General features: G+C 38.0%; 1 protein-coding gene across 2 annotated transcripts; it reads left to right on the top strand.

The window, feature by feature from the left end:
* The first annotated feature begins 72,507 nt into the window (after window positions 1–72,507).
* LOC131039944 (uncharacterized) lies at window positions 72,508–286,722 on the top strand. 2 transcript variants are annotated; one of them, XM_057972801.2, is made up of 6 exons: window positions 72,508–72,900; window positions 148,761–148,896; window positions 189,449–189,533; window positions 189,644–189,691; window positions 286,109–286,172; window positions 286,295–286,722. In XM_057972801.2, the coding sequence occupies exons 1-6, from the start codon at window positions 72,732–72,734 to the stop codon at window positions 286,330–286,332; spliced, it is 540 nt and encodes a 179-aa protein (XP_057828784.2). In that variant the 5' UTR covers window positions 72,508–72,731; the 3' UTR covers window positions 286,333–286,722. The 2 variants fall into 2 exon arrangements, with proteins under 2 accessions (XP_057828784.2, XP_057828779.2); XM_057972796.2 differs by having other exon boundaries at window positions 72,510–72,900; window positions 286,109–286,209.
* Window positions 286,723–288,358: the final 1,636 nt, after the last annotated feature.

The raw sequence follows: 288,358 nt of genomic DNA, 5'->3' as shown, positions 1-288,358 counted from the left end.
AAAATGTTTGTGTTGGATGAATACTTGTTTTTTGGAACTGATTTTTTTAATTTTTCTTTGACAAGAAAACAAAGCAAGCACACAAACACAAGAATGTTGCCTCAAAAGGCACAAGTAAGTATGGTTCTAGATCAACCCAATCTTTGGACTTTTATGACCCTTTCCTTCCAAATGTTTTTCAGTATGTTTTTCCAAAAAAGTCTGAAGTCGGCTTAGTTTATCACTGGTCTTGACACAAAATGAAGACACTTCAAACACACTTTATCCCTAAGGTCAAATGGCCAGTTGTGATAATTTTAGCCCACATATTGATATTTTTTCAACTTTGGTACTACATACCTTATGAATCCCGTCGTGGCAGGTAAGGATGTGATATGCTAAGTCTTGCACAATCATAACAAATAGATGATCTCTATGATGGGGGAGTCACCACTTTTATCAGGCTACAAGTAACCTTTCAAAAAGCTATGTTTCTACTCAAGGAAATATGTATGGTGAGTATCTTGGGAGCAAAACCTTCTATACTCTTGCACTAAATTTATCACAAATATCTTCAATCAATAGAACAGGTGGGCTACTACATAAAGATGTTTAGTAATTTTTGATGTCTTTGGACATAAGTTCATTATGTAGTGACTCACTTAAGAGCCTTGTAACTTGTGGTGGAGGCCATTTATCCTTTCAGCAAGTTACACTGTAGGAACAGCTATACCCAAGGCTACAACTTTTGCTCACATCTGATTTCTATAGCGGCTCGAGGAATTTACCGCGCGAGGTCATTCCAAAAAGTGATGTGTCTCTTGGCAGACCTCTCTTAAAAAGATAAAATTTGAGTGTTACTAACATTTTTCTCTTGCACCTAGGACCACAAAAGCCAAGGGAGAGGATAGTGTGTGTTAGAAGTAGGACCACTCGACAAACTCTTTGCACAAGTGTGCCAAACACAAAAGACACTTATTCTTTTTAACTCATCATCGCAAGGTTATCTAACTATTTGGAGATGTTGCTCCAACAATCATGGTGTTCTTTTTATCCTTCAAAGGCAATATATTGAGTAAACTAGGAAATTGAAATCTTGGTCAACTAAATGAAAAGCACATTTGCTTGAAGTAAATCACTTTGAAAAACAAAACAAGTTGATTGTTCTTTTTATTTGCCCAAAACAAAGTGTGCATTGTGAATTTTAACTTGAGTTAATGCAATAAAATCAAATTTTGTTTTTGTTGAGTTTTAAATGCCAAAATAAAATTTGAGTTCCCTAACTTGCAAGAAAATCAAAGTTTGTTGTGAGTTTTAAAGCACCAAATAAAATTTGAGTTGATTTTAACTTGCAATAAAATCAAAGTTTGTTGTGAGTTTTAAAGCACCAAAATGAAGTGTTTCAAAATTATTTTAACTTGCAATAAAAAAAGAAAAGTGAATTTCTAAAATCTTAAGAAATAAACTGGGTTAGTTCAAACCTGCACAAGAAACAAAAAGTCAGTAAAATCCGCATACATGGTGGGCCTCTACAAGCCTAAAAAGTTTTGATTTTTCAGTTACAAGGTATTTTTTACAATGCTCTGTTACAATAGCGCTACTCTGTGTGAGAACAGAAGCGCTATTTAACACAAAAGAGCAATAGAAAGTATAAAAGTGTTAAACTAAATTATTACACAAAGAGCCAAAAGTGCTAATATTGGAACAAAAGCGCTACTTAAGGGTCAATAACGCTATACTGTAAACAAAAGCGCTAATTTTGGGACAATAGCGCTATTGGGGAAACAATAGTGCTAAAAGACCAAATTGTGATAGCGCTAAAGCGTGAACAAAAGTGTTGAAGCGCGACCTGTGTGTCAATTAAAACAATCAAAAAAATTAGTAGTTTAAGAAGGTTGCTCTTTGATTCACGTCGGGTTCACCAAATGATGCTCTGCAAAATGGGATATGTTAAACAAAAACCTGTGGTCGTATAACACATAAGAAGCACAAGAAACAAAGAGAAATGTCAGTGTTATTCAACCAAAGACTAATTTAAGCAGGCATACCAAGAGAGACACTAAAAACATAATGAAGCATTTAACTATGAAAATAAATGCAAGAAGGCATCTCCAAATGCCTTCCACCATGCTTGTAGCTCCTCCTCCCATGTTCCTCTCCTCTCCAAGTTCCAAATAAGTGTAGCTCTCAACAACTTTTTGTACTATGGATGTCTTATGGAGGTTCAAGATGAAAAATGATTTACTTATGCAATGCAAGTGTAAACAAAAAGCTAATATTAGATGATATGGAATGAAAATGATTTATTTTAATCCAAAATAATAATATATTGATGATTTATGCTAAATGCTCTTCTCTAAAATTGGCTATAATGTAAATGCATACAAGTTTTCAAGATCTGGTTTATGAAGAAATGAGCTCTATTTATAGGAAAAATGGAGCAATGGATGGTTGAGATTGAGTAATCTCAACAAGGGTCAGGATTGAATGGTTTATGATCCATGTGAGGACTTTCAACCCAATCATAGGATGACAAATGTCAATATAAGATGGGTTGAGAGGAGAGGGAAGAAGCATTGAATGCTTGACATGACCTGAGGTTAACTTGGGAGGTAAGGTTAATGTTGAATTGAGTGGATAAATTCATTATTCAAAGAATAATGCTTTTATCCAATGGATAAACTCTTGTGCAAGAGTTAGTGAGGATAACCATGGTCAAAGCAATAAATGCTTGAGGAGACACATGGGTTACATGAGGGTTGAGTTAGGGGTCAAAGTCCCTAACCATGGGTGCAAGTGGATTTAACCATAAATGGTCATGTAAGAGCCATTAGTGGTTTGGAAGACTTTAGAGGTTAGCTTGTTGGACACATAAAGCATTAAATGTGATTCAAAGACTTTGGAGTCTTTGAGAAGTGACTCCAAGTTGCTTAGGAATGTGACAATAATTAGGGGATGGATTTAGGCTATTTAGGAAGGGGTTTAGAAGAATCTAGAAGGGGATTAGGATTGCAAGTGGGTTTGGTGGGTGAGGGAAAATAAGATTTTTATTAAAATAAAATTCATTTATTTCAACAAATAGGTGCAAGTTGCATTTTTAGGAGAATGCAAGTGGGGGGGATTTAATGATTTAAATAAATGTTTTAATTTATTTATTTAAAAGAGGAAAGGGGATTAAGTTGAATAAATAGGATTAATTCATTTAATTGACTGTGAATTTGGTTTAATGAATTAATTAAAATAAATTGAATAATTTATTTAATTAATAGGAAAATGTTTGAAGATAAATTAATTAAATGTTAATTTAATTAACTGTTGGCTAGTGGGTTTTTAATCAAATAAATAATAAATATTCATTTAATTAAAATGTACAGATTTACGTGACTACACTTAATTCTTAATTTTTAATCAAAAAATAGTGATTATTATTTACTATCAGTATCAATAAATTGCAAACTAATAAAAAAATATTACAAGACCTTAAAAAATAAATTTGATTTGAAATGAATATAATAAATTATATCTCTTAAAACATCTCATTCATATTAAAATATTTTTCCACCTTACATAACAAATTTATGAATAGATTTTAAAAATAATAAAACTAAATAGTCAATATATGATAAGGAGTAAAGTGATATATTTAGAAATAGTTTAATAGTTTCCTAAACCTTTATTTCTTTGATTAACCTTATAATATTGGACAAGTAATTTTTTAATTATAAATATAATTATAATAAAAAATATTTTTATTGTGATACCAATATTAATATGTTATTATATACATATACATATACATATGTATATGTATGTATATGTGTATACATACATACATAGATATGTATGTATGTATGTATATGTATATATACATATACACATATATGTGTGTGTGTGTGTGTGTGTGTGTGTGTGTGTGTGTGTGTGTGTGTGTCTACATATAAACATATATACACATATATACATATACATACACACACACACACACACACATATAATTATACTTCGGCGATAAGAGGTTTTCACAATTCATAAAATCAAGAGAATATTGCTTTTGGATTCAATTGTGTTCAATAATTTTTGCATTAACATTTTGGATCACACTTCGTGATCCATCATCAAGATGAAGAGAACCAAAGGAATCATAAAATATGTAAAATTGTAGACCCAATATAAATAAAGGGGGATGAGAGGAGTGAGAAAAGCATGAAAACTCAGAGAACAAGAAAGTAAAAAATATTTAACATTATACTTATGAGTAATACTATTACTGTTACATCACACTCTTTATTGAATTTTAAAAGATCAAATAATTTTATATTAGATGTTTGAAGAGGAAAACAAAATCTTTTTTTTTTCTAATAAAATTTATGGTAAATATTTTAAATATTTATTTACTCTTTTAAATTGTTTAATGAATATAAAATAATTTTTTAATATTTTAGAAATAATTGGACACACACACATTTTAAAAATCTATCTATTGTTCAAGTCCATTTTCATGACAATCTAAATGATCTTGGCACTTGTATATTTGATGAATATAATCATTGAACATGGAATTGACTTTCTTTATTTTGATTCATAGAATCTATTCACCTTAATGCTTAGAATTTGTGTTCGAAAGGGGTAGTCTCAAAAGGCAATGATTAGGGTCTTTCTAGCCTATGAGTGTTCTCTTTTGGTAAAACCCTTGTTCAAAAGACTATGGTATGAAACAAATGATCAACCATAGTAAACAAATATGTATTGATGTCTAAGTTGATAATACAATCTAATAATGCAATATTGATTCTTTATTGTACTCTCTGTGTGATTCCCAAATGTCTTTTTAGTGGTTTAATAAGTTAAGGTTTGTCCCTATATGCAATACTTTAGCATGTAAATTAATATGTTTAAATCTTTAAATTCAACCCATACAATATAATTGGAGGGATTTGTCTTTGGATTAGATTCTAAATTTAAAATTTGAAACTTTAGGGTCATTCCTACACTCATGGAGCTAACTTGGGTTAAGTTTGTTGTCGCAAATTTGACTTGAGATAATGAATAGTTGGAATGAGAATAAGGACCATTCTTGGGGATTTATCTAGGTGAAATTAGGTGAGGTTTAGGTATATAAAAAAATTAAATTGAAGCATGTCACTTTTATAATAGTCATAGAACTGAGGATCTCCTAGTCAAATTGAGTCGAAAAAGAAGGAGAAAAGTGCAGGGTATTAAATTTTAACCATCATATTTGACTAAAATAAATGCTAAAAAATTACAATACTCAAAGTCAACCAATTTTTTTTAGCTCTATCCTCTTGAATCTCCCCATTAAGATAGACTTATAAACTCCCAAGTATTTATTATAAATAAAGTTGAGATTCCAAGCCTCTAATCATACCATTGTTACTACCAAATGACAACATGTCATCAATATATAAAGTGATAACAATAAAAAAAATCACCATCTCATTTGTATAAACTTAAATAATAAAATTTAGACCTAATAGATCTTACTATAAAAAATATATGAGTGAAACTTATTGGAATTACACCCTAGGAAACTATTTGAAAACATACATAGATTTATTCAGCTAAAAAAAAAAATTATTTACCTTTCTAAGTGTAATGATTTATAAGGGACATATAGAACTATTCCTCCAAGTAATTGTGCATCAAATCTATCTTCACATCCATATGATCAAACTCAAGGTCAAATATAATAGCATAAGATAATAATCTAATGGGTATTAGATTAACAACATGAGAAAATATCTTGCCAAAAATTAAAAAAAATTAGGTGGGCTATACCATTATGGTTTTCTTTGTTGGGTGAACCTCCTTGAAAGTTAAGGTGGGTGTTATTTTTCCTCTCAATATAAAATATATTCTTTTACCTGTAGCATTGTAAATTGTACACCCCTAATTAGGGTAGTCTGATTCCATGCTTAGATTAGCACCCGCCTTAATGTTTCCCATTGTATTTTGCATTTATAAGGATCCTTTAGGAATTTAACTATTCATTTAATTAAATCTAAAGTCCTCTCTCAATAATTCACATATTATAAAATTGGACACTTAACCCTAAGCATGCCCCTTTTTATTCTATTTTAAATTAATCCTAATAAAGTCCTGATTCCCATCTTCAAGGCACATTTTCACATTTCTAAACAGCTTGGATTGACCTACTATGTTGGATTTGACTTTATAATCACGATATCTTGCATCCCTAGAAAATTGGAAAAAAGTCAGTCGAACCAGAAGGCTACCATTCTAGTCCCAGTCTTTTCTCCCCAAATTTGGCTGTATTATAATGTTGAAATCTTTCTTTGTGTCAATTTTTATTAATTCTAAGTCAATCTATTATCAAAATTAAAGTTAGGGTTTCATATATAAAGCCTTTTCTTTCCCTCATTTGAGGATTTGAATCTAGCAATTGAAGGAGATCCTTGTGAAGTGAAAGTTCAGGTTTTATGTGAAGTCTACAAACGACAAGTTCATCATTCATCAAGTCTTCATCAACCTTTTTCACCATTAATGGAAATTGAAGAATAATAAGGAGATCATCGACTGTTGATTGACTTATACCTCTCCTTAGGGTTTGGTACTGTTTCATGTTATTTTCATATCTCTATCTAAATTTCAGATCTATATTTTCAGATTCACATTGTTTCTTTAGATCTATATTGCATTTATGATTTGAAGTATTTGCATTACACTCATCTTAGGGTTTTAACTCAAAGCGGACAATTTCTACCTATTTTTAGAATCAGGACTTGGATCTCAGTGACTAGAGCGCCCAATGTCCTGGTCCTCCATGACTAGGGTGCCCATGCCCTGGTCCTCCCCATTCAACTTCAAATTTTGCATACGGGATTCATTCATACTCAGTTTCTAGATCAGCTCAGCTACTAGGAATAGAGCACCCAGTGCCCCAGTCTAGTCAGATCAAGCTCACTTTTTAGTATCAAGTGCACACAAAATTCCCATTTCTAGATCTATACCTTTTGTTCCAGTTTTGCTTCTATATCAAATTATTATTACTACCATTCTAGTTGTTTTCATTCATCCTATTAGCTTAGTTTGACATCCTCCTACATTTGGCACATTCCCTTTCCTATCAATGAAAGAATAGAAATCCTAAAAGTATTCCTTGACTCTCTTTCACAAAAGTTGGTCAAAGTGAATCACTTCCCTAGGCTCTTTCGTATTCCAACATTTGGGTGAAAGTGGGATCGGGTCCTAAACTACCTGATTCCATTTTCATATATTACATTTTGGTGAACCCTACATTCTTACACTTGCATTAATTCTAAATTTCATCTTTAGATCTAATTTGTATGCACTTAAACATTCATTTTGTAAACATTTCTTAAACATATAACTTATGCACTTTCATTAATTGTATTGGTTAGTTCATATGCTTGCACTTAGTCAATCACATAATTGCTTAGACATTCAATTTACTTTCTTTACTTGTGTTATTTCTTTTATTGCAAGGTATAAACAAAAAAAAAAAGCACATTTTTCAATTTTTTTCATGTTGCCAAATTTATTTTTTTTCCATTCCATGTCATAAATCTTAGGATGATACGTCGACCTTTAGCTGACTTGTCTTTGCATCTTAATAGTTCCTTAGACCTTCTTCTAGTGCTTCACCCCCTTCCTAACGATCCTACTAAGGACATTTTGAGGCAAGAGGATGATTTCAATAATACCTTCATTAATGATCTCCCTTCTAAAGATGAAGCATTAATAAATAGTGTTATTCCCTCTCCAAAAACTATCCCTACCCATGAGAACATCATAATGCAAGAAGATATTTTTAACACTTCTCTTAATGATCTCCCTATTTGGGATGAACTGGTGAAGAGGATGATATTATGGTAAAAGAGGGTGATATGATTGAAAATTCCCTTAATAATACCTCGCCTCCCTAAATTGTCTCTACTCGTGAGAATAACCTAGTTCAAGAAGAGATTTTTAATATTTTTTTCTGTCGTGTGTATGAAGTAAGGTACCTATAGCTGCAACACAAACACTCAATAGATCATTACAAGCATGGTTAGAAAATTAAAAGAAAATGAAAGATAAACTATGACAAAGAATCCTATCGCCTCCTAAGAGATGTGAGTGTGGATTTTCTCTCAAATCTAGATAAGCAATCCCAGTGACTTGACTACACCTAGACGGAGGATTTAAAATGATATGATATGCTAGCTAGATGAGATTGATTATGCTAGATTGATCCAAGAGTCTAATTAAGCTAATGATATGCATTATTAAGCTATGATGATGATGTAATTAAGATAGAATGGAGATTGATTAAGCTACATGGCTCAACAATTATGCTAGAAAATTATCAAATTAAGCTAGATCTAAGATGCAATTGCCTATAATAACAATGCTTAAATGATATGCTAAAATGGATATGCCTATAGTAGAAATGCCTAAATTGATATGAGATGGGATCCTTTATGCTCAAAAATGGGGGATATTTATAGGATTCCCAAGGCCAGGGGTGAGGTGGCAGGAATCAACAGTCAAGATTGAGTCTAAAGATATCAAGCGTGAAATTGGAGGAGGTTGGAGAAGAGGTTAGAGGGAGGGACACTTGTCATCTTTGTGGTGACAAGTGTCAAGGATCCTTTCTCATAAGAGGGAAAGTGTCCAAGAGAGGAGACATGTGGCATAAGTGCCACGTGTCTCAAGGGGAGAATATCCACACCATAGGAGTTTTGGATAAGGAGGTTAGGATGTGCAAGATAGGATAGGGTTAGTTAAACCCAAGGTTAGGTGGAATGGGTAGGCTAGGGGATGGTTAGAAGTTAGGAAGACATTGGATAATTTGAATTTAAAAATTTAAATAATAGGAAAAGGCTAATTAACTTTAAATTAGGGGATTAGAATAAATGAATTAAATGGGGGGAGGATTAATTAATTCAAATTAATTAATCAAAGGGGACTATTGAAATGAACCTATTAAATAAATCCTTAGATGTATTAATAAGTAGATGAATGAGGGAATTTAATCAAATTGCTAATGAATTCAATTAAATTGGGAAGGGGGATTAATTAAATAATTGCTTATTTAATTAATTATCTTTAGACCATTTTTAGGTGTATACATTTTGCCTCTTTGAAGCGAGGTGTGATGACACGTTGATTCAAAGAATAATCTCATGATGATATTGGTTTGATAAGATGCCCCAGACCTTGATTCATAAATTGTGGTACGATGATGCCCCCTCAAAAGATCAATTGAGATAATAGACCTTTGGAGTGTTTGGATCTTTGCAAAATTGATGTCTTGATTAGAAATTATTTGATTTCTGCAATGTTGATTTATGAAAGTGTGATTTCTTCAATCACTATGATGTGCTTCTTAATGTGATGATTGATAAAGCTTGATTAAATTCGACAAGATTGATTATATTGATAAGATTGAGATTTAGTCTGGTTTCAAGAATGACACCTCCTGTATAAGACAAAGATGATCAAAGTGTCTGGTTTCAGGAACGATATATCTTGTATAAGACTTGATCATAACGTCTGGTTCTAGGAAAGATACATCCTGTATAAGACATGATAGAATAGATCAGATGAGATTGATTAATAGAATTGATAAGGGTGATTGGATAAAGAACTATCATTTCGTTGATATCAGGTTGCAGGATGATTCAGATATGCTGATGTGGGTTCATTGGAGGGGGTAGCATAATATTTGCATTGGGTCGACAATATCTGGAGAGAGATGAGTCATTATTCTAATTGTGTATACACTTATGATGATGCATTGATGATTTTCGTGATAGATTTGGCTTTGGAGAAGAGGAGCTTGTGTGATCCCATGCAAGAATGAAATGCAAGCTAAATGCAAAGCTATGATCGGACTAGTCACTGGGTTATTGCATTCTGTCATCACTGAGCTTTTTAAAATATGGGAAGTGAGTGCAAACATCGATCGTATAATTGAACCATGATGACCTGAGCACTACTTTCCTGGATTTTGATATTGCAAGTTAGTACAAGCATCGAGGTATAATTGAACCAAGATGACCTAAGTGTGACTTGCATAAAACATGCACTATTAACCATTTCTATACGCAAATCAGAAATGTCTTTGATGATACTCTGATGATCATGTCCTAAGACAAATTTGCACATATTAATGATTAATTTACAGATAGCAGACAATAAAAATATCATGTTCCTTCCTTGTTCCCCTAGTCGAAGACATCCTAGAGTCACTCAGAAATCATGATAGCAAAAATTAAGATATAAAAGTTGAACCAAAGTGTTAAAACCATTATCCAAAATATATCATCCATTAAAAAGGGGTGTGATGTGTTGAGACTAATATGTGATAGGTTGATGGATGATAATTTGATCTTGTCTGCAACGTTGGATGTGTCTCAGTTTTGCTTGATAAGAGTTGCCTAACTATTGTTCTACCTATTTGATGAAGCTCAAAACGATCAAAAATTTTGCCCCCAACTAGGTGCAGGATTTTGCCCCAAGCCTAGAAATAAACTTCTTATGATATACCCAATGATCCAAACCATGTTGAGAAATCAGTTGTGATGCCTGCATATGTACAAAGGCTTATTTGTGGATATGAATAGTGCTGATGGAAAATGAATGCAAGTGGAAGGATGCATGAACTAATAGATGGAAGAGCTAGCAAACAGGTAGCGTCTATTTGCCAGGTTTTCACCATTTGTTTTTATTGCACTTTTTCTCATATTTGATTTTTTTTTTTCACTGTTTTGTTTTTGGATTTTTCTGTTTTTTGACTGTTTTTGGATTTTTCTATTTTTTCAGACATAAAACTTCTTCAGATGCATGTTATTCATGGGTTCCTTGAGCTAATTCCCATCCTGTGTTGATAGTTGATATGCCCCTGACCCAAATACTGTTGTGACCACAAATGGACCTAACCAGTTTGGTTCGAACTTCCCTTTCTTTTCTCGATCTAACTGGTTTCGTGGATTTTCCTTTTGTACTAGTTCTCCAACTTGAAATGCTCTTGGTTTGACCTTGTGATTGTAACTATGACACATTCTTTGTTGATATACCTTCAAATGATCAAAGGCATTTTGTCTTTGTTCATGGATCAATTCTAGTTCTTGTAGTCTAGATACTCTTTGTTCTTCATCGGGGATAAGGCCTTTTAATGATACCCATAGAGAAGGTATCTCTACTTCTATTGGCAGTATTGCTTCTGATCCATAGACAAGAGAGAAAGGTGTGGCACCTGTTGGTATGCGGATACTAGTACGGTAGGCCCATAAGGAAGGGTTCAATCGAATATGCCAATCTCTGCTAGCATCATTCACTGTCTTTTTGAGGATTTTTAGAATAGTTTTGTTTGATGATTTTGCTTTGTCATTCCCTTGTGGATAGTAGGGTGTGGAAAATTTATGTTGGATCTTGAATTTGTCACATAGTTCTTGTACATCCTAGTTCTTGAACGGTCGCCCATTATCCGTGATGATGGTCATGGGTATGCCATAATGACATATGATGTAGTTCAAGATAAATGCAGCAATTTGTTTTCATGTGATATTGATGAGAGGTATTGCCTCAATCCATTTTGTGAAATATTTTGTAGCTGCAAGGATGAATTTGTGACCATTGGATGAAGAAGGATTTATTTTTCCTACTAGATCAAGACCCCATTGGCAGAAAGGCCAAGATGTTGCCAAAGCATGAAGTTCTTGTGCTGGTGTATGAATTAAATTTCCATGGATCTGACATTGTTTGCATGATTTAGCTATTTGAAAAGAATCTCATTCCATAGTTGGCCAATAATAGCCCAACCGTATGAGTTTTTTCGAAAGGTTAAGACCACTTGAATGAGTGCCACAAATACCATTATGGACTTCATTTAAGGCTTTCTTAGATTCTTTTTGCTCGAGACATCTTAAAAGAGTACCATCTAGACCTCATTTAAAAAGGGTATCCATGATGAGAGTATAATGGGAGGATTGGCGAATAAAGTTTCTCTTTTGGTTCTTTGACAAGTAAGGAGGGAGGATATTATCTTTCAGGTATGTGTAAGTTTGGCCATAGCGGGAGGAATCATGCCCAACGAGGTGACATATAGTTTGGGAATCAAGACAATTATGTGCAGGGCAAAATAACTCTTCCACCAGGAATTCGTAACGCTCTTGATTTTCCTGTGTCTGTAATAGAGAAGCAAGTGTTGCCATGGTGTTTGTTGCTTTGTTGTCAGTCCTCGGAATCTGCTAAAAAGTTATTTCGACAAAGTATTCCTTGACATCATCAACCATCTTCTTATAAGGAATTAGTTTTTCATCCTTTGTTTGATAATCGTCATTAATTTGATTGATGACGAGCTAAGAGTCTCCAAAGACCTGTAGTTGTGTAATGTTCCATTCTATAGCCATTTTGATACCTGTAACCAAACCTTCATATTTTCTTGTTTTATTGGTGCATGGAAAGCTTAATTTGTATGCTTTTGGAACTGTATGACCTTTGAGGTGTGATGAATATAATGCCTTCTCTTGATCCATGTTGTGTATATGAATCATCAAAATAAAATTGCCATGTTTTTATGGTGACCATTAGGATATCAGCATCAAGAAACTCAATCTGTAAGGGATGATCATCTTGAAGCGGTGCCTCTTCTAGCTGGTCAGCAATGGCTTGCCCCTTTATAGCATTTCTATCAACATACTCAATATCAAACTCTCTTAGAATCGTGATCCATTTTGCTAGTCTTCCTATCAATGTAGCCTTGCTAAGCAAATACTTCAATGGATCAATTTTAGCTATCAATTTGATGGAGTGAGATAATAGATAGTGTCTTAATTTTTGTGCAGCAAAAACTACTGCCAAGCATTCTTTTTGTGTTGGTGAATAGTCGATCTTGTATCCTACTAATATTTTGTTGATGTAGTAGATTGCTTGTTCTTTTCCTTCATTGTCTTGTTGTGCAAGCAGAACTCCTAATGATACTTTGGTGGTTGATACATAAAGTAACAATGACTTTCCTAGAATTGGTGATATTAGGATGAGTGGTTGCATGAGATAGGTCTTGATTTTGTTGAATGCATCCTCACATTGATGGTCCCACTTGAAATTAACATTTTTATGCAATAGATGAGTAAATGGCTGGCATTTATCTGCTAGCTGAGAAAAAAATCTTCTAATTGACTATTTTCATCCTTGGAGTGATCTTAGTTGACTGATATTATGGGGAGATTCCATTTCCATGATTGCTTTGACCTTGGCGGGATCTACTTTGATACCCCAAGTTGAAACAATGTATCCCAATAGCTTGCCTGAAGTGACACCAAATGCACATTTCTTGGGATTGAGTCGTAGCTTATACTCTTCTAACCTTTCAAAGATCTTTTCCAATATTCCTATATGGTCTTCTCTATTGTATGATTTGGCCAATATGTCATCCACATAATCCTCCATGAATGTATGTATCATGTCATGGAATATCGTTGTCATAATTCTTTGATATGTAGCACCTGCATTCTTTAATCCAAATGGCATGACATTCCAATAAAAAGTACCCCATGGACATGTGAAAGTTGTCTTTTCTTGATCTTCAGGTGCTATTTTAATCTAATTGTATCTAGAGAAACCATCCATTAGAGAAAACATGGAGTGTCCAGCAGTTAAATCCACAATGATGTCAATGTTAGGTAAAGGAAAGTCATCCTTTGGACATGCACTATTGAGATCTTTGAAGTCTATGCATACTCTGATACTTTTATCTGGTTTGGAAATAGGAATGATGTTGGATACCCATTGAGGATATGCTACAGGTCTGATGAATCCTACATCCAGTAATTTCTTTAGTTCCGCTTTGACTAGGAGAGCGATATGGGGATGCATCTTCCTTAATTTGTGTTTAACTGGTTTGGCTCCTAGACTGACATTTAAGTGATGCATAATAATATCTGGATCCAACCTTGGCATGTCTATATATGATCAGGAAAAATTGATTTGGCGTCATTTGAAGAATTCCATATATTGTTGTATTTCTTGCTCTGATAGAGAAGTTGATGGATATAGAATCTTTGGTTGCTCTATTGTGCCAATGTTAACTGCCTTTGTTGGTTCGATCAAAATGGATAACCTTTCTTGATAGTGCTCAGGTAAAGTGTCAAATCTCCCATTTGTTGGCACCTCGAGGAGGTTTTCACCATTAGATGCGTCCTTTCTTTTTACTTTTCCGTAGTCTAGTGTTGCCAATGAATGGTTTTCAGCATTCGACCTGATATTGTTTTCTTTATTTTCACTTTTGCGACTAGGAGATTTGGCACCCACTTGATTGGAAGATGCGTTGTTGAGATTCCTAGTGAAAGTAGTTGTGGGTTCAATTGCATTAAGATATAAGGATATGGCATGGTCATTAGGGAAGGTATCAATGGTAGTATGTCTCTCATTTTCCCAATCAATAAGTTCAGGATGGATTAGAGGTAAGGGGTCCTCAGGTTGAGATACTTCGAGGGTATTTAGGGTCATGATAGAGATGTCAAAATTTTCAATATGTATGTCAATGTCTAGAACAGTACTCTCATCAGAATGACCTTGGGGAAGGAGCTCCTGATCATCCTCGATTAAGTCCAAGTCAGCCGAATGTGATTCTAATTCAAGTGCGCTAGTTCCTAACATTTTCCCTGCATACATGTGAGCTACATCGACTCCTACATATTCTTCATATCAATTTTCTTCAACTAATTCTTCAGAATGATAGGAATCCCATTTCCATTCATTAGAATTTGTCTCACTTGTAGCTTGCAATCTACAAATTTGTTCATATAGCGTTTGATTTGTTTTTCTATTTTTCTTGCTATATCTTTTCTTCTTTCATATTCAGCTTCTTCTGGACTAAGATTGAGTTTTGTCAACCTTCCTATGAGCTCTCCTTGATTAGTACTAAGTTATTGCTTGTTTTGATTGAGAGTTAATGTTGCTTGGAAGGTGCCTTTAGTTTGTTTTTCCTGTTGATTTGAAGCTTGCTTCTTTTTCCATTTCATATTTACTTGTGCTTGTTGCTTGGCAGATGTTTCTTCCCTTTCAATTGCAAGTTGTTCTTGTCTGTTTTAATATTCCTCTTATTGTTGGCTAGAAGATGTGTCTTATGGTAGAGTAACTTGTCCATACCCTAATCCTGATTTGTCTATAGTATGTTGAGTATGAAGTTGGATAGGTTCTAAGATGCCTTCTTTTCTTTTTCCTATAGGACCTGTTCCAGTGTATCCCATTTTTTAAAGAATATTAAATCCTTTTCCATATTTTTCAGTGGGTATTCTAACATTGTTGATCTTTTGTTGGACTTCTTCATCCTTGTATAGCCATTGTAGCACATCTTTGTCTTATGTTTCCTCTGATAAGGTCCCAGCACTAACAAATGCTCCATCAAATATTGGAAGATGTTTTACAATTGGTTGTTGTTTATAATTTGATGGTTTTCCATAGGACTTAGGAGAAAGTGGTAGTTGTGATATTGAATATTCTTCATGCCCTCAATCTCTTAGCTGCATTTGTTTTTCCATACTTGACAAAATTAAGGCAAATGAATTTTCTTTGGATTGTGTGTTCGAAGATGATGCCTCCCTATTATGAGGAACAATAACCTCTTGAGCTGATTTTAGATTACTACAGTACTGAAATGGATTTGAATCTGCTGAGTTCATGATTTCCTGGCCATTGTAGGGAAATTTTAGGCATTGATGATATGTTGATGGAACAGCTTATATGTCATGTATATAGGGCCTTCCCAAGAGTATGTTGTATGATAAGTCCAAGTCTAGAACTTGGCATGTCGTGTCTTTCTACAAAAGCCCCACCCTGATGGGTAATATCACAATTCCTTTAAAGAAATGCTCTTCTTCATCATATTCTTTGATGGTGATCTTTTTCCAGGGATCAACTACATCTTTTGAATAACCTAGAGCATGAACAAGACTAAATGAGCAAATGTTTAAGCCAACTCCACCATCTATTAGGACACGTTTAACTCGCATCTTATGAATGAGGACTACAAAATGCAAGGGAGCATTATGGGGGTATTGTAAGGGCATGTCATCTTCTTCGGTGAATGATAAGCAGTGAGGGGTTGTGAGATGTCCCACCATGGTTTAGAATTGATTTATATCAAGATCCTTAAACATTGTTGTATCTACTAATGCTCTTTCAAGAATTTCTTTGTGTGCAGGTGAAAGCTTTAAAAGTTCTAAGATGGATATTTGTGCAGGCATTTTCTGTAATTGATCCACTAGAGTGTATTTTTTTGCAGTGGATGGCATGTTAGTGGTAGGAACCGACAAAACAACTTTAGCTTTGCTTCTTGTGATAGCATGAGCAGGTTCTTGATGTTGTTTTTCTTTAACTATAATCACATTTACCACATTATCATATGTATGAGCATAGTTTACCTTTGCCTTACCTTCACCATTATGTGTTGTTGACAATTCACCCTTCTCATAGTTTGGAAGCAGAGTTTTAAAAGTTTTATGAGATTCGTTTGTCATATGTCCATCCATAGTTATTACTCCATTATCAATCAAATCTTGGATGACATGTTTTAACCGTTGACAATTATTTGTGTGATGTCCTTTGTTTCGATGAAAATCGCAATAGTGGTTGTCATTCCACCAAGAGGGTTTTACTTGAGGTTTGAAGTTCCTTCCTTTTGGCAAAGTAATCAATTTATTTGCAAGAAGCATCTTTAATGCTGACCCAAGTGGTTCACCAATGTTTGTAAATTTTCTTCTAAAGAAATTGTTGAAAGCTTATTTTTGGTAATTGTTGTTTTGTTGAGTTGTTGCTGAGTGATTGGATAAATTGAAAATTGGTTGTTATCCACTATTCCATCATTGACGACATTTTGATTTCTATTCCAGAATTTAGGCTTATCATTGTTATTATTGCTAGCATTATTATTTTTAGGAGGATGAACTCCTTCTTTGTATAGCTTCAACTCGCCCTTCTTTACCATAGCTTCTTCCATTCTGATTATGTTATCAATCTTTTTTTCAAAATTTTGGTGACATTGCATTTTTAGATTATAACTCATTTGATCATTTAGGTTGTCAATGAATATATCCATTTTCTCATATTATGGCACTGTACGAGGATATCGTGAAGCTAACCGTCTCCATCTCTGTAGAAACATCATGAAAGGTTCTCCACTCTTTTGTTTAGTATTACATAGGTCGATCATTGTAACCTCATGTTGTATGTTGTAGAGTATTGTGAAACAAACTCATCCACCAATTCTGAGAATGATCTAATTCTAGGTGGAAGTTTGGAGAACCATTCCATAGCTAGTCCACTTAAGCTCTTTGAAAATAATCTCATTAGGTACGTATCCTCATGGGAAAACTCCATACTCATCGTGCAGATTTCTCATATATGATCCTAGGGATCAGTGCTTCCATTATATTTATCATATTGAGGAGTTTCAAAACTTGTAGAAAATGGTATCATGTTTAGATTTCTATCGAATGGGTAAGGACAAATTTCTTGAAGCGAGTATCTTCTAACAGTTCCTTTCTACATATCTTGAATTTGTGTTTGCAGTGTTTGTATTTTTTGTGTAAGAGTTGTGATAAGATTATCAACATGATTTGTTCTTGTATAACCATGACTTTGCATTCTAGTATGATCTTGATCTCTTCTTCTATCATCTCGACCCTTTCTTGTGTCCTCATTAGATTTAGCTTTGTTGAGAATTTCTACATCATCCCTTTTGGGAATGGAAGTTTCCTCATTAGTTCTTGTGTTATCAGGAATTGATGTGTTGTCCTTTTTGTTACCAAAAATCTCCTCATGTCATTCGTTATCATGAAAAGGGTCACTTCTCTTTTGTCTTAATTTGCTTACATCAAAATCTTGGGGGAGTGTAGCACCAGATTTTCCTAACATTAGGAAGTATTTTTCTTTTTCTCCCTCCAATATTTTCTCCATAAATTTATCGAATTTAGGATCTTGTTTGATTTCTCTGAGATGGTGTTCTATTATTTCTTTTGATTCTTGTATTTCATTTTGGTATTTCATGTTCCTATAATATTCAGTTATTTCAAATACTTTTGTTTTTGTTTCTGTGATCTTTCATCTATGTGCTCTAGTTAAAAACGTGCATACACATGTGTTGAATATTGTGCAAGTATTCGATTGTCTAAAAGTTGTTTCAATAAGTGATAATTCAAGTGTTTGAAAGTTTGCAAGTTTTTCGATATTCGGTTTTAGAGTGCAATGATGATGATTTTGATAATACCAATTCCAATAGGAATGATATATCCTACGATGTGGGACAAAGTTATCCTGACCAAACATTGTAGTTTCATGATAGAGGATGATAGATCCTAATGAGAAACTATGTTTTGAGTGATCAGTTTATCAAAGAGGTGATGATGCACTTTGAGATGTTTATATCTTGAACTTGTTGAAGGTGAATACTTGAAAACCTTGAGGTGTCTAGTTCTAGAATCCGATTTGACAGAAGATAACTTGACCAAGTGAACCAAGAAGACAACCTAAGCACAAAATGATAGATATCAAGTGTTTATGCTCACTGTAAATTGACCAAGCAAATATGACAGATCTGAAAAAGACATGCAAGAAGATAGCTCTGGACTGACAGAGATAGAAATTTGTACAACAATTTACACAGTTCTAGACGATAATTTAGATAGAACCATACGATAAACTAGAAATCTCACATGACAAATGCCTAAACTTGTACGAACCTTACCATAGAACCAGATGACAAAAGATAACAAAAAAGATTCTACTAAACTGACTCGTACGAGAATTCCCACAGAACTAGACGATAAACTAGATTTCTCATACAACAAACTAGAAAGCTCGTACGACTGAAGACAAAACAGAGAAATTTTTTATTTGGATAGATTTTTTATCAATGAAGTTTGATGTTTTGATTCTGTTTTCCAGTTTTTAGATGTCTGATTTTCTATTTCAGGGATGAAGACACAACAAACACGTGATATGATAAGTGACCTCAAGCACAACATGCTAAATCCTAAGGAAGTTGGTTGAGAGAGAAAATATTTGCTTGCAAACTTAGGTAGACACCCAATAGCTAATCAGAATATAGCCGCTGAGCCTCACACAATGGATTCTCAACGTCATATTATCTGACTCCAAATGCTAATGGGGGCACGATATGGAAAGTGTCTTGGGAGAGTTACTATCTCTCTTGCACAAAGATTATCCCCCTTTTGAAGGTGAATCAAGTAGCTTCTATCTTAGGGTTCGTAGTAAGGGTTTCCATTTGAAATTACCCCTTGAAGTCACGCAAGCGCGATTGAGGCCTGTAGCCCAATAAGGCACCAAAACAAGAAGTAGTCATGCAAGTGTGATTGAGACTGTGAGGCCCTACTAAATGTACGATATGAGAGATCTCAAAAGAGAAAACTCAAATAATCCCATCCTCTGAGAATTTAATCCCGAGAGGCCTATTTTTTAGAGCGATTCGGAAAGCTTAGGTCTAGTTGTACTAGGGTTGTTCTCACAAGGTGATTACTTTTTCCCACTATGACAAGCCCGCTAAAGGTAATAAAATCTCAAACATAGAAGCGCTTCAAGGTTCAGGATTTTTTATTGTCCAAATGGACAAGAGCATACTCTCCTACCTTTTAGACAACTTCTTAAGCACAGAAAACAAGATGTTCATTTACCATTAGCAAAATAAGTGTGCCTAGAAAACTTAAGAATACACAAAGTCTTGTTGATTTTTCTTAGGCAACCTACAAAATAGATATGTTAGTAGTCATGTTGTTTTGATGAAATGAAGCTTTGGCAAGCGTAATCTTCGACAATTGTCTTGCAAGAACTAGTTAGCCTGATAGAAAACTTACAAACAGACCAGGGTCAGCATTAGTAAAAGCCAAATTGAAGCATAAAAACCCTAAAATGCAATCTGTTTTGAAAACACAGAAGCAGAAACTCATACAAGTATTTGTTGGCATTTCAATAAGTTTGTTGGTATAAGGATATTGAGAAGGTTGTTGGAGATTATTGATATAACTGATAAAGGATAATTACTGTCTTAATAATATTATTTTGTCATTGATATCAAGAAATTGATTTTCTGATTCAGTATGATGTTGCCATATCCTAAGAAGTATGTTTTGATGAGTATAAAGATGTCGGTAAGTGACATAGAATGAATGTGAAAATGAAGGGGAAAAATATGTTATTCAAATGGGCAACTATTACCGAGTTAGACAGTGATGAGATTATGTTGTTATGATTGTTTTGATATCCTATATATGTGTATTCATTGACTCAACAAGATGGAGAAAAGATTTCATGAGTAAAGGTTTGATACTGTTCTATGTTACCGAGCAAGGAGCTAGTCGGTAAACCCCAAGGTTATCAATATCAGTTAATGAAGGCAAAATGTCTACCGAGTGAAGTTCAGTATTAACTAAGTAACAACCGAGTAGTAACAAAATACATTGGATGAATAAAAGCATTATTAAATGAAGGATGCCAATGAGCTGGAGATATATAGATGATTGGTATGTCGTGCAAGAAGTTTATTCAGGATCTACAACAATGGAAATACAAGAGTCACATCTACAGTGTAGATTAAATGATCACAACCTAGCACAAGTACCAAGGAAGGAATACAAGCTCCAAGGTGAGATAAAATATTTTCAGATTGAAGGATTCAATGAACCTAGTCAAGTATGATGATCTGATGGCTAAGATTGATCATGGGAAATGTGATCAAGGAGATTAAGCGGTTAGGAATTGTTTATAAATAAGGAATTGTTGATGAACAATGTATGCGGGCAAATAGAAGAACAATGATGTTGCTGTACTGATCACCGAGCATAGAAGATTGAAGATCTGATTGAAGGATAGATTGAGAAGCCCAGCAAGAAGCAAGATAAGTCTTATGACAAGATTATCTTGAGTACATTGAGCACATAGAATCTACTTTAGCATTTCAGATGTGAAGTTGCAAATATATTTTATTACTGTTATTTATTCTATAAGTGACATGAAATCTCTTAACCAAGTGGACCTAACAGTCTTATTTGTAAATCCTCTAGCAAGATAACATCCTGAATGAGTGTTTGAAATCCTTTGACAAGGTCACTTCTAACAAAGTGAAGATTCTAACAGATCTAAGGGAAATCCCTTAACCGAGTCACATCTAGCAATGTGTTTATGTAATTTGTAACAGGATTGGCTTTTAACTGAGCATACTCTAGAAGGGTATATTTCTTAGTGGGTCCGAAATCCCACAGTGGTTTTTCCCTATTTGGGTTTCCACGTTAAATCTAGTGTTAAATGTGTTGTGATGTTTTAAGTTTGTCAGATTATGAGTTTGAATGATTTACAATCTAGGTTGCATATTAAAGTAAAGGCTACCGAGGTTGAATTTGTTGAATATATTGAATTGTGAGTTTATATGATTCACACCCCCCCCCCTCTCATCTTACTAACAATTGGTATCAGAGCTCTGAACTCTGGAAGAAAAGTTTAAAGGAACTTGAGGCAAGATCCAAAGATGTATAAGAGGGATGCCCCAAAGCTGAACAAGTCAAGTTTCTCCACATGGCAGAAAAGGATGAAGTTGCACTTATCAGGAATTGGAGAATATGCAACATATTATCTGGAGAATGGTTACACTACACCGAGCACCTACCCGATGACAATGGAAGAGATAAAGGCAAAGCAAGAACATATTCAAGCAATGATTGAAATAACATCTGCATTGACCGACTTAGAGTTTAATGTTCTAGAAGGTTGTAATGATGCCAAAGCAATGTGGAATAAGCTCATATCTGTGTATAGCGATGATGAACATGTTCAAAGAGCAAAAGTAGATAGTCTAAGAGGTCAACTTGAATCCATGAGAATGAATGAAGGTGAGAATATTATCCAATACAGTACAAGGTTAAAGGAAATTGTCAATCAAATCAAAGGAGCAGGAGGAACTATTGAAGAAAAGGATGTAACAAGTAAGTTTCTTAGAACACTTTTACCTGCTTATGCCATTTGAGTCTCTGCAATTAATGAATTAAGGTTTGTACCAAACATGCTAGTCTCCTTGGATGCCACTATCGGTAAGCTACATGCATTTGAGTTAAGTAATTTTGATAACAGTGGGTCTTTGGTAAATAAAGTTGAATCTGCATTCAGTTCTTTTCATCTTGGTGAATCTGATGATTACAATGGTAGAATGTATAAGTATACTGAAGGAAATCATAGTGGAGCAAGTGAAAGATTTCACAAAAACATGGAAGAAGTACACAAACTATATGAGGAAATCAGAAAGCAAGAAGAGTTTGAAGCATTATCAGCTAGAAGGTTACCAAGAGGCAAAGGTAAGTATAAAGGAAAGTTACCTTTGAAATGTTTTAACTATGATAAAATAGGACATATGGCTTCTAACTGCCCTGACAAAGAATCTAGTGAAAAGAGAGAATACCGAGATGATAGACAGAAAGACAATCATTACAGAGGGCACCGAGACTTTAGAAGGAGAGATAGAAAGACATGCCTAGTAGCTGATGAGGAATCCAACAATGATAAATCTGATGAAACTGAGACAGAGGAAGTTGTTTATGTGGCTATCAAAGATGGATCAGATGAAGAAAGGTATGAAGAAAAAGCCTTAATATCTCACATAAATAATAATGATTCTTGGATCATAGATAGTGGATGCTCACATCACATGATAGGTGATAAACACAAGTTTGTTAAATTAGAAGATTATGATGGAGGTTATGTAAGATTTGGTAATGATGCACCATGTCCATTGAAAGGTAAAGGATCTATCACAGTTCTTGAAAATGCTAAATGTGATGATGTATATTGGGTTGAAGGTTTGAAATACAATTTGTTGAGTGTAGCACAGCTAAACAATACAAGATATCGAATAGAATTTCAGAAGGCAATTGTCAAAGTTCATGACAAATATGGAAAGTTAGCTGCTACCGGGACTCAAACAAGAGGTAATACATTTCATCTTGACTCAACTCGGAACAATTGTCTGTATGCAAAAATAGAAGATACCTGGTTATGGCATAAAAGGTTTTGTCATGTAAATTTTGATAATCTGATCAAAATAAGTAATAAGCATCGTGTAAGAGGTCTACTGAGCTTGGAAAAACCTGAGAATGCTATGTGTCGAGGATGCTAGATGGATAAGATGACAAGATCAAGCTTTACAAGTAAGTCCTACACTTCTAAAGGAATTTTAGATCTTGTGCACACTGATCTTTATGGTCCTATGAAAGTTCAAAGTTATTATGGTGATAAATACTTCATATCATTTGTGGATGATTACTCAAGGATGATGTCAGTTATGTTTTTAAAAGAAAAATTAGAAGCCTTTCAAATGTTCAAATGGTATAAGGCAAGAGTTGAAAATGAAACAGGAAGACAGCTGAAATGTCTAAGATCTAATAGAGGAGGAGAGTTCATTTCTGATGAATTTAACTTATTTTGCAATGATCATGGTATAAAGAGACAAGTGTCTGTGCCGAGAACACCATAGCAAAATGGAATAGCTGAAAGAAGAAACAAATCTATTGTAGATTGTGCCAGAACCCTGATGATAGAAAAGAGGGTACCTCAAACATTTTGGAGAGAAGCAATAAGCACTGCAGTCTACACCTTGAACCGAGTACAACTGAAGAAAGGATCTTTGAAGACACCGTATGAAATCTGGTATGGAAAGAAACCTAATGTGAGTTATTTTAAAATATTTGGGAGTAGATGTTATGTTCACAAAGATGACTGAAATGGAAAGTTTGATCAGAAAAGAGAAGAAGGAACATTTCTTGGTTATTCTTCTAGAAGTAAAGCATTTAAATGTTTGATCAAATCATCTAACAAAATAGTGGAAAGTGCGAATGTGAAAATTGATGAATTTGCAGAAAGAAATGATGAAGGAAATTCCAAAGAACCAGAAGATTATGAAGAGTTTGTATATGTTCAACCGAGAAGTCCTACCGAGAAAGTTGATGAAGAAAATGAAGAAAATACCCAGTTATCGAGTGATGAAGAAGATCATACAGAGCCTACCGAGCCTATATTAGCCAAATATGTCAGAAGGAATCATGCATCAAGTCAGATTATAGGAGATAAGGATGATCCAGTGATGACAAGGAACAAACTGAGACAGAACACATGTCTGATATCTAAATTTGAACATAGGATAGTAAAAGAGGCATTTAGCAATGAAGATTGGGTAAATGCTATGACAGAAGAGATTGAACAAATCAAGAAAAATGAAACATGGACACTGGTCCCAAGACCAAAAGAGAAAAATGTAATCGGTCCAAAGTGAATTTTCAGAAACAAGCTAAATGAAAAAGGAGAGGTAATTCGGAATAAAGCAAGGCTAGTCTGCAAAGGTTATGCTCAAGAAGAAGGAATAGACTATGGTGAGACTTTTGCGCGTGTGGCAAGACTTGAGGGAGTAAGAACATTGTTGGCATATGCTACTTACAAAAATTTCAAGGTATATCAAATGGATGTTAAATCTGCATTTTTGAATGGTATACTAGAAGAAGAAGTTTATTTTGAACAGCCTGAAGGATTTGTTGAAGAGAAGAATAAAGATCAGATATGTAAGTTGAACAAAGCTTTATATGGCCTAAAGCAAGCACCTAGAGCATGGTATGAGAGATTGCACTCTTACTTAATCAAGATTGGTTTTATGAGAACAAGTGAAAACAGCAACATGTATATGAAGAATGATGAGGACAATGGAATACTGATTTCAGCCATATTTGTTGATGATATTATTTTTTGTGGAAATGATTCTTTATGCAAGAACTTTGGAAATGAAATGTGCAAAGAATTTGTGATGTCATTAATCGGTGAAATAAAGTATTTTATAGGTTTACAAATACTACAAATAAAAGATGAGATTTTCATTACTCAATCCAAGTATATAAAGGAAATCTTGAAGAAATTTGCAATGGAGGATTCTAAACCTATAAGTACTCCTATGACTACTAATTGTAAACAATCAAAGAATGATGAATCTGCATCTGTTGATGAGACACTTTACCGATCTATGATTGGAAAGTTGCAATATGTGGTTCACAGTAGGCCTGATATAGCACATGTGGTAGGTATAGTTGCAAGATTTTCTACAGATCCTAAAGAAACCCATATGACAACAATCAAGAGAATTTTCAGATACTTAAGAGGCACTGAAGATTATGGTTTAGTATATCAAAAGAGGAATAATTTTTACTTAAAAGTCTATACTGATGTTGATTGGGCAGGAAACATTGATGATAGGAAAAGCACAAGAGGTGGAGCTTTCTTTTTGGGAGAAAGACTAGTGAGTTGGCTTGGCAAGAAATAAGGATGCATTTCACAGTCAATAGTTGAAGCTGAATGTGTCGCTGTAGCATTGAATTACACCAATATAGCATGGATCAAACAACTGTTGGAAGGTATGAATGAGAAAGTTACCGAGCCAGTAACTATATTCTATGATAATACTAGTGCTATTAACATTTCAAAGGATTCGGTAATGCACTCTAAGACAAAGCATATCTCTATAAAGTATCATTATCTTAGAGAAGAAGTTCAAGAAAAGAAAGTTGTGCTGGAATATATTAGTTCAAAGGAACAAATAGCAGGCATCTTCACAAAGCCACTACCAAGGGACACTTTTGAGTATCTCAAAAGCAAGTTAGAGGTCCTACCCCTATCTTCTACTCACTGACAGAGTTCGGTGAAAGCATCAATTCTATGACTCTACAAAATACTATTTATGAGTTGATGCTAATATACACACTTTAGGAGGTCGCCTAAAGTTGTGCAGGAAATAATGATTGAAGACAAGATGCTCTGACCGAGATTGAGATGATACATTTGTATATGTTTTAACTACAAGGAAATTACTTCACAGGGGAAGAAATCATGATTTAGTTTTACTTTTTGGCATTGTTGTCATATGGGGAGAAGACTAATAGGAGAAGATAGGAGAAGACTAATGACAGGGGGAGAAAATGTTTGCAGCTCAAGGATTAACAGCAGATAGTTTTACAGCAATCTGAATCCGAATCAATTGAAATAAATCAAGTTGGTATTGCCATTAAAGTTGGTATTGCCATCAATGCCAAAGGGGGAGATTGTTGGCATTTCAATAAGTCTGTTGGTATAAGGATATTGAGAAGGTTGTTGGAGATTATTGATATAACTGATTAAGGATAATTATTGTCTTAATAATATTATTTTGTCATTGATATCAAGAAATTGATTTTCTGATTCAGTATGATGTTGCCATATCCTAAGAAGTATGTTTTGATGACTATAAAGATGTCGGTAAGTGACACAGAATGAATGTGAAAATGAATGGGAAAAATATGTTATTCAAATGGGCAACTATTACCGAGTTAGACAGTGATGAGATTATGTTGTTATGATTGCTTTGATATCCTATATATGTGTATTCATTGACTGAACAAGAAGGAGAAAAGATTTCATGAGTAAAGGTTTGATACTGTTCTATGTTACCGAGCAGGGAGCTAGTCGGTAAGCCCCAAGGTTATCGATATCGGTTAATGAAGGCAGAATGTCTACCGAGTGAAGTTCAGTATTAACTGAGTAACAATCGAGCAGTAACAAAACACATTGGATGAATAAAAGCATTATTAAATGAAGGATGCCAATGAGTTGGAGATGTATAGATGATTGGTATGTCATGCAAGAAGTTTGTTGAGGATCTACGACAATGGAAATACAAGAGTCAGATCTACAACACAGATTAAACGGTCATATCCTAGCACAAGTATCAAGGAAGGAATACAAGTTCCAAGGCGAGATAAAACATTTTTCAGATCAAAGGATTCAATGAACCTAGTCAAGTATGATGATCTGATGGCTAAGATTGATCATGGGAAATGTGATCAAGGAGATTAAGCAGTTAGGAATTATTTATAAATAAGGAATTGTTGATGAACATTGTATGCGGGCAAATAGAAGAACAGTGATGCTGTTGTACTGATCACCGAGCACAAAAGATTGAAGATCTGATTGAAGGACAGATTGAGAAGCCCAGTAAGAAGCAAGATAAGTCTTATGATAAGATTATCTTGAGTACATTGAGCACATAGAATCTGCTTTAGCATTTTAGATGTGAAGTTGCAGATATATTTTATTACTGTTATTTATTCTGTAAGTGACATGAAATCTTTTAACCGAGTGGACCTAGCAGTCTTATTTGTAAATCCTCTAGCAAGATAACATTCTGAATGAGTGTTTGAAATCCTTTGACAAGGTCACTTCTAACAAAGTGAAGATTCTAACAAATCTAAGGGAAATCCCTTAACCGGGTCACATCTAGCACTGTGTTTATGTAATTTGTAACAGGATTGGCTTTTAACTGAGCATACTCTAGAAGGGTATATTTCTTAGTGGGTTCGAAATCCCATAGTTGTTTTTCCCTATTTGGGTTTCCACGTTAAATCTGGTGTTAAATGTGTTGTGATGTTTTAAGTTTGTCAGTTTATGAGTTTGAATGATTTACAGTCTAGGTTGCATATTAAAGTAAACGATGTTGAGGTTGAATCTATTGAATATATTGAATTGTGAGTTTTTATGATTCACCCCCCCCTCTCATCTTACTAACAGTATTCTCACCTGCTTGTATGAGTGCACAAAGAAACTCGTACGGTACTGCAAAAGTACTCGTACGAGATTCTGGAACAGGCCCAACCAGAGACCCATGAGATTGAAAATTTGATGATGAGAGAGGCCAAGAAATTAGATTTTGAGCCCCATGGTGGGCGCCAAAATGTCGTGTGTGTGAAGTAGGGTACCTACAACTGTAACACAAACACTCAATAGATCATTACAAGTATGGTTAGAAAATTAAAAGCAAATTAAAGAAAAACCATGACAAAGTGACCTATCGCCTCCTAAGAGATGCGAGTGTGGATTTGCTCTTAGATCTAGATAAAGCAATCCCAGTGACTTGACTACACCTAGACAGAGGATTTAAAATGATATGATATGCCAACTAGATGATATTGATTATGCTAGATTGATCCAAGAGTCTAATTAAGCTAATTATATGTATTATTAAGCTATGATGATGGTGCAATTAAGCTAGAATGGAGATTGATTAAGCTACATGATTCAACAATTATGCTAGAAAATGATCAAATTAAGATAGATGTAAGATGAAATTGCCTATAATAACAATGCTTAAATGATATGCTAAAATGAATATGCCTATAGTAACAATGCCTAAATTGATATGAGATGGGATCCTTTATGCTCCAAAATGGGGGATATTTATAGGATTCGCAATGCCAGGGGTGAGGTGGCAGGAATCAACGATCAAGATTAAGTTTGAAGATATCAAGGGTGAAATTGGAGGAGGTTGGAGGGAGGGACACTTGTCATCTCTATGGTGACAAGTGTCAAGGAGCCTTGCTAATAAGAGGGCAAGTGTCCAAGAGAGGAGACATGTGGCATAAGTGCCATGTATCTCAAGGGGAGAATATCCACACCATAGGAGGTTAGGATAAGGAGGTTAGGATGTGTAGGATAGGATAGGGTTAGTTAAACCCAGGGTTAGGTGGAATGGGTTAGGTTAGGGGGTGGTTAGAAGTTAGGAGGCATGTGGATAATTTGAATTTAAAAATTCAAATAATAGGAAAAGGCTAATAAACTTTCAACAACTCATAAAATTGATTTGTTTTTATTAATTAGGGGATTAGAATAAATGAATTAAATGGAGGGGGATTAATTAATTCAGATTAATTAATCAAAGGGGACTGTTGAAATGAACTTATTAAATAAATCCTTTGATTTATTAATAAGTAGATGAACGAGGGAATTTAATCAAATTGCTAATGAATTCAATTAAATTGGGAAGGGGGATTAATTAAATAATTTCTTATTTAATTAATTATCTTCAAAACATTTTTAGGTGTATACACTTTCAAAGATCTCCCTCTGAAGGATGAAGCTTTGAAGAGTAATATTGATCCTTGTCGTAAAGTGTACCTCCCCCATGTGGATCCTTTGGTGATAAAGAATGATATGATGGCTACCTCTCCTCATAACACTATACCTTATTTCATTAAACTTTCCTATAGGGACGAAGCATTAATGTCTAGTGTTAGTCCCTCTCCCAAAATTGATCCTATCCATGATAACATTTTGGTGCAGGAAGAGGCTATCAACACTTCAGTCAGTAATCCCTATCATATGAATGATGTTGACCCTTCTCCTAGAATGTACACCCCATGTCAGGATATTTTGGAACAAGAGAATGATCTTAGGTTACAAGGATTTAATATCATTAATACTCCCCTCTATGAGGATTTCCCTTTCATTCAATTTGAAGAAAAACCTATTCATGAAGAAATGTTTAAGGTTGATAATCCTTTTTATGAACTATTTGATTATTTTAGCTCTACTAGACCTTCCTCACATGTTCGCAAACCCTCTTTCATCAATATGATACATGTGAATGGTTATGAAACACCTAATAAACCCCTCTTCACAGTTCAAGGTACTAGTCCTTTAAATTCTCAACCTCTTAACAAGCCTCTCTTTGTGGTTCAAGGTGAATTGATGCTCAATGTATAAATTTTGGAAGGAGGATTCAAACGGTTAAGATTAATTTGAAGACTGATTTGGTCAATGATTGAGATTGATTAAGACAAAATTGATTCGAGATGATTACAATATGAACTAGTTGCATGACTGAACTAATTGAAAGATGATTGGCTTGATTGATCAGTTAAACAGAATTGATAGATTAGTCAAAATCTTGTTTGACTTGTTAACTGTATTGGTTTATTAGTTAAAAAGGTGATCAAGAGTTAAGTGGATTGACTGATTAATTGACTAATTTGATTGGCTAGTTAGAAAAGGCTAATTTATAGTCAGACTCAGAGTCAGTGGTAGTTAGAATTTAGGCACGTGTTGTAGGAAATTTGGCATGAAATTGAATTTAATTTGCATTTGATTTTCAAAAGTGTTAAATGACATACAAATTTATTAGAAATTAATATAATTTAAAATTATAAGAAATTTAAATTTGGGGAAATTTGAATTATTAGATTAAATAAATTTATTTAATGTAGAGGATAGAGTTAGCTAATTAAATAATTTAAAGAAATTATTTAATTAGGGAAAGAAAATTGAACTTAATTAAATAATAAAAATCATTTAATCAAGGTAAATAAATAGTAATTAGTTAAATGATAAAATTATTTAACTAATCTTAAAGGGGATGGTCACATGATTAAGTGATTAAGATAGGAATTGAATAATTAGTTTGTGGAGAAAATGATTATTATTAATTTAGAGGAATAAAATTAAATTAATTAAATAATTAAAAAAATATTTAATTAATATAGAAGAATAACTATCAATGTTAGTAAATTTTTTGGTTATGTCTTAAGCCTATGTAACTTCAAGGTTAGGAAGTCATAGGACTTGGCCCTAATTTTGGCAGGATAGTATATGGTGGATGTAAGTGCCTGATAGCTAGTATTTTGCAGCTCCAATTTTGTATGGTTTGGAGATTCAGTTGGTTCCACAATGTGTCTGGAGGTATGGTCGACTCAATGGTTATGTAATCTATAAACTTTTTGAAGTAATATAAAACTATGGCTATGACCTTTTATTTAGCACAAAAAAAAATACCACTTCAAAGGAGAAACCTCCTTAATCCACCTCAACCGGGATACCTCCATTAGTCTTCACTAAGAACACAATACTTAACATGATGATAATAACTAACCTATACCTCTCATATATATCATACTTATGCCTTACATACCTTCTAGGCCGACTTAGATACTTAAATATAACTCCTATAATAACCTAAATACATATATATCATAATAATTATGTATTTTATTTAAGAGTTAAGGTAGCCACAAGTTGATTACTCATAACATAAATACACACTATAGGGTTAGGGGCATAACATCTCTCTTTATTGAATTTTGGGGTATTATACTAACTTATTGCATTGAAGAATGTTAACACTGGTTATTTCCCTCTTTATAATATTGTGGGTCAATCAAGCATTCTTATTTAGAAGCATTCCATCTTTCTCTTTACATATTGCACCTTTGTGGACATATCTCTCTATTTAGAGATAATTAAACTCGCCCTTTTATTAAGAGATAATGGTATTGTCTTTATATGGGTGTTTTTGGGCGCAAAGGACCTCATCATCATCCTTTTCTCACTCTAGGGGAAACCTCATTATTCATTGATATCATCTCCAACCCGTGTGCTCACATGATGCATTTTTTATAGTCATTTATGCACATTCTTACATGATTACATGATTAGATGTTTACATGCTTAAGTTTTTATTCTACATTTACATTTCATGTATGATTTCCCCTCTTTTGGAAATTCCTCGTATACTATTGATTTAATAAAGGGTCCCATTTTTAGATATAAAAATAGCTATGAAATCTTCAAAAGACTCGTCTTATATAAAATACACACATAAAAGATGAATACACATGATAATACCATTATAGGGTTCATTACTTTACATGGACAATATGTGTATGAAGGAAAATGTGGTGATCAAAATGAATAAATCGAGATCAAATGACCTACATACCAATGAGACTCTTAGTGCAAGTATAAACTAATTTAAACTAGTTTAACTTCCCAAGGGGTGTCCTATTGTTCTCTATCTCACAGGATCCCTAAAGCCAATGTTTTTCTCTCAGATCATTGAGCAAATGACTTAGGAATGACAACTCCAAGAATGAGTGATATTGTGATCTATATGCATGAATGCAATCTAAGATCTATATGATATGTTAAAAACTATGATTCTTAAGCTAAGATTGTGATAGTGGTATGATAAAGAGATTCACAAATTATCCTAACATGATATACTAGCATGAATATTCTATGATATGAAATAAAATGAAATGAGATGCTTCTAAATTTTATGATGATATTTTAACAAAGAGAGGCTAAAATGCTTAGTAAATTAGACTATAATGTAGATGCATGAAACTTGGATATTGTAACTAGGAAAATGGAATGCGTCAAAGAAATAAATATTAGCTAACCACAAAGCTAAATTGCAATGAAATAAAATCCTATTACAATCAATAGAAGAATTGAAAATAAGACATTCAAAATAAATGAAAAATCATCACCAATGTCTCTTTCAATTGACCTCCATTGTCCTTCTTTCTCCTTCAAATTATCTTGTTTGTGGATCTCACCTACAAGTGCAAGAGCAAAGTATGAAAGCAAGCAAGATGACAAGATGAAAATTGCAGCACAAGGATACTAGAAGCGTGGTTGATTGATTGAAAATGTGATTGATTCCCCCTTTCATTGAAGAAAATCATCCAATTTATAGACAAATTGGAGAGAGGACAAGATTAGCATGAAGAGATTTGAAAGGAAATTCAAATCAAGAATGGAAAAATTATGACAAATGACAATTTGCTATGCAAGGAGTATGACAAATTATGACAAATTATGACAAGTTGCTATGCAAAATGCATGACAAATTATGGCAAGTGGAAGCATAAACATAGGAGAAAATGAGGGATTGAAATTAGGGGAAATATTAGAAAAATTAAAGAAAATAGGAGAAATAGAAATTAGGAATTAGGAGAAATTAGCAAATTAGAAAATTGAGGAAAAAGATGAATAGAAATTAGGTGAATTAATTAATAGGTTTTCATCCATTAATTAATTCATGAAAGAGACCTAGGACTAAATAAATAGATTTATTTAACCCACAAAGAAGAAGAAAATGATTAAATGAACAAATCATAAAACCCTAGAAATAAGAGGACAAGGAATTAGGTCAAGACAACAAGAAATTAATGTAGGTTCGATCATGATTTTGATTGGCAAAGGACCAATGTTGATAAATGATTGAGATTGGTTGACAAAAATCAATGACAAATTGACCAATATTGACAAGGAGATCAAATTGATAGGCGCTAATTGACGAGGAACAATGACTAATCAATCCAAATTAACATGATTGAAAAGGACAAGGATTGATGATGAATCGATCACAAAATGACAAGATTGACAAGGACAAAGATCAATGGCGAATTGATTGCAAAATGACAAGGCTGACAAGGACAAGGATCGATGATGAATCGATCACAAAATGACAAGGCTCACAAGAGGACAAAACCCTAATTCTATCATTGATTAGGATTGACGATGTCCAAAATGATGATAAATGAGCACGCACATTGATGCGACAGGATAAGATCGACCAAAATCATGACTGAAGATTGCTATCGACAAGACCTAATTCAAAAATGAGAAAAATGAGGAATGCAGAAGAAGGACTCGATGCTCGCAAATGATAAAGACCAATTGCGCAACATAGAAGAAATGTTAATGCAACGCAAGAACCCTAAAATAAGGCAATGCCCAAATATTAAAGCATGACTCCACAAGCGTTGACCATTTTTAGATGTCTACATTTTGCCCCTCTTTGAGACAATGCGATTTTAAGCGTTGTTTCAAAGAACAATAATAAAAATGCCCCAGACAATAACAATGACATATGCATGCCCCCTCGAGGAATTGGCTGGGAAAATATAGAAAAGAGGCCAAGTGATCGATAAGAATGACAGAAGATGATAGGTTCGAACAGACTGCCAAGACTGACAGAAGAAATGTTAGTAAGAAGAAATTAGACAGAGGATAGTTAGAGATGAAGGAAAACTTGCTTTCACAAATGCACATAAGTAAGTGAGAACATTTATTTATTGTAGCAAAGCAGATGCAGAGCATCATGGCATTGAAGGCCAGAGCTGGAACGCAACCCCTTTTGCAAAAGACGGACACATCGCACACAAGGAATGAGTGAAGCATCCTAGGGTGCATACATCAAGGGTTGAGGTATGTGTGGCATTCACAAAGTGAATGTACTTATCACAGACACCCAATGATATAGTTGCCCCAGTTTGTGACAAACATTCCACAAACAGAAAACACAACAAAAAAGGAAAGGGACCATGAACCATCCCAATCACTCTAAATCACTCAGTGACATCCTCGAGCAACATAGGAACATGATCGAAGCCAAAGATAAATTAGTAAAAAGATAAGATGCACAAATTCAACCAAGTCAAACAAACAGTCTAATCGTCATTGTCAAAAGTGGAAAACAAGAATGATCATGATGTCTCGTTTCAGGGAATGCGGTACCCCGTCGAAGACAGGACACAGTTTGGTTTCGAGTATACCACACCCTGTATAAGACCCATGATAATAGTGATAAGGACAAATAATATTGATGTTGATTGATTGACATAACAATTTTGATCAGTTTGAATACCTGGTTTGATTGAAAAGTTCATCTGTTAATGTGTGATTTCATTAAAGCACAATGTTTGATTGATTGTCGTTGGAGGTATGCTCAGTGATCTGTCTATGCACAAAGGGGACAATTTATTGACAAAATGCAAAATGCCAAAGAAATTATTTTTGGATTTTGACGTTTTTCACTTTGTAGGAATTTCGAGTTTTTTTAAATTTTTTTTGTTCGTTTTTCAGGACTTTATTTGACTTTTTAGAGATTTTTTCAGGACATTATATGATTTTTAGGGATTTTTTCAGGACATTATATGATTTTTAGAGATTTTTCCAGGACATTATTTGATTTTTTTGGATTTTTTTAAGGACATTATTTGATTTTATTTTTATTTTTGCCCCCAATGTCTAGCAAGGCAAGGAATATGACAGATGAATAAATAGGCTTTCTGAAATGTTGGTGGATAGAGGGAAGACAAAGGCCTTTTATTATGAAGACAATGGGACAAGAGATTGGATATGGCAATGTAAAGTAGTGACATGGCATGAGGGACATGTCAAGAGGTTTTTGAATCTATGTTTAAATTTTGCATCCTTATGTCAGATCAAGATCAAGGAATGAAAAAGAGTGTATGGATAGTGATAAGATATGGATAGGATAAGCAAGACCAAGAATGGATAAGGGACATGGATTTAAGGTCGGGATTGGCTAATGGATAGTGGCAGAAAGTTGCAATAAGCTAGGGAATATGGATGAAAAGTTATAATAAGCAAATGGATAAAGACCAAAAGCTATGATGGACTAAAAGCTGCAAACAAGATGCATGATGCTCATGACGATCCTCAGCCTTGTCAAGATCAAAGGTGGAAAGAGGAAATAGACATGAGGGACAATAGGATAATGGAGGAGTATGACATGGTATGATAGGATAATGAAGGACAATAGGATATGAAGGGTAATGACAGGGGTTCGATAGGATAATGGAACAATAAAGGACAAAAGGATAGGATAGGATAAAACTTGTCCCCAAGTACGGTATGCAAGAAGTTCATAGATTACACATGATGCATGTTTGCCAGGTTTTCATCATGGTACTTGCCCAAGGCGCCTGTTTGCCAGGTTTTCATCACGGTACTTGCCCAAGGCGCCTGTTTGCCAGGTTTTCACCAGTGGACGAATTATTTTTGCTTTACTTTTTTCTTTTGTCTTTTTTTTTCACTTTTTTTTTTGTATTTTGACTCTTTCAATAGAAGATGGACAAATGATAGGGGATGGAAGAAGGACTCAAACATCTTTTTGTTTGGATAGTAGCCTTGAAAAAAAATGGACCATGACCTTTAAAAACATGCTCAAAGTCGTTGGTAGGATAAGGACATGGAAAATGAGATGAAACTAAGGCAAGGATTTATGCAAAGGATTGGACCAAAGGGATCAAAGGATGGAAAATATGCATTGGATAATGGATAGGGTATTGGAAGAATTGTGCTTGAGTGGATAAAAATGTTGGCAAGATCAACATTGGCACACACCTTGAGGGGTGATGGACTGATGGAGGAAAAATGTATTTTGGATATTGAGATTTTGACGAAGGAAAGGCTATGGATTTTGGGACATAAGGGCCCAAAACGGATGAAGAAGGTGGCGGAGGAACAAATTTGAGAGGTTTGGATGGAGGAATAGAAACTTTGGATGCCAAGTTGGATGTTTCTTTAGGATTTTGTGCTTCAAGGAGCCGCTTAGGGATCCACATGGTTTTTGATTTTTCATGCTTTTGTGGTTCCTTGGAGTGCATTGCCAACACAAGGGATTTAGGAACCCATATAGATATTAACTTTTGTTTTTGAGCAATGGGCCTTTGTGACCTTTTGGATTTTTCCTTTTCTTTATAGATCATATTTTTCTTTGCTTTGACATGTTGATTAGATTGGACATGTTGACCCTTGAATACATGTGGATTTCTAGACTTATGACTTTTATACTTGGCATCCAAATTGCTTGGAGGAGGAAAGGAATGCATGGATTATGAATGAAATGGACTTCTTTTGGATTGATGAAATTTACTCAAGGATGTGTGCCTTTGCTAACCTTGCATAAAGGATGAAGGGATATAAGGACCTAAGATGGATGGAAAGTATGATGGGGAAGGGATATGTTTTGATTTTAATGGAGGGATACCAATGTCTTGAGAGTGAGTTGTGTAGACATGAGCCTTAAGATATTCTTTGATATGGAGGGGTTCTTTCTCATGAAGGTCTACCCCTTTGCCTTTATGAATATCTTGACTTGTAGGATACTCTTTTCTTTGGGAAGAAGACACGAGTCCATTATGAGGTGGATATGATATGAGAGAAATAATGAGATCTTGAAGTGGATCGGATTGCACCAAAGTGGAAGAACCCATTATGCATGTTAAGGGTTCGTGAAAATCTTGCATTGACACGTTAGAATCATGAAGGGGATTAGGATCATGAGGGGGACTAGGATTGTGTAGTGGACATGGTTCAATGACAAGCTCTTCAAGAGATCGAATGGGAGAAATAATGGGATCATCAAAAGAAATGCGATCTTGGAGTGTATATGGAGCATTAAGACAAGGAGATGGAGGAACAAAAGGATCTTGTGGAGGATTTAAAGGAATAATTTGATCTTGACAAGGAGGAAGATCATTGGAATCCTCTTTAAAGGTGCTTTTCTCTTGACTTTTAATGGGATCATAGGAAAGGATGGAAGGGATATCTTGATATTTCTTAGGAAGTGGAATGTCAATGGGATTTGAAAGGACGGTTTTTTCATGAAATGGAAGGGGATCGTTTGGGATTGGATGGACTGGTGTTGGATTTTGCCAAGATCAAGGGGTCAATGAAATGTACAAAATAGAGACACAATATAGGACAAGAATAAACTGTATTCTCATCAATAGAAAATGATTCAATAGTTGTTGTTTACAATGTAGATGAGCCTGCTTATATAGGCAAGGCTAGGGATATGTATGAGCACACAAATATGACATGTGGCTCAATAAGAAACAAGGGTAGGTAGGAAATAGGTGTGGGTAGGTAGGAGAAATAATATAATATTCCACATGAGGTGGATCACCCACCGAAGGTGGAATTATCACTCCACAATAAGTGGATATGATAGTGTAATAACAAGATCAACACCATAAAAGGTGGAATTTATCCTACACACACTATCCCAATGTGGCACAAACACCCAAGTGTCTCATATCCAAACTACTAGAATGCATTATCCTAAGTAAACTTAAGTAAGTGTAATAATATCCATGATGAATAATTATTTACACCAACAACTGGGATATCTTGACCTTGCTCGGGGAATGGAGTGTCAATAGGACTTTGGATAGGATGGACAAGAATAGGGGAATCATCGTGAGTGTCTAGGAACATGGGGTCCTGGTCAACAATTGTATGGGATGATAAGGTTTCGGGATCTTGATCTTGATCTTTTTTAAGACACGTTTCTTCATGCTCTAAATTATCCTCTTGACATGGGGTTGGACTTTGGATATGCATGGGGGATTCTGACAAGGGATCAATGTTTTGGCATGAAGGAAATGCACTTTGAACATTTGTGATGGATTCTGGCAAGGAATCAATGCTTGAACATGAGGAAGAGGGACTTCGAATGGGGTCCTCTAAAATAGGTAATGGCAATAAAGTGCATGGTGGCATTGGGTCTTGTATTTCTGAAACATGACAAGGATGTGCATCATGAATTGGATTATCTTGGCAATCAATTATGGATAGCCCTTGGATAATTTCATCCTTGGGTGTATTGTTTGATGAGGACAATATGGAAGGTTCTTGTGAAACTTCTAAAGGTGTAGGGATAGATGCCACTGGAGAGTCAATTTGCTTGCGGGGGGATGAGGCATTGCTAGACATAATTGTATTATCTTGATCTTCCTCAAATAACTCACTTGGTAGTTTCCTTAAGATCCTTGCAATAAAGCCACCTTTCTTTCGAGGTTTTGACATGGTTGTATTTATATTTTTAACTTTCTTGGCAAGAATTTGGTCTTGGTTTGATGTCATGTTATGATATTGGACTTGGTTCAATTGTTCTGACATGTTTGAAACTTGGGTTGGTGTGTGCTGCAACCTTTGTTTTTGAATGTTTGGTTATAGTTGTTGACATTGATATTCCACCATTGGTTGAACTATTTGTGGACATTGTATAGTTGGTTGGACATATTGTTGAAATTGGACCATTGGTTGTGTTGGTTGTATATGTTGGACCATTGGTTGTGTCTGTTGGAAATGTTGTTGATTCGAGATTTGATTGAATGAAATTTGACCAAATGAATTTTGATTTGGGACTTGATTGAAATTTGTGCTTGTTTTTTGAAATGGTTTCATCATCTCTATTTGAGAGATGAGAGCTGGTATGTCTGATCGTTTGATAAGAGCTTTTACATCAATTGGCTCAAATTTTTGGTTTGGACCTTGAAATTGTTTAAATGTTTTGGACATTTGGGATCTAGTCTTCTCACTATTTTTCACTTTTTGTTCCAAGATCTCTTTTTCTCGAACTAGTTTTTCCTCTAGTTTTTGTATTTGGAGCCCTGTTTCATCATAAAAAGTTTGACCGATATTGCCTTGTTGTTGGGTTGGATATAATTGTGATTGCCTTGGATTAAAATTCAATTGCATTATTGGTTGATACGTCAAACTTTTTTGCATCATTGGTGCTTGGAACCTTGTTTCAATAGACATGTCACTATGGAATGTTTTTGGGATTTTTTATTTTAAAGGGATGATGTATGATATGCAACTAAATGCAACCTAAATAAATGAAAATGCAATCTATGGCAAGAATGCAACCTATGTTTTTGTTGTTTTTCAAGATTTGGACAAACTTTTTGGAATGCAAACCTAAAGACTCAACCTTGGGAAGTTGGAATGAAGCCAAGACCTTAAAGGACAAAGGACCAAATGACAATAGGACAAATTGACAATGTCTCACCTATATGCTTGGATACTAAGCTAGGTTTGACAAAAATGATATTAATGAAAGAACAAATTTTAGACAAGGTCAGGACTCCCTAACAACAACTTAGGGTATCATCCAAAGTTTTGATTTTCCAAGTTTGACAAACCAAATTTTTGAGACTAAATGAAAGAAGGCAATGATTATGACAATGACTTAGAATATGACATGAAAATGATCTAAGGATATGATATTACAAGATGAAGCCAAGAGAAGATGATAATACAATGATAAGGATATGCAAAGACCAATGACTTGGAATATGCAAAATGCAACCTAGGCAAGACCTAATTTTAGCATGACAAGGATAATGCACGAATGTCACCTAAATGGAAATCTAGCTTGGATATGACAATGAAATGCAAACTTAGGGAAATGATTTTGAACCTAAGTGCAAAATGAGGACGCTTGCAATGAAAAGGACTAAAATGAAGGGAGATGACAATATGCCCTAGGACCTAAGTTGGACTATGCAAAACCTAGCCTAAAGTGACATGAATTTTGAAATAAAGATATATAATGTTTTGACAAGCCATGTTCAAATGTTGGATGAATACTTGGACAAATTTGGACTTTTGTTTGGATTTTGTTTTGAATTGAAGGTTGTTGATTTTGAAAACCCAAGTTGATTATGAGCGCTTTTGAAAGTTTGTTTTTGATTTAACTTTTGACAATCACGGAAGACAAAATGTTTGTTTGACTTTGACTCAAGACAATCAAGCACATTCACAACAAATCCTATGGCTGGCAAGGGCAATATCTATTGAATCCTCTAACCATAAAATACAACACTCATTCGGATAGCTAGACGCTTGGTAGCACTGGCTCCCCCTTACAATGCACTCACTTCTCGGGCATACCAAGCTTCGAGTTCAAGAGGAATCACTTCCCAAGAACTTGCTATCTCTAACTGAGGAGTACATGAGAGGTGTCTTCAGCATGTGCATATCACAACGCCTGAGCCAACAGATAGAAGGATTTTGCCATCTAAAAACAAGAGATTCTAGTAAGGGCATCCGTTCGGGTGGGTATTGATCCAGCAAATAAATCATCGCAATATCATTCCAGCACCCGTTGTCTACAAATTTCATTGCATCCACAGTTATTTAGAGTGGTTCGAAAGAGCTTGGCCTTAGCTCATCACCACTTTGGGTCGTTCCCTCTCACCAATGCCTGTGTAAAGTGCCAGGCAAATCGGGAGGTAGGCCCAGTATCTAAAGGCTAAAAACACACAAACAAAATTAAAAAAAAGACATGATAAGCATTGATTTTATTTTTTTGACCTTTAGAAAATCAAATGAGTTTATTGATTCATTTGCATCCTAATTAAGACTAGATGAGATTAATTCCACATTAATTTGAAAAAGACTCAATCAATTTAAGCCATGATTAAATGCAATTTGTTGTTTATTTTAAACCCTTTACATGCATGAAATATGGAATTTGTTGTTGTTCTTTGATCCAAATCTTAATTAAAACTATGTGAGAATTGTAGGATTCATTCAAACCTCCTAATTAGGCTAGGTGAAGATTTGTTGTTCATTAAATCCCTCTAATTAAACTATGTAAAGATTTGTTGTTCATTGCATGTTAAGAAATCCTGCATAAATTATTGTTTAGACTCCATAAAACCCACATGCAATAATAGATCCTGTCATAGAACCTGCATGCAACAACATATTAGTGCAAAAAACTTGCATGCAACAATGGATTAGTCCAAAAAAATCACATGCAACAACAGATGCTCACATAAAACCTGCATGCAACAACATATTAGTTTAAAAAACCTGCATGCAACAATGGATTAGTCCAAAAAGCCTGCATGCAAAAACAAATCCATACATAAAACCTGCATGCAAATATCAGACTCACAAAATTGTTAGATTTGCGTGTTCACGTCAGGTTCACCAAAAAATGTAACTAGGAAAATGGAATGCATCAAAGCAATAAATATTAGCTAACCACAAAGCTAAATTGCAATGAAATAAAATCCTATTACAATCAATAGAAGAATTGAAAATAAGACATTCAAAATAAATGAAAAATCATCACCAATGTCTCTTTCAATTGACCTCCATTGTCCTTCTTTCTCCTTCAAATTATCTTGTTTGTGGATCTCACCTACAAGTGCAAGAGCAAAGTATGAAAGCAAGCAAGATGACAAGATGAAAATTACAGCATAAGGATACTAGAAGCATGGTTGATTGATTGAAAATGTGATTGATTCTGAAAATGTGATTGATTCCCCCTTTCATTGAAGAAAATCATCCAATTTATAGACAAATTGGAGAGAGGACAAGATTAGCATGAAGAGATTTGAAAGGAAATTCAAATCAAGAATGGCAAAATTATGACAAATGACAATTTTCTATGCAAGGAGTATGACAAATTATGACAAGTTGCTATGCAAAATACATGACAAATTATGGCAAGTGGAAGCATAAACATAGGAGAAAATGAGGGAATGAAATTAGGGGAAATATTAGAAAAATTAAAGAAAATAGGAGAAATAGAAATTAGGAATTAGGAGAAATTAGCAAATTAGAAAATTGAGGAAAAAGATGAAATAGAAATTAGGTGAATTAATTAATAGGTTTTCATCCATTAATTAATTCATGAAAGAGACCTAGGACTAAATAAATAGATTTATTTAACCCACAAAGAAGAAGAAAAGGATTAAATGAACAAATCATAAAACCCTAGAAATAAGAGGACAAGGAATTAGGTCAAGACAACAAGAAATTAATGTAGGTTCGATCATTATTTTGATTGGCAAAGGACCAATGTTGATAAATGATTGAGATTGGTTGACAAAAATCAATGACAAATTGACCAATATTGACAAGGAGATCAAATTGATAGGCGCCAATTAACAAGGAACAATGACTAATCGATCCAAATTGACATGATTGAAAAGGACAAGGATCGATGACGAATCGATCACAAAATGACAAGATTGACAAGGACAAAGATCAATGGTGAATTGATCGCAAAATGACAAGGCTGACAAGGACAAGGATCAATGACGAATCGATCGCAAAATGACAAGGCTGACAAGAGGACAAAACCCTAATTCTATCATCGATTAGGATTGATGATGTCCAAAATGATGATAAATGAGCACGCACATTAATGCGACGGGATAAGATCGACCAAAATCATGACTAAAGATTGCTATCGACAAGACCTAATTCAAAAATGAGAAAAATGAGGAATGTAGAAGAAGGACTCAATGCTCGCAAATGATAAAGACCAAATGTGCAACATAGAAGAAACGTTAATGCAACACAAGAACCCTAAAATATGGCAATGTGCAAATGATAAAGTATGACTCCACAAGCGTTGACCATTTTTAGATGTCTACATATATATGGAGAATGAGAAATGATAGCTCTATTTATAGGGAAAATAGGGCAATGGATGGTTAAGATTGAATAATCTTAGCAATGGTTAGGATTGAAAATTACTCAATCCATGTTTACAATTTTCACCAATGAAATGGTGAGAATTGTCAACAAGAGGTTGCTTGAGAGGAGATGCAAGAGGCATTAAATGCCTGAGGAGACATGAAGGTTACCTTAGGAGGTAAGGTTATGGTTGGGTTAGGTTCATCCATTGGATAAATCTTTTATCCAAGGGGTAAACACTTGTGAAAGGGTTAATAGGATAACCAAGGTTAAAGCCATGAGTGCTTGATAAGACCCTTGGGTTAGATGAGGGTTAAGTTAAAGAGAAAGTCTCTAATCATGAGGGGAAGGTTGAGTTAACCATTAATGGTTTGGAAAAATCTGGGGATAAATTTGTAAGAGTCCTTCCAAATTTGGGGAACTCAACAAGTTAGCTTATTGAAGAAATAAAGCCTTAAATGCATTTAGAAGACTTTCCTCCAAACTTGAGAAGTGACTTCCTCAAATTTAGGGAAAGGACATGATTAGGAGTTGATTAGGCCAATTAAGATAGTTTAGAACAATCTAGAAGGATCTAGAAGAGGTTTAGGAGGCAAGTGGGAGATGTAGGAAAATGCAAGTGGGTGGATTTAGGATTTTAATTAAAATTAAATTTCTTTATTTGAACCAAAATAGATGCAACTTGCATATATACAAGTGGGGGATTTTATAAATAAATTAGATTTATTTATGTGCAAAGGTTAATTTAATTAAATGTAAATTTAATTAAAAAGGAAGAAATGAGAATTAATTAGATAAAGTGATTTATATAATTAAAGGCTAGAAAAGGTTCAGGTGAATTTAATTAAATAAATTGAATAATTTATTTAATCAAATAAATGAAAATGAAGAAATTAATTAATAGGATTTAATTATTAGGAGGGATGGGGTTAAAATAACTATTAAATATTTATTTAAGAAAGTGATCAAATTTATACGTCTACATTTTGCCCCTCTTTGAAGTGACGTGTGTGCACATATTGATTCAAAGAAAATCACTTGATATGCTGCCAAAATTTTATCGATATGATGTCGTCGCTAAAGTTGTCGATACGATTCTCTGGATATGAAAAGTTCATTTCGATATGAAGCGTTGATGTGATTTTGTCAATATGAAGCTAATTTGAGACTGATATGGAGATTCGATATGATAGTGTTGTCGTCAAAATTGTAGATATGATGCCCCAGTTATGAAGAATTTATTCGATATGAAAAGTGTAAAGTGGAAAATTGGATCCTAGTGACTCCCCACCTAGGAGAGAGAAAGGAAGCCACTAGGATGATTTTCACTTAGGAGGAAATTTACAATCAAAAGAGGGGTTGAATCCACTAGATCCAAATCCGAGCGAAACAAGGATCTGAATTTTGAGTGGATTGCAAGTGGTTGAAGTGTGACTTACCCTCTTTTGTAAATGAGAAATTTGACTTGTTGACTATGTGGAAAAGAGAGAGGAAATGAGTGAAATGAGGTGCTACCAATTTGGGATCATGATTTAACTTTGGATCTGAGCTAATTAAACTGACCCGGACCTACCCTACAAATTTGGAAAAAAGTCGTCGGGACCATGGCGGGAATGTACATGGTCCGCCACAAAATATGCAAAATGAAAAGGGTTCTTCCATCTCTGCAAATGAAGCCCAAACCTGCAATTACAGTTGCACACCTGCAATTGTAACATAAAAAGAGAAGAAAAGGGGGTTGTGGATAGGGGTTTGCCTTAGCCAAACCCCGGTTGAGGAATCAACCTAGAAAGAAAGTAATTGCAAATGCTTGAATGTAAACAATGGAGATGTATACCTTGTAGATTTGCAACTTGTTGATGTTGATTTCTTTGCTTCTTGAATGTAATCAAAAATGTTGTATGAAATGACATGTAACATGACAAAACCCTAACACACACACATGCTTGCAAATTAATGTTGCAATGTTGCTTCAATGGATGAATGAAAGAGACTTGAATGCTTGAATGCTTGATAATGACCTTGAAATATTGTATCTTCTCCTTATGCTCTCTATCTCTTATCCTCTGCTATCCGTCTATGTTCTATCCATCCATCCTTGAATGGGGGTATTGAATTCCCTTTTATACATGTCTCAAGGATTAATTTTCAACCACTGAAGGCCAACAAAGAGGAATAACAAACCCAAAAGACAAACAATACATAGGAGATCGGGCAACCCACACATAGGAATACCCTAGGAGGTGGGGACTGTGGCACCACGCCACTGTCCTAGGGGTACAGGGTCACCACGCCACTATCTTGCCCTATTTCGGGGCCCAAACAGGGTCTAGAGCAAATACAAGACATGAAGGAGGAAGGGAGAAGGGTTAGAAATGCAAAAATAGGTCTTGGTTAAGGAAGGAGATGTTGTCACCAAGGTGAGGACCCCAAATATGGTTAAAATTGCAGGGGTCACAATTTTATGACACTACAAGTTGATATGAGACCGATGTCAATATGAGACTTATATGCAATTGATGTCGAGATTCGATATGATACCCCAGATATGAAGAATTGATTTGATATGAAGTTGGTGTCAATATGAAATTGATATGGAGATTCGATATGATAATGCCCCCTTAGGAGATTGTTCATGCACTAAAGGCATGAATGATCTCTTGAAAGAAGAAGAAAGTTATTTTAAAGATAGAAGAGTGGATAGTTGATGACATGCATGTGTTTGATAATATTGATTGGATTGATTGGATTGATAAGATTGATCAGATTGAGATTAATTCTGGTTTTAGGAATGACACCTCCTGTATAAGATAAAGATGATCAAAACGACTGGTTTCAAGAACAATATATCATGTATAAGACTTGATCAAAACATCTGGTTTCAAGAAAGATACATCTTGTATAAGACATGATAGAATGGATCAGATGAAATGGATTGATAGAATTGATAAGATTAAGATCAAGTCTGGTTTCGAGAATGACACCTCCCGTATAAGACAAAGATGATCAAAATGTCTGGTTTCAAGAACGATATATCCTATATAAGACTGTAAAGTGGAAAATTGGACCCTAGTGACTCCCCACCTAGGAGAGAGAAAGGAACTCACTAGGATAATTTTCACTTGGAGGAACTTTACATTTGAAAGAGGGGTTGAATCCACTAGATCCAAATCCAAGAGAAGCGAGAATGTGAATTCTAAGTGGATTGCAAGGGATGAAGTGTGTTTCACCCTCTTTTGTAAATAGGAAAGTTGACTTGTTGACTATGTGGAACAAAGAGAGAGATTGAGTGAAACGAGGAGCTACCGGTTCGGGATCGCTCTATAACTTCGGATCTAAGCTAATTAGACTGATACGGATCTTCCCTGCAAATTGAGAGAAAATTCGTCGGGACTATGGTGATAGTGTACATGGCTGTCCACAACATCCGCAAAATGAAAAGGGTTTCTTTTGTCTCTGCAAATGAAGCCCAAACCTGTAATTACAATTGCACACCTGCAACCTACACACAGAAAAGAGAGGAAAAGGGGTTGTGGATAGGGGTTTGCCTCAGTCAAACTCCAGTTGAGGAATCAACCTTGAAAGAAAGGAATTGCAAATGCTTGAATGTAAACAATGGAGATGTATACCTTGTAGATCTACAACTTGTCGATGATGATTTCTTTGCTTCTTGAATGTAATCACAAGTGTTGCATGAAATGGAATGTAACATGACAAAACCCTAACACACACATATTCTTGCAAATGAATGTTGTGATATTGCTCCCATAGATTAATGAAGAAGACTTGAATGCTTGAATGCTTGATGATGTATATCTTTGCCTATGCTTGCTTATGATCCACTTCGCTTGAATTTCGCCTCCCCTGCAAATGAAAAAAACAACTCCCTTTTATACATGCCTCAGAAGATTAATTCATCTCACCAAAGGCCAACATTGGGGATATTTGGGATCCTAAAGTGCAGATAGGGTCGAGGGAACCTATCTTGGGGCCACCCTAAGAGAGTGGGAAAGGGGCGTTATGCCCCTTTCCAAGGGGGATAGGGTTTCCCCCTATCCTAGGGGTGAAAGGGGTGCCACACTCATGTCCTGCCCTATCTTGGGGCCTAGACAAGGTCCTGAGGCTATCTATGGGCTTAAACAGGAAGGGGTCAAGCGGTGAAAATGCAGAAAGAGGTGTCAGCTAAGAAGGAGGATGGTATCACCAAGGTGAGGACTTCAAATGTGGTTAAAATTGCAGGAGGCACAATTTTATGATACTACATTTAGCCCCCACTTTAGCAGGAGTATGGCTTACTCCAGCATTGTCGGTAAAGTAGAAGAAAGAGATATGAAAATGAGAGATGCAGAGCAAGATCACAATGAGTATAAGACATCACTAATATTGAGAACAAAATCCCCCAATCTTAGGATCTTAACTCACTCCAACATATGCAAGAGCACACAAAACAAAAAGGATAAGACACACAAAACAAAAACAAAGCTCAAAAGACACACGATAGACACAAGACAACAAACCAACTAGCCGAAGAGACCTCCATACTCAGATGTCTCAAAAACTAATTAGGACACAAAGACCAATGCCATCACATAAACACAAGTGATCACATAAAAGAGCAAATTTGACATCATACATGAACCATCAATAGAAAAAATATGGGTTCATGAGAGGAAGAAGAGAGAGGACATGAATGCACACTTTGGTGATCCATGAGAAGAAAGGTGAACAAGAGAGAAACCATGGACATTGTGCCCCTAAAACTAGGTGATCCATGGAGAGAAGGACATGGAAATCTATCCCATAGATTCTATATGGGTGATCCATATAAGTGAGGAGAGTAGGAACACCATTAGTTCTGCTCAACCTCAAGTGCGTGTGTGTGCAAGTGAGGTTCAAAGCTTCTCATAGGAGTTCATGCCCAAGTATGCTACAACCTATATAAGATGTATAGTACAAGTGTTAAGAAAGGTGTGACATCTTGCTCTAAGAGTTTGTGCTCTGGTTCTGAGAATAATCACCCTGCATAAGAGAAAAGTGGTGTCATCTCTCTCTAAGAGTCTGTGCTTTGGTTCCGAGAATGACCCACTGTACAAGAAAAGAAAAAGTAAAGACATCTCGCTCTAAGAGTCTGTGCTCTGGTTTTGAGAATGACCCACTATACAAGAGAAAAGTGACGACATCTTACTCTAAGAGGTTGCCCTCTAGTCCCAAGAATGTCCCACTATACAAGAGAAAAGTGATAACATCTTGCTCTAAGAGGCTGCCCTCTGGTTCCAAGAATGTCTCATTGTACAATACATGAGAGAAGTATAGTACAAAGGAGCAGTGTGGGTCCCCCCCCCCTTAAGATATCAACATAAGTAGATGTTGATATCTTAAGGAAAGTAGAACAAGGACACCTACCTTCATCACAAAGAATATATCTATTATGCAACAATGTTGTAAATCCAATCAAGAGAGGGAATACTCTTCAAGCAAGGATAAGATAGTTGAAAAGAGATATCTTATCGTAAGTGTGAAGGATATCCTTGGAGAAAAAGATATCTTTGTTCAAAAGACATCTACCCCCAAGAGGAGTTGTCTTAGACAAATATAACATCTTCTAGAACAAGAAAAGGAAAGAACAAGAATGCAATCCTTCCTCCTATTTCTAACTGAAAGGGATTCTTGATAAGGGATGACTCACTTTTAGCCCCCTGAGAGATGGGTGAATTTATCATAGATGTACATTACCAAGTGTAAAAGAGGTCATAGTCAAGGACTAACACCTCTTGTATAAGAGAGAATCCTTAAGCCAACAATCAACAATTGTGCACAAGGAATGATATCAAGTAATATAACTCAAACCATCCACTTAATAGGGAAAACTGGATCCCTAGAGAAAGAGAGAGAGAGAGAGATCATTTCCCCCCAAGCTAAGGGACAATGAGAAGAAATTACACAGTCAAGAAAAGACTTTAGTAAATGTAAAATACATGTATCAAGAAGTGGTAATCTTCAAAAGGAAGAGAGAAAAAGCATCACATATTTCCCAAGGGGGATTAGTCATAAGAACGCACCATTGTTATAAATGATAATTACATATGAAAAATGCAGCCCCTAAAGGAAATAATGATAAATGTGATAGAAAGAAAAGGAAAGGTGTGAAAATCCTTGCCCCCCAAGTGAGGAAATCAAGGAGAAACATTACACATTTTCTAATGGTGATTAGTTTCAAGTGATATGCCTTCCTAGTGGAACAAATCCTTTCAAGGAAGGGATACATACTTGTCAAGAGATCAGTCCATGCTAAGGGGCATATCATACTTGCGAATAATCAAAACCATAGAAGAGGTAAGTTTTCCAAGAGAATGAACGAGAGAGAAGAAGTGCACTACTCGTTAAAGATGCCCCTATCCAAGCAAAGAGGAAAACCAAAGAACAATTATATCCTCACATAATAATAACCCTATGCAAGAAAAGAGATCTAATAATGAATAATGTACAAGGATAGAGATAAATACATAGAGAGAAGAAGGAAAATAGACTTCATGTTGCTGCCCCAAAGTCTGTAAAATTGAAATAATACCACCACAAATAATAAAGAGCCCCTGTTAAATGGGCTAGTTATGACATAGGGTGAAGAGAAACATGAAGGGAAAAGAAGTGCTAAGGCACTATGTTTTTACCAAGAAATACAACTAGATTTGTTGTGAGACAAATTTGTGCAAGATCATATCACAATTGAACAAATTTCTTAAATGCATAACATTTTCCAAGAGAATGTGAATATGAATCATGAAAAATGTGTTAGGATTCCCAAAGATACTGAGAAGGGGGGTGAATCAGTATCTAACCGGTTAACAGATTTTTTGATCTTATTAAACAAATTGCATTCCAAAACAGTGTATTGGTAAACAAGAATTAATGCAGTAAATAAGAAGAATAAGCACAACATAGAAAGCACACCATAACACAAGATTTTTAACGAGGAAACCCGGTGTGGGAAAACCTCAGTGGGATTTGTGACCCACAATATTCACTCACTCGCCAATGAATGGATATTACTTACAATAGGGGCTTGCACATGTCGGAAGGCCAACTACCTAAAGCTCACTGATTAATTACAAAAAGAATTCTCACTGACTTACAAAATGGATTATGCAAATCCAATATAATGTACTACTTTAGTTCAGCATCTGCTATGCTAGGTTCAATACATGTTTAAGCTCATACAATAACCATAAACCTTACTCCAAAATATGCCTTAATATTCGCACATTACTTTTGCAATAATCTTCCCATGTTCTCATCTACATAATGATCTACAAGATCTCATACTTATATATGAGTCTTATTACAATTCGCCTTGTCATCTTACAAAAAGATATTACAAATAAATACAATATGCAATAATCAAAATCATGTCGGCTAGGGTGTCGGTAATCATCTTTGTCGATGTTGGTGTAGAGTCTGCCGATGTCGGTGCCATAGGTTGCCATAAATGACAATACCTTCAATCACCTACAATTTCTCATTGGAGTGTGCAATGCCAACATTCTCCCCCTTTGGCATTGATGACAACACCCATGAGAAAAATCCAAAAAATGTATCCAAATTTTAAAGTCCAATTTTTTTACCAAAATAGTGTGCTCCCCCTGAGCAGATGATCTCTTTTGTCCATTATTTTTCTCATCTCTACTACTCCCCCTTTGGAATCAATGACAAAGGTTGTCAAAAATGTCAACTGAGTGTAGTTCTCAGCTAGAACCCTATAACCGGTTGGTTACAATCTGAAAAAGTTCTACTAGTACAAAATTTAGGCTCTCAGTGAACCTTTCACTATCCTTCAATGATGCTTTTGTCCTTTGTATTGTATCAGTGAGGGTGTGCATTTTCTCTTTCGGTGTCTTCAGTCCTGGAACAAGTGCCTCTGAAATCTCTTTTCTCAAAGAGATGAGGATGTCAAGTTTTAGACCAAGTTTGCATTTCAGTTCCTTAGCCTTGAACTTTATTCTTTCCTTCTCTTTTTCAAATTGTTCAATTTTCTCCTCAAAGCCTTCTATTTCTTACTCTATAACCAATATGGGTTCTAATGAACCAATGAGATTATCAACTATATCATTTATGTCTTTCTGCACTTTACTGATTTTCTTGTCTATATCCACTGTCAAGATATCAGTCTTGCATGTGTCCCTATACAACTCTTTGAATTCCATTATTATTTTGCTAAGTGCCGGTAAAAGGGTATCAATGTGTCCCATGCACTTCTTTATTGTCTCATCAAAGAATTTATCCTTTTCCTTGTTCATTTTCTCACTAAATGTCTCCTCATTAATCTAATCAACTGTCAATAAGTTGTCGGTGATATATTTAGACAATGTGTCTTATTGGCTCAAAGAATCTTTATTGTCCATATTGCACTTAGGTGAAATCAATTTCAATAAAGGAATTGAGTCATCAATAGCCTTGTATGCAAGTGCATGGCAATTTGTTATTTTCTTGATGGAATCCAATAATACCTCTGTCACATTTGTCGGTCTGAATTCTGTCAAGGATGAACTAGATGATTGTCCAACTACCTTAACAATCTGCATTCCACCGGTGCGAGTAACCTCTTTGCTTATGTTGACCTTTGGTAGGTCAGTCTGAGTCTGCAGCTCAACTAGCAAAGTTTTGGGTTTCTCAGATGTTGTTGGTGGCACTATCTCTGTCTCAACCTTTTTCTCTTCATGTTTCTCAGAATGTACCTCAGTTTGTTTCTCTGTGCTTTCTTCTATCGGTTTCTCTAATGAAGTTTCAGTATTTACTCCCAGTTTCTCAATATGCACCTCTGAACTGTCCATTGCCAGTTTTTCTAACTCTGTGGGTTTTTTCAATGTGTGCATCAGTTACCATTCCAGTACCAAGGGGATCAATTGATTGTTCAATATGTGTTTCAACCCTAATTTCAATATTTCCAACTGAATGCTCAACATGTGTTTCCATTTCAATATTCTCAGTCGGTGGCTTAGTTGCCACATCTTTCTTCTCAGTGGTTTCCTTATCAACCACAATATTTACCTCTTGTGTATCAATGTTCATTGTATATAACACTTCTCAATCAGGATTTGTGTCCTCATGTGTTGATTCCAACTCAACATTATCAGTAGTCGGTGGTGTACCAATAGTCTGTGTCAGTGGAGTATCAGAAGAAGGTGGGGGCAAGTTGTCTGTAACTTTTATGCTTGGAGGTCCACCTACCTTGCCTTTACCTTTGTCCTTGTCCTTTTGGTAAACTTTGAAATCTTTGGGTTGTTTAAGTTCTTCTTGCTTTTCTTTCTCCACAAAGAAGATATCCCATTTATCTGATGTCTCTTCAGATATTTCATTCATTCTCCCAGTCATTAAAGCTACATGTCGGTGACCAGTGGAAAATACAATCTTGTTTGCCTCACTTATCAGTTCATCAATTTCTTCTGTTGATTTCACTGGGTGAACTGCAAGCAGTTTTTCTATCTTTATCTTCTTATCCAGTTCCACAATGGCTAATCTCTTTGCATCTAGTCTTCTACACAAGTCACTTGGTAGATCATCTACAACTTCTATCAAAAATTTATTATATATGTCTAAGTGTAGAATGACACTATTTTCTATGCTTTCTTTTTCTTCATTGGTAAAAGTATTATACAATTTGTTGACATTTGACAAGTTTCCATCATCCAGTATTTCATTCAAAAGATTTTCTAAAGGAGGAATAACTTGTTTTTCTTTCTTCTTCCTTGGTGTCATTTTCTTTGTCGGGGGCCTTACTACCTGTTGTTTCCTTCTTGTTCTCTTTGGTGTAGGAGAGGGTACCGGTGGAGGTTTTCTTTTCCTTTCTACTCTCTTAAACTCAGTTGGGATTTCACTATCAGATGAAGTTCCAACCAGTGAAAGATGAGCTTCTGGTGGTATCCCTTCTAGGTCACTTTCCTTAATACCAGTGATATTCAATATGTTTTCCTTAATCTCTTTGGCTTGTTTAGTTGCTTTTCTGATAGATTGTTCTCTTTTCTTCCTTTGTTTAAGTGTCTGTACATTGCTCTCAACGGTTTCAACATTTCCAAATATTTCCTCTTCAGGTTCTCTAGGGGCTTCAAGTAGGGCTTTAGCATATGTTTCAATTATGTTTTCATCTACCTCATAACCCATTTTTGTCACCCAAATAGTTCTAGGAACCACTACTTCCATCCAGATTTCATCTTTCTTTATAACAAAACATATCTCCTTCTAATATTTGTCAACTATGCTTTGAGATAGTCTTTCCCTTATTTTCATTCTAGCCTTAAATGCTTGAAAGTATTCAATTATGTTGTTTTCCCTATCATCTCCCATGTTGGTAAAGATATCCAAAAGTTGTTTTCCTACCAGTATGTCAAAACCAAATTCTTTTCTACCTATACCGGGAACTTCCTTAGTAATGTATCGCATTAGGCATACAAGTAAATTGCCAAATCTGAAAGTACCTTTCTTGTCACCCTTAATTTTCTTCAGGTTGTCAATCAATTCATCCTTTAGCCATTCACATATGTCAATCTTAGTGTTACTGTTCACCATGTCATAAGCACTCTTGATACATAAACTAGAAATAGAGTTTAATCTGTTAGCATGTGTAGTTTTGTATCCTAGTATCACGCTAATGAATCTAACATTTATATCTTTGACATCATTGACTCTCAAGGATCTGTTGTCATGGGTTGCACCGGTTAGGGTCATCACAGTGTTGTTTGGAACCTTTTTAGTTTTATCAAGCCTGTTATCGGTGGAAGGTAAGCCAGTCACTGCCCTAACTGCTTCTCTTGTAATCTTATGGATGGAGTCAAGCCAAAATAATTCCCCGTGAACTCTTCTAAGCACAGTTCTTACAACTTCCTTGGGAAAATCAGGAATGCTAAGTATCTCCACAAAACCTAGGGTTTCAATTATCTTGTGTTCTGGTTTCACATTACCATTCTCATCGCAAATTACAGTCCTATACATGCTCATTATCTCATCAACACCAAGTTCCTCAATATGAAAATGTATGTATATCCTAGGGTCTATAGCATAAGCAACTCCTTTGGGTATTTTAGAGAATGCTCCTAGGGTATCATCCTACTTCGCTATTTTGGGTATGATCTTAAATATGGGCCCAGGGTGTTTAATCACTTCAATAACAGTAGGGTTTGCAATGAATTCAGGTGCAGAGGAGGAAGCCATTTGATAAATACCTTAATCTACCTTTAGGTTTGAATGCTTGATAGATTTTGCTTCACTTCTTGCTATGGATGCCTTCACTCAATTTTTTTGCGCTCTTAGGAAATTTGAATGCTCGGTGAGTGAAAAAGAGTGAAAAACAATTGCTTTATAATGTCATTTCCTTCAACTACCATAATAGATGTGTAAAGCGGAAAATCGCGGTCGAACCCTAGTTGTTCTCCCCTCTTCCAACTCCGAGGAGAGAGAAGGGAGGTTCGCTAGGATTCGATGATTTTCACTTAGGGGAGAGACTTTACATTCAAAAGAGGGGTTGAAACCCACAAGATCCAATCCCACGCAATGCAAGATTGGATGCTAAATGTGTTCCAAGGGTTAAGAAAGCAAGGCTACGCTCTTTTGTAAAGAATGTGCATAGAAGAATTAAGCTAAGCATGCATAGAAAGTGACAAAGATTCGCTTATAAACTGAGTTTAGGTTATAGGATGAAGCTGCGGACCTGGAATTAGCAGTAAAATGTCGATACGGCGCTGTCCTGCAAATTTGAGCAAAAGTTGTCGGGACGATGGCGCCCGACGCCACTGTCCTCCGAAAAATCCATCAAACGAAGGGGGATCGGTTCGTCTCTGCACAAGGATTCCAGATCTTCAATCTCAGTCACGTACCTGCAACCTACACACAGAAAAGCGAAGACGACGGGGGGTTAGGGATTAGGGGTTTGCCTTTAGGTCAAACCCTGGTTTTGGAATTAACCAAGAAATGAGCAAGTGCTGTAAATGTAAATGATTGTAATGTAAAACAAGTACTAATACCTTGTTCTAAGGATGTTTGTATCCTTATGTGCAAAGGTTTAGATGTTGTATGTTGTAGTGTGTAGTATGTAATAAGTGATCTCCTCTTCAATGGTTGAATCCTTGTCTTGAATGCAACACTTAGCCTTGAATGGAGACTTGAAATGATTGATTGCTTGAATGCTTGAATGCTTGAGTATAGTTTCCACGTTTTTTCCATCATGTATGTGTTATCTCCTCCAAATGAGAGAAAAATGTAGTTTATATACTTGTCAATTAGGGCTGATAGACTGATTTTCCCGACCTTAGGCCGACCAGGGAAGTATATTTCCAAATTGCAATCAAAAAGACCCGATATCACCTAGGAAACCGGGCCCAAAATAGGACCCAGGGACCAGGGCGCTGGGCGCTCTGGTCCCACCTCCGGGACAGCGGGGTGCAAGGAGGTTCAGGCCAAGGTGCTTGAAAAATGCAGTTTTTGGTGTCGTGAGCAAGTTTTGGGGTCTCCATTCAGGTTGCGTGTTGCGTCGCCATCGTGAAGACCAAAATGCAGTCGAAATTGTAAGTGTCGCAATTTTAGGACGCTACAAGATGCTTATCGGTTAAGTGAAAACTTAACTCATCTACTGGTAAAGAAGCATTTCATCTTCTTACCATCAACCGAGGGTAAACTAACATGATTTTCAATTAGTTTCTATACCCCCAAGGGATTTCTTTTCAGTTAGATGAAGAATCTCTTGTCGGTGGAGTGATACATTGTTCTACCGGTGAAGGAATAGCCTCATCAACATTCTGATATGTCTTTCTAATCCATTGTTTTGAAAATTATTGCTTTACCTCATCAACCTTTTCTTTACCTTTCAAACTAGGTCCTTTGTTATTTGTCGATGATGCCTTACTTCTACAAAATTTTGCAATATGTCCAATCTTGTTACAAGCATAACAAGTCACATTATTTTTTTGAATAACTTTTCCATATCCTATGTCGGTAGGTGTTCTGCATTGATTAGCTAAGTGTCCAAATCTTCCACAAACATAACATCTTACATTCATTTTGCAATTTTCTGAATTATGACCAATTTTGTTGCATTTAGAACATTGACCAGTGAGTGCATTAGTGTTCTGATAGTTTCTAGATCTACATTGATTTGCTCTATGACCATACTTATTTCAGTTAAAGCATTTCCCATTAAATTTGTAGGCATTAGGTTGTCTTACCGGTTTACTGTGATCATGAATATTTGCAGTACCGGAGCTTTCACCAACTTCAAAGCCAAGTCCATTAGTATCTCCATTAGGTTTCTGAGTTTTCAGCATATCATCAAGTTCTTCTGAACTTTTCTTGAATTTCTCTTTATGTTGATTTGCAATAGCCAACTCATTTTCCAAGAAATCTTTCTGTCTCATGAGTTCAGTTTTATCATGTTCCAAGTGAATCAGATCTGTCTTTAACATATCATTTTCATGACTGAGTCTTAGATTTTCATTTTCAGCATCATTGATTCTCCTAGCCAAGTCATCTTCATTCTTCTTTCTGTCTTCAATGTCTTTATAAAATCTCATAGTCATATCTTGCATCTCATTCCTCAAGGTCATGTTTTCTTGCTTCATCTTGCTTACAAGATCATTAAGAGTTTCTTTTTCATCATCATCATTCTATATCTTCTCATGAAGTTCTCTTCTTTTTCTTCTAGCAATAGTTATATTCTCCTGAAGTCCTTGAATGATTTCCTGTTGAGCCTTCAGATCATCTTCAAGTTTGATATTCTTCAACTTTTCTACATCAAAATCTGCAAGAGTTGTTTCCAATTGCTTTCTCAAGTTATCCATCTGTACCGGTGTCAGAATCTCCCTCAAGTTGTTAGGATTTTGAAAAAAGAGGACCAAGCTCTGATACCAATTGCTAGGATTCCCAAAGATACTGAGGGGTGGGGGGGGGTGTGAATCAGTATCTAACTGGTTAACAAATTTTTTGATCTTATTAAACAAATTGCATTCCAAAACAGTGTACCGGTAAACAAGAATTAATGCAGTAAATAAGAACAATAAGCACAACATAGAAAGCATGCCATAACACAAGATTTTTAATAAGGAAACCCGATGTGGGAAAAACCTCAGTGGGATTTGTGACCCACAATATTCACTCACTGGCCAATGAATGGATATTACTTACAATAGGGGCCTGCACATGCAGGAAGGCTAACTGCCTAAAGCTCACTGATTAATTACAAAAGGAAGTCTCACTAACTTACAAAATAGATTATGCAAATCCAATATAATGTACTGCTTTAGCTTAGCATCTGCTATGCAAGGTTCAGTACCTATTTAAGCTCATACATTAACCATAAACCTTACTCCAAAATCTGCCTTAATATTCGCACATTACTTCTACAATAATCTTCCCATGTGCTCATCTACATAATGATCTACAAGATCTCATACTTATATATGAGTCTTATTACAATTCACCTTGTCGGCTTACAAAAAAGATATTACAAATAAATACAATATGCAATAATTAAAATCCTATCGGCCAGGGTGTCAGTAATCATCTTTGTCGCTGCCGGTAAACTATATATTGGTGTAGAGTCTATCGGTGTCGATGCCCGCCAATGCCATAGGATTGCAAGGTTGCCATCAATGAAAATACCTTCAATCACCTACAACTTCTCATTGGAGTGTGCAATGCCAACAAAATGCAATATGCAATACCTTTTACTTGCTTTAGAGTGTTGTTTCTATTTTGAGGAGGAAAGGAAATGTTCTTGTCATATTTCAATCTCCAATAGATTCTTCCAGCTAATCTGTCAAGATGGTAAATATTGTCTTGGCATAGAGGAGAGGGTTTTTTAGGAGAGGAAGGTTTATTACCCACAACTCTAATTTTGCCACTGTCTATGCCATCTTGAATAGATTTTTGAAAATCAGGGCAATCATCAGCATTACGGTCATGGGTTTAATGAAATGAACAAAAATGATGCTTTGAAGAAGAAAAATTCTTGTGGGCTCTCTTGATTTGTTGTCTTTGAAGATGGTCTTTAAAGTTTTGAAGCCTAAGGAATTTTTCCATAGAAAGAGGGGTACCACTTGCTAGCCCTCTTGTAGTAGTTTGTGTAGGAGGATTTATAGGGACACGAATTCGATGCTTAAGTTTCCCAATTCCTTGTCCTTTAAAACCTCGTTTTGTAATTATATGAAAGCCATGACTCTAAGAATGTTTTTATTGACTAGATGGAGGAACATGATCATGAATTTCTTTAAAATCTGATGTGTAAGGAGGAATAAAAGGATTTGTAGATGAAGAAGGAGTATCATGTGAAATGGCAATATTCGTGCCAGAGCACCTAGCTTCATTCTTAGCTTCATTTTCATCTCAGGTTTGATTTTTGTTGTTTTAAGTTGGAAAGTTGTTTAGGATGTTTTTGAAGTTGTTCTAGGTTGTTTTGATGAGTTTTGAACTCATTATGGGGTTTTGGTTTCTTGTTTTCATCTTTTTGCTCAAAGTTGCCAGTTTGGTGTTGCCTGACAAAATGATGGAAAAATGAGTTTTTTTTGTGGTTTGTTTTGAAAAGGTTTTAGACATGTTTCTTGTTTGGGTTTTAGGTTTGAGAAGTATTTTTAGGTGATGGTGATTTTTGGAGGTCAATCTTGCATTTTCTAGGCACCAAAAGTTGTCATTTAGGCACCAAAAGTTGTCATTTAGGCATCAAAATGTCAAAATTAAATGCCCTTGGACATGTACCTGTCTATATAGGAGGTTAACCAACTTGGAGAGGTATTTAATCTCTTGTTTTAACTTTTGTAAGGGTTGATCATTCGAAGTGAAGAAGCAATTTGCAAATTTACACTAGTTTTTTTTGGTTTTCTCTAGTTTTTGGCTCCATGTGAACAACAGTCTGTACACTAGCTGTACTTAGCCATACTATTCTTGCATTTTCTGATTCTAATATTTTTCCTTAAACTTTTCCCTTTGGTGGCATTTTATTTTATCAAGTTTTGAGTTTGTGGCAAAACTAGTTTGATTTGACAGTTTCATTGCCTTGTCTAGGAATTCGCAAGGATGTTTGACCAACTTGGCTTCTTGGAGTCCTAAAATGCTCATGACTTCCCAAGAACCAGTTGGTCAACTTGTAGACTATGTAAATAAATGTTTTGTTTTCAAGAATGCAGGTGTAAGGAGTTTTGGTGGCCATTAAGCCCTAGGCAAGTGTGTCATTTGGCTAGCGTCTTGAAGAAATTTAATGCTTTGCTCTTCTATAGCAAATGCATTTAAAATTTGTACAGACTTGCCTTGATGTTGAAGTTTGTATGCCAAGGCAAAGAGGCTTTCTAAGCCATGAGGAGAATGTTTTCATGTTTAGTTTTGGAAAATATTGTAAAAAACAGTGAGTCACTGTTTTAGAGGCAATTTCCTTTCATTAGCCTACTCTCCATCATGCATTGGAGCTTGTAAGGTTGTTATACCTCCTTCTAATTGCTTGTGAACAAGCACAAGGAGTGTTCTTGATTTTAACTAAGGGTTTGAAGTTTCCAAGATCAATCAATGATCTTTGAGGCAAGACTTGAAATGCAAACTTGTTGTCACAATCAATTAGGACTGAGTTTTTACTTTTTTCTTGAGGTTGTACATGTATTCTTCTCCTTCCAAATGACAGGTATGAAGGACAATAAGTCAAAAAATATTGAGCCTTGTTAAGGAACACAAAAATAGACTTTTTGTGAAGAGTTCTAATAGTGAAAGTGCAGGTCACAATGAACTACAAAAAAAAATAGTGAAAGACAAAGGGGCAGCAACAGTCAGCTTGACAGTGAAATAAACCATTTTTTTGTAATTGCCTAATGCTTGTATGCAGGGCTAAAAAGATTCCCTTTGTTTCTAAATGATAGGCATGCTTACATGTTGAATGTAATTGGTTTTGTTTGCAAATGAAGTGTTTGAAAGAGGCAAAATTGGAAAAGTTGTAAAATGTTGCATTTTCCTCATAAGCAACTTTTTGAAAAAAACTTGTTCTTCAAACGTTGAAGTGTAAATCTTCTTATTTGTGGCTTAAATAGTCAGTACTATGATGGCACTAAGATCTCTTGTCCATATTGGAGGTTTATAGGTTGAATCTTGGTTTTTCACCATCAAAACCCTTCAAAGCCCTCCTTTTCCACCCATTTTTGGGACAGTCATGAAGAAGCCCTGAGAGACCCTGAAACTTTATGAATCTTCAAGTATTCCCAAAAGGGTATCCAAAAATGTAAAGCTTTTGTTCTGGAATTCCATCGGTTGAACAGGGTGAGCACAAAACCCCTAATGGAGGGTTAATTGCCTAATAGCCCGTTTTAGGCCTAAAACCAAGTTTTTGTCAAATCGGGTAAGCAAGTGAAGGTTACAAAGCATGAAATCCAACAAAACAAGTTGAAATAGGTCAATCTAACATGAATTCAACCTATTTGGTGAGTTTGGCTTCATAAAATGGTTTTGGAGCCCTTGGAAGGATGTCATCAAACTAGGGAGTTAGAGTTTTTGAGTAGCCAAGAAGAGTTTGACATAGGGAGGTGGAGCAAGGTGAGTTGTTATACTGCCTTTGATCTATTTTTACTCTGACCTTGGTGTTTAAACCTTGAAAACAGTAAGGAACTTTTTCCAAGCAAACATACTAGCCGCTTAACAACCACCCAACACTATCCTCCCTATCATAGTGGTATCAGAGCCCAGCTACACTTGGGAAGAAGTAACAATTTGGCAACCATGGTGACAAATGCAGAACTAGCAAAGAAAGTGGAAGACCGGGAAGAAGAAAATAGGTTACTCAGAGTGAAGCTAGACCTCTTAGAACAAAAGTTGGGTGAAGTAGAAGTGAAGGTAGATGAAGCCATCAATAAGATAGAGGGAACAGAAGGTAAGGGTAAGCTATTAGCTATAGAGGATGAGACCCCTATACGAGACCCTATGATAGAGAATGAACCCTTTTTTAAAGCCTTGAAGGCTATGAGTGGGAGAACACTAGAAGGAGTCCCACTATTCAGTGGTAAAATGGACCCAGAAGTGGTCATGGAGTGGATTGAGGGGCTTGAGAACCATTTTGAGTGTGATGGTGTGACAGAGGCCCAGAAAGTGAAGGTGGCTAAGTCTAGGTTGAGAGGAGCTGCCTTAACATGGTGGAAGTTCATTCAGGATGAACGTGAGAAAGAGGGCAAAAGGCCCATAGCAACTTGGAAGGGAATGTTGTCCAAGATCGGAGAGGCTTACATTCCAGAGGACTATGAAATACAGCTCCATAGGAGAAGGCAAAACCTTAGGCAAAAAGAGTTAGATGTCAGCACCTACATTGAGGAGTTTCAGAAGCTATGCCTTAGGTCAAAGATCCAAGAGGATGAGAATGTCAAGGTTGCTAGGTATCTCAATGGTTTGAGATGGAACATACAGGAAGAGTTAAGTTTGTTGTGCCCTACAACAGTCCAGAAGTGCTATCAACTTGCACTCAAGGCAGAGGAAAGAAGTAGGAAGAAGCAAGAGTAGCATAACAGAGGTAGAGGAAGAGGCAGAGATAGTCGAGGCCATCGAGGTAGTTTTGGGGGAAGACACATAGACCAAAGGTTGCAGGGGGAATCTAAGCTTATAGAGCAAAGCGGGGATTCTCAAAGCAAACCTAATTATAGGGGAAGGGGATCAAGCAACCCAGGAAGGGGTAGGTCTAGTGGCCCAGGTAGAGGGTCTTATTTCTCCACAATGAAGTGCTACAACTGTCAGAAATTGGGTCATCCTGCTTATAGGTGTCCTGAAAAGCCTAGTTCTTCCCATGGAGGTGAAAAAAAAGTGAACTATGTTCAGGAGGAAGGGAGTAGTACAAGAACTCCAGCAATGCACCTCGCACCCGAAGATGGTGAAAGTCTAATGATGAGGAGAGTATTGATGCAAGAACCTCATAAGTGTGAAGTGTCTCAGAGAAGAGAATTGTTCAGGATAAAGTGCAAAATCTTGGGCAAGCTATGTAAGGTGGTTATTGATTTAGGCTCCATAGATAATATTATCTTAGAGAAGGCAGTTAGCAAATTGAACCTACCTAGAATGAAGCACAGTGAACCCTACAACGTAACCTGGTTAAACAAGGGGCAACATGTCATAGTGAATGAACAAGCATGGGTAGACTTCAATATAGGTGAATACAAGGATAGGATACTATGTGACACCCTTCCCATGGATGCTTGCCATCTACTATTGGGTAGACCTTGGCAATTTGACAGAAGGGCACACCATGATGATGAAAAAAACACATATTCCTTTCAAAAGAATGGCATTGTCTACAAAATTCAGTCCCTTAGTGAAGAGACAAAGAACAGCAAACCACCAGCACCTAAAGTGTTATTAATCAATGAAAAAGAGTTCATCCAAACCATGAAAGAGGGAGATGGGATTGGTTATGCACTTGTAGTAAAACCTAAGGAGGATAAGAAAGAAAAACAAGTTGAGATCCCACAAGAAGTGCAACAACTTCTTGATAACTTTAAGGGCATCATCAGTGATGGACAACCAACAACATTACCTTCTCCTAGAGCCATTAGTCATCAAATTGACTTTATACCAGGAGCTTCTTTGCCAAACAAAGCAGCATACAAGATGACTCCTGAGTAGAACAAAGAGGTAGCTAGACAAATTCAAGAGTTATTGGATCAAGGATTAATAAGAAAGAGTATAAGTCCTTGTGCAGTACCCACTGTGTTAGCACCTAAGAAAGGGGGCACATGGAGACTATGTACAGACTCCAGAGCTATCAACAAGATCACAATAAGATACAGATTCCCTATTCCCAGGATAGAAGATTTGATGGATTGTTTAGGGGGTGCGAGGTATTTCTCCAAACTAGACTTAAAAAGTGGTTACCATCAGATAAGAATAAAAGAGGGTGATGAGTGGAAAACTACTTTCAAAACAAATGAGGGTCTTTATGAATGGTTGGTTATGCCTTTTGGACTCTCTAATGCTCCCAGTACCTTTATGAGGTTAATGAATGAAGTATTGTAGGATTTTCTCAGTAAGTTTGTGGTAGTCTACTTAGATGAAATACTCATTTTTAGTAAGACTAAAGAGGAGCATTTGAAACACTTAGCTATTGTTTTGCAAAGATTATCTGATGAGCAGTTAACCATAAATCTTGAAAAATGTGATTTTATGCAGCAAGAGATAGTCTATCTTGGTTTTGTTGTGTCCAGTGGAGATCTTAAGATGGATCAATCTAAAGTTGCAGCCATAACAAGTTGGCCAACCCCACAACCAGCCTGTGAAGTTAGGAGTTTTCATGGTCTAGCCCAATTTTACAAGAAGTTTATCAGGGGTTTCAACGAAATTTGTGCACCCATGTTAGATACAATAAAAGGTGGTCATAAAGTCAAGTTTCAATGGACCGAAGTAGCCAATAAGGGGTTTGAGTTACTCAAAACTAGAGTTGCTACACAGCCAGTGCTAATCCTTCCTAGTTTTGATAAACTCTTTACAACAGAATGTGATGCCAGTCATCTTGCAGTAGGTACAATCTTGAGTCAAGATAATAGACCAGTTGCTTTCTTTAGTGAAAAACTGAATGATGCAAAGAAAAAGTATTCATCTTATGATTTAGAGTTATATGCATTGGTGCAAGCACTCAGGAAGTGGAGGCATTATTTGCTTCCTAAGGAATTTGTTGTGTATACAGACAACCAAGCAGTCAGTTTCTTGAATTCTCAAGATAAACTCAACCATAGACATGTGAAATGGGTAGAGTACCTACAATCATATACATTTACTCTTAAGCACAAGAAAGGCCAATGTAACAAAGTAGCTGATGCTTTAAGTAGGAGATTGTTGACTATTCAGGAGATCCAAGTAAAGAGTATTGGGATTGATTGCTTTCAAGATTTATATCCTAATGATGATGATTTTGTTGTTGCTTATAAAGTTTGTCTTGCTTTTGAGAATCATTTTCATAGTGAGTATGCTGACTATACATTGCAGAATGCTTTGTTATTCAGGGGAGGACAACTATGTGTTCCTAAAGGTTCCATGAGAGAAAATCTCATTCAGGAGAAACACAATGGGTGTTTGAGTGGCCATTTTGGTCTCAATAAGACCTTAGAGTTGGTTCAACACTTTTATTACTGGCCTAAGATGTAGAGAGATGTCCGGAGGTATGTTGAACAGTGCATGGTATGTCAGAAGGCCAAAGGTCATAGCACTAATGCTGGTTTATATCAGCCATTTCCCATCCCTTCTAGGCCATGGGAGTGCATCAGTATGGATTTTGTTGTAGGCTTACCAAGGACAAAAACAGGGCATGACAGTATCTTTGTGGTTGTTGACAGATTTAGTAAAATGGCTCACTTTATACCTTGCAAAACTACTAATGATGCTAGTCATATTGCTTTTCTTTTCTTTAAAGAAGTTGTCAGAATACATGGTTTGCCATCTAGCATTGTATCAGATAGAGATGTTAAGTTTTTGGGTCATTTTTGGAAGACTTTGTGGAAGAAATTGGGTACTAACTTATCTTTTGGCTCAGCTTAAAGAAATTGGGTACTAACTTATCTTTTGGCTCAGCTTACCATCCATAGACAGATGGCCAAATAGAGGTGGTGAATAGAACATTGGGTAATCTACTCAGATGTCTCACCAAGGAGTATGGACAAAGTTGGGATCAGCTCATCCCACAGGCAGAGTTTGCCTACAATGATAGTGTAAACAGATCCACTGGTAAGAGTCCATTTCGGGTTGTTTATGGTATGCATCCAAGAGGTGTTTTTGAGTTACATGATGTGACTAACTTGCAACATGTTAGTGGGATAGCAGAAGACATGGCACAATCTCTCAAAGAGATACATGAACAGGTTAAGCAGTCTTTGCAGGACACTACAGCAAGAGTCAAGGCAAGGGTGGATGCTTCAACGAGGGATGTCCAATTCACAGTTGGAGATTTTGTGATGGTACATCTCAACAAGTCTAGATTGCAAAAGGGAGTTCCTACCAAGTTACAAATGAGAAGAATTGGACCTTGTAGGATTTTGGCTAAGTATGGTCCAAATGCTTATAAAATTGATTTACCTACTGATGTTTCTTTGTCTCCTATCTTTAATGTTGCAGATTTGGTACCTTTCAAGGGGCAGCCTCTAGAAGAGACTCGGAGAACTTCAGACATTTCAACTTCCCTTTCTGATCTATCTATCCCCTCTTCTTCTTCTCCCATTCTTGAACAAGTACTTGATTCCATGATCATCAAAAAGACTAGAAGACATGACTACCTTGAGCATTTGATCAAGTGGAAAGATCAACCAGCTTCTGAAGCCACTTGGATACCTGAAAGTGACTTCACCAAGGCTGGTATTCCTCTCTCTATTCTGCCCAAAGGAGTCACATGACTTCTTTGTCATTGGGGGAGTATGGTGCAGGAGCACCTAGCTTCATTCTCAGCTTCATTTTCATCTCAGGTTTGATTTTTGTTGTTTTAAGTTGGAAAGTTGTTTAGGATGTTTTTGAAGTTGTTCTAGGTTGTTTTGATGAGTTTTGAACTCATTATGCGGTTTTGGTTTCTTGTTTTCATCTTTTTGCTCAAACTTGCCAATTTGGTGTTGCCTGGCAAAATGATGGAAAAATGAGTTTTTTTTGTGGTTTTTGTTTTGAAAAGGTTTTAGACATTTTTTTTGTTTGGGTTTTAGGTTTGAGAAGTATTTTTAGGTGATGGTGAGTTTTGGAGGTCAATCTTGCATTTTCTAGGCACTAAAAGTTGTCATTTAGGCATCAAAATGTCAAAATTAAGTGCCCTTGGACATGTACCTGTCCATACAGGAGGTTAACCAACTTGGAGAGGTATTTAATCTCTTGTTTTAACTTTTTTAAGGGTTGATCATTCGAAGTGAAGAAGCAATTTGCAAATTTACACTAGTTTTTTTTGGTTTTCTCTAGTTTTTGGCTCCATGTGAACAACAGTCCGTACACCAGCTGTACTTGGCCATATTTTTCTTGCATTTTCTGATTCTAATATGTTTCCTTAAACTTTTCCCTTTGGTGGCATTTTATTTTATCAAGTTTTGAGTTTGTGGCAAAATTAGTTTGATTTGACAGTTTCACTGCCTTATCTAGGAATTCGCAAGGATGTTTGACCAACTTGGCTTCTTGGAGTCCTAAAATGCTCATGGCTTCCCAAGAACCAGTTGGTCAACTTGTAGACTATGTAAATACATGTTTTTCTTTCAATAATGCAAGTGTAAGGAGTTTTGGTGGTCATTAAGCCCTAGGCAAGTGTGCCATTTGTCTAGGGTCTTGAAGAAATTTAATGCTTTGCTCTTCTATAGCAAGTGCATTTAAAATTTGTACAGACTTGCCTTGATGTTGAAGTTTGTATGCCAAGGCAAAGAGGCTTTCTAAGCCATGAGGAGAATGTTTTCATGTTTAGTTTTGGAAAATATTGTAAAAAATAGTGAGTCATTGTTTTAGAGGCAATTTTCTTTCATTAGCCTACTCTCCATCATGCATTGGAGCTTGTAAGGTTGTTATACCTCCTTCTAATTGCTTGCAAACAAGAACAAGGAGTGTTATTGATTTTAACTAAGAGTTTGAAGTTGCCAAGATCAATCAATGATCTTTGAGGCAAGACTTGAAATGCAAACTTGTTGTCACAGTCAATTAGGACTGAGTTTTTACTTTTTTCTTGAAGTTATACATGTATTCTTCTCCTTCCAAATGACAGGTATGAAGGAAAATAAGTCAAAAAATATTGAGCCTTGTTAAGGAACACAAAAACAAACTTTTTGTGAAGAGTTTTAACAGTGAAAGTGCAGGTCACAGTGAACTACAAAAAAAAACAGTGAAAGACAAAGGGGCAGCAACAGTCTACTTGACAGTGAAATAAACCATTTTTTTGTAATTGCCCAATGCTTGTATGTAGGGCTAACAAGATTCCCTTTGTTTCTAAATGATAATAATTCTTACATGTTGAATGTAATTGGTTTTTTTTGCGAATGAAGTGTTTGAAAGAGGCAAAATTGGAAAAGTTGTAAAATGTTGCATTTTCCTCATAAACAACTTTTTGAAAAAAACTTGTTCTTCAAACTTTGAAGTGTAAATCTTCTTATTTGTGGCTTAAATAGTCAGTACTATTATGGCACTAAGGTCTCTTGTCCATATTGGAGGTTTATAGGTTGAATCTTGGTTTTTCACCATCAAAACCCTTCAAAGCCCACCTTTTTCACCCATTTTTGGGACAGTCATGGAGAAGCCCCGAGAGACCCTGAAACTTTATGAATCTTCAAGTATTCCCAAAAGGGTATCCAAAAATGTAAAGCTTTTATCCTGGAATTCCATTGGTTGAACAGGGTGAGCACAAAACCCCTAATGGAGGGCTAATTGCCTAGTAGCCCGTTTTAGGCCTAAAACCAAGTTTTTGTCAAATCGGGTAAGCAAGTGAAGGTTACAAAGCATGAAATCCAACAAAACAAGTTTAAATAGGTCAATCTAACATGAATTCAACCTATTTGGTGAGTTTGGCTTCATAAGATGGTTTTGGAGCCCTTGGAAGGATGTCATCAAACTTGGGAGTTGGAGTTTTTGAGTAGCCAAGAAGAGTTTGACATAGGGAGGTGGAGCAAGGTGAGTTGTTAGACTGCCTTTGATCTATTTGCACTCTGACCTTTGTGTTTAAACCTTGAAAACAATAAGGAACTTTTTCCAAGCAAACATACTAGCCGCTTAACAACCACCCAGCACTATCCTCCCTATCAAATATCCTTTCCTTTATCAAGCTTATCATTTTTGGAAGATTGGAAAGAAACATCCTCATCATCTAAAAGCTCATTCTTAGTTATCTATATGCGAGGGGAAAGGTCATGAATAAAATGCATGACATCATACTCGCTACATATACTTTGATGTTGAAGATATCTCTTAGAAGAATAAGGAGGATCTAAAGATGTAAGAATGTTGATGTTTTGATTTTACCTCCCTTGCTCAAGGGTATTTGTATCAGAAGAAGATGGATCCATGTTACTTTCCAATGCTTTCTCTTGTTTAGAGGGAGAATTAGTTAAAGCATTAAGTCTCATCTCATCCACACCAGATACCCTAGGAGAGGTACAAAGGTTATGATCTCGAGGTTTAGGGTCCACAAAAGCTTTAAGGTGATTAACAAAAGCTTTGAGATCTAATTGAAAAGAAAATAATCTAGGAATCCTAACAACACAATATGACCAAGTGCTATAAATAAAGAGAAGCAACAACAAATGATAGAAACTCTTATCCGACACATGATTGTAGTAAATATATGCAAAAATTAATGTAATCATATGTGAAAGAGCAAGTAAATCTAATTTATTAATTGTCATTGAAAGTCTCTTAATTAAAATCTGAATTTGTTGGAAAAGCATATCTAAAATTAGGACCTTTTATGAAAATCAATGTAAGATTTGAATGTGATGAATTTTAAATTTATGTCTGTAGCGTCGTAAATTGTACGCACTTGCTAGGGTGGTACAATTTCACACCTAGTTTAGCACCCGCCTTGGCGCATTTTGCATTTTGCATTGCATTTCTCCTTTAGCACTTAATTAATTAAATTAATTAGGTCTAGGGTTCTATTTTATCATCTCCCATATCATAAAGTTGGGCCCTTTTCATTAAAGTGTGCCCCTTTCATTTTATTCCTCTAATACATCATTTAATCAAAAACCCTAATTAGCCCCTATTTTGAACTTGGGGGCTTGATTTCGGGGGTCAAAACATCTCGAAATCACCTGTAACTTTGGGATTCACTCTAAAATCATCATATCCGACGGCCCTGAAAATTTGGTGAAAAGTTGTCGGGACCATGGCGCCCGACGTGCACATTGTCCCGGACATTTTTCCCGAAATTTTAGGAGCACGATCCAATCATAAAATAAAGCTTAACCCCAAGAAATTGGTGGGAGATTCAATCTCTAGGTCGGCCAAAAGTTGAAATTAAGACCTAGGGTTTCATATATAAGAGCTCTCTTTCTTCATTTGAAAGGAGGGGATTTTTGGTTATAAGGACCTTCTATGCAGCGAAAGAGCAGATCTTTGAAGACTTCAACAACATTCAACATCCATCCATCAAGCATCTATCAATTTCATTCATTCATTTAGGGCTTTGAAGGCATTGAAGAACAATAAGGGATCACCGACTGAAGATTGGCTTGTACCCCTCCCTTGGGGTTGGGTATGATTTCATGTTGTTTTCATGTCTTTGCATAAGCCTCATTATATCACTTGTATTCATGCTTTAGATCTCTTTACATCTTGATTTGGAGCATTTACATTATCATTTGCAAGCAATTAGGGTTTACTTTCTAGGTTGCTCTAGTTTGCTTACTTGCATTTTAGGATCTTGCACACACACAAGGTCTGCACACACACTACTTTTGCAATACAACTTGGCTATTCGTGGAGGTGGAAATCACCAAAGCAGGGGTTTGACTAAGGCAAAACCCTATATAGTCGCCCACCATACCTTTTCGGTTATAAGTGCAGGTTTCGGGATTCGGACGACGCCGCAAGTTGCAGATCCGAAAGAAGCAGACCGAGACAGAACTTCACACCAAGTTTCAGAGCAAAAGATCAGGACAGGGGCGTGGGGCGCCCTGGTCCTGCCAGGACAGGGGCGCGGGGCGCCCTGGTCCCTGGGACAGGGGCGCTGGGCGCCCTGGTCCTTCTGTCAGGTTCCTCTTGCAACTATTAGTAGCTAGTATTGAAATATTAGGCATATAATTTTGCTGTTGTAAGTGATAACTTTGAATCAGTTTTGGCATTGCTGTAGTCTTTTTGTAAGCCAATTAGTCTTGGCAAATCCATAGCAGCATTGTACTTAGGAATGAATTCAATAAAGAAGATATATGTTGCATACCATTTGTTTGACGAAATGTCCTTTTAATAGCATATATGATCAGCTTAATAGTTGCATGCCAGTTGTTTGTCAAAATGTCAGTTGGCTGTAGGTATGCATTCCATATCTAGTTTTCATGTATATGCATTGAAAATACCAAAAAGAACTGCACTCGCATACTAGTTCATTGTAAGAGGTATTGTCAACATCATTGGTGAACTTTCTAAATTTCTTGGCAACTTTCAAAGTGTATCAAACAATCTGAAATACAAAAATCAGAATAGAGAAAGACAACATACAAAGTGTTTGACAATATTCCTTGAGCCAAAATCAGTCAGTTTGGGCAAGGGATATTACACGTGTTGCAGATGTTTGTAGCATAATTGTTGAAGGTGTTGTGTGTTCGATGAGTTGATTTGGGTCCAGCCTATGTCTTAACCGACATTGTTTTGGTCAGCATGTTATATTGTAGCATGCAAGGTTATTGTTTTGTAATTTGTGATGTGTGTTGAGCCGACCTTGAAATATAGGTTGATGATTTGTGTAAATATATGTAATAGTCGTATGAAAGATGTCTCTGCGTGGTATCTGCGAGTGTATGCAAATATGTGTGATCGAATAAGTGTGTGAACTAGTGTTTTGATCTTTCAGAAGTGTGAAGAAGTGTGGAATAGCAAATTAGGCAGTGTGCTTAACCAGAACTGTAACAAAAAATGAGGAGATGCTATTCTATCAGTTCAAGATCCTCTAGATGTAATCCGAATGTTTTTGTAAGACAGTGAGTCTTCCCCAGGGTTGTAGCCCTCTTTGTTATTGTGTTTGAGCAGTGAGCTCTAGGCAATGTGCTTGAATGCATGTGCATTACCCATTGTAATATTTCATATACTTCTTATAGGGTATCATCATATTGTGGGTAGGTTCCCACCATGGTTTTTCCCTTGACTAGGTTTTCCACATCAAAAATCTTGGTGTTATGTGTGTTATTAATGTAGTGTTGATTTATGATTTCATTGTTAATTATCAGATATGATCTTGTGTTTGAATTGTTTTTGATGCTTTCATTGTTTTTTTTCTTCGAATCTTTCACTTAAGGCTAGGTTCTTGTTGACATTTCTTTTAGTGGACAAAATCTAGTTGCAACAGCCTACCAACATCTTTAAGTACTTCCATTTAAGTTGCATCTTGTGATCCCTTATAATTTTTTTTGATCTTTTTGATCTTCATTTTCAAATTTCAATGTTCACTTATTCCCATCTTGATTTTGGCCAAAGATGGAGGCAATGTGGACTTCCTTATCTTAATTTTTTTATCATTTCATTCCTTCCATTGTTGCCATATGATCATTGTTGGCACCTCGATCTATAGGCCAACCCATAAGGGCCCCTTTATGAAGTCTCAACCAAGTTTCAAAGATTGCTTTGATGTTGTTTGGAAGTTGGCCTGACCAACATAGTTTTTGATAGAAGGAGGACCAACATTGTTAGGCTAGTCACGTTGAACCAAGAGATCGTCAGTGCTCTCTACGGTTTTCTTACACAAGGGGCATTGCTGAGGGCCCCAATATGCTGATTTGTTTACAACCCATTGCTTGTGTGAATACGTTAGTGGAGTGAGGTCAAGGAAAATGAGCCAATAACTAAAGATTGTTGTTTTCAATTATTTGTACACATTTCTAATGGTTGACTTATGAGAATACGTCCTCTTGTAACATAATGGCAATTCCACAAAGGTATTTATAAATATTTGTATTCCATCAATAATCAAAAGATAAAATAGTCAAGGTTGATAAGGTGAAGTGAAGAACAAAAGGTAGTAAATTACACTATACAAGTTTACGAGTACAAGTTTGTGGTTGCAAATTAGTTCCAAATTAATATAATTGTTGTTGCATAAAGTCAATAAATTTTTTAAATCCAAAACAATTACTAATTTATTATCTAGCTATTAATTTCATATTTGTACACGAGTTGTTGCATTCTTTAATAATTTACATTCCACATAACAATATATAAATTAACTAGACATGAAAATTTAATTTCCTTTACAACCTTAAACACCACCTTTACATAAAGAATACTATATTTCTCTAGTCAATAGTGAATTATAATATTTTTATGTATTAATTTAGACAAAAGAATAATTTCTCTTACAAACCTTAAACACTACCTTCACAAGAAATACAATGTTTCTAGAGTCAATAATAATATAGGAATTAAGGGATTCAATATGCAACTATAGCTCCCTCCACAGAATAGTAGGGCGATATACATCTTTATTAATCAATCCCATAGAATTGTAGGGCGAGTAGCCTGCTAGAATAACAATTTGAGCACCCATAGAATTTTAGGGGGAACCATTGAACTATAACTTAGGGAGGTAGGGGGGCTAGAATAACAATTCTAGTTGGAGACATAGTTATCATGAAAATTTAAGTTCCTTTACAACCTTAAACACTACCTTTACATAAAAATTCTATATTTCTCAAACCAATTAAATTTAATATTTTAATAAATTAACCTAGACAAAAATTAATTTCTCAAAGAACTTTAAACACTACCTTCATTAAACACTATCTTCTTTTACTAATATGAAGTTTCTATCTTCTTTCACTATTATGCCGTGCAGTGAAATCAACAATTTAACTCCCTATTTTGAACCCTCTTTTCAGTAACATTGCCAACATATTAGAGTTAGAAATACAATATTTCTAAAATCAATAATAATTTATAATGATTTTCCTAAATTAATGTGTAATTATTATTATAATTTTTAATAACGAAGCATGAAATTATCTAACAAGTCCCCCCCAAAATTATTGCCCTTTTATGCATCAGTTATTTGATGGAGACAAGATCAACCAAAAGACAAGCTTCTTATCAAGATTCATAACAAGAAATGAGACATAGAAAAATATATTCAGAAAGTTTAATGTTATTTTCTTTTCATCCCATAAATTATTCAATCTCAATAAAATCAATCATTCATTCATTCATGCTAGGTATTTAAATTATTGCCTCGACCCTCCCCTTATAATCAAAATCATAAATCGATTTCAAACTCAGGTACAAAATTACAGTTTTTAGAAACCTCTCCGAACAAATATCAGTCTCTATTCTAGAGAAGTATATCAGTCTGTATTCTTTAGTACACAATATTCTAGTTGTAACCAAGGCGGACAAAATTCTACACAGAAACAACGTGAAAGATGTGGAAATGCAGGTCCCTAACAAGGCTTCTGCCATGGAAGAACGCATGTCAACTAAAAAACATCCAACCAAATGTCATCCCATGGACTCTAAACAGACCATTTTCGGTTGAAGCCGCTGATCCAGAGACTCTGGGATTTACGAGTCCGAATCAAGCTCGCCGTCCAGGTACATTTTCATTATCCAACTGTTTAAAACAATGCATTTGATTTAATATCTAAAATGGGTATATACAGTTTTTCTCGCGAGAAACTGAAAGTCTGTACCAATTATACAACTTCAACAATCGTTAGAATCTTAACCCTAATAAGGTTTTTGGATTGGCTCTGAAATTTGCATTGGCGAATATATTTGATTCAATTTGTAGGATGCGTATAGATTGGCGTCTTTTAAGATTCTAAAGGTCTGCTGCTTTCACCAATTCTACAGTCCTAATTGTTGTTGAACTCTGACGTCAATCAAGGGTTTGAGTTCGTTTCTCATTGATTCAACTTCAGAAATCGGTATCAATCGGTTTCTTTCAAGAGACTAAAAGCCTGCATCAATTTTACAACCTTTGGTATTATTAAACACTAACCTCAATCACTTTGCTGGCAAAATTCTCGTTGTTGAACAATTAGTATAACTTTTGGAATGGGTATAACTTGGGGGTCCTTCAAGAGACAAAAAGCCTTTACCAACTCCACAAACGTAGCTGTGAAATTGCTATATCAATTGGGTTTTGGGTTGGTAGTGAAATTCACATTGGCTAATACATTGGTTCAGTTCCTGAAACGGGTATTATCCATCTTTTAGCGACTGAAAGGCTGCACCAATTTTACAACCCTAGTTTTGGCTTAACCTGTTACAATATAAGGCTTATCTTTTGTAGTAAGTCGCAACAGTGACTTGGTGGTGTGTAATAATTTTATTTGTTATCAGTATTTGAATCTTGGATCAGTGTCACATTTATTAATTGTTGGTTACATCTCTTAAACTCTATATATGGAGACGGATCTCTTTGTAACAGACATTTCAATATCCAATATTTTACAGTATAATATTGTGTTATTGTGTGTATGCCTTGTTTGTGCTTATAGCCCATTCTTAATATGGTATCAGAGAGGGATGGATTGAGTTTGAGTTGAGCTGATTATTTATATGGTGATTCCAAGTAAGCACCATGCTTCCATCAAAAGGTCTGAGTCATTTTTATGTTGCACCAAAGATGAAGTCCTGTGTGCCCTTGTCTGATCCACGAAGTGTCATGGGTTGTGCAGAAAATTGGGAGCATTTTCATGGGCGTCAGTCATGCAAAATAGCCTGAAGAATAACCAAACAGTGGGTTTCAATGAGGGCAGACATATGAGGAAGTTTTTGCAAGAATCAAGGGCTGGAAAATCTTAGGTTGAGTGCGTTGAATGTGTTTGAAGGATGAACTCTAGCTGCGGTGTACCAGCAACTAAAACACAAGTTACAGTCAAAGAAAAATGTAGGTTTCTTAGTCAAAGATTTGGAATGCAAGATTTGTAGTTATGAGGTGAAGGAGTTTGCAGTAATTATGCAAGGAAACCATTGACATTTCCTTGCTAGTTGTAGAAAATAGAGGGATTTTTAATAGTCACGAGCAAGGGTTTTGTGATTGTGAGGGCTCTCTCAAGCCATCACTAGGGGAGGATTTTTAGGCGTGCAACTTGTTATCACCCCTGCAAGTTTTTAGGGTTTCCCATGGTTGTTCTTGGGTTTAAATAGGCTAAAATTCAAAAAACCTAAGTCTTTTCATTCTTCCCCGGCTCTATGTTCTAATCTGTTGTTGACTTGTTGTAGCTAGTTGCTGATCACTTAAGTTACAACTTAACTATAATATGTTGTTGAGTGACCGACCTTCTTTGCTAGCAATTCCCTTGTTTTACTAGCTTTGTCAAGCGCCTTTTACACCTTAAGAGTTCCCCTATAAAGCCAAGTTGTGGGTCCTGGTTGTACATGTGTCATCTCGTTGTGCTTTCGTAAAGTTATCCTAGTCAGTGTTTCTCTGTGTGAAAGTGCGTTATTGGTCCATTTGATACTCGGGATCCACTTGTTTTATTCTGCTTCTAATGTTGGTTTTGCAGGACGAAGTTGGGTCCCATTTGTGCTACGTGTTGACTTTGTGCATTTTCACAAGGGCTTCCTTGTTTGACTTTTTCCATGGGTGGAAGCATGCTATTGGTTGGCAACACAATGGTCTACTCAATGGTTTCATAGTTTCGTGTGTCAAAGATTGCATCAAGGTTTGTGTTTGCAAAACTATGAAATGTGGAGTTCACACTTTTTGACGCCCTTGTTCGGATCAATAGTCCAGATTGCTTTCATGTTTTTGCACATTTGAGTTTCTTGGAGATTTTTGCATTGCAAAAATGCAAAAAGGACTTGCCTGTTGGCTAGCCTGTGGTGGGGTCTACCCAACTTTTAAACGCAACGTATTGGTTTTGCACTTTCATCGATGTGGTGGGGTCGGACTTCTTAATGGTGATAACTCTAAGTTGTCCCAATTAGAAGGCTTTTGCAACATTAAACTAAGGTGTTGGGGCTGGTTTTTTGTTCTTGCAAAAAACGTGCGATTGCACCATGTGGCTTCCACTCGATCATTAGACCCTAAAGGTGAAAGTCTTGTTGATTTAAATGTAAGTTTTAATGGCTTTCATATAATGATCTCCATTGTTCGATAGTCTTGATCTACAACTCAAATTCAAAAGTTAAAAAAAATGGCTAATTGCAGCTCCTAGTCTCGTGCGTAAGGTATTAATGGCACCCTAAATGAATAAAGATTGATTTTGACTGGGTTTTCTGCATTCTATTGCGAAAATTCTTGCATGTGGAGCTCCTATAATGTGTCTTCTATGTTCGATATGGAAGGTGAAAGTTGCAGAGCTGATTTTCATCACCAGTTAGGGTTTATGTTGAGTGATATAACAAGTAAGTTAAATTCTCATAATTTGAGCTCTATTTTGCTTGAAAAGATAGAAGTTTTGTGTTTTTTGAGTTGATTAAATAGGATTTGGAGGGTTTGGTTGCTTGAAATGTCTGTCAGGGTTGTTGTTTGAAGTTTGTTAAAAAACCTAGTTTCCCTAGTTATTTGTGAAACCTTAGATTATTAAGATGGCTGAATCATCCAAGGGAACGAAGAAAAAACTCCATGATGATATAATAGCATAGTTTCCAGGCTTGTCTATGTTAAATTAGAACCAAAAAGATAAAAATTCAGAATCTGAAAAATACAAAACAAGAGACTCTACGATTATCCTGGGAAAACCCTCCACCTGAGGGTGAAAAACCCAGCCACACCAAAATTGAATTTTATTATCAATATGAATCTGATACAATGTTTTGAAGCCTAAAAACAATGATTGTTCTCACTTCAACAATCAATAGTATAAATCAAGAAGCTTTCTGAAAATGATGACCGCTATCTTACATTTAGAATATGATCTTTTACAACAAGATGAGATCACACAACAATTGAATATAGAAGAATTATACCAAAAGATCGAAAGCTACAGGATAGCTGAAGACGATAACATTCCTCCAAAAAATATGTCCTCAAAGAGATTATTGAAAGCATATAAAAAAGGTTGCCTTGCTTAAGAATTACCACGCACTCCTCGAACAACCTGTTACAAAACACGCAACCACAGAAAGAACAAGAGCACAAAACAATATATCATGAAAAGACGGAAGACGAAAAGCAAGGCTATCAAGAATACGGTGATAGTTACAAGACAACTTTGAAACTCCTCTCACATCCGACAAGAGACAAGAAGGCAAAGACACACGAGAACCTTATATCGACGGAGCTCACGGAAGAGACGAGAAGACATATGAAACGATCTACTGAAGTTACAAACAATAACGCTCCCTCTTAACAAAGGAGATATCTTTAACTGATTTCAAGTCATGGAGTCTGTCAACATGACAAACACAATATGAAAACAACAAAAATTAATCATGGATTCTCTCAACATGATAGGCATCATGGATTCACTCAACATGATGTTCACCATGGCTACTCCTATGAGTGAAATAGCACAAGCTCTCATCACGGAGTCACTCAACGTGATGTTGTCATGGAGTCTCCCAACATGACATTCACTATGGCTACTCCTATTAGTGAAAAGAGCCTCAAGGGCTTTCACCTCAAATTTCTTTGTCACAGAGAAAGTGCATTACAAGGGATTACACCTCGAATTTCTCCTTCACAGAGAAGAACTCATTAACAACATGTAAAAGTTTCATTACAGCTGAGATTCTCTCTTAGCAAGAGCATCATTCTCCACAATACCAAACTTGTCTCGGAAATAACAAAACTTCACTCTAGGAAGTGGCTTGGTGAGAATGTCTGCTATTTGCTCTTCAGTGCAAATGTACTTGAGCTCCATTGTTTTTCTTTGAACCATATCTCTCAAGTAATGATATTTTATTTCCACATGCTTGGATCTATCATGGAAAACATGATTAACTGAAAGCTTTACATAGCTTTGGTTATCACAAAGAATCACTGTAGGTTCCAAAGGCTTCCCAAACAATCCTGCGAGCAATTTGCGAAGCCACACTGCTTTTCTTGCAGCCACACAAGCTGCAACATATTCCGCTTCAGCTGTATTCTAAGCAACACATGATTGTTTTCTTCTGCACTAGGAAATCATAGCTGAACCTAGGCTGAAACACTAGGAAATCATAGCTGAACCTAGGCTGAAACACATCTTGAAGTGCTTTTCCTGTTAGGAACACATCCTGCCCAATCTGAATCAGAAAAACCCTGCAATTTCAGGACTTCACAAGAAGTATATTTCAGGCCATATCCCACTGTACCACACACATATCTCACTATATGTTTAGCTGCAACAAAATGAATATGTCTAGGTTCACACATAAACTGGTTGAGAGTGTTAACAACATAACATATGTCAGGCCTTGTATTGACTAAATACATCAATGATCCAATCAATTGTCTATACATAGTAGGATCAACTAAGTCTGAACTAGCTGCAACCTCATGTAACTTTTTCAGATTTGCTTCCATGGGAGTTGCCATAGACTTGCAATCTAACATACCAAATATTTTCAAAAGATCAATGGCGTATTTCCCTTGACTCAATATGACATCATTTGGTCTTTGCCACACTTCTTGTAATGCTCGCCAAAATACCCTAGAGAAATATAGGTAACTACACTAATTTTTTTGTTGTTTATATATATCAACACATAACATCACTTAAGCAATGCAGTGAGCACACATCAACATTTAAATGATACGAACATAGAATAATTCACTTCATCTATTTAACAATTACGCAAGCGAAATTTAATAAATCATTACAACTAACTCCCTAGGGTATCTCAACGCCATTACTTATTCTTCGTACATAAGCAATAAACGTTTACTTTCTTTCAGATTAATACCTAATAATCTTAATTATTAATCAAGCAGAGGTGCAACATAGCAATACCTAACACTCATGATATGCAACCTACTTAATCATTCATTTAATATGAGATTCTACCTTTCAATGCATAACTATTTCCTCTTTTCTTAGGTTCATTTTATGCACCAATTCCAAATGTTCCTATTACCCTTAACCATCCTTCGACTATTATGATCATCATTCACACACCAAGATTAACCCTTACATTTGCGTTAACATAATTCTCCATTTACAATTAACTTCCACGTAACTATTTATGATTCTTTGCACCTAGCATGTCCATCTCTTAATCATGATTCCTAAAGTGCATAATGCAACAATCACAAGGTCTTCCTAAACATTTAATCCATGGCTCATTTAATACTCATAAAATCTCTTACGCTATATCAATTAACCAACAACCTAATCTATTCCATTCCAATAACAACTTATTGCAAATCCAATAACTTCATGAATTCAACTCAACACAACTTAAGATACGATAACCTAAATCCATAACATCTAATAGCATCCACCAATTGGAGTTATAATCTTAATCCATAATACATAATACAATCTAATCCTTTCTTAAAAGACAACCATTCATTTTACCGTCTACACATACACTTACTAGTAATTTCCATTAATAAGATTAGTAATTCTTTCATTAAGAATATTCATAAAATTACGTTCATAGGAAACATTCAGTTACAACCCAAGCATTACAAGATTTCAATCCTACCAAGGCTTAGCATTTCTCCTACTTAAAGCATTAGCTAAAGACAACATTCCTAAGCTATTACCATTATCATAACGTTTGCACAATTTTCCTTTTTAACAAGACTCATCGTGAATACAAAATTGCAACATTTTATTCCAGACCATAATACATAATCACATCTCATGCATCCATTTCATTTAATCTATATATGCGCTTCAATACAACCCAAGTTCATCTTTACAATCATATACTATAACCAAAGCTATCACTAACTAGAACAACGTAGTCATTTCTCATTTCTCATGATTTCTTTTACAACCATTACCATGATGATTTCATTACATAAATCACGACATCATTTACATTCTTGTTGCAATAATCATCCATGAACTATTTGAAGAAGCATCCTCATCCACGCAAGAAGATCCAAAGATAGGACTATCCCAATGGTAAAAAGCACCAACCACTCGATCATGTGGAACCAAAGGAACCACCCCCCATGCTAGGAGATGACACAAGGTCCCAACACACACTCTACATCTAGGTTGACACTTAAAACCAAGGAGACTAAACAATACAAGGACATTTAAGCAAGAACCAATCACAAACAAACACAAAAAGAAACTCCCAGAGGTGCACAATCAACAAGGCATCAATACAACTCAAACAAGGCACATGTAGGAGTGGAGTGTCATCACATGCTATCCTCCCCATAATATTGCCAACACAACTATTCAAGGCATAACATAACCCCGATAGACATGTGGAGCCATTTCTACCCATGAGAGAATCAAGGGAGATTTGACTTACCACCGTAGTGGCCTTCCCAAGCTCATCCTAAAACATCCTCCCTAGGATCAAGACATGGGGCTCAATCAATTAATTATCTTGTTAGGTGAGTTCTAATTACCCAACCCATCTAATTTATTATTAAAGTTATCACTTGTTTAACAATAGGAAAACCTCCAATGTGCCCTGACGATCTAGACGGGAGGCTTATCAACTCTCCGCCTATCTCTCATGATCCCGGTCATCACATGGAAGCCCACTCCACCTAACACGCTCCCAAACAACAATAGAAAAGTAGGAGGCTCTAAATCAAATACAAATCTGAAAACCAAAATCATCATTATGCAGCCATAAACATACACATAAGCTTGAACATCCAAAAAGCCATATTAACAAGTAAGCAACCTTGAGCCTCATACTCGGAGTAAACATCAAGCCATAATAAGGCAATCAAATCTTCATCAACATGAAATAAAAGATAGCAGCCAAGCACATCAACTTGCTGGTCCAAAATCAATATAACAACCCTCACAATCATGGCTCATCAACATGAAAGGAGAAATCTCAAGAACTCATAAGTAAGGCATATCCACATACCAAGACGCAGAAATCACATAAAACTCTCAAATCAGATAAATGCCAATGTTAGAAAACATCTGCAAATGGTAACAATATCAGATCTGAAAAGAAAGACAGAAAAAGCAAAACAGGTCAAAATACCTTAACTGGGCAAAACAACGCATACACCACACAATACAATGCTTTCACATTACAGATTTGCGCTTTTACAATGCACTACATCGCATATACATGGTTAATCAACGCATTTACAACGAAAGACAATGTATATACAACGAAAGACAACGCAAATGCAACAAAAGACAACGCAAATACAACGAAGGACATCACAAATACAACGAAAGACAATGCATATACAAAATTAGCGCATTTACATAAATACATACGGAAAACATAGAACTTACGACAAAGATTAAAAATCAAACTTTAAACAGAAAGTTTCGAAAGATATATACATAGAGTCACCCAGAACATAGGAACACAAGGGCCAAAACGTAGGAACACAAGGGCATAAACAAAATAAACAATCGTCAAGTAGAGACAAAGATCTCACCAAATTACTCCACGACAAAACACATACATAACACTATAGACAGACATAACTTTAAGCAAAATCAAAATCCAAACACATCCAAACCTGGAAACTCACAAAGGAAGGACTACCCATACTCAAAGGCAACCAAATGGCTTCACCATAGAGATTTACACAAGGAAGAAATTCTCAGAGCCGTGAACGACATTTACAGACAATCTAGAAATATATATATATTTTCCCACAAACTATAGAGTAAAACTTTATCATAAATCTATACACTTGAATATTTCCTTCCAAACTATACAAAACTATAGAAGATAAATTTTATTTTCCCTGGGTTCCCACATACAATCTACAGACATGGTGCATACATGAAGTTGTAAATCAAAATACAAAAGGGAGAAAAAACATCACCAACCTGCAACCCGTGTGATGGGAAGAAGCTGAAGAAGAGCTCCCCAAATCCAAAAGACAAATCAACAAGCTCCAACAACAATCCAAGCCAAAAACCAAAGGAAAAATCTTACAGAGAAAATTTTTAAAGAGAAAAAGCTAACCCAAAACACATCACGAAAATGAAAATAAAAAGCCAATCAATAACTAAAACCCTAGCCTCTACATGGACCAATTAGAATACTCGATTCTATAATATATTCTACCAACCCCACCATATAATATAATCATACATCCCTTTTTGAATTCAACCAATGAGAGAAGAGGGTAGGTAAGATAAATATTAATCATGTTTTTACAACTAGGCGGGAATATTTTATTATTTTATTTTAAAGTGTATTTATACATCCCACTAAACATAAAAGTCAAACTAATAAATAAAACATGAGCCACAATTAAATAAATCAAATGGGGGAATTAAATTAAATAAACCAAAGACTCATAAATGAATTAAAGAACCAAATAAATATTATACCATAGACGATAAAATAAATAAATAAACAATTAAATACCAATAAAGGTCAAATCACAAATATCAAATAAATATTAAACCACAACAAAGGCTAAACAATAAATATTAAATCATCATTAAATAAATAAACATTAATTATCAAGTAATTAAATACCTAAAATCCAATAAATTAAATTAAACATTAGATAATCAGATAATCAAATAATCAAATCGCTATTAGTCAAAATAATTAAAATAAGCATTATTAACTATTTAATCTCGCATCGATAATCAAGTAATTAGTCTCAACATTAATAATCGCATCATCTCACATAATAGAATAAACCGACAAATACTAGCATACTTACAACACAGAAGAAACCAAACTCACTAACTGACATGGCGAATTACACCAAGACGCTGACGACTCATTGTGAACAACTTAGACCTAGAGTATTTGAGGGTAACTTGTGTCAACTCCGAACTACATGGCATCGGGATTTAAAGACACGCTTAGACCTATGGAGCCAGGTGGAGTTGGTGCTTGGTACCTACAAATCCTGCACCCACAAAGCAATGATACGACATATGCATATATATATATTATAACAAACAAGGGTTAGAGAATTGCAATGACACATCCCGCTTGCAATGAGTGATGTGACATTGTCTCTATCCCGAAGACAGTCATACAACAATCAAATACACCATAAGATCAACTCATCATAGATAATCATTAAATATGGTCAACACATCCAAAACGTCATCAAGTGCATGATTAGTATAATTCATCAATATAGTAAGGCATGTAAAATCCATCAAGCATATGAACACATATAAGATCCATCAACACATATTCATCAAATCACATGATCAATAGAGATAGTACCATCATCCATATTGTAGTCTCGTAAATTGTACACCCTTGCTAGGGTGGTACAATTCCACACTTAGCTTAGCACCTGCCTTAGTGTGTTTGTATCTTGCATTGTAATTTCCCTTTAAGCATTTAATTAATTAATTTAATTAAATCTAAAGTCATATTTCATCATTTCATACATCATAAAATTGGGCTCTTTACCCTAAGTGTGCCCTTTTTATTCTATTCCTCTTATAAATCATTAAATCATAAACCCTAATTATGTCCTATTTTGACCTTTAAGGCCCGATTTCACATATCAAAACATCTCGAAATCAGTTGTAACTTTGGGATTCGCTCTAATATCATCATATCTAACGACCTTGAAAATTTGGTGAAAAGTTGGTCGGACTATGTGCAAAGTGCACATGGTCCCCTACTTTTTTCCCGAAATTTTGGGAGCATAATCCTATGATATTATAATGCTTAACCCCAAAAGATTGTTGGGAAATTCAAATCCTAGGTCGGCTTAAAGACAAAATTAATATCTAGGGTTTCATACATAAGAGTTCTCTTTCTTCATTTGAATGGATGGAATCTAATGGAATCTATCGATCTAAGAATCTAAGAGCAGATTTTTGGAGCACAAAGAGCCTTCTATGTAGTGAAAGAGAAGCCTATGTGGAGTCTTCAACAACATTCAACAACATTTCATCAAGCATTCATCATCAATTAGGAGCCTTGAAGACATTGAAGAATAATAGGAGATCACCGACTGACGATTGGCTTGTACCCCTCCCTTAGGGGTTGGGTATGGTTTCATGTCTTTGCATGAGCTTCATTACATCAATTTACATATTTACATTCATGCTTTAGATCACTTTGCATCATTGATTTAGAGCATTTACTTTGTCAATTATAAGCAATTAGGGTTTACTCTTTAGGGTTGCTCTAAATTGTTTGCTTTCATTTTAGGGTCTTGCACACACACAAGATTCCTGCACACACTATTTTACTATACAAATCGGCTATTTGTGGAGGTGGAAATCACCAACACAGGGGTTTGATTGAGGCAAAACCCTATATAGCCACCCCAAACCCTCTCTTTTCAGTTGCAGGTGTAGAAACAGGTACATGGAAGGAGTTTCAGATCAGGAAAAGGCACAAGTACCACCCAGAAGTCTCAGAATTGCTCAAAACTGTCAAGGACAGGGGTGTGGTGTCCTGGTCCTGCCCAAGACAGTGGTGTGGCGCCATGGTCCCCCTCAAAATCAGTGATTTTTGACAGGGTACAGGCTCAGGGTCTTAGAATTGCATCCCCTCAGTTGCAACTTTTTGTCAGGTTCTCAGGGATAGTGGCGTGGCACCCTAGTCCTGGTTAGTTTGGTTCACTTTTCAGCATCAGGTACACATCCAAATTCCTCCCCCTTCTCTGCTCTCAGTATCTCAGTTTCAGATTTGCAAGTTTGTTCAATTTCAGTTCATATATGCTTCATTGTTCATCTCCTAGTCTAGTGGATCATTCAAACCCTAATTTTTCTCATCACATACAACAAGAGGAATAGAAACCCTAAGAGATAATCCTTGGCTCTCTCTTTCTCCCAAGAAGTAGCCAAAGTGAGCTATCTCCCTAGGCTCTTTCGTATTCCCAATGTGTTGGCTAAAGTGGGATTAGATCCTAGTCACCTGGTCTCGCTTTTCCGCCTCCACACATATAAACCATCAAAATAGCATGTATCCGCATAAGTCATCAAAATATTATATTATTCAATAATGCCTAACATCATAATGAGTATCTGCAATGTAAATAGAGTCATGATCATAATCTAAAATGTCATAAAATAGCATCTACAATATGAATAGAGTCATGAGCAATCATCAGAGTATCATCAATATGTCTAAATAAGTGTTATTGATGCATAGCTCAAAAGATAAATTGAGGAGGAACACTACACTTCTAAACCAAGAAAACAATGCATCAAACCAAGATCTTTCATCTCGAATTCAAAAGCTAACTCTTTCTTACATCTAGCAATGAGATCATCCTCTCCAGTTGAAATAAATCATCAACATATAGAACTAATATTAAGGCTTTATCATCAATTACCTTGAAGTAGATATTTGGATCTATGTCATTTTTGAGAAAACCCAAGCTCAACAAATACTGATCAATTCTTTCATACCAAGCACGTGGAGCTTGCTTAAGGCCATACAAGGCCTTTTTCAATCTGCATACATGTGATTCTTTCTCATGGATCACAAATCCATCTGCCTGCTTAATAAAAACTTCTTCTTCAATTACAACATTCAAGAATGCTATCTTTACAACCATCTTATGCAATTTCCACCCTTTAACAGCTGCAATAGCAATAATAGTTCTGATAGAAGTGTAACATGCTATAGGGGCAAAAGTCTCTTCATAGTCTATGCCTTCTTTTTGTGAAAAACCTCTAGCTACAAATCTAGCTTTATATTTTTCTACGCTCCCATCAACTGCATGTTTAATTTTGAACAGCCACTTAGAAGAAACAACAGATTTACCTTTGGGCCTAGGAACAATATCCCACACATCATTTTTGATGATAGATTGATACTCCTCCATCATGGCATACTTCCACACTTGCTGATTTGAAGCTTCTTCAAAATTAGAAGGCTCAGATGCTATGAAGTGAATCATCAAAGCTACATATCCTGCAAACTTATGAGGCCTTTTACTCTCTTTGAAGGTGCCACGAGGTGCTGCATATTTTTCAGCCTCTTCCATAGTGTGCCAAGCCCACAAAGGTTTTTTATTATTAGCTGAAATACTACTGGAACCTGCAGAAGTATCTATAGAATCAATTGGATCAACAGGATCAGCAAAGACTTCTAAATCTGTATTCTCCCTTTGAATCTCTGAAGATGAATCTGGATCAACCATATCTATGTCTTGAGGAGGCTCAAAGTCGTCTCTATCAGATTCCATGATAGACTCTTCTCTTGCAAGCTACATCTTCATCAAAAGAGACATCCTTGCTGATTTCAATTTGCTTTTGATCTGGAATGTAGATCCTGTATGCTTTTGAAGATTCACTATAACCAACAAAGATGCCTTTTTTTCCTGAAGGTTCTAGCTTAGTTCTTTTCTCTTTTGGATCATGAATATAAATAGGACATCCAAAAATTCTGAGGTGACTAATGTTTGGTTTGATACCTGAAAAAGCTTCTTCTGGAGGTCATGTTGTCTAGGATTTGATGAGGACTATGATTCTGAATATATATTGCTGTCGTGCAAGCCTCTGCCCATAAAAATGTTTGAAGACTTTGATCATGGATCATAGCTTTCGCTGCCTCAACAATTGTCCTGTTCTTTCTTTCGGCTACACCATTTTGTTGAGGATTATAAGGGACACAAAACTCCCTCTTAATCCCAGCTTCAACACAAAAGATATGAAATAAACCAGAAACATATTCTCCTCCATTATCAGATCTTAGAACCTTTATCTTCTTGTTGGATAAATTTTCAACAAGTGCTTTAAATTCTTTAAATCTGGACAACACTTCATCAATTTCTTTAGACTTAAGAAAATAAATCCAACACTTACGAGAGAAGTCATCAATGAAGGTAACATAATACCAAAAACCACTAAAGGTAGCAACTGACATAGGGCCACACAAATCATAATGAAATAACTCTAGAATATCCTTTGCTCTATTTTCACTACTATGAAAAGTACCCTCAACATTCTTACCTGGAGCACATCCCTTGCAGACACCTCAATGGTTTTGATTCAGCTTAGGAAGACCAACAACTACCTTCTCCATTGAAGACAAAGTTCTGAAATTTAGGTGACCAAATCTTTTATGCCACAGCTCACTTGAACTTGTATAATCATGAGCTAATGCTTGGACAGGATGGGTTGAAAGCTTGTAAAGACTATCATCACGAACACCAATCTCACAAGCTAATTGAATGCTAGTGTTCTTCTTCCATGCAAGAACTTTTCCATCAGCAAAAGCAACATGATAACCCTCGTCTTCTAACGCTGAAATAGAAATCAGATTCCTCTTGATACTAGGAACAAAGAGAACATCACTCAGAAGAAGAAGAATACCAGAATCCAACTGAAAGGAAGTAGAACCAACACCCTTCACAGAATAGCATGCATCATCACCAATGATAACTTGGAGATGAGAATCTTTTTCCTTCAAGTTGGAGAGATGTTTACGAAAACCAAAAATATGGTGGGAGGCTCCACTATCAATAAGCCATGTATCACTGTCAGTAGGAATATTACTGGAGAGAGCAGAAATAAATAAGAGCCCCTTTGAATTTTCACTAGACTCTCTATGAGGAGAAACATTTTCAACATTTGTTGTTGCAACTTGTTGTTTGGGTCTAGAAGGACATTCTCTAGCAAAGTGACCAAACTTGTCACATCTGAAGCATTGTACTCTAGAGAGGTCCTTTCTTCTCTTAGATTTAGGAGCTGAATCAGAATTTCTATCTCTCGTCCTTTCGAAGTTTCCTTTCCTTCCTTTTCTTTTAAACGTATGGGCAGCAAGAACATGATCTTCTTCATGATGAGATTTACGTCCAATTCCTCTTGCCTCCAATCTGCATTCCTCTTGAATGCAATCAGCTCTCAATCGATCAAACTTGGGTAACTCATTTCTTCCGCTAATACCTTGAATGAAAGATTCCCAAGAGTGAGGAAGGCCATTCATGGCCAGCATAACCAGGTCTTTATCCTCAATAGAATCACCAATAGCATTGAGTTGATCCTTCAATTCTGTAATCTTCATAAAGAAGGAAACAATAGATTCACCTCTACTCATTTTAATATGAAAAAGTTGACGTCTCAATGCTAGAGCTCTGCAAGTACTATTGAATTCATACAAGCTTTGAAGGGACTCGAACAAATCTTTGGCTGAATTCAACTTGGATATAATAGGTACTAGATGATCCTTAACAAAATCAATTAGAATCTTTTTAGCCATGAGATTATTCTTCCTCCATTGAGCTTTCTCGATGTCATCTGAAGGTTCATCTACAACAGACTTCACATAGCTAAGAAGATCATTCTCTTCTAGCACAATAAGAATCCTAAATTTCCATGAAGTGAATTGGCTGCACCATCCAATATTTCTTCAACTTTGAGTCCATTCACCACGATGGAAAAACTTGAAATAAACAGACTAGAGCTTCAAACAAAGAAAATTTCAAAACTAAGCAATCTGATTATGGATCTTTTCTTTAGACCCGCTCTGATACCATGTTAAATTAGAATCAGAAAGATAAAAATTCAGAATTTGAAAAATACAAAACAAGAGACTCTATGATTATCCTGGGAAAACCCTCCACTTGAGGGTGAAAACCCAGCCACACCAAAATTGAATTTTATTATCAATATAAATCTGATCCAATGTTTTGAAGCCTAAAAGCAATGATTGTTTTCAGTTCAATAATCAATAGTATAAATCAAGAAGCTTTCTGAAAATGATGACTGCTATCTTACATTTAGAATATGATCTTTTACAACAAGATGAAATCACACAACAATTGAATATAGAAGAATTATACCGAAAGATCGAAAGCTACAAGATAGCTGAAGATGATAACATTCCTCCAAAAAATACGTCCTCAAAGAGATTAGTGAAAGCATATAAAAGATTGCCTTGCTCAAGAATTACTATGCACTCCTCGAACAACCTGTTACAAAACACACAACAACAGAAGGAACAGGAGCACGAAACAATATATTGTTGGCTTGATGATGATTGTAATGTATTCATCATTTGTTGTCATTTATGAAACACTCTCACACACACATATGATTATATTGACTACCGGTGTGTTGATGTGTTTTTTATGCACATGCGCACACAGAATAAAATACCGAAGTATCTTATCCTCTCTTGAATAAAGCTCCCGAATGCTGAAGATATCGCAGAAGGATCAATCAGAGAAGCTTCAAGGTTCCTGTTATGTAGGATCTCTACTCGTGGATAAGCTCTTTGTGGTATGATGTGATTTTGCTGGAATCACAAGGGGACTTACACTTGATGACCTAAACGTCTGATTTGCTGGAATCACAAGGGGACTTACACTCGATGACCTGAACGTCCGATTTGTTGGAATCACAAGATTTCACTGGCCTAGATTTTGAAAAAAAAGAGAAAGGATGAGGGCGAGGAAAGGATCTAATTCTGACACTAAGAATGTAGGAGCAATGAATAACCTTTGGTGAAATTCTAACTAAGTCTTGTTTTGACATCCTAGGACCATCTCCACAAGGTTAGTGCGATCTTCGGAGGAAAGCTTATGATGTTCAGATCATCGCTATAAGCATAGACACCATCAGGTTGATGCATATTAGTGAAGAAGAGACAATTGAAGTTAAGCTTAAGCTAAATGATTCCAGTTGACTACACAAGGCAAGTCTGCAATCAACAAACTGCTAGTAGTATGGATATACAAATTTCACCATCAATCAAACACATTTCTTCCACTCATCTAATAACATGAAATCAAATCTGAGAAGTATAAAGACCATGCAAATTGTTGAATCGACCCATAGATTTCACCATTTCTTCAATGAAGTTTTACAAGTCTTTTACAACAACATCTTGGCAACAATCTTTGCCTTCTCTTGCTATTCTACTCTAATTGGTATTCTATCAACTGACTATTCACTTTTTCTAACTATTCACCTTCTAACTACTAACTAACTATTATTCGCCTTTACAAATGAGCAGCCAGGGCTTATATAGCGCTCACAATACAATTCAATGGCCCAAATCAATTTGAGATCAATGGCCGAGATTTTACAATAAAAACCCTAATTAGGGTTTGTTACAACAAACTCAATTCTGGCCAATGAAATAATTGCATTATTTGGACACGTCTTCTCTGGAATATTCGACCAATGGATAATCGGGGTAGGTACATCGAAGTTTGTGTCATCTTTGATGAGTCAGGTACATTGAATCTGGACATGCTGAGGTGGACCAATCCGACTGGAGGAGTGATGACTGGGATGCCACCTTGTCTGACACTTGCAACTTGGTTGATGTTCAATTTGCTGATGCTGAGAAGCTAACTTTAATTAACTCTTCTGAGACTATCTGCTTCTCCAACGGACCCTTGCTTTGACCTCCTTTGTCTTTGATGTGCAGGATGGATGGTGCACCTTTCCTTCAAATGCTGGACTGGAAGAGGTCGTCCTTGATGATGTTGGACTGGAGGAGGTCGTCCCTATTGATGTTGGACTGCAGGAGGTCATCCCTGTTGATGTTGGACTGGAGGAGGTCGTCCTTGCCCTGGCCTGGTCTTCTTTCACCTGCAAGACAAACCATAAAATGATTAAGGACACATAATATATTTATTCTAACATAGCATTTTATACCTTAAATCATCAACAAGAAGACATCAAAATGAAGTTTGCTCAAGGTTCTCCCCAGGGACAGGCTCCATAAGAATTTCGCCCTGGACCCTCTGGAAGGGTCAGGAGCGAAATTTGCATTCCTGGCCAATTTAGACCTCTTTTCAACATTACCTCACAACTAGCCTTTTGCCTGGCCCAAACAAGGTGAAAAATAGTAGTTTAAAAGGATTTCGCCCTGGACCCTCTGGAAGGGTCAGGAGTGAATTTTGCATCTATGGACAAATTCCATCATGTCTCTACTCCAAAATGCCTTCCAAGGCAAACATATGATAGTTTTCCTTCCTCTAGCGCCCAGGGACCCACGCCTTGACCTCTATCATGAGCAATTTGAGTGAAATTGGGAATTTCGCTCTGGACCCTCTGGAAGGGTCAGGAGCGAAATTCACCTTTTAGGTCACAACTCTTCATTTTCTTCACTTCAATTCATCATGCAGGGCAAAGTAACATCATTTCAACCTCAACTATGCCTTAGGACTCCTAGTCTTGACTTGACACAAGGAGGAAATAGGTAGATGAAGAATTTTGCTCTGGACCCTTTGGAAGGGTCAGGAGCGAAATTCACCTTTTAGCTCAAAATTCACACTTTTGAAGGTCAAACATCTTTCCAAGGCATTCCAAATAGCTTTTCTCACCCTAGTCTAGGCCTGACTTAGCACAAAATTTGGAGGATAAGATGGTTTTTAGGATTTTCGCTCTGGACCCTTTGGAAGTGTCAGGAGCGGAAATCTTATTTTAGGCTTATTTCCTCATCTTTTCAACTCCAATCCACCTCCAAGACCAAGGACACATTGCCTCACTCCTATCTAGGCCATAAAAACCAAAAACTTGACTTGATTTACAAGGAAAAAAGGTGGTTTTGAGAAAATTCGCTATGGACCCTTTGGAAGGGTCAGGAGCGAAATTCTCATTTTGAGCTCATTTCTTCAACTTCAATGATTTCTAGCAACTTGAAGTCACTCTTAGGGACATCTCCTTCTTGATTTTACCTTAGCCCACACTTGATCTAGCACAAAGCTAATAGCAAAGAGAGGTTTTGAGAAAATTCGCTCTGGACCCTTTGGAAGGGTCAGGAGCGAATTTCTTGTTTTGAGCTCATTTCTTCGTTCTTTCAACCTCAATCAACTTCAAAAGGCAAGGACACACCTTCTCACTCCCATCCACGCCATAAAAACCAAAAGTTTGATTTGATCCAAGGAGAAAATGATGGATTTGAAGAATTTCGCTCTGGACCCTTTGAAGGGTCAGGAGCGAATTTCTTCCTCTAGCCCAAAATCATCATTTTTGGAGACAACAATCAATTCAAGGGCAATCTCAAGGGCTTCCCTCACCTTAGTCTAGGCATGGCTTGGCACAAATTTTGGAGAAAATGATGGGTTTTAGGATTTTCGCTCTGGACCCTTTGGAAGGGTCAGGAGCGAAAATCTTGTTTTAGGCTCACTCCTCCATCATTTCAACTTGAATCCACCTTAAAAGGCAAGGAAACAATTCTCCTCTCACATCCAAGTTATAGAAACCCAAGTTTGACTTGATTTTGCTAAGAAAATAAAGGTTTTTAGGAATTTCGCTCTAGACCCTTTGGAAGGGTCAGGAGCGAAATTCACATTTTAGACCAAAATCATCATTCTTTCAAACCCAATCTTCATTGCAAGGTAAAATCTTATCTCTCTTTGTCCTAGGAACAAGGTTTTAAGCCCTAGCAAAGTTGAAAATATAGGTTTGGAAGGAATTTCGCCCTGGACCCTTTGGAAGGGTCTGGAGCGAAATTTCCTTTCTTGGCCAAAACCCTCATTCTCCAACGCTTTCAAACATCCCCAAGGATTTCAATATGCCCATTCTCTCTTTCAACATGCCTTGGACATCAAAATTGGGTCAAACAAGGAAGGAAATGCATCTTAGGTAGATTTTCGCTTTGGACCCTTTGGAAGGGCCAGGAGCGAAAATCTCATTCTAGGCTTGATATTTCATCTTTTATTGCTTTCCATCATTTCTCAAGGCAAGAATATGTCTATCCCTCCTCCATCATGCCTTGGACACTAAGAACTTGGCCTAACAAGGAAGAGAATGAGGTCCATGAAGATTTTCGCTTTGGACCCTTTGGAAGGGTTAGGAGCGAAAATCATGTTTTGAGCTTGATTTTTTCATTTCTCCAACTCCAAACCACTTCAAGAAGGTAACTAAACATCATTCTCATGCAAGGAACAAAGTCTTAAGCCTAAGCAAGGTCAAAAGGTAAGCTTGTAAGGAATTTCGCTCTGGACCCTTTGGAAGGGTTAGGAGCGAAATTCACCTTCTTGGCTAGAATCCTTCATTTTTTCAAGGCTTTCAAACATTTCCAAAGTCCAAACATGTCCACACTTCCCTTCAAGATGCCTTGCAACTCAAAATTTGGTCAAACTAGGGAGGAGATGAGCCTTAGGAGGATTTTCGCTCTAGACCCTTTGGAAGGGTCAGGAGCGAAATTCACCATTAGGGCTTGATTGTTCATTTTTTAAACTTCAGTTTTCTCCTGGAGGCAATTATAGATCGTTTTCCATCAAAGGAGCAAGGTTTCAAGCCAAAACAAGGGAGCAAAAAAGGTTTATGATGAATTTCGCTCTGGACCCTTTGGAAGGGTCAAGAGCGAAATTCACTTTTTGGCTAAAATCTTTATCTTTCAAAGTGTTCAACTTCCTCCCAAGGCAAGAACATACCAATTTATCCTACATCACGCCAACACCTAGCCAAAACAAAGAAGGAAATAAGAGCTACAAGGATTTTCGCTCTGGACCCTTTGGAAGGGTTAGGAGCGAAAATCATGATTTGACCTTGATTCTTGCTTTTTTCAACTCTAATTTTCTTTGGGAGGCAAACATAGACTACTCTCCTTTCATCTCCATCTTGGTCTTGACTTTAGCAAAGGGGAAAATGAGTGTTTTCAAGAATTTCGCTCTGGACCCTTTGGAAGGGCCAGGAGCGAAATTTCTATTCTAGGCTCAATTCACCTTCAAACTGACTTGACTTTGTCTTAGACTCGATCCTAGATCCATTTCCTTCCATATCCTTGCAAACTTGCTCGACCACTCTTTGACTTAGGCGAGATCTTGAGTCTTTGGTGAATTTTCGCTCTGGACCCTTTGGAAGGGTCAGGAGCGAAAATTGAAATTCGCTCTGGACCCTTTGGAAGGGTCAGGAGCGAATTTTGACATTTTAGCCTCTTCGTCAAGATTATTTTATGGAATATAACATTTAAGTATAAGTGACATTTCTTTATATTCCATATATACTTCCAGGATGTTTGAGAGTGGTTTCGGACCTCTAGGAGTTATATTGCAAAATCTAGTTTTTGGAGGATTCTTCAGTTTTCCAGACTTATTCAAATTTCAGGATCAGGACATTCTAGACTTAGCCAAATTTCAGGGCATTTGAAGATCAGGATGACATTCCAGACTTCATCACTCACCAACTCGACCTAACTCAGACCTTCAAGGATGATACTCACTCGCCAAGCAAGACACAATTAGCAACAAGAGCAAAACCAGGCCCTAAGGAAGACTCTCAAAGAAACCCTAATTCTGGGGCCCCAAAGACTCACCTCGGTTCAAGCAGAGCCTGCCATCCTAGTGATCCCCTTGGCGACACTCGAAAAGCAAAGGCTAACAGACAAAACTCTAAAACCTAGAAAGCAAAACCCCACAAAGCGAAAAAAGTAGGGGTCCCCATTTGCAATGGGGCGATGTGTGAATACGTCACAACACGGTGTAACTTCAATTGTTTACTCTGTCAACCGGTATGTTAGAGGTTATACTAAGAGGTTTATCTCTAACCAGTACTTTGTGTCAACCGGTATGTGCATAAGATACAGTCTGTGATTATACTAAGTCGGCATCAAGATGAAGATCAAGATGGAGATCAAGCGGAGATTTAAGGACAACGGTTCATATGTTTTATTCAAATTGGTATCTGATTGTTCCAACCGGTATTTGGTAATTTTGTGACGAGTTACCACATTTCGTGATGAGTTACTTGCACCGACTACTTGGTGGCAATTTTTGTGATGAGTTATGATCACTTGTCCAGATACACTGCACCTAGGAAATTGTGTTTTGATTTCTTAAGGCCGACATGAAATCATAAGGTCTATATATTGACATCGCAATGAATTATTTAAGAGAGTGAAAAGTGTTATGTTATGTGCGAAAGTAAAAAGAGTTAAGTTGCAGAGTATGCAAAAGAGCAGTGTTGAATATGTTTAGAAGGATGTGATCAAGCAAGTATTGTGCTACTCAGAACAGATCAAACCATTCTTGTTGTTTTTTAACCATTACAGCAGAATCAAATCCCCTAACCGGGTAAGCTCTAACAAGCTTCAATGTATAAATCCTTTAACAGGGTGATCCATTAGTTTGGTCAGAAATCCTCCACTGAGGTTACTCCTAACAGGGTATAAGCTTCTAATCAAGCTTTGGGATCTCTAACAAGATTCGCTCCTAGCAGAGCACTTTGTAGACCTTAACCGGTCAGTTATCTATTACTGCAGATAGTTAACTTGTGAGTTCCATCTCACCGTGGTTTTTACCTATTTGGGTTTTCCACGTACAAACACTTGTGTTATGGTGGATGCTTTACTTTTTGTGGATGCTGTTATATCATTTTGGATTGCATGCATTGTGTTTAAAAGCTTTGTTAAGTTCATCTGCCGGTTAGTGTTTGGAGTAGTTTTATTTTTGGTGTCACTGATTCACCCCCCCCTCTCAGTGCTTTTCAAGTCCATTATATATCATGAAAAGACGGAAGACGGAAAGCAAGGCTATCAAGAATACGGTGACAGTTTTTGGTATAGATTGTGAGGTGAGGTTACCAAAATCATTTGTTGGTGATTGTGGATATTCAGTTTCAAGATCAGATTAAGCCTTTTGATGTTGCTTGATATGTGGTTGACAAGATTCAAGATTCATAAGACCTTAGTAGATATAAAGAAAGATACTCAAAGGGTCCATTTTTGATGGTATTCTTTATTGATGCATGTCATTCTTTTCCCTGGATTGAAAATGTGGGAGGAATTGCTTCATTGTGATGCCTTTGATTATGTGATTTTTGAAGAACTTTTTGTGAAGATGTAATGTCCCCTGTTGTAAATACCCTAGTTTTTGCTGTAAAATCACAATTCCAAGCAAGGAATGAAATAGAATTAAAGATATCGTTTATCAATTTAAATTGTTTAACAAGATAGATCCTAGTTGAGATCCTGCAATCATGTTAGGCAATCATTGAAAAGTACAATACATGATATCAATTATTACTACTAGGGTTAGAGAACATATATTCATAATTATCTTAATCACGTAATATCTATAGTTTATTATTTAGGTTCAACCATAACAGACTGAATAAGGGAACACAATAGGGTTTCTGAAGCAACTCTCTATTGTAGGTCCAAGAACAGATATACCATCCCTCTTACCCTCACGTGGCCTTCTGCCATCCATCTTGTTGTGACGTTTTCACACATCGCCCCATCGAAAATGGGGACCCCCTCTTTTTTGTTGAATAAACCAATTATTTTGCAGTCTGTGTCGTCTCTCGACCCATAGGAATGAGTTGTAAGGTCTTGTTGGTCTGGATTTTGATCTTTGAAAGTAATGAAATGACTCTGTAGGGAATGGATTCTTAAGGAATATACAGCCTAGATAGGATATAGTCTTAATATTGTCATCAAGTTGAGAATTAGGATTTTGATGTATTGAGAAATGCATTGTGCTTATTGCTTTATCCTTCGAACTTTGCATTTTGCTAACTAGCACCAATTTTGTTGATGAGTGTTTTGTGACCATACCAACATAGAATAAAGTTTCCCAAAGGAGACTCTATCCTCTCTTGAGCAAAGACCCCTCGTATGCTAAGATTGCGAAGATCATAGAGGCAATTCCAAGGTTCCTACTACGAACATGCGACTTCATGTTGGATATGAGCTCGTTTGGCTTGTTGTATTATGCTGGTAACACAAAGGGACTTACGTTTGAATCGTTCTTCACTTCTTTTGCAATGCTGGTTGAAACTTTTTCATTGGATATTACAATCTCGTGATGCTTCTTCAAACGGACACAATTGAAATGAACTGAAATTAAAGGGGAAAGGGTTAGAAGGATCTATATCTACTCTCAAGGACAATGATATCAATGGATAGTGCTCCAATGGACGAATTCCAAATAAACCGAGTTTTGCTTTGCCAAGATCAACTACAACTCCGCAAGAACTGGTGCAATCTTCCAAGGACGCCGAAAGATTTTCACATCGAGAAAGTTCATTTGAATACCAAAAATGGTTCAATCCAAATGACTGTCCACAATCAAACTTAGCACAAATTTAGTGGCTCAGGCTAACTTTACACTGCAACTTATAATCAACAAGATGCAAAAAGTATGAACCATGGAAATTCATCAAACACCATTACATTCTCCATTGAAATCAAAGCATTTTATCTAACGATTGAGAAATTGGAAGAACAACTTGCAACATGTTGAAATAAACATGAATCCACCATATCTTCAATGAAATCAAATTTTATTTCTCCTAGTCTTACAACAATGTCTTCTCCTTCTACTCTACTTCTACTCTAAGGAACAAGAGCTCTTCACTTCTAATGAACTACCTATCTAATGAATTACAATTGAGAAGGCAGGGCCTTTCATAGAGATTCTCCCACAAGTGATCGGCCAAGATTGATTTGAAATCAAGGACCAAGATTACACCATGTAAACCCTAATGATGCAGAGCATCCTTCACATGGGAGAGAATCTTGTCCAATACTTTAATTTCTCTTGTGCTGGGCAGAGTAGTGGAGTCCTCCCGCGAGGACCTAATTTTAGCAAATTTGAGTTGGGGGTAAAAAGTAGCGGAGGGGAATATTTTTGGGTAGCATTTAGTGCGGTAGGTTTTGAGTTGGAAGGGGATTGTTTTTAGAGGGAAAGTGTTGGTGTGGGTTTTGAGTTTTTAGGGGATAGAGTTGTTTTGAAGTTGTTGGTTTTGAGGGTAGAGAATAAGCTATTCTAGTTCCAGCTCTGAGGATAGTCTTGGATCTAAGTTGAATTTTGGGAAGCCAATAGGCTAATGCCCTTGTTATGTAAGCTGATTCTTATCATATTACAATAATAATATCTTTGGTTTTGTTGCATTAGTTGGTGTTCCAAACTCTATTTTCTTTTCTGATTGTTTTGGAATCAGATTTGCAAAGGTATCGAAGGTTGTTGCAGGTGTTGGTGTGAAGGGTTCACTTTGCTGTTGCATCACTTAATTAGGGTTTGACCCAAAATGACCTATGTGGCGCCAAGTAGTGGGCTTGTCAATTAATAAGGCATCATGTCCATCATGTATTTAATGGTCCATCACTTCAAATGAGGCTCTCGCTATGCATTAAATAGCCCACCACTCCATTATGCATTTGATAGCTCATTGCCCAAAATAGGGCGCCCACTATCCCTTTCCTTGGTGCCAAATGCAATGAATTTGGTCATGACGATATGATGGGTCATTTATTACATGGTGGATGCCTTGACCAAGTGGTGGGTCATTCATTGCATGGTGGACACCATATTCAGGAGTTAGTGGGCATTTAATGCTAAGTGGGCGAGATTCTTCATTTATGACCATGCCCGCTACTTTGGCACTATTTTTAGTCTTTCTTGGTCAAACCCTGATTAGGGTTTTTCATGGGTGAATCTCGGCCATTGATCTTAATGTAATCTAGGCCATCCATTTTCATTTTGGGGCCAATAAAAGGGGTTCACCCCTTCATTTGTAAAGGAGGGAGAATTTGTAAGAAATTGTTGCGTAAGGCTGTCAAGATAATAAAAGTGATTCATTGATTTTGGTGATTACTTGAGTTATTTTGAATTTGCATGGTTTCGCTTCCTCAGTGATGCAGGGGCATCTGAGTAGTTTGTCCGGTTGGAGCAGTTAGCAGTGGAGTTGCTTGGAGATTGTTGCGTTTCTTCATGTTTGTGAATTTAGAGTTGCGGATTTGGATTTAGCTTTTGGAGATCGTTGTATTTAACATATTTCATATTTGAGATTCATGGCATTTGGATGTGTTTCCAGTGAGATATCGATTCCGGTATTGGTCTGGATTGGCTTGTTCTTGCTATGTTGAGCTAGCAGAGTGTGGCGAAGGAGAATTTTAGGTTGCAGATCGTTGGAAGATGCTGTTTTGGGCCTGACCAATGTTCTCGGAGGTCTGTGGGAAGTTCTATGCATTGTTGGAGATGTTCTTGGTGATTTGAGCCGACATATTATTGTTTGCATGTTTCATTATGAACTGGGGGATCTTTGGCCGACTTGATTGAGTTGTTGTTGCTTGCGGATGGTATAAAGAGGAAGATAGGAGATTGATTTGAGACGACGGAGGTCCGACGAAGAAAAGATTCAGAACAGATGTAGTTTCTAGAGTGATTCTGGTCCGGGGGGACTGAAGTCTGGAGGGACTGAGTTCCGGATCAGTGCAGGCTGTTACCGGAGGCTGAATTGTTGAGCAGATGATTTGTAAATCATAGATTTGAGTTGTAAGAATTATTTTGTAATCCTGGGCTACGGTCCAACATGTGTAAAGCCTACGGGCATATGCAAAGCATTGTCTTATGGTGAAATCAACGCTCATACCTTTTGTAAGTGAATGATTTCTACTTGTAGTGTAAGGTTGGATTGAGCTTTTTTGATTGTGTATGTTTAACTTCAACCCTCGAATGAATATTGTTCGTCTTGATGGTATTCCTTGGCGATTTGAAAATCTTATGCACAACCTTTGAAAATTGCACCTCTCTTTGCGTAGTTTTTTAATGTTGGTGAAACAAAGGGGTGGTCAATTTCACTCGAGCCTTTGTTTTCTTTTGAGTTCCTTAGATTAAATTAGAGCTTTCTAAACTCTTTTCCTATTTACTTTCTGCATTTCATTGAGAAAACATTTCCAAAAAGAGCTATCTATTGCTAAATCATTCAGAAAATCTCCTTGAATTTTCAAATTTGTTTAATTCTTCTTCACTGCACGTAAGTCCCCTTGGATTACTAGCAAACCAAACAAGCCTATATCCATCACAAAGCCACAAGTCCATAGTTGGAATCTTGGAATCACCGTATGATCTTTTGCAATCTTAGGATACACGAGATTTTGCTCAAGAGAGGATAGAGTGACTGTTGGAAACTTTATTTTGTGTTGGTGTGGTCATAAAACACCCGTCAATACATCCTTTAGGAGTTGGTGTACCTAGTAAGGACACTTGTATTTGCTCTCCCTACTTGTGCCACCTTATTCACTGTCTATGATTGAAATCCCTTTGAATCCATTCCAATAATTGATCATTGTTGAGGTTGGTGGAGAAGTCGCAATAGGGTCCAGACTGCCCTTCCCTTCTAAGCCCAAGGGTAGGGCACTCCTTGCACCCTCTTGGCCTCATGGGGCTATCCTTCACCACCATGAGGTGGCGTGCTTAGAAGAGGACCTCATGATAGTTTCTTCCTCCTTGTAGTCCTTTTTTAGCCTCATGGTTGGTTGCAGCAAATTGATAGATAGTTTGGAAACCTAGTCATTCCACATAATTGCCTATATCAATTTATTAAGGATTATTCATCAAATACATGATTACACATATATAATAGCCCATATATCAAACATACATAAGACACATATTTATGCATACCACAATTAAACAGTAAAGCTGCAGCCTGCAATAAACAATGATTTACTGATATGATTGCTTATATATATGCCAGGGGTCGATCTGCTCTTATAGGTGCTGCTGCTTGATTGATCTGCTCTCCTTGCCCTTTTTCCTTTTTCCTATTTGATGCCCCTTCTCCAATGGGAGATTGTCCTCTTATATCCCTCAAGGATCTTCTTTGAAAGGAGGTGCCTCTTCCAACTGGTCGCAGCCCTAAATAGCACCCAGTCTGCCCATAGAATAAATTAAATATAATTTGATTTAATTAAAGAGGGCGCCAAACTTGAGGAGGTCAGCCCTGTTGTGTTTAACCCAGGTTGACCTTCTTAATACAGTAATTGATTTTATTTATTAAAGGTGGCAATCATATATATTTTGTTTGTCTTAATTGCTGAGTTAATTAATTATTGCTTGTGCGATTGCTAGTGTCAACCTTTGATCATTGCCTTGAATGTGAAATTTGTGATAAATAAAACAAATTTTCTAAGGTATACTATTTCTCAGGTGGGGGGCATGACACAAGAAAGTGCTTTTTTAGCTCGTTGAGCAAACAGATTGGAGATTATCTGAGAAAGGAAGTTTCTGAGATCCAATGCTCTTTTGCCTGAATAAAAAATCATTCACAGTTGGGGAGACTGGTTCTTTTATTACAAAGATATCACAATAATTAGATTTTATGGCTCACCAGTGGGACCCTGTGTGCTTCCCATGTCTGTACCTGACAGAATTGCATTTCTAGAGATTATCTGGTAGATGAATGAGGCAGACTAAACTCACCTTAGTATCCCAAAGAGGGTTCATTCCTGCCTGCCACATTCTACTTTTTAGATTTCCAAGTGCTGGACAGAGAGGCCCTTGAGCTCACAATACATTATTTGTCACCATATAGAATGAAAGAGGATCTGCCTAGGCCTTTTGTATTAGAGAGGTGAGAGCCTCATAAAAATTGTCGGCCTATTTCAACCAATATAAGGAAGCAGAAGTTGTAATCAGAAATCGCCAGATCTATTCAGAGGTCATAAAGAGAAGGGTAGGGTGGTTAAAGGTTAAATTTGCAGAATTAGAGTAAAGTAAATAAAATATTGCATATAGGGGATCTTTGGAGGATGTCAAGGATCCTCTCTTGAGGATGCAAATGATGTTGAGAATCTACTAATAAGATTTGAATAGTATTAAGCTCCCAAGCTTAGCACCAAGTACCTTGTGCTCCATCAACTTCTTTTGTTTCAGTTTTATCATCTTCACAATCATCATCAACAGAACAAATGCAAATCCCAGAGAGTCCTAGACAATTCATCAACTGTCTTCTAGGAAGAATCCTGCAATTGAATTTCTTGAGAGTGGATTTGAGGCTGGCCCAAGAGGCCAAGATGAAAAGAGTGTATTTGACACTTGAGAAAAAGTTGAGACTAAGGCTACCCCTCCAAACAGAACATTGGTCACTTACAGACAAGGAGGGGAGATTGTGGATGTTGTCAGAGAATTGGCTTGCACCCAGTTCATGGACGATGACAACTTCATTCAGACCAAAGAATTTAAACAGTTTCTCATCAAAGTCATTGGAGAGAAATATTAGAAGGAGATAAACATACAAGATGTGACTGAAGAGAACATAAAAGTAATCTTTGAAGAAGTGTGGAAGAGAGTCAGGGAGGAAATGAAAGATATGACCCTTGGAAATGCAGGCAGATAGTTAATGAAACTGGCATTTTATTGCTTGAAGGTTGGGATATTTCTTCTGCCTTTGCTTTTGATTCTTTATGTAAGCAAGAGGGAATTGGGGCTAGTACAAATGAAGAAAATGCAAAAGATTTATATTTTGGGTTAGGATTTGACCAAAGGCATGATGTTCTGGCTATGTGGTCAATTTCGCCTGCAACAAATAAGCCTTAGATAATAAAGGAGCAAAATGAATTCTGTGGCCACTTGATTGTTAGGAGGTCTACTGATACCACAGCTTCTCAGGCCACTCATTTGACATCCATCACATTCTGCCATGTTTACAGAATCCCTTGCTAAAAGACTCGAGGCAGATGTAGATAAGTTGACAAAGGAAAATCAATTATTGAGAGAACAATTGACAACTGAGGCCCCCCGAACAAGTTGCCATTCCTGTAGAAATAATGCAGTTGAGGCAGGAGTTGGAGATAACAAAAATAAAAGCTAGAAATAAAGGCAAGGGAAAAGGGAAAATAAAATAAAGTTGATATGGTTGATTCTTTTCTTGGGAACAGATTGAGATCACTCTTAGGGCACACAGAGAAAGCATGGTAGTGCGACAATGCAATTTAAGGATATATAGAGACCATGCTAGAGTTGGAATTCATCTGCAATATGTTGAGAAGCATTTGATGCCAATAATTGAAGCTTTTGATGTCTTGTCGGATAATGTGGATATAGAGAATGCATCATATCAAGTCATGTGTGATATGCACCATAGATATAAGCAGCTAGTACAATTGATCAACGTTAATGCCACCTATAAGCAAATGGTTATAAGGGAATTATCTGGATTTGAAGAAATGACAATCTACCATATGCCTATCCTGTACAAAGAAGATGGAGGCTTTAAATGTAACTTAGAATGGAAAGCAGATTTTTAAATATTATCTCTCCAATGTTTACATATATTAATGCTAATGAGGAAATAAATGTTGAAAAGTTGAGCTCTTATTTGGATAAACTCTATTAGCTTGAGCATGGAATGATTTTTATCTCTACTGTTATAGGTAAACTATTGGGAGATGAATATCACAAGCATTTGGTACCTGTCAATTGTATTATAATGGATGGTATTTTTGGGCATTAGAATGAAAAATGCAAATTCAATTTGCATGTCAACTCAACCATCTCAAGGGGCTCACCATGCTACATCTTCAGCCAATGCTTGTATTTTGAAATTAAAGTGAAATGGATGCAAATTTTGATTTGCATTTCAATTGGTCATCTTTAAGACCACCTTTTTGCCATGTTATCCAATCATGGGTTCCTCAGTTTTTTGGAAATGAAATGAAGAGAAGATGCATTTGATCTGCATTTCAATCTGTCTTCAAAAGGACTTCCATGCCACTTCATCATTTTGCAGTGACGTGCTCCAAGTTCAGTTATGACAGCATTTATGTCAGTTGCTGTTAGTTTCAAGGGTGGAGCATCTTCCTCGAATTTTGAGCCCATCATCAGCAGTCGTTGCAGCTCCAACATTCTTTTGGTCTATGGGAAAGTTCTTTTTGTCATGTAGTCCCTCAAAGATGCCTTTGGCATATTCTCTAGTTTAAGGCTTTTGTCAAATGAAAATGTGACATGTGCACATGGCTTGAAGCTTGTTGCTCCCTTGTTTCTATAAAAGGGAAATCAAAGCCTTTGTATGGGGATTCTAGTCTTCTCAATTTTTGAAAAGAAAACTGTCAAGTCAAGTCTTGTATTATAATTTTTCTTGTTCAAAAGTTATAAAAGAAGTGGTAGCTCTGTCAGTATATACTTGTACATCAATCTTTTGATCAGAATGAGTAATACATATGCAAATTTTGCTACAGTTGACTCCTAAATATTGTATTCAAACAATTTTGAAAGTTAAATAAAAAAGTTTTATTACTTTCATCTTTGTGCATTTTTCATGGATTATATCTTGTTTTTAAGTTTTTTTCCAAAGAAAAGATTAATTGGCTTTGGATAAGATATAAAGGTTTGAATTGAATGTTAAGGATTTGAAAGTAGAGCTCTATTTAGAGAAAAATTGGGGATATTGATGTTAGGTATTAATATTATGAAACCTGTGATCTAAATCAGTTTGGTTTTCTTGTGTTTAATGACTTCTAGAATTGGTTTTGTAACTCTGTATAGGCACTGATCTTGAATCCTTGTCTTTGTCAGTTAGAATCACTTTTAAAATGAACAAATCATCTTTCATTTCAGTATTTTGTTTGTTTAGATGTATGAATATCTGCTCTCAGGACTAGCAATAAAAAATATCCAAGAAGTAAGCCATATTTGTTATATTTATCAGAGTTCTTGGTCTACTTGAGTGAGAATATGTCTGCAATACAATACTCCTGTTGTCAAATAGTTTTATTATAAGGTATTGTTATAGGAACGCCCTCCTTGGTTTTGTAAAACCAAAAGTGCAGAGGATTTCAACCTTTTTGTTGAATCTTGTTTGTTGGCCACTGCCTTGAGAACTTTGAGCATAGGAAGTTGGCATATCCTTAGAGGATTGCAAGTAATCTGTTGGAAACACCAACACAACTGACCCATTTGGGTATTGCCAAAAATTTCAAGGAAACGTCTACATCCAATTTCTTTAAAGGTCCAAAAATTTAAAAGGGTTATCTTTTGTTTTTTCTTTTTTGATAATGGACATTACGTTAGAAAAATATTCTAGCTTCAACTTATACATGTAGAGAGTCAAAATCCAAATGCAACTGATGAACGAGAATTTGTGGGAATAGTAAATAAGAATGAGAAACTATCGACAGATGCAAATAAAAAATTATGTTTTGGCAGAGTAGAGATGATAAAGCCAAATCCATCATTGGTCCTGCTCTCTCTAATTATGATTTACATCATGCAGATCCAGGAAAATTGTCCAAGGAAATATGGGATTATTTGAATGAGCTGTTTGGAGTAAAACTAGTCAATGCAAAGTTGTCTCTAAAGCTTCAGCTATTCGGACTCAAGGAGGATGATAGAGTCACTATGTCTAGCGACATAAGCAACCTAAAATCTCTCATTAGACAGCTATTAGAAGTCAATGTTGTGGTAGATGATGAGGATGCTAAAGCCATTTTATTAAACAATTTGCTTTTTAAATACAACTGTTATTTTTTATTTTTAGTTAGATACCTTTTCAAACTTATAGCTGAAAAAAAGAGAGCCATAGGAGAGACATAAGGTGATCCTCAACACGAGAGTGCTTTATTGAAGAACCAATGTTGCTACTGCAAGAAAATAAGTCACAATTTGGAATTGTAGAATTTGAGCCAATGATGTACTCAAGGGAAAGCTCAAAGAGAAACCAAATGTAGCTAATATGGCCATTGTTGAAGACCCATTTAATGTTAACAAAGGTGAAGAATTCATTAATGAATAATATGTATTTTGAGAAGCCTAGACTTTGAAAGCAAGAAGGGATCCGGTGTAATGAAGTTCAACATGGATGGCTGCCCAATTAGTTTGATAGATTGTGAATGTTGGGAATTATATCCTTATGAGAGTTGTGAGACAACATGATGGAGCATTGTGGATCGAGCTCAACATTGACGCTTGTTCAATAATTTGGGAGTTTGGTGAGGTCAAAATCGGGAATGTGGGAATTTAGCTTGGGAGCTACACCTTTGCAAGGGTTACAAAGCAACTTAATGGAATTCTCGTGTGAATCAATTTCTGAATGGCATTGGCATCATTCAAGAGAATAGAAACTTATACCAATTCTAGAACTTTGGTTAATGTTAAGTGCCAATTTTACTTCGGGATTTTTTTGGTGTTGAATTTTCCATAGATTAATAGTTAGATTCTGTGAAAAGCGAGTACTGAGCCAGGATCTAATGTCGGTCATAGATTGCATGCAACTCCACCCAACAAATGGACAAAGATCAAAATAGTGGAATAAAGAGGAATCCAAAATGAGAGAAAAATAGAGATAATGCAAGAGAAATTGCAAAATACTCTCAATACTCTTACTGAGCTATCACTGAACTAGTGAAGGTGACAGGAGAGTGCTGTATATATAGAAAAAATAGGGCATATACATCCAAGACGTGCATTAACTCCTTCCCATAAAAGGTGTGAGGTTTTACCTACTTGGTAATGTCAAAACATGTGGCATAACCTCCTCAAGTGAAGACAAAAAAAGAAGTTATGAAAGGTGGCATATAAAGCCATAACCTACTTAAGTAATGATAAAATAGTAGTTGAAAGGTGGCATAACAAGCCAAAATAGGGTAACTCAAACTACCCGTGTGTGAGAGTGACACATGTATCTGATGTATTTTTCCACATGTCCTCATATTTATCAGTACTAATAATTGAAGAAAGATTAAATAATGCATAGGAAAAACGAATACCCCCTAACATATGGAAAATAAAAAATCTATAGTAACACTCCCCCTTAAGCGTAGCTTAGGTGGGTGAAGATGGGTCTCGACAATGCGGCCATGTTAGGTACCCATGTACATAGATATCTTCTGCAAAAGAAGCCTCCCTTAAGAGGAATAGCCTCCTTAAATAGAGAGAGAAAGAGCCCCCCTAAAGTAGAGAGAGAAAATGAAGGACTTGTTGGCAACAATGCAACAAACTGAGGGGGGGGGTGAATCAATTTGCTCACAAACTTTACTTAACGTAAACTAAAAATTCAGATTAGATGATTAACAATTAAATCACAAATCAACACCACATCAATAACACACATAACACCAAGATTTTAATGTGGAAAACCCGGTTAAGGGAAAAACCATGGTGGGAACCTACCCACAATGAGATAATACCCTGTTAGGAGTAAGTGAAATATTACAATGGGGAATGCATGTGCATTTACACACACTGCCTAGAGCTCATTGCTCAAAACAAATAACAGGAAGGGCTACAACCCTTGGGAAGGCTCATTGCCTTACAAAAACATTCAGATTACATCCGGAGGATCATGAACTGATGAAATAGCATCTCCTCATGGCAGGTTATAGTTCCAGTTAAGCATATAACACAAACTCTTCTCTTCCATACTTCTGCATACTTCTTCGCACTTTTCCTTTGCTACTAAAAGATCAAATCAATGTTCGCACACGCATATACATCTCTCAAATGAATATTACATGTATTTATACAATTTATCAACCTATATTTCAAGGTCAGCTGAACTCTTAACTTAAATTACAAAATAATATCCATACATGCTACAACAACACATGCAGACCAAAACAATGTCAGCTAAGACATAGTCTGGACATAAATCAATTCCTCAAACACGCAACACCAACAAGAATTATGCCTCGATCATCCGCAACACGCCACAATCATCATAAATGTCGCATAACATGAAGAACACCACCGGATCAAGAAAATTATCAATAACACGCACAATGATCAATGCGAACCATCAAAACGAATAGAACACGATCTAGAAACATCCACAAGCAACGCGAATCACCACAACAATAACTGCAACATCATCACTTACTAGAATCTTCATCATCATTATATCGAATCTCAAGAACATTAACTCAACCGACTGTCAAACTGAAAAATTCACTTGCGGACTTCCAAATCACGAACCATCTAAATTGAGGACACACTTGAATGTCCCAAACACACTACCAAATCCGCAAAACAAGATATTGCAATTCCGGAACAATGCAGAGCACAATCTAGAACATCGAATAACATGAACAACTGAAAACTAACCACAATACCAGATCTCATAACACGATCAAATTGTAAGAACCCAACAGGGTCTAACTGCTGGAGCGGTCAATAATTGATTTTTTTTGGTTTTGCTGTTTTGTAATTTTTTGTTTTGAAAGGGTTTTACACAAAAGAAAATGCATTTGAACATAGAAACCTCTGGAATTTGAAACTAATAATTTCAATGGAAAAGATAACTGATATTATTCATTCTCCTCAATTAATTCATCATAGGAATTCATTACATTAAACAAACATACCATTTACTGAAGGAATGACTTAATTATAAGTGCTGGTCGAAAAAGCAAGGACAATGGCTGTAGGTAACTTCAACGAACAACAGCTATGATCTCTTCTGCTGATGCCAAGTCCTCTTTCTATACCTGTTGACGTGTTTTTTGTACACTATCAAACACAGAATAAAATACCCAAGGGTACCTTATCCTCTCTTGAGTAAAGCCTCTGAATGCTGAAGATATCGCGAAAAGGATCAATCAGGGTGACTTCAAGGTTCTTCGCTATAGGATCTCTACGTATGGATAAGCTCTCTGTGGTATGATGTGATTTGCTACTCTCTGTGGTATGATGTGATTTGCTAGAATCACAAGGGGACTTACACTTGATGACTGAACGTCTGATTTGCTGGAATCACAAGTCTTACTAACTTTGATTTGAAAAAAAGGAAAAAAAGACGAGGGTGAGGAAAGGATCTAATCCTAACACTAAGAATGTAGGAGCAATGATTGATCTTTGATGAAATTCTAAGTAAGTCTTGTTTTGACATCCCAGGACCATCTCCACAAGGTTAGTGCGATCTTCGAAGGAAAGCTTTATGATGTTCAAATCATCACTGTAGGCACAGACACCATCAGGTTGATGCATATTAATGAAGAAGCAACAATTGAAGTTACGCTTAAGCTGAATGATTCCAGTTGACTACTCAAGGCAAGTCTGCAATCAACAAACTGCTAGTAGTATGGATATACGAATTTCACCATCAATCAAGCACATTTCTTCCACTCATCTAATAACATGAAATCAAATATGAGAAGTATAGAGACCATGCAACTTGTCGAATCGACCCATAAATTTCACCATTTCTTCAGTGAAGTTTTACAAGTCTTTTACAACAACATCTTGGCAACAATCTTTGCCTTCTCTCTCTACCCTACTCTAATTGCTAGACTAATTCGCTATTCTAACTACTGACTCTAATCACTCTTCTTTCTAACTGCTTTCTATATATCCTTTACAAATGAAGAGCTGGGACTTATATAGTGCCCATAATACAATTCGATGGCTCAGATCAATTTGAGATCAATGGCCAGGATTCAACAAAGAAAACCCTAATTAGGGTTTGTTACAACCATTACATAACATTTAATGCTTGACCAATGATAAAATTGTATTAATTGGACACATGTCCTCTCTGGAAAATTCGACCAATGGATAGTTGGGGTAGGTATATCGAAGTTTGTGCCACCTTCCATGAGTTAGGTACATTGAATCTGGACATGCTGAGGTGGACCACACTGACTGGAGAAGTGATGACTAGGATGCCACCTCGTCTGACACTTGTAACTTGGTAGATATTCAACTTGATGTTGTTGAGAAGCTAGCTTTAATTAATTCATCTGGAACTATCTGCTTCTTCAACGAACCCTTTGCTCTGACTTCTTTTGTCTCTGATGTGCAGGATGATGATGTACCTCGCCTTGTAATGCTCGATTGGAAGAGGTCGCCCTTGTCCTTGCTTGATCTTCTTGGAGGAGACCGTCCTTGATTTGGCTTGATTTTCCAACTCCGGGATCTCCATTTGATGCCTACACAAAATATTAAAGTTAGTCTTTTGAGCATCAAACCTTAAAGCATGAAATTTAAGACCTTTCAAAGGTAAAACTTAAGATATTAATTTGAAAAAAGTCATGATAAATCAAGAATTACACATTTTCAAATTAATAATGAATGGAATTTGGATCTTCAAGACTTAGACTTTACAAAATTGCAATGGGATCACAATAAGTCTTGAATAAGAACTTCAAAAAAGTAATTCTTCATACCTTCCCTTGAGTATTTAGGTACAAAACCTTGAAAAATGAAGGAAGAAGACCGGATTTTGTTGGGCAAGATTTATAGCCCTCCCTTGGATGAAGTACGCCTCCTTTAGCCTTCAAAAGAGCTTCACCTTCCACTAGCTTCTCCAAAATCTGGAAATTCACCTTCAAACTTGCTTAATTTCACCTTCAATCTTCTGGATTTCGCTCCTCAAAATATGCTCTTCAAGTTCGCATGAGAGATAATGCAAGAATGATTTGAATTTGCTAAAGAACCTCTCCCATTATATAGAGCGCCTACCTTGATTCTTGTTGAGGCCGACCTAGCAATTAAGCCTTAAAATAAAATAAAAAACCACCAAGAAGAAGGCCGACTTGATAAATAAAGACAAAATAATGCCTTGTGCGCTCAACCTTTAATTTTTTAATTATTTAAATTAATTTTAATACCTCTAAGATGTTTATTTTGATTATTTCAAGGTACAAAATTAATTTATTAAATTGAAATGCCTTTAATTTAATGTGAATTTGATTTAATCTTCCAAAGGGCTCAAAATTAGCAAATTTGGTGAATTCGTTAAGAATTTCAACGCTCAAGCAATGTAGAAAATGAAAGATATCACAAATTTCGCCCTGGGCCCTTGGTGAAGGCCAGAAGCGATTTTTCAATTTTTGCTCAAGATTAGCATTTTTCAACGTCCAAAACCTCTTCAAGACATTCCAACTAGGTCTTCTCACTGACTCGCAAACTTGGTTTTATCAAATTTTGAGAAAAAAGTATGATTTTGAAGTTTCTCGCCCTGGACCCTTAGCAAAGGTCAGGAGCGATTTTTTATTTTGTGACTAAAATCCTCAATTTCAAAGGCAATATAATATTCATCAAGTTTCTTGGGGTCCTTTTGCCTTATCTCATCCTTGCCTTAGCACAATTTTGAAGAAAAGTTGTAGTTTTTTGCAAAAATCACTCTGGGCCTTCAGTGAGGGTCAGGAGCGCTTTTGCAAATTTAAGCTTGTCCATGCCTTGTTGTTTCTCCAAATTATCTTCAATGGATAGAACACACCCTCTTCCATTTATTTTAATCACAAAACTTGTTTTGTCCTTGCAAGAAAATTGTACTTTTAGAATCTAGCTCCGGACCTTCAGTGAGGGTCAAGAGCGCTTTTGCAAATTTAAGCTATTTTCTCTCACCTTTCCCTTTGAAATCACCTTGATAAGGAAGAACTTTCCTTTTTCATGCTATGAATAAATCTTTAAGCCCAACAAGTGATAAAATAATGTGTTTTTCAAGAAAATCGCTTTGGACCTTGAGTGAGGATCAGGAGCGCCTTTTTTGCTTCTTGGTATATTTCCTTATTCTTTAGACTCCCAATCGCCTCTAAGGTATAAAACATCATCTCTTGATCTTTAAACGAGTTTGGGGGCTTCATCATGTTCATTTCACTACTCATCTTGCCTTTAATACCTCAACTTGACCACAACAATGCTAAAGATGACCTTCATGGAGAATTTCGCTCTGGGCCCTCAGCAAGGGTCAGGAGTGAATTTGCTTTTGTTGCCCAAAATTCATCAATTTTCAAGCGTCCAAACCTTTGAATGATGTTCAACCTTCCTTCCAGGAGACCCTGCACATAAAAATTTAGCCAAAATTAGTGACAAATAGGCTCAAATAAAATTTTCGCTCTGGACCCTCAGTAAGGGTCAGGAGCGAAATTCACAATCTAGGCTAAACTACTCAATCTTCAAGTTTCAAATCACTTCGTAGGGCAAGGTAAGATCGTTTTCAAGGCCAGGAACAAGGTTTCAAATTCAAGCGTGTTGGCATATGATGTCTACAATGAATTTCGCTCTGGACCCTTAGCAAGGGTCAGGAGCGAAATTTCTAATCTTGGAAAAAATTCATCATTTCAAAGTTTATAAATATTTCCAATTTTCCTTTCAAAATGCCTTGCAAGTCAACATTTGGTCAAATAAGGCAAGAAATGATTCCTAGATTGATTTTTGCCTTGGACCCTCTGGAAGGGTCAGGGGTGAGATTCGCTTTGGACCTCCTGAGAGGGTCAGGAGCAAAATCCGACTTTTTTGAACTCTCTGACAGGTTAATTTTATGGAATATAACATTTAAGTATAAGAAAGAAAATGTCACTTATACTTCAAGTTATATTCCATATATACTTTCAGGATGTTTGAGAGTGGTTTCAGACCTCCAGGAGTTATATTGCAAAATCTAGTTTTTGGAGGTTTTTCAGTTTCCAGACTTAGTCAAATTTCAGGATCAGGACATTCCAGACTTAGCCAATTTTCAGGATCAGGACTTTCAGACTTAGCCAAAATTTCAGGATCAGGACATCACTCAAGCTGGACTTGCTATCCATGTGATCCCCTTGGCGACACTCAAAATGCAAAGGCTAATGGACAAAACCCTAAAAGACCTAGAAAACAAACCCTAAAAAGCAAAAAAAGTAGGGGTCCCCATTTGCAATGGGGCGATGTGTGAAAACGTCACAACAATACCCTGCGCTCCTTTTGTGATTTTATTGGAATTTATTGAGTGCTCCTTTGCCAAAATCGTACTGTTGTGACGTACTCACACATCACCCCATTACAAATGGGGACCCCTACTTTTTTGCTTTCTTGGGTTAGTTTTCCTGTTTTTTTTAGGTTCTTGGCTATTAGTCTTTTCATTGAAGGGTCGCCAGAGGGCTCATTAGGATAAGGTGGTTTGCTTAGGTTCAAATTGGTCAGTAGGTGGTCCAGGTCAGGGTCTCTATTAAAAGGTTCCTCTTGGTTAGGCTTGGGAGCTTGTCATGTCCTGATTGGGAATGGAGGGATCTTTGTACCTTGCCATGAGTCTAAGTAAAAATCCAAAGGTGGCCTTGCCTTTAAGACCTAGGGCATTTGGTCAAGAAAGTGATGAGGAATTTGAGCACAAATGAATTTTGCTCCTGACCCTTCCGAAGGGACAGGAGCGAATTTCCTTAAAATCCTCTTTTGCTCCCCACTTTGGATCATGAACCTTCTTCCCATGGTTTGAGTGAGAATACTAAGGCCTTGTGAGTGAGTTGCAATCGAGTGGGATAAAGTTCTATGACGAATTTGAGCCAATTAGAAAATTTCGCTCTTGACCCTTCCAAAGGGTCCAGAGTGAAATCTTCCTTAGCTCCCTTTTGATTCCTATTTTCGACCAAAACCTTCATCCTAAGGCATGGATTTGGGGGAAATAAGCTTGAGTTCACCCTTGGAGACGCCTTGGACAAGTCTAGACCTGAAAATTTGGAGAAAGGTCAAGAATTTGAGCATTTTAGAGAATTTTGCTCCTGACCCTTCCAAAGGGTCTAGAGCGAAATTCTTGGATAGGTCCTGTCCTTCCAAGGGTACCTAGGCAAAATGTTTAAGATGTCCTTGTAATCCAACTTTTGAGCCGGGAATTCCTTTAGGGTGGTTTGTTAGCATGTCTTGGGGTAAGAACAACATGAATGAGGGTGAAGTTTGAGTGTTTGGGTGGTATCTATGGCTAATTCTTCAAAATTCGCTCCTGACCCTTCCAAAGGGTCCAGAGCGAATTTCCTAATATCTCCCATCCTGGTCTTAATTTGCCTCATTAACCTTGTCCTTATGACGTTATGGAGAAAGAATGGATGTGTGCAACAATGTGAAGTAGTGAAAAGTAAGGAATTTGAGCATAATTGAGAATTTCGCTTCTGACCCTTCCAAAGGGTCTAGAGTGAAATTTTTTAAGCTCAAAGGGTCCAGAGCGAAATTCCCCAAACGACCTATTTCTTCACTAAGTACATCAAACAGTGGACATACATGGCAAGGAAAGGATTCAAAAAGATCAAGTCTAAAGCAAGATGAGTGAAAGAGGGGCATGAATTGAGCCAAAAGAGCAAATTCGCTCCTGACCCTTCCAAAGGGTCCAGAGCGAATTTCTTCATGAAGCACTATACCTTGCTCCAACGTACGAACTAACTCATTCCCAAGCATTTTTTGAAGGCAAAAGACTTGCTTTTGATGATTAAAGGATGAGAAATGGAGTTTTGTGAAGGAAAATCAAGCAAAAGACAAATTTCGCTCCTGACCCTTCCAAAGGGTCCAGAGCAAAATTCCTAGTAAGACTCTCTATTTTGCCTAATGCACTAAATAAACCTTGTTTTGATGGCGAATTGACTTGATTATGGTAAGAGGAGATTTGATAAGTCAAGTTTGAGGTGAGTTGAGAGGAAAAGAAGTGTGAATTGAGCCTAAAGACAAATTTCGCTCCTGACCCTTCCAAAGGGTCCAAAGCAAAATTTCTTAAACACCTATTTTCTCCTTGTTTGAGGTCAAGATCTTGATTCCTAAGGCATGGTTGAGAGAAGATGGATATATACTTGCCTTAAGAAGTGAATGGAAGTAAAGGCAATGATGGATTTGAGGTCAAAAGACAAAATTCGCTCCTGACCCTTCCAAAGGGTCCAAAGCGAAATTTTCTTCAAGCTCCTGACCCTTCCAAAGGGTCCGGAGCGAAATTTTCTAAAACCTCTATTTGCTCCTTGTTTGAGACCAAGAACCTTATCCCTATGGCGTAGTTGAGGGAAGATTGATGCATATTTGCCTTGCAAGGTGGATTGGAGCAAAGGAAATGATGGAATTAAGACTAAATGGCAAATTTCGCTTCTGACCCTTCCAAAGGGTCCAAAGCGAAATTTTTTCAAGGTCTTTTGCTCCCAATTTTGTATCAAGCCTAGTGTTGATTAAGGTGGATTGAACTTAGAGGCATCCTTAGGCATGCATTTGAGTAGGTTGTGGTCACAAAATGTGGAGGATTTGGGCCTAAAATGCAAATTTCGTTCCTGACCCTTCCAAAGGGTCCAAAGCAAAATCCTTAGGATAGCCTAATTTCTTGCCAAAAACGTTGAAATGGACATCACTTTGAGGGTAGATGGGCTTGATAGTATGGGGGGAGGACCCAAAGGCCTAGCCTAGGAGCAAAGTTCAAGGAAATGATGAAAGGTTGAGTGCAAATGCAAATTTCTCTCCCGACCCTTCCAAAGGGTCCAGAGTGAAATTTCCTCAAAAATCTATTTTGCTCCTTGTTGAGACCAAGATCTTGGTTCCTAAGTCATGGTTGGGAAATGATTGATGTGTACTTGCCATTGAAAAGTGATTTGAGGCAATGAGATGATAGAATTTGAGCTAAAATGCAAATTTCGCTCCTAACCCTTCCAAAGGGTCCATAGAAATTCCTAGGAGGTCTTTTGTTTTGCCTAGGCCCTTGAATGACCCCATTCCTAAGCAATTTTTGGGAGCAAGCGACTTGTTTATACCTAGAAGGAGCACAATTATGATGTCTAATGCCTTGAAGAATGAGTTATGATTAGGGAATTAAGTGAAATTGCTAAATTCGCTCCTTTACCTTGGAGAGGGTCCAGAGCGAATTTCATTATAGGGCCTGTCCTTCCAAGGGGTCCAAAACGAATTTCATTCTAATGCCTTCTTGTTGGTGATTTAAGGTGAGAAATATCATGTTAGAATGAATATATCATGTATTCTTGATCATCTTTTGTTTGTTTTGCAGATCAACAAGACCGGGCTAGAAGGAAGAATAGACAATGATGACCTATTCAAGTTCTATCATCATTAAAGACACCTCAAATGCATGGAGGAGGACTCAAGGTGCTTCTAAAGTGTTGGAAGACTTCAAGTGTTCAAGGAATTGCAAGCTATCCTCAAGATCCTCATTCAACCACATGGAGAAACCACAAGATATCAGAAGAAAGATCTTATAAAACTTTAAAGCAATATGAGCTACCAGAGGAGTGACTTGATCAGGAAGGAGGCTTCATTAGGCACAAGAGAGTCAAGGAGAGGTACGTCATCCATCAAGTACATCAAGGACAAAGGAGAATCAGCCGAGGTCAGTGCAAAGGTACATTGAAGAAGCAGATAGTTTCAGAAGAGTTAATCAAAATCCTCTTCTCATCATCATCACATTGAATATCAAAAAATACTAAGTTCCTTAACCAAGCACAAACGCAAGACAAGGTGGCATCCCAGTCATCGTTCCTCTAGTCAGAAAGGTCCACATCAGCATGTCCAGATTCAATGTACCTGACTCACTTGTGATGGTACAAACTTCGAGGCACCTACCCTGATTTTCTACTGGCTCACAAGCATCGAATGTAATTTATCATTGGCTAGATGAGTTTGTTGTAACAAACCCTAATTAGGGTTTCCATCTTGTAATCCTAGCCATTGATTGTAAATTAATCTGAACCATTGAAATGTAAAGAGCTCTCTATATAAAGCTCTGGCTCTTCATTTGTAAAGGTTAATAGTTGGTTAATAGTAGATTAGGAAGAGAAGGGAAGGAATTGTTGCCTTGATTGTAAATGAACTCCATTTTTCATTGAAGTTATGGTGAAGTGCGTTGTTTCTTTGCAATATGCATGGTCTCTTGTTGAATCTTCATTCTGAGATGGTAAATAATAATATTGAATGAAAGAAGTTACTGAATGCACTCGCGTGGAATCCGCCTAGTCCAAACCACTAGCCTCTCGCTGATTGTAAGGGCGCCCTGCATGGTCAACTGGCATTGAATGAGCTTAATCTTGAATTGTTATGTGTCCATTGTTCACGCATTAACTTGAATGGTGATCAGTGTTTGACAGTAATGATTTGAACATCTTTAGAACTACCCTAGAAGATCGCACTGAGCTGGTGTTGAATTGTTCAGTTTGATGGTAAGACCTTGCCCAGTAGGACTCCAACTAGTCATTCATCCATCTTCTCGCATTCTAGGTCTTAGACTAGACTTTCTGAGCCCTGTATCTTTTGATGTTTCTTTATCTTCCAGCTAGTAGTTAGGACTCAAGTTCCAGCAAATCAGACGCTCAGGCATTCGAGTGTAAGTCCCCTTGTGATTCCAGCATAATCACATCACACCATAAGAGCTTATCCACACGTAGAGACCCTACATACCAGAACCTTGGAGTTGCCTCGATTGATCCTTCGGCAAAATCTTCAGCATTCGGGGAAACTTTGTTCAAGAGAGGATAAGATACCTTGGTATTTTATTCTGTGTTCGCATGTGCATAAAAAAACACATCAACACGTACCTGTTGACGTGTTTTTCATGACTACGTCGAACACAGAATAAAGTTGCCTAATGGTCACTTCACTCTCTCTTGATCAAAGTGCGATTGCATGCTGATTGCAAGAAGTTCAAACAATCGACTCCAAGGTTACTTTATGCTATGGACGTTACTCAGTTGGCTGATGTGATTGTTGGTAATCCAAGGGGCCTTACGATTGCATCATTCTTTCACTTCTTTGTTGTGGCTGGAACTCCATCATCAGATATGGCAATTCTGCAATGCTGTTGCTTCGAACGAATTAAAATGAACTGAAAATAAAGGGGAAAAGGGTTTAGAAGGATCTAAATCTACTCCTAAGGGCAGTGATATCAACAGTTAATGCTTCAATTGACAAATTCCAAACAAACCAAGCTCTGCTTCGCCAAGTTTAACGACAACTCCGCAAGAACCGATGCAATCTTCTGAGGATGTTGAAGGATTTTCACATTGAGAAAGTGCATTTGAATACCCAACACGACGCAATCCAAACGACTATTCACAATCGAACTTAGCACAAATTTGGGGGTTCAGACTGACTTTACACTGCAACTTACAATCAGCAAGATGCAAAAAGTATGAACCATGGAAATTCATCAAACACCATCACATTCTCTATTGAAATCAAAGCACTTTATCCAACAACTGAGAAAATAAACTTCTACTCTAAGCGAGGAAGGTGAAACCATGCAAGTTCTGAAAAAATAACTTAACTGGACACCATCAGAGAACAATGTTTCATTGTTATTATCTCAAAACTTATCACAACAAGTTCATACAAGTCTCCCTCTGTTTTACAAATGAGGGGGTCACCCCTTTATATAGGCTTCAAGCCTTGGCTACATGCAAACCCTAATTAGGGTTTTCCCTAAAAGATTCCCCACACATGATGCAACAAGGTGGGAATCAACCACAAATGCCATGCCCTTGTACAATTAATTCCAACCCAAGAATGGTATCCACCTATGCATTGAATGCACCCCATTACATCAGATTTACGCAAAATACAATGAATATTCCATGTAGGAATAAATGTCCATCATTCTCCACGCGACGACTATATGTGGCAGGAATTTGTCATAAAATCATTAACATGACGGTTGCATGAAAAGATTCTTCATGCATTCAACATGCATTGACCGGGCCGCCACTTAGTCAAAAATATCCCAGTAATAAGTGCACCACCATGAAGCCATAAATGCACCATCATCTCCGGGACGTGACAACCGCATGCAAAAGGAATTTGCCATTAATTTAATATGCATTGACCTGGCTGCCACTTGGCGAGAAACCCTTGGAGAGAGAAAACTTAATCCATGAAGAATTTTCTTGAAATTTTGAATTTGCATTTTTCCAAGGAAACATTTTCATCAATTTTCCACAACTCCTATTTTTTTAGGAAAATTTCAAACTAGGATTCCAAGGTCCAGGAGAGAGAAAATTCCCTCACAAATCCAAATCTATCATCATTTTGAAATTTGGATGACTTTTGATGCCTGAAATGAGATTTTTTCAAAAATTTTCTCGTCATGTTCATCTTTGATTCCTTCCTTGCCTTAGAAATTTTATCGTCAATTCATCCTTGGGTGTGATTTCTTCCTTGCTTGGAATTTCGTCTTGAAGGAAGGAATTTCCAACACTTAACCAAATTTTCACCTTTCCTGGAATTCTGTCTTGAAGGAAGGAATTTCCAACACTTAGCCAAATTTTCATCTTTTCTGGAATTCTGTCGTGAAGGAAGAAATTTCCATCACTTAGCCAAATTTTTATCTTTCCTAGAATTGTCATGAAAGAAGAAATTTCCATCACTTAGCCAAATTTTCATCTTTCCTGGAATTCTGTCCTGAAGGAAGAAATTTCCATAGTCAATTTTTCATCTTTCCTGGAATTTCTTCTTCTTGGGCATAATTCTTCCTTGAGGAAGGAATTTCTTCAATCTTGAACCTTTCTTCCTGAACTTTGATTTTTACGTCTTGCTTCCAACCTTGGGCACATTTTGGAACTGGAGAAGAAATTCTGGAAATTTTTTCTTTGAGGAAAGAATTTTTGTGCTCTTTGAATTCATCATGTCTGCAGGAAGCATTTTGACCAATTTTTCACGTCTCCTATATTTTAGGAACTTTCGTAAAATTTAGGCCCCGAGTCTAGGAGATAGAAAATTCTCCTATAGATCCAAATCTGCAAAAATCTTGAAATTCTGATGATATTTGATGTCTAAAAACAGATTTTCCAAAATTTTTATTGAGGAGATTTCCTGCTTTTGTTCATTCCTCCTTGACCCTTGGATTTTCATGCCTTAAACAATTTTTACAGTTTTCCAACTTAGGCGTGGAATTCAGTCTTCATGGTGGAATTCATCATTTCAAAGCCTTAGAAAAATTTTCAACTTCCTGACTGGGCATAGAATTTTGACTTTGATGGAGGAAATTTATTCTTTCCCTACTCTCCATGGATACCTTTGCTATAATCACTATGCAATGGATTGCTTCATTTTTTATGAATTCGTTGAGGACCTCATTTCAGCGCCTTATTCACGCCTTGGGCGTTAATTTGCTTAAGGCAAGGAATTTATTGACATTTAATTCCTCAATGCCCCCTCCTTCCTAGCACCTTGACCATGCCTTGGGCACTAATCCTTCATGAAGGAGGAATTCCATTTTTCCATGTTTTCCTTGCTACCTCGAGTTTAACGCTCTTCCATGCCTTAGGGCGGAATTTTCACCTGAGGAAGGAATTCATTATTTTGTCCATTTTCCTAGCGTATACCATTTTGGCACCCCCCTGAGAAGTAGGGCAGATTTTTCCATGTGTGGAAGAATTCATACATTGTTTGGATTTTCCATCATCCCTTGGTTTTGGCTCCCTGCTGAGGAGTAGGGCGGAGATGAGCATATGTCATGGAATTCAATGTTTTTCAACTCTCCATGGAATGTTCAATTTAGCGCCCTTCTTAGGAATAGGGCGCAAATTCTTCATTGGGGAGGAATCTTGAACTTTTCCATCCTTCCTTAACTCTTGCTGTTTGGTGCCCTCCTAGCTGTTAGGGCGCAAATCTTCATGAGGGAAGGAATTAATCGTGTTTTGGATTCTCCATGGGTGCCTCACTTTAGCAGCCCCCATCTTTGCTAGGCGCAATTCTTCATTGAAGGAGGAATTTTGACATTTCTTCCTTGATGCCAGATTTTCACATCGCTTTCCAGACTTGGATGATTTTTAAGGCTTTCCATTTCAGGAATGGGCTTTCCAACACTTAGTCATTTTTGATTTCCTCCGTCTGCTTTCTAACTTTCCAGAATTAGAAGTAGTCGTGAATGCTTGATCTTCATTGCTTGCTTGGATGGTTCTGTCACAAATGAACTTTCCAGAAATAGAAACTTTTCAAGATTTCAGTGTTAGACCCTAAGATAGGACAAAGGAATGACTACTAAAAATAGAAACTTACTAAAAATAGTAAGTTTGATTTTTTGGCAAAATGAAGACATTCCGGGACTCAGTAAAATCCCTAAAAAATAGGAACTTCCCAAAAATAGAAAGTTGCTATGTTTTGGCCAAAATTTTACTAGGAGGTTCCTTGAAGGGTCCTGATTCTAGTTATACATCCAGTTTTTCCAAAACCTTAACAAAAACCCCAAAAATCTAGGACTAAACGCAGAAACCCTAAAATTGACGAAACAGGCCCTAGACTTCACCAAATTCACTCAAACGAAAAGCAAACTTAACCAATTTGACCCCCAAAACACTTGCAAACTGATAGGACTAACCAGACTGCTACGAAAAGACCCCAAAAACGAAAGCCAAAAGACTAAAAGGGCCTAAAAAGTAGGGGGTCCCCATTTGCAATGATGTGATGTGTGAAAAGGTCACAACAATACCCTTCTTAGAAGATGAGGTACGGCTGCTGCTTGGGTTACAAAACACAGGCCGTACAACCTTAAATTCAATGCCAACCACTCCCCAATCACTACGCATAAACCCTTCAACAATCTGCCTACAAATTTGATAAAAAATATTGCAATAATATACTCAAATCAGCTCAGTGTTGACCTCTGTGTGAAGCCAATCTGTCAAGCAATATCAGGTGAACATTTCACACCCTCTGATTGTTGCTGCAAAGAAGAAGCAATGCTCTCCAATGCCAATAAGCTCAGAAGACTACAAAAACCCTTGGTTTTGCACGAATTCTAATGCTCCAGAGAAATGATAAGTAAAAACACCAAAAACATAATGAAGTTCGATTTTTCCAGCAAAGACTTATATTCCCTCAAGAAGTACGATTTCCCCCAAAAGCATTTTAAATAACATTTAAAATGTTATTTCATTTCAAACTTAGGAAATCTTTTAATAATTCATTAAGTTTGGCCTCTATAATCAATTCCTCAAATGGCCCCCTTTTCGATGATGTATTGACCCACAACATTAGTCACTTAAGTTATAATATAAATTTATATTATAACTTTATAATATAAGCTCATAACCATTAATGTTTATTTTAGCCAAATAAACATTAATATCTCCTTTATTACTAAACATTTTTGCATGCCGTCTGAACTGGGAGCTGACATGAGGGAACTGCATATGAGCATACCCCCATATTAAAAATAGCAGGGGTCCATCCCTAACACCAATCCTGCATAGCTCTGACCAGTGAAGAAGCTGCATCCCTCAAGGGACCCTCTATCCAACCTCATTAGCCTACGAGGGTCTATGATAGGCCATTCATAGCTGATTGATGTCAACTAGAAGGCGACATCATAGTCCGCCCTTCCTGAAATTGCTTGTTCTCAAGCAATCTCAACTCTGGATGCTGTAATATATCCTCACTTTGCCAAGTAGCATCCTCAACCGACAAGTCCTTCCATTTGATCAAATATTCCCTGATGACCCGTCTCCTCAACTGTCTCTCCCTAACATCCAGGATAGCCTCAGGCACGAAAATCAATTTCGCCTCATTATCCAGGGGTGGTAGAATTGCAGAAGGCACCACCCGATGTCCCAATGCCTTTGTGAGGCGAGACACATGGAAAACATTATGCATTTTGCTGTTTGCTGGTAACTCAAGATCATAGGCCACCTCACTAACTCGTCTGATAATCCTGAAAGGACCATAGTATCGTGGCTTAAGCTTCTCTGCTCCACTCTTTCTGAGAGTGGACTGATGGTAGGGCTGTAGCATCAGATACACCATATCTCCTACCTCAAATGAACGCTCAGTCCTCTTCTGGTTTGCATACTGGTTCTGTTGATTTTGTGCCTTAGCGATATTCTCGTTGAGAGCCTTTACAATATCCTGGCTCTCCTGCAACAAATCACTAACACTAGGCACTCTATTGTCACTCAGCAGTAAATCTAGAAAACTGGGCGCCTCATACCCATACAAAGCTAGAAACGGTGTCATCTAAATAGACATGTGGTGAGTGGTATTATAACAATACTCATAGAGGTAAATCCACTTCACCCAAGCCTTTTGCTGCCCTGCATTATAGTTTCTGAGGTATCCCTCAACCCATTTATTCACTATCTCTGTTTGCCCATCTGTCTGTGGGTGGTAGTTGGTGCTTGAAGTAAGCTCGGTCCCACACAATCTGAATAACTCTTGCCAGAAGTGGCTCATGAACCGACTATCTCTGTCACTGACGATATTCCAAGGCAACCCATGTAGCTTGAATACCTCTCGAAAGAACAACTCTGCTACTTGTGTATGTAGTGGTAATCGGGAAAAAGTGGGCATATTTTGTCAGCCGATCAACTACATATATGCAATCCCTCCCTTGGGTTTTCGGCAAGCCCGTGATGAAATCCATAGATAAGCATTCCCATTTCCTGTCAGGAATAGGAAGTGGCTGAAGTAATCCTGCAGGGTAAGTGTGCTCTTGTTTATTTTGCTGGCAAACAAGGCACTCTCTGAAATATCTAAGAACATCCGCCTTGAGCCCTTTCCAAGTAAAACGCTCACGTACCCGCTTGTATGTTTTGAAATATCTCGGATGTCCTGCCATCGGCTCATCATGAAAGAACCTCATTACCTTGCTCTTCATCTCAGATCCCGGGTCAAATAAATTCTACCTTTGTAAATGATCAACTCATTTACAATTGTATACCTACTGTCCTGTATAGACCTCTCAACAATTCCTGTAGCCCAAGTTTCTTTGGCATACTCTGCCACAATCATATGCTGGGAATCCTCTGAAATCTGGACCATAGAGCTCAAATGTGGACGTCGAGATAACACATCAGCAACTACATTCTGAGTCCCTTTGACATAAGAGACGTGAAAGTCATATGCTTGCAATTTACTCACCCACTTCTGCTGGCAATCATTCAGGTCTCGCTGTATTCAATTGAGGTTGGAAGACCTTGTTCATAGTGGATTGAAAAGTGGCCGGTGCATTGGTTAGCCCAAATGGCATAACCACAAATTCATAGTGCCCACAATGACATCTAAATGTTGTGTTCTCTATATCCTGCTCCCTAACATGGATCTGGTGATTGCCTGATCTCAAATCTATCTTTGAGAAATAACAGGTGCCATGCAACTCATCAATCAACTCATCTATCCATGGTATGGGGTACTTGTTTTTGATGGTCCTCTTATTCAAGATCCTGTATTCAATGCACATCCGCAAGGTACCATCTTTTTTCTTCACAAGAACAACTGAGGAAGCAAAAGGTGACTTACTTGGCCTGATATGTCCCATTGCAAGCAGTGCCTGGATAGTTTTCTCAATTTCATCCTTCAATCGCTTTGGGTGCCGGTAAGGGGTGATCATCACAGGTTTGGCTTCCTCCTCGAGCTCTATAATATGCTCTATGCCTTTGTCAGGTGGTCTACCAGGTGGAATGTCATTGAAAACCTTATGATGTTTAACCCTCAACTCCTGGATATCTAGATGATACTCTATTTTCTGCTGCCCTTGCTGTGTAGGCATCGACATACACTCAGTCGACCACTCCACCATGTCATGCTGCAAGAGTCTCTCCATCCTCCTGAGTGTAATCATCCTAAAGCTAATGTCTTTGATGGCTTTCAGTACATGTGTCTTCCCATCCACAGTGAAAGACATCTCCATCTCATGTAGGTCAAGTGTGAACTTGCCTATCTCATGTAGCCACCGCATACCCAACACCAAATCAGTGTCTCCCATAGTCACCACATAAAAATCAGTTTTGAACTCATTGTTGTTCACACGCAATGGGAGTCCAGTAATCATCCTGTTACACTTAAGAGTGTAACCATTTGCAACTCTAACTCGAATGCCCTCAAACTCCTCGGTTCAGATGCCACATCTCTCCACAAGCCTGGCATCGATAAAGTTATGTGTGGCACCTGTATCTAACCAAGTAATCAACTTCTGACCAGCCAATACACCACGCATTATGAAAGAGCCTTCTTGCTGAATACTAGTAAGGAGTGCTTGCTTAAGTTTACCATCTTCATGAACATCCATTTTCTCAATTTTTTCAGGCTCTTTTGCATCATTTTCACCCTCTGATTCTTCTTGATCAGCTCGCTGGTCCGAATTTTCAGATTCTAAGTCCTCATAATAAGCCCACATAACTCTATTTGCTTTCCCTTTTGGTCTCAAGGGACAATCATAGTTTGCATCATAGGCTCCTTTGTAGTAGAAACATAATTTCTTCTTCCTTAGATCATTTAATGTCTCCCTATCCAAAGGTGTAGCTGCTGATTTCCCTTTTTGATCTTTGTTATAATCTGATTTTCCTTTGTTCTTAGAGAAAGATTTGTTATCTTTGAAAGAAGAGGATCCTTTAGATGAAAACTTGCTTTGTGAAGCTGCAAGTTCCATGCTCCTTGCTTTCTTCATGGCTGTTTGGAGTGTAGGTGGATCAAAAGCCTTAACCCAACCCCTTCAAAGGTTCCAAAAGTCCTTCAACAAATGACACTACCAACCGCTGATTTGAAATGTTGGTAACCAAACAAGACAACTTCTGAAATTCTCTAATGTATGCCTCCAAACTCACCACCTGTCTAAGCTGTGCAAGGTCCCTTAAATAGGATTTTGGACGCTTTTTATCAAAGCTCTCCACCAACAAATCAGCAAACTCTTGGTAGGTGGTGATCTCATCATGTTGTAAGGTAATCAATCCATTGTGCCACCACTCTTGAGCAACTCCATCAAGATGCAACGTAGCAAATTTTATTGCATCTCCCTCTGTCATAGGCCTCAGAGTGAAGTAGTTGTCCAACTTATGTATCCATGACTGTGCTGTGACTGTACCACTCCCATCAAAGAAAGGTAAAGTGAGCTTGCTAGTAGCAAACTCCAAATCCCTGTGTTGATTTCTAGGCCTTCCGTCTTGCCTAGCTCTGGCGGTTTCTCTCTTTTGCCTCATATACTAATCAAAGTTCATGTGCTCCTGTACATCAGGAGGTAGCATACTCCACTCATCATGTACCGTCATAACATTATCTATAAACTCAGCCTCCCCATCTCCTCTTCCTTCTACTTCTTCTGGTTCGTCCCTCAAGAAGGTGGGTCTTGTAGGCCGATTAACAATGCGGGTAGCTGCTCGATGTGCTCCGGGAGTCCCAATTGCACCCCTGTTATCTTCATGTTCTTGATTCTGCCTTCTCCTGTTATTTACCTGTTCCGAGTTCTGCCTTTGGGGATTTGCCAACTGTTGAATGGCTGCTGTAAGTTGCTGAAGTGTATTAGCTATCCGCTACTGTCCATCCTGTAACCTCTCATGGTTGCCCTCACTTCTGCAACCTCATCACGTGGTGGATTGTTCTCTCTTCTATCACCCATGGTGTCCTACTGATTGTCAAAATTCTGTTCCCTGTTCAACAATGCCCTTCTGCGTGTATAATATTTGTGAGGACCAATTTCCAGTGGCTGCATACGAAATCTTTAACCCTCCAGGATGGCATGATCAAAGCTCTGATACCAATGTAAGAACCCAACATGCTCTAACTGCTGTAGTGGTCAATATTTGATTTTTTTGGGTTTTGTTGTTTTGTAATTTTTTCTTTTGAGAGGGTTTTACACAAAAAGAAAATGCATTTGAACATAGAAACCTCTGGAATTTGAAACTAATAATTTCAATGGAAAAGATAACTGATATTATTCATTCTCCTCAATTAATTCATCATAGGAATTCATTACATTAAACAAACATACCATTTATTGAAGGAATGACTTAATTATAAGTGCTGGACGAAAAAGCAAGGACAATGGCTGTAGGTAACTTCAACGAACAACAGCTATGATCTCTTTTGATGATGCCAAGCCCTCTTCCTATACCCTGTGCCCCTTTTGTGATTTTATTGGAATTTATTGAGGGCTCCTCTGCCAAAATCATGCCCTTCTTAGAAGATGAGGTACGGCTGCTACCGGGGTTATAAAATACAGGCCGTACAACCTTAAATTCAATGCCAACCACTCTTCAATCACTGCGCATAAACCCTTCAACAATCTGCCCACAAATCTGACAAAAAATATTGCAATAATATACTCAAATCAGCTCAGTGTTGACCTCTGTGTGAAGCCAATCTTTCAAGCAATATCTGGTGAATATTTCACACTCTCTGACTGCTGCTGCAGAGAAGAAGCAACACTCTCCAATGTAGATAAGCTCAGAAGATTGCAAAAATCCTTGGTTTTGCACAAACTCCAATGCTCCAGAGAAATGATAAGTAAAAACACCAAAAACATAATGAAGTTCGATTTCAAAGATTTATATTCCCCCAAGAAGTACGATTTCCCCAAAAAGCATTTAAAATGTTATATCATTTCAAACTTAGGAAATCTTTTAATAATTCATTAAGTTTGGTCTTTATAATTAATTGCTCAAAATGGCCCCCTTTCCGATGATGAATTGACCCTCAACGTTAGTCACTTCAGTTATGATATAAAATTATATTATAACTTTATAATATAAGCTCATAACCATTAATGTTTATTTTAGTCAAATAAGCATTAATATCTCCTTATAACTCAACATGTTTGCACGCCGTTTGAACTGGGAGCTAACATGAGGGAATTGCATATGACCATATCCCCTTACTAAAAAGAGCAAGGGTCCATCTCTAACATCTCTAACTTACTATAAATAGTAAGTACTGCATGCGAAGTCTTGTAGACCTCAACCGAACACCAATCTTGCATAGCTTTGACCACTGAAGAAGCTGCATCCCTCAACGGACCCTCTATCCAACCTCATTAGCCTACGAGAGTCTATGATAGGCCAATCTACACAGCTGACTGATGTCAACTAGAAGGGGACATCACACAAATCATCATGCGCACCTCTGAAACTTCCGCTAAATCAACAAGAGATAAGTATCTCAAAACCCATTAATCCGCAACAACTTATCTGCAACACACTAGCCAAACCAACTCATCCAATCTGATTGCAACACTGGAATACACAGAAGAATATGTTGACATCAATGACAACACATCATTCCAGCAAACTTCTCAACAATATCCAACAGGACTTAGAAGCCTCTCCTACAGTAAACACCTGTCGCACCCCAAACAAAGCTCGCAAATGAAGGAACTTGCTTTTGGTGAAGGGTTTGGTGAAAATGTCTACAATCTGTCATGATGTAGACAATACTTAGGATCAATGATCCCTTCCTTAATTTGCTCCCAAATGTAGTGCATATGTATTTTAGTGTGTCTCGTCCTCTGGTGATGAATAGGATTCCTTGAGATTTGTATAGCACTCTTATTATCACAAAAGATGATGGGAAGCTTTTTGAATTGAATACAAAACTCAATGAGAATATTTTGAAGGGAAATAGCCTCAACGGTGGCATCATCTACCCTTTGATTCTCAGCCTCTGTCGATGAATGAGCAATTGCAGTCTGCTTCTTGTTTGACCAACGAACTACACCATAACCAATTGAGAAGCAATCCCTGAAGTAGACTTGCAATTTTGAGAATCACCTGCCCAATCTGAATTTGTGTGTCCCACCAAGTCAATATCCACGTCAGTTGCGTACAGAATTCCATAATTGTGAGTACCTTGAATGTAGTGGAGGATCTTCTTAGTTGCTTTCCAATGCAACTCATGTGGCTCTTGCATGAATCAAGAGACCATGCTCACAACACATGAAATGTTTGTCTTGTACGAGTCAAGTAGATGAGACTCCCAACAAGCTATCAATACCATCAACCAAGGGTGAAGAGCACTTAGCCTCAAGTTTGATCCTTGACAAAAATGGAGTCAGTGTACCTTACAATTAGCCATGTGAAAATTTGGAGAGTTCAAGTGCATACTTGGGTTATCCAAGGAAGATACCTAAAGATGAATGACTGATCTCAATCCCCAAGAAGTAATGCAAAATATTGAAGTTTGACTTAAAAAATCTATCATGTAGAGTAGTTTTCATTGCCTGATGGTGGATGAGTGACTTCTTGTGATCAACAAGTCATCAACATAGAGAACCAATAAGTGAGTGTTATTTTGTTGTAGAATGTATACATTTAGATTAGAATGGCATTGAGTGAAACCGATTGTTTGAAGGGAGGAGTCCATCTTGGCATATCAAGCTCGGGGAGCCTGTTTGAGGCCATAGAGAGACTTTCAAAGTCAACACACAAGTGAGGGATCTTGAACAAACCCTTGTGGCTGCTTCAATCCATTTGATGAACTTCCCAATGATGGGTTGCAGCTATAGCAAGGACAAATTAGATGGAATTCATATTAACTACTGGTGCAAAAGTCTTGGAGTAGTCAATCTCGACAACTTGGGAAATCCTTTTGTTACAAAGTGAGCCTTGTGCTTATTAACTGACCCATTTGTTGCAAATTTTGTTCGATAGATCCACTCGCATTGAACAAGTTTCCTTCCCTTAGGAAGAGGGACTAAATCTTATGTGTGATTTCTTTCTAAGGAATTGAACTCTTCTTGCATTGCAGAATCCCACTCGGGAATACCTAAAGCTTCTCGAAAAGATTCTAGATCAAAAGTTGAAGCAATGAAGAGATGTGGAGCCTCCTAAACCTATGACCTTGTTCTTCTAGTATCTGATAGATCACCAACCCTATAACCCGCTAACTCAAATGTTTGATGAGCCCACAAAGGTGTTGTAGTTGGAGAGTCTGGAGGAGAATCATCAACCTCTAAATGATGACTAGGAGAGAAATGTGAATCCTCATCATCATTGTTGCTATCTGAAGTGGAGGAAGAAGACTCATCAAAATTAGGAGGATCAAGATCCTTTGAAGAATTGTCATCATCATGCAAAGTATCCAATGTGATGGTGGATGGAGAAGTGGCATGAGAAGAACTGGAAGGACTTTCCTCAAAACGAACACTCCTCTTAGTGAATAACTCATTAGTGGTGGGATGGAGAAGTCTATAGCCTTTGACATCATTTGGATACCTAACAAATATACAAGGCTTGCTTTGCAAGTCCATAGCCTTGCGTTTCTTAGTTGGAATGTTTGCCCATGCTAGATGAGCAAAAACTTTGAAGTGCTTAATTGTGGGTTTCCAACCAATCCAAGCTTGAAGAGTTATCCCCTTCACAACTTTGTGAGGAACTCGGTTCTGGATGTAACTCGCACAACTGATGGCCTTTGTGTAGTACTGGAGTGAATCATACAATTAACCATCTCCTTCAAGGAGCTATTCTTGCATTTGGCGACACCATTCTACTGAGGACAATATGAAACTGTGTGTTGTATGTTGATACCTTTTGAAGCACAAAATTGTTCAAATTGATTGTTAACATATTCACCCCCATTTTCTATATGCAGAATCTTGTTGAACTTCCTAGATTGTCTCTCTACAAAAGCTTTGAAATCTAGAAAATTCTCAGAGCTCAAACTTTTGTTTGAGAAAATAAACCCTTGTATATCTAGAAAAGTCATCAATAAATGTCAAGACATATCTAGCCTTGCGGAAAGATGGTTGTGGAAATGGTCTTGCCAAGTCACTATGTACCAACTGCAATAGCTTTGTAGCTCTCCATGCTTTTCGTTGATCATATTTCTCCTCAGGATGTTTACCAAGAATAAACTCCATTGGAAAATTGAATAGAAGGCAACCTTGAAACCATGTCTTGTTGATTGAGCTATTGCAAGTAATGGTAGTTCAAGTGGCGAAACCGGTGATGCCACAAACAACTCACCTCATCTGCACGAGTAAGACTGTTGAAGGAGAGTCAGGAACAAAGTGGAAAAACTAATATAGTTTCGATTGATGATTTGCTTATCTCACAACTGTAGACCCTTTATGCATTTCGTTGATTATCACTGTATCTTGTGTGAACTTAACTCACTTGCCAAAACCAATATGAGTGATCTGATAAATAGATAGGAGATTAGTTGATAAAGATGGAACATAGAGTGTTGGAAAGATTAGGAGTCCATCATGAAGCTGTAGTTTCAAGGGATCGACCAAGAAACAAATCAACCACAAGAGAATGTTTGAACATGAGAATGGAGATCAAAATGCAAGGCTTGAGATGAACTTGCTATGAATTGATATGATACAATGTACAAATGAGCTTGCTTATATAGGCAAGTGAGGAGGGAGTAATTACAACTATCTTGTGACAAATTTAAATGCATGTGATGACTCATCTTTGACTAGAATGACACCTAAGATAACCATCATGAACAATAGTAAATGATTGTGTCATGTGACAACTAAGCTATTCTAAGTAAACTTAATATGTGTGAATAGGTGCTGACCAAGAACTAGTTAGGAAATATCTTTATTCACACCTACACCCTCCCTTAAGTGCAACTTAGAGAGAAAAATTATTATGCATATGATGCAAGACTAATATGAAGATGCAATATATGAGTCCCGACAACTAGGCCATGTTAGTTACCCATGCACAACTATTCATGTAACTAATTTCTCACAAACGGAAAAAAGGAGATAACACAATGGGACAAAGCTCCTCTCCAAAAAAGAGATATTCAAATGAACATAAGTGATAGGATTAGTGATGAATGGAGGTCTCACATCAATACCCCCACAAGAACTACACCCATCACAAGAATTCAATCAATAGCCCCCCCATAGGAGAGAAAGTGAGTGAGGGAAAGTGAGTGACTATGTAGCCCCCCCATAATGAATAAATGCTTGCAAGAATGGTAAGTGCTGAAGGAGAAACATGATCCAATGCTTGCAAATCACTTGTCTCCCCTTAGGAAGAAACAAAGCCATGTATAGATGCAAGGATGCTTCCCATTTTGGATATGCAATGAAAGATGACATCTTTGGAAATTAATCATGTGTCTCCTTGTCCATGAAAAATGATGATGTCACAATCCATTCAGGTACATGCCCAAATGTAGAAAGTGACAAATTGGAACTTTGAGACAAGTGATATAGAACAATCTCGAAAGATGAATATACTAGAATATTTTCGCCAACCAAATGTGAAGGACATTGATAGTCTTGCTGGTTAGGAAAGATGAAAGTCTCAATTAGTGACTTTGGAGAAGAAATGAATTAGTGTGAAGGTGATCAATTATCTTTGAAGAAGAATCAAGAAACTTTGAAGCAGCCTCAATTGAAGTATCAAAAATCTCCCAATGATCACAAATATAGATTATCTTCATTGAAGAATGAAGAGGTACGTGAGGATCATCTGGGAATGGCTGAGAAGCAGGATCTCTATATAACTCCCAAAGTTTAGTCCAAAGAGCATGAGGACACTCGATATTAACAATAGACTTCAAGATGTTAGAATAGATCCCTAGTGTGTTTCCAAGCAATTTTCTGATGAGGTTTGTTAGGTAGGGGAACAAAATTATACAAATATGACAATAATTGAAGCCCTCTAATATGGTTGATAATGCCATTGCTCCAATGTCTATAGTTCCACCTCTTCAAACAAGAATGAATTGATAATTCCATTGCATACTATGGTATTCTTCGAAAAATGCAGAGATAGAACCAAGACCGTCAAATATGATAAAGAAGAAGCAACTTGAGATATTGACAAGGGTTGGTAGGCGGGGCTTGCATGACAGGTCAATGTTGATTGACCGGCATTGGAAGTTGCTGGCCAAATCTCTCCACCTTTTTGAATGTCGTTACAAGCTATTTATCATGAATTTGCAGCCTTGAACAAAAAATCACCAACTGCTTTTGGTAAATATTGGTATATCAATGTCGTTGTAGGTATATTGATGTCACTAGAGATATAATGTCATTGCTAGGAGGAACGAACTTCGCAGAAACAAGTAGTTGCCTAATTGCAAAATCGTAATCAAGGAAGTATTGATGGTCTGATTGGATGAGGAGCTGGTGGTCAGGGGTTCAAGAGTGATTGATGACGATCGATTGGTATTGGAAGTCGTCGGTTTTGATGGATAGACAACCACCAAACAAGCACTCCTTCAAATAGTTTGAAACTTTCTGAGATAAAATCAGGTCCAAACAAAATTACTGTAGCAGCCTATGAACAGGGAAGATCTCACATCAAACGAAGATTCTAATGATGTTGGCTTGGGTATCGATTGGCTGGAAATAAGAGCTCGATGCAAAAAATAGAAAACAACACACTCAAGGATATCGCACCTCTAGGCAACCTTGGTCTTTGAATCAAAACACTCCTTATATCACTTAAAGAGATATAGTTGCACCCAAACAATATTGGCACCGTTGACAAAAAATAAATGTCACAGAGCATTAATCAAGGTATCATAACGCAGTTATAGCCTAGATAAAAATGTTGCTCTAGTGATAGATGCACACAACACAAGCATACCACACACAAAGGATGATGTAGTCGTCTCAAACAAATGTATATCGAGCAAAACCTTCGAACAAATTGTATGGCCTGATATTAAGGTAGGTTATCAAAACAACACGACACATAGAAAAGTCGCCTCAGCCACTGTATTGCCTTGGTTGGTGCAAAAGCAAATGCTATGCACAACTAATAATACTTGATGTGAAGTCACTGAAAATGAATTGAGCCTCCTTCCATATAAGCAACTACCAATACGAAATATGTGCACTAGCTTTTAAATATAAGACTGCTTTGATATGGCTGCAGCAATGTCTTTGACTACGTCGAACTGGAACATGGCTCAACAACTTTATTAAATGTGTGCACCACACATCAAATAGTTAATGAGCCAGCCTCCATAAAAGATTTCGTTGCAGCCAACATGGACATGGATTGGTCAAAATAAAACTCGATCACCCAATCTATCTCAACATGCCTCAATATTATAGATTGCCTCTATAATATAACAAATCGATGTAGATATATATAACGACTTGATGAAGCAAGGTGTCATTGGCTCAAGCCCACAAAATGGCTCAATAATCAACAATCGTTAATATTGATGCCAATTATAATTGTTTCAATGCAAATTTAGATCATGGTTGGAAGACTTGTGGGACTCGCCATGGACATGCCAAGACTTGCAAGTTTGTACCAAGGACTCGCGCGAGCCTGGCGTTTGGACTTGCGAGTCCTGATGAAGGACTTTTGACGCTAGCTGAGAAAGTCGAGTCAAGGATAAAACTTTTTCTTTTTTTTTTTAACTTTCCCTCACTTTTGACATTTGTTATTGCTCAAAACAGGTCTGTAGTTTGCTGTTTTTCACATTTGGACATATTATATGTAATTTTGTAAACATTTATAAACTTATGCTGCTGTTATAAATATACATTTTAAAGTTTGAAACTATGAGTACGAGTGATGAAATTTCAAATATTGAGTGTTTGGAGATCATATGATGTGTAATTTTTCAATTATGGCTGTCATGTTCTCTAAATGCATTAATTTCTTCATGTTTTTCTGTAAAACTACGGTTTTCTTTTTTGCCGAGTCCTTGCCGAGTCCTTTCTTGAGTTTTTGCCGAGTCCGAGTCCGCGGCGAGTCTGAGTTTTCCAACTTTGATATAGTGTGGCAGCCAAGAAAGAATACACATCGGCTTCAAACTTGAATAATATCATTCTGCAATAATATTGAGTAGGTATATATATCACTACTACAAACAAGATGAGATATATATCGCTGTTCAATGAAAGCTAGCAAGTAGTATTGTCGTTGCTACAAACTGGTTGCAAAATTGAATAATGTCGCAATTTGAAATATAATAGGGAAATGATGATGCAGACCCACAAAACGATTGGAGAAAAACCAAATAATGTCACTACAACGAGATATAACTAGAACCCGAATTGAGGCGATTTCTGAAAATGTAAAGAATTGTCAACGCCGAAATGATGTAGGGTTTGCTGGCTTGTGCGTTGAGCTAATATCAGATCTCTATCAAACACTCAATTTTCTGGAATGAGAAGGATATTTGCTTGGCCAAAGCTGTCATGAAGATGCAGACTTCAAGGGATCAACCAAGAAACAAACCAACCACAAGAGAATGTTCAAACATGAACGATGATGAACAATGGAGATCAAAATGCAAGGCTTGAGATGAACTTGCTATGAATTTATATGATTAATTTACAAATGAGCTTGCTTATTGTTGTGATGTATTCACACATCGCCCCATTGCAAATGGGGACCCCTACTTTTTTGCTTTCTGGGGTTTGTTTTTCTAGGTCTTTTAGGGTTTTGTCTATTAGCCTTTGCATGCTGAGTGTTGCCAGAGGGATCACTAAGATAGCAGGCTTTGTTTTAGTTAAAGGTGAGTCAGTGGATGCTCCAGGTTAGGGTCATCTTTGAAAGTCTTCCTTAGGACAAAGTTTCGCTCTTGTTGCTAATTGTGTCTTGTTTGAGTTTCAAGAGGTCAATGAAGCTTGGTGAGTGAATATCATCCTTGAAGGTCTGAGTTAGGTCAAATTGGTGAGTGATGAAGTCTAGAATGTCATCTTGATCTTCAAATGTCCTGAAATTTGGCTGTCTGGAATGTCATCCTGATCCTGAAATTTGTCTGAGTCTGGAAAATTGAAGAATCCTCCAAAAACTAGATTTTGCATTATAACTCCTGCAGGTTCGAAACCACTCTCAAACATCTTGATAGTATATACGGAATATAACTTAAAGTATAAGTCACTTATACTTAAATGTTATATTCCATATATGAATCTTGACGGAGAGACCAAAATGTCAAATTTCGCTCCTGACCCTTCCAAAGAGTCCAAAGCGAATTTCAATTTCGCTCCTGACCCTTCCAAAGGGTCCAGAGCGAATTCCTCTATAGGACATTCTACTTTGACCCAAACTTAAAACTAACTCATTCCCAGACATTATTGAGGGCAAAACACTTATTTGCAGTGTTCCACGAAAACGCGTTTCCCTCCCCTCAGACCCAAGTCCCCCCGTCCCCAAAACTCGTCCCCCAAACTTTTTCCCTTTGTCCCCCCGTCCCCAAAGCCCGTCCCCACGTCCCCCTGTCTCTCCCTCCTCAACGGTTGTGGAACAATGCTTCTTTGGAGTGAAGAAATATGAAAATGAAGTCAGGATTTGAGCACATAAAGAGGAATTTCGCTCTTGACCCTTCCAAAGGGTCCAGAGCGAAATTCATACGAGACCCTTTTTTCTTCACAAAACCTTGAAGTGAATGCTAACTTGGATTGGAGGATGATCAGGAGAGGCCTAATAAGTTATATCCATGCCAAAGAAGGGAGGAAAAAGGTGAAAATGAGCCTAAAATGGGAATTTCGCTCCTGACCCTTCCAAAGGGTCCAGAGCGAAATTCACTTTTCCTCTATTTTGCTCTTTGATATGGCCAAGTTTTAGATTTTTGAGGCATGGTTGAGGAGGCTTTGATGCATATTTGCCTTTGAGAAGATGTAATATCCCTTGCCCAAACTGATTGATTTTGGCTCAAGGAATATTGTCAAACACTTTGTATGCTGTCTTTCTCTATTCTGATTTTTGTATTTCAGATTGTTTGATACACTTTGAAAGTTGCCAAGAAATTTAGGAAGTTCACCAATGATGTTGACAATACCTCTTACAATGAACTAGTATGCGTGTGCAGTTCTTTTTGGTATTTTTAATGCATATACATGAAAACTAGATATGGAATGCATACCTACAGCCAACTGACATTTCGACAAACAACTGGCATGCAACTATTATGCTGATCATATATGCTATTAAAAGGACATTTCGTCAAACAAATGGTATGCAACATATATCTTCTTTATTGAATTCATTCCTAAGTACAATGCTGCTATGGATTTGCCAAGACTAATTGGCTTACAAAAAGACTACATCAATGCCAAATCTGATTCTAAGTTATCACTTACAACAGCAAAATTATATGCCTAATATTTCAATACTAGCTACTAATAGTTGCAAGAGGAACCTGATAATAGTGATGCTTAATGATGGAGATGAAAGTTGCAATCGGAATCAAGCAAAATACTGTAGCGCGGCACTGTTCACGTGCACTGTTCATGCGCACTGTTCATGCGCACTGTTCACGTGCACTGTTCACGCGCACTGTTCACGCGCACTGTTCATGCGCACTGTTCATGCGCATTGTTCACGTGCACTGTTCATGCGCATTGTTCACGCGCACTGTTCACGCGCACTGTTCATGCGCACTGTAGCAGCAAGAACAAACTTGCAATCTGCTCTTAAAACCCTGAATAATTTGTTGATAATCTCTCCCAACAAGAATGATATAACTCCATGTGCCAAAGAAGGACGATTCACAACCAATTATAAATGTTCTCCAAAAATAAACTTCAAACCCTTGTAGAAAAATTCACCAATTTGCACAAATGAAAGAACTGAAGTATTCTTTCCCACAACTGCAATAATTCAGGTGTTATTTCACACCTTCAAAATTACTATCAATAGGAAGTTTTTGTTTCCTATGATTAAAGAAGAAAATTGCGAAAGCCCTAGGCTCCACAATAAAAATCAATCAAAATACTATTCATCAACTGGATGCTGAAAATGAACTCTTGCCTTTCCTTTTATTCTTTCCTTAAGAGAGCTCAAACACCTTCCTGGCCAATGTGGGATAAAAGATTTATTCCCACATTAAATTATTCACTTAACGCACTTTATTATATTAAAGTGACTTTATTATTATAAAGTTACTTTAGAACTTTATAATAATATTAAAATATTAAATAAATCACTTAAGTCACTTAAACTTTAATATCTCTTGATGTACTTGTCTGATTGCTAAACCGTCTGAGCCAGGAGTCGACTCTCCCTGTTCTCCATGTGATTGGATGCTGTCTAAAACTAGAAACCTTGAATAGTGACTTACTATAAATAGTAAATATGTGGAACTGAGTCTAGAAATAGCTGCAAAGGCCCAATCAAGGTCGACATTGCCAATAAGCTCTGCTCAGGTGTCTTTCTATTAATAGGAACCCTGACTCTCCCAAAATAGTAACTTACTATAAATAGTAAGTGTGCCAATCTGAGTCAAAAAACCTGTGCAAAGGCCAAAACCTGAATCTAGCTGAAGAGTAATGTCTCTAATCACCAAGTAACTGCCACACGAGGCCCTCTATCAATAATTATTAGCCTACGAGGGTCAAATGGTAGGCTAATTCTTACAAACTCTGATGCTCGCAAAATGACAAAATACCCAGGTCTGAGTACAATGGCAGCATACAACCAACTTCGAATGTCTATTAAATACTGAAATTAAATGCAAGAAAACCTGAATCCAGCTGAAGAGTAATGTCTCTAATCACCAAGTAACTGCCACACGAAGCCCTCTATCAATAATTGTTAGCCTACGAGGGTCAAATGATAGGCTAATTCTTACAAACTCTGATGCTCGCAAAATGGGGACATTACAGAAGAGGTTTGAGGCGATGAAGTGGTAGAAATCAACCCAAAAGGAGAATTTCTCTCCTGACACTTCCAAAGGGTCCATAGCGAAATTCCCTATAGGTCATGTCCTTGGCCTAGGTCCAGAGCGAAATCCTCACTTTGACCCCCTGTCTTGCCTAAAATGATGAAAACGACCTTGTTTTGAGCTAGTTTGATGATGGATTCACTTAAATGTGGAGAAAGGAGCTTGAATTTGATCAAGTTTGAAGGAGAATTGGATGAAGGAAGTGGAAAACCAACCAAGAATGTGGATTTCGCTCCTGACCCTTCCAAAGGGTCCAGAGCGAAAATCCCCATAGACCTCATTTTCTTCCATGTTTTGGCCAAGTTCTTAGTTTCTAAGGCATGTTGGAAGGTGGATTGACATGTTTTCACCTTAGGGAGTGATCATTAAATGTGAAGGATTTTAGCCTAAAATAGAAATTTCGCTCCAGACCCTTCCAAAGGGTCTAGAGCGAAATTTTTGAAAACTCCTATTTTCATCTTGGATGAGGCCAAGACATTGATTCTTATGGCATGGATGCAAGTGGAGTGGTGTATTTTTTCCTTGCCAGGAATATTGGAGTTGAAAAGATGAAGAGTCAAGCCTAGAGTGTGGATTTCGCTCCTGACCCTTCCAAAGGGTCCAGAGCGAACTTCCTCAAAACCTCCCTTTTTCTCAATTTTGTGCCAAGTCAAGTGTGGGTCAGGGTGAGATAGGAATGTATTTGTCCTTAGGAATGACTTTGAGCTGCTAGTGATCAATAAATGTGAAGGAATTGAGCAAAAACTAGAATTTCGCTCTTGACCCTTCCAAAGGGTCCAGAGCGAAATTCCTAAGATTACCTATTTCCCCTTCAAAACAAGTCAAACTTTTGGTTTTTTTGGCCTAGAGAGGAATGGAGTAACATTTCCTTGACCTTTGAGGTGAATTGAAGTGGAAAAATGATGAAATAAGCTCAAGAAGGTGAATTTCGCTATTGACTCTTCTAAAGGGTCCAAAGTGAAATTCCTAAAATTCACCTTTTCCTTTCATTTTTGTGTCAAGCTAAGTGTGGATCAAGGTAGATTGGGCTTGGAAGGACCCCTAGGCATGCCTTGGAATGGATTGTGGCCACAAATGATGAAGATTTTAAGCTAGGACTTGAATTTCGCTCCTGACCCTTCCAAAGGGTCCAGAGCGAAATCTTAGATAGGTCCTATCCGTGGCTATGATTTTTAGCGGAATTCTCCTTTCTAACCATTTTGATGTCAAACAAAGTGTTGCAAGCATGAGAGAAGGATCCAAATGGAGAGTCAAGGTAGAACAAAGTGAGAAGAGTGGAGCCAATTAAGGGAAATCAACCTAAAGGAAGAGTTTCGCTCCTGACCCTTCCAACGGGTCCAGAGCGAAATTCCTCAAAGCACCTATTTTCTCCTTGTGTGAAGCCAAAACGTTGATTCCTATGGCATGCTTGAAGGAGGAGTGAGGTATTCTTGTCTTTTGAAGTAAATTGGAATGAAGAAAATGAAGGATCAAGTCTAAAACTTGAATTTCGCTCCTGCCCCTTCCAAAGGGTCCAGAAAGAAATTCTCAATTCCACCTAATTTGCTCATGATGGAGGTCAAGAGATGGATTCCCAGGCCTTGGTGGAGAGAAGGCTAGCATGTGCTTGTCTTAAGGGGCATTTTGGAGTAGAAAAATGATAGAATTTGAGCCTAATCAAGAATCTCGCTCCTGACCCTTCCCAAGGGTCCAGAGCGAAATCCTTAAAGACTCCATCTTGCTCCAATTTTACCTCAAACTTGGTATTGGTTGAGATTAAAGGGATCCTTAGGCATGCATCTAAGCAAGCATGGTCACAAAGTGAGAAGAATTTAGGTCAGGAATGCAAAATTTGCTCCTGACCCTTCCAAAGGGTCCAGAGCGAAATTTTTATAGGGCCTGTCCTTGGGGAGAATCTTGAGAAAACTTCATTTTAATGTCTTCTTGTTGATGATTTAAGGTAGGAAATGCTATGTTAGAATGAATTCATTGTGTCCTTAATAACCTTTTGGTTGGTTTTGCAGATGGAAGAAGACCAAGCCAAGGCAAGGACGACCTCTTCCAGTCCATCATCATCAAGGACGTTCCACATGCACAAAGGGAGGACTTAAGGTGCTTTGAAGCATTGGAAGACTAGGGGTGTTCAAGGAGTTCAAGTTAGCCTCAAGACCTCATTTTACCACAAGATGACAAAGAAAGGCTTTGCCAGCACTTCAGGGCGAGATATGCTACTGGGGAAGGAAGACTTGACAATAAGGAAGCCTGGTCAAGCAAAGGAAGTACATCATTCATCATATCAAAGACATAGGAGGATCAACCAAGTCACAAGCTTTAGGCAAGGTGGCATCCCAGTCATCATTCTTCTGGTCGGATTGGTCCACCTCAGCGTGTCCAGATTCAATGTACCTGACTCATCGGGGATGACACAAACTTCGAGGCACCTACCCTGCTTCCTATTGGTCCTCACTTGTGGAATGTAATTTTATCATTGGCTAGAGGAAGTTTGTTGTAACAAACCCTAATTAGGGTTTCTATCTTGTAATCCTAGCCATTGGTTCTAAGTCAATTAGAGCTATTTGTTTGTAAAGGGCTTCCTATATAAAGCCTTGGCTCCTTATTTGTAAAGGTTAATAGTTAGCTAATAGTTAATAGTGGGCTAATAGTGAATAGTGAGCTAATAGTGAATAGTTAGAGAGTAGGAAATAGTTAGAGTAGAGTAGAAAGAGAAGGCAAAGATTGTTGCCAAGATATTGTTGCAAAAGACTTGTAAACTTCATTGAAGAAATGGTGAATTCTATGGGTTGATTCAACAATTTGCATGGTAGCTTATGCAAGATAAGATCTTCCTAACCTTCCTTGTTCTGTTATTTATCTACATGCTTCATGTCTGATTTATATTGCATATGATTATCGGATTGTACAAACATTGCTTATTAATATGCTATCGGGGTATTAACCCAATAGCATATTAAATGCTATAAGTTATCGGGTTAAATTCGCCGATACATGCTATCGGATGCATAAACATTGGCACCGATTCACATCTGTTATCGGGCTTAATTATATCGAGCATATTTGTTATCGGGTTTAATGAATAGACCGCTTCATTTGGCATTAACATTGGTTAACAAATGCACCGGTTGGATTATATTCATCGTGCACTTTGAATCATCGGTGTTTATATGAACCGATTCATTAAATTGATCAGTCATTATATTATGATATTACAATATGCTATCGGGGGTTTTTGAACCGATAATCAGCATTGTGTTAATGGTATAATTGTAAAGGCACCGATCAATGGGTGCATTGATCGGTCAGGCATGACCGGTCAATACACCAATTGATCGGTTGCCTAAATAATATATATGCCAATTGAATTCATTCGGAGAAGACATAGAAAATATTAAATGATCTCTCTCCTTCAGACCTGCAGATAAAAATCAGAATTATTAGATATTGACATAATTCCTCATGTCCATATATAGCATTCATAGTTCATAACTTGTTCTTTAATTAAAATTGAAACAACTTTACATGGTATCAGAGCCAAGGTAATCGAACCTAAGGCTATTCAATTTTGATAAAATTCAAGGACTAAGTTACAAACTACATCACATTTCCATAATGGCCAATGCTATCAGATTCGAAGATAGACTCGGAGTTAGCGAAGATTTTTCAGCTTGGAAGTTTAGAATCAAAATGATTTTAAGAGAAAACAAAGTTGATTCATATGTCCAAATTGAAAGTGCACAACCAGAAGATGAAACCGAGAAATCCACATGGATCGAGGGAAATGATAAGGCTATTAAAATAATAGTGGATGGGGTAAGAAATAATATAATGCCCATCATTAGAAAGTAGGAGACGGCTTATAAAATGTTCAAGGCACTTGAAAGGACATTCGAGATATCAAATGCAAGTCGTACTCTGGCATTAAGATGAGAGATCAACCATATCAGTATGAACAAAGGGCAGACAATTAACTCCTACTTCATGAGGATATCAAGCCTAAGAGATGACCTAGCTTCCCTTGGATACGACATCCAAAGCAAAGAGTTAACACTCATTGCTCTAGATGGATTGCCTAGTGGATGGAACACATTCGTCCAAGGCATCAGTGCTAGGTCCAAATATCCTAAGTTTGAAAGACTAAGAGATGACTGTCTACAAGAAGAATCCCGATTGAACAAGGTAGGAATAAAACAGAAGAATATAGATGAAGACTTGCAAGTCCTAAATACAAACATCAATAAGAAGCACAAAAAGAAGCAATTCAAGAAAAGAAAAGCTAAACAAGGCAATAACACTTCTAAGAAAGACCTATCACATGTTCAATGTTATAGGTGTGACAAATTCGGACACTATGTTGCAAACTGTCCGGAGAAAGGGAAGCAAGCCACATTTGCAAAAGTGAGGAAATCTAGAAGAGAAAATGACTCCGAGAACTATGTCCTCTACTCAGCACTTACAAGCCATGCTTCAAACAAATCTAACTCATGGGTGATCGACAGTGGTTCATCCAGACACATCACCGGCTTTAGAGAAATACTAGACTCCATGATAGAGAAAGATGATGAGGAAGTAACCATCGAAGACGATTCTTCACATCCAGTCAGAGGAATTGGAACCTGCACCATCAAACTGAAGACAGGCATGTCACTACGACTTGAAGAAGTACTATATGTTCCAGGCATCAAAAGAAATCTAATCTCCATATCAGCACTAGAAGATCAAGGATACAGAGTGACCTTCATGGAAAACAAGGTGTTGGCTTGGCCAAAGAGATCCTCCATCAAAGACGCTAAGGTCATTGGTCGAAGACAAGGCTATTTGTATGAGCTATGTACAGAGCCCAATCTAGCATTGATCCATGAAGCAACTAATGCAAATGAAGTATGGCACAGGAGATTAGGCCATCTGAATTATAGAGCTTTGTCAACCATGGGAAACCTTGTCACAGGTCTACCTAAGTTGAAGCAATATCATTCAGAGGCATGCAAAGGGTGTGCCTTAGGTAAAAATACCAAAAATGCATTTCAGAATAGTACTAGGAAAACTAGAAAAGTTTTGGAGTTAATTCATTCTGATGTATGTGGACCTATGTCCATACCTTTGCTAGGGGGATTTTTGTACTATGTAATTTTTGTTGATGACTACTCTAGGAAGACGTGGATCTACTTTCTGAAATGTAAAGAATCAGAAGAGATCCTAAGTAGGTTTAAAGAGTTTAAAACATTAACAGAAAATCTCTCTGAAAACAAAATTAAAACCTTAAGAACTGACAATGGGGGGGAATACACATCAGGACTATTTAAAGACTTCTGTAAAAATTCTGGGATTAAGAGGGAGTTGACAATACCTTATAATCTACAACAAAATGGAGTAGCTGAAAGGAAAAATAGGACCATAGTAGAAGCTGCCAAAGCCATGATACTAGATCAAAATCTAAACTTGAACCTTTGGGCAGAAGCAACTAATACTGCTGTGTACATACAAAATAGATGTCCTCATTCACACCTTGAAGATAAAACTCCTGAGGAAGTCTTTACCAAGACAAAACCAGATATCAGCCATCTTAGGATATTTGGGTGTCCGGTCTATATTCATGTACCTAAAGAGAAAAGACTAAAACTAGAACCCTCTGGAAAAAGGGGAATACTTGTAGGATACAGTGAAACTTCTAAAGCCTACAGAATCTATGTACAAGGGCAGAGAAATATTGAACTCAGTAGGGATGTAATCTTCGAAGAAGATTTAGCCTTCAAAAGGGCCCAAAATACAATAGAACCTGAAATTCATAATCCTACTCCTAACCTAGAAGAAGAACCTACTCCTGAGCTTTAGAGGGAGTATCTTGAGGAAACTATAAGTGAAACACAAGACCCACCTATAGATAATCGCAAGAAAAGACCACTATGGGCCACCAAAACTATAGCAGAAGCTCAGAAGTTCGCTGCTCCTTCAGGAACCTTCAGGGAAAACAAGAGGCCTAATAAATTCATCAACTATGTTGCACTTATGAATGATCTCTCTAAAGCTGAACCTAACAATGTTTCAGATGCACTCAAACATCAAGTATGGATAGATGCCATGACTGAAGAATATCAGTCCATTATGAAGAATGATGTTTGGGAGATTGTTCCTAGGCCAACCAAGAAGTTTGTCGTGTCTTCTAAATGGTTGTTTAAAATCAAGCATGCTGCAGATGGCAGTATTGAAAAACACAAGGCCAAATTTGTAGCTAGAGGGTTCTCACAGAAGGAAGGAATAGATTACGAAGAAACATTTGCACCTGTTGCCAGGTACACATCTGTAAGAGCTGTCCTAGCCATTGCAGCAGCAAAGGGGTGGAAGGTACATCAGATGGATGTTAAGACAACATTCCTAAATGGCGAGATCGTGGAAGAAGTCTACTTAGAGCAACCTGAAGGGTTTGAAATTCATGATGCAAAGTCTCATGTGTGTAGACTCAAGAAAGCTCTTTATGGGCTCAAACAGGCTCCCAGAGTTTGGTATGAAAGAATTGACACTTATCTCTCAAAGCTGGGTTTCTCTAAGAATGATGCAGATCCTAATCTCTACCTCAAAAGAAATAAAGGTGATATGTTAATATTAATTTTATATGTTGATGACTTATTAATTACAGGAGATGATCACCTAATAGATCAATGCAAGAAAGATCTATCCACAGAATTTGATATGAAAGACTTGGGGCTTCTTCATTACTTCCTAGGATTGGAAGTATGGCAGAATTCTGATAATATTGTACTGAACCAAGGGAAGTACACCTTGGACATATTGACAAGATTTGGAATGCTAAATTGCAGACCCATGACCTCTCCTATGGAAACCAACTTCCATAAACTTAAAGAAGCAGCGGCAGAATCAAGACCTACTGACCCCACTCAATACAGGCAGATGATTGGGTCCCTGATGTATCTAGTAAATACAAGGCCAGATATCTGCTATGCTGTTAATGCCTTAAGTCAGTTCATGTGTGAACCTAAGGAGATACACCTGGTTGCAGTAAAGCATATAATGAGATATTTACAAGGTACCCTAAAGCTTGGTCTTAAATATGAAAAGGTTGACATAGATCTACATGGATTTACAGATTCAGATTGGGTTGGCAGTGTGATTGACAGAAAGAGCACTTCAGGGTGCTGCTTCAGTTTAGGGTCATCCATGATATCCTGGATCAGCAGAAAACAATCTTCAGTAGCTCAGAGTTCCACAGAGGTTGAATATATTGCAGCTTCAATGGCTGCTCGAGAAGCAGTATGGCTAAGGAAATTGCTCGTGGGATTATTTGGAGAACCAATGAAACCTACAGTCATTCAGTGTGATAATCAAAGATGTATAAAACTCTCTGTAAATCCAGTATTTCATGACAGGTCCAAACATATTGAGATTCCATATCACTATGTACGAGATATGGTTGACAGGAATGTGATAAAGTTAGAATATGTGTGTACAGGAGATCAGACTGCAGATATTCTGACCAAACCACTTTCCAGAGTGAAGGTTAACCACTTCAGAAAGGGTTTAGGTATGATAGAAAGGTAATCTGCTTTGTAATCTATACTTACATATATTTAAGATGTTTAAGGTGTAAACTTCTTTTTGGACTATCTCTTGGCTTCTTGCCACCTGTGTTCATATCTAAGAGGTGATGATCTCTCAGATACTGAACACTTGTATGTAGACATCATAAGGTGATGATCTTATGATAGTCAAACCAGTAATCATGTTGGATCACTGGTAAGTCATGGATGTGCCATGACTATGTTGTGATACAACATTTGTACAAATGTTATTGCATTATCACAACTTGGATATGATGAGAACTTAAGCACTTCTCATATGGTTATCCTTGTATTGCGTGTCAGGCAATACTGATATCACGTGTAGGTGATATCTCAACCATTGATCATGTTGGATCTCTGGTAAGTCATGGATGTGCCATGACTATGTTGTGATAAACATTTATAAATGTTATTGCACTTATCACAACTTGGATATGATGAGAAACTAACCTTTCTCATAGACTTATCCTTAAGTATTGCGTGTTAGGCAATACTGATATCATGTGTTAGGTGATATCTTGATGAATCCTACAGATCACATGTTTTGGTGATTTCTCACATGGTCAGGTGATGATTCTCTTACTTTTATCACATGTTAAAATAATACTTTATGTCACATGCTCAAGTGATGTTCTTCTGTTTTGTATCATATGTCTTGATGGTACTTCTCATGTATAAATGATTTTTGTTGACTGACATTATCTTAGTTATGAAAAGGAAATGTGATGCAGGTTGCCTTATCTTCCAAAGCTAAGAGGGAGTGTTAATGCATGGTAGCTTATGCAAGATAAGATCTTCCTAACCTTCCTTGTTTTGTTATTTATCTACATGCTTCATGTCTGATTTATATTGCATATGATTATCGGATTGTACAAACATTGCTTGTTAATATGCTATCGGGGTATTAACCCTATAGCATATTAAATGCTATAAGTTATCGGGTTAAATTCGCCGATACATACTTGCTATCGGATGCATAAACATTGGCACCGATTCACATCTGTTATCGGGCTTAATTATATCGAGCATATTTGTTATCGGGTTTAATGAATAGACCGCTTCATTTGGCATTAACATTGGTTAACAAATGCACCGGTTGGATTATATTCATCGTGCACTTTGAATCATCGGTGTTTATATGAACCGATTCATTAAATTGATCAGTCATTATATTATGATATTACAATATGCTATCGGGGGTTTTTGAACCGATAATCAGCATTGTGTTAATGGTATAATTGTAAAGGCACCGATCAATGGGTGCATTGATCGGTCAGGCATGACCGGTCAATACACCAATTGATCGGTTGCCTAAATAATATATATGCCAATTGAATTCATTTGGAGAAGACATAGAAAATATTAAATGATCTCTCTCCTTCAGACCTGCAGATAAAAATCAGAATTATTAGATATTGACATAATTCCTCATGTCCATATATAGCATTCATAGTTCATAACTTGTTCTTTAATTAAAATTGAAACAACTTTACACTCTATACTTCTCAAATTTGATTTCATGTTATTAGGTGAATGGAAGAAATTTGTATGATCAATGGTGAAATTCGTATATCCATACTACTAGTGGTTTGTTGATTGCAGACTTGCCTTGCGTAGTCAACTAGAATCATTCAGTTTAATCTTAACTTCAATTATCGCTGCTTCATTGATATGCATCAACCTGACGGTATCTATGCTTGTAGCAGTGATTTGAACATCACAAAGCCATCCTTAGAAGATCGCACTAACCTTGTGGAGATGATCCTAGCATGTCAAAGCAAGAATTAGTTAGAGTTTCATCAAAGGTCATCCATTGCTGTTACATTCTTAGTGTTAGAAATAGATCCTGTTCCAACCCTTATCCTTTTTCCTTTTTTTAAAATCAAGGGCCGGTGAAATTCCACGTTCTAGTAATATCCAAAGCAAATCAGACGTTCAGGTTGTCAAAAGTAAGTCCCCTTGTGATTCCAGCAAAATCACATCGTACCGCAAAGAGCTTATCCACACGTAGAGAACCTACACATCAGAACCTTGGAGTTACTCCGACTGATCCTTCAGCGAGATCTTCAGCAGTTGGGAAACTTTGTTCAAGAGAGGATAAGGTACCTTTAGGTATTTTATGGTGTGTTTGGTCCTGTACAAAAGACACATCAACACTTATATAGACAAGTGAGGAGGGAGTAGTTACAACTACCTTGTGACAAAATTAAATGCACGATGATAACTCATCTCTATCTAGAATGACACCTAAAATAACGAGCATCAACATTATTAAATGATTGTGTCATGTGACAACTAAGGTATCCTAAGTAAACATGTGTGAATATGTGCTAACCGAGAACTAGTTAGGAAATATCCTTATTCACACTAACACAGAGGACATCTTGAAATGTTCCTTAGCCCGCATCAACAAACCCTCTCCCATGCATTTCAATAGGAGTGTCATCACCCATTAGTATGTTAGGCAAAGAACATGTCTCTAAAGAGATGAAATCATCTTCTAAAGAATCAATGTGGTGCGAAGCACTCAAGTCAATGATCCAAGAATTTGGTTGTGAAGCAAGAACAACTAGGGCCTTACCCTTTCCCTTATCCTAACTTTTATTTGTTTCTTTAGAAGACTTTTGATGAACTTTGTTTGACTGAATCATGCACCTTGATACTTTTCTTTTCTAGAAGATGTGAAAGGTGATCAATTTGTTTCTTTAAAACTTATGTTCATCATGGCCATGCCTCTCACAATAAAAACACTTGACCTTTCTCCTTCTTAGGTTGTTCACCTTTTGATGAAGAGGTTTGATTATTTGGTTTTGAAGTAGGACATTCTTGATCTTTTTTCTTCTGACCTTTGATTTTGGTGAAATAAGTCAATCTTGACTTTCTCAAACCTTCTGGATGCTCTGGAAATGTTGAAAATGTCTCCAATACTACCTAAAAGCTGCAATCACTCAAATCTCATAGGAACACATATATGTAAACTAGATTAACGAGGTGCTTATTTTTTCCTTTAAATTGTTTTGATTCTCCAGGTCATACAAAGATGCAGGAGAAGAGCATACTTTGTTTTTGAGGAAAATATTAGCTCTCTATTAGTCTCAAATCTCTCTTTAAAAATGTTAGAAAATACATGAGCTATATTAGACAACACGACTCTAATACCATGTTAGATTATGCAAGAAGCATGAACTGAGCTAGGATTTGATGTCGGTCATAGATCACATGCAACTCCACTTGACAAATGATTGAAGATCAAAATAGCGGAATAAAGTGAAGTTTAAAATGAGAGAAAAATTGAGACAAGGCAAGAGAAATTGCAAAATACTCTCAATACTCTTATTGAGCTATCATTGAACTAGTAAAAGTGAGAGGAGAGTGCTGTATATATGACAAAAATAAGGCATATACATCCAAGAGGTGCATTAACTCCTACTTCCCATAAAAGTTGGGAGGCTTTACCTACTTGGTAAATGCCAAAACATGTGACATGACCTCCTTAGGTGAAGACAAAAAAGGAGTCATGAAAGGTGGCACATTAAGCCAAAAAAGGGTGAGAAATTCAACTATCCAATAACCTAATTAGGTAACGACAAAATAGTGGTTATGAGAGGTGGCACAACAAGCCAAAAGAGGGTGTGTTAACTCAACTACTCATGCATGTGAGAGAATGACACATGTAGCTTATGTATTTAGCCACATGTCCTCATATTAACTACTCCTAATAACTGAAGCAAGCTTAAAAAATATGTGTAGGAAAAGTAAATACTCCCTAACATAAGGAAAAAAAAACTACACTAGCATTAATATGTTGTCCCACTTCGTGAAATGGGTGTAGACTTGTATTGTTCAATGTATTCAAGCCTTCACAATTTTATAAGTACTTTTTAGACTTTGACTATTTGCTAGAGTTCCTTTATGCTTACATTATAGCATAGCCACTGAGATTATTGCTTTGCGTGTTTAATATTGTCAATTTGATTAAATGTTTCTTATTGTTACCTGTAACATGTTTTGAAGATGCAACCAGAATTACTAGGGGCCAATTTCATGTTTTTCTTTCATAAATACTGAGGTGGAAACTGGTTAGTGAAACAGATGTTAAAGATCACTTGATGGTGTGGCATTGAATTAATTCTCTAATTGCAATCATCTCAGCCTGGCTTATTGTATGGTTACTTGTCTCAATTATGAATTTGATGTTTTTTCTGAAGTATCCTTTACTGATATGTTAGGTTCTATCTATGCAAAATTGACTGGTACGGGGCGATACACCTTGAAGATGGACATCGCGCATTATTTCGATGGTTGTGGTTTGACACCAGAGGATATTAAAGTTACATACAATAGGACCTATACTCCAACTGGCATGTAAGTTCTTGTAGACTGTTTTTGAGAATGTGCTCTACGTACCAGTTCACCTGCTTAAAAATTTTCCTCAAAAGATTTGGATCCTGACTGCACACGCCTTAGTATATTGGAAATAAGTTTTAGATATGGATACATGTAAATTGTAACATATTCCTTGAGTGCAGGACATAGTTTTGTCACATCATTTGCTTTTCATATAGATGATATAGTGTAGATGTAGATATTTGTAATGTGCAAAACTCCTCAACTACATGATTACATTTTCTCTGCATTTGCTTCTTATATATTACCAAGTCCTATACTATGATCATTACTACCATTGTTTCACTACACACAATATTTCAAAATTTTCCAGTCATAATGAAATTTTTTAAGCTTTGCTGTTTTCTCGATTGTTATTTTTTGATTATTCTCATGATTTAGCCATGAACTGGGCCCTGTAATTCTCTTGCACTTTTTTTTTTGTCATTTATGTTGGGATATGCATTTTTTGGTTCTGTTCTCTTTGTAATCGTTTCTCTAAGTGGAAGCTACTCATAAGAAAACCTTTACTCCTAAATGTCTTGTATTTCTCTGTCCTTGGACTCAGTTTAGAATAACATTAGTGGAGAAGCATTTCTACTTCCAAATGTCTCGGGCTTCTTTATGTACTTAATGCAATACGACATTAATGAAGATGCTATTCCAATATGACCCTTTTCTCCATAGGCGAGGCTATTAATTTGAAATAATTTTGGAGAGTTTGGCCCTTGTAGTTTATGTCTCACACGTGATCTAACCAAGTTAAATCTCATTCCATATTTAAACCAATTACATCAACATGTTTCAAATGGATGCTTTTCATTTCCATTGGCAGAGGTGCTTCCTAATGGTACCCTCCCTCCTTACAAATCAATACCCAAAAATGGATACAAGTACAACAATAAGGTCGTAAAAATAAACTGCAAAACATGATTTATAGACCAAGGAAGAAACTTCGGGTTATTGTTTTGTATTTGTTTTGACAGAATTATGTGATTATGTCAGACCCGTTTTCTTGAATTTTTAATAACTTACCAGACCTTTACCTTATACGTCAGCTCATGTACATTGAAACCTATCGAGCTTCAATGTTAAGGATTTCAGACAATGTCTTTCTGGCATCTAGATAAACACGTTTCATCGTGCACCAGTTTTGTAAATGTTTACGCCTTACCTGATTATATTTTGTGAACATAATTTTTTCTTCATTCAGCAAAATGTGAGGTGAAAACTATGCCACTTAAATATGTAAATAGACGGGATTTAAAACCATCAGGAAATAGTTTAACTAAATATTATGTTTCTTTCGTCAAGGTGGTATTTCCCTTAAATATTTTGTTTGTTTATAGGTTTGTGCAAGGAACCAAACATTTTATGAGACATGAAAATGCTTTTTCAAGTGAATTCTAAAGGGCTCTTGCAGTTGCATTTCATTGGGATTTATTGCATTGACATTTACAATGTACATCATCCATTCTCTGTAGAATAGGACTATTAGAGGAACATGGAAAGTTCCTTCCACTATTTTAAGTTTTTAGGTTATCTTGTTTGCAGAATACTAGCATATTATAAGTACTGTTCAGTATTGTTCAATTATTTGAAATTCAGACAATCAAGTTTCCATTCATTTGTGAAGCATTTATCCTTGAAGTGATCTTCCTGTTAAATATGAGTGATCACTTCCTGATTATAAAGCAACAAAGGGGAGATTTTGTTTAGGGAATGCATTCTAACCTTTTGCTTAAGTTTTTGTTTAAATATGATTTGAGGTAAAGCTGTTTAATTCCCTTCTTGTTTTGGGCCTTTTAGGAAGGTGTTGGTTTTGCACTTATGTTACTGTTATATCATGTCTTTTCACTCTGAGGACCTGTTTTGGTCATTCAGGGCATTAATATGATATTTTTTGCTCTTTTTGCTTTCTTTTGATGCACATGCATGCTCAAATAATGCACATGCATTGAGCTCTTTTGTTAGAACAAGAAGCAAAATCCAGATCCATGGTTTCAGACTAAAAATAATTAATGGCATGAAAGCGAAAATGCCCTAGTTAAATAAACTTGATAGATGTAAAAGGGAATTCTTAGGACCTAAAATGTTTGTTCCTATTGCAGCTTAACTGTTTGTCAACCTGTTCAGCGTTGGAATGAAAACATTAGAAAAATATAGATACTTACTTGAAATTCGACTGAGATACAATGGAAGCTCTCTCAACCATGCAGTCATTCTCAGTCAAGGGGTTTAGGTGTTTAAATTGTTGGCTATTTACTATGGATTCACAATATCATATATGTAATGAAACTTTTTCACTGAAGTGAAAATAAAGTTATGAAAGCATTAAAAGGAGATAGAAAAAATAAAGGATAATATGATTCTTTGGTTAAAATGGAGATTAATGTAGAAAACTCTTTGAAAAGGAAGGGATAATTATATGTATTAAATGATAATAGAAGGAAACTTTTGTGAAAGGGTGTGATGGTTTGAAAGCCACCCTTTAAGGCTTATGTAAATCATTTATGTTAGACTTGGAAAGGAACATGTAGATCACTCAAGGAAGAAGGTGGTTTAGTGGGCTATGGCACTAGAGAAGGGGGCACATAGACTGTGTCCAACTTGTGCTACAAAGTACACTTAGGATTGTCCTGGCTAGGGCTTTGATTCATTTACATGGTGCATAAACACACACTATGTTTTTACATAGGTTCTCTAGAGTGTGCCATATCTATGAGGGCCAATGCTACTAAAATCTTCCTAGGCTGAGAATGACCATTCCAAGTGCTCTAATTCAGATAAGGGTTGTGTTGTGCGTTGCACACGCTCCTTGTCGCCGACAAGATCCCCTTTCCTTTTGAGGGCCTTTTTCATCTTCGCCCTGTTGAGTTCCGTGCAGAGTGTCTCGCGTCCTTTCGAGCGAGTCCGCGATTAGTCCGTAAGATGATGATGTTGAATGAAGGAGCCTGTGATCCCATGAGGTCAGTCGAGCCCTCGGGCACGAATTCCAAGAGAGTGTTCAAGCTTGTAAAATCGCCTTGAATAGGCGTGTGATGATAGAAGCTGGCAAAGTCCGCCAAGTAAGGGACAAAGCATCTGAAGGTCGTGTGAGGATCCAAAGATGCCGATTTTCGCATAAGAATAATGAGAGGGATTACATGATGTTTTTAAAGGTTTGCAGAATTTGTATGAATGTCGATTTTCGCCATCCGAAAGGTAAAGGAGGGGCGAAAGCCTTAAACTCACCCAAGTGCCGAAGCTCGCACCTTTCAGCCAAAAGGTCCGAAAAAGTGAAAAGTTGACAAAGTAGCCAAAAGGTCCGAAAAATTAGAAAGTTGACAAAGTAGCCAAAAGGGCCGAAAAAGTGAAAAGTTGACAAAGTAGCCAAAAGGTCCGAAAAATTAGAAAGTTGACAAAGTAGCCAAAAGGGCCGAAAAAGTGAAAAGTTGGCAAAATGCCCAAAAGGGCCGAAAAAGTGAGAAGTTGACAAAGTAACCAAAAGGGCCGAAAAAGTGAAAAGTTGACAAAGTAGCCAAAAGGGCCAAAAAATTAGAAAGTTGGCAAAATGCCCAAAAGGTCCGAAAAATTAGAAAGTTGGCAAAATGCCCAAAAGGTCCAAAAAGTTAGAAAGTTGGCAAAATGCCCAAAAGGGCCGAAATTCTCAAAGGGCACTTAAATTGCGAAGTTTTCAAAGCACTGAAAATCGCGTGAAGAGGTGAAATGCGCGAAAAATGCAAAGTTGGTGAAAGGGCTAAAAGTGCCGAAGTTCGTACTTCCTGGTAAAAATGCGAAAAGTCCAAAATTGACAAAAGCAACCAAAGGTCCGCAATTTGCAAACTTCGCCCAATCGCCGAAAATTGCGATTTCTTCAGAGGTTTTAAAATTGGCAAAAGGGGCCAGAGTGCCGCGCTTTGCAAACACATTAAAAGCTCCGAAATTCGCCATTCGAGGGTGAAGTGCGTGGTAAATCGCATGAAGATAAAGCTCGCAAAACCCCCGCAAAGCGGCTTCAACTGCTGAAAATCGTGACTTGAGAGGTAAAACGCGTGAAGGGTAATGCTTGAAAATAGAAGAAAAACCCCGAAGTTTGCCAAGGTCCGCGTTTTTAAGCATATCACACAGTGAGGCGGCATGAGTGTGTGCCGCCTACTCCATTCTCCATCGCCGAAGCCTTGCGTGGGGTTGAGACTGTAATTTCTAGAGAGTATAAACTTGCAAAGGCGCTTCATTCTCCCAAATTTTCCATTTAAAGGTGCTACCGTAACTCTTCTTTGAAGCATTGAAAGTCAAGGGGTTTTCGTACCTTGTAGGGAGTAATAAAATCGCTAAGTCTAAAATTCAAAAACTGTAGGTCCTTTTCAAACCATAGGCGCGAAAATTTGAATAAAGAGTTAACCGTAAAATTCAAATCGCAGGCTTCCCCACCCGAAAGTTGGAATCTGTTCTTGCAAGGCAAATTGTGCAAATTCTCGCCATTCATTTTCGTTAGGTAAGTGTGCTTCACCTCTCTCGGTTGTCTAAAATATTTGCAAATTGGATAGATGTGTGTGCAAAAAATTGATTAAAATACTTAAGTCTTGAAAATTGCATCTTTTTCCGCTTATAAAACATTATGCAAATCGATTGAAAACAAAGACTCGGAATTAACCATCCATTTCGAAATAAATGCCTAAGTGTAAATCCGCAATCGAAAAGCTTCACAAATATTCATGTCTAAATCAATCAAGCTTTTAGCTAACGAAATCATGCTGTTCTTTCAATTCGTTTTTTTGAACTGATCCTTGTATGTTGGCATATTCTTTATCTAGCCCGCATTACTTCTTTTATGTCGCCTCGTAATCCGCATCCAGCTGTGAAGGATAAATGCCTAAATCGGCGGTAGAATCATCAAAGATGCCTGCTACAGCCGAGACATCGCCAGCATCCAAATGAGATATCCCTCGTAAAGTCGAAAGAATGAAGTATCAATAACAAAGAGGGGGATTGAGGGAGTCAAAAGTTCAGAGTGTCTGGGACAGTGTCGGTGATACTGACTTGGGCCATATTGATATCCAAGATTTCAGGAACCGAGTCTTCTCCCCTAATGCCTACGACAGGCCTAGACAGATGATGGAAAGTGGCATCGCCCAAGCGGCGGGATTTCCTCCAGTAGTGCAGAACTATGAGTTAGTAGTGGAGGCAGCCCGACATTACCAGCCAAGTTCCAGATTGGTGCTCCTCGAGGACATGGTCCTCGCTAACTTCACCCCTGAAGCCATTGGTGACGCATTTGACATTCCCTTCCCAAACAACCCTATAGCAACAACTATGGACGAAGCACAAGGGGTGTATGATATGAATCCCGCCAGGTGCAGAACACTAATGAATGAAGAGTGGTACAAGGAGAGAAGACCTCCAAGTGTTAGGATTGGGAAAAAGATCCCTAGAAGCGACTTTCACAACGAGCATGGGGACATGGTCACATTGCTCAGCAGGATTATGGGACTTCCCCAATCCAACTACTTTGAAGAATGAATGTTTTACTTCACAGAGCAGGTCTTCGCTGGGAAATCCAAGTTTGACTGGGCCCAGATCATAAGTGACAACATCCACACTCAGCTGATCGAACTTGAGACAAAGAAGTACTGCACTATGACCTCTTATTTGGTCTACATGTTCGCCAGGAACCAGCCATTGCCAGGTTTAATAATGAAAGGTGAAATTGGGAATGGACCTGATCAGGTAAAAGTATATGATTGTTACCCACAGCTACACTATCAGGATATAGCTCAAAGAGAAAAGAACAACTTGGCCTATGCCGTTGGTCAATATGAGCGCGTCAATGACGACTTCACAATGCGCCTGGTTAGGCTAATGCAGGGAGGATTACACATAAGTCTCTCGGAGCAAGCTACTATTCTGGGACAAAGATATGGTGCCTGGTTCATCCAGTTCCCAAGGTTCTCCTACATCCGGATAGCTAGCTTTGATGGCACCCCTCTCCGACTTCCACGGTACCCAACCGACAAGATAGTTCTTATGGAGGTCGAAAGGCAGTCACGTCCGGCGGGCAGCTTACTCAGGGATAGGAAGCATGCTGGATTCGCATTTCCCATGATTATAGGCAACTAGGACATCCATCTAAAGAGCCCATCCCAAGCGGAGGAATCGTTTTGCAGAACTAGCCTCCTATGGCCTACAGGAGCGTTTTCCAAGGAAATGCTTTGATCACGACAATCTGGCAAGGAGAACCTATGGCAGGCGATGCAGATGGAAAGAATCAGTTGAAGATTATTGGAAAAACTGCTTTGACAACTATGAGGTCCGTAGGTGCGAATATTCTAGGCTGAGTGTGCAGCAAATGCGACTCTTTGAATACCGCAGGGTCCTAGATCAACTCATAGATTTAGGGAATTGTCTACAAGTCCGGGAATTTGAGGCAGTAAGGCATCTTTTACCAGGCGTTGATTGGTCGCAAGACCCGATCACTGATTTTGAGGCAGTCATGGCAGCCCCAGGAAGATATACAGACCAATGGTTGCATCAGGAGATTGAGCGACTACTTCATGAGGGAGTCCAGTTCACTTACCATTTATGGGTAGCCTTGATTCTCAGTCCTCCGAAGATGAGGGAACTTCCAGTGCACCTAAGGAAGAGATTGAAAAACCTGAGAAAAGGAAGAAGGCTAAGGCCAGCAGAGGAACTTGGACATCTAAAAGAACAAGAAGGGAAAAGATCTCCATTAGGAGACCAGAGGTCACTTCATCGTTAAAGGACCCTAGTTCGTCCGATGATGTAGTGGAACTATATTATATACCTGCTCCGCCTTCCCAAAGTGATATTGATGCATTTGGAGTTGATGACCCTCCCGCACCCGACATGCTAGACGTTGAGCTAAGAGCCATTGAACAAGCCGAGCCGGGTAACCAAATTGAGGAAGGAGAGATTCCATCCATTCAGGGGATTGAATTGCATGAACCCACCCAACAAAGCTACCATGAGTTGCTGCTCCATGGTACTACCAAAGATGACTCTACCATTCAAGGAGAGCAAAAGACAGAGGAGACCTGCGAGCTCAAAAAGATTGAAGAGCAACCATCACACGAAGGCACCTGACAATTGTTCAATGAAGTGGGAGAGAACTTTGCTGCGAGCAAAGAACTTGACACCTCCTCCACTCCTCCGGTAACAGAACAACTGAAAATTTGTGACGAGACGGTTGAGAACATCAAAGAGTAGAGTGCAAATTTAACCATAGCATCGGCCTAGACTGTACCTCAAGAATGGTTAATTGCCCAAGCCCAGCGCAAGGCTGCCACAAAGCCACCCATCGATTTGGAGGACATCTTCTCACGTATCGATCAAGCTAAAGCCAAGGGGAAGAAAAAGCCTAAGGCATATTCCAGAATAACCAAAGATGAGCAAAGGAACCGTACTCTTCACATCGCCACCCCGCCTGTAGACAAGCCAGCAGATCAGATCACACTGGTAGATTATAGCATCACAACCGTCCCCATCAGACGAGCCACTAAGGAGCAGGAAAAGGAGGAATTTAAAGATTCAGTGCAGAACATACTCAGGCAACTTGAAGAAGTAACAACTGAAAAGGACATGGATCAAGCTCGTGCTGAGCAGGCCGAGGGGTACATTGATCAACTCCCGAGGCCATTACACAATGCTTCCGAATCCCACATTCCCTCGAGGACATTGGCACAAAGAACCACAACGGAATTTGAAGGAGTACAGGTGATGCAGAGTGCTACAACGCTAAACTTGGTTAGCCCAAACAAATGAAATGATATTTAAAACAGAGTAAGAAATTCAGACTGTGTTGTTTTAACTTGGAGAAAATTACTTCTATTAAACTGTGCAAAACTGTTATGAAATGAATCTTCAAAATTCCAACAATTTACTGTTATCAAATGGACCCCAATCCTGGCTCTTCAAATGATTTAGTTGTCTGTCGACCTCAGTATTTCCTGTTTAAGCCTACGACTTTCTTTAGGTATGATATTTCCAATAAATCTTTGAGTTTGGAATCTTACTGTTCTCAACTGTGGGCTGATACTGTGGTTTAATCACAATGAATCTAATAGAGCTGTTTCCCTGTTCTGTTCTTAACACAGTTAATTGGCAACCAAATTCAACAACAACTTGTTTCACTCAGGAATTCCAATTCCAAGTTGATCAGGCTGGTTGGATTTCAACTGGTTTGTCAAGGTTGAGAATCGATGCCCACCTACGATGTTATCTCTTATGTGTTATCAGGAATTCATGTTAAGTGCTCTGTGCTTTCCACAGTCTTTTGGCAGTGAATAGTTTCCAAACTTTGTGCAGACTTTGTCTACAGCGATGGTTCATGGTCACTCTGGTTCCAAGCCAGTATCGGGTTATGTTTCAATCCTTGTATCAGTTTATGCTAACTTCAACACACTTTGCCGAATGAACCCTTTCGGTTTACTTTGAGACCCATTCCATTGAATTTACAATTCACTATGACCAATACAACAGTCATTCACGATTGCGCATACAACTCGAACATTTTCCGCAATGGGACTGTTTCTAAACTGGTCATCGAACAAATTGAAGTTTCTGTTAATCGGCTTTGTTTCAACACCGTTTTGAACCGTACGGGCTAGGGCACGCTATGTTTAGAGTTTTAATCTGGATAACCAAAGACATTGGCCGCATCGTGCAACAGGGTAAACTATATGGCACTGTTTGAACGGTGTCTATGAAGCAATATTCCCCTTAACAATTCCGTGCCTTTGAAATATTAAAAAGATACATCCTAACTTGTTCTTCACCAGCCGGCATTGTGATTCCGCGGTGGAAGAACAGTTAGGTTCTAGGTTTGCATAAATAAATGAAATACAACTTTCTTTTTAACACAGATTTTGAACTTATGTTATTCAATTTGCAGTCTGGTTCAAATGGCGTAGTTACATATTCAAACCACAGTGTTACCGCAGAAATATATTCATTTGATGCACAGTGTAAAGATGCACTTTAAACTAAAATCGAACAAGGAACTCTTCAATTAAAGAAACAGGGTATTCCAAAACTGCTTACAATTTTTAGATGTAAAATCGCTTACAATGCTTTTATGTCTGGTTTGTATCTGTTTCTCATTCCACTTCTTCAAACCCTGCTTTGTTCAAAACAACCGCACCACAGGAAAAAAAAACATGAAAAACAAAGAGTTTTCAAAACTGTTGTTTTTGTTTATTTCCTCTGCTTCGCAGACTCATGTTCCAACCATTAGTTGGACACCCATTAATAGATAGCAACAGACTCCCAACCGGTGCGAACCAGTTGGGGTCGTTGATACAACTGAACAACCGAGATCACAACAACAACAAGAATCTCCACTTAAACAACATTAAAAAAAATAAAACATAACAAAAAGTCCAATGGACTAAGAGATATTCAGTTTATAGGAATACCAAATAAACTCTTGACCACACAAGAAATGGACTAAGGAAATGTTACGAATTTCCCTTATTACAACCAAACTGAACAAACCAAACCAAAATCCTTGTGGACTAAGACTCCACAGCTTATAGGCATGCTGTAGGTAGCCATGACCACACAACAGGAGAGAGATGAACAAAAACGATCAAATGCAAATAATTACAAACAATTATACCATAACTATCGCATTGCCACAAGTGCCCTGCACCAACGGGATATTGCAAGGGCCGTCAGGGAATGGATACAAGGCATCAAAGGGAAGGGAGAACGAATCCTCGAAGAAGTAAAAGAAATGGCCCACCATCGAGAGACCACCCTGGTCAGACTATTGGAGGTAAAAAGGGAATCCCTCAGAATGCGTGAAGTGGCTGCCACAACTCTCCCCCTCGTAAGAGCTCTCTTTTGGACCCAGGCACATATCCCCACACTCTTCGACATCCTGCGCCCCCATGATATCGACATTTTCAAAGAATGGTACTAGACTATCACCATGAAGAATGACACAAGAGAAATCATTGATAAAGAACACGATGCATGCGAGACAATTCTGAAAGGCATGCAAGAACTCGGCAAGACGATCCTCCGATCAATGGTCTTGGGATGGCAAAATGACCTGTTCGATGAAGTGATACAGCCGGACTGGGAGGAAAGACTAGGGACGGATAGGATCACCTATTCCGCTAGGGACATTAGTTTTGCTGGTCAATTCCATTCAGACATGTTGTGCTTCAAGTGTAATCGTTCCAGCTGGAAAGATGGTTTGAAGCACGTAGACCAATACCTTGAAGGCATGTAGTATAAAATTCGTCATCCTCCTATGCCTCCATTTAGTTTGCTATTCCAATTGTGCCTCAGGTTCCAGCAGTATGTTCGTGAGGAACGTGCAGCAGGTCGGGACCTTTGGCAAGAATATTTGCATGGCGAGGATGAATTCCTGGAAAAGGGATGTGAAGCTGAAAAGGAAAAAGTGCTTTTTTTCTTTTAATTTTGAAAGGTGCACTTTTTGGCCAAAGGGTCATATTTGACTTCCAAGTCAACTAAGTGTAAACTTTATGTATGTGCACTTTTGGATTATTTTGGATAAGTTTTAATTACCTTTTTGGGTAGTTATTACTTCCTTTGGGGGTAGTTGCTGATATTTACCCTCCATTTATGGGTATGGGTACTCTTTTGTAAGGATGAATCTGGGCCTCTTGTTTAGATTAGATCTTGGCCATTCATCCATTTTAAAAGCCTATTTAAGGGATTGGCTTTCCCTCATTTTGTAAGAAGTTCATGGATTGTTGCTGAAGCTCTGGCGAAATTTACAGGATTTAATGCAAAGTTAAGACTGTTCCAAGTTTCCTTGTGAGTGCATGGTCTCCTTCATTTATTTAGAATTTTCAGTTATGTTTCTTTCCTTTATATAGCATTTTCTAGATAAACATCTGATAGAATCCTTGCTGTTCATACCATTAGGGAATGACTGATTGTCTTTCCTTCTGTATGGTTAACTTGAACCCTTCATATGCTTAGTTCGGTTATTGAATGCTTACTGAATGAATATTAAAGTTCTGATGTTGTATTTAATAGCATGAAAACTCAATTTTCCCTTGAAGATCGCATTAGATTGATGTAAGTATTGTGCTTAAATGGCTGGTAATGCTTAATCTAGTTATTTGGAGGTCTCAGTCTATTTACTGAATATGCTATCTTAGTTAAATAGCTTGGATTTTTTGTACCCCTCTCCCTATCTCTCCTTTTTCCCCTTTTTTTTACCAAGAAGAATCCGCAGTCCTGTTGAAAACAGTATCAACCCAACTGAAGCCATTCGATAAGCAAGGCTATTAAAGTTCTAGGGAACTCATCCAACAATTGCCCATTTCACTGTAAGTCCCCTTGTATTTCCAACAAAAAACACATCAAACCACTGAGTAATCCCGCAGTCAAGACCTGACAAACGAAACCTTGAGGTCATCCCCTTTGATCAAACATTAGAAATAGCATTAGGGATTTCCTTATCTCAAGAGAGGATAGGATACTTGGCGAGTACATTCTATTCTGCGTTGGCCGTATCGATTTTGCAGCAATGTGACTTTAGACACGTCAACAGGTTGAAAACCCTTCATCTTAAAAGATTTTGAGAATATGCATATAAGAATTTGATGATAATATGATTGATTTTGTTATTCAATTTACTATGTTGATAATTGATTATTTAATTAAGAATCTTTGCTAAATTATCACATGTATATTTTACATTGATTATTTTACATTAATTATTATCTTAATTATCTTAATTTCTAATATTTAATCTGTTAACTCTGCTGCTAATATTTAATAACTTTGGGAGAAAAGTGCCATTACATTTTGGTATCAAAGCCTAATCGAGATCCAAATTTGCATATAAGGTAGTAACATTTTGTTATTTGATGATTGATATGATTAATTCACAAATTTAGAGTGAAAAATAAGTAAATACGTTTGAGGTTACAAATATGTTGATGATAAGATTTATAAATATAAACATATACTAGAAATGTTATTGTTATTCTTACAGAAGTTCTACCTTTCTTTGTTATATATAAGGGTTTACATATAATAGAATATTGAACAAAATGCTAGATATCATATAATGTGATAGGATGAGGTTCTAGATGTGAATCAAGGGGTACTCACAATATGATGTATTCCTATGTAGTAAGAAGTCACATCTTCTGATAAAAAATGATCAAAATGGAAATGAGAAATGATGGGAGAAAGTGCCATTACATTTTGGTATCAAAGTCAACGTTTTGATTATTTGGTTATATTTTTAGCCCTTTGCCTTGTTCAAAACCAGTGATCCACGGGGATGCGTCTCCCCCCCGCCCCCCAAAGGCCCATGTCTCCGGGACGTGGGGACGGGGATGTGGCATCCCCCGCCACATCTATATTATAAAATTTAAATTTGTTTTCAAATTCGAAATTTGTTAAACTAGGCTGAAACTACATGCTTATTGAATTTATTTTCATTTTCATTTTGTGAAATGTAGCGTCACTATCACAATGAGCTTTCATGACATGAGTGAGGATGAGATAGAAATTCATTCTTATAGTGGAAATGGTTTAGAATATGAACTTGAGAGTAAGAGGGGTGACCATGGGGCTGATCCTGGAGCCCAATCTAGTTCCATGGCACGCGCAACTAGTATAGATTACCCTTCTGAGTTATTGGCACAATATGCTAAGGGTCCTTATGATCCTAGATCTCCTCTCAAACAGTTTGCATAAAAAATAGCAAGCACATCAGAGACAGGTGGTGGCACAAGGAAGTGGCAATGCAACATTTTTGGTCTTTCATGGTCTGGTAGCATCACTAGAGTTAATGCACACTTCTTTTTTGTGATGTCCCCTAATTAGTTATACTTTAAATTAACCTAAATTTGCCCAAATCTGAAAATAGGTAATTAAGTTTATAGGAGTACCTTTGTATACTGTTTTCCTGCAACACAAAATTAGGGAACACATATGAAACAATACTTATAAACTGAAACATATGCTAATGAATTAGATTGTATGATATAAATTTTAACGTATTAATTGCCATTAGTACTATATTTGTTACATGAGATCAGATTGTAGGTTAGTTGATCCAATTCTTAGTGCATTAGGGTAGGCTAGCTGGATAGGGTGTCCAAGAGACCCTCCACCCTAGGCCCAAGAGTAGATGCTACATCCCTCTTGGCTCCATGTGACAGGTGTTAAGCATCTATCATGGAGTGGCGTACCCTGTGAGGTGTCCTATCACCGGTCCGCCTCATCACAACTACTGCCTCTCTTAAGCCCAAGAGCAGATGCTTCATCCCTCTTGGCTCCATGTGGCAGGGGTTAAGCATCCACTATGGAGTGCCATACCTAAGAGTGGGTCCCTAATATACAGTGATCCATTTGTGATATTCTAGTGAAGTTGTATTTGTTATTCAATTCATCTCATTCTGATAATCAATTATATCTGACATAATTGTCATATTTCATTATATTACATTAGTGCCTTGTATTAGATTTTCATCAATGCTTTTTGTTAGTATTGCGTTGTATCAGTATTAATCATTTATTGTCATTATTCCATTAAAATCAATAAATTATTCCTTATATTATTAGCATTATATGAATTTGCAGTATTGCAATAATTTGTGCAAACTGAATTAATTGCATTATGTATTCTTGGATTTATGTGCATAATAATAATAATAATAATAATAATAATAATAATAATATATGTATGTATGTTATGTCTGACAGTATTGCAATTTTAATGTTGTTTGAATAATTACATATAATCTGCCTCTCAAATTAATATCATATTAATGCCACCCATTTGATTAAGATTATACACAACAGTTATATTTAATGATATACAAATAAGAACTTCGCTCCAATCCTTCAATTCATGAAGTAAGAACTTCGCTCCAAGTTGAGAGATCATGAAGTTGATATTCTTTAAATTTGTTTCATTCCTTTGATTCTCATTTTATCAACGAAGGCTTGAAGGTGTAGTCTGCTCCATTCTTTTCTATTCATGAATCTTGTTGGCATCCATCAACTTGTGAAGTTCAAATTCGCTCTCATAAGGCAATTTGTGAAGTTCACTTGAGGAGTGCAACTCTTGAAGTAATGATTTTGCTCCAAAACTCTTGAACCTGAAGTTCGCTCCCATCCTACAACTCATGAAGTAGTAAAATCGCTTCAAACCGGCAGCTCATGAAGTTCATTTGGCATTGTATCTACTCAACTCCCGAAGTAAGAACTTCACTCCTATCACTCAACTCCCAAAGTAAGAGCTTGGCTCCTATCACTCAACTCCCGAAGTAAGAACTTCGCTCCAAAGGCTCAAATCATGAAGTTGTTGAATTTCGCTCCAAGTTGAGAGATCATGAAGTTGATATTCTTTAAATTTGCTTCATCTCTTTGATTCTCATTTTATCAACAAAGGCTTGAAGATGTATTTTGTTTCAATCTCTCTTCCTTCATGAAGTTCGCTCCAATCTTCTCACACCTGAAGTTCGCTCTGTACCCTTGAAAGCTGAAATTCGCTCCGAACTGTGAAGTCATGAAGTCAAAACCTAACAAAGACTTAGAGATGAGGTGGATTACAAGTGATCACTTCATTATATGCTCAAACTCATTCTTTCACCATTTCTCAAGCAAAAGACTTAAGGAAAATTCACTCATCTATCATTCAAGAGGAAGTAGGCAACTTCAATGAACTCCTTAACAAGACTCTTGATTAACTGACATGACATGCCAACCTTATAAAGTCACTCGCTTACTTCACATTTCACATAAGGCTATTCACTCGACTCTTGGCCATTTGAGCACCTATACATCTCTAATGCAAAGGCTAATAGCAAAAGACTCAACATCAACTAACAACTAACTAAGCAGGAAAAAAGTGGGGGTCCCCATTTGCAATGGTGCAATGTGTGAATACCTCACAACACCTAGCATCCTTGCAACTTCCTTATTGCCTATGCATGATCCCTTGACGTAGATTTTTCGTAGTGCTTGTGTGGCTTCCTATTCCTTGAAACCATTAAGCCATCCTATCTAGCATGCGAACTCTGCCTTGCCATCACATGTAATATCCCTTGGCTAATCTGACCCTGTTTTGCTTATATGAACACCAAGGAATATTGTCATACATTTGGCATACAATGTTTGAAGCTGCTGTAGTGAATTCTTTATTTGTCTTCTTTGGGTTTGTAGGCTGCAAATGAAGTTATGGAAAGCTTCTAACAATGCAAAGTTGTTATAGAAATGATATACTAGCTGTTTTAGACCTTTCCACACATATGTAATGACTGAAATTAACTAGTACAGCTAGTTGACATTAAGCCAAACACTTGTCATGCATCCAAAAGTACACCTACAGCCATTAGGCATTTAAGCAAACAATTGGCATGAAAGCTAAATGGCTGATCAATGTTGAATGTGGAATATGCAAATTATATCTCCATTAAACATATGCAACCTCCAAATATTTCATGATATAATCATGATAGAAAATGATGCAATGAAGTAATGATTTTCTAATACAATGACCATAGATAGAAAACCTGGTATTTCAATGGCTGCCTTGATATATTGGTTTGATTCTCCTCATATGCAAATCCCTTGTCACATATATATAGCTGTTCAACCTCTCTAAATCCCCTTCTATAGAACTCCAACTACTGTAGCGCACTGTTCACGACACTGTAGCGCACTATTCACGGCACTGTTCATGCGCACTGTTCATGGCACTGTAGCGCACTGTTCACAGCACTGTTCACGCGCACTGTTCATGCGCACTGTAGCAGCAAGAACAAACTTGCAATCTGCTCTTAAAACCTTGAATAATTTGTTGCCAAATAAGGATGATTCACAACCAACTATAAATGTTCTTCAACAATAAACTTCAAACCCTTGTAGAAAACTTCACCAATTTGCACAAATGAAAGAACTGAAGTATTCTTTCCCACAACTGCAATAATTCAGGTGTTATTTCACACCTTCAAAATTACTATCAATAGGAAGTTTTCGTTTCCTATGATCAAAGAAGAAAATTGCGAAAGCCCTAGGCTCCACAATAAAAATCAATCAAAATACTATTCATCAACTGGATGCCGAGAATGAACTCTTGCCTTTCCTTTTATTCTTTCCTTAAGAGAGCTCAAACACCTTCCTGGCCAATGTGGGATAAAAGATTTATTCCCACATTAAATTATTCATTTAACGCACTTTATTATATTAAAGTGACTTTATTATTATAAAGTTACTTTAGAACTTTATAATAATATTAAAATATTAAATAAATCACTTAAGTCACTTAAACTTTAATATCTCTTGATGTACTTGTCTGATTGCTAAGCCGTCTGAGCCAGGAGTCGACTTTCCCTATTCTCCATGTGATTGGATGCCTGTCTAAAAATAGAAATCCTGAATAGTGACTTACTATAAATAGTAAGTATGTGGAACTGAGTCTAGAAATAGCTGCAAAGGCCCAATCAAGGTCGACACTGCCAATAAGCTCTGCTCAGGTGTCTTTCTATTAATAGGAACCCTGACTCTCCCAAAATAGTAACTTACTATAAATAGTAAGTGTGCCAATTTGAGTCAAAAAACCTGTGCAAAGGCCAAAACCTGAATCCAACTGAAGAGTAATGTCTCTAATCACCAAGTAACTGCCACACGAGGCCCTCTATCAGTAATTGTTAGCCTATGAGGGTCAAATGATAGGCTAATTCTTACAAACTCTGATGCTCGCAAAATGGGGACATTACAGTCCGCCCTCCCTGAAATTGCTTGTCCCCAAGCAATCTCCACTGCAAAGAAACTCCAATCCTCGGGAGGCCCAAAAGGAGAATTGTGAAATGTCCCACACATCCTTAACCGACTCCTGTAGCACCAACATAAACATAGTTGCGCACAATATCCCTGGATCCCAAACCCGGAATGGAAGTCTGCCAAGCCTAATACCCTCTGACTTCCTCTGCGCTACTCTGATCTCAACTTCACCATGCCAGAAGTGGTGAAGCAAACCAATGGGACCCATCCAATACATTGTGCCAAACCTGTCGCCTCCTGGATCCCAAAACAACTGAACCCCACATCCATTCGCCATATAGAGATAAAAATATCTGAAAGCGCCTATAACACAATATTTCTCTATAGTTCTCGGTAAACTCCCATGGATGTGATAACTAACCAAACCATCATGCCCACTGACACTATAGTCATCCTGTAACCATGTACCCATAAGAAAACTTTGTGACATAGAAGTAGCAAACCCTGTTGGATACATATCAGCGTGATGTATAACTGACAGCTGTCCCTGCAAGTAATCCCCCATAAACTGCTGAGTCGGGCGCTCGCAACTGCTAATCCCATCTTCTGAAGATGATGAATACCCATCCCACAAAGGATGGCATCTCGGAGCCAATCCACACGGATGCATCATCAAGTCCTCTGTGTGTGGATCAAAAGAAAAATGATGAGCACTCCTCACTGTGTAGTCGCGGTAAAATGCTCCAACCTCTGTCAATGGCTCGTCACTAACAACACTTGAATCGAGCAGCTGATCCCTTTGATTCTGAAAAACAACAAGCTGGCATCCAAAATCAGCTGCATGGGATGAAGTGACAGATTTGCTTCCAGGAGATGGAAACAAATCAACATGGGAGCCATACTCCCAACTAGATGACACTCTGCAAATGCCCTGTGAGGACGGAGTAGCGTTGTGTACTACCACACAACTCTCAAGAGAATCCACCATTGTGACACAAGAGCTACCAGTAAACTGTCCTGCATCAACTGTCACTGTACTGACCTCAGGAGAACTTGATGCAACTAGTGGTTCTCTACTGCTCTCAACCAAGGTACTCATCCCAGCTGAAACTTTCGTACCTATATCTGTGATAGATGTAACCACATCCTCACTACAACCAGTGGATATAAAATCCTCATCAACTGCCTCTGTATATAACTGTACTATATCTGCAGTTGGTGGAGACTGTGCCAAACTCAACTCCTCGGTAAGCTTCTCAATCTGTAACTGTGACTCTTGAAGAGCCAACTCGGCACTCTGCAATGAGTCCATAGTCACCTCAAGCTCATGAGTGAGCTCATCGACCTGCTCCTCCTTTCCCTTCAATGCATCATAACAAATGCAATCCCACTCGAGAAGAAAATCCCTGTCCGCAAGTAGTTTTAGGTAATTTTGTTTCATCATTCCAATTGCTTCTCGAAGTGCATGTATCTCTGCAAGGGAAAAACCACTATCACCATGCTCATCTGTCAAAGGAGTACTCCAACCATAGGTAGCCAACATCTGACGAGCAACATCAAAATGCTCAATGGTTGTGGCAATCATATTGTCATTCACTTTTAGTTGCCCAACCAAATGATGAGGATTTTGTAGCTTATGACCCCCATACAAGTTTTCCGGTTCACAATATGCACTATGATATGAGGCTGATTCGTCATCACTCACTACATGATAAGCAGCATCGTGTGTGCTTTCATCCATGCACACCTCAACATCTAAGGTACTGCTGCTTTGTACCTCAAAGGATGGCTCAACTGATAAGGTAGAAGTTGCTGGTATGACAGTATCTTCACACACCTCCACTCTCAAAGTAACTGCATGCCCATCCAAAGCACGATCTTGGGATTCCGTATCAACATATGAATCTTCTAGCTTGTTTTCAAAGGTCTGATCTAGAAAATCAGACTCACCATGACATGAATCCTCCACATACAATGCATCATTAGTACCCAATTTCTGAGTACTTTCATGTGACAATTCAATAGGATCATTTTGCACATGTGAAAACACTGCTGTCTCATGCTCATGCAAAGTTTCATCATCGCTGTCATGAAAATCAGAAGTAGCCTCTATATTAGAAACTTCTTGAGTCACCTCTTGCAAGGATGATGTAGATAAATCATTACCCAAAGCTGTGCTAGTGTCTTCTTGAGTCAAATCAGCATGTCTATCAAATTCATCATATAAATTTCTGCATACTTCATAGGAATTTGAAGATACCAAATCATTTTGATGAAGAGTTGTATCATCCTTATGTGTAGATTCTCTATCCATTTCATGTGTAAACAATTCATGAGCTATAGTGTGATATTTCTTCCTTGCAAACTCTGTCTTATGGCAAAGACTCGGGTGCAAATCCATGTAACTCATGAAAGGAAGTTCCTTCTTATTTTTTTGAGGAAGAGTGCTATACTCGTTAAACATGCTAATCACTTCTTCTTCTTTGTTTTGTGGTGTTCGACCTTTGCTGGTAGGAAGTGAATTGAATCTTTTAGGCAACCCAAACTTTGAAAGCGTTTGCTCTAAACGCAACAACTCTCGGCTGAGCTTGTATTGTGATTGTTCAAGTTCTTTCAGTGCCTGTTTATCGCTGAACAATGTTGTCATGTAGCCCATTTTCACTACCCAACTGAAAACCAAATCAAAACTGATTTGTACACGGATGATTTTCCCACCAATTGAATGCAACCATCACCCAACAGGTTGGCAGGAAACCGCTCTGATACCACTGTAATATCCCTTGGCTAATCTGACCCTGTTTTGCTTATATGAACACCAAGGAATATTGTCATACATTTGGCATACAATGTTTGAAGCTGCTGTAGTGAATTCTTTATTTGTCTTCTTTGGGTTTGTAGGCTGCAAATGAAGTTATGGAAAGCTTCTAACAATGCAAAGTTGTTATAGAAATGATATACTAGCTGTTTTAGACCTTTCCACACATATGTAATGACTGAAATTAACTAGTACAGCTAGTTGACATTAAGCCAAACACTTGTCATGCATCCGAAAGTACACCTACAGCCATTAGGCATTTAAGCAAACAATTGGCATGAAAGCTAAATGGCTGATCAATGTTGAATGTGGAATATGCAAATTATATCTCCATTAAACATATGCAACCTCCAAATATTTCATGATATAATCATAATAGAAAATGATGCAATGAAGTAATGATTTTCTAATACAATGACCATAGATAGAAAACCTGGTATTTCAATGGCTGCCTTGATATATTGGTTTGATTCTCCTCATATGCAAATCCCTTGTCACATATATATAGCTGTTCAACCTCTCTAAATCCCCTTCTATAGAACTCCAACTACTGTAGCGCACTGTTCATGCGCACTGTTCACGACACTGTAGCGCACTATTCACGGCACTGTTCATGCGCACTGTTCATGGCACTGTAGCGCACTGTTCACAGCACTGTTCACGCGCACTGTTCATGCGCACTGTAGCAGCAAGAACAAACTTGCAATCTGCTCTTAAAACCTTGAATAATTTGTTGCCAAATAAGGATGATTCACAACCAACTATAAATGTTCTTCAACAATAAACTTCAAACCCTTGTAGAAAACTTCACCAATTTGCACAAATGAAAGAACTGAAGTATTCTTTCCCACAACTGCAATAATTCAGGTGTTATTTCACACCTTCAAAATTACTATCAATAGGAAGTTTTCGTTTCCTATGATCAAAGAAGAAAATTGCGAAAGCCCTAGGCTCCACAATAAAAATCAATCAAAATACTATTCATCAACTGGATGCCGAGAATGAACTCTTGCCTTTCCTTTTATTCTTTCCTTAAGAGAGCTCAAACACCTTCCTGGCCAATGTGGGATAAAAGATTTATTCCCACATTAAATTATTCATTTAACGCACTTTATTATATTAAAGTGACTTTATTATTATAAAGTTACTTTAGAACTTTATAATAATATTAAAATATTAAATAAATCACTTAAGTCACTTAAACTTTAATATCTCTTGATGTACTTGTCTGATTGCTAAGCCGTCTGAGCCAGGAGTCGACTCTCCCTATTCTCCATGTGATTGGAGGCCTGTCTAAAAATAGAAACCCTGAATAGTGACTTACTATAAATAGTAAGCATGTGGAACTGAGTCTAGAAATAGCTGCAAAGGCCCAATCAAGGTCGACACTGCCAATAAGCTCTACTCAGGTGTCTTTCTATTAATAGGAACCCTGACTCTCCCAAAATAGTAACTTACTATAAATAGTAAGTGTGCCAATTTGAGTCAAAAAACCTGTGCAAAGGCCAAAACCTGAATCCAACTGAAGAGTAATGTCTCTAATCACCAAGTAACTGCCACACGAGGCCCTCTATCAGTAATTGTTAGCCTATGAGGGTCAAATGATAGGCTAATTCTTACAAACTCTGATGCTCGCAAAATGGGGACATTACACATGGTAACACTATCCTTGGAGATCACATTCTCAAATGCTTCCAACTACCCCCCATCCCTCTCATTTTCTTTATCCATGTTACAAAAAACTGCTTCCTCCGCTCCTCTCTATGCTCACATTTCCTCCAAGCATCCATTCTTAACCCTGTTAAATTTGAACTAGAATAAATAGAAAGCAGAAAACTAACTTATAAACAACACAAACACTAGCTTATTCTTGGAAAACCCTCCACTTGAGGGTGAAAACCCACCCCACTCAAAAATGAACTTTATTATCTCTGAAAATGAATACAACTGTTGATAGTTTCAGATTACTATCAATCACAATAAGATAAGTCTGATTCTGTACAAATCAATCATGACAATGAAATCAAATGATACATCTCATATACATTCTATAAACCTTCATAAGACTGAAAACTCTGAACAAAGAAAACATATAATATTACTGATCTGACAGACTACATACACAATATTCTCAACTTGCTACAAGACAAACGAGAGAAGCCAGCAATATGTAACTATCCATTTGCGAAAGAAGAAGAAGAGCCACGAAAATGGAAGGGTGATGAATATAAAGAATCTGAATTGCAAGTGAAGAGACTGCACGAAGGAAGAGGAAAAGACACTGACAGCCATATCTTCAGCGACAACCACGTAGACATGAAAAGTCACTGATAGCCACAACTTCATCGACAACCACATAGACATGAAAAGTCATTGACAGCCACAAAGACATCTTCACCGACAAAACATGAAAAGAAAACAGAAGCCAATGAACCGAAGCAGGATAAATAAAGGTAACTGAATCCACAAGATAAATAAGAGACGTTGCATCTTGGATCTCTATCGCAGCTATAACTTCAACAAACCCCTCCTTTCAATAATCCCTCCATTCTCTATCTAAGCAATTTCTCATTTATTCCATCCTTGTCCGTAGCTTTTCTTCTCCAATTGTTATTGGTTCCAAGAACATAACTACCTAAAAACAATCCAATCTAATCCACCTATCCTAAATCCCTCACAATTCAAAACATTATGCAAACCTTGATCGATTTTACTCGAGTTATCATCATCGGGATATATGATTCCCAATCCTCACATTGTTCTTATCGTCAACAATGCTATCATCATCATCAATCAAATCAGTTGGTTTTCAACTTGGCTTAAGGCAAAATCTTTGTTTGTCTTTGTATCATTATGCATGCTTGTTTGTGTGTATTATAGTTTGTTTGCATTTGTAAAGGTTGTGGCAGCATATCACCACAACGACATCATGGTCTTCTATATTATTGTGCCATACAACATATGCCTTCTTGCGACCTTTGCTTTTGGGTCAATCCTTTATGCACTTGACACATCGCACCCTAGTCTTTGTATCTTGGTGCATAACATGAAATACTACAACAAATAAACGTTACTTAATTGCCTCAACATGACTATCATCCCCCATCCATTCCAATCTCCTTATCCTCATCTCTCCATTCTACATTTCCATCTTTCTTTTTCCCTTCAACCCCTTCGACCATTTCAAGAGCACACTTGTGCCTTTTGAACCTGCTTATCATCTTGAGGGGCATACCTACCTCCCTCCTCATCGTCACTCCCATCTTTCTAACGATAGGGGCATGTTGCCACCGACCCCATTTGTGTTAATCTTCTTTAAAATGCCATTGCTTTGTTTAGTTGCAATGTTGTTTCAAAGAGGGGCAAAATGTATACATCTAAAATCGTCCACACCCAACCACACTTGATTTTATTTGCTTCTAGCGTTAATTAAATTGTTGGCATTTTTGATGTTTATGATGTGATTGTCATTGACGGACACACACTTGCATTGAGATCTTTATATGTATGAGCTTAAGCTCCGGAATATGTTGCAACCGGTATGTTGTATTATAGTCGTTAGACTATTGGTGTTTTGCAGAATGTGTTTACCGGTCTGAAGCGACATGTTAACCCCAAGCGGTTCGAGGATCTCAAGCGGTACGAAGGATCAAAGCGGCAGAACACATATTTCCCAGTCTTCATTTTGTCAAATCGACAACTGGCATTTTGTATGAACCGGTAATACTCTGTGATGAGTTACCAACTGGCATTTTGTGATGAGTTACCATCCACCGATTGTTTGACGGTGCCGACACTTTAACGGTTCTTTTTGTGTCGTGCTACCAAGTATGTCTAGGTTCATTGAACCTAGGGAATTGGATTGTAATCCTATTGGACCAACATGAAATCAGATTCCTTTATAAGGACATCATGTCTAGGGTTTTAGGTTGTTGTTGTTGCTGTTGGTGAAGTTGATATTGTTGCTAGGGTTTAAGGTGGTTGAGGAGTCAGAGAGACTATGAATGTGTAGAAGATTGAAGTAATGCTGAAATGCATTAGAAAAGAGCTATCAAGGATCTAATCAAGCAATCTGTGCTATTTGCTAGATCACTCACTTGTTGATTATTCATATCTTTGACAAGTCTGTAGCCCTTAACCGGGTAGGCCCAAAAGCCTTTTGTAAATCCTCTAACAAGGTGGTTCACATCTGTGGATTGAAAATCCTCTAGCAAGGTAGTCTTTAATCGGACTTATCTCCTAACAGAGATTGAGATTCCTGATAGGATCTGTTCTGGTAAAGAACATTGTAAGACCTTAACCAGTCTGACCTTAACCGGTCTGGTTCCTATTCTGCAGATAGTTACTTGTGAGTTCCATCTCACCGTGGTTTTTCCCATTTGGGTTTCCACGTCAAAATCTCATGTGTTATGGTGTTTGTGCTTTTGTGGGTGAATGCATTATTTGCTATTTGGTTTGCATGTGTGCTAACCGGTTTGTTTGCTAAATTGTTTTACCGGTTTACTGTTAGTCTTGCAAAGTGTTTAAGTGCAAAGATTTTTGGCATACTAATTCACCCCCCCCCTCTTAGTATTCATCAATTGGTATCAGAGCCTACCTTTCTATAAGTTTAACCACTTGGAAAGAGATATGGGGGAATACACATTGAGGGAACTTACTCATCGACTCACTTAGTCTGAGCAAGCCTATGATGATCTTATGGTCAAATACAAGGCATCTCAAGCAAAAAGGAGAGAACATGCAGAAAAGCTGATGGAGCTATTTGAAAATAGTTCCTATGATGAAGCGAACATGGAAGCCCTGATTCAAGAAGTAGAAAAGCTGAATGAATCCAATTCCAACCTGAGAAAAGAATTGGAAGGACTAACCATTCGAATGTGTCAAGAGCTTGAGAATCGGAGGAAAGCTGAAGATCTGGTCAAAGACAAAGATCATGAAAACTCCAAGCTGAAGCAAGAGATCAGTGCCCTAACTGCTCAACTCCATGCGAGCAAAGTGGAAAAGGAAGACATGGAAGGAGAACTGAACATTGCCATCTCTGAGAATGAAAACCTGATGGAAACAAATGTTGCTATTTCCAAAGAACTCTCTAAGTCAAAGGAAATACTTGCTAAGTTCAACAAGAGTACTATCAAGCTAGAGCAAAAGCTTGAATCTGCCAAACCGGCAAAGAATACCAATGGACTTGGTTACTCCGGTCATGAGGAAGGTGAGACCTTTGGTAAAAATGTTGGAACATCAAAGAGTCAACCGGCATCAAAGGACAAAGGTAAGCAAAAGTTTAAACCTGTTTGCTTTAACTGTCTTAAAGAAGGACATATTGCCAATGTGTGTAGGAGTAAGGCTTACAATAATTTTCCCTATTTTCTAACTGATAAACCTAGATCCTATAAATTCAATGGTATCTATTATGCGTGCAACAAGTTTGGGCATAGAGCATCTGAATGCAGGTCTGTTATGAATAACACTGGAAGATATCCTCAGAGGACCCAAGGAGTTGGTCCTGAACCTTTTGTGAACCGGAATCACAACCAGTTTAATGCCTTCAATCATCAGCCAAGAAGCGGTGGCTATCAAGCGGCAACCGGATGGAGAGCAAACTGTTGCATTTGTCATGGCCATGGTCACACTACTGCAAGATGTAGAAGAAAGAATGGAAACACGAACAATGGACCCTGGAGAGCACCTGGATTGGTCTGCTATCACTGCAACAAACCGGGTCACATTGCCAGATTCTGTAGATCAAGAAAGAGTATATCAGATGATATACTGGTCACTCCGGAAGGAAACATTTATGTTGACACTGTTCAAGCGGATATGAACAAAGCCTGGAAGAAGAAACCAGTGGTGTTGCAAGAGGAACCGGTTTCTGTACCTAGTGTGGAAATCATGGAACCGACAAACTGAGCTTCAGAAAAGCTTAGGGGGAGCAAACGGCGAAATGTTTCGAACCTCCGGTTTACACCGGTAAAAGACCTTAACCGGTATGCGATACCTGTCAATAGGCGGAAGACCGGAAACGATAAAAGGCAAATTAGGGTTTACGCCCTAATGGTGGAGCATTAATTGCGGTAGGTGAGGAATATGTTTAAAAGGATTTTTCAAACCATTTCTCACTATCAGTTTTCGAAGTGAAGGAGGTTTTCGAGTGCAGAGCGACGACAAAGCGATTAGTGCTACGATTCTGAGAATTTAAGGAACCTTGAAGGAGATTCAAATTCAAATTGCAAACGGTCAAGTGAAGAACGCAAAGCGGTGATTCTGCAACCGACGGAGTGTGAGGTGGAGAAGAATTTGAAAGCCCTAAACTCACGATTTTTGAAAGGTATTTTTTCGAGTTTTCAGTTTCTATCATGGCTTCTGCATCCCATACTAGCTCTAGTACATCTGTAGATTCAGCAAGCTTTATTCAACGCAAGTCTAGATATAATGCCCTATCACAAGTACTAGCTGGTGTGATAGTAGAAGAGGGAATCTCAGATTACATAGATTGTAAAATCGAAGACCTAGGGTCTAGCAATTCACTCGCAGCTAGGTTTATTTTGTGGACAAGATAAAAAGATCAAACCGGAGTATAGTATCTTGGAGAAGAAGAAGCTCCACAATGCTGTTTATTTCCTGGAGGATTTCACAGATGATCACATTAGGATCATTCTGAGCAGAGTTCATGGTGACAAGATGTACCTGGAAAGAACGCATGATATAACACCACAAGCAATTCATGTCGTCACCGGTTTCTGCAATACAGTTGAAGTGCCAACCCTAAGGACGGTAAGCAAAACTGAAATGTCCAAGCTCACCGGTTCAGTGAGCGACTCAGGAGGTATGACCGTCAATTCTATCAAGGACGATCTGGTGAAATATGCATGTATGGTGATTGGATACTGGACGTTCTCAGCCAGCAGAATTAACTCTGTGTCTGCTGCAGCGGTAAATGCTGCTTACCGGATGATCAAGGAGGATGCATCATTTGACCTATGCATCGGTATGCAAAGGCAACTCCTATTGAATCTTAAATCGATCAAACATGATAATGTATTGAGATTCAAGTTTGGACAACTACTGGTTGGGCTGTTCTTTTACTTCCGAGGCTACTTTCTAGGAGTAGGTGATGTCCAGTGGTTTGTTGACCAACCGGTAACCAAGCAAATCAAGGAAAGCATTCAAGTAGTTCGAACCAATTACTCTGAAGTTCTGAACAAGTACTTTGATGAGTTCAGACGCAAAATGAGTCAGAGGGTGAGAATATCAGGTGATATTGTCAAGATATATGAAGATGATATCTGTTTCACCATTAAAGTGGATCAATGCATAATGGAGGCTGTTGAGCCCAAACAGGAGGAAGTGGAGCCTATGGGCTATGAGGTAATGAATGATATGCTAGAAGGATATGCCTCTACCCTTATTGCCTCACCGCTTGATCCAAAGGCAAAAAGAACCGACACCTACCTAGAAAGGATAACACCAGTAGAGGAACCCTCAGCAAAGAAAGGAAAAGAACCTTCAGTGAAGAAGGCAAAAGCAGTGCCTTCAGCATCGGCACCGGCTACTACAACCAGTCCTACAGTGACCAAGCAGTCACCGGCTAAAAAGAAACCGGAAGCGGCACCTGCTAAAGTGTTTGAGAGAAAGAGGAAGACAAGGAATACTTTTCCAGACTAAGAAGAAACTGTGTCTGAGGAAAAACCAAAGAAGACACGTCAAGCAAAGAAAAAGACAAAGAATGAACGGGCATCATCGGCACCGGTAAATATTGACATCTCCTCCTACAAACCTTTGACACATTGTCAAAGAACTATCAAAAACATTAGGAGAAAAGTGTTGAATGATTTAATTGACTGTTTTGATGACTTTAATGATGATGAAAAGGAAGCGGTTGAAAAATAAATAATTCAGTATTTATGTGTTAATGATCGGTCGCTTTCAGAAATTAGATCTAAGACACCGGATTCTTTGTATAAGTCCTTAGACAATAAACGGCGCATTGCCATAGAGCAGGAACAGGAAATGAGAGAAAAAGTTTTTGTTGAACATTTTCCTGATGTATCAAATTCAGAACTGTTCGAAGTAATGAATAAATACAAAGGCCTCTTCTTCATGAGAAGAAGAAGACTCCTGTTACTTGAAGGGAAGGGAAAAGAAGTGCTCAAGAATACACACACCCTTGCTCTAGAAGCTCTGAAGATGCATCGAGTGGCTGAGGCCAACAAGAAGGCTGAGCAAGAACCGGCAATAACTAAACTGGATGAAGTGTTTGATGATGAAGGAAATCAGGTTGCTGAACTGATCGACACTATTGATGTCGATGCTCTGGATGGAGAAGATATTGCTTAGGTTACACCATCGGAAGCTACAGGACAGGAGAAGTAGGCAAAAGAGGAAATAAAGAAAAAGGAAATAGAGGACAAAAAAAAGGAAGCAAAGAAGCAAGCGGAGGAGAAGAAAGATGAAGAGGAGAAGAAGAAGAAAGCAGAAGAGGAGAAGAAGAAGAAGGATGAAGAGGAGATGAAGAAGGAGGATGAAGAGAAGCAAAAGAAGAAGGATGAAGCGGAGAAGAAGAAAGCAAAAGAGGAGCAGAAGAAGAAGGATGAAGAGGAGAAGAAGAAAAAGGAAGAGGAAAAGAAGAAGAAGGAAGAAGATGAGGAGAAACGGAAACAGGAAGAAAAGAGAAAAGAAGAAGAGAAGAAAAGAAAAGAAGAGGAAGAAGAGAAAAAGAAACAAGAAGATGCAAAGAAGAAGAAAGAAGAAGAAGATAAAGAAGAGGAGAAGCGGAAGGAAACAAAGAAAAGGAAGAAGGAAGAGGAAGAGAAGGAAGAGGAAAAGAGAAGAGAAGCGGCAAAGAAGAAAACAGAGGAGGACAAGGCAGGAGAAGGGGCAAAAAGCACGCAGATGGAGACACCTAAGGCAACCGGTAGTCAAGCCAAACCGGCTGACCTTACCAGTCCCATTGACCTCCAGTCTGCAAGTGAAATGGAGCTACTGCAGAGCATCAAGGTTGCTCAAGAACGCCTTGAGGTGTTAAGGAGGAAGAAGGAGGAAGATGTGATCCAAGTTGTGGTGGACACTCTTACCGGTTTGTTACTCGGTACAAACCTTCCCAGTACCGACTCATCATTGGCACAACTAAAGCTCCTATGCACAGTAGTAGATGATCAAGTGCAGAGCTTAGAAGAGGTAGCAGAGGCAAATGCTAAGAAAGAGCATCAAAAGGCTCTAAATATTGCTTTGGTGAAGAAGTTAAATGGGCTCCAGACTGAACTCCAAAAAGCACAAAAGGATATAAGGAATGCTCTGGATGAGGGGAATCTTCTACTTAGCAAGATTTGCCAACCCCATCTGTTCTGTGACGATGTGCTTGCACATAAGCAAAAGCTTCAATCTGACTTGCAGTCCTACATGAGCACATTCAAGCCGCCTTATGACTCCTCTACAGCCTATGGGCAAACCGTTCACCGGTTTCACATCTAGTCAGCATAAATGGAGCATGAGATCAGCACTCGGTCTCGAGAATTGCAGGAGCTACAACTGGTTCTACTCCCACTTCTGCAAATTCTTCAGAAGTGCTATCTAAATCTGGATGCCTTAACAGTGACACAGGAGATGAGCACAATTGACGCCATGGAAGAACAGGTCTCCCAGATGCAGACAGAGAAAGAAGTAGCCCCCTCCCTACTTGAGTCCTGGTCTTTATATATAAAACAATTCTTGCAGGACTTTAAATCTCTTTTTGACAAGTTTTATTCCTTATTGTCATAAACTTTTATTATTTTAATACCAAATGAAAACAGGGGTTGTTCAGCTGTACTTTGTCATTGTTGGCAAAGGGGGAGAAGTATTCTAAGGAGGAGAAGTATCTGGTATTTAAAATTTTGATGTATGCTTTGATATCTCTATGTGCAAAATAGTTATACATTGTATTGTTAAAGGGATAGTATATATGCTTAGGGGGAGCAATTTTGCTAATGGCATGATTTTGTTGTAAAACACTTAGATGTCAAAATTTTATTTTCCTAAGTGTTGCCATCAATGCCAAAGGGGGAGATTGTTGGCATTTTTGATGTTTATGATGTGATTGTCATTGATGGACACACACTTGCATTGAGATCTTCTTTATATGTATGAGCTTAAGCTCAACCGGAATATGTTGCAACCGATATGTTGTATTATAGTTGTTAGACTATTGGTGTTTTGCAGAATGTGTTTACCGGTCTGAAGCGGCATGTTAACCCCAAGCGGTTCGAGGATCTCAAGCGGTACGAAGGATCAAAGCGGCAGAACACATATTTCCCAGTCTTCATTTTGTCAAACTGGCAACCGGCATTTTGTATGAACCGGTAATACTCTGTGATGAGTTACCAACCGGCATTTTGTGATGAGTTACCATCCACCGATTGTTTGACGGTGCCGACACTTTAACGGTGCTTTTTGTGTCGTGTTACCAAGTATGTCCAGGTTCATTGAACCTAGGGAATTGGATTGTAATCCTATTGGACCGACATGAAATCAGATTCCTTTATAAGGACATCATGTCTAGGGTTTTAGGTTGTTGTTGTTGTTGTTGGTGAAGTTGATATTGTTGCTAGGGTTTAAGGTGGTTGAGGAGTCAGAGAGAGTATGAATGTGTAGAAGACTGAAGTAATGCTGTAATGCATTAGAAAAGAGCTATCAAGGATCTAATCAAGCAATCTGTGCTATTTGCTAGATCACTCACTTTTTGATTACTCATTTCTTCGACAAGTCTGTAGCCCTTAACCGGGTAGGCCCAAAAGCCTTTTGTAAATCCTCTAACAAGGTGGTTCACATCTGTGGATTGAAAATCCTCTAGCAAGGTAGTCTTTAATTGGACTTATCTCCTAACAGAGATTGAGATTCCTAACAGGATCTGTTCTGGTAAAGAACATTGTAAGACCTTAACCGGTCTGGTTCCTATTCTACAAATAGTTACTTGTGAGTTCCATCTCACCGTGGTTTTTCCCATTTGGGTTTCCACGTCAAAATCTCATGTGTTATGGTGTTTGTGCTTTTGTGGGTGAATGCATTATTTGCTATTTGGTTTGCATGTGTGCTAACCGGTTTGTTTGCTAAACTGTTTTACCGGTTTACTATTAGTCTTGCAAAGTGTTTAAGTGCAAAGATTTTTGGCATACTAATTCACCCCCCCCTCTTAGTATTCATCATAAATAAGAGCATTTATTTAATTAAAACCTTTCTAATCACCCTCCTAGCACTAATTGCATAAATTTAAATCATTTATTTAATTAATTTATCATTTATTTCCTTTCTTTCTATACTCCACTATAAATTAAATAAAGTCACATTTATTTAATCGAATTCAGCCTTCACATTCTTATCCTCCAAAAATTAAATAAATACAATTTGTTTATTTAATTCTCCACAAATTCCCCATCAAGTAACTATTTGACTAAAAATAATTTGTTAAATTAATTAATAATTGAATCCTCTTGCACATTCCTAAGCATGTTTAAGCCATGGTCAAACTTGGCATGCACTTGTACCATTCGTCCCACATCTCCAAAATTCTTTTTGTCAAGTCTCAATCATCCATTTTCCCAAGAAGATCTATACCCTCCATTTTCACTTAAGAGCTTGAAATGAAAATTCATGATGCTGGTTTTAAAAGCATCGGTGTACCATCTTTGAATCACAAATACATTGGAGCACAACCTGAAACCAAAAATCAGCATACTTTGTTGGCAATTACGAGGCGATTGTCCAAATTGGGACTAACCGTTAAACTGACTCTAAAAATATAAACTCCCAGTTACGAAGTCTCTAAAAATATAACAACCAACTAAAGAACTCTCTAAAAATATAACTAGCTCTAAAATATAACTAAATGACCATTAATAAAGACAACTAAAAATACTAAAAATATCAATTAAATATTCTAATACCCTCACTTAATGGTCATTCTATCGACTAAACCAATTGATGACAAAAATTGCTTATCAAAAAGAATAGAAGGCGAACTCCTCTTCATAACGTTTTGCGACATGAGTATGGTCCTGCTCTTGAGACCCTTTCCTGGTTGGACTTCTGATCAGCCAACCTCTTTCTGCAGAACCTCTAGATATTTCTAGGTCCACCGCAATAGTGAGAAGTAATTTTCTTCTTGAACCCCTCCTCAGGTGTGCATTGCTCTTTCTGTTGAGTGGAATCCCCTTTGCTTTTGTACTTGGCAATAAATGCTTGTTCCACACTAGCCATGTCAATGTTGCTACCAAACTGCTGTCTCCACTTGGCTTGCTGCAATAGCTTATTGCACAACTCGTCAAACTTCAAGTCACCATTTGTGGAGGTAATGTTGAGCATCCCAATAAAGTGTTCGTAGGATCCGGGCAGGCTCTTCAGTGTGATCATGACCGTATCCTCCTCCATCTTGCGACCAATAGCCTCCAACTGGTCATGAATTTCCTTGATCTTCTCATCCATCATAACCGAGAACAACATGTTCTGTAGAAAAAACGCTCGGTGGCTCTTGTCGGATGTCTCATGAGATTCTTCAAGTGATCCCAAATTTCATTAGAATTCTTGCCCGATGACACTTCTAGAAGCATATCATTGATGACTGATAACTTTAGCAACATAACCGCTTCTTGGTTACGCTCATCAAACTTGGCCTAATCGTTGCCCACCGTTGCAGGACAAATTTCTTTACGCAGAACAATTTGGTCAAGGCACTAGTACTAAAAAATAGAAAGAAAACGTTGCTTCTTGGTATTGTAGGTCTTGCCATTGAAGTGCTGACTACCTTACAACATGATGTTGGTCAACAACGCCATCCCTCCCGCTTTCTTATGCATGATAAACGAGGTCAAACTCCAACTTTAAAAAATCTGATTTTTTTGTCAAAAATCTTCAGCGAACAACTACACAAACTTCAAGGTACTGGTCGGAAAACAAAAACCCCTTCATGTGGTTGCAAACCATAGGTTTGAAACCCTAGTTTGAATAAAAACACAGACTATCATAGGCTCTCAAAAAAAATCTACGTGGTAGTGTTGTGACGTTTTCACACATTGCCCCATTGCAAATGGGGACCCATGTTTTTTGCTTTTTAGGGTTTGTTCTTTAGGTTTTTTAGGGTTTTGTTAGCTAGCCTTTGCATTTTGAACGTTGCCCAGGGGATCACATGGATAAGTAAGTCCGGCTTGAGTAAGGTCCTGATCCTGGAATTCGGCTAAGTCTGGAATGCCCTGATCCTGAATTTGACTAAGTCTGGAAACTGAAAAAACCTCCAAAAACTAGATTTTGCAATATAACTCCTGGAGGTCTGAAACCACTCTCAAACATCCTGAAAGTATATATGGAATATAATATAAGTGACATTTCCCTCTATCTTTCTTCTTTCTTATACTTAAATGTTATATTCCATAAAAATTATCCTGATAGAGAGTGCGAAAAGTCAAATTTCGCTCGTGTCCTTCTCCAAGGGTCCAGAGCGAAAAGCGCTCCTGTCCCTCTCCAAGGGACCAAGGCGAATCGCTCGTGTCCCTCACCAAGGGTCCAGAGTGAAAATGCTTAGTTGAGCCATTCCTGACCTTGTTTGGATGAATCGAGACATCAAAGGCATGGTGAAGGACGAAATGAGCATGATAGAGCATCCAGACTTGATCAAAAACAATGAAATGATGAAGTTTTCGCCTAGAGGGTCAATTTCGCTCCTGTCCCTCACTGAAGGACCAGAGCGAAATTCTTCATAAGGTACGATCTGGGCAAAGATCAAGCAAGTTTTATGTTTGAAGGCAAGGAAGGGGGTGAATTGAACCCGTTGAAGATAAATTGAAGATTATCAAACGTCAACAAGGGGCCCAAATGCCCAAGTTCGCTCCTATCCCTCAGGCAGGGACCAGAGCGATTTTTGTCTTAGACAAATTTCTTGCCAAGTTACAATGAATTCCAGGGCATGGATGAATAAAAGGGAACATTACGAGACCGTTGAAGATAATTTTCGAGGTTGGCAAAGTGAAATGAAGCCTACAGGATCAGGATCGCTCTTGTCCCTCTCCAAGGGACCAGGGCGATATAATGATTATATTGCCTTTTCCTCCAAGTTCAATCACTCCAAGTCAAGGTGAAGGGTGGCGTGGACGTTTTAAGGCATCTCATTGAAGAACAAAGCATCAAAAATTGCCAAACATGAAGGATTTGCACCAAGACATCTAATTCGCTCCTGTCCCTCAGGCAGGGACCAGAGCGAAATTCCTATTAAGGCCAAGATTTTGAAAGTTTATCAAGTGTTAAGTGATGAAGGAGAATCAAGGGACTTCATTTTACGCATCGAAAGCAATGGCAAGTTGGAGAACGCAAGCATGAACCCAAAAACTTGAAGTTCGCTCCTGTCCCTCAGGAAGGGACCAGAGCGATGTTGAATATATTGGCTAATTCATGCAAAAATCACGTGGGGTCAAGGTTTTGCAAGGTCGTAAGAGGTCTAAGGTGTCATTTGAAGGTGATTTACAAAAGTTCCAAACGTCAAAATGCTATCAATTAAGCCAAGGAACTCATATCGCTCCTGTCCCTCAGGAAGGGACCAGAGCGATTTGCATAAAATCTTTCATGTTCCATCAAAATCATGACAAGGCAAGGATAGGCAACGTCAAAGATCAAGAACGAAGTAATTTGAGTCAAGACACATGGATCGCTCCTGTCCCTCTCCAAGGGACAAGGGCGATGATCCTTTCAATGTCTAAACGCCTTGTAGAATTCAAGTGGAACGAAAGGGGAACGAAAGAATAGCATTGTTTGTCCATCACAACAAAGATTAAAGTTCGAAGTCACAAAGATTAAGGAGAAATTATGAGGATCGCTCCTGTCCCTCTCCAAGGGACCAGGGCGATAATACATCCTAAGACATTCCTTCGCACAAACAAGTCAATCAAACTTGAAGGACCCAGCTAAAATGCCGATTTGAACGTAAGGATAGAGATTTTGGACGTAAAAAATGCAAGAATCAAGGCCAACATGATGGATCGCTCCTGTCCCTCAGTCAGGGACCAGGGCGATGAGGTACGTATCTTTCATCTTCAAAATTTGGCGTTCAAACAAGTTTTTTTGAATTTATTTTAAATGCTAAAATTCGATATGTCTTGAAAATTCAATTAAATGGCATTTAAATATTGCGCTTGATATTATTAATTATTTTTTTTGCCTTGTGAAAATCGAATTTGATTAAATTAATTTAGAACGATGGCATTTAATAATTAATAATTAATTAATAAAAAAAAAAATCAATCAAAGGGAGCGCTTGGTTTATAAAAGTCGGCTTTGTTATTTATCAAAAAAAATCGTTTAATTTGCTTTATTTTCACAAAGTCGGCCTAAATTATGATGAGAGGTAAGCGCCTATAAAGGGAAGGTGGTTTATTCATTTCAAATCATCATTTAACATCCTTCATTAGCATGCGATTTGGAGAATACAAAGGAGGTGCGAAATTGTCATTCAAGAGGAGGGCGTAGACATCATCAAAGGAGTGTGAGCTTAGTTTCAAGTTAGGCGAACTTGCCAAAAGTATTGAAGAACACATCAAAGACTCCAAGGGTGGCGAATTGATAAAGAGGACGTTCATTATCCTTCAAGATCAAGTCAAAGGCTTCAAATTTTAATTTTGCCTAGGCAAATTCCTTGTTTTGCATTCTAGAGTTAGCTCTCAAGTGAGGTATGGCGATTTGGTTTTATTGTTTTAATTTTGAATCGTTGATCGTCATAGCTTAAATTTTGAATTTTGAAATTTTGAATTCATAGCTCAATAGTCGTTTTTAGGAAATGATTAATAAAGGACTTATCATTAAGTTTCCTAAAATTTGCTCTCTAATTTATGTTATGTATTGCAAAATCATATTACTAATTTTGAAATGTTGTGTAGGCATCAAATGAAGATCTCATCAAGGAAAATCAAGCCGGATCCAGGACGGTCTTCGCCAGGACGATCAAGTAAGGACATGGGCAACCTCTTTCAATCCAACGTTCCAAGGCGAGGTACATCATCATCCTGCACATCAAGGACACATGGAGTTAGAACAAGGGCTCGTTGAAGAAGCAAATAATTCCAGATGAATTAATTAAAGCAAGCTTCTCAACAACATCAAGTTGAATATCTACCAAGTTACAAGTGTCAAATGAGGTGGCATCCTAGTCATCACGTCTCCAATCAGTGTGGTCCACCTCAGCATGTCCAGATTCAATGTACTTAACTCATGGAAGGTGGCACAAACTCCGATGTACCTACCCCGGCTATCCATTGGTCGATTTTTCTAGAGAGGACATGTGTCCAAGCAATACAATTATTTCATTGGTCAAGCATTAAATGTTATGTAATGGTTGTAACAAACCCTAATTAGGGTTTTCATTGTAAAATCTTGGCCATTGATCTTGAATTGATCTAAGCCATCAAATTGTATTGTGGGTACTATATAAGCCCAGGCATTTCATTTGTAAATTTTTAATTAGCAATAGCTAGAGAGTTAGAAGATAGAAAGTAGTTAGAAGGTGATTAGAATAGCAATTAGAGTAGAATAGGAGGACAAGGCAAGAAATTGTTGCCATTGATTGTAAACAAACTCCATTTTCATTGAAGTAATGGTGAAATATGTCGTTTTCTTGCAATTTGCATGGTTTCTTGTTGAGTCTTCAATCTTAGATGGTAGATGATTAGATGAATGGAGGAAATGTGATTGATTGATGGTGGAATTCGTATATCCATACTACTAGCAGTTTGTTGATTGTAGACTTGCCTTGTGTAGTCAACTGGAATCATTTAGCTTAAGCTCAATTTCAATTTGTCGCTTCTTCATTGATATGCATCAACTTGGATGGTGTCTATGCCTGCGGTGATAATTTGAACATCATAAAGCTCCCCTTAGAAGATCGCACTAGTCTTGTGTAGATGTTCCATTGATGTCAAAACAAGACCTAGTTAGAGTTTCATCAAAAAATCAAGTCATTGCTCCTACATTCTTAGTATTAGGATTAGATCCTCTCTTCGCCCTTATCCTTTTTTCATTTTTTCAAATCCAAGTTAGTAAGAGCCTGTGTCCAGCAAAGCAGATCGGAAGTTCAATCATCACATGTAAGTCCCCTTGTGATTCCAGCAAATCACATCATACCACTGGAGCTTGTCCACACGTAGAGACCCTACATCAAAGAACCTTGGAGTCTACCTAACTGATCCTTTACGCGAATCTTCAGCAGTTAGAGACTATTTTCTCAAGAGAGGATAAGATGCCTATTGGTATTTTATTCTGTGTATGATTGTGTATAAAATACACGTCAACAGGTAGAAAACAAGAGGCATTGCGGGAGAACAAATTAGGCCAAAAAACCAGGAAAATATGATTTTGAAGAAATATAGGTTGCCAAAAAACCAACGACCACTGCAAATCCTCCTTTTGTGGCGGAAATTAGGCAACCTAGATTAGAAAATTGCGCATAGAGAAACGCAAAAAAAAAGAAATCCTGTTGTTGTCACCAAAAACCACCGCTGCAAAAACCCAAAAATCGCGAGCTTAGATAAACCCAAAAATAATCACGAAAATTGCGTAGAAAAAAAACACGTTGTCGTCGTGTTAGTCGCATGGAGAAGGTAAGGTCGCCGTTCAGAAAACGCCCAAAAAATTTCGGCGAAAAATAAAAGGTCTTTCGCTACGCCACGAAAAAGAAAACGCGGCGCCCAAATCACAAATGCCGACCATAAAAATCATGGGGAAAACACAGCAAACTCGTGACGCGATTTGGACATAGTTGGCTGGAAAAAAACACGACTCTCCACTGCACAAAAACAAAGAACCCTTCACATAGATGAAAGAGGCTTAATAACACAAAAATTTAAAGGCTCGTCACCTGCTCTACTACCATGAAACCGAAAATCAACGTACTTTATTGAAAGAATAACGGGTCTTTTATAGGCAATTACAAGGCGCTTAGCCAAATTGGGACTAACCATTAAACTGACTCTAAAAATATAACTAAATGACCATTAATAAACACAAAACTAAAAATAACAATTAAATATTCAAATACGACCACACTCATTTTGTGTGTGCAACAAGGAGTTGTGAGTAAGAGAACTCTTGCTTTCTTTCACTTTTTTATGCAATTCCGTTAATTAGTCAAAGATGCAATTGGATGTAGAATACGATTTGAATGCATGTTTTGTATCACTGTTTTATCTTCTGCATCTTTATCATTCACATAATGGGACATATTTTCACACTATCATTGAAGTATTCAAAGCATAGTTGAACAACTCGCCAAAAACTTGGCGAGTAGTTAAAAACTTGCAAGTTTTTCTTCAGGGTGAGTTTTTACGACTTTTACTTGCCATTTAAGCTCGTCGAGTTCTTGGCAAAAACTTGTCGAGTTTTGGTTAGTTTTTCACAAAAACTCAAGTGAGTTTCTATAAAAAACTCTGCTGCATTAAAAAAAGAGGCCCAAACATGTCAAAAAATTATCTTTTTTTTTTTCAAGTTAGTTTCATTCTCTTCATTAGAATATATACATTTTCTTATACTTAAAGTTATATTTCATGTATATATTGGCAGGATGTTTGAGAGTGGTTTAAGATCTCTAGGAGTTATAATGCAAATTCTAGGTTTTAGAAGATCTTTTAAATTTTAATACTTAGTCAAATTTCAGTAATCAGTATGCTCCTATCAACATTCTCTCACTCTCTTGATCTCACTCACTTTATCTGCCCCAAATTTTAGACCTATCTATCTCCCTATCACTCTTCCTCTATCCCCCTCTCTACCACTCTCCATCTCACTCTCTCCTCTCTCCCCCAAGATCTAGACCTATCTCTCTACCCCTCTCTTTCTCACCCTCAGACCCCCGCAAGGGGTGCTACCCTCAACCTAATTTTATTTTGCAGATGCTTGGTGGCAAAGTTGGGGTGGAAATACCCCAAATCTCAAAAAATTTGCCCTCAAAATCTTATGTTAACCTTGTAGTTCATCCAGTTGTGAGCGCAATTGGAGCTTGTTTGAGGCCATCCACACGAACAAGAGGAGCAAGCTAGCTCAAAAACACCTCAATGACCTTGTCTTTGTGCAATATAATCTTCAGTTGCGCATAAGGAAGGTAGAGGAAGCACCAGCTGGTCCAATTGATTTGGATGATATAGATCCTTCAAGTGATTGGACATCGTAGGAGCAACCTCCATTGTTTACAGAGGATGACATCAATGATTTGGAGAGGCAGGCTATAGAGGAGGAGGGGGGTGGATTTTTGTTTCACATTGGATGACATTGAGGAGGATGAGGAGGACGAGGAGTCATTGCCAGTGCTAGGAGTAGCTAGCGGTAGAGCTACATCTAGGATGGAGGACGAGCCACAACCTGAGCCAGACATACCGAGCGAGGAGGCATAGTCACACCCACAACAGACCACTAGGACTAGACCCTCTAGTTCTACCTCTTCCCTAGTTTTTACTAGAGTTGGGAAGAGAAAGATGTGATTGTAATGATGTATTTACTTTTAGTTTTACAAAAACTATTTACTATTTTGCTTCCAGCCATCAGCATTCCTCATGAGGATGCGATTTTGTACTCACTTCATGTTTAAATATATCTAGAATCAGCTTGTTTCTTTTGTGTTCTCATTTATTGACTCATTGGATGCATCTTCTGATTGAATTTTGCAAAAAAAATGCATTTCTAATTAAATTTTAGCAATTTTTTAAGTTGCCTAGTTTTTTGCTGAGTACTGGCCAAGTTTTTCCCGAGTTTTTTTTTCAGGCCTTCATGAGTTTTTGGTTTTGGTGAGTAGTTCAACTATGATTCAAAGCTTCACCTACAGATTGAGGCCATGCAGGAACTTCATTCTCACATTTTTGCAGAAGTTTGCTCGCAGTTTGCAATAATGGAAAAAACTTTGCAATTTTATGTCAACCTGCCACCAGCTAGAACTATCTTGATAAATGGGCGCCAACTTTGAGAGTAAAAATTGTGCAACTTCTCATAGAACCAATTCATACCAGCAGCTTAGGGCCAGTTATAAAATGGCTGTTGACAACAGCAAAATGCAGGGAAGCTGAATTGCTTTACCTTTCTAATTTCTAACACTATTTACATAAATGTGACCTTTCTAATTTCTAACACTATATACATATATGTTAGTTTAGCTTTGCATTTTCTAAGCTGCAAGGTCTTCTGCAGCATTCTAGCTTTGTACAGAGCTCACATTTAGTGGAATGCAACTATTTATTCACACTATTTTTTGCTGTGTATCTATTTGTTTCTGTGTGCATACTTTTTCTCAGGACAACTTGCTTTATTAAATTTGTTTTTTTTGTATATGGATGGCTGCATTCTTTGTATCACTGCTTTTACACCTGAATCCTTGAATATGTAGAGAGAATTGGTGAATTGTCTGGACTCTGTATGCATGATTTTTACTTATGTTCTACATGATTTTTATTTGTTGGCTTACTGTATTGACAAATTTTGAGTTGTGTTGTGATATTGTGTTTATTTAACAGAGGCAAAATAAATATATTGTAAATATTGTCAGGCATTGTATTGTAATCTGAGATATTTCCTCTTCATGCTTGTATGCTGTGAGCTATACATCGTCTCTCTTCCTTATTCTTAGGTGTAGCTTGCTTCTCAACCATTGAGTTTTGAAATTTTAATCAGTTTGTTGAAACAAACTAGTATTATATAATTTATACATCTTATGAGATTTCTTATTATTTATCATGTTTTATTTTCAACTATCTGTAGTATGGATAACAAATTATAATTGATCTACATATGTGAGATGCATTTGTGTGTTTGATTTTGGTATCAAGAAAGCCTTGAATTTCAATGCTTATGATTGTTTGGATGTTTTTTCTCATTTCCATAGTAGATTTTTAGAGGACTTTGAAGGGTGTTTTAGCTATGATCTATTTTATACTTTGGTCCTTCTTTTCCTCTTATTTAATGATGATTTAATGTGCTTTAGCTATGTTGTTACTTTTTGAGCAGGATATTGCAGTTCCCCTCCAGGGCCGCTTTTGCTACAGCATTAAGAATGTCAGTTGCTAAAGGGCGCCAGTATTGGTTGCAGGAGGTTGGAATTTCTAAATAAATCATAACTTAAGTTTTTATTGTGCCACTGGTATACTTTGGTATCATGCAATATATGTTAGAACATAATTTATATTTGCCTCTACATTTCAGGTGGATCACTTTCTGTGGAGTAATACACCTCCTTTTGAAGGAAAAGTTGTGAGTATCTGTCTTTTTGCTATGCCTCCCATACCAATAGTAGAACTGTAATCCGCATCAATATGTGTTGAAGTTTGAACTGTCTTAGCTCTGTAATACTTTTGATTCTATGATTTGCATTGTAATTTGTCTATGGATGTCAAGATCACCACGGGCATGGGCTCTAATTGACAAGTATCCGATTTTCAGTTACTGGAATAATGGAGGATTCATATTGATTACAGTGGTCAGGCTAAACATTTTGAAGCAATTATTATAGGCCATTTTTTACTTTTTTGATGAGGGAGGTTGTTAGCAAATAACAGTTATTACTTCTCAATGATGTAAATTTGAACCACTTTCAGAATATTCTTTTTAATCTATTTATGTTAGTTTTAATTAGTATTTCCACATTTTGTGATTAGTGTTAGAAGTTTAGTCGGGCATTACATAATTTGAATACATTGTTTGGAGTAAAAGTGGTTGACACAAGGTTTTCTCTAAAGCTTCAAGTTTTTAGAGTCAAGTTGGCTGACAAAGTTATTATGTCTCGCCACCTAAGCAATTAGAGATCTCTCCTTTGACAACTAGGAGAAGTCAACACTTCAATTAATGACTAGGATGCCAAAGCCATTTTATTTACCAATATAGCTCCTAATTTCAACAATGTCATCCTTACTTTTAGGCAGCTATCTTTCTTAAACTTTGGGAGGTATGATTTTAGCTCTCCTAGATGATTAAAAGTGAAAAAATATAGGAGATACAAAAGATGATCTTCAATTGAGATTGCATTATTCACAAGAAATAACCATAGAAGATTAGATAAAGACAAAAGGGGGACCTCATGTTACTACTGCAAGAAAATTGGTCACACAACTTGGTATTATAGAGTTTGAGCCAATGATGTTCTCAAGGGAATCTCAAAGAAATGCCAGATGAAGCTAATGCAGCCATTGTTGAAGATCCTCTAGATATTGGCAATGGTGAAGAATTTGTTGATAAGGCATATATTTTTTAAGATGCCTATTTTTTTGAAGATAAAGGACTCTAGTGCAGATAAAGTACAACATGGATGGTTGCCCAAATGTTTTTGGATTTTGTAGATCTCGGGAATTATACCCTTATGAGGGTCATGGGACAACTTGATGTAGCACTATGGATGAGCTATATATTGTTGTACAATAATTAGGGAGATTTGTGATTTGAGAGTTTAAGGTGGTGATGATTTGGAAACTTGGGAATTCAGCTTGGGAGCTACACCTTTGTCAGCGTTATGAGGTGGCTTAATGGAGTTCTACTTGGTTCAAGAATATTTTTAAAGGAAAATCTTATAAAGAATATATGGTTCTAATTTTTTAGTCATTCTTTTTGTATGTTTTGTTGTTAGTTCAATAAGCCTTTAGAGCGGGTGTTAGAATATAATACTCACCTTTGTATTAAGGTCATCGTATGTTCATTGTTATAATATAATGCTCACCTTATTATTAAGGTCATGTTGATGAGCGTTTTGACACACCCAGCAACAGTCAGGTAGTTTATGCAAACACTCACCACCTCTCCTGAAAAGTAACGGGTTTGGAAGAACTCACTACCCCAAGGTCTCTGTAGTCGGGTCTCGACGGTGATGGATAACTCAATGGCTGATGTGGTTATACCTGTAAAGGGGCCTGCTGGTTAGAACTAAATCTCGTGGGTTTACGAACAATTGCACTTCCTTTTTTTTTGTATTTTATGATTTAAGACTCTTTGGGGAAATAAAATGCGAAGTGTAAGGGAAACAAGAAAATAACAATAAAGATCAACACAATGACAACTCAATAAACTATTCAATTAGTTCCCTGCAATTCGAGCAATTATCAGATATTATTCAAGTTAGCATTCAACAACGGACTTCCATAAAACCTGCAAAATCATCAATTTCACAAATCTGTGGACATAGAATCATCAACAATATGGCCTATAACAATAATTCCCATCCACCACTGACGTGCGCAATATGGTTCATATCATAATAGACAAAAAGATTACCACATTGCTAACTCAAAATAATAGACGTTACCAATTACACAGAACAATTTGGTAGAATATAGATGTAAATAAGGCAATCTACAAGCTGCTTTTCATATTAATCTCCATGAATGTATAGCAAAAATAACTCAAACTTCTTAACAATCTGCAAAAATCTCTAAAAATCTCTAAGTGGGCCACAAATCATCAATTTGGGGACCCTTACAAATGAATTCAACTTCTCAATTTATAGAAGTTTTTCACCCTATTATTTAGGAAATAACTCTACCCTAAATTAAGAACTAAAATTAGGAGTCGTAGTTAACTTGCAAGTTTCTGCCTGGACACTCCACTTAACAACTACGAAGCGGACGCTGCATGAGCACTACAAAGACCATGCTGGGTGAGCCTCGTTTTCGTAACCATGCAGGATTTTCAAAATTGGAACTTTGAGTAAGAAGAGCAGTTTCAAAATCAAGAAAAAGCTTTGCTATCTTTAGCAATTGTGTGCCAAGCTTTTTTTTTTAATTTCTTGGTAAATGCCTTATAATTTTCAATTATGCATGCAACTGCTTGGACTGGCGGATTGGCGACATGCTTAATTCTAAATTTATACTTCTTCAAAGTCTTCTTTGCATGTACTCCTTGTTCCTCTAACTCCTTTACCGTATCCGCCACCTCCTGACACTGAGTAATCAGCTGTGTGTATCTATCCATAAGAGCAGCATCGAACTGGGCAACAGGTCCTAAGTTTTGTGCCTCATATGGATCCCATTGATTCAAAACTTGCTGTTGGTCCATTATTCCAGTATCAGCCATTCCGAGGCCAAAAGGCCCTAGTATATTCGTTACAAAATCTTCATATGACAAAATCTCTCTGAGAAGAGGGTCCCAAATATTAGTCATCTCCTTGACATACTGCTGATACATCTCTACCTTCAACTACAAAATGTATATGTAGGACTGTAAATTCTCACAACTATCTCCTCCTAAGAGGTCTTCTTTTATTATCAGCTCTTCTCCTAACTGTTGTGACCATTTCACACATCGCCCCATTGCAAATGGGGACCCCTGCTTTTTTGCTTTTTAGGGTTTGTTTTCTAGGTCTTTTAGGGTTTTGTCCGTTAGCCTTTGCATTTTGAGTGTCGCCCAGGGGATCACATGGAGAGCAGGTCCTGCTGGAGTGAAGTCCTGATCCTGAAATTTGGCTAAGTCTGAAAGTCTTGATCCTGAAATTTGACTAAGTCTGGAAACTGAAAAACCTCCAAAAATTAGATTTTGCAATATAACTCCTGGAGGTCTGAAACCACTCTCAAACATCCTGAAAGTATATATGGAATATAACTTAAAGTATAAGAAATGTCACTTATACTTGAATGTTATATTCCATAAAAATTATCCTGATAGAGAGTTCAAAAAGTCAAATTTCGCTCCTGTCCTTCACTGAGGATCCAGAGCGCATTGCGCTCCTGTCCCTCTCAGGAGGACCAAGACAAAAGGCGCTCCTGTCCCTCACGAAGGGACCAGGGCGAAAATGTTATTTTATGCATATTTGTCATTGACTTTTCTATTTTGTTTTGTGCAGGGTCTCTAGGAAAGAGAATTGGACGTGACTTGATACTTTTGAAGATTTTGAAGGCATGAAAATAATGAATTTTGAAGAATAAAGTGAAAAAGTGCTCCTGTCCCTCACTGAAGGACCAGGGTGAAAAGACTTATTTGAGTCATTCCTGGCCTTGTTTGGTCAAATTGAAACATCAAAGGCATGGTGGACGGCAAAGTGAACGCGATAGAACATCCTGACTTGATTAAAAACAATGAAATGATGAAGTTTTTGCCTAGAAGGTCAAAAGCACACCTGTCCCTCACTGAAGGACCAGAGCGATTTTCTTTATATGCACAGTTTTAGACCTTTTTTGGACATAAACTCTTATTCATAGCATGAAGTAAGATGAAATCTTCCCTAGCAAAGGAATTTCGAGATGAAAAGTGAGACAATTTGGCTTAGAGGGCAAAAAGTGCTCCTGTCCTTCACTGAAGGACCAGAGCTTGAATTTCAAATTTGCACTATTTTTGCAGGATCAAGACAATTTTATGATTTGAAGAGGTCAAGGGAGGCATGTTTTGTCCATTGAATATAATTTAAGTGGTCTACAAAGGAGTAAATCAACCCAAGTGACAAAAAGTGCTCCAGTCCCTCACTGAAGGACCATGGCCTTTTTTTTAAGTTTCTCCTTTTTGTTTGATATTTTATCGCAAAACTTGTCTTGGATGGGAAGGACGAATGACGTTTTATGCCTTGGCCGCGATTGAAGGTTTAAAAGACAAAGAAATACACCAAGATGTAAAAAGCGCTCCTGTCCCTCTCCAAGGGTCTAGAGCGATTTTCTAAAAAAGTGTAAATTTCTTGCAAGGCCAAGACAAGTTTGTGGTTGAAATGAATGAAAGAAGACATGATTAGCCCATTGAAGATAATTTGGAAAGCTAGCAAAGGACGGATAGGCTTGAAATTGCAAAAGTGCTCCCGTCCCTCACCAAGGGACTAGGGCGAAAAACATGTTATCTAGCTCTCCTCTCCAAGTTTGGACAAACCTATGCCAACGAACAAGTAAATGATGTTTAAAATGCTTCGAGGTGGAATTGAGATGCAAGAGTTGCAAATTTTGACGACAATTGGCAAAAGTGCTCTTGTCCCTCTCCAAGGGACCAGGGCGAAATCTCCAAATATGCCCATTTACCTTACATTTTGAGATGCTATTTTTGTTTCCAAGGCTCAAGAAGGAGTGGCGAATGATGTTCTACCCCTTGAGGGTAATTTGAAGATTAATGTGATCAAGAATTTGCACAAGGACTCAAAAATGCTCTTGTCCCTCCCTAAAGGACCAGGGCGATTTTTATGAAATCAACAATTTCCCTCCGAGATTATGCTAAGGCAAGGTTGTGCGAGATAGGAAGGATCTTCTAAAGCATGGTAGACAGAGATTTGACGTCAAAATTTGAGAATCCTAGCCTAAAATACAAAAAGTGCTCCTGTCCTTCATTGGAGGACTAGGGCGAAAATCTTTAGAACACCTATTGTGCCTTGCAAAAAGCAAAGAAAACGTGTATGGAATGGATGAAAGAGGTCATCGCTTACCCCACAACGAGAATTGGCAATTGAAAGACGAAGGATTAAGGAGAAAAGTGAAAAAGTGCTCCTGTCCCTCACCCAGGGTCCAGGGCGAAAATGTCATAAGGCACGTCCCTTCTAAAAGATCAAGTGAATTAAACTCAAGACTCCAATCAAAAATGTCATTTTAAAATGCCTAGATGAAGTTTTGAACTTGAAAATGAGGAATGCAAGGCCTAGATTGAGAAAAGTAATGGCATTCATTATTTTTTACCATATTTGGGCGTTAATATCCTCCAAATCGCATTAGATGCCAAATTTGCCAACTTCGAAATATTTGAAAAAATTAAATTAAATTGGCATTTAATAAATTGATTTTAGGCCTTAAAAAATTGAACTTTTATTGTGAAGGCATTTAAAATTAATTTTTTTAAATTAAAAAATTAAATGTGGAGCGCACAAGGCATTATTTGCCTTTATTTGACAAGTCGGCCTACTCCTTTTGGGTTTTTATTTATTATTTCACCTTTTATTTGCTAGGTCGGCCTCATGGGTAAGTGGAAGGTGAGCGCTCTATATATTGGAAGGTGTTTTTTCACAATTTAAATCATTCAATCATCCTTTCAAGTGCGAAATTGGAGAGCAATTTGAGGAGCGAAATCCAGAGGAGTGGAGCGAATTTCTACTAAGTGTGGAGAAGCTAGTGGAGGGCGAAATTCATCTTGAAGGCTATTGGAGAGGCGTATTTCTTGCTAGTTTGGAGGATAATTTCCAGATTTTTTGAAGACATTTGAAGGCGAATTTCCAGATCTTGAAGAAGCTAGTGGAAGGTGGAGTTCTTTTCCAAGCTAAAGGAGGTGCATTTTATCCAAGGGAGAGCTTTGATCTACATTTTTTGCCTAGCGAATTCTCCTATTTTTGCATAATTTCTTAGGGTTAATTCTCAAGAGGAGGTATCAAAATGGAGATCTCGGAGTTGGAAAATCAAGCCAGATCAAGGACGGTCTCCTCCAGGGCGATCAAGCAAGGATAAGGGCGACCTCCTCCAGCCTAGCATCGACAAGGACGACCTTCTTCGATCCAACATCATCAGGATAAGGGCGACCTCTTCCAGTCCAATATTCCAAGGCGAGGTACATCATCATCCTGCACATCAAGGACACAAGAAGTCAGAGCAAGGGTTCGTTGAAGAAGCAGATAGTTCCAGATGAATTAATTAAAGCTAACTTCTCAACGTTACCAAATCGAGTATCAGCCAAGTGTCAAATGAGGTGGCATCCCAGTCATCACTTCTGCAGTCGGATAGGTCCACCTCAGCGTGTCCAGATTCAATGTACCTAACTTATGGAAGGTGGCACAAACTTCGATGTACCTACCCTAGCTATCCATTGGTGGAATTTTCCAGAGAGGACATGTGTCCAAGCAATACAATTTTTTCATTGGTCAAGCATTAAATGTTATGTAATGGTTGTAACAAACCCTAATTAGGGTTTTCATTGTAAAATCTTGGCCATTGATCTCGAATTGATCTTAGCCATCGAATTGTATTAAGGGCACTATATAAGCCCCGGCTCTTCATTTGTAAAAAGGAATAGATAGAAAGCAATAGAATAGAGTTAGTGAATAGAGAGTAGTTAGAAGGTGATTAGCAGTTGATAGAATAGCAATTAGAGTAGAGTAGAGAGAGAAGGCAAAGATTGTTGCCAAGATGTTGTTGTAAAAGACTTGTAACTTCATTGAAGAAATGGTGAAATTTATGGGTCGATTCGACAATTTGCATGGTCTCTATACTTGTCATATTTGATTTCGTGCTATTAGATGAGTGGAAGAAATGGGCTTGATTGATGGTGGAATTCGTATATCCATACTACTAGCAGTTTGTTGATTGCAGACTTGCCTTATGTAGTCAACTGGAATCATTTAGCTTAAGCTTAACTTCAATTGTCGCTTCTTCATTGATATGCATCAGCCAGATGGTGTCTATGCCTGCAGTGATGATTTGAACATCATAAAGCTTTCCTTCGAAGATCACACTAACCTTGTGGAGATGGTCCTGGGATGTCAAAACAAGACTTAGTTAGAATTCCATCAAAGATCATTCATTGCTCCTACATTCTTAGTATTAGGATTAGATCCTTTCCTCGCCCTCGTCTTTTTTCCTTTTTTTCAAGTCAAAGCTAGTAAAATCCTGTGTTCCAATAATATTCAAAACAAATCAGAAGTTCAGTCATCAAGTGTAAGTCCCCCTTGTGATTCCAGCAAATCACATCATACCACAGAGAGCTTATCCACACGTAGAGATCCTACATACAAGAACCTTGGAGTTACTCCGACTGATCCTTTTCGCGAGATCTTCAGCAGTCGGGAACTTTACTCAAGAGAGGATAAGGTACCCTTGGGTATTTTATTCTGTGTTTGATAGTGTACAAAATACACGTCAACACTAACCGTAGTATCTTTTTCAAAATTTGGAGCTGTTTATTAAAGGTGTTCTCCTTCCGTTCCCAGTGTGTGGAACAGGTTGCCAAAGCTCCACCTGCCTGTACTGCTTTACGCTATATTTCCATCGTGTCCTGTAGAAACAACCTAATTTTGGCTGCATTTATTTGAGTCCAAGACTTAGCGGCCGCAGCCACTCGTCTCACCTCCAATAGTGCCTTTACATCTCCTTCTGGCAAGGATAAGGTTGAAGGTAGGTCATCTGTCCTACAGGAGTCCAAAGGTTTACACATTTCTACCAAGAGATGTTTATACTGCCCAAGCTGCGCTTTAAGTTCTACATTTGAACTATGCTCCTTTTCCATGCGCCCTCTGACAATGCTTGTGGCTAGTTCCAAGGTATCTAACTCTCCCCACTTGGTCTGCTTACCTAGGTTTACCTGTGTTACTTGGTATTTGGGAGAAGCTTGTCCCTTGACATGTGATGGAACCGTCACATCTGCAATCACTTCACCGGAACTAGTTTTCGACAGGTGGTGAACCGTCTTCAACTTCTTAATCTTTGGTGGTTCCTTGGTGATTGCTTGTTGTAGAGTAACCTTGGGAAGCTCTGCTTTTCTCTTTTTTTTCTCAAAGGTAAACTCTAACCATTCTGGTATATCTTCAGCTTTGTCACCTTGATGTGATACAATCTCAGCAGTTATAACATGCACCTCTACCTGCTCCTATACTTGCTCCTTTGCTTCAGCTCCCGTTTGGCCAGGAACCTGGAATGATGAAATTTGGCGGGCTAAGTTAGCTTGGAGAGCTTGTTGTTTGTGTAACTCTCCTAGCTTACCACTAACTTCCTCATTGAATGCCATTTCTTCATTCCCTAGCTCTCTCTGCTTGCTCGACTTCTATATCCTTAAGCAAGTCTTGTTGGTCTTGAGGAGTTAGAATCAACCTTTCATTCAGGCTTCACCTCCTTCTGGCTCACTACCTAGAGGCCGTTGCTAGTCGAGATCCTCTTCCTCCTGGTCAGAGTCAGACTCGACGTTTCTAATTTTCAGTGTCTTAGTAGCAGATGTAAAACCTTGCACTCCGAGCTGCCCTATGGATACATTAACAAATGGTGGTGTGGGAGCAGCAGTGCCCGAAGGTCTTGTTGTACCTGTGGAGGGTGGCTGAGCAGGTAGCTCCTTGGTGGCTTCTAGGTTCTCTTCTTGTTCTTGAGTATCTTCTCCTCCAGTGTGGCCTATAGCAGTCCTTGGTGGGAGAACTCTAGCAAGTGGAACGACGCCTAGCCCATCGGTCACCCCTAGGTCTGCAGCCTTCTTTAGTAGTTCAGACTCCTTCATCTTTTCTTGGAGTTTCTTTAGCAAGTCCTCAGTGCTTTCCTGAGGCTTGTCCTCCTCACCTGGGTCATTGGAGGTATTCTGTCTTGAAGCTGACCTCGTTTTTCGAGCATACTCTTTATGGCCTCTTGACTGCGGCACCCCCGAGGTGGATTCTTTTTGTTTTGTTTTTGATGCACTGGGTCTGACCCTCTGGCTTAACCATTGCTTAGTCCTATTGATGACTACTTGGGAGACCTTCTCCATAGCTGTATCTTCACTTGCAGATCATTTCATTGGGAAGAGGGGCCTCTTGTCTATTCCTAATTCTTTATAAATTGGATCGAGTAACTCTCCATCATCCCTCAGGTCTTTAGGGAGGTTAGTCTCGATACCAAAGTCTCTAACCTGCGGCACGGACAACCTGTTATAATTCTTCTCCCTGACTTCAAAACTGTCCTGCAAGTTGGCCCAAAAGTCTTCCAAGCTGGGCCTATGCCCCTCATATGCCTTAGGCATAGCTTGCTTAAGTTTCCCGTAGGGATCATAAAATTCCCTAGTATGATTATATTCTTTCAGGTTCAAATCCTGAAGCTCTGGCTTGGCCAATTTTGCCACTTGTATTTTAGAACAGGCGAAGTACCCAATGAACACCGAGAAGTCAATACCTGTTTTATGTTTAGAAGATAGCAGTGATTGGAGACCAAGAAGTTGTCTTACATACTCAAGCAGGATTATCCTATCGTTGCAATAACGAGGCAGCAGCATTGGATTCCCTATGAATCCACTAACTCTGATGTAAGTGGAATGTGGGTTTTGGATGAACCAACATGCCCACTCCCGGATAATAGCCATGGCTTCTGGGCTTATCCGATATCTTGCGTCTCTAGTCAACTTAAATGATTATAGGGAAGATGAAGGCATCATTAACCCTCTTGAAGTGTGTCTTTACATTTGTTAGAGTGAGCTGGGAATAATATTCCCATATCTTCTTTTGTCCCTCCTCTCCTAACTGCCCTTCTACCTGTAGGCCTGTAAATTTTCCGGCTTTGGTAGCTACCCAAATGACATAGGATGTGAAAAAGAACTTCTGGGTGTGCTGCACCTCCTTCATCTGCTTACAAATGTTGTCGGAAAGGATTTGCGGCCAATCAAAGTATTGCTTTCCTATCAATATGGTACTCATAAATTGGAACATCCAAGGGTGGAAATGCTTACAATCGGGCTTGCCAAAGGCCCTACTGAGCATGATAATCAAGTCTCTCTGAGGGTCTTTGAAGTCTTCCCTCAGGATCTCTGTAGCCTTGAGCCATGTTTTCCTCTCCTCTTCCAACCAGTTGGTATTCATGTGTCTTTTGCTAGCTGACACCTTCTCGTTCCATGTTTTCAAGGCCTTTTCTTCTGTTAATAAGAATGCCTCTTCCCTAGTTGGGATTCCGAAGACGAACCCTAACATATCCGGTGACAAGTCAATAACAGTCTTTCCATGTGCATCCATACACTTTCTTGTCTTTGCATTGTAGAATGGAGCAATGGTCATTATAAACTCTAGTGCTTGAAGCGACTGCGGGAATACAGTAGCTTCCACAAGACCCGACCTCTTTATTCTTCGGTGGAGAGCATCTAGGTTAGGTTTATCCAATTGGGTTGCAATATCCCCAATCTCTATGTGTCCCACTTCGGTGTCCATGACCCATCTAATTTGATCGTCCAGCTTCGAAACATGAACCTGTCCTTGATATTGGTACTTCATGGTGGCTGGAAGTCTGTCAATTTCTTTACCTCTCTTGTTGGCGGATGAGTCCATCTAACCACTGTAACCTGCAGGCAAAACACAACTTTTAGTCCTCAATATTAAACATAATTCTTGATCCACTTTGGGACTTTGGGGCCCCAGGGTCCCGGGGTAAGCAAAAAGGAAAAGGGCTTGGAAATCCGGGGTTCCTGGGTTCCAGGCTCCAGATTTGGGACGATCCGGAACTCCGGGGATCCGGGGGGTGGAATGGAAGGCAAAACCCGGAACTCTGAGGATCCGGGGTTCCGGGGTGGAATGGAACATGAAACCTGGAACTCCGGGGATCCGGGGTTCTGGGGTGGAAGGCAAGGCTAGACCTGGAACTCCGGGGATCCGGGGTCTGGGGTGGAAGGCAAGATGAAACTCGGAACTTCGGGGATCCGGGGTTCCGGGGTGGAAGGCAAGATGAAACCCTAAACTCCGGGGATCCGGGGTGGAAGGCAAGATGAAACCCGGAACTTCGGGGATCCGGGGTCCCGGGGTGGAAGGCTAGGGCACACCCAAAAACAACAAACACAAAAGAACAAAAAAAAAGAACAAAACACGAAAAAACATGCAATCTAGAAAAAACACGAGGGACAACAAATTCACCAACGTGGTGAATCGAAAATCGAACGGACGCCAAGAAAGAGAGCTCGGGAGTCCGGAGGTTCGCAACTTGGAGCTAGGGAGGAGAAACTCTGAATGCACAAATGAACTCAAAAAGTTCATTATCTCCTATATATAGCGTCCCAAAAACCCTTCCGTACGAAAACCATAAACACGACCCCGGGACTCCGGGGTTCCGGGGTCGACAGAGGGGAAAACCAAAGCCACCTCGAGACTCCGGAACTACGGAGTTCCGAGGTTGAAAGACCCAAGACCTCGGGACTCCGGGACTCCGGAGTTCCGAGGTCGGAACAGCAAGGAACCTCGGGACTTCAGGATTCCGGAGTTCCGAGGCAAAACCAAAAGAACCTCGGGACTCCGGAATTTCGGAGTTCCGTGGTAAAACCCAAAAGGGACCTCGGGACTCCGGAATTCCGGAGTTCCGAGGTAAAACCCAAAAGGGACCTCGGGACTCTGGAACACCAAAAAGAACCTTGGGACTCCGGAGTTCCGAGGTAAAAACAAAAGGGACCTCGGGACTTCGGGATTCTGGAGTTCCGAGGTTGACACCAAAAAGAACCTCGGGACTCCGGGACTCCGGAGTTCCGAGGTAAAAACAAAAGGGACCTTGGGACTCCGGGATTCCGGAGTTTCGAGGTTGACACCAAAAAGAGAAGAAAGAAACTAAAAAAAAAGGGGGTCCATATTTTGACTCAAGGAAACCAAATGGGGAAATGGATATGCTAGGCATAACAGGTCATCCTAGTGACTTATTTTCATTGTTATTTTTAGCATTTAGATGAACACCACTGTAATTAATATTCCAATATCTAATAGAGTAATATTGTGTTGAAGTTTTTGCAATAGAATGCACATAAAACAAACCCATAAATACTACAATAACAATAAAATAAACCTAAAAATGCTACAAAAATAAATATCTTTGTATTTTAAATATTTCTTCAAAATGGGACGTAGCAAATCAAGATTTATCAAGCTAATACAATTTACTAAAGACGCCCACATGTAGAATTAGACATTGCTAGTATTTGGGATGTCAATTTGATTGTTACGTCTAACTAGAAAAACAAATGATTTTTGTGTTTTCAGATTTTTTGTTTATCCCTACTCTTCCTAACATGTTATATAGCTCAAGCTCTCCTTTCCTAGTGCACTTGAAACCAAAGGCAAGACATTCCTCAAATATTGGTATTAATCGAGCAAGTTAACTAACAAGACATCTCAAATGTACTAAAATTCCAATTATGATGACCAATTGCCTAATGCTTAATTAAACATTGCTCTCCTTTCCTAGTGGACTTGAACCAAAGGCAAGACATAGCTCAAATATTGTTAGTAATTGAGCAAGTTAACTAACAAGACATATCTCAAATGTGTTAAAATTCCAATTATGATGACTAATTGCCTAATGCTTGAATAAACATTGAATTGATCACATAAACCATTGAAATTCAAATTGTGGAAACAAAAATGAAAGAATACATAGATAATTATTCCTTATAACTCGTTTTTCATTCCTTTGAAAAATATACAAGGAAATCTACACAACTCATATAACTTATAGATGCATGGAACTAATTGTATCTTACATTCAATTTTCCAGTCCATAGAAAACTTAGTCTTTTAGTCCTTCAAAAGAGTATTCGAATGAAAAATGCTTACAGTCATCTATCTTGCTCTTATCTTTATACTAAATCAGCTTAAAGTCTAATCTTCTAAAATAGAAATCTTATCGCACATATGAGATGACCTTGAATATAAGTTGCTGAATGACTCACAAACTAGGCCGATTTTGGGTACGAAATGTCTTGGAATCAGAGTTTGCATAGAATCGTGTAGAGTTCGCAGAATGACCTGGCTTTACTTGTTTGATAGCCCTAGATAAATGAGGATCCACGTCTTGTGGTCTTACATACAGATCTATTTTCGATTCCTTTTGTCGATATCGCTAAACAATAATTGTCAATTGTCAGGTTTTTCAAACCTTACCTAAGTTGCCCACTAGCGAAATGGATTAATATTCAAAAAGTTTAATAATATTTATTTATATTGTCAATGTAACAATATTTAGATAGTGCCCTGTCTCTTGGCTATATGGGAACTGAGGTTGGGTTTTTTTACTAGTTTAATAATATTTATTTATATTGTCAATGTAACAATATTTAGATAGTGCCCTGTCTCTTGGCTATATGGGAACTGAGGCTGGTCTTTTTACTGATTTCTTTCCTTTATCTCCTATTGAAGTGGAGATCTTGGAGGGTATGATGAACTTAGTGTTGTTCATTCTCAAGATTAAGGTTATGGGAGCCTTGCTAAAATCCATTGGTAAGGTTGAGGGGGCCTGGAAAACCCCTATGGGCATGCTTTTCTGATTTCTTTGGTGTATGGCTTTGGTCTTCTTCTTTTTCAGCTGGTTGTTAATGATTATACTTTGATGTTAGGTTAAGGTTGGGCTGCTGGTTGTCTATGTTGTATCTTATGGCAGCGTTCTTCTTTGTATTCCAGATCCATGCAAAATCCGAGGGTTTTAGGTCCCTTTAAAACTTGTTATAAGGTTTTCAGGTCCCCTCAAAACTTGTTTGATCCTTAATCAAAAACAATATTTAGATAGTTTAATAATTAATTATTAATATTGTATTTTTAATTGTTATATAGTATATTGTATACAATATATAATATATAAAATATAATATATAATATATAATATATCTGAAGTTAAATTTATATTATTGTTTATTAAATATTAAATTGTATGCTAGATAATAGTTTTGAAAAATTCATAATTTGAAATAGTTTAGTAATTAAACTATTAAAAAATAAATATTAATACATATTTATTTTTAATTAATAATGTAATATTTAAGTTTAATATATAATCAATATGTTTAATATATAATTAATAAAATATATAATATAACTGATCAAAAAAATATTATATAATTAAAATTAAAATTAAAATTTATTATTTTTTAAATATTAAATTGTATATGAGATCATAGTTTTGAAAATTTATAATTTGAAATAGTTTGATAATTGAACTATTAAATATTAAATAGTGGTATATTTATTTTTTATTTTATATTTATAATGTATATATTTAATTTTAATACTTAATTAATATATTTATTTTTTAATGTATATATTTATGATTTTTTATATTTTTTGTGCAGATTTACCTAGTCCTCTGAAAAATTTATGCCGTAGTGGAATACTGTATCAATGTACCCATACCCATACCCGATTTGGCAACTTAGCTCGGAATGGTAAGTCTAAATCATTGGTGCTTAACTGCACTTTATGAGTATTAACTAAATAAGAGACTTTCACTTTAATCACTAAAGTGAAATACAAAATAAACTAACTCGAATGATTTGAATTTTTCCCTGCATGCTCAAATTGAACTTGTGCGGAAGTGCCTATTTGAGCAAAAAACTCAACACTCCTTACAGTGAGAAAGGAATTCTGCATCAATAAACTAATTAAATAAGAGACTTTCACTTTATGAGAATTAACTAAATAAGAGACTTTCACTGTAATCACTGAAGTAAAATACAAAATAAACTAACTTGAATGATTTGAATTTTTCCCTGCATGCTCACATTGAACTTGTGCGGAAGGGCCTATTTGAGCAAAAAACTCAACACTCCTTATAGTGAGAAAGGAATTCTGCATCAATTATAGTATGTCTTTGAAGACTTTAACCTTTCCTTTTGCTAAGGACTTTGGTCAAAATATCAGCTACCTTCTGGTATATGGAAATGTACTGGAGCTTAATTGCTCCTTTTGAACCTTGTCTCTGATGAAGTGATATTTTATCCTTATGTGCTTAGACCTGTCATGAAACTTTGGACTCTCTAAGTGTTTAACGCAACTCTGGTTATCATAATCAATCACCATGGGATGCAACTCTTGATCAAATAATCTTGCAAGTAATTTGCAGAGCTCAATGGTCTCACTACTAGTGGTTCTAGCTGCCATAAACAGTGCCTCTTCTGTACTTTTTTCCGTTGAAGTCTACTTCCTACTAAACTAGGGTACCATTCTTGAACCCAAGCTAAAGCAACACCCCGAGGTGTTTTTCCTATCTGCTGCATTACCTGCTCAGTCAGAGTCTCTATACCCCTGCAAGTCACTTCACTATCTACAAGATATCTCAGACCATACTCCACTGTGCCCTTCAAATATCTGAGCACATGTTTTACTATTACCTAATGCTCCTGCCTGGGCTTCACCAGGAATTGACTCAAGGAGTTCTTTGCCAAACATATATCTAGTCTGGTGTTCACCAGATACGAGGGACTTATCAGCAGCTTGTACAACATGGGTTCAATCACCTGTAATGACCACCCTTATTATTTTTTTTTGTACTTGAAAATTTGCCAATAAAGGAACAATTACATTAACTTACTAACAGAGATTATACTGCTGTCATTAAAGTCTAAAATAGAAGTAACAGAGATAATACTGTCATTAAAGACTGATATAGATTTACAGAAATTTTCAAGTGCTGTTACAGTGGCATTGGATTAATGCACTTCATAGGTTTGTCTACCATGTAAATCCAACACCCCATAAGAGTGATAATGATCTACCTTGTTCAGATGATCCAAGTGAGGCATTGCAGATCTGTAGCAGATGTGAACACGCTGCAATGAACAGAACAACTTGGAAATAATGCCCATCTAACTGATCCACAATATAGCCAACACACCAATCAAGTTGTAAGCTGATATAATGCTGTTATCATCTCTGCATTGATCTCAGAAACATCCTAACACCATTGAAATGAGTTGCATGACTGTCACAACTCTGTTGTATAACCAATTTGCCACCTAACCCCTTCCAAACACATCCAATGCAACCCACTTCACCTCCAAATGATACCAAATGGCAAGGAATATTCCCAGTGCTAGTAGAACAACCTCCAATCATGCACGGTAGCACTCATATGTATTGAAGATTACAAGAACAATGACAACAGGTCTGAAAATACCCCTGTTTCAAACATAACAGTGGAGGACACCTCCAAAACTCACTCTCCAACCTTGTCAATGACACCACCAAGGGTCTCAAATCACCTAACTTCAACCCAGCACTCCCTAACACCCTCAGAAAGGTGAGAAATGCCAACTTACAGATTCTGATTATTGTTTCAGTCATACCCAGCACATGAAAGTAGGCACAGAAAACAAGGGCGGGTGGCACGTAAGGCGTAACAACTCAGAATCACATTTGTCCAGCATAAAAGGGACTGAAACTGATACTCAAGCACCTGGCACCTCGCAAGATGATGAAACAACCTCCCAAGCCTAGGCGCTTCAGCCTGGAGGTTCCACATCCAGCTCCAGACAAGTCTGTACAGCCTGTTACAGAAGTACATCCCCCTCCAAATGATCATCAACCCTTCAAACCTCAAAATTCATCCTAGGAGGGTCGCCCAGCAAGTAGGTAGTAATATGGTCAGTATTTTACAATGCCAAACATGAGGTATGGCCTGCTAGGGCATCTCTTGGCAACACAACTGAATAGCAAGCAATGGGAACTCTAGAAACCCCTTTAAAAATCACAACCAAAATCTCTGAATAATCTCCAAAAACCAAACCCCAAAATCTGCAATCAAAATACCTTGAAATTTTTTATTTTCTGAAAGCCTAATCCTCAAACATTGTGAAAACAATGGTGACTCCTGTGTAGAATCACTCCAACAAGCTAGGGTTAATCTCTCAGATCCAAAACTAGTAATAAAAGAGGGTTTTCGTCCTCAATTGATTCTTGCAAGAACTATCAGGTTCAGTCCAACAGCATTTTGCTGTGTGTATTTTTCTGCATATCTGATATGAGGGCTCAAACCTCCTTTTATAGAGTTGAAGGGAAAAAAGACTAATTTAAAATTTAAAATAATTTGTTTTCCCCAAAAGAACATTTCAAAATCTGAAAATGATTTACTGTGCAGCTCTCTCCTTCCCTTGGCATCCACTTGAAGGGACATAGCTTAACTTAATAAAATTATAACACTAAAGTGAAATAATAAAACATTGAAATTTAACAGTAGTACTTTCGTGCATAATTAAAATGCTCCTATCCAAGTTGTGGAAAGCATTGCCGAAATATCGGAAACCAAAACTGAAGCATGCTAGGATGAAACTTAGACTGTGGGATGAAGGCTGGCTCGAACTTGGAGACTCACTAAAAATAGATGTGCTGTCCAAGAAGTTTGGAGAACAAACCAGGAGCGTGAAAATGCTGTTGAAAGCGCCACTGCAATCTGTTGATGTGTTTTTTATGACATTTTGCAACAAAGAATAAAATACTAAGTATCTTATCCTATCTTGAACAAAGACCTCTCGGATGCTATGCAATGTGATCAAATGAGACGATTCCAAGGTTCTGATAGTAAGGTCTAGACCTAATACGTGGATAGACTCAGTAATTGTGATGTGATTTTGTTGGAATCACAAGGGGACTTACGTTGATACTTGAATATTTGAATGCTACTGGAACATGGAATTTATTTGATTAAAAAAAGGGTAAAAGGGTGAGGGTTTAGGAATCTAGTCTAATCCTAGGAATGTAACTATGAATGACTTAGTGAAGTTCTACTAGGCTCTGCTTCGCCATGCAAAGAACAACTCCACAAAGCTAGTGCAATCTTCTAAGGAGAGCAAAATGATGTTCAAATTACTACCAACAACCTAGACACCATCAAGGGGATGTATATCAATGAGCAAATAGAAATCAAAGTTAAGTTTATAAAAAGTTCAATTGACCACGCAGTATGAACATGCAAATTTCACCATTAATCATCCACAATAACTTCCATCCATCTAATAAACATGAAAATAAATGAGAAGTAGAGACCAGGCAAATGTTGAATCAACACATGACTGTCACCATATCTTGAATGAAAATAATATGCTTCTTGCAACAATCTCCTTTTCTCCTACTCTACTATAGCTATCTGCTAATAATCTACCTGCTATTGAACTATTAACCTTTACAAATGAGGAAGTGGAGCTTTATATAGTGCTCTCAATACAATTGAGTTGCCACCCTAAATAGGGTTTGTTACACCCATTACTAGCATTTAATGCTTGACCAATGATAAAATTACAATAAATAGGACACTTGTCCTTCCTTGAAAATCTAACCAATAGATGATGAGAGTAGGTACATCGCACTTTGTGCTCACATGTGGTAGTTATCTGTGTGGCTAGATGAGTCAAGTGCATTGAATCTAGACGCCTCGATGTGAAATGATGAATGAAGGTGAGTTGCTGATGACTGGGCACCACCTCAACAACCTGCTCCATGTAACTCATCACAAGAGTTTGTGATTCAGGCAATATCTCTTGATACCCAACATTTCCAAGCACCTGAGGTGATTGAGGTGGTGGTTGGAGATATTCCCAAATTGCATCACTTCTCTGACTTGATCACCTTTGCCTAAAGCCTTCATCTTATATTACTCTTTTGCTATACTGGCAACAATTTCTAGGAAATTAAAGATACTTGTAAAATTCCTTCTTTTAGCACCTTCACTCTCATGCTTGCTTTTTGCTATCTTCCTCATCTATCATTCAACGGAGTCCTTGAAGGTGTAGATTATTCATCCTTGAAACATGATTCCTTCACTTGTGTTTTCTCTTTCTCCTTTGTATCCCTATTCTATTGAATTGCTTATAAATTTTAAAAACAACAAGGCTTTCTCATTTGTTTCTCTTTTAAAAAAAATCCGATTTAGAAAAAAAATCTTATACTTTTGGTTTGCCAATTTTTTCCCGAAAAGATTTTTGCTGCAATGACTTGAGCAAGTATTTGTAGTTGTAGCTCCTTTTGATATTTATGAAGCTTCCCAAACAAAATGAGAGAAAAGTGTTGATGATTGTAGTTGAGGTCGAATCCTTCTAAGGCTGACTCACAAATATGCTAGTTGTCTACGACTTGGCATATTTAATATATGCGATCCTTGTTTGGGCCAACCTTATGAATAGGTGCTTCATTAAATGTAAATATAAAATAGAAATCATATTTACTTATTTGTATAGGGTCGACTTGTGAAAGTTTTCCACCCTATGTAAAGTTGCCTCGATTAAAAGGAGGCCGACCCTTGGTGAAAGGGCGCCTACCTTGTATAAATAAAGGATGATTCTCTCCTCAATATATTGAACACAAGCAAGGATAATTCGCAACAAGGCAAGCAGATCATGTTAAGAGCAGATCATGGATTATCTACAGCAAGTTGACTTTGTGCAAGAGGCAAATTTATCTATTGTGCTTCAAGGAGCGAAGGCCTTTGTTCTTGGCCATTGTAACAACATTATTGCTATTCATATTTGATATATAAAGGAGACATTCATTGCTGGGTTTTTCTCCCTCAAGTCGGAGGGTTTTCCCAAGATAATCTGATGTGTTCATTGTCTTATGTGTTTTTCTGATTGCTCTTAATTTTGATCATAAAAATTCAACATGGTATCAGAGCGGATACAATCCTGAGCCTGTGCATTGGTTGTTGGCAAGAAAGTGTCAATAACTTGGTTGATTCACCTGCTGAAATGCATGAGGCGACTCTTAGGAAAGACAACTCTAGATATTAATCTAGGCGACTCTTTATGAGATGGTAGTCGTCTTGTTCTGAAATCTGAGAGGTGTCGAATTCCATATTTGGTGGAGCGATGGTTCTAGAATTGTGCTAGCGGCTTAAAACTTTAAAGTTTGGACATTTATAGATCGCACCTCTACTCTTGGCAATGATTGAAGATGCGTGATTAGTGGGAGCAATGCATTGGCATCACACATCTGAATATTGGTGCGATACTATTTAGAGCAACCCACGGTGAATACATCAGAATGTTAGTGCACGTGTATTGACTCCTGCGCCAGCATTGTATTATCAATCACCTTATCCATAGGCCGAGACAAAGCAATAACCACAAAAGAATAGTTGAAAATCATTCAACTTGTATTTCTGATCAAGTTGAGGACATGCGATAACTAGAAAACATTGCATATCGACTGTTGAAGGCATTGCACCATTATTACCGGCAATCAACATTTGCTCTCTCACATATCGCTTCTAGAGAGGAATTCGAGAAGGCATCTGCCTACTTGTTGTGACGTATTCACACATCGCCCCATTGCAAATGGGAACCCCTACTTTTTTTGCTTTCTAGGGTTTGCTTTCTAGGTTTTTAGGGTTTGTCTGTTAGCCTTTGCATGCTGAGTGTTGCCAGAGGGATCACTAGGATGGCAGGCTCTGCTTGAGCCAGGGTGAGTCCACGGGGCCTCAGAATTAGGGTTTCTTTGAGAGTCTTCCTTAGGGCCTGGTTCTGCTCTTGTTGCTAATTGAGTCTTGCTTGGTGAGTGAATATCATCTCTGAAGGTCTGAGTTAGGTCGAGTTGGTGAGTGATGAAGTCTGGAATGTCATCCTGATCTTCAAATGTCCTGAAATTTGGCTGTCTGGAATGTCATCCTGATCCTGAAATTTGACTAAGTCTGGAAAACTGAAGAATCCTCCAAAAACTAGATTTTGCATTATAGCTCTTGGAGGTTTGAAACCACTCTCAAACATCTTGACAGTATATATGGAATATAACTTAAAGTATAAGAACTTATACTTAAATGTTATATTCCATACATGAATCTTGACGGAGAGACCAAAATGTCAAATTTCGCTCCTGACCCTTCCAGAGGGTCTACAGCGAAATTCTCCATAAGACATTCTAGTTTGACCCAAACTTAGAACTAACTCATTCCCAGGCATTATTGAGGGCAAATCACTTGTTTGGATGAAGAAAAGTGAGAAATGAAATCAAGAATTGAGCCTAAATGTGAATTTCGCTCCTGACCCTTCCAAAGGGTCCAGAGTGAAATTCTCCCTAAACACCTTTTTTCTCCTTGTTTGCACTGGAAACCTTGATTCCTTGGGCATGGTAAGGGCAAATTGACATATTCTTGCCTTAGGAAGTGATTTGAGGTGTTTGAAAGTGTGGATCTTGTCTAAAGCATGAATTTTGCTCCTGACCCTTCCAAAGGGTCCAGAGTGAAATTCACCTTTTCCTCTATTTTGCTCTTTCATATGGCCAAGTTTTGGATTTTGAGGCATAGTTGAGGAGACTTGCATGCATGTTTGCCTTGGAAAGAAGGTTTAAGACTACAAAATGGTGAAAATCAACCTAGAATGGAAATTTCGCTCCCGACCCTTCCAAAGGCTCCAGAGCGAAATCTTCCATTTGACCTTCTATCTTGCCCAAAATGATGAATAGAGTTTGAAAGAACCTTGAAATTGATCAAGTTTGAGAGAGAATTGGATAAATCAAGATTTTCGCTCCTGACCCTTCCAAAGGGTCCAGAGCGAAAATCCTCATAACCCTTATTTTCTTCCTAATTTTGGCTAAGTGTTGGTCTCTAAGGCATGTATGGAAGTGTTTGACATGTTTTTTGCCTAAGGGAATGACTAGAGGTGGAGGAAATGGAGGATTTTAGCCTAAAAATTGAATTTCGCTCCTGACCCTTCCAAAGGGTCCAGAGCGAAATTCTTGAAAACACTCATTTTCCCCTTAGACAAGATCTGGACCTTGGTAGAGATGCAAGAAGAATGGTCTATGTTTGCCTCCCAAAGAGGATTGGAGTTGGAAGAATCAAGAATCAAGCTCAAAGCATGATTTTCGCTCCTGACCCTTCCAAAGGTTCCAGAGCGAAAATCCTTATAGCTCTTATTTTCTTCCTTGTTTTGGCTAGACGTTGGCATGTTAGAGGGTGAATTGGTATGTTCTTGCCTTGAGAGGTAGTTGGACGCTTTTAAAGATGAAGATTTTGCCTAAATCATGAATTTCGCTCCTGACCCTTCCAAAGGGTTCAGAGCGAAATTCTTTATTAGCCTCATTTGCTTGCATGCTTGGGCTTCAAACCTTGTTCCTTAGGTGAAGAGTGATGGATTTTTGCCTTGCAATCAAGATTGGGATTGAAAAGATTAGTGATCAAGCCTAAACCAAGATTTTCGCTCCTGACCCTTCCAAAGGGTCCAGAGCGAAAATCTACCTAGCCCTCATTTTCTTCCTTGATTGATCAAATTTAATATCCAAGGCATGTTGAAAGGAAGAATGGACATGTTTTTGCCTTTGGGAATGTTTGAAAGAGATGAAAGGTGGAGATTTTGTCCTAGAAATGGAAATTCGCTCCTGACCCTTCCAAAGGGTCTAGGGCGAAATTTCACTAGAACCACTTTTTTTTTCAATCTTAGGCCAAGCCTAGCACAGACTAAGGTGAATTGTGATGAGAGAAGTCCTTAGGTGTGACTTCAAGTTGCTAGTGATTATCAAATTTGAAGGAATTGAGCCAAATCATGAATTTCGCTCGACCCTTCCAAAGGGTCCAGGGCAAAATCCTAGATAGGTCCTGTCCCTGGCCTTGATTTTGAGCGAATTTTCCCTTTCAGGCATTTTGGGGATCAAGCAAATGTTGTCAAAATTGAGAGATGGATCCAAATGAGGGAATCAAGGGGAGACAGAGTGAGAAGAGTGGAATTGGGTGAGGGAAGACAAGCTAGGAATGAATTTCGCTCCTGACCCTTCCAAAGGGTCCAGAGCGAAATTTTTCAAATCAACTATTTTTTCCCTTGTATGAGGCCAGGACTTTAATTCCTAGGACGTGGTTGAGGATGGAATGGTGTTACTTTGCCTTGCAAGATGAAGTGAAGTGAAGGAGACGAAGAATCAAGCCTAAGACTTGAATTTCGCTCCTGACCCTTTTAGAGGGTCTAGGGCGAAATTCACAAAATGTCCTTTTTTCCTTCAAGTTTGAGCTAAGCTAGGATAGTGGTCAAGGAGGATTGGACTTGAAGATTGCCACAATCATGCATTTGAGTAAGTTTTGGGTCCAAGAGGTAAGGATTTCGAGCTAAGAATGAAATTCGCTCCTGACCCTTCCAAAGGGTCCAGGGCGAAATCTTTTGAAACTCCTATTTTTCACCTTGTTTGGGCCGGGTGAAGAGCTAGTTGTGATACCCAAAATCACCTAGTTTGCCCATGATGAAGGTCAAGTTGTGGATTCCTAGCCTTTGGTGAGGAGAAGGCTAGCGTATGCTTGCCTTGGAAGGCATTTTGGAGTAGAGACATGATGGAATTTGTCCTTAAAATGCAAATTTCTCTTCTGACCCTTCCAAAGGGTCTAGAGCGAAATTCTTATAGGGCCTGTCCCTGGGAAGGATTTTGAGCGAACTTTATTTTGAAGTCTTCTTGTTGATGATTTAAGGTGGAAAATGCTTTGTTGAAATGAACATGTCATATGTACTTAATCACCTTTTGGTTTATTTTGCAAATGGAAAAAACCAAGATAGGGCAAGGACGACCACTTCTAGTCCAGCATCATCAAGGATGACCAATTCCAGTCCATCTTCATCAAGGACGTTCCACAGGCAAAAGGGAAGACTCAAGGTGTTCAAGGAATTGCTAGCTATCTCCAAAGCTCTTCACTTTGCTGCACTTAGGAACCACAAGATGACAAAGAAAGGGCTTTGCCAACACTTCTAGGCAGAGGTGTGCTACCGGAGAAGAAAGACTTGACAATAAGGAAGCCTGGTCAAACAAAGGAAGTACATCATTCATCATGTCAAAAGACTGAAGAGGATCAACCAAGTCACAAGTGTTAGACAAGTTGGCATCCTAGTCATCATTCCTCTAGTTGGATTGGTCCACCTCAACGTGTCCAGATTCAATGTACTTGACTCATCGGGGATGGCACAAACTTCGAGGCACCTACCCCTGCTTCCTATTGGTCCTCACCCTTGGAGTGTAATTTTCTAATTGGCTAAGGAAGTTTGTTGTAACAAACCCTAATTAGGGTTTCTATCTTGTAATCCTAGCCATTGATTCTAAATCAATCAGAGCCGTCTATTTGTAAAGGGTTTCTCTATATAAGCCCTGGCTCCTCATTTGTAAGGGTTAATAGTTAATTAATAGATAGTTGTTGGTTGATAGAGAATAGATAGTAGTGAATAGTCAGAGAGTAGGAAATAGTTAGAGTAGAATAGAAAGAGAAGGCAAAGATTGTTGCCAAGATGTTGTTGTAAAGGACTTGTAAACTTCATTGAAGAAATGGTGAATTCTATGGGTCGATTCAACAATTTGTATGGTCTCTATATTTCTCAAATTTGATTTTATGTTATTAGATGAGTGGAAGAAATGTGTATGATCGATGGTGAAATATGTATATCCATACTACTAGCAGTTTGTTGATTGCAGACTTGCCTTGTGTAGTCAACTAGAATCATTCAGCTTAAGCTTAACTTCAATTGTCGCTTCTTCATTGATATGCATCAGCTTGATGGTGTCCATGCTTGTAGCGGTGATCTGAACATCATAAAGTTTTCCTCAGAAGATCACACTAACCTTGTGGAGATGGTCCTGGGATGTCAAAGCAAGACTTAGTTAGAATTCCATCAAAGGTCATTCATTGCTCTAACATTCTTAGTATTAGAAATAGATCCCATTTCAACCCTTCTCCTTTTTCCTTTTTTCAAAATCTAGGACCAGTAAAATCTCACGTTCCAACAATATTCAAAGCAAATCAGACGTTCAGGTTGTCAAACGTAAGTCCCCTTGTGATTCCAGCAAAATCACATCATACCATGAAGAGCTTATCCACACGTAGAGAACCTACATACAAGAACCTTGGAGTTGCCTCGATTGATCCTTCGGTGAAATCTTCAGCAGTCGGGAAACTTTGTTCAAGAGAGGATAAGGTACCTTTAGGTATTTTATTCTGTGTTTGGTCGTGTACAAAAGACACATCAACACTACTACAAAAGCGGATTATTGGACTTGAGGTCAAGCAATTGGTTAGAGCTGGATCATCTCGTGGCATTGAGGCGAATTCAAGATTGGGCTGGGTTGGATAGACGTGGGGCGCGTGTCTCTAGCTTGATTTCATCATTTGTCTCTGCAGAGTGTTAACTGTGATTTTGATAGAACTTTGCCTCGGGATAAATCCACAATTTATTACATTCACTCATCGTACTATGGAATCAGAGAAGTACATTTGTGTATAGGAAATTGCTCCTGCGAACAGCGTTGTGGTCATTGACACAAATAATCATGTGCATGTGATGAGGAGACTGTTGACGTGTATTTTGTACACCATCATACACAGAATAAAATACCTAAGGGTATCTTATCCTCTCTTGAGAAAATAGTCTCTAACTGCTGAAGATTCGCGTAAAGGATCAGTTAGGTAGACTCCAAGGTTCTTTGATGTAGGGTCTCTACGTGTGGACAAGCTCCAGTGGTATGATGTGATTTGCTGGAATCACAAGGGGACTTACATTGAACTTCCGATCTGCTTTGCTGGACACAGGCTCTTACTAACTTAGATTAAAAAAAGGAAAAAGGATAAGGGCGAAGAAAGGATCTAATCCTAATACTAAGAATGTAGGAGCAATGACTTGATTTTTGATGAAACTCTAACTAGATCTTGTTTTGACATCAATGGAACATCTACACAAGACTAGTGCGATCTTCTAAGGGAGCTTTATGATGTTCAAATCATCACCGCAGGCATAGATACCATCCAAGTTGATGCATATCAATGAAGAGGCGACAATTTGAAATTGAGCTTAAGCTGAACGATTCCAGTTGACTACACAAGGCAAGTCTGCAATCAACAAACTGCTAGTAGTATGGATATACGAATTCCACCATCAATCAATAACATTTCCTCCATTCATCTAATCATCTACCATCTAAGATTGAAGACTCAACAAGGAACCATGCAAATTGCAAGAAAAACGACATATTTCACCATTACTTCAATGAAAATGGAGTTTGTTTACAATCAATGGCAACAATTTCTTGCCTTGTCCTCCTATTCTACTCTAATTGCTATTCTATCAACTATATTCTAACTCTTCCAACTATTTACAACTCTCTCTAATTCTACATTATTTTTTTACAAATGAAATGTTTGGGCTTATATAGTGCCCACAATACAATTTGATGGCTTAGATCAATTCAAGATCAATGGCCAAGATTTTACAATGAAAACCCTAATTAGGGTTTGTTACAACCATTACATAACATTTAATGCTTGACCAATGATAAAATTGTATTGCTTGGACACATGTCCCTTTTAGAAAAATCGACCAATGGATAGCCGGGGTAGGTACATCGGAGTTTGTGCCACCTTCCATGAGTTAAGCACATTGAATCTGGACATGCTGAGATGGACTTCACTGATTGGAGAAATGATGACTAGGACGCCACCTCATCTGACACTTGAAGCTTGCTAGATATTCAATTTGATGTCGTTGAGAGGCTATCTTTAATTAACTCTTGTTCTAACTCCTTTTGTCCTTGATGTGCAGGATGATGTACCTCGCCTTGGAACGCTGGATTGAAAGAGGTCGCCCATGTCTTGGCTTGATCGTCCTGGCGAAGACCGTCCTGGCGAAGACCGTCCTTGATCCGGCTTGATTTTCCTTGAAGAGACCTCCATTTGATGCCTACACAACATTTCAAAATTAGTAACATGACTTTGCAATACATAACATAAATTAGAGAGCAATTTTTTAGGAAACTTAATGATAAGTCCTTTATTAATCATTTCCTAAAAACGACTCTTGAGCTAGGAATTCAAAATTTCAAAATTTCAAAATCTAAGCTATGACGATTAACAATCAAAATCAAAACAATAAATCCATATCGTCATACCTCTTTGAGAGCTTAACTCTAAAATGCAAAATAAAGGAATTCGCCTAGGCAAAATTTGAAATTCGATAGTCTTGATGTGATCTTCAAAAGAACGTTCCTCTTATCAACTTCGCCACCCTTCAAGTCTTGGACGTGATCTCCTCTTCAAGTTAGCAATTTCGCCATCTTTGATATGTCTTTGACGTCCTAGGCAACTTCGCTCAAATAGAAACTTCAAGTTCGCCTCTCCTTTGGATAGTAGTTTCGCACCACCTTTGATTGAATTCGCTCCTCTTCTTGAATGATAATTTCGCCCTTCCTTTGTATGAAATTCGCTCCTCTTTTGCCTTCTCCAAGTTGCATATGAGAGATGATAAATGATGATGTGAAAATGAAATAAACACCTTCCTTTATAGGCGCTCACCTTCATATTGACCTTAGGCCGACTTTTTGCAAAATATAGCAATTAAAACGATCTTTAAATAAATAATAAAGGCCGACCTTGACAAAATAAACCCAAGCGCTCCCTTTTGATTTTTATTAAATTAATAATTAATTATTAAATGCCTTTATTTTTAATTAATAAATTTCGATTTTTTACAAAGGCAAAAAATAATTAATAAATACATACCATGCGTTATTTAAATGCTTTTAATTAAATATCGATTTTTTTCTAGCATTTAAATAAATTTAAAAAATGTTTGTTTAGCGCCCAAAAATGAAAAAGTGGGAAGATACGTACCTCATCGCCCTGGTCCCTGACTGAGGGACAGGAGCGATTTTGCTCTTGTGGGCCTCATTTCACTTCATCACCTTCGAAAATTATATTCAACGGATTCGCAATGCCTCCTTTCATTCATTCATGCCTTGAGATCGGTTGAAATTTGGCGAGAAAATCATCTACAACAAAAATCGCTCTGGTCCCTTCCTGAGGGACAGGAGCGAACTTAAGCATTTTGGTCCTTTGTTGACGTTTGATAATCTTCAATTTGTCTTCAACGGGTTCGATTGACCTCCTTTCTTGCCTTCGAACATAAAATTTGCTTGATCTTTGCCCAGATCGTACCTTATGAAGAATTTCGCTCTGGTCCTTCAGTGAGGGACAGGAGCGAATTTGACCCTCTAGGCAAAACTTCATCATTTCATTGTTTTTTGATCAAGTCTGGATGTTCTATCATGCTCATTTCGTCCTTCACCATGCCTTTGATGTCTCGATTCGTCCAAACAAGGTCAGGAATGGCTCAACTAAGCATTTTCGCTCTGGTCCCTTGGTGAGGGACACGAGCGATTCGCCTTAGTCCCTTGGAGAGGGACACGAGCGCATTTCGCTCTGGACCCTTGGAGAAGGACACGAGCGAAATTTGACTTTTCGCACTCTCGATCAGGACAATTTTAATGGAATATAACATTTAAGTATAAGTGACATTTCCTTCTATGTTTCTTCTTTCTTATACTTTAAGTTATATTCCATATATACTTTCAGGATGTTTGAGAGTGGTTTCAGACCTCCAGGAGTTATATTGCAAAATCTAGTTTTTGGAGGTTTTTCAGTTTCCAGACTTAGTCAAATTTCAGGATCAGGACCTCACTCAAGCCGGACTTGCTACCCTGTTGATCTCCCCGACAGCACTTCAAGTTATATTCATTTGATAAAATGTACCTCTTTGGACCTTCTCACATCGTCAAGACGTTAAAATCTTGCAAGGACAAAGCAAAATTGGATTTGTAGCTCCGGTCCTTCATTGAGGGACAGGAGCGATTTAGGCAATTAGCACTGTTATGGACGTCCCAAAAATCTTCAATTTATATTCAACGCATTTATCTCATGTTTTTCCTTGTTTTTGAACGTAAACTTGCCTTGACCTTTGTCTGGATTTTGCATAATGAAGGAAATCGCTCTAGTCCCTCGGAGAGGGACGAGAGCTACAAGGTACCTCGCCCTGGTCCCTTGGAGAGGGACAGGAGCGATTTGGTCAATATAGGTCATTCTCCTTCGTTTTTTGCATCTCAAATTATATTCATTTGGCAAAGTATCTTCCCTTGGACGTCCTCAAATCATTAAGCTTTCAAAATCTTGCAAGGACAAGACGAAATTTGAATTGTAGCTCCGGTCCTTCACTGAGGGACAGGAGCGATTTTCCTCCTGGAGGTATTTCTGTGCTCACGAAAATCTTCAATTTATATTCAATGGAAAGATCTCGCCGTTCTCCATCACTTCAAACGTAAAATTTGTCTGGACTCTGCAAGGATGATGAGATATTTGAAAATGAGCTCCCGTCCTTCACTGAGGGACAGGAGCGATTTTGCTCCTACAGGCCAAAATAACAAGATTTTTCACATTTTAACACTTCACAAGGCGAAAACAAATCATTTGAAATGCCTAGGATCAAAATTCAAAAAAGTCAAAATTTGGTCAAAAATATTCAATTGGACAAAAATTCACATTTCATCTTCAACACTTAGACAAATTTAAGCTCTGCATCAACATTCCAATTGAAAATTAGACCATTCTGGCGAATTCATTTCATTCAAAATTTGCATTCTAGAAAAGGAAACTCAAAAGCCCTCAAAAACGACTGGATTTTGGTCCGAAAAGACGGTAATTAGAACCCTAAGGCTTGACCCTAAACCCAGACGACTGACTGACTAACAAAACCCTAAAAAAAACAAAGCGAAAACGAACAAAACGAGCAAAAAAAACATGGGTCCCCATTTGCAATGGGGCGATGTGTGAAAACGTCACAACAGAGACCTATTACAGTAGATTCAGCTCTAATGCATTTTGCATTAGAATTGCTCGTCCAAACTGAAGAGTTGTTGTAGAAGGAATCGAGAGAGGATGCTCAGTTCAGGACACAATTTGGAACATGATGGACTAGACCTCAGACCAGTACTTTGACTAAGAATCTGCAGGATAAACCGAATAGGTTTGTTTCAAATCTTAAATAGGCAACTGAAAGTGATGGAAGGATTGGGCGTGCAATAAGAAATAACTATCCTTTGATGAGTATTTTGGACTGCAAACCTATTCAGAATAGAGTGAAGTGGGATAAGATCAAGAAGGACAGTCCAAAACTCTCAGCAGTACCAGAGATCTGGAGCAGCAACGGAGTAGGCCTAACTAGCCCGTCATTGGAGACAATTTAGACCTGAGTTTATCCTTGGAGCAGATTTCCATTGCGTTTTTAGGAAAATTAAAATGGCTGCAACATAATCAATAAAGAGATAAGTATTTCATAATGTTCATGAATTTCATATGTAGTCATTAATTCATGCGATTGCATTGGATTAGAGAATCATGTATGCTTCTAGCATTGATATTTCTCTTTGGGATAGTTTAGTTCTATAAACTGTTAGTAATCTCTCTAAATGCTTCTAGGACGGATCGAGAAGCATAAGGATGATGAGAGATTGCATAGCTTGATGCATCCAAAGAGGAAGTCATGCAGGTTGAAGAATGGAGACACAACTTGCGGCCATAGGACTAAGTTGGTGACACATAATTGGAGACATCTTTCGAAGAGGAAGAGCCTATCCATTTCTTCAAAGAGGAGGAATTAACATTCAGAGGGAGTCTGACAAACCATCTGAGGTAACCTTGAACAAGGAGGTCAGAAGGTTGATGCAAGAAATTGAAGCTTCAGAGGTAGCCACATCATCATGAGGATTTGTTAATGCATTCTTCTCTTTGAGAGAGAAGTTTGAGATACAAGCCCTTGTTAATGCATTCTTCTCTGTGAGAGAGAGAAGTGTGAGGTGCAAGCCCTTGCTAATTCATCTTTCTCCGTGATAGAGAAATTTGAGGTGAAAGCCCTTGTTCCACCCTCTGGGAGTAGCCATGGTGGATGTCATATTGAGAGACTTCATGACAACATCACTTGTGTTTGTTCACCCTTTTGGAGTAGTCATGGTGACTGTCATGATGAGATGACGACATCACGTTGAGTGACTCTGTGATGGGCACTTGTGTTCATTGATAGACTTATAAAGCACTGAGAGGGGGGGGGGGGGTTAATCAGTGAGAGCGAAAACAATAACACTTTAAATCCAGACCAGTAAAAACAATTAACTAGTTTACTTAAGACTTTGCATGCAATCCAAAGTGTTATAACAACATTCACAATAAGTAAAACATTCACCATAACACAAGTGTTTATACGTGGAAAACCCAACTGGGAAAAACCACGGTGATATGGGACTCACAAGTTAACTATTTGCAGAAATAGGTAGCTGACCGGTTAAGGTCTACAAAGTGCTCCGTTGGGAGCGAATCCTGTTAGAGATTCCAATGCCCTGTTAGGAGCTATACCTGGTTAAAGGTAGTACCCTGTTAGGAGTAACCTCGGTAGAGGATTTCAAATCCAAACTAATGGATCACCTGGTTAGAAGATTTGTACAATGAAGCTTGTTAGAGCTTATCCGGTTAGGGGATTTAATTGTTGTAGTGATTAGAAAACAACAAGTGGTATGATCTAGAAATAGCACATCTTGCTTGTATAGATCCTCTTCTGCTCACTCAATACTGCATCACCAACATACTCTGCAATTCTCATCAACTCTAACTCTTAACATCATTTGTATCTTGCTTTATAAAATTAACTCATCACAATGTCTTTTTATAGACATTAGATTTCATGTTGGCTCAAGAACCTCATCACAATTTCCTAGGTTCATTGTATCTGGACAATCTTCCATAACACATCACAGATCACCGCCAAAACTGTCGGTTAGAGATAACTCATCACGACCGGTGATAACTCATCACACAATCTGTGAAACCGGTTGAGTGTTAATTGCTTCCAACTCATATATCGATTGTCCTCCATTCATCTCCTTGTCGATCTCCGCTGCATCTCGAAACTGGTGTCAGTGGAATTGACCAAAACCAATTGTCATTCCTGCATATACCGGTTTAGACACCTTCATACTGGTTGAACTTCTCTATACAAATGATACCGATTTGCAATACAAAGACTTAGGAGTAGTACTGGTTTGACTTAACTAATATGTGTGTGTATATGTGTTCCATCAATGACAACACATAAAATCCAATACAAAAATCATCATCAAGCCAACATTCATATGCATTTCCATACATGGGAGTAGCCATGATGGATGTCATCACGTTGAGTACCACTGTGATAATTCTTGTTCCACCCTCTGAGAGTAGCCATGGTGGACCCACCCTCTGGGAGTAGCCATGGTAGATGCTATTTTAGGACACATATATCGAGAAGGATTCCTCCCAGCTAAGAGTGAGTGTTGATGATTGTAGCTGAGGTCGGATCCTTCTAAGGCCGACTCACAAATATGCTAGTAGTCTACGACTTAGCATATTTAATATATGCGATCCTTGTTTGGGCTGACCTTATGAAGAGGTGCTTCATTAAATGTAAATATAAAATAGAAATCATATTTACTTATTTATATAGGGCCAACTTGTGAAAGTTTGCCACCCTATGTAAAGCTGCCTTGATTAAAAGGAGGCCGACTCTTGGTGAAAGGGTGCCTACCTTGTTGTCTAAATAAAGGATGATTCTCTCCTCATAATATATTGAAGACAAGCAAGGATAATTCGCAACAAGGCAAGCAGATCGTGGATTATCTACAACAAGTCGACTTTGTGCAAGAGGCAAATTTATCTATTGTGCTTCAAGGAGTGAAGCGATCCTTATAGGCCTTTGTTCTTGGACATTGTAACAGCATTATTGCTATTCATATTTGATATATAAAGGAGACAGTCATGGCTGGGTTTTTCTCCCTCAAGTTGGAGGGTTTTCCCAGGATAATCTGATGTGTTCATTGTCTTATGTGTTTTTCTGTCTGCTCTTAATTTTGATCATAAAAAATCAACAAAAAGAACCATTCACATACACCCTAAAATTGTTACAACCTAGATCACAAATATCCAGATCTTTCCTTTATGGATATTAAGCTGATATAACATATCTAATTAAAACCGTTCAAGATTGTTTAAGTTTTAGGGAATTGAATCCATTTGAATGCCAAAGCTACAGTTTGATCTCTGAGATGTTTTTGTACCAAGCTTATCTCTTTCTCTTTCAAGCGTAGAGTTTCCATTTTACTGAATTTTTCTTTTTGAAGTCTATTAGCATGTTAAAATCAAAGCTAATTATTATGTTGTTGAATAAAATTTATTTTCAATCTCTTTGCTAAGCAAATCTCAAATTTTTTTGAAGGACAAATTGATAGCGAAAGCAATGCTGAATACTTGACTATAATATAAGTACCTATCTATTTCGCTCTATGCTTAGTAAGCTAAGGAGGTGATAATTTTTGACACAATAGCTAGTGATTTAGCACAATTTTTTTTGAAAGAGAAGTAGTTTGAACATTTCCACTCTCATCATTGAACCATGTAGACGCTAGGGAGTATTTTTAGGAAGGGGGATGCGTCATTAGTAAACTGAACAATTAAAAGCTTTGTAGTTTCAGGTAACGTGATACTGCTAATATGAATACACAAAGGTTGTTGATTTGGACAAGTGTTAAATGACAGCAACAACAAGAGGACACTCGTCAAAAATAGTTAGTAAAACCATATAAGCAATAGTCTCTGAAAAATCGCGATTATACCCGATTAATCCTCAATCCCGGAGCCAGCCGATTTATTCCCTAAAAAATTACTGATTCAAAAATAAATTGTTCACCCAATTGTCAACGATTTTTACATATAATTGCATTAAAATCATGTTAAAAACCCCCAAAAATGGCAAAAAAAGTGAAAAAAATCATTGTAAAAACTTGCAAAACCCTAGAAAAACTCGTAAAATTATTGAACTGCTCAGAAATAGGGCCGATCTGAGACAAAATCAGAGTCAATGTGGAATCAACGTTGAAATAGTTTGTTATTTTGTCCCTCAGTTTTCTTTCTGACTTCTAAAAATCCCTAAATAAAGGAGTCGGAGGAGCAATGGCGTTCATCAATTAAATTTTGAAAGGGCCTCAATCATGCTAAATCGCGGGGCATTGGCTTCGATATGACTCAAGCTCTTTGCACACCCTACCCCATGGATTCTGCTGCGAACAAGTATATAATCAATATTGTACACTAGATTTAAAATTAATATTATTATGCACTATTATAGATGGCACGTTGACGAGGAAGTAGCAAACCTCTATAGTTTATAATTAATACTATAAAATAGTTTTAAAATTTAAACTATTATAGACTATGAATGTATATAAATAGTTATATAATAAACTATAAATTAAAAATAATGTAAAATTTATAATGTACATATTTAATTTTTAATATAATATTTAATATATAATATATAATATATATATTTTTTTAATGGAGGAAACTTAGGTTTTAGCTTGGTCTGATCCCAGAGAGAACACTTACAGAGGATCTCTTCCTATGAGGCCATCTCTTGGGGGTCATCATTCCCCACACTCCACTTGTTCAAACCCATGAGCTCAACGACCCAACAAAGGTAGAAGGCTTGCGGGCGCAATGGCCTAGTGGGGGTTTGAACCTTGGTGGTTGCCTCACCAACGGAGTGTTTTTACAACAACAATAAACTTCCGAAGACATATATAACATATAATATATATGTATATAGATATAGATATATGATCTTTAATTTATAATTGATATAGTTAATTTTTGCTCGATCAAAGACATACAATTCAGTCATGTCCCCTCGTTTTTCTGATAAAAAAAATAAAATTAATGTATCCTTTTTAATAGAAAATAATAATAAAACAGTTTTCAATAATTATTAATAATATGCATCAATTATTATAATCATTGTTTGCTAAGTGTTATGGTTAATAAAATTCATTGTTAATTTATCAACTATCATCTAACTAATCTGAAAGGGAAGGAGGTGGTCAATATCGAGTGTCTTAAGGGCGGTGACTTTTCAAGGAGTCATCACCACTAAGAATGCCTCCTAAGGACGTAACTCTCCACCATGGGTGTGGAGAGAAATAAAAGGAAGGCTTCCGGAGTATGTGAAAGGAATGGAGATAATATATGCGGTTCAGGTCTAATTTATGCCATGCACTCGCCTCTTCATTGGTTTTGACTACAGTAGAGGCTAAGGTACTTTCTCTTAATCCCTACACTAAGAACTGAGATCCATAATTAGAATATTTTAAGGCATTCACACTAGGTGACATTACAAGTGGTATCAGAGCATGTTCCTGCCAGCCTAAGGGAATTAGTTGATGCAATTGAGTCAGCAAACTTTAAGGGCCTGTTGTGACCATTTCACACATCGCCCCATTAAAATGGGGACCCCCTCTTTTTTTTGCTTTTGTTTTGCTTGTTCTTCTCTCTGCTTTTAGGATTTTGAGTAAGTGAGTGAGTCGTCTGGACTAGGGTTAAGCTTTAGGAGTTGCCTTTTGATATTTTCAAGCCGAGTCCAGTCTAATTTTGAAAGATAATTAAGCATCCTAACTGAGATTGCAATTTTGAAATAGCTTGAGTTTGTCAGGAAGTTGAGTATGTCTCAGGATGGGTCCAGTCAGGATTTTGAAGGCAAATTCCAGTTAGGTCTAGGGGTTAGCATTTTAATGATGGAATTATTCATTTTGTCTGGGCAAATTCTAGCCAAAATTTTGGAAGCAAGGTAACCGATTCCTGGACTTGAGGACAACCTAACCTTGCATGATGAAGTGATTTGAAGACCTAATATTTTGATATTTTGGCCTATAAGGGCAAAATCGCTCCTGTCCCTCTCTCAGGCACCAGGGTGAAAGTGATATTTTATGCATCTTGGTTATTGACTTGTTTTAATTGTTTTGTGCAGGGTCGCCAGGATATACAATCGAACGTGAATTGAAGATTTTGAAGATTTTGAAGACTCAAAATGACAAATTTTTTTAAGTTTAAGACCAGTTCGCTCCTGTCCCTCACTGAAGGACCGGAGCTTGAATTCCAAGTTTGCCTTATCCTTGCAAGATTTAAATGATTTCGCGATTTGGAAGAGATCAAGGAAAGTACGTTTTGGTCATTGAATATAACTTGAATAGACCACAATGGAGAAAATCGATCCAAATTGGCAAAGGCGCTCCTGTCCCTCTCTCAGGGACCAAGGCGAATTTCAAAGGAAGCTCCTGTCCCTCTCCCAGGGACCAGAGCGATTTTCCTTCAAGACAAGTTTTTGGCAAAAGTGAAGCAAGTTTTACGTTTGGGATGAGTAAAGGAAGGCGTAATTGCTCTATTGAAGATAATTTTGAAAGATTGCAAAACACAAGTGGAGCCTATTTTGGCCAAGGCGCTCCTGTCCCTCACGCAGGGACCAGGGCAAAAAATGCATTTACAAGTCTTCCCTTCCAAATTTGGTCGAATCCAGGCCAAGGCACAATATGAAGATGATATTTGAAAAGCTTCAAGGGAAAACAAAGTTGCAAAGACCGCAAAACTGGACGAATAATGGCCAAAGCGCTCCTGTCCCTCACCAAGGGACCAGAGCGAAATAGTCAAGTATGCCTAATTTTTAAGTGCCACTTTCGTTTCCAACATTCAAGATGGAGTAAGCAATGACGTTATTCGCCTTGAAGGCAATTGGAAGTTGACACGATCAAGGGTTTGCACCAAGAACTAAATGGCGCTCTTGTCCTTCACTCAAGGACCAAGGCGATTTTCATAAAAGCAATCATTTCCCTTCCAAAGCCACGCCAAAGCAAGGTTGTACAAAGTCAAAAATGTCTTTTGAAGGGCGATGAACAAGGAACCAACGTTAAAAAATTGACTAACTTAAGCACAAATGCAAAATTGCTCCTGTCCTTCACTGGAGGACCAGGGCGAAAATCCTAAGAAGGTCAATTTTGCCTTGAGAAAACAAGCAAAACGTGCATACAACGAGAGATCAGGATCATTGCCTACCTCACATCATGAATTGGCGATTTGGAGAATGAAGTCCAAAGATAAAAGGTAGAGCGCTCCTGTCCCTCACCAAGGGACCAGAGCGAAATCTTCAAATTTGCCTGATTGCCTAACATTTTGGAGTACTACTTTCGTTTGCAGGACTCGAGATGGATTAAGGAACAACGTTTCACGCCTTGAAGATAATTAGATATTGATATGATTAAGGATTTGTGCCATAAATGCAAAATCACTCCTGTCCTTCACTAGAGGACCAGGGCGATTTCTATAGAATCAATCATTCCTTTCCAAAACCACGTCAAGGCGAGGTCATGCAAAGTCAAAAATGTCTTTAGGAAGACGATGAATAAGGAGTTAACCTCAAAATCGACAATTTTAAGCTCAAAAGCAAAAAATCGCTCCTGTCCTTCACTGAAGGACCAGGGCGAATATCCTTGGAAGAGCTCATTTGGTATTGAAGAAATGAGTTTGGCATGCATAGAACAAACGAGGAAGATCATTGATTACCCCCAAACTTGAATTGGCGATTTAGAAGATAAAGATCAAGGGCAAAAGTAGAAAATCGCTCCTATCCCTCTCCAAGGGACCAGGGCGAAAATGTTCCAAGGTACGCCCCTTCCAAAGATCACACGAATCAAACTCAAGATTCCAAGAGAAAACGCCATTTCGAACATCAAGGGTGAAGTTTCAAACGTAAAAAAAATCAAAGATGGAGGACCAAAATGCATGGGCGCTCCTGTCCCTCTCCCAGGGACCAGAGCGATGTTGATAGATGTCCCTTATTCCTCCCATGCTTAGACGCCAATTTTTTTGAATTGCATTAAATGCTAAGTCCGCTAAAACTTTGGAATATTTTTAATTAAAATGGGCATTTAATGAGTTCGCATAAGGCATTTAATAATTAATTTAGCCTTTTAAAAGATCGAAATTTTAATTGAAAAGGCATTTAAATTAATTAATTTTTAAATTAAATAAAAAGGAGAGCGCTTGGGGTTTTATTTTAAATATTCTAATAAAGGTCGGCCTCCTCTTTATTTAATTTTTATTTATTTTTATGCTTATTTTCCAAGTCGGCCTATGGGAATTGCAATGCATGAGCGCCTATATATGGGAGGTACTTTGAGGCATTTTAATCCATCATTCAATCATTGTTTACATGCGATTTGGAGAAGCAATAGGAGGAGCGAAATCTCATCCAAGGGGAGGAGCGAAATCTTATCCAAAGAGAGGTGCGAATTTCAATCCAAGGAGGAGTGCGAACTTTGTTAGAGGTAGAGCGAGTTTCCTTCAAGGCGTTGAAGACCCAAAGGGTGGTGAAGTTGATGAAGGAGGCGCCTTTGCTAGAAGACTTCGATCTTCATTTTGCCTAGCAAATTTCTTAATTTTTGCATCGCTTTTTAGAGCTAGTTCTCAAAGAGAGGTATGGCAAGATCTCCCTTGTTTAAATTTTGAAATTTTGAATTTCCAATTGCATAATCGTATTTAGGAAATGATAATTCAAAGATTTATCATGAAGTTTCCTAAATTTAAAGCTTAAACTTAATCTATATTTCTACGTTCCAAGGTATATTGCTCATTATGAAATGTTGTGTAGGTGTCAAGATGGCGACCCCAAAGGCGGGAGCATCCACCAGTCGTCCAACCCTTATGAAGGAAGATCAAAGGAATGAAGAAATGGAGACCAAGATCGTGTCAAAATGGAGCAACATTGGAGATACCAACTTGGGAAGCTTCAGTGTGAAGAAGTTTCGAGAGGTCCCTTACATTGGAAAGCCATCACCTGTCGCAAGAAGAATAATTGAAAGTGGCATTATCAAGGCGGCCGGCTTCCCTCCAGCAGTCCAGTGCCATGAGCTGACGATCGAGTGTGCCCGCCATTATGACCCACAGTCAAGATCGATCGTGTCCAAGGAAGGAAACACTTTGGCTTATCTTTCAGATGAGGCTATCAGTGAAGCTCTTCATCTACCAGAACATAAAGATATGATTTACAAAAGCTTGGAAGGAGCTAGATCCATGTACAAAGATGATCCAGACACTTGCTTGAGCATCATCAACAAGAATTGGTTACTCAAAAGTCGTCCTCGCCTGAGCAAGATTCCCAACACACCACATAGGATCGACTTTCAGGAGGAGTACAGAGATTTGATAACCTTACTCAATCGAGTTACAGGGGCTCCTCAAGCCTTCTATTTTGAGAAGTGGATGTTCTTCTTCATCCAAGTGATAGTTCAAGGAAAAGGAATAATTCATTGGGCTAGAATTATTAGCCATTGTTTGGACGTGCAGTTGAGAAGACTGAAGGCTACCAAGTCATTCCACATGAGCTCATACATCATCTATGCCTTGATCAGAAGTTTTGAGTATGTAGGATTACCTCACAGAGTGGCGATTGGAAGAGGACCTGGAGAAGTCAGAGTTTGTGACTCTTATGTTCATTTGCATCATCCACCTGGGAGTAATTACAAGTTAGTCAATGATACCTTCACAATGAACATCACCAGGACACTGCAAGGCGGGATTCACAATCGGCTATCTCAAGAGGCACAAGAACTTGTGAAGAGGTATGGTGCTTGGTTTATCCAATTCCAAAAGTTTACATATATCAGAGTTCATGGGTATCCTTCACCTCCATATATGTTGCCAAGATATCTGACAGACAGGATAGTACTACTTGAGGTGACTAGGCAGTTGGCAGCTTATGCGAAGGCATTCAGACACAGGCATGGAAATGGGATTCCTGTACCTATCATACTAGGGAATTCAGTTGAGGTATGTCCTAATGTTCCAGCTTTAGATGATGCAGAAAGGGAGTTGGCCTTATATTCATTTTCATTCTTTTCATTGAGGGAGAATTTTGATCCTTATGGGTATATAGAAGAGACAGTTGGTAGAAAATACAAGCATGAATGTCAGGTAGAGGACTTTTGGATGAATCTCTCAGATGATTTAGAAGTGAAAAGAAAGATGCATTCCAGATTGCCTTTGGATTTCATCAGGAAATGCAAAGTTTACAGACTGACCGATCAAGCTCAGGACAGTGGCAGGCACCTCCAGTCATCATATGATAGAGAAGACAAGGCAGTAAAGATAGATTGGAATGAACCTGAGGTTGTGGACTTAAAGGCTTTGATGGCCCCAGTTATGTCCTGTACTCGTAGATGGGTTGATGTGCAACACCAAAAGTTGAGAGAGCAAAACATATCTATGACTTTTACTTTGGAGGAAAGGACGGCAGAAGGAGGAGCAAGCGCAAGTGAAGGCCAGCCTCATCCTAGATGCACAAGCGAAGGCAATCCTCACCCCAGAAGCGTAAGTGAAGGCAATCCTCATCCTAGAGGTGCGAAGAGGAAGGAAAGACCTGAGAAAAGAGAATCTTCCAAGAAGAAGCAAGAAGCCAATCGAGATCGCTCATCTGTTACATCTTCTCGACAGGAGAAGAGGACACTTGAAGTGGAGGAATCTATGGAATCAATGGTTCAGAATGATAAACATGAAGGAGGACAGGCATCTCAACGTACATCAAGTCAATCTCCCTAGGTCAATGAGCTCCATGAAGACCAGAATGACGATGAAGCGACATCTCCTCTCCGTAAAGAAGAACCACTACCTAAAGAAATACAAGTTAGAGAGACAAGGTCTGCCATTCCAGATTGGTTGAAGGAGAGACTAACAAGGGTGATTGTGATCGAAGACGAAGATAATGTGATTGATTTAGATAGCCTTGTCGGAAATTCTCAGGGAGTAACAGAAAAGAAGAAGGCCGCCAAAATGTCCAAGATGATCAGAGATGAGACAGGGTCCAGGAAGTTGCAGATAGCTACACCAGCAGTGGACAAGTACGAGGGTGAAATCTTTGCAGAAGAATATGATGTAGAAACCGTTGAGCTTGGTCCACTCACCACCGAGCAGGCATTGGATGAGGCAACTGATTCATTTGAGGCACTTAAAGACAAGCTTAGAGGAGAAATGGAAAAGAATAGAAAACTTGAGAGATAGGTTGGTGCTTGGAGAGGCTACTTTAGCCACCTCAGTCAGCCTTTGGGACGGCAGGATCCAGCAGTATCTCCTGTGCAAGCACTTCTCCTTGAATCAGTTGGTGAGGCAGAGAGTTAAGAGCTTGGTCCAGCTTATGAGCTCTTGGATTGACAAATCCCATACAGTTGCCGTTGAGTTTGCAACAAGAATGATGCAGACCATCCATCGGGCTATCCAGGTCCTTGAGATCATCCACAACCTAATGATAACAGTAGCCGCCTTTGCTCATACTAAAGATGTTATCATTCCTGTTCTTCAAGTAATCAGGCAAACACCAAGGAAGACCTTAGCACAAGAAAAGATAATGGATGGAGGAGCTCATAATTTACTCCAGTGGTCTACTTTACTCCAGATGAAGGAAGTTCTTTTTGAGGACACCAGCGCCAAATGCAATCAAGTGGAGGAGGTCATCCATCCAATCCAGGACAAGGTGTTTGGGGTTTTATGCACTATTCTTGGTAGAAGGATCGAAGTTGAGACAAATGTGGATCTTCAAGAGTTGGAAGAAAGGGTCAAAGCCATCTTTTGCAAAGATGAGAATGTTATTTCAGATGAGCAAAGAGATCAAATGTTTGCTACTATGCTCCTGATTGAGAAAATCAAGGAACTCGAACCTGAATGGGACGTAGCTCTTCTCAAGGCCTTTGATCAGATTATTCACTTGGAAGAACGAATGAGGAATCTTCCCGAGATTCCTATTGCTGAGATTGAGGGAATCGTGTCCAGATTCATTGCATATGCTAAAAAGGAGCATTGGAAAGGGAATAAGGTTCTAGAAGAGAGGTTGTTATAGATGACATGGCACCTTAATTATCATTGATCTATGTTTCCTAGATTTTTGTGCCAAATTAAATATTTGGCTATGCATTTATTATTGTGCAATAAAAAGAGAACTTTTGTAATAAAACCCTAATTAGGCTTTAGGTGTCAGAATCTCAGCCGTTGATCTTCTTTTGATCTGGGTCGTTCATTGTAATTGAGGATGCTATATATACCCTCATTCATTTTCATTTTGTAATTAGAAATAGAGCAATAAGAAATAGTTAGAAGATTAGAGCTTTTGGAAAGAAGAAAGTTATTTTGTAGCAAGATTGAGTTTTGAAGAAAGAATTTCAAGCAATTGTTGTCTATTTTGGCTTTGAGATCAATAAAATATTGAAGTTATGGTGTTTTATTGCAATTCTTGCGGCTATCTTCATGGTTGTTTGCTTTCTTGAATCATTCTCAGTCGAAGTAGTATTTAAGTTTGAAGGACTAAGTGTTGGGCTTGATTTTGGTGAGATTCACGTTCCAAACCACGAGCTTCTTATTGATTGTAGGAACGCCTTGTGTGGTCAACTGGAGAGACTTGAATTGCTTAAACCTTCAATCGTCATTGAGCTTTGGATATGTGCCTTTGTGGTAGTGTCTATGATCCTTGATGAATTGAAAATCATTTGTTACCTTAGAAGATCGCATCAATTTCAGTTAGGTTGTTATTTCATGGCAATATTGAAATTGGTAGAATCTGGCCAAGTCTAGCCTACATTAGGTCATTCATAGGATTAGATTAGAATTTATCCCTTGCAAACTCTACCCTTTGATCTTTTTTGAGAACTTATTAGTTTAGAGAAATCTTGTTCCTACAGCTCAGAGGACGTAAGGCCCCTTGATGAAACAGCATTTACAACGACCACTGGTGCTTATCCACACGTAGAGACCCTACATAAAAGAACATTGGAGTCACCCTGATTGATCCTTTTTTGCGATCTCTTCAGCAATAGGAGACTTTATTCAAGAGAGGATAAGGTACCCTTGGGTATTTTATTCTGTGTATGATTGTGTACAAAATACACGTCAACAGAATTGGCGCTAGAAGGAGGGCTTTGAACCACAGAATTCTAAAGGAACAGTGCTATCCAGAAAATTTACCATAAAAAAAGAGGAATACATTTCGAGCATGATCATGAATCACGATGGTGTTGCCACATGAAGGGTTGAATCAAGTAGTGCAACCTAATTTGTAGATAGGCGACATTCAAGAAGATATTGTTTCAGGATTGAATCACCTAGCGTGGAACATAAGGAGAAGTGAAGCTGAGCATAACAGAGTGAGAATCATCTTGGAACAAGAAGAAGATAGGGCTGAAGAACACCGAAGAATCGCGGCTAGAGAGCTTCGCAATCAAAGGAACTTATAGTAGTCTCCGCAAGACCAAGACTTCACGCTGGATCGCATTGGTTCTTTCTCGCCCGAGAAACATCAAAGAATATTGAGGTCGACACCAGGCGTCAAAAATCTGAGTGAGCTTCCGTTTACTTCAAGGTCGAAGCGAGTCAAGAGAGAAGATACTCCCAAAGAATTCGAGTTAAGATTGGAGGAGTCTCCTGAGTCATCACAAGCTCCGTCCCTTCAAGAACAAGTACAAGCGGCAATTCAAGCAAGTATCCAAGCAATTTCTCAACCGACAAACCAAGCCAGTTCATCAAGTCTCTTGTCAAGTTTTCAATCTCCGAGAAACACGATGGCACAGCATGCTCCTCCTCCTCCTTCTCCTGCTCATGCACTTAATGGTGCGACTTGGCTAATCAACAATCCATCACCATTGGAATTTGCAGTCTATCATGATATGTCGAAGAATCCAGGCACTTTTGTTCCAAATTCAATGTCAGTGATTTCAATCGTACAGCAGAGGATCATATCAAGATGTTCGAGGATCATCTTCGTAACAGACAAATCGAATATGGAGATGTAGCATGTAGGCTTTTTCCCTACTCATTGGGAGAAGAGGCGTACTTCTGGTTCATTCATTTGCCTATAGGGTCAATCAGGACTTGGGACGCAATGAAGGATGCATTTATTGCTAAGTTTGGTATACCAACCACGCCGACCTAGTTGTATAGACAATTTGTTGAAATCCGAAGGAGGGAGCATGAACCAATCACCTCTTTCAACAATAGATTCCATCGCGCATACACGATGTTACGACATCCCTACCTCATTGCTGACCCAAGGGAGATCTACTATGGAGCCCTAGATCATCTTACCGCCATGTTCGTAAGGACACATCCTATACCAAATGACCTAAACGCAGCATACGCGAAAGTTATTGAAGTCAGTAAGCACATGGGACAGAATATTACTGGGCCGCTACTACATATGGGACCTGTCGCAGCACCAAATCAAATGCAAGCAATCGGTATGGCGTTGGCCAACCAGACTCCAGTTATGAATCCCATTCCACAGGCAACATATCCTAGCATGCAGCCGACAAACCAGTTGGTGCCTCATCCCGGAGTTCCACTTTCACAAGCCCCACCAGCACAACCTGTGTACCTGCAAAACGCAACAAACTCATCAAGAACATAGGAAGAAAAGGATGAAATGAAAGAGTTGATTGAACAAGTCAAAAAACTGTCAACCGAAGTAACTCATCTAAGGAATCAGAATAATCGACTCCAAAGCATGCAGAGGGCCAACCATGGCCAACATACAAACAATCAAAATTTCAAAGGAAATAATAATCAAGGTTTCAGGAACAATTATCAGGGAAATAACAACAAAGGCTTTCAGAAGAGACCATGGAATACTGCTCCTAATAATGGAAACGTGGTGACGCCACTAGATAACCCATCAAATTCCCAGAATCAAGAAAGTCATCCTACCAGTAAAGTGTTTTTAGCAGAAGCGGCCCTGTCCAGTTGGTGTAGGCTCCACAGTACAAACCAGCATTCTGAGTTGCAGTGTCCTGAGTTCAAAATCGCAGCCGACATATTCCAGCAAGAGATGCGTAGTAATGATCCACCTGAAAATCCACCCACGACTGGATACGAAATGGTCCCAACTACACGGTATGATCAAGCCATGATTGTGGAAAGCTACAAATATTCACAAGAAGAAGATAACCAAGCTCGAAATGGGAGATTTCCGCCGGAATCTGCTAATGGACCAATGGTACCTCCGGGTTCCCAGTTCCCTCCTGCATCTGCAAATGGACCCATAGAGGACTCAGAGTATTATTTTCCACCTTTGAACAATAGTGTCTTAGTTGAAGGAATAAAGGAGGTATTCCACCAGTCCTCAGGGGTTGCGAACCAAAGGGTTTATCATAGAAATCAGAGAAATCAAGAACCCCTAACTACATCGATTCCTCCGAACAATTTCTCTACTCCTCCGGATCCACAAGCCAGTAACAATCCAGAATATCAACAACACACGCAAGGATACAGACAAAAGAATATTGTGCCTCCCATGGGCAATGAAATGAAGAGATTGGCCACGTTGGTGTTAGAAGAACTCAAGAAAGTCAAAGTTAGTCTACCACTCTATGAGTTACTCAAGATCTCAGAAATCAAAGATGCAGTGATCAATAGCCTAAGTGAGTCTAGTACAGTAAGGTCAAATGTTCAGGACTCGGCCAACAAAGCTCAAGCTACCATCAATATGACCCAAGAGGAAGCCGACAACAAAGAGCAACCTGAACAAGACGAATGCATGGTCCAGACCATAGCTTTCCCAGCCAAAAAAGAAGATATGTTGGAAGGAAAGGTGTTACTCAAAAGGGGCGAGACTAAGAAAACTCAACCTGCCATCAAAGAAAGTCTCACCACTAGTCAGATTCTTCCAGAAAAGGAGGTTGTCGTTAAGAAGGATGTGGTCAAGAAAGGGAAACCTCCAAACAAGACCGATCACTCAAAAGAGGAAGGCCTCGCCAAGAATGACAATCCGAAGGTCAATGAAGTGAAACATCAAGAACACAGTAGGGATTCTTCAGCCCTTTCCCAAGGAAAAGATGAACCCACCCCGTTCCTGCTATCAGTCAGAATTTTTGGGAAATTACTACATAACTGCCTTTATGACTCAGGAGCTTCCAGCAATGTGATGCCCCTGGCTGTTTGTCAAAGACTAGGAATAACTCCCGCTCCTACTAAAAGAAAAGTCACTCAGCTAGACAAGACAGAAGTTCCAGTCATGGGAGAGTTGAACAGTATCCATATGCAATTAGCTGCGGACCCGAGGGTTCAAAACTTCATAGACATATCCGTCGTAGATATTCCTGATTCATATGGGATGCTTCTGAGTAGAGATTGGTCACGAAAATTGAATGGGTATGTGTCAACTGACTTTGCACATATGTGGCTACCATGGAGAGGAGTCCCAAATCAAATCAAAATAGACAGCACTTCAAGATTGAGACTTATGATAACCGAGTATGGGGAAGACAATGAAGTCCTGTTCTTAGAATCAGATTTAGGGACATACAAACCTAAAGTAGGTGAGGTCCTGATGATACAAAACGTACAAGACAAAGATGGTCAGCAAGAAGCGATGGAATCTACAGAAATTGTTGTGGAAAGTGACCAAGGATCCGACCAAGAAGATGACGGGATGTTTGAAAATTTCAGAAAATTCGTACATAGGAACGTACAACAAAGTGTGCAACTGGGTAACTTGGCATCCGTTCGAGATCTGCTCCTTCCGAACTGGTGTAGGATACATAATGCCGTCCATTCAGAACTATCTTGTGCTTTGTGCAAGACTGCATTAGAGCAAGTATACAAAAGGGTCCCACAGATATTGATTATGGAAGAAATGGAACATTCAGAAGATGGAAGCTCTGCGGAAGACGAAACTCTATCCGATACATCAACCGAAGGCCAGGAAGACCAAGGAATCGAAGGCCAAGAGAATGTAATCTGGACACTAAGGTTCGATGGATCTAAGTCCAAACAAGGTTCTGGGGCAGGCTATGAATTAATTAGCCCCACAGGAGAAACTTACCTTGCCGCTCATAGATTACAATTTCCTTGTACCAACAATGTAGCTGAATATGAATCCTTGATTCATGGGTTACTGATGGCTATCAGAAAGAAGGCAAAAATATTACAAGTATATGGAGAGTCAGAAATAGCTATAAGACAAATCAGGAGGCAGTATGTTTGCCATGACAAAAGGCTGACTAGATACCGAAATCGAGTTTGGGACCTCATCGAGAGTTTCGAAGCCTTCAACATCAAATCAATATACAGGCATCAAAATCAAGTAGCTAATTCCCTTGCACAGGCCGCCAGTTCTTTGATACCATTAGCAATGGAAGGATTAAAGAAGTTCATGGTAGAATTAACATCAGTACCTTCAGTCCCGGATAACATCACCAATTTTCAAGTCTTTGAAGACGACAAGCACATACTGGATTTCTTGACTAACACGGATGTCTTCCTAGCCCAAATCATTGATGAAGAAGAAGCCGAGGGAGCAGAATTGGATGCTGAAGGAATTTTGAATTTGAAGACAAACACTATTCCAAAAGGTATGGTGGAACTAGAAAGAATCTTTGATCCCGACAAACTGAACGAGATGAAAAGCCACAATATGCAAGGAAACATGTGCGACACAATCGGCGTAGGTGATGATATGCAAGTTAAGAATGTGTTCATTGGGAAGACCTGCACCGCACCAGAAAGGAATGGAATCCTGAAAAATATGAAAGATTTCCCAGATGTCATCGCATGGAGCTATGAAGATCTCAAGACTTATGACACTGCAATTATCACTCACACAATCCCTTTGAAGCCAGGAAGCAAACCATTTAGGCAGAGACAAAGGCCTATTAATCCTTTATTGGAACCCCTGATATATCAAGAAGTTAAGAAGCTACTCTCAGCCAAGATCATCTTCCCGGTCAGACATTCGACGTGGGTCGCCAACCTGGTTCCTGTCAGAAAGAAGAGTGGAGAGATCAGATTATGTGTTGATTTCAGAAATCTCAATCGAGCCTTAGAAAAGAACAATTATCCGCTACCATCGCTGGATGAAGTGTTGCAGATTGTCAATGGGTCGCAAATGATGTCTTTTCTAGATGGATATTCAGGATATAATCAAGTTTTGGTCGAGCCTGAAGATCGACTAAAGACCGCTTTCACTACCAAGTGGGGTACATTTGCATACAAGAGAATGCCCTTTGGACTTATCAATGCCGGGGCCACATTCCAAAGAGCCATGGATATCGCTTTCAGGGACTTAATTGGAAAATGCATTATTATATACATGGATGACATCACAGTTTTCTCCAGAAAAAGAGAAGATCATGTGGATGACTTAAGAAGAGTCTTCCAAAGATGCAGAAGATATGGTGTGTCCCTCAACCCGAAGAAATGCATATTTGGGGTAACAGAAGGAAACTTTTAGGACATGTCATTTCAGAAAGAGGAATCTCCATCGATCCTGAAAGAGTAAAGGCTATATGTACTATCAATTTGCCGGCTAGCATGAAGGAACTCAAATCATTCTTCGGCAAGATCAACTTTGTCAGAAAATTCATCACCGGATTTGCTGAGATAGTCAGACCTTTGAACGAAATGCTGAAGAAGGATGCAAAGATCGAATGGTCGCCACAAGCCAAGAGGGCATTCGAGGAGATAAAGACGGCAATTGCAGAAGCGCCAGTTTTGATCAGTCCTGATTACCTCAAGCCCTTCTACCTATATTCCTTCGCTTCCGACTACACTTGTGCCGCTATTCTCACCCAAAGAAGTGAGGAAAAGGACGAGAATCCAATTGCATTCATGAGCACCCCACTGAAAGATGCAGAACTCAGATATCCCAACATAGAGAAACAAGCATACGCGCTAGTAAAGGCCGTTAAAAAATTCAGACATTACCTCTTAAGGGCCAAGATTTATGCAATAGTACCAGATGCAGCAGTCAAGACTCTTCTTATGCAGAATGAACTAGGAGAAAGAAGGGGCAAGTGGGTCGCCATTATCCAAGAGTTCGATATTGAAATCCAGCCTATGAAACTTGTTCGAGGACAAGCTTTGGCACAGACATTGGCAATTGATGGACCCGGATTAATCCAGCAAGTTTATGAATTGGAGGATGTCACCCCTGACGAATGGTACAAAGAAATTGTGACATACCTGCTTAACAACAAGTGTCCTGCTCGCATGACACCCATGCAGAAAAGTGCACTAAGAATAAAATGTCAACATTATATGCTTCAAGGATCTGTTCTATATCGCAGGAATCACGAAGGAATATATCTGAGGTGTGTTGGCAAAGATGAGGCCAAACAAATAATAGAACATTTTCATTCCAAGTTCGGGACCGGACATGGAGCCAACCTTGCTACAGCTCACCAGATCCTGAGAGCAGGATATTATTGGCCTACACTTTTCAAAGACACATTTAATCATATCAAGACTTGCCACACTTGCCAAGTCGCAGCTTTCAGAGAAAGAAATCCGGCCATGCCATTGAACCCAATAATCGAAGCAAGACCATTTGCCAAATGGGGAATGGATTTCATTGGTGTCATCAACCCCGCATCCGCGGCACAACACAGATATATCATCACTGCAACTGATTATTGTACTAGATGGTCAGAGGCACAAACACTCAAAGTATGCACTACCGAAGCCGTAATTAAATTGCTGGAGGAGAACATTATCACAAGATTTGGATGTCCTTATGCGTTGGTGTGCGACAATGGCTCAGCCTTCACATCATTAAGATTTTCGAATTGGGCTTTCGAGTATGGAATAACCCTCAAATTTTCATCAAACTATTATCCTCAGGGTAATGGGTTAGCTGAGTCAACTAATAAGAACCTGCTCAGTGTTATCAAGAAGCTACTAGAAAGAAGTCCGAGAGAATGGCATACCCGATTGAGATTTGCTCTCTGGGCAGACAGAATAAGAACCAAGAACGCATTAGGGATCTCACCTTATTTTTTGGTTTATGGCCAAGACCCAGTTTTCCCCATGCAACTCAGGATCCCGACCTTGAGATTTATTTAGGAGTACATGGAGGACACTGATGCTGTTCAAGCCCGATAAACACAGTTAATGAATCTCGAGGAAAAGAGAGATCAAGCGTTGGAAAATTTTGCAAAACATCAAGGAGTGGTAAAGAGATGGTTCGATCGACAAGCCAAAGTCAAGGCGTTCCGGATCTCAGACCTTGTCTTGTACTGGGATAAAGCACACGAGAAGAAAGGAGAGCATGACAAATTTGATAAGCTCTGGAAGGGCCCTTATCAAATTTCAGAGATTTTGGGAGAAAATGCATTCAGATTGAAGACTTTAACCGGAGAAGATGTCCCATTGCCTGTCAATGGGAGGTATCTGAAACATTATTTCCAATCTTAGGATGCGGAAGGCCTTCCCTTGCTTTTGTTTGTTTTGTTTTCGTCTGTTTTTCGCTTTGCTTTCCGGGTCTTAGTTTAGGTGTTTTGTCTTAGTTTAGGTGTCTTGTCCTGAGGGATATCCATTTGAATTGGGTGATTTTGTTATGTAACACTCTGACTTCTCGCTAGGTTGTGGGTTCCATTTGGACAATTAGGAGGTCTTTTGGAATTACAAAGGGGTTTCTTTTGATAAAACTTTGAGTCAGGCCGTATTTGCAATGAAGCAAGATTAGCTTATTGAACTTAGTTATTTTGTCCTCTAGTTATTATATCTTTTCACACTTATAATCTCCGAGTCGTTATGTTTTCCAGGCAAAGCTGTGATCGGTGAAAAATCCAAAATCTGACTTCAGCGCCACTGCAATCCTCAAACCCTAGTGAGCTTCACTGCTCACGAGCCAAAAGAATTGACAGAACTGAAAAGCAATATCAAAAGAAAAAAGATGAGAAAATGAAAAAAAAAAATCAAAAGAAAAGAAAAATGAGCTGACAAAGAAATATCAAATTGGCTAAAGGGGAATATACGAGTAACTCCATCGGGGCTATAGACGCCTGGCTGGCAATGGAGCAATGTTCGTGAGGTTGCGGCGATAACCTCGTCGGGACTATAGACGTCTGACTGGCAGCGAGGCTCTATCCAGGATGCTTTTGGAGTCCAGATAAACTACGTAGCTTATCTCAGGGGAACCTGGAGGATCATGATTGTCTTGTTGAGGGGAATTAACTCATTTTGCACACACATGGGTGACTATGGACTTGATACTTCGTCTCAATATGAAGGTCTCTTCTTGTAAGTGTTGTTTGACTCCTTGTTTTATTGAGGGAGGTTCTCTGAGTTTTCTTCAAGAAAGATTGATTCCCAAATGTTTACCAACATTTCTCAGTGGTGTCGCCAGATGTTGTGACCATTTCACACATCGCCCCATTAAAATGGGGACCCCCTCTTTTTTTTGCTTTTGTTTTGCTTGTTCTTCTCTCCGCTTTTAGGATTTTGAGTAAGTGAGTGAGTCGTCTGGACTAGGGTTAAGCTTTAGGAGTTGCCTTTTGATATTTTCAAGCCGAGTCCAGTCTAATTTTGAAAGATAATTAAGCATCCTAACCGAGATTGCAATTTTGAAATAGCTTGAGTCTGTCAGGAAGTTGAGTATGTCTCAGGATGGGTCCAGTCAGGATTTTGAAGGCAAATTCCAGTTAGGTCTAGGGGTTAGCATTTTAATGATGGAATTATTCATTTTGTCTGGGCAAATTCTAGCCAAAATTTTGGAAGCAAGGTAACCGATTCCTGGACTTGAGGACAACCTAACCCTGCATGATGAAGTGATTTGAAGACCTAATATTTTGATATTTTGGCCTATAAGGGCAAAATCGCTCCTGTCCCTCTCTCAGGCACCAGGGCGAAAGTGATATTTTATGCATCTTGGTTATTGACTTGTTTTAATTGTTTTGTGCAGGGTCGCCAGGATATACAATCGAACGTGAATTGAAGATTTTGAAGATTTTGAAGACTCAAAATGACAAGTTTTTTTAAGTTTAAGACCAGTTTGCTCCTGTCCCTCACTGAAGGACCGGAGCTTGAATTCCAAGTTTGCCTTATCCTTGCAAGATTTAAATGATTTCGCGATTTGGAAGAGATCAAGGAAAGTACGTTTTGGTCATTGAATATAACTTGAATAGACCACAATGGAGAAAATCGATCCAAATTGGCAAAGGCGCTCCTGTCCCTCTCTCAGGGACCAAGGCGAATTTCAAAGGAAGCTCCTGTCCCTCTCCCAGGGACCAGAGCGATTTTCCCTCAAGACAAGTTTTTGGCAAAAGTGAAGCAAGTTTTACGTTTGGGATGAGTAAAGGAAGGCGTAATCGCTCTATTGAAGATAATTTTGAAAGATTGCAAAACACAAGTGGAGCCTATTTTGGCCAAGGCGCTCCTGTCCCTCACCCAGGGACCAGGGCGAAAAGTGCATTTACAAGTCTTCCCTTCCAAATTAGGGAAGAGCCAACCAGAGGTGGTGAAGGAACTCATATCCCTGGTATAAGGGAATTTTCTGCAGAATATGCAAGGTTAAACCCTGTAATTAAAAAAAGTATCCCCTTCTTTGAGTTTTGTGAAGCCGACTGAAGGAGAAACTCTAGAAAAAGTAGGCACAACCTAACATGGAAATACAAAACAAGGTGGGGAAAATGACCATTCCCAACTTCGATGGGTCTGGAAAAATCTCAGCTCATTCATGGATCCAAAAATTAGAGACTTACCTCAACCTTTGTCCTATGATAGAGAAAGATGCTATCACATTTGCCATACTGCACTTAGAAGGGACAGCACATGAATGGTGGCATCATGGCCTAGTCACCCAAGATCACAAGGATATAAAAACATACCATGCTTTCAAACAACAACTTATTGAAATATTTAATCAGCTGCACCCCCAAAAATATTTTGAAGATCTTGGTAGGATCAGACAAAGAGGGACCTGTTGATGTGTATTTTGTACACGACCAAACACAGAATAAAATACCCAGAGGTATCTTATCCTCTCTTGAATAAAGTCTCTGAATGCTGAAGATGTCGCGAAAAGGATCAATCGGGATGACTTCAAGGTTCTTTTTTATAGGATCTCTGCATGTGGATAAGCACCAGTGGTCGTTGTATATGCTGTTTCTTCAAGGGGCCTTACGTACTTTCAGAGAAAGCTTGTCCGTGTTACTCTCTTTCCAAATGAAGGAACAGGATTTTCCTAACACTAACAGATTTTGAAAAAATGCCAAAAGATAAGGGTTTCGGGGAATAGAGACTTAAACTGATCCTAAGAATGACTCAATGAAGGCTAGACTTGATAAGATTCTACCAATTTCAATATTGCCAAGAAATTACAACTCTACTGGAATTGATGCGATCTTCTAAAGAGATTCAATAGTTTTCAAATCATCAAGGATATAGATACTATCATAGAGATACATATCAATACTTCCAATAATGATTGAATTCTTAATCAATCTTAATGTTTCCAGTTGACCACACAAGGCGTCCTCACAATCAGTAAGAAGCTAGTGGTTTGGAATGTGAATCTTATCAAAGATCAGGCACAACACTTCGTCCTTCAAACTTAAAATTTAAATGCTATTTCAACTGAGAGTGATTCAAGAAGACAAACAATCATGAAGATAGCCACAAGTATTGCAATAAAACACCATAACTTCAATATTTTATTGATCTCATAGCCAAATGGACAACAATTGTTCAAAATTCTTTCTTCACTACTCAATCTTGCTACAAACAATGACTAATTTCTCTCTAACTTTCTAACTTTTTTTCTCTCTAAGCTCTCTCTTTTCTCTAACTTCTTAAAATGAAATGAGTGAGGGCATATATAGCATCCTCAAATACAATGAATGGCCTGGATCAAAAGAAGATCAACGACTGAGATTTTGACACCTAAACCCTAATTAGGGTTTGTTACAAAAAAGTCCCCATTTAGATAAACATTACTAATCCATAGCCAATAAAGAATTGGCACAAATACTGAGGAGACATAGATCAATAGGAATTAAGTTGCCACATCATCCTTTAACAACTTTTCATCTAGAATTTTGTTCCCTTTCCTATGCTCTTTCTTAGCATATTCAATGAATCTAGACACAATTCCCTCAATCTCAGCAATGGGAATCTCAGGAAGATTCTTCATTCGTTCTTCCAAGTGAAGGACTTGATCAAAAGTGGTGAGAAGAGTTGTCTCCCAACTAGGCTCAAGTTCTTTGGTCTTCTCAATCAGGAACATAGTAGTATACATTTGATCTCGTTGCTTTTCTGTGATGATGTTCTCCTTCTTGCAAAAGATGACCTTGATTCTATCCTCCAACTCTTGGATGTCCACATCTGTCTGAATCTCGATCCCCCTGTCAAGAATGCTACACAACACCTCAGACACCTTATCTTGAATTGGATGAATGATGCCTTCAACTCGGCTGCATCTGGTGTTGACGTCTTCAAAAAGGACTTCCTTCATCTGGAGCAGAGCTGACCACTGTAGGAGGCTATGGGTTCCTCCATCCATTATCTTTTCTTGTGTCAGAATCCGTCTTGGTGTTTCTCTTATCACTTGTAAGACTAGGATGATAACATCTCTAGTGTGAGTGAATGCAGCTACAGTTATCATTAGATTATGGATAATCTCAAGGACCTGGATAGCTCGATGAACTGTTTTCATCATTCTTGTTGCAAATTCAACGGCTACCTTGTGAGATTCATCAATCCAAGAACTCATAAGTTGAACCAAGCTCTTCACCCTTTCTGCTTCACCTACTGATTCAAGAGGGAGTGCATGTAAAGTAGATACTGTTGGATCCTGACGTCTCAAGGGCTGATTAAGATGACTAAAATAGTTCCTCCAAGCACTGACCTCTCTCTCAAGCTTCTTATTCTTTTCCATTTCTTCTTTAAGTTTGTCTTTAAGTGCTTCAAATGAATCAATTGCTTCTTTTATTGCTTGCTCGGAGGTAAGTGGACCAAGCTCAAATGTTTCTAAGTCATACTCTTCTGCAAGAATCTCATCCTCATATTTGTCCACCACTGGTGTAGCTACCTGCACTTTCCTGGATCCTGTCTCATCTCTAATTACCTTAGACATCTTTGTGGCCTTTTTCTTCTCTATTACTTCATGAGAATTTCCTATAAGGCTTTCCAAGTCAAACACATCTTCCTCTTCTTCAACCACAACTACCCTTGTCAGTCTCTCTTTCAGCCAATCAGGAATGGCAGATCTTGTTTCCCTGACTTGTATTTCTTTAGGTAGAGGTCTATCTTCCCGGAAAGGAGATGTTGCTTCATCATCATTCTTTTCTTCATGTTGCTCATTAGCACCAACTTGGGGAGATTGACTTGATGAATGCTGAGGTGTCTGTCCTTTCTCTTGTTTATCATTCTGTACCATGGATTCCATAGACTCATCAATTTCATATACTATCTGCCTCTGATCTTCCCCTTGACTTGCTTCCTTTTCATGCCTAGAAGATGTGCTTGGTGGGCGATCAAGATTCGTTTTCTGCTTCTTCTTGGAAGGTTCTCTCTTCTCAGGTCCCTCTTTCCTCTTTGAGCCTTTGGAATGAGAAGTATTCTCACTCCCACTTGCTTCTCTTTCTTCTGGTCTTGCTTCCAAGGTGAATGTCATAGATACATTCTGCTCCTTCAACTTTTGATGTTGTACATCCACCCATCTGCGAGTGCAGGATAAAAAGGGAGCCATCAAAGCTCTCAAGTCTAAAACCTCGGGCTCATTCCAATCTATCTTCACTTCTTTGTCTCCCTTCTAATAGGATGATTGGAGGTATCTACCATTATCGTGGGCTTGATCGGCTACTCTATAGATTTTGCATTTCCTGATGAGATCCAAAGGCAACTTGGAATGCATCTTTCTTTTGACCTCGACATCATCTTGGATATTCATCCAAAAGTCCTCGAGCTGAGATTCATGCCTGTACTTCTTCCCAACTGTTTCTTCTATATGACCATGAGGGTCAAAATTCTCTCTCGAGGCAAAGGATGTGAATGAGTATAGAGATAATTCCTTCTCTGCATCTTCTGCGGCTTGAGTATTAGGACATACTTCAACTGAGTTCCCTAGTATGATGGGCACGGGAATTCCATTTCCATGTTTGTGTCTGGATGCCTTCGCACAAGCTGCCAACTGTCTAGTCACCTCAAGTAGTACTATCCTGTCTGTTGGATATCTTGGCAACATGTAGGGAGGTGAAGGACACCCATGAACTTTGATGTATGTGAATTTTTGAAACTGAATGAACCATGCACCATGCTTCTTCACAAGCTCTTGTGCATCCAGAGACAGTCGATTGTGAATCCCACCTTGCAATATCCTGGTAATATTCATCGTGAAGGTGTCATTGACTAACTTGTAGTCACTTCTAGACGGATGATGCAGTTGAACATAAGAATCACAAACTCTTATTTCTCCAGGTCCTCTTCCAATCACTCCTCTGTGAGGTAGCCCTGCATACTTGAAACTCCTGACCAAGGCATATATAACATATGAGCTCATGTGGAATGATTTGGTGGGTCTTAGCCTTCTCAACTGCACGTCGAGACAATTGCTAATGATCCTGGCCAAATGAAGCATTCCTTTTCCTTGGACGATCACTTGTATGAAGAAGAACATCCACTTGTCGAAGAAGAAGGCTTGAGAAGCACCTGTAACTCGATTGAGCAAAGTTATCAAGTCCCTGTATTCCTCTTGGAAGTCAATCCTATGTGGTGTATTGGGAATCTTGTTCAGGCAAGGCCGACTTTTGAGCAACCAATTCTTATTGATGAAGTTCAAACAAGACTCAGGATCATCTTCATAGATCGACCTTGCTCCTTCCAAGCTCTTGTAGATCATGTCTTTATGGTCGGGAAGATGAAGAGCTTCGCCTATAGCTTCCTCTGAAAGGTAGGCTAAGATGTTCCCATCCTTAGTTACGATCATCCTTGATTGTGAGTCATAGTGGCGAGCACACTCGATCATCAACTCATGACACTCGACTGCGGGAGGGAAACCTGCAGCCTTGATGATGCCACTCTCAATTATCCTCCTCGCAATAGGTGATGGTTTGCCAATGTAGGGGACCTCTCGAAACTTCTTCACATTGAAGTTTCCCAAGTTGGTGTCTTCGATATTATTCCACTTGGACACGATCCTGGTTTCCAATTCATCGCTCCTCTGATCTTCCTTGATGAGAGCCTGCCGACTAGTAGATCCTCCGGCTTTGGGGGTCGTCATTTGATGCCTCCTTCTTTGGAAGCTTAACTATGAACCTTGGAAAAATGAAGAAAGAAGATCAGATTATGCTGGATAAGGATTGAATTTTGGTCTCCCTTTGGATGAATTATGTCTCAATTAACCTTGAAAAGAAGTTCGCCTTCCACTAGCCTCCAACCACTTAGCAAATTCTGGAAATTAGCCTCCAATCTAGCAAGAAATTAGCCTCCAATCTGGTATAATTCGCTCCTCCAATCTGCTCTTGAAATTCGCATGAGAAGAATAATGAATGAATAATTTGAAAATGCTACAACACTCCTTTCTTATATAGGGCGCTCACCCTAATTAACCATGAGGCCGACCTAACAAATTAGCAATAAAATAAGATAAAATTCCTTTTAAAAGGGGGCCGACTTGCTTGTAAAAGCAAATAAATGAATTTGAGCGCTCACCTTTATTTTTTAAATCTTAAAATTAATTTTAAGACTTGAAAGGTGTTCTTTTTCATTTGTTTTAGGGCTTAAAATTAATTGATTCAATGGTAAAGGCCTTAATTTATGTGAATTTGATCTAGCTTCCCCAAATGTCTTAATTTTGGCAAATTTAGTGAAAATTGAGGAATGTTGAGGTTTGATTGAGGGTTAATGAAGTTTCCTTTCCTCCTTAGGCATTGAAATATCCAAGATGATGAAGGTCTAAACCACTTCAAGGCTTGTTCACTTCATGAATTGAAATTTTCCCAACCAATATTTGCAAATTTAATGTCCTTGTCTTCACAATCTTGCAATTTGCTTTTGACTTAATCAAACAATGTTGAATGATAGGTTTTTTGATGATTTCGCCCTGGACCCTTTGGAAGGGTCAGGAGCGATTTTTCCAATTAGGTCCTAAATACCTTGTTTTCTTGACTCCAAAATCTTCCGGAAGGCGAGCTCATGTTTGTTTTGACCTGATCAAAGTCTTGCATTTTGAATTTTAGCATTTCACATGAGCAAATTAGGTGATAATGTGAATTTCGCCCTGGACCCTTTGGAAGGGTCAGGAGCAATTTTCTCTTTTTAGGTCACAATTTACCTTAGCTTGATCATTAACCTCCTTCAAGGCAATCTCCAGGGTATATTCATCTCAATCACTGAGTTGACACATCAATTTTTTGAAGGAAATATTGTTCTTTTGGGAATTTCGCTCTGGACCCTTTGGAAGGGTCAGGAGCGAAATTCTCTCCTGAGCTCAAAATTCTCATTTCTTGAAGGTCTAAATTTCTTCAAGGCATTCCAAATGGCTTCTTTTACTACAATTCATGCCTAGTTTTATTTGAATTTTGGAGGAAAAGGTGTCTTTGATGTTTTTCGCCTTGGACCCTTTGGAAGGGTCAGGAGCGATTTTCCTTGCTTAGGCTTACTCCTCCATCATTCTAACTTCAATCCACCCCTCAAGGCTAGGTAATAGTCTTCTTCATTCACTCCACCCAAGTTTGGTTTGTTCTTGTAAGGCAAAATAGGGGATTTTGAGATTTTCGCCCTGGACCCTTTGGAAGGGTCAGGAGCGATTTTCCTTGCTTAGGCTTACTCCTCCATCATTCTAACTTCAATCCACCCCTCAAGGCTAGGCAATAGTCTTCTTCATTCACTCCACCCAAGTTTGGTTTGTTCTTGTAAGGTAGATCATCATTTTTTGAAACAAACATCCACTCAAAGGTGGTCTCAAGGGCTTTTCTTCCTTGGTCTAGTCTTGTCTTAGCACAAACTTGAAAGGAACATGTTGGTTTTAGGATTTTCGCCCTGGACCCTTTGGAAGGGTCAGGAGCGAAAATTAGGCTTTAGGGCAATTTTCAAATCCTTTCATCTTCAAATCACTTCCAGGGCATAAAACGTCTTGCCTCTCTTCTCTCCAAGTCATAAAAAGCAAAATCTTGTCTTAAATTTGCAAGAAAAGGAGAATTTAGAAATTTCGCTCTGGACCCTTTGGAAGGTTCAGGAGCGAATTTCTCTCTTGGCTTCAAAACTGGCATTTTAGCAACCCAATTCCACTCTAAGGCAATCCAAATTCTCTTCTCACACCCTTGTCCAAGCTTAGTTTTGTCCAAAATTTGGAATAAAGGATAGTTTTTAGGATTTTCGCTCTGGACCCTTTGTAAGGGTCAGGAGTGAAAATCTCTCTTAGGCTCAATTCCTTCACCTTTTCAACCTCAATTATCTTCAAAAGGCAAAAACACACCTCCTCACACCCATTCAAGCCATAAAAACCTAAAAGTTGTTCTAACCTTGCAAGGAAAATAGGTGTTTTTAGGAATTTCGCTCTAGACCCTTTGGAAGGGTCAGGAGCGAAATTCACTATTTGGCTCAATTCCTTCTCTTTTCAATGATTTCTTAGCACTTCAAGTCATTCCCAGGGGCAATTCCTTCTATATTTCACCTTATTCCACACTTGACTTAGCAGAACTTGATAGCAAAGAGTGTTTTTGAGAAAATTCGCTCTGGACCCTTTGGAAGGGTCAGGAGCAAATTTTCAATCTTGACCAAAAATCTTCATTTTTTCACCTTGAAACTTCTTTGCTAAGTGGGATTTCATGTTTTATCATGCTAGGAATAGGATTTCATGTCCAAGAAAGGCTAAAAAATAGGTTTATAAGGAATTTCGCTCTGGACCCTTTGGAAGGGTCAGGAGCGAAATTTCCTTTCCTGGCCAGAATCCTTCATTTTCATGACTTCTAAACATGCCCAAGGGTTTCAACATGCTCTTTCTTCCTTTCATCATGTCTTAGACACCTCAATTTGACCAAACAAGACAAGAAATGCCTCCTATAGAAATTTTTGCTTTGTACCCTTTGGAAGGGTCAGGAGCGATTTTTTCATTTTAGGCCTATTCCATCATCATTTCAAGTTGAATTCACCTCTCAAAGGAAGAAAACACTACTCCTCTGTCATCCAAGCCATAAAAACCAAAAAGTGACTTGATTTTGCAAGAAAAATAGGTGATTGAGGAATTTTCGCCCTGGACCCTCTGGAAGGGTCAGGAGCGAAAATTCTCCTTTTGGGCAAAATCCTTCATTTTTCCAAGTTAAAACCTCTTCAAGAGGCAAAAGCAAGTTGTTCTTGTTTCATTCATGCCAAAAACTTGACCTTCTTTATTGCACAATAAGAGCTTTTGGGAATTTCGCTTTGGACCCTTTGGAAGGGTCAGGAGCGAAATTCACCATTTTGTCCGAAGTCAATAATGTCCAATCCTTCCTCCAAGATACCCTGCACATCAAAAGTTGGCCAAAGTTGGAAAGGAATAAGCTCTAATAAGATTTTCGCTCTGGACCCTTTGGAAGGGTCAGGAGCGAAATTCTCCATTCTAGGCCAAATTGCTCAGTTTTCAAGTTTCAAACCACCCCACAAGGCAAAGTTAGATCATTTTCCAAGCTGGGAACAAGGTTGCAAGTCTATCCAAGGCAGGAAATAGGGTTTAGGATTCGCTCTGGACCCTTTGGAAGGGTTAGGAGCGAAAATCCTATTTTAGGCTTGATTCTGGACATTTTGAACTCCAAATCTCCTTGAGAGGTAAGCAAAGACCTTCCTTCACGCATCCCCATCAAAATCTTGCTTTTCACTAGGCAAAAATGAGAGCTTTTCAAAATTTCGCTCTGGACCCTTTGGAAGGGTCAGGAGCGAAATTGACATCTCAGGCCAGGTCTTACCTTGGTTCACTTCATTTTCCATCAAACTTGATCAAACTAACTCCCTTGCTTCACAATCATGACAAATCTATCACTCAACTGGGTCCAGGTAGGGTTTTACTAGGTTTTCAGGGCCAAGAGAACGCAAGAAGGAGAGATTTCACTCTGGACCCTTTGGAAGGGTCAGGAGTGAAAATCTTGTCCTTGACTGGGTTTCATCACATCAAAGCTTAAAACTCTCATTTAATGCAAAAGATGACAACTTTCTCCATCATGCCTCAAAAGTCAACAATTTTGGTCATACCTCTCTAAAACGCCTCCAGTCATCATCAGGTGCATTCGTTTATCATTCACCATTTCGACCTTCCTTTGATTACCGACTCTGCTCAACTGACTCAGACCAGGAAACAAACATGACTTCGACAAGAAAACCTTCAAACTAGACCTAACCTGACATGAGACCTATTCACCCTGTCCCCTAATCTAACCAACTTGACACTCCTGAAAAGGCATGCTTCATTCTGGTAAACTTGAGGTTTCAGGCAGATGGCTAACAACTCCCCAAAATTAGGCTAGACTCAGCTTGAAAGAAACCCTAAAACGAGCTTCCAAGATTAGCCCTAATCTAGCCAGCCTAGGCAAACCACTCACTCACTCAAAAAAACTAAAGGCAGAGAGAAAAACAAGCAAAAGGAAAGCAAAAGCTAAAGCCAAAAAGAAGGGGGTCCCCATTCTAATGGGGCGATGTGTGAAATGGTCACAACAGGTCCACAGAGGAATACATATTAGAATTCCAAAGATTGGCTGTCATGGTTCTAGGGATATCTGAAGAAAGACTGGTCTACCTATTCATAGAAGGGTTGGCTGATACAACCCGAGGGCTGGTAAGCGCATTGGACCCCTCTACTCTCTAAGAAGCAATTTGCAAGGCTACTTGGTTGTAGGCTGCCCAAACCAAGGGAAGTGATCTCTCCAATAAGGCAACATCAACGGATAAACATTCTTATGACAAGAATGACCACAAGAAGACCTTCATCTCACACAATGAACGAGAAGAACTAAAGAAGAACGGTTTATATATTGATTGCAAGAAGAAATGGGAGAGAGTGTACAACTGTGAAAAGTCCAAGTTATGTTACAAATATAATGAAGAATGGGGACGGGGGCATGAATGCAAAAGAAAGAATCCAAGAAGGAATAGCATGTGTTTCAAATGTGGGAACCAGGGCATAATTGTATAAAAAGAGGCCAAGCTCATTACATTGAAACCATACCCAATGAAGACAAAGAGTCTCCTAGTAAGAGGGTAAAATACTATTAAGAAGACGAGGAAGAAGGGACATTGGTGTCCATTTCAAGGGCAACAAGACACCGCCCTTTCAAGATCCGAGGAGTAATCAAAGGAAAAAAAGGTGATGGCTATGATAGACAACGGAGCTACATGTAACTTCATAGATGAGGATTTAGCCAAGAGGTTGGGGTTGGAAACACAAGACTTCACAAGATTTAAGGTAGCTCTAGTTGATGGATTCACAACTCCACGCACTAGAAAGATCCTTCAACTTAATATCTCCATACGGAAGCATGAAATTAAGGATAAATTCTATACTGTAAAACTAGGAGATAGAGATTTAATTTTGGGCATCCCTTGGTTGGATTCACTAGGAAATATTAACATAAACTTTTCAAAGCTAGAATTGCGTTTCGAGAACAATGGGGAGGAGATTGTGTTGCAAGGACTCTCCGATGGATCTCTCAGGGTAATTTCAGCAAAGAAAATGAGAAAAATCCTTAGTCATAATCAAGCAGATTGGGTAGCCCAATGCCTAATCTTGGACAAAACCACTCCCAAGGGTAAAGAATTCCACATAAATATCCAACCATTGCTAAGGAAACACTGTGATGTCCCCGATGTAATTAAATAATAAATTTAATTACTTTATTGTAAGGCCCCAAATTTAATAACAATCTTTCGGACCCTTTTATTTAATTAGATTAGACAAGTCTTGGTTGGTCGTGTCGGCCCGTTTATAACCCTTTGGGAGGTTTCCTGGAGCCCATATATATGGCCGAGTTAGTCTTTGTCATTGGTATGCAAATTTTGGTGTTTTTCTCTATTGTGCGAATTCCTGTTGGAGTTCTGTTATTCGCCATTTTGGAGGTGAAAGACCATCCCTATTTGGTATTTGCAGTTTCAGTGAGATTCACCCCTCACCCTATTCTGTTTATTTGTACTCTTCCGGATCTGGCAAATCTTGAATCTCATCATTGTTTACTTCTCCAATTGCATATCTATTAATCTGATACATGCACAAGGGATTCCTAATATTTAGAATTTATTGCTTACTGAAGCCCACCATATGGTTATACCACCTCCCACCTCCCACCTCCACCGTACATCCCCACTGAACATCTCACCAAACTCACCCAACTGTACATCCCCACCGTACGCCATACCTCCACCATACACCCCACAGTACCTTCCCACCGTACACCTCTCACCTCATCGTACATCTCACCCCACCGTACATCATCTCCCTACATCCCCACCGTACACTCTCATTTGCATCGTACGGTTCCACACCCTCATCGTACGTAGCACCCTCACCGATCACCTCCACCATACGCCCTCACCCTCACCATACAGTCACTCCCGCACACTCTCAATCTTGTCGTACAGTGGCAACCGTACGGTCACACCCGCACACTCTCAATCTTGCCGTATAGTGGCAAGGGAATATTACAAACACAAGTTTTTTGATAATATTCCCTCTAGTCTACCTCCCAAAAGTGGTTTTGAACATTCCATTGAACTAGAGGAAGGGACAAAACCAATAGTTACCACACCCTACCATCATCCACACAAAAACAAGAAGGAAATTTAAAAAACTATAAAAGAATTATTGGAGATGGGACACATCCAACCAAGTTGTAGCCCATTTGCTTCATCCATGGTACTCTTCAAGAAAAAAGATGGTATGATGAGGATGTGCATTGACTACATGGCACTAAATAAGAGGACAATAAAGAATAACTACCCCATTCCTCAAATCGATGAACTCATCGATGAACTTCATGGAGCAGTCTACTTCTCCAAAATAGACTTAAGATTTGGATACCTCCAAATCCGGCGAAGGAAGGAAGATTTACCAAAAACAACTTTTAGATGCCATTATGGGCATTTTGAATTTCTTGTTTTACCATTTGGCTTGACAAATGTCCCTGCTACCTTTCAATCTTGTATGGACCACATCTTTAGGGGTCAATTGAGGAAGTTTTTGCTAGTTTTCTTTGATGACATCCTGATCTATAGCAAGACCTGGGAGGATCATTTGAAGCACATAGATGAAGTTTTAGAGATACTTGAGCAAAATTCCTTATATGCAAAATTATCAAAGTGTGAATTTGTATGGAAGAAACCTTGTATTTGGGACATAAGATTAGTGCACAAGGAGTAAGGGTAGATGAAGAAAAAATTGAGGCCATTAGGAGTTGGCCAAAACCGAGAACCCTTACTCACCTTTGAGGGTTTTTGGGACTTTTCAGCTACCATAGGAGGTTTGTAAAAGGATTTTCAAAACTAACAACCCCACTCACTGATCTCACCCAAAAAGGAGCCTTTACAGAGGATGAAGTGGCCCAAGCAACATTTGAGAAACTCAAGGAGGTTATGAGCTCTTGCCCTATTCTAGCCGTACCAGACTTTTCTTTACCTTTTGAATTATATTGTGACACCTTGGGAGAAGGTATTGGGGCCATGCTGATGTAAAATAAACATCCCATAGCTTTTGAAAGAAGGAAACTTAAGGAACAGGAAAGGACATTTTCCATTTATCACAAATGTATGTTGGCAATAATGCACGCCCTAGCAAAATTCAGGCAATACTTAATCCGTGGGAGGTTCATTGTTAAAACTGATTACAACAGCTTTAAGATTTTTCTTAAGTCAAAGGGACCTAAATATCAGGCAACAAAAGTGGGTAAGTTGCAAGCATATGACTTTGATATTGAATATATGAAAGGTAAGAATAACATCGTAGCAGATGCTCTATCTCGAAGACCCCATCTTAATGCAATAACAACAATATCAATTGATTGGAGAACGTCCATACTCATTGAATAAGCTAAGGATACATTCTCAAGTGATCTAATTGAAGGAAATATACACGATGAAAACTATTGAATTGTGGATGACCTCATCCTCTATAAAGATCGAGTGTACATTGCACCAAGATCTAAGGTAAAGAAGGAGATCTTGAAAAATTATCATGATAATCCTTCGGTAGGTCATCAAGGATACTACAAAACCTACAAATAGATTAGAGAGAGGTTCTCATGGAAGGGCCTCAAGGGGTATGTGCTAACATATGTTAAGGAATGCATGATAAGTCAGAGGAACAAAGATGAACATACTTTTCCAGCAGGATTACTTCAGCCATTACCAATTCCCAACCAAAAATGGAATGCATATCCATGTACTTTATAACCAGATTCCCCAAGGTACAAGGGAAAGATTGTGTTTATGTGGTAGTTGATCGGTTGACAAAATATGCACATTTCATAGCTATTTCCACAGAATTCAGAGCACCTCAAATAGCCAAGATCTTCTTTAGAGAAGGCTTTAGATTGCATGGATTACCTTGTAACATTGTGAGTGACTGAGACAGTCGTTTCCTCAGTCACTTTTGGCAAGAACTTTTTAGGCTAGCTAGAACAAAATTAACTCCCAGTACGAGTTACCACCCACAAACAGATGGACAGACTGAAATAGTTAACAAATGGTTGGAAAGATACCTACGGAATTATGTTACAGGACAGCAAAATGCTTGGGTCAAGTGGCTTCATTTAGGAGAATATTGTTATAATAACACTCATCATATGTCTATAGGGATGAGTCCCTTCAAGGCTTTGTATGGATACACTGCAACATCCTTTGGAGATCTAATTCATTTGGAGAGCTGAGTTCCAGGAGCCAGAGACTTCATACAAGAAAGCATGGATATAATGAATGATTCTCCAAGCCCAAAATCAGCAAAAGGTAAATGCAGATAAAAAGAGAACATAACGAACTTTAGAAGCAGGAGACATGGTCTTCTTGAGGCAACCGTACAAGCAGGCATCACTCAAAACTAGTGGTGTAGAAAAACTTAAGCCCCGTTTCTATGGGCCATATAAAGTAATAAGGAAAATCGGAGAAGTGGCTTATGAATTGGAGCTACCCTCAAACAACAAAATCCATAATGTGTTCCATGTGTCCCACCTTAAAAAGGTATTGGGTCAACTTGTCACTCCATGTGTGGAATTACCCCCACTAGATGATGAAGGGAAATTAATCTTGGAACCGGAGATGATACTCAATGTAAGGGAGAATAGACTAAGGAATAAAAACTTTGAAGAATATCTGGTAAAATGGAAAGCTCTACCCACTGAGGATGCTACATGGGAAGGACTTGAAATATTTGATCATCCCAACTTGAAATTGCTTGAGGGCAAGCAAATCTAGGGAGGGAGGACTGTCATGTCCCCTCATTTTTCTGATAAAAAAAAATATATTAATGTATCCATTAAGAGAAAATAATAATAAAACAGTATTCAATAATTATTAATAATATGCATCGATTATTATAATCATTGTTTGCTAAGTGTTATGGCTAATAAAATTATTTGTTAATTTATCAACTATCATCTAACTAATCCGAAAGGGAAGGAGGTGGTCAATATCTAGTGACTTTTCAAGGAGTCACTACCACTAAGAACGCCTCCTAAGGACGTGACTCTCCACCACAGGTGTGGAGAGAAATACAAGGAAGGCTTTCAGAGTATGTGAAAGGAACGGAGATAATATACGTGGTTCAGGTCCAATTTATGCCACGCACTCGCCTCTTCACTGGTTTTGACTACGGCAGATGCTAAGATACTTTCTCTTAATCCCTACACTAAGAACTGAGATCCATAATTAGAATATTTTAAGGCATTTACACTAGAGGACTTTACAAATTCATTCTGTGAGCAATATATCCAAAATGCTCCATGAAATAAATAAATCTGAATGACAACAAACAAGCTTGCTTACTTGTAATAAAACAGCCTCCAACACATAATCATTAAAATTTGTCTCTACCTAAAATAGTAGTTGCAAGCTAGGTATTGCCAAAACCAGTGGCTTGCTAATCTTTTACTTCAACTAAACAAATGCCTTTTGTTGAATTCTACCCCATGTAAAAGACTAACCAATTGCCATTAGGGAGTATAAAGCATTTTAACTGTGGAATATGATTTGATAAGCTTTCTGAAATATTGAACTACACCTAGAAAACTCCTTGCCTCAATCACAATGAAAGTCTGGATCACTTCAAAATGGCTTCTACTTTTACTGAATTCGTAACAATAGCTGGATTGCTATCTGATAAATATTGATCTCAGCTACTTCATAGACTTGGCTAATCTTTGATCTCAAACTTAGACACTATTTGGTGGTGACTGACCTTTTAAAAAGTCAACTGAATATTTGCCTATGTAACCAGCAATATGAATATAAACAACTAAAATCTATTTTTTACAATTCATAAGTTAAACTCTATTTTATTTTCTCTCTATATCTTTATTCTATGGAAATTCTCCTAAGTTTAAAAAAAAAAAAGTAGTGTGTCTATTTTTCTACAATTTTTTACGATGTATAAATCCAAATTTTTACCCATTTTTTCAAAAAAATCTTATACATTTAGTTTGCCGATTTTTTTCCCAAACAATTTTTGCTGCTATGATATAAAGCAATGCAATTGTGGAATATGATTTGATAAGCTTTCTAAAATATTGTATTAACCCTACAAACATCCTTGCCTCAATCACAATGAAATTCTTGGATCACTTCAAAATGGCTTCCACTTTTACTAAATTCTTAACAGTAGCTGGATTGTTGTCTGCTAAATTTCTGTTAAATTTTGATCTCAGTTATGTTGATGTGTTTTTTATGCACATACAAACACAAAATATAATACCCAAAAGTATCTTATCCTCTCATGAACAAAGTTACTCAAATACTGAAGATTCGATGGAATCCTACTGGGCAAGGTCTCACCATCAAACTGAACGATTTGAGACAAGCTCAGTGCAATCTTCTAAGGTGCAATTCGGAGATGTTCAAATCATTACCATCAAACATTGATTACCATTCAAGTTAATGCATAAACAATGGACATATAACAATTGAAGTTAAGCTCATATGATTCCAGTTGAGCACGCAAGGCACTTACAATCAACAAGAGACTAAACGGATTCCACATAAATGTATTCAACAAATTCTTCCATTCCATCTAATTATCATCATCTAACATGCACTTTGTAAAGAAACAACACATTCCACTATAACTTCAATGAAAAGGAAGTTTATTTACAACTTTTGGCAACAATTTCTTCCTTCTCTTCCTACTCTACTCTAGCTACCATCTGCTATTGAACTATTCTTGGACTACTAACTCTTCTTCTATTCTATCACTATTAACCCTTACAAATGAAGAGCTTGAGCTTTATTTAGAGAGCTCATTTTACAATGAATGGCCAAGATTGATTCTCCATCAATGGCCAAGATTCTACAATGAAAACCCTAATTAGGGTTTGTTACAACAAACTCTATTCTGGCCAATGAAATAATTACAACATTTTGACACATGGCCTCTTTAGAATATTCGACCAATAAATAGTGGAAGTAGGTACATCGGAGTTTGTGCCCCCATGGACGAGCTTGGTTCAATGAATCTGGACGTACTAATGTGTGACTTCTTTGATTGGTGGAGTAGTGACTGGGATGACACTTCGACTTGATCATGAAGGGATGTTGAGAGATATCTCTTGATACTCAACATTAGTCACTTACTCAAAGCTTGATGTGATGATTATGAGAAGCAAACTTTGATTAACTCTTCTGAAACTATCTGCTTCCTTGATCATATTTGATGTAAGTTTTGTGTGATGACCTTGATTAATCCTCCCTTGTTCATAATACACTTGATAGGTGCACTTGGTTTGAATAAGCTCCTCACTGTACGAACTTTGATTCTTGGATTCTCAAAGAGAATTCAAGATTGTAAAATTTTCCTTCATCATCATGCTCCAAGACCTTGACTTTGATCTTTGTATTGCAAGTCTCGAACTTGATCTTTATGTTGAACTTTCTTTGATTCCTTACTTAAGCACCTCTTTGTAGCACGAACCTTGTTTCGACATTGCCTTCTTGTTGAATCCAAGTCCTTCATCTTTGCAATGTTTTGAATCTTCTTCCATCATTCCTCGCATACACTCCTTGTACTAGACCTTGAGAATGCATTTTGATCAATGAATGATCAAAATCTCTTGTATCAAAATCGCTAATGTGGAGAGAATTCGCCCTTCCTTGTAATCAAAATTGTTGCCTTAGAGATGGGAGTTGCTGTGCCTTCAAATGCAAATTAGAATTTGCTAACTTGTTTGATGAATGATGTTTTGAAATGAATCATCTCCCTTATATAGGCGCTCAAAGCTAAGAGTTGTGTCTCTTCATTTCAAATACCCTCAGGCCAACTTAAGTCCATGAACCTTGACATTTAGTTTTGTGACCTTTACAACTTTGGCAGATTTTCACAAGACCTTTGCCACCTTCTAACACTCAGTCGGCTAATTGAGAGAGCTTTACCACATGACTTTTAAGGAATGTTTTTGTCATTCAAGCCTTGGTCGACTTTTAGGAGGAGCTTTACCATCTAGGCCTCAAATCGGAAATTCACAAGTACTTTGCCACTTTGAATCAAGGCAGAATTTTTGGAGACTCTTGCCACTGTGACTTAAGGTCGGAATTTTGAGACCCCTTTGCCGGCATGACCCAAGGTCGGAATTTTAAGACCTCTTTATCACTGTGACATAAGGCGGCAATTTGAGAGGAGCTTTGCATGTTAACATCATGGCGGCTTTTCAAGGCACCATTGCATGCATTGATCAATGCGGAAATTTAAAGGGTCTTTGCAACTAAGCCCTTGAGGCGGCTTTTGAAGTGACCATTGCAAGTTAAGATATTGGTGGAAATTTAGGACACCATTGTAACTTTTGCTCGATGCGGCAATTTTGATTACCATTGCATGTTGATCACCTTGGCGGAAATTTGAAGAGGCATTGCAAGTTGAGGTCAAGGCGGCTATTTAGAAGACCTTTGCCATTCTTCCCTCTTGGTGGCAAGTTGAAGGACCTTTGTTTCATTTGCTTGAAGAGATAATTTTGGAGTAGCTTTGTATCTCAATCTCCAAATCGAATTTCAGAGGCACCTTTGCAAGTTAAGATCTTGGCGGCTTCTTGGAGGACTATTGCAAGTCTTCCACTTGATCGGATTTCCAAGAAGCCTTTGCAACACTTGATTGAATTCGGTTCTTGAAGATAGCTTTGCAATCTTGTTTGGAATCTGATTTTAGAGAGACCTTTGTAACTTTTGATGTGATTTCTAAGCCACCTTTGTACCTGTTGACGTGTATTTTGTACACTGCCTAACACAGAATAAAATACCCAAGGGTACGTTATCCTCTCTTGAATAAAGCCTCCGAATGCTGAAGATGTTGCGAAAAGGATCAATCGGGATGACTTCAAGGTTCTTGTATGTAGGGTCTCTACGTGTGGATAAGCTCTCTGTGGTATGATGTGATTTGCTGGAATCACAAGGGGACTTACATTTGATGATTGAACGTCTGATCTACTTTGAATATTGCTGGAACACAGGCTCTTACTAGCTTAGATTTGAAAAAAGGAAAAAAGATGAGGGCGAGGAAAGGATCTAATCCTAACACTAAGAATGTAAGAGCAATGATTGATCTTTGATGAAATTCTAACTAAGTCTTGTTTTGACATCACAGGACCATCTCTACAAGGTTAATGCGATCTTCGAAGGAAAGCTTTATGATGTTCAAATCATCACTGCAGGCATAGACACCATCAGGTTGATGCATATCAATGAAGAAGCGACAATTGAAGTTAAGCTTAAGCTGAATGATTCCAGTTGACTACGCAAGGCAAGTCTGCAATCAACAAACTGCTAGTAGTATGGATATACGAATTCCACCATCAATCAAGCACATTTCTTCCACTCATCTAATAACATGAAATCAAATATGAGAAGTATAAAGACCATGCAAATTGTCGAATCGACCTAGAATTTTCACCATTTCTTCAATGAAGTTACAAGTCTTTTACAACAACATCTTGGCAACAATCTTTGCCTTCTCTCTCTACTCTACTTTAATTGCTATTCTATCAACTAGCTAATCACCTTCTAACTACTCTCTATCTGTCTTCTAACTGCTTCCAACTATATTCTACCTATTCTAACTATTGCCTTTACAAAATGAAATGCCAAGGCTTATATAGTGCCCTCAATACAATTCGATGGCTTAGATCAATTCGAGATCAATGGCCAAGATTCAACAATGAAAACCCTAATTAGGGTTTGTTACAACCATTACATAACATTTAATGCTTGACCAATGATAAAATTGTATTGCTTGGACACATGTCCTCTCTAGAAAATTCCACCAATGGATAGCTGGGGTAGGTACATCGGAGTTTGTGCCACCTTCCATGAGTTAGGTACATTGAATCTGGAAATGCTGAGGTGGACCACACTGACTGGAGAAGTGATGACTAGGATGCCACCTCGTCTGACACTTGTAACTTGGTAAATATTCAACTTGATGTTGTTGAGAAGCTAGCTTTAATTAATTCATCTGGAACTATCTGCTTCTTCAACGAACCCTTGTTCTAACTTCTTGTGTCCTTGATGTGCAGGATGATTGTTGTACCTCGCCTTGGAATACTGGATTGGAGAAGGTCGCCCTTATCTTGATGATGCTGGGCTTGGAGGAGACCGTCCTTGATCTGGCTTGATTTTCCAACTCTGGGATCTCCATTTGATGCCTACACAACATTTCAAAATTAGTAATATATCTTGAAATCTAAAAATTAAACTTTAAAAGGAAGATTCAAGATTTTAATTAGGAAATTTCATGATAAATCTTGAGTTATCATTTCCTAATTAACCATGTAATACTTAGATTTTTCCAAAAAATGTCTAAAAAAATCAAACCTTGAATAAGGGTGTCAAGATGATTTTGCCATACCTCCTCTTGAGAATTAACTCTAAGAAATGATGTAAAAATAGATGAATTTTGCTAGGCAAAGTGTAGATCAAAGCTCTCCCTTGGATAAAATGCACCTCCTTTAGCTTGGAAAAGAACTCCACCTTCCTCTTCAAAAATCTGGAAATTCGCCTTCAAATGTCTTCAAAAATCTGGAAATTATCCTCCAAACTAGCAAGAAATACGCCTCTCCAATAGTCTTCAATATGAATTTCGCCCTCCTCAAATTGCTCTTCAAGTTCGCATGAGAGATAATGCAAGAATGGTTTGAATTGTGAAAAAACCACTTCCAATATATAGAGCGCTCACCTTCCACTTACTCATGAGGCCGACCTTGCAAAATAGGCCAAAAATAAACAAAATTAATAAAAGGAGAAGGCTGACTTGCCCCAAAACATTAAAATGATACCTTAAGCGCTCCCATTTTTAAATTAAATTTAAAAAAAATAAAAATTTTAAATGCCTTTATAATTAAAAATTTCGATTTTTTAAGGCTTCAAAAATTAATTATTAAATAATATGCGCTTTTATTAAATGTCAATTTGATTTTAAAATATCTTGGAGTTTTAGCGAAATTGGCATTCAGTGTGTCTTAGAGGGTATTGGCCCCTAGGCATGGTAAAATATTGATTTGTAAGAACCCCTTCATTTTTGACCTTGTATTTCTTGCTTTTCACGTTCAAAGTCTCTTCCTGGACGTCCAAAATGGCACTCTTGCTTGGAATTTTGAGTTTAATTCGTGTGACCTTTGGAAGGAGCTTGCCTTAAAGCACTTTCGCCTTGGTCCCTTGGTGAGGGACAGGAGCGACTTTTGGTTCATTGCACAAACTCTTGATCATATCAACCTCGAATTACTTTCTAGACGTAGAACATCACTCCCCACTTCATCTTGAGTCCTGGCAACAAGAAATAGCATTTCAAAATGTTAGGCACTTAGGCATTTTGAAGATTTCGCTTTGGTCCCTTGGTGAGGGACAGGAGCGCCCTAGCCAATTCTCATCAAGTCTTGTGGTCTTTGCGACTTCGTTCTTTCTTGTAGCACTTTAAATATCATCGCCATCTTGTGCCTTGACCTGGATTCATCCCAATTTGGGAAGGAAGACATGATAATGTGTTTTTCGCCCTGGTCCCTTGGAGAGGGACAGGAGCGATTTTGCAACTATGAGCTTCCTTGTGTTTTGCTAGCCTTCGAAATTATCTTCATTGTACCAATCACGCCCCTTTTCATTCATTTCAAACATAAAACTCGCTTTACCTTTGCCAAGAATTTGCCTTTTGAGAAAATCGCTCTGGTCCCTTGGAGAGGGACAGGAGCGCCTATTGCAACTTGGGTTGATTCTCTCCTTTGTAGGCCACTCAAGTTATATTCAACGAATAAAACACACTTCCCTTGACCTCTTCAAATCGCGAAATCACTTAAATCTTGCAAGGATAATGCAAATTTGGAATTCAAGCTCCGGTCCTTCAGTGAGGGACGGGAGCACTTTTTCATTTTTAAGCCAATTCGTCCTTTGCTAGTCTTCCAAATTATCTTCAATGGATGAATCTTGCCCTCTTTCATTCATTTCAATCACGCAACTTGCCTTGCCTTTGCAAGAAATTTGTATTTTTAGAAAAGAGGGACGGTCCTTCAGTGAGGGACGGGAGCACTTTTGACATCTTGGCGTACCCTTTTGTTCTTTAAATCTCTCAATTGCGTCCAAGGCATAAAACATCCTTCGTCCTTCCATCCAAGTCAAGTTTTGCCATAAAATATCAAACAAATAGGAGAAATTTGAAAAAGTGGCACGGTCCTTCAGTGAGGGACGGGAGCACTTTTTGTCATTTGGGTTGATTTACTCCTTTGTAGACTGCTTAAATTATATTCAATGGACAAAACATGCCCTCCTTGATCTCTTCCAATCATAAAATTGTCCTGATCCTGCAAGAACAGTGCAAATTTGAAAATCAAGCTCCGGTCCTTCAGTGAGGGACAGGAGCAAATTTTGCCCTCTAGGCCAAATCTTTTCACTTTTCATCTCGAAATTCCTTTGCTAGTGAAGATTTCACCTTACTTCATGCTATGAATAAAAGTTAATGTCCAAAAAAGGTCTTAAAATTGTGCATATAAAGAAAAGCGCTCTGGTCCTTCAGTGAGGGACAGGAGCGAATTTGACCTTCTAGGCAAAAAACTTCATCATTTCATTGTCAAGTCTGGATGCTCTATTATGTTCATTTCGTCCTCCACCATGCCTTTGATGTTCCAATTCGACCAAACAAGGTCAGGAATGACTCAAATAAGCCTTTTCGCCCTGGACCCTTGGTGAGGGACAGGAGCGCTTTGCCTTGGTCCCTGGGAGAGGGACAGGAGCGAAATTCGCTCTGGATCCTCAATGAAGGACAGGAGCGAAATTTGACTTTTTGAACTCTCTATCAGGATAATTTTTTATGGAATATAACATTTAAGTATAAGTGAAAGGAAATGTCACTTATACTTTAAGTTATATTCCATATGTACTTTCAGGATGTTTGAGAGTGGTTTCAGACCTCCAGGAGTTATATTGCAAAATCTAGTTTTTTGAGGTTTTTCAGTTTCCAGACTTAGTCAAATTTCAGGATCAGGACATTCTAGACTTAGCCAAATTTCAGGATCAGGACTTTCAGACTTAGCCAAATTTTCAGGATCAGGGCATCACTCAAGCCGGACTTGCTATCCTGTTGATCTCCTCGACAGCACTCAAAATGCAAAGGCTAACTAACAAAACCCTAAAAGACCAAAAAACAAACCCTAAAAAGCAAAAAAGCAAGGGTCCCCGTTTGCAATGGGGCGATGTGTGAAAACATCACAACAGTACCTCATGGTGTGATCAGTCATTTTGGCCTCCTTTGCAAACCATAACTTGGATCGGTTAAATCATCTATCTTTGCAATTTTCTATACTTCTTGGATCTGATTTGACTGCTTGAAGGTCTGATTTTGTATCTCAAGATCTGATTGCTATGCTTACTTCTGATTCTGAGCATTAATCTCTTCCATCTGATCAAATGTTGATTGCCTTTCTTTACCAAGACTGATCAGGATTTTGCTCTCCATTTGTATTCTTTGCCAAGACTGATCGGTATCTTTTTGTGTTCATTTGTACAAAGTCAAAGCATTCTTATCCTTGCATAAACAAAATCTTCACTCCCAGATAGGTGATCAGAGCTTCATTTGTATTTGAGGATTTGATCAATCAAATTTTGCTTGCCTTCACTTGCACAAACAAATGAACTTGATCAGATTTTGATCACTCATTTGTTGTGTTCAGAATCTCAGATCTTTGATCTTGATTGCTGGAGTTGTCTCTGAATCTGCACCGTTTGATATTTGAAATGAATGACCTATCCTCCGCTTTCATAGCTTTCCATCCTTCTATCAAACTTTATATCAAATCAGAACTTGGAAATTCTCATTAATGTCTGATCTTGCCCAAACTCGCTGGCTGTTTTTGTTGCTTCATGTCTGATATTGTAATGGAATTCCTTCAAAATCTGCCCCTTTTGCTTTTTCCTGCAAGACAAACAAGATCATCTCAAACATCATAAAGTACATATTATCTTTACCTTTCCTTCATCTCTTATGTGTTCTGATTTTATATGATCAAATGATGTTTTCAGTTCTGATAGGTCATTCCCTCGGTCTATTTCACTGTACCTTGATGCATTGACCAGAACTCTAATTGCTTGGATGATGTTTTGAAAATAAAATGGAATGCCTTCTTTATATGGGCGTTGGATGTTAGAGGCCTTTTTCACTCTTTCCTCATTTAAATGACATGTCTTTGTTCAAAGACCAGCTCCCTATTTTTCTTGGTGCCACACCTAGCATTATGTCTCATCGTGGCTTGTGCTGGGGATATTAGCGGTCAAAGGGAGTGATGAGGTGGCTGCTCCTTTAAAAAAATAAAAATAATATGCCTTAAAAAACTTTTACCTTCTTTCCAAACTTAAGTTTTTGCGGGCCCAAGCAATGATGTGGCAAGGGCATGTGAAATTTTTTAAAATTTCCATCAGATTTTGTGGGGCCCAGCGGGAGAGTCCTTTAAAAACTTATTTAATTCTCTATTTTGAGTTTGAAGTGGGGCCCAACATGGGTGACAGGGTAGAAGAGAAATGTGAGGTGTTGTGGGGAAGGTAAGAGTGAGTGCTACGGTGGGGTAGGGAGATATAAGGGATAATGGAAGGAGTTAGGATATGGGGAGTAAAGTGGAATGGGAGGTATAAGGGGTAGTAAAAAGGGTAAGGGGGTAGGGTGGTAGGTTAGAAAATGTAGGAAATGGAAGGTGGGTTAGGATAGGATTTGGGTAGGGGTAGAGTTGTAGGTAAAGGGGAAGGGTAGGCTTAATGGAAGTAGAAGGGTAAAGGGTGTGAGATGGAGGGAGTTAAAGTGGTAGATTGTAAAAGGGGTAAAGGGGAGGTATGGGTAACGGTGGGAGTTATAAGGGGTAGGAAAAAAACAAGGGTGTAAGGTGCAGGGCGTTGGGATAGGGATAGGATGATGTGGGAGTGAGAGGGAGAAGGTGAGGATGGAAATGGGTGTGATCGGGTTTGGGCGTCCATTGACAGTGCTGGGAGAAGTGGAAGTGATTATGCCTTGGTTGGGCAAAGGGAGTGTTAAACCTCACTTCATCCTTAAGAGAGAAACTTGATCAGCTTCCTGAGCAACTACAAATAAGAGGCTAATAGCAAATACCCGACAACGGCTAACCCCTAAGCTAAGACAACTAACCTAGAAAGTGAAAAATAGTGGGGGGTCCCCATTTGCAATGGGGCGATGTGTGAAAATGTCACAAGTTACTTCATAGACTTGTCTAATATTTGATCTCAGACTTAGACAACTATTTGGTGTATTTGGTGACTACCCTCTTAAAAAGTTAACTGAATATTTGCCTATGTAATCAGCAATATGAATATAAACAACAAAAAATTATTCTCTACAATTCATGGGCTAAACTCTCATTTATTTGCTCTCTATATCTCTATTGGATGGAAACGCCCTTAAGTTTAAAAAAAAAAATAGTTTTTTCTCTTTTTTCTACAATTTTTTGTGTTTTCTTAAATCCGATTTTTTCCTAATATTTATCTTTATCGCCACCATTTTGGCTTTTGGCATTGATCAATGATGAAGTATCATACTATCAGATATTGTACCCGTAACTGCAACTTAGGTACTTTACAATGAATTTTTTCATTTCTTCTCATTTTTAGCAGAATTGTATTTTCAGCATGTGGTGTCTTTTGGAATTGTATATATCTGTTGAATGCATTATTTAATTTCTAAATGCTCTAAAATTAAATGGCACACATTGTATCTGCATTTTGGGATCGTGTACATCATATTGTGCCATTGCTGTAGTATCGCTATTTTAGAAAGCACAATGGAGAGTTCGTTGTGTGCACCTTATATTGGCAATCACAGCCTCATGTATCTTCATACATGTGTCTTGTTCTGGCATATTCTTTATATAGAGATATGGAGGGTGTATTCTATGCGCCTTTTATTGTTAATCACAACATTGTCTACTTTCACGCATGTGTGCCTTGTTTTTGCACATTTTGTTCCAGTTGCTGGAACTTTATGTTGAGCACTTGATGTTGCCTCGTCACCTTTTTGTACTACATTATGACACAATTTCAGTAGAGCTGCGATACCTCTCCTTTGTCAATATCATGTGGGGTATAATATTGTTTGTACTTGAGCTAATACTTCGTTGGTTTCATTTTGGAGTGAGTTATCTATTTATTTTTTATTCCTATATGTAATGAATATGTAGTGGTTAGTTATCAATACATTTGGTGAAATGGAACATAGACCATATAGACACTGTTGCATATCTTTTTATAGAGGCCACTTTCTTTCTTTTTCAGTTATCAATGTGTTCTTGAGACTTTTGGTGTGCCATCTGCGTCTTTGACTACCAGATTGTTGCAATATATTGGTGTTAGCTCACCATTTGTGCATTGTTTGAGTAGTTTCATTTTGGCCACTCTTACAGATTTGTGCCTCTTTGATCCTAATCTTCATCCTAATTTCAATGGAAGTTCTTTAGTTTCAATAGTGTAGCTATTGTTTTTTGACAATAGTTTTCATTTTCTTCATGCTTCACTATAGAGTTTTCATAATTTATATTCACGTGCCTAATTTTTTAAGGACAGCTATTGGAGAGGCTTGGCAGTCCTTTTCATGTTTTCTTTCTTTTGGAGAGAGTTTTTTTTTTATGGATTTTCTTCTTTTCTTTTCTTGTGAAAGAAATTTTAATACTTGGGGTGAAAGAAACTTTGGGGGATGATTTTTGTTTCCGTTGTACATGGGTACCTCATCAGGACTAGTTGTCCGGACTCATCTCGAAGTCTTTTCACTTTTCTTTTCTTCCTAAGTTGCACTTAAAGGGAGGTGTTGGTGTGATTGTGTCCTTGATTGAATAATTTTCCTTTATGCTCAACAAAGAAAGCTTCTCTCTATTTGTTCTATTTGGAAATTACATCTTACATCACTAGCACATGGGGAACTTTCCATGCTAGTCATTATCCATATATAGAAATCTGAGTTCGACAAGTGATTGAAAACGCCCTTGAAGATTTTCTTTCAGTTGAGAAGCAAAGATTTTGGGAGGGGATGATTTAGCAAAAAGATGCTGGATTGGCTTATTTCCTAGGAAGCCCTTTTGGTCACAGCCAACTATAATTGAGGAAGCACTGTTTCCGGTCTTGGGTGATGGCTGACTGGCAACTAATCACCTCTTCTATTCATTGCAATTTTTGGGCTGCATCACATTCTTCTAAAAAAAGCATTGAAACTTTCCTCCGAGATTTTGATATTTCAACTAGAGAAGTGAATCTAGACAAGAAATCCCTCTTATCAGTTAGGGGAGGCATATCTCTTGTGATAGACTTATAAAGCACTGAGAGGGGGGGGTGAATTAGTGATAGCAAAAACAATATCACTTTAAAGTTTTAAACACAGACTGGTAAAGACAGTTAATCAGTTTACTGAACACTATGCATGCAATCCAAAATGATATTAAAGCATCCACAACAAGTAAAACATCCACCATACACAAGTGTTTATACGTGGAAAACCCAACTAGAAAAAACCATGGTGAGATGGGACTCACAAGCTAACTATCTGCAGTAATAGGTAACTGACCGGTTAGGGTCTACAAAATGCTTTGCTAGGAGCAAATCCTGTTAAAGATCCCAAAAGCCTTGTTAGGAGCTATACCTTGTTAGGAGTAACCTCGGTAGAGGATTTCAAACCCAAACTAATGGATAACCTTGTTAGAGGATTTGTACATTGAAGCTTGTTAGAGCTTACCCGGTTAGGGGATTTGACTATTGTAGTGATTAGAAAACAACAGGTGGCGTGATCTAGAAGTAGCACAACTTGCTTGAATAGATCCTCTTCTGCTCAGTCAAAACTGCATCACCGACATACTCTGCAATGCCGTCAACAACTTAGCACTTCTATCTCGCATCATAAAAAATAGTTCATCGTAATGTCATTATATAGACATTAGATTTCATGTCGTCTTAGGAATCATATCACAATTTCCTAGGTGTAGTGTATCTGGACAATCTAACATAACTCATCACAGATTGCCACCAAATCTGTCGGTTAGGGATAACTCATCACGACCGGTGATAACTCATCACACAATCAGTGAAACCAGTTGGAACACCGATATCGGCTAAGAGTTAACCTCTTCCAACTCATAGACTGATTGTCCTCCATTTGCTTCTTTGGAGATCTCCGCTGAATCTCCAAGCTGGTGTCATGCCATTCCTGAATATACTGGTTGTCTATATATACCGGTTAGACACCCTCAAAACCATTTGGACTTTACTATACATATAATACCGCTTTTGCAATACAAAGACTTAGGAGTAATACCGGTTTGTCTTAACTAAGATGACCAAGACAATGTGAACATATGTGTGCGTATACATGTGCTATCAATGACAACACATGAAGTCGTCCATTACAATCATCATCAAGCCAACATCTTGTGCTAGCTTGTGTTGTGTTGTGACCTTTTCACACATTGCCCCATTGCTAACGAGGACCCCCTCTTTTCCGGCTTGCTACATTGTTAGGTTAGGGTTTTGGCTGCTTAGTGGGCAATTTTGCATTTTCCGTGCCCGAGTCTCGGAGTTTTGATCATGCCTAGTGGCGTCTAGGGTTTTTGATGTTATAGGATCAAGTTGCAAACGTTGATATTTTAATGATCCTAAATTTTGTCTAAGTGTTGACCTTTTTGAGCGTTAACGTGTTTTTAAACACGTGCATCAGTGATTTTAAAGTGCCAAGGTATTTCCAGACCTTTTGGAGTTGTTTTCTCGCTCCTAAGGTATTATTTAAGCTGATTTCACACTTTATCCTGATAATTTCCTAGCGTTTCGCTCAATTTTTTGGAAAATTTGCCCAAGTCCAGTTTAATGTTGAAATTTCTAAGCGATTTTGAGTGGTTAAAATGCCAAATTCCTAAGGGAAATCCATATTCCAAGGGTTAGAAGGTCAACTTCCATGCTAAAGGTGCTTTTCCCCTCATATTCCAGACTACCCACCCTTTTCTCGCACTCAAAATCCACACTACACATGGGTTTCCCATGAAATCTATGCTGACTATGATTTTCCACCACTGTTTATCCATGCCTGGGTCGATTTTCCCCTGAAAGTGCTAAAATTTGGCTAAGTGTTAGGATTTTTCTAGACTGCAATCGATTTTCCACCTGGAGTGCAGACTATAGTACAGACAACGTTGAGGATGATTCCATGCTTGGGTCGATTTTCCACCAGGATGTTTTATGACAAGTTAGTGCAGATTTTTGTGCAGACTCTCAGTCCAGACCCAAGTCGATTTTCCACTGAGAGCATTTTGATGAGTTTTAAGTCCGGATTTTCATCCAGACTGAGGTCGATTTTCCACCAAGAGTGTTTTTTGCGAATGAAGTGAATTTGGAGTGTGGATTTCTTGTCTAGACTGACATCAATTTTCCCCTGGGGTGTTTTGTATACATTTTGATGAAATTTTGCATGGATCTTTGTCCAAGCTAAGGCCGATTTTCCCTTGTGGGGAAATTTTTGACATTTTAAATGATTTTTAAGGGATTTTTTTTAATCCCAACTAAAGTCGATTTTCCCTTGGAGGCTCAATTTGGATTTAAATTAAAATATTTAATAAGTGAGCCCCATTTTTAATTGTTTTTAAATGATTATTTAAAATTTTAAAAGCAAAAATTAAATAACTTGCAATAAACATTTAATATTTTAAACCTTCTAGAAGCAAGTTAGTTTTTACCAAACAAGTATATAAGCAAGTGTTTTATCCCACATTGTTTGTGTGGTGAAAGGAAGAGGTAAAAGCAAGTATAAGAGAGGAGTTTCCAGCATTATTTTATTATTAAATCTGCTAGGTGTCTCCATGAAAGGCGATTTTTCTCCCTAATGGGCGAATTTTGGCAAAGTGCTGAAGTGGGGTTGAGGATTCTTTCCTCCATATTTCCCAGCTTGGCTATTCATTCCCTTGCTGCCATTGAAGACCATTTCCAGATTTAGCGATTTTCCCAAGTTCGGCATTTTTTTTCCAAATTTGGCTATTTTTGTTGAAGGTGCGATTTTTGCTGTTTGGGAGTTAGGTGATTTTCTCCTCCATTTTTCGCTTGCTGTTCCAACCTCCATTGTTGCAGATCCGAGCTACCATTGAAGACATTTTCAGAATTTTAAGAATGGCGCCATAGTTGGGAAAATTTCAATTTTTATTTTGGAGAGCTTTGTGCCATTGTTTGGGGTGATTTTCTTCATGCTTGGTGGCTGCCATCATTCCCAGCTCGCTGATTTGTTTCAGATCTGAGGTTTGAAAACTCCATTATAGGCAGCTGTTCTCAGAAATTTTCGTTTCCAACCACCTAACCACTTTGGCGATTTTTGCTTGGAGCTGATTCCTTAGCTATTTTCCATCATTTTCAGGGATTTTTAACTACTTTGCAAGGTGCTGGTAAACTCTGAAGTAATTAATTTTCAGACTTGTCCTCGGAAATTTATTTTTTACTAGCCACACTTACATCCTGGATATGATTGTTTTCATCATCAAAACTGATTTTTATCAAGTTATGCATATTTTTGAAAATTTACAACATGTTTTAAAAGTCTGATTTTTAGGTTGTCTTCAGATTTGTTGACCTCCATTGTTGACTGGGGAAGGTGTCTTCAAACATACTTTGCCGCTAAAATCTTTAGAAAGTCAAGAATTTTATCAAGAGCATTATTTATTTTCCTAAGTCTAACTTCAAGCTTCATACAGGTACGATGTCAAAGCCCGGATTTAAGGAAAGGAAGGAACTACTGAAGATGCTGGAGACTGGGTTTTATCCAGAGCTTAAGATTTCATCCAGATGGAAGGAGATCACAGATACAAACATGCATTTCCTAGACTTGGATCAGATGCGACAGCGGATGTTCGGAGTCGGAGATCAAGTTCCCTCCTCAGCATATGCGAACATTATGAAGATTGGTATTTTTCGTGTCGTTGGATTTCCACAGTCCATATAGTGCAGTGAACTTATCCTGGAGTGTGCATGGTGTTATGATCCGCTCACGCGAATGATCAAGACTCCTAAGGGCGTTGTTATTGCCTACCTTGCCGAGGATGCTATTGCAGAGGTGTTCGGAATTCCACTCAAAATGGACATGAAGGATGTGACCAAGGATGAATATACATAAAGATACACGAAGAAGATGGGTGTATGCAAGAATTTGATAAACAAAGAGTGGATGATTGAGCCTAGGTCTCGTCATTCCAAGGCTCCCAAGACACTCATGTGCATAGACTTCAAAGACGAGTATAGCGACTTAATATTCCTACTCAATAGAGTGACGGGGATGCCGGAGGAAGCAATATTTGATGGATGGATGTTCTACTTCATCCAGGATTGTCTTAGAGGAACATTAGTAAATTGGTCAAGATTATAAGTGACAATCTGGACTTTCAGTTGAGGAATGTAGAGCGGTCCAAATCATTCGCCATGACTTCTTACCTGGTATACCTGCTTGCACGATTTGTTTCATACAGAGGATTAATATGCAAAGGTGAAGTCGGGAATGGGCAAGGACAATTCAGGAGTCATGAATGCTACCCCCAGTTGAGCATGTATAGAATTGAAGACTATAAGAGAGTGAATGATGCATTCACTATGTAATCACACAGATGCTGCAAGGTTGAATCCACAAAAGATTGTCCAAGGAGGCAACAGAGTTAATAGAGAAATATGGATTGTGGTATATTCAGTTACCCACTTTCACGTACCTTATGATTCATGGGTTTCAATATGAACCCTACAGACTTCCTAGGTATCCATCCGACATAATGATCTTGTTGGAAGTGGTGAGACAGCTTCTAGAGTTCGATGTCATTCAAAGAGAGAAGCATAGGACAGGCATGGCATTCCCTATTTAAGTTGGGAAGACGTCAGAGGTTTGCCAGTCTGCCGTAGCCGCCAACACTGCGCGTGAGGAGCTTGCATTCTATCGATTTGCTACATACAAGAAAAGAGAAAGATTTGATCCAGACAAGAAAGTTGGAAGGATCAGGGGAGAGAAGTTCATCCACAAAGTTGACATAGAAGATTATTGGGCCAACCTGATGGACGAGCAAGCAGTGGATAGAAGAATGTAGTCCAGAATGTCAGTGGATTTCATGAAGAAGTGTGGACTTTTCCTCATTCTTGATCAAGTGTTAGATAACAAAGATCATGCGCATCCACAGTATGAGAGTGAAATGAAGAAGGCAATCTTATTGCCAAATTGGTCAGAGTCCGAAGAGATTGACCTGAATGTATTGATGAGAGAGGTCTTGAGTTTCTCCCGTGCGTGGGTAGATATACAGATGAATAAGTTAGTTGATATGGGTGTTCCCTTCACTTATGAGAGGATGAAGCCGGAAGAGTCTACTTTCAAGGATGATCAGAGGACTATCAGTGATGTCAGGATTCATGTAGACGAAGAGAGTCAAGCTCCCAAGAGAAGGAAGAACACACCAGGAGAAGTCAAGGCCAGAGGGAAGAAGATTGAGGAGGTGAAGAAGAAACAAAAGACTATCATTCCTCCACCTATCATTCCTTCACCACCTCTCAGTGTCTCATTAATCAAAGTGATTGAAGTAAGAGAGCAGAACAAGGAGACTCAGTAGTGTTCCAACACAGTGATACTACCAAGGAATACTCAGGAGTTACATGCCACAACGACATCTGCACGTCAAAATGAGAATGATGATCAACCAGGATCCCCTACTGTCTTTTTGGAAGTTAGTCTGGGAAATGAGGTATACGATTGGACCAAGAATAATCCTGACGATGATGATGATGTTATCTCGGCTTTGAGAGGACTTGATCGAGAAATATGTCTCGATGATGGTATGGAGATGGTCGCTATTCCTGATTGGCTGATGAGAAGTATGGAGAAAAGTAAGAAAATGATAGAGGTACAGCCTATTGACGACATTGATGACTACCTAGCTAGGAATGCTGAGGAGAAAGAACCCAAGAGAGCAGAGATTTTGTCGCACATAGCTAGAGATGAGATAGGAATGCGGATTGTGTAGATTGTTGTTCCTATTGCAAGCATGATAGCGGGCATTGCTACTCCTATGGATTTCCAGTTGGCCTTGGTCGTACATCCAGAAAGCAAGAATTTCAGGAGGTTGGTGAAAACCTCAAGGCAATCGATGCAAGGTTAGACAGAGAGATTGTGAAGAAAGAAAGGTACAAAGAAGAGAATATCAGACTTAGAGAGTATATTGCAGGGATAACGTGTGAAAATCCCACCCTTATTTCCCCTATTGCGGTTGACCATGGAATACATTCACACTATGAGGCAGCGAGAGGTACACTCTCGGAGGTGGAAAAGTAGATTGAGAATACAAGAAAGCAAGCGAATGATTTCCTTACTCAATTTGTCCATGCATATGATAGGACAACAGGGCTTGCATTCAGAATCCAGCATTTGGAGGGAGTTTGGGAAGAATTCCGACCTATTCAAGAGAAGACTATTCGATGCCTCCAGGCTTTGAAGAAGATTCCTAATTCCACCTTGGTCAGCGAGAACATTGTGCACAGTGGAGACAGATACGATTTCCATGGCTGGTATTGTTCATTAGTCATGAAGAAATCAACTTATGAGAACTCCCAGTCAAGTTGTATGGAGATGGACGGATTGATTTAGGACATCCAGATGAAGATCCTTGCTTCGATTGAAGAATTATTGGGTGTTGATGTTAGTGATGCTAGTGGTTTACACTTAGCCGAATTAAGAGACAAGATGAAATTTATGTATTTTTGCCAGTTGGACTCTTTGAAGAAGAGTCACATAGACGACTTGGTCTCTTTGTTGATTCCTGTTCATAGTTTGCAGAAGCTCATGCTAGAATGGGAGAACACTTTGGATGCTTGCTCGGATTCACTGGACGTGATTGATTTACAACATGATACCTTGCCTAGCATTTCCATGGAGTTAGATTCAGTATTGACTAGATTCTTGGAGTATGCTAGGAGAGAGAAAGATGCAAGGAGGAATCTTCTAGAAGATTCCCTATTTGATGACTAGCTATCTTTTCATTGGGCCATGTGTAGGTGGCACCATTTTTTATGTAAACCCTAATTAGGGCAATTCTAGGGTTTTGTTGGCATGATCTCGGTCGTTGATCTTGGATCAATCTTGGCCATCCATTTTTGTAAGAGACTCTATATATGCCTCCTTGTCTCTCATTTGTAAGAGAGAGTTTTTGTAGAATTGTTGGTATATGTTGCAGCTATGTGAATCATAATCATTGTTCAATTGTTGGTGATTTTGCTCTTCAAGTGTTGTATTTGCATTCATGGTTCTCAATTCCTCCAAGTTAGATTAGAATTTTAGATTAGAATTTATTTTCATGTATGTTAGATTGAGTGAAAGATTTGTTGAATTCATTTGTGTGGAATCCTTAATCCATACCACTAGCCCCTTGCCGCTGGTAAGTGCGCCTTGCGTGGTCAACTGGAAATTTAAGTAAGCTTAACTTCAACTATTACACATCCCTTGACAAGCTTCAACTTGGATGGTGTCAACGTTTGATGGTGATAACCTGAAAAATCTTTAAGTATACCTTAGACGATTGCACTAAGCTTGTGTCAATACCAGTTTGTGAGACCTTGCCTAGTTTGATTCCACTAGATCCATTCATCATTTCCTACATTCCTAGGCTTAGAATAGATTTCCTGAACCCTATTCCTTTTGCCCATTTTTTAGTAAGAAGTTAAATCCAGAGCCATATTGATAAATCTTAAGTTGTCAGCACACCTACTCCGCATCATTCATGATAATCCAAACATTTGCGTAAGTCCCCAAGTGAACACAACAATTCACATCGACCATTGAGTTACCCACTTGTCAAGACCTGACATGTAGAAACCTTGGAATCATTTTAGTTGATCTCATTCTTAGCATCTGAAGTGATTTTGTTCAAGAGAGGGTAAATTATCTTGGTAATTTATTTTGTAATGTTATGTGCCTAAAACACACATCAATACGTTATCTCATACACAATTTTTTTGATTTTTGTATCTAGAGTTTTTTACACTTTTGAGTTCATTCCTAATGGTTTTGATTGAGTCTTTTGACTCCTTTGAAATATATTTTAATAACATTTCTACTTGAGATCTTGGTTAGTTTCTTGGTAGTACACCTTAAAATATGGTAGGTATGCTTTTTATGTTTCCATGATTTCAGCCCTTTTTGTTGATAACCTCTTCTTCCACACCTGTCTCTTGAGTGCCATGCTAAGACGTTCTATTCATTTAGGTGTTTAGAAATTGAAATTCTATGGGTTAAATAAATAATGCACTCAGCGCCCCAAATCTTGGAGATAGATGGTGGGTGTCTGTTCTGATACGTCAGTATGAACTTTGTTATGTAAACCTGTAGAGTGATGCATCATCCTTCCTACTAATGAGTCCTTCAAGGAGTGACTGAATTATTTTATTGGAACTTAATGCAATAAGATTGTCCATTGAGATGTGGTCACAGTCACATTTTCATAGCTGGACATTACTCGTTTCCTCAAATTTTCAAAGATTATTTTCTTGGAACTTAACGCAATAAGATTGTTCATTGAGATGCATCAGAGTTACCATTTTCATAGCTCTACATTATTCGTTTCCTCAAATTTTCAAAGAGATGCATATGGCAGTGATTTGACATATGTCCAACTTACATTTACAGCAAACAATTTTATTTAAGTCTGTCTTCCTTCATATAGCCTCTGTCTGCAGTGACAACCACATCAGTCAGAATGGCAGTAAAACCCCACGTGATACCAGCAATTTGAGTGCACCAACTGGGTCTTTCAAACGGACACTCAGTTAAAAATGCCACTCATTTAGAGATGGTACATGGATTATGATGCCTGGATTTGAATAGCCAATATAGGGCTCAATTTTAGTTTAATTGGCACCTTGCTAGTTCTAATGGGATTGAACTCCATCGCTGCAATCTATTCCTTCTATCGGCTATTTGCTTCAACTCCAGTATATTTTAATCTTGTACTTTCACCCTTTAAGGATTTTTGGTGGCATTTGCATTTGCTCAAAGAAGAAATTCATTGAGAAAACAGAGATCTGGTCCTGTCCAGGATTTCAAACTCAAATCTCATACTAAGGTGCATAATCTTTCTTTATAATGCAGGAAAGAAGCTCGAGGTTGCACACTCACTCTATAGAGGGAAAAGGCAAAAAGAATATGCACATACTCTTCACCTCCCTAAATTATAAAAGTCTATTCAAGGAAAAAGAACAGAACGGCTATGTGATCCTACACTATGAACTAGCAGTTGAGTTCTGCAAAGGTGACAACATAGCCTAAGGGCATGCGGCCAATAATTGTCAATGGTGATGACACACTAACAGATCCTCAAGCTTAGGGCTGACAGATTTTCAACTCACCTACTATCAGGTATTTGCTTTTCATACCATGGTAGAAACTAGAAACCATGAATGTAAGCTGCTAATGAAATTTATTTGCCCTCATTAATTCCAATTTTCCACTAATATTACCAATACTCATAACCAAGGTAATTCCCTTCCTGACCGTGGAAATGTTGGACCTAGATGGAGATGTTCTACTGTCAGTCCTGTCAACAGCCATCAATTATCCTTTTATCCCTCAACCTGTCAAGCAATCCTTCAGTGCTTATTTGAGGTCTGCTCAGTTACCAGACAAGTTAACAACACTAATGTCACCCATTTGATCTTTGCTCACCCTTTTTCCAGCCAGTTTGTTGGGATTCCCCTCAAATTTTCAAAATTAAAGCAGTGGATGATAGCTCCCCTAGAAAATCTGTCATCAAATCCAGAGACAGCTATCTCAATAATGGCATGCAAACCATTGATGAGAGCATTAAAATATTCAGTGATAATATATGTCAATAGTGCCCACACTCTGTTTTGGGAAGAACCATTTCTAACATGGATAACTGTATGATTTATTTGATCAGTACTTTCCAGCAGTAAATTAAAAGAATTAACATAATTGGAAAATTCTTTTTTAGTGAGGCTGCTCGACAAATGTTGGACAATGCCAGAGAAGAAAAAGGCAACTAGCTAAAACTCGTACAAAAAGCCTGCCTAGTGTGAATGTTCTAGTCATGCATTCAAAACTGCGGAGCGTGCTGCTATTATTAATGCTCCTATTTAGGCCTCAGGTAAGGCAGGCCCTGCCAAAATGACCCAATCATGACATGCTTGTCATAGAGGATAAAGCTATAAACGGACCTCAGGGAAGACCTCTAGGCCCCATTGGATAATAGTTTTCTGTTGATTGAGTTAGGCATCTCTTCTCCTCCTTTTTCCTGTGCATCTGCAATGGAGATCTTGCTTCTCAATGTTTTGGATGGTGCTGCCTTTTGGTGTATGTCGTAGCAGTGAAGACTATCAGAAAAAACTGCAGGCACAAGTATTTAGTGAAGTTTCTTCATGTTTTGTTTAGTTTTACAGGCCTGCTTTTCCGTTGGATTGATGCTCATTTTTTAATACCCATTGGTCATTTCAAATGTAAATGTTGAAGAGGTTTACCATCGGCTCCATTAATAATTTTTTCCACACATTATTATAATATTTTCACCATCAGCAAAATAATAAGTGGCTCAATGAAATTGTGATTCTCTAACAGCTATGAGTCCCGTTTGTACGATTCCTTTTATAATTGTTAACAAAGAACGACAATAAAATTGTTGTTCTCTATGGTTATGAGTCCTGATAATATGATTCCTTACTACAGAACTGTTAACAAAGGACCACAAACTATCAGTAAGAATCCTAGAATCACAATGCTACAACAAAACAATATAGATTGTAATTTATTTGCTCAAGAATACATACAGCAACTCAAAATCATTAAGAACTAAAATAGATACTTCTCGCTTTTTTCCCACTTGATATTTATGAGTGATGCTAACAAAGTTTATCTCAAAATAATTCAACTTTTAAAATTTAATTAATCTAAAACATAAATTTAGCTTTAATATCCTAAAATATAAGACTTACGTCTGACTAAACTGACATTTACTATTAATTGTCATTTCTATAGACTACCTCGCTATCGGCTCTGCAGGTCGCTCGAGCCTCCGCCTTAGACCTTTGGTTCTTCGGCCTTTTTGGCCCGTGCTCCGCTCTCTTCCCATGCTCTGTTTGTGGCTTGCGACTTGCGTCTAACTCCCTCGCCACCTACGGGTTGTTTGCTGCCACCGCTTCTCCTCCTCTGCTGCTACTGAGTCCTCTTCCCTGCCACCGCGTGTTCGGTGGACAACGGCTAAAGATGTCCCTTGGTGCCCCCCCTAGGGTTTTTGCAAGCACTGAAGATGGTATGCGTGGCATCAAAGGCCTAAGTCTGCCGCTTTCTCTCGGCCCCCATTGCGTGTGGATGAGTTTGGGTGGCGACATAATGTGGCGGTTGGTGTGGTGTAGAGTGGTGGCTTTGCGAAGGGGGGCTCCTATCCTTGCAAACAGAAAAATGAGGCTTTATTGGACAGGGGGAGGAAGGATCAAAGGCCATTGGCATCGCCCTTTAGAAATGGGAAAAAAAGAACAGAGGGCTAATCGATTAGTCTCTAGTTTTGGGGGTGCCCACAACAGGGACGCTTGTGGGAGTGGGAAAGAGGATGTTGTTGCTAGGGCAATAGTAAATATGGATGCAGATACAGCCAAGGAGGTTTTGGAAAATGAACAACATTTTGCTAAAAGGGGTTTTATAGAGAGGTTTCAAGGATTTTGGCCAAGTCTTAGGGATCTTCACAAGTGGATCTTAGAGACATGGGGCCTTGTTATGGTGGGTAATGTGCAGATCTATCCAGGAGCTCGAGGCCTCTTTGTGGTTATCTTTAACAAAGTGGAAGATAGGAATAAAATCTTCTGCACATCTCTCTAGAGCTGGGAGAAGAAACATACTCTGCTGCTCAAACTTTGGTATCCAACATTTAACCCAGTTACCGAATCTTTTGATCGGATTTTGATTTGGGTAAGACTCCCTAACTTACTATTTCAGTTTTGGCTCGAATCTTGCTTTAAAGTTGTAGGTGACTCTTTGGGGAAATTTTTAGGTGTTGATAAGGGCTCCTTGGATTATCTTCATACCACTTATGCACGCATTTTAGTGGAAATGGATTCATCCAAGATCCCACCTGCAGAGCTAGTTTTAAAATCTGTAAATTGGATTTGGGTGCAGTCAATAGATTATGAAGGTATTCCTTTTAAATGTAGGAAATGCTTCCAAACTAGGCATATGGTAGCCAAATGTGAGAAGCAAAATAACAATAGGAGGGCCTCTTGGTGGAGGGATGTCTCCCTTCATCATTATTTGGTGGAGGAGGATGTAGGGAACATCCAAAAAGCAATCTCAGACAATGAATCTTTTGTGGATGGACAGGAGAAATCATATTTAAACGCCTTGAACTAGGAGATTGGCAAAGGCAAAAAGTACAAACAGTTTACAGACTCCTCACCTCCTAACCCTGAAAGGGTAGTAGAAACAAATCGACAAGAAGTATTGAGCCCAAAGGCTATGATCGGGACAAGTTCTTCAAGGATGGGGTCTCCCTTTGTTCAACACAGGAGGCTCCCTCCTAGGAGGGAGAATGGCAGGAAGTTCGTAGAAAGAAAGAAAGGAAGGTCCCAAAAGAGTCTCTTTGCAGCCCAGATCCGGAATTGATTCAATTTTCTAGGATGGCTTCAACTTTAGCTAGATAGTTGTCTGACCCTGTTGAAAGGGGTGTGCTCGATCAACCACGGGCAATGACACAGTGTTGCCCTCCCAACCATAGACAATAACTATTGTTGTCTCTACCGAGCACAAGTACTTGGTGACCTGCTTGTCTTCTATCCTCAACTATGTGTATTTGATTTGCTCATTGTGTGTTAAATTCAATCACAAGAAAGAAGATATAATCTCCCTAAATATCCATCGATACAACCCTTCACCCAAGAGTCGACACATCCAAAAGACACGGCTACACAATATGCATCATGTTCTTTCATCAAGGATGGCGAAGATCTAAGTCGGCTTAATATGTATTAATTATACTTAACAAATCGTGTTAATTGATATCTTTAATTGTTTCTTTTGCATTTATTTAATACAAATATTAAATCGGTATACATAACCATATATGGGTCGATACCATAAAATGTCTAAGGCCAATTAGGCCACTTAGACATTTGATTTTCTCTGTCGGCCCATAGAAGGATATCGACTGACGCTATAAATCAACACTCCCTCTTAGCTAGGGAGGAATCCTTCTAGATGGCTATAAGTCAATCCATCTCATCATGATGCTTAATCACAATGGCTACTCCCATATGTGGAAAGGAAAGATATCACCTGACCGTGATATCAACCATCATGGCTTCTCCCATGGATGGTGAAGGAATAGATATCACCTCACCGTGATATCAACCATTATTGTGAGATCGTTACCTCACAATGATGGTAAAATGCACAAGTGTTCATCATTGTGAGATCGTCACCTCACAATGATATTCACCATGGCTCATCCCAGAGGGTGAACACACAAGTACAATAAAATCATCACGGACTCTCTCACATGATGTTGTCATGGTGTCACACACATGACATCCACCATGACTCATCTCAGAGGGTGGATCCACCATGGCTCATCCCAGAAGGTGGGTCCATCATGGCTACTCCCATGAATGGAAAAGAAAATGAACATAAGTGCCCATCACGGAATCACTCAACGTGATGTCGTCATCTCATCATGATGTTCACCATGGCTCCTCCTAGAGGATGAATAAACACAAGTACTAAGTCATGGAGTTTCTCATATGACATCCACCATGGCTACTCCCAGAGGGTGGAACAAGGGATTTGACCTCAAACTTCTCTCGCAAAGAAGAATGCATTAACAAGGGCTTGCACCTCAAACTTCTCTCACAGAGAAGAATGCGTTAAAGTACATCTCATGAAATCACTGATGCTAAGACTCCCTCTCAGTCAGGGCTTCATTCTCCACAACTCCAAGTTTGTCTTGAAGGTGCACAAAGCTTCACTCTGGCAAGAGGCTTGGTGAGAATATTGGCCATCTGATCATCAATGCTAATGTACCTTAGTTGAATAGCATACCTTTGCACCATATCTCTAATATAGCTATATTTGATTTCCACATGCTTTGACCTATGAAATACAAGGTTGGAGTCTGCACCACTCTTGGTGAATCCCAAGCTCACCAATTATCCATCTATCCAGGAATATCACTATCTAGGTGTCAGTATAAAGGTCTTCAAGCCTATATACATGGGATTCCATCCCATGAATCATAGTCCTTTGACTGCTACAATTTCTCAAAGAGGAAATCGATCATCATATCTCACTGAAGCAACTTCCATCTCATGACAGAACAGGAGAAGTCATGATCCAAATGGAAGTATACCTGATCACTAGAGAAATCATCTCAACATGGTCCACTCCCTTTGAACCAATATAACCAAGATCCTCAGATGATAACTGAAGCAGATCCTCTAGCTGCTCCCTCTGATGCGGAAGCATACCCTTTTCACATGCTCTCAATTATGGAAGACATCTTGCTCCAAGAATGGATCAGGTCTGAGTTGTCTCCAATGACGGGTGAATCAGCCTGCTCTGCTGTTGCTGCTGAGAGTTTAGGACTTTCCTTTATTCTAGAGCACTTTATTTGATTCGTCCTGCAGATTCTTAGTCAAAGTATAGGATAGCTGTCTAGTCCATCAAGTTCCAAATTGTCCACAACTGAGTGTCCTCTCTCGATTCCTTCTGCAACAATTCTTCAGTTTAGACTAGCAATTCTACTGTAGGATGCAGTAGAGCTGAATCTATTGTAATAGGTCTCCTCATCACAGGGACATGATGATTTGTTCAATGATCACAACATTGTTCGCAGGAGCAGTTTCCCATGCACAAATTGTACTTGTCTGATTCCATAGTAACAAAGCTGTGAATTTATCCCCAGGCATGGCTACACCAGACATTTGAATCGGGTTGCAAACATTGAGCTGCGATACATGCAATCAGACATTGGACAAGTCTCTGCCGGTGACATTGCAACACACGAGCATTGATTCAAGTTGCTTGACTTCCAAGCACAACCCACATCGCTGGCCAGACATAAAAAAACACACACTGCATTGGCATCTGTGACACAAGCTCGTCTGAGCAGACATCGCTTGGCACAACAAGACAGACATGGCATGGCAGATCTGCAATGCAGCCAAGCTGCTTTGTTGCTCAGCTTTGATCTGGGACATCTGCTGAGCTGTTATTGCACTTGGGCCTGCATTGACAAAACATCGTTCAAGACAGAGAAGCCGAGCACCAACATCGAGCTTGCTCCAACCCGCTCGAATCGCCTAGCCTGACAGACCTCCAAGCCAAGCCGGGCTCCCCAAACAAAGCGCAGAGACATTACACAACGAGCAGCGGGCCAACACATTCAACAACTCGCTCTCCTCTTAGTGCATTCAAACACGGCATAAATTTTGAGCTGCGTTGCTGATCGCAATCACCGATATCGAGCATTGGAATTACAGACTTCCAAGGGAACATCCGACATCGCTCAGCATTGAGCATAGGCCAAGTCTGCAACACCTTCTGCTGAGCCGGGCATCTCCCAACCGCTGTATTGACTTCGTAGAGATCAAACATCCTTCGGTTCGCCCAAGCACAGACATTGCCCAGCACAACAACAACGAAATTCATCAAGCAAAAGAACCGTAGGTGCTAATCAACATTACTTTGGTTGAGAGGTATAGATCAACAGTTGCAATCTACACAGATTGACCCATAAGTTGGCCATCCTCCTTTGCAGCATGCTCGACAGTCTCCTGTCTTCAATATGGTGACCTAATTGATGTTCTCTCTTATGTCTTTGAGGGAGATCAATTCAACAATTGAATCGACTCTATAGATGCAATGATGTGATCATATTCTCCATAACCCACAGAACTTAGCAATCTGTTTGCTCCTTAATATTGCTACATCAAGCTTGCACAGATCACCCAAAAACCCACGATGTCACTGTGTCATTAAGAAGGATCAAAATGAAATCGAAGAGGTTAATGATGCTTTGCGTCACACTTGCCCAAGAGGATGTTTAGTAATCCACACTTTGCTGCTAAGTGCCATCACATTTTGTGGTGTTAATTGGAGAGAACAATTAGTCAACACAGAGCCCTACACGGCCAAATATGCGCCAAACAAGAACCACAGATCCACAGACTTGGAATCTGCTGGAATAAGAGTCACTGCTATAGTTCCACCATCAGATGACTTCGAGCCTTGATCAGATCAAATCTCCAAACTTGAGGAATCAACCCCAAGAATTTGCAGTGATGTTAGGGGCTGTGGTGTCTTGTAAATAATCCCAATGGTCTTAGTAAATATTCACAATGCAGCAGGAGGGAGAAGGCTCCATGAATTCATAGAGCCATCATATCGACATTTAGAGACAATATCATACATCTCCGATAGCACAGTGTTGCATTCTGGGATTGACATTCGACATTGCTAATTTGATATCCTCATTCACCAATCAGGGATTGTACAACAACTTCATCCTTTAGCACGGTTGATCAGAGTCATATAACCATCAACGATATCATTACATCAGATAGCGACAATATGCTTATTCTTCACTGCGATCTGATTATCCATATCGGATATCTTGCAATTGGCAATAACCTCACAGGTTCGGCATTGGCAATTTGACAGTCAAGATCAAATGGTGTTGCAAAGGATAGACTCTATGTGAGATAGGAAATCTATAGGACCTTTCCCGGTTTTTGTATCCGCTTTGATAGCATGTTGAAAGGGGTGTGCTCGATTAACCATGGGCAATGACACAGTGTTGCCCTCCCAACCATAGACAATAACTGTTGTCTCCCACGAGCACAAGTACGTGGTGACCTGCTTGTCTTCTATACCCAGCTATGTGTATTCGATCTGCTCATTGTGTGTTAAATTCAATCTCAAGAAAGAAGATATAATCTCCCTTTATATCCATCGATGCAACTCTTCACCCAAGAGTCGGCACACATCCAAAAGACATGGCTACACAATATGCATCGTGTTCGTTCATCAAGGATGGTGGAGATCTAAGTCGGCTTAATATGTCTTAATTATACTTAACAAATCATGTTGCTTAATTGACATCTTTAATTGTTTCTTTTGCATTTATTTAATACAAATATTAAATCGGTATACATAACCATATATGGGTTAATCCCATAAAATGTCTAAAGCCGATTAGGCCACTTAGACATTTGATTTGCTCTGTCGGCCCATAGAAGGATATCGACCGACGCTATACATCAACAGGCCCTTGGGATTTCTTCAAGCTGGTTCGAGCCAGGTTTGGAAATTTCAAACTCTGTTTGAGGTTTTTGAGTTTTCTATATTTTATCTATAGCTATATGATTAACTTCTGGTTTATTGCTTGGAACCCTCTGGCTTGAGCAATTATATGTAATTTTCTACAGCTGATGATGTCCTGGATAACAGTTCAGATCATGTTGATTGATGATGTTCTGGATGACAGTTTAGATTATGTTGATCTGAAAAGTAGTTGTAACACTCTTTTTTAATATTAATATAAAAATCTTGGCTCTGCCTTTATCGATCAAACAAAAAAAACTGACCTTTACTATTAAAATAATCACCTGCTAAGCTGATTACCATTTAAGGGTCTGATTTGCTGCGTTCTTTACACATTTCTTGAAATGGTGGTGCAAAAATACTAATTCAAAAGTTTAACTTTTACAGCGCAATGCTTAAATTTTTTTAGCACATCATTCTTTTCCATAAATGAATTTTAAGTAATGTTGATGGTTCAATAAATGTGATCCTCTCCCATGTATAATCCTCCTGTTGAGTCCTTTTATATAACCATTAACAGAGATCCAGAAAGTGCAAGGCAGAATCATAGAAATGTTCATAATAGACAACATAGGTTGCAATTTCCTGAAGAAGGCAGTCAATCTCAAATGCAAATTCACAACCATATAAGACTCCTTTGATGTTTAATAGTCAAATAATCTAAATTACATAATTTAAACTATAAAACTAATCAATCTGACTTAAATCACACATGAGAAGCATATAACTATATTTAATGAACTAGTTCGCATTGTGCACAGCTCTGATGATTCTCGCATGCAATTTACTCACATTGTTTCTAATTTATGCGTAGTGACTGCTTTATTTGAAATATATTACAGTTCAATGCATTGATATTTCATGTTAGTATATTTTTAACATGACAATCATTTTGCCTTGCAGTTGCTCCTGACTGGTATTCCAAGAATTGCTTTCATTGATGACGTGGAGCGATTTTTATCTGGATGTGATTACATTAATCCCAGTATACGTTTATTTTTTAAGTATGATATCACTCCCATGAGTAAATTAAGTAGACGTATAATACGTCTTTTTTGGTTAAATGACAAGAATGAATGGCCTTTGCAGGCAAGAATTGGATGATGCAATTCGAGTTGCTCTTGTGAGTTGCCGGACCGAAATGGATGCAATGAATATCCAGCGGCAGAAAAATCAAAGCATTTGTCTTAACAGTCCCATCACTGTAAGGGTGCTGCATTAATGGTGCCTCGCGAGTATTCATAGAGGCTTTTGTTTGTAGGCTTGATCGACAGTGATATTTGGCATGTAGCAATACGTTTTGGGCGCTGCATCGGTGAAATTTGGCCTACATTTGCCCTTTGAGTACATTCAGGAACATGTATTCAGATGAACTTGGGGAAGTTTCCCAAATCTCAAAGTGAGATATGAATTGTAAAAGCACAGCTAAATTGATTCGTTATATGTCCTCAATAATTTGCGGGGAAAATCTAAGAGGAAACATTTTGAATAGGGTTGCAAGCTTCATCTTCTTTTAATTTTCTTTGTTAGCCATCAAACTAAATGCATTAATTCTTGACTGGCATAAACTGTTTGGACTAGAAAGTAGGACAAATATTTTTTTAAATTCAGATTACAAACACAAAGATGCTGGGAAATGGACAAAGCCAAAGGTAAACACGAAAGATGGAAGGGTGGAAAACTAAGGAGACGGGGGTAAGGAGGGAAGAGAAATTAAAGGCCAGTTAAACCTGCTTAGTAGAAGGGGTATACACTACATCAACATTGACCAGAAAATAAAAGTAGATAATAGAGTAATGGTACTAATAATAAAAAAGGAAATAATTTTTTCACTGGAAAAACTGAGAACAGCAATCACATTTACTTAATGTGCTAAAAATACCAATAATAATATTGGCAATAAATATCTTGTGAAAGTTTATAATAATAGTAATAATAATAATGATATAAGAAGCAATATTAACAATGAAAACATTTTCTAACTATAATATTGTAATGGTGAAAATTGTATACTAAATTCCTTTTTTAAATGTTTGAACTCATTTCGAGTATGTGTTCTTATGCAATCATGAGTTTAGAAGAGGCATATTTTTGTATGAAATTTGAGTTATCACATCATCCCAAGTTAAACTCCATAAGCACAAACCTTTAGGAATCAATTTATATTTATTGGTCTTTCATTAATCACCTTGCGTTAGATTTGTAGGAGTGAAATTGACTAAGCTCATTTTTCTACACACGGATTAAAACCTTTAAGATCTCAAATTTTAAATTTAAACCTACCTAACTTTTTCACTAGCCATTATGAGCTAACTTGTTATGTGTGATGTTGTATATATAATGATATTGGTAATTTATTTAGAGATAAAGAGGTTAAGGAAAAACATTGCTGTAAAATATTCATGATATGCTTGTTGAGAAACAAGGTGACACTGTTGCAATAAAATCTTCTTCAATGTACATGCAACTCTAAAATTTAATATAAGATTATCATAAAAGATTTTGTGAGGATGCATAAATCAACAAATTATAGTGACATAGGATTTATGTGAAGATACTCTTTTGACAATACATTATACCATATCTCGAACTAAATGAAATTGAACATCAATATGCTTCGTCTTGACATGGAAAGTTGAATTCTTGGCTAAGCAAATTGCACTTTGATTGTCACAACATATAGTAATTGATGGTATGATGAAAGAATAAGTATTCGGTAAAATACTAGGGCGGGGGGGGGGGGGGGTTAATCAGTATATTGAAAAACTAATACAAAGTTCCCAAGCTCAAACTCAGTCAAACAAAGTAAACATATCTCAATCAAGATCAATATTCTTAAGAATACTTGACATTAACTGGTTTAACTGAAAACTTTTAACAGTAAACACCTTCAATCTTGTAAACATCAACAATGCTTAATCTTAACTCAACATATTCATCTCTTAATGCTTCTACTTAACATGCCTTATCAAAAGTTAACCAAATCAACAAATAAGATCACAACCACAAAAGCATTCACCACTTGACACAAATGTTTATATGTGGAAAACCCAAATATGTAAAAACCACAACGAGATGAGACTCCCAAAGATAGCTATATGAACTTTTTCGAAATTCACCCTATTAGGAGCCAAAGCCTGTTAGAACTTTACA

The sequence above is a fragment of the Cryptomeria japonica genome, chromosome 5 (genome assembly GCF_030272615.1).
Source record: "Cryptomeria japonica chromosome 5, Sugi_1.0, whole genome shotgun sequence".
Taxonomy (NCBI): Eukaryota; Viridiplantae; Streptophyta; class Pinopsida; order Cupressales; family Cupressaceae; genus Cryptomeria; species Cryptomeria japonica.
Note: the sequence above shows the minus strand (reverse complement) of the source record. Positions and strands in the feature narration are given on the sequence as shown.

Bases quoted from the DNA above. Each gene is read 5' to 3' on its own strand.
- LOC131039944 (XM_057972796.2), top strand. From the start codon at position 72,732: ATGTGGAAATGCAGGTCCCTAACAAGGCTTCTGCCATGGAAGAACGCA. The intron at 72,901-148,760 runs GTACATTTTCAT...CTGATATGTTAG, and splicing joins GAATCAAGCTCGCCGTCCAG to GTTCTATCTATGCAAAATTG. The intron at 189,692-286,108 runs GTGAGTATCTGT...TTTGCCTTGCAG, and splicing joins CTCCTTTTGAAGGAAAAGTT to TTGCTCCTGACTGGTATTCC.